Here is a 274,226-nt window from a genome sequence, read left to right as displayed (position 1 = left end):
CTCATTAAAATAATGTATTCATTAAATTAAATCGAATTGTCGGAGTCTTGCTGGCTTGAGAAGGCTGTCTGAGGATGAGGGACAGAAGGCAGGACCCCTGAGACCCCTGCCCTGCCCTCCCATGTCCTCAAAGCCCTGGAGACGGAGCTGGCCCATGGACTGTGGGCCTCCGCCAACCCAACCGTCGGCCGGGCCGTCCTCAATGGGAGCCCCCAGGCCTTTCTGCTCCCCTGTTTCCCCATCCAGGCGGGGATCAAGGTAAAGACACCCAAAGGTGCTTCTTATTTGCCACCAGCTGTGTGGACTGGTCATTCTTGATTCAACTTCATCTCACTTTTCCATGGAATACGAGGGAAAGCTTCTCGGAACCCCTTCATCGGCTCTAACGGGGATGGGATAGTCTGCTCACCCTAACATCAGCTCAGACACACCCTCTCGTGCAGAGCAAAGCACGATGCCCCCCCCCCATTTTGTTCAGCTCTGGGTTTGTCCCAAGACATCCCTCGTGCTCCCTCCTCGGAAGGGGCAGGAGGAGAAGGCCTCTTCCTGAGTGTAGCAGGTGGCCTGGCACACGTGTGACAGGAAGTACACATGAGGCTGTGCAGAGCTGCTCCAACCCAGGTCCACGTGAGCGGGAGAGGACCTGGGGGTGCAGGGAGCAGGGCCGTGGGTGCCTGGGCAGGTACCGTGCACACCTGGCAAGGACCACCGGAGGGGCTGGGAGCCCAGGGAGGTGGTTCCAGGATCGGAGGCCAGGCTGTGTCAAAAGCCTGCGCAGGCTCTTCTGGAGGGGCCCGTGTGAGCACGGCCAGGTGGTGAGCCGGCCAGAAGCTGAGTGTGAGTTGGAAGCGGAGGAGAGGCCTGTTTAGGCCAGCGGAGGCAAGCTGGGGGCAAGGCTTCCTTTTGCCAACGGGATGGGCTGATTCCAGCTTGGCTTCGGGGGGCAGAGCGAGGGCGGTGGGTGAGGGCGCATGTGGGGCTCTTAACCTGGCCTGGGACCCGCCTTGCAGTGTGACCAAAGGTAAGTCACTGCCCTTCTCTGGTCCTCCGTTTCTCCATCTTTGAATTGAGGAGGATTAACCAGATGATATGCAAGATCTCTTCCAGCTTAAAAAAAAAAAAGCCCATGATTTTCCTGTGTGACATGTCAGAGACAAACTGTCTTCATCTATGGCTCTAAGGAAGAAGCTTCCAGTATTTGTGTCTCTCCGAGAGATGGGCCGTGAGGAGACAACTGAGCTCCCCATCACTGCTTACCCTATGTTGTGCAGAGGACAGAGAGGGTTCTGGTGCCGGCCCAGGTCTCTGAGGCCTCCGCACACCCAGGACACCTGCCCCCAGTCTTCTGGTGTGACTGTGAGTAGCACCCAAGGCTGGCCGCTGGCCCCTCCAGGAGTCCGGCCCCAGCGGTGAGGCTTTGGCCATCTCCAGGGGCTGCAGACAGTGTCTAGGAGCTCCTCGGCCCAGGCCCCCAGGGGGACGCCCAGGACATTCTGAACCCCCTCGCCTCCCGGCTTTGGAGGCCACCCCCAGATCTGCTGCACTTTCCTTCCATCGGGAAGATGTTGGACAAGGAGCGCTGGACACCGGGGTCACTTGAGGCCGGGAGGACTTGGCCCCGCGCCCCGACCCTGGCACCGAGCTACCAGAACCGGCTGCGCCACCGCGTTTTGAGACACACGAGTGTGTGCCCGGGAGCTCGCCGAGAGGGAGAGCACGCGGACGCATTGCCATTTTCCGAATGGCTTACCAAAAAAAAGGTTCTTTTCTTTGGGGCTGGCAAGGATGCCAGACGTGCTCGCATCTGCATCCTTGCCAGCGTGGTAACCTATTCGTGCTGGGGCTACAACCCAGTGGTAATTTATTTGCTGTTTCTTTGAAAGTCCACCTCCCTGGCAGTCGGGCCAAAGCCTTAAATCCTGCAGCTCCACTCCGGGTGGAGGGCCCAGGGCCTGGTCCAGGTAGGACCCTGCTCCACAGCCGAGCCCTGGCGCTGCCACCAACTCCCTTCTCATGACTCACTCTCCCCTCCAACCTGAGCCTGGCCTCCCACCATCAGAATCCCTTGCAGAGGACTGCAAGAAGGTGGCCTGTCCAGCCCCCACCTCCCCATGGTATTACATGGAAAACAGTGAGTGCCAAGTTGCCGTGAGGGCGCCGTCCTTCTGGGTCCCTACTGCCCTCCGACACAGCCTGTCATCTCCCCGTGGGGCGGCAGCAGCCCATTTCCTTCTGGGAAGATTGGGAAGCCTTTGGGGCCCGGATTGTCAGGAGTGGCCTCCCTGTGCACCCTGGGCAAGTCCTGTCCCCGCATGGAGTATGGGTCATCTTCCAATGTCTACACGTCTTCCTTTGATGGCAGTATCAAAGCCCAGGGCCCTCGGGACATGAATCTCCTGCCCACTAGGAGAGGCTGACTCAGCTCCCAGTGAAGGTGCTGTGGTCAGTCTTCGGGGGAGGCAGAGATCAAGGTGGGACATTGCTGGGGAAAGAGAGGGACACTGTTGATGCCCCAGGCTTTAAAGTCAGATTCCTCAATTAAATACCCATATCATCTCCTTGCAGAAGAAAGAAAGGGAGAAAGAGGGAAGGAAGGAAGGAAGGAAGGAAGGAAGGAAGGAAGGAAGGAAGGAAGGAAAGAAGGAAGGAAAGAAGGAAGGAGGGAGAGAGGAAGGGAAGATCACTACTTGGATTGGAGACCTGCAGAGGCCCCTCTCTGTCCCTCAAAGCTTTCTGGAGAGTTCACAAAGAGGCCTGGCCTTGGTGCTCTGCCTCCAGGTCTGGCCTCCCTTCTGTCCACATCCGCTCCCTACCATCTCCAGCAGGACCAGATGAGGGACGAGGTGAAGGGTCTGGCTTCCTTGCCTGAGGTCTCCCCCTCTTTTCCCTCCTCCCCTTCTTTTGTTCTCTCCCTTTCTTCCTCCCACTGCCTTAAAGCTCCAGAGTGAGATGTTTGGTTTAGCTCACGGTTTGTTCCTGAGACTGTAAATCTGATGGACCTGAGGATCTTGAGAGGGGAGAATGACCCTGGGGCACCCAGGTTGCCCCTACCTGTAATTATCATGTGTCCTCACGAGGGAGAGACCTGATTATGGAAGAAGGTGGTGGTGTGGTCATCGAAATAAGTAAGATGCAGTAGTGTCAGCAGTCAGAGAAAGGAATGAGCCCAGGAATATGGAAGCCAGAAGAGACAAGAGAAGATTCTCCCCGAAGAGCCTCCAACCTGCAAACACCTGGTTTTGGACCAGTGAAGCTATGGAGGACTTCTGGCTTCCAGGACCATCAGAGGATAAATGTCTGTTTTAAGCCACCAAATTGGTGGCAATTTGTTACAGCAGCCACAGGAAACTGATACAAAGGCTTTCTGGCATTGATCAAACCAGCAGGGCAGGTCGGTGCTGCCTGGAAGGAAGAAACAATGAGATTAACCAGCTTTCTGCCTAGAACCACTATTTTCATTGTCTGTGTTTCAAGTAGGCTCTACTCCCAGCACGGAGCCCAACATGGGGCCCGATCTCATAATCCTGAGATCAAGACCTGAGCTTGACTCTTGAAATCAAGAGTCGGACGCTTAACTGACTGAACCTCCAAGGCGCCCCTGCTTAGAACCACCATGAGGTCAGGTCCACAGTAGGAGGAGGACTCCTATATGAACACAGTGGTCTGGTGGGGATGAGCAGGGCAGGATTGCAGTTCAGGGCTCCCAAGGCTGCTGGGGTTTGTAGAGTCAGGTTGAAATGAGAAGGGATTGAATCCGGTAGAAGAGTTGCTGCAGAATCTCTGGGTTCTTTTAAATAACATGCTGTGTATATGTGCCAGGCGAGACTCCAGGAGGCTAGGCGAGGAACAATTCTGGATAGCTGTGGGCCGGACAAGTTCCAGAGCTCACAAACAGTTGCTTTCCAACTGGCCAGAGTGGAGGGACTGGGAAGGCCACACTTTAAAGTAGAACTAAATCAGTCTGAGAGGAGAGGCCACATAGTTTATAAATATCTCCAAAAGGAAAAGCTTATCCACGTGAAAATTAACTCCCCACTGGAACAAAACTCAACATTCTAAGTGCAAAAGACAAAACCAGCTGTTTAGCAAAATAGCATCATAACATCCAGGACCTTAGAAAGGAAGGAAAGAAGGAAGGAGGGAAGGAAGAAAGACAGACAGACAAACGTTACTCTTGAAAGTGTCAGAAAAATAGATCCCAAACTATAGCAGAAATGATGGAATTAAACAAAAAATTTAAAAATTTATTAGAAACAGGATCGTAAATTTAAAGAAAACCATGTACATTATGAGGAAACAAATACAGAATCTCAGTGGAGAAAAGAGAACTATTCCCAACAAAATTAAGTGAAAATTCTAGAACTAAGAAATACAAGCATCTAACCTGACATGTTCACTGGATGGGCACAACAGCAGATTAGTTGTCCATAGCTAATATCACACAGAACTGTGAAGAAGACTGAATGCTTTTCCTCTGAAATTGAGGGCAAAGCAAGGATAGCCAACCTCATCATTTCCACCCAGCATGCGCTGGAGGCCCCAGCCAGGGCAAACAAAAGATATAGAAGGCACACAGATCAAGCAGAAATATGAAAGTATATATTTGCAGACAACATCTTATCTACGCAGAGAATCCCAAAGAATCTGCAGCCAAGCTCCTAGAACTAAGTAAATCTACCAAGCTTACAGGTTAAGAAGTCCATATACAAAAATCAGTCGTTTTTCTGTAGCATGTGAAAATTGAGAAAACTGTAAAATGGCAATTAACAATAGCACCCAAAGTCAAATACTCAGGGGTTAATCTAATAAAATATGTGCAAGATCTGTACACAAAATCTCCAGAGTACCGATGAAACAAATAAAGATCTACATACGTGAGACGATGCCCGTTAGTTAGAAGATCAATTATTGCTGAGCCTTCAAATCTCTCCAAGTTCATCTATAGATCCCAGAAGTATGCTTGACAGATATTCACAAGCTTATTCTAAAATTCATATGGAAGGCGAAGAAACTAGAAGAGCCAAGATAATTTTGAAAAGGAAGTTGGAGGACTTACACTACCCAATCCCAAGATCCATTATAAAGCTATGGTCATCAAGACAGCACGGCTCTGGTGAAAGCACAGACATATAGATCAATGGGAAAGCATAGAGATTTCAGAAATAGAATAGAGACTCCCACACATGGGGCCAATTTGGATGTAGTTGAAAAGCATTGCAATGGCTAAAAAATTGTCTTTTCAACAAATGGTGATGGGATCATTAAGCATCCAAATGCAAATATGAAACTGGCCTCATACCTCATGCCTTACACAAAGATTAGCTCAGAATGGACTAGAGACTAAATACAGCACTTAAAACTATAAAAATTCTAGAAGAAAATACAGGAGAAAATCTCTGTGTCCTTCCTTGAGTTCATCAAAGCTTTCTTATGTATGACACCAAAATCACGATTCACAAAAGAATAAAATTAATTGATTGCATCAAAGTTAATAATTCTAACCTTCGAAAGGCTGCTTTATTAATATTAATAAAACAAGCCACAGATAGAAGAAAATATTTGATAAGGTCTTGATAAAAGTTTTCTATCCCAAATATATAAAGACTCTCAAACCTCAAAGTTTTTTGAAACGTGCAAAGGATTTGAGCAGATACACTTCACGGAAGGAAAATAAGCACAGATAAAGATATTCAGCATCACTGAGCATCAAGGAAATGTAATTTAAAACCACAGTCTGATGCCACAGTATGCTTATTAGAATTGCTACCATTTTTTAAGGGGAAAAAAAACCCACTGTAATATCATGGTGGCGGAGAGGATGTGAAGCAACTGGAACCCTCATTTTTGCTGGCTGGAATGCAAATTGTTACAACCACTTTGAAAAATGTTTGACAGCTTCCTACAGCTTTAAACACACACTTGCCATATAACCCAGTGATCTCGCTCTCAGGTATGAATGCAGAGGAAATGAAAATGTATGGCCACACCAAGGCCTGTATGTGAGAGTCCGTGGTGGCTTTCTTCACGATTCCCAAAGATCAGAAATGACATAAATACCATCCACCCAGTGAATGCACAAGGAAACCAAACAACATCCTTAGGACGGACCACTACCCCCAAACTGAAGCCGCCTGCTGATCCCTGGAACAGACATGATGCAACTCAAAAGCATCATACTAAGACTGGCTGAGCTAGGAACTCAGTGAACCCACCGTCCCCTCAAAGCCACAAACATTCCTGCAAAACAGTGAAGTCCAACCGTGTTGGAGCTCTGGAAATGAACTATAGGCAGAGAAAGACTGAAAACCACCTATTCAAGAAAGACAGCTGAAGCTTGGTGACAACAGTGGGCCTGTGGCATTTCAGAGTGGGGGCTGATCCCACATGCCATCCTCTCCCACTTCGGTGCTGCGGTTCTGTTAGAAGCTCGGAACCAGAGAACAGTCAGCAGGTTGACCTGCAACTCGGATCCGCAGGGAAATCTCCATCGCCCGGGGGTATTGTTGCTCTGTGATTTGACTGAGACCGAGGATCTGCAAATAAAGCCCGGTGCCCGGAGCATGACTGAAAAATATAGGAATCTGCTGGTCACATCGCAGTTGCCTGAGGCTGTGATTTGTGTCGGGGCAAATGAGCCTGGCCAAAAAAATTGAAAAGCAAGACCTGGATAACCAGGAAGCCAAAGAAAACTTGGAAGAGTCTGGCATATTCCTGAGAGCCTTAGCGGTCCTGTGTCTATGCAGGGCCACGTACCGACCTCTGGCTGACTCACAGGTCCTGCACAAACAGGAAGTGAAAACAGGGACAATTTCTAAACCACCTGAGGTTTGAAGATGTACCTTCGCTCACAGATAATCTTGACAAAGGACAGGAAACAAATTCTTAAAGCAGTTAAGGAACTCTTCCCATCGATCACTGCCTGAGCGCTAAATTGTACTCACACAGGGAGGAACCCTAGGAAGCCAGGCTTGAAAATATAAACAAGAACTTAAAGAAAAAGCAAGCAGAGAACTCAGTGGCTTGCACTAGAAAGAATGCAGCATTAGTCCAGGAGAGCCACCAAACCAACAAGCAGCAGAAGGAAAAACAAAAGCGAGCAAACAACAAAAAAACCCAGCAACATCACCAGTCCCTGGAGGCAGAGGGGCTGATGACAGAATTGTTACAATATGTTCTTTAAAATGTCCAGTTTTCAACAAATATTATGACACATGCAATGAAAGAGGAAAATGTAGTCCATACACGGGGCAAAAAAGCAGCCAGCAGAAAATGTCCCTATGGTGACCCAAGGTTGGATTTAAGAGACAGTTTACATCTGTTAGTATAAAAATGTTCAGAGAACTTTTAAAACTATTTTTAAAGAATGAAAGTACAATAACTATGTCTCACCAAACAAAGAATATCATAAAAGAGATAGACAAAATTGGAAACAAACAAAAGAACCAAGTAGAAATTCTGGAGTTCAAAAGTATAATACCTGAAATGAAAAAATCTCTAGAGAAGCTCAACAACAAATTTGAACTCACCTAAGAAAGAATTAGGGGCCAAACGTTAAAAAAAATCAATACCAACTCTTCACAAACTCTTCTTCAACATAGAAGAGGAGGAAGCGCTTCCCAGATCATTCCTTTAGGCCAACATCATCCTGACGCCAAAACCAGAAAAAGACAGCACAAGAGATCAATATCTCTTATGAATATACATGCAAAGTCCACAACAAAATACCAGCAAACCCAATCCAGCAATTATTCAAAAATGTTACAGCATGACCAAGTGGGATTTACCCCAAGGATGCAAAGTTGCTTTAACATCCAAAAATCAATTAATGCAATTCACATCAATGGAAACCAGGGGATCACCTGACTATATGCAGAAAAAGCAAATGACAAAATTCGACATCCTTCATGATGAAAATATGCAACAACCTAGGAATAGGTGGGAGCTTCTTCAAAATGACAAAGGTATCTGGAAAAATCTGCAGCTAAAATTATATTTACTGGTGAAATCCTGGATGCCTTCCCCCATAAGATCATGACCAAGATAAGAATGTCTGTTCTTACCATTTCTATTCAACTTTGTATTGGAGGTTCTAGCCAAGGCAATTAACAAAGAAATTTTTAAAATCCATATTAGAAAGGAAGAGGTAAAGCCATCTCTCTTTGCAGCTGACATAATCTTATACAGAGAAAATTCTAAGGAACTTACTTAAAATACTATTAGAACTTAAAAATGAATTCAGTAAGGTTACAGGATGAGAGATCAATATACAAAAATCAATTGCATGTCTATAGTTGCAATAAATAATCCAAAAATGAAATTAAGAAAACAACTCCACTCATGACGGCATCAAAAAGAATGAAATACTTTGGAATAAATTTAACCAAATAAATGCAAAACTTATATTCAGAAAACTACAAAGCATTGTCAGAAGGAATTAAAGCAACTCTAAATAAATGGAAAACATCCCATGTTTACAGACCAAAATACATAATTCTGTTAAGATGGCAATGCTCCCCAAACTGATCTGAGTTCAACACAATCCCTATCCAAATTCCAGCTGACTTCTTTGTATGAAATGACAAGCTGACTATAAAATTCGTATTCAACTCAAGGGACTCAGAATACAAAATAGCTAAAAACTAATTTTAAAAAGAAGAACAAAGTAGGATTTCAGAATGTACTACTTCCTGATTCCAGAATTACTACAAAGCAATAATAATCGTCACAGTGTGGTAACTGGCATATGGATAAGTATACAGATGAAGGGAATAGAATTGAGAATTCAGAAATAAATCCATGTGTCTAACGTAAACTGGCTTTTGACAAGATCACCCAATGGGGGAAAGAATAGCCTTTCAACAAATGGTGCTGAGACGACTGGAGAGTCACATGCAAAAGACTGAAGTTGGACCTCACACCATATTCAAAAGTTAAAATGGATCAAATTGGGATGCCTGGGTGGCTCAGTGGGTTAAGTGTCTGCCTTTGGCTCAGGTCATGACCCCAGGGTCCTGGGATTGAGCCCCATATCAGGCTCCTTGTTCAGCAGGAGTCTGTTTCTCCCTCCTCCTCTGACCCTGCTCATGCTCTCAATTGGGCTCTGTCTCTCTCTCTCTCTGTTGTAAATGAATAAAATATTTTTTTAAAAGTATTAAACGTCTAAATGTAGGAGCTGAAATTCCAGAAGAAAACATAGAGGTAAATCTCCATGAAATCCAATTATGGCAGTGAATTATTAGATATGACACCAGAAACAAGAGCAATAAAGGAAAAGATAGTTACATCAGACTTTGTCAAAATTAAAATATTTCATGCTTCAAAGGATGCTACTGAAAGACAGCTCACAGAATGTGAGAAAATATTTGCAAATCATATATCTGATAAGAACTTACAGTAGCCAAAAGGTGGAAATATCCCGCTTGTCCATCAACTAACAAATGGATGAACAAAATGTGATCTATCCATAAAATGGAAATAAAGCACTGACATCTGCAGCAACACGATGAACCTTGAAATTGCAGTGCTAAGTAAAAGAAGTCAGTCACAAGAGGCTACACATTATATGACTCCATATATATGAACCGTCTACAACAGGCAAAACCAAAGAGATGGAAAGTAACTTAGTAACTGCTTTGGTCTGGGGTGCTGTGGGTGTGGAGGACAGGAGGCAACACACAGGTAAATATGAAAGACAGTATAAATGTACTTTTGTAATTATTTTTCTCCCATCTAATTAAAAAGACAACCACATAAAGCAATAATTATAAATTTGTGTTGGTGGATATACAAGGTACATGGTTGTCACTTATGATCATAACAGCACAAAGGAATGGGGAAGAAATGGAGCCATAAGGGACAAATATTTTGGTGGTGTTAAAATTAAGTTTGTATTAATCCAAACTAAACTGTTATAAGATTATCATTTTAATCTACAAGCAACCACTAAGAAAATAACTTAAAAACATGGATTAAAAGAAATGGCAAGAGTTTGAAATGGTACACTAGAAAATATCTATTTAACATAAAATAAGGCAGTTACGGTGGAGTAGAAGAACAGAAAAAGTATAGGACACATAGAAAATAAATAGCAAAATGGCATACATAAATCTTATCTATTTACATTAAATATCAATAGGTTAAGCACTCCAATTAAAATTCAAGAATTGGAAGAATGGATAAAAATATGATCCAACTATATACAATCTAAAAGAGACACATTCTAGATCCAAAGATACTAATAGATCAAAAGTAAATGGATGGAAAAAAGCCATCCTTTGCAAATAGTGACAGAGAACTGGGGAGGCTATAGTAATATGAGATAACATACATTTTAAGATAAAGGTCTTGCTAGAGAGGGAGGGATGACATTTTATAACAATAAAAGAGTCAGTTTATCAAAAAGATATAAGAATCATAAACATATATGCACCTAATAACATAGTTCCAAAATACATGAAGAAAAAATTCAGAATTGAAGATGCAAATAGACAATTCAGTAAGAATAGTTGCTTTCAACACCTCACTTTCTATGATGGGTGGGAAAGGAAATAAAACAGGAAATAGAGGACCTGAAAATTATGAACCAGCTAGACCCACCAGAAATCTGTAGCACACACCACTCAGCAGGAGCACAATCCACACTCTGCTCAAGCACACATGGGGATTTTTTTTGGGACACACTGTATGTTAGGGCATTCAAAAAGTCTCAATAAATTCAAAAGGACTGACATCATACAAAGTATGTCCTCTGATGACAATAGATGAATGACAATCAGAAATCAATGATGAGAGGAATGTCAGTAAATTTATCCATATGTGAACTTAAACAAAGCACTCCTAACTAACAATTGATCAAAGGATAAATTGCAAGGGAAATGAGAATTTATATTGAGATGAATGAAAACAAAACCACAGCACACCAACACCTGTGAGATGAAAAGAAAACAGTACTAAGAAGAAAATGTGTAGCTGTAAATGCCTCCATCGAACAAATAAGATTTCAAACCCATAACCTAACATTTTGCCTTAAGAAATTAGGAGAACACTAAACCCAAAGCAGTACAAGGAAAGAAATTAACAAAGACTGGAGTGAAAATTAATGGAAGAGAGAAGAGAAAAACTATGGAGACATCAACGGAACCAAAAGATCAACAAAACTGACAAATTATAGCAAGCCTGATGGAGAGAGGAAGGGAGAGAATTCACATCAGTAAAATCAGGTATTAAAGAGGCGACATCACTACAAACCTTACAGAAATAAAATGTATTCTAAGGAAATACTATGAACAATGGTCTGTCAGCAAATTTGATGACCAGGGTGAAATCATTTCCTAGAAAGACGCAGACTCCCAAAATGGGGAAAAAGAGAAAATTAAAATATACCTCTAACAAGTAAAGAGAATGAGTTAGTAATCACAACGCTTCCCACAAATCAAAACTGCGAACCAGCTGGTCTCACGGGCCTCACTGGCGAATTCTGACAAATGTTTAGAGAAGAACTCATGTCAGCCCAAATCCACCCCAAACCTGGAAACAGAAGAGGTGGGAGCACTTCTCAATTCATTTTTTGCAGCCAGCATCACCCTGATACCAAAACCAGACAAAAACATGACGAGGAAAGAAAAGCAACATCCTTTGTGAATACAGATGCGAAACTCCCCAGCAAAATACTGGGGAGTTATAATAACTCCCGAATCCACCAGCGTATGAATAAAAAGGACCATACACCATGCCCAGCTGAGATGTATCCCAGGAAAGCAAGGCTGGTTAGATCACAATAACAACACACAAAATCAATTAATGGAAGATGCTCTTTTAAGAGAAGAAGGGATAAAAGTCACATCATCTCAATAGATTAAAAAGAAAAAGCATTTGACAAAATCTAACAACCATCTGTGATTAAAACAACAACAAACCACAACTCTCAATAAAGTTGGACTAGAAGGGAACTTTCTCAGCCTGATCAAGAGTATCCAGGAGAAAGCTCCGAGAAACATGAGACTCGACGGTGAAAGACTGGATGCTTCCCCCGCCAAGATCAAGAACAGGACAAGGATGTCTGCTCTCAGCACTCCTAGTGAGGGGTGCCCCCAGATATTTATAACAGTAATACCAAAGATCTCTGAGCACAGATCACCATAACAAAGAGCAAAATATTGGACGAGTTGGGAATGTTTCGAGAATCCCCGAACGCGGACACAAGACATGAAATGAGCAGATGCAGTTGGATACATGGGGCCGACAGATGAGCTCCACGCCAAGTTCTCACGAACCTTCCATTTGTGAGAAACACAGTCTCCGTGAAGCACAGTGAAATGGGCTGTGCCTGAATATTCTCTCAGTCACAGCTTCAGCATCCAGTCTCCGTCAGGACAAGGCCATGTTTTAGGGCTTGGGGTTCCCTTGGGACACGTTCATGGATTGAGGCCAGGGGCTCCCTCAGCACTCATGGTTTTAATGGGATCATCTCCCTCAGGAGGTGGATACAACTCTAGAGCTACGGGCACCATCCGAGCAGGGCCTTAAGGGACCGACCATAAGCTCTCGCTCCAGAGTGTGGTGATATGGATCGATGGGCTCTTGAGGACTGTCATTTCTCTCAGCACCTCGGGCACCCTGCATCACCCCCATACTGGGCAGGTCCCAGCTGCCAGCCATCCAGAGAAATCTCCCTGGCTTTGCCTGATTCCTGGGAGTTTGTGGCAATGGAGGGGGGGGTGGGGCTCCTGGGCAGGTGAGGGCTAGGGGCTCCTCCTGAGGTTGGGGGCCGTAAGAGACCAAAAAAGAGCAGAGGTTTCAGTGTCACTCCCAAATCTCTTCCCAAATCTGGATTGAGGACATGTGGTTCAAATCTCCTGTTTGGGTTTCAGTGCTTAGCACTTGGCAAGAATTTCTGTCAATCCTATATATTCCAAATAAATCCGCCTGCAAGCTGAAGCTGGGAAGGGTTTTTTTTTTTCTTTTTTCTTTTTTTTCCTTCAACACTGACATCCCAGAGTACTCGAGGAGCCCAGGCCATAAGGGCACAGAAAGTGCTTTCTGGAGATGTGCTCATCACTGCTGAGGCTTTTTGCTCCGACCCCCACTGCAAGTGGCCTGACACTTGCTTGTCATCCTATCATTCATACATGACTGGCATTTCATCCAAGGGATGCAGGTCTCCCGGGTGTGGGCCAGCCCAGGGCAGCTGGGGGCTTGACCTGGCCCCAAAGCTTCCCACCCGGATTCTCCATCAGCTCCACATTCAGCTGCACTGACCAGGGCTCCAGACTTGCAACTGCCTTTGCACCTGCTCACCCTTCTGCCTAGACTGGCCTCCGGCTCCTTCCCCGGTTGAGTCCCGTGTCTCCCCGAGGAGGGCCAGCATGGTGGGTCATGGTCACTTCCCTTGCAGCGCAGCGAGTGGCCCCTCCCACAAGTGGGAACCCATCAAGGAAGCTCCCTGACTCTGTTTCTTCTTCTAAAGAATGGGGTCTTCATGGCCCCCACCAACGGGGCTGGGACGAGGGTGAGGCGAGGGAGGCCCTTGCTTGGGGTGCAACATTCAAAAAGACACCAAAACACTCAATAATTGAGATCCACAATACTCAATCGGCACAGCCTATTAGAAAAATCAAAATTAATGCTAATATATCCACAATGATTGAAATATCAAAATTGTACATAAAGATGGAATGAGTCTATCCGAGGCTTTCTCGGCCACGGGCTCCTTCCTGTACTGTCGGGGTGGCGCAGCTCGCCCTACGAGGGGGCGCCCCCCGGGACCCAGAGCTGGGAGAGCGCTGTGTCAGCCACGCAGACCTGGCCCACGGTGGTCCTCGAGGCCCTTTTCCATGGATCCAGCACGGATGGATCAGGGGCCCTGTGCTCCCCTCGTGTCCGTTCTCTATCTGCAGCCCGTGGCCCGCCTCAGGGCCTGTGAAATAAAGCAGCCTGGAGTCTGGGGACATGAAGGGTTCTTCAAGGGCACCTCAGGACAGTGGCAGGGAGGAGCAAAGGCCACAGCAGGGAGGAGCAAAGGACAGTGGCAGGGAGGAGCAAAGGGGGCAGGGCGGCAGGGCCAGAGCAGGGAGTGGGGTCCGGCCTCACCCTGACCGTCTGTGGGGTCTGCGCAGAAACAGTCTTCCCTCCGTGGGGAGATGCTCCCACGCTGGACCCCTCGCATCTCAGCTGCGAGACCCACAAACATTGCAGGCAGCGAGGATCAAGGGAGCCCGGCCCTATCCTGCCTCGGGTCTCCGTGTCCTCATCTGGGCAACGACCCGGGTCCCCTCCTCTGTGGGAAGGTGGCTCCTCGCTTCCCTGCTCTGTTTCTGTTTCCTCAGCTCTTCAGCTCCCGCCGAGGTCATCTGGCGATGGCGCTGTCGCCTCTTCTGTCCCTTCCTCTTCCAGCCCTGTCTCCGTTACCAGCCTCGCCCAGCTGCATGGGGTCCATCTGTCCCGGCCGCCCAGGCAGTCGCCCCTCTGCCAAAGGCCCCCTCCCCTCTACTCCACATTTTATCCGCACCATCCAACGTGGGCCACGCTGTCCTTTGTCACCCCCCGCGCCAAGCCCCGCGTAAGGACCCCTGGGCATCTGTGTTGACGGAATGGTGGAAACGCCCATTCTTGGAGCCTTCTCCGTGTCCCCCCCCACCCATCGCCACCTTCCCAGCAAATACCCACACGAGCTCATGTTTTGCAGTCGGGCTTTTTTCCTTTTTTTAAGTCAACAACTGTGAAGCAAAGCGAGGCCTGTCTTTCAGGCCCCTTTCTTATTTTTTTTTTTTGTCAACATGTAGTATAACATCCAGTGCTCATCCCGTCAAGTGCCCCCCTCAGTGCCCGTCACCCTGTCCCCCCGCCCACCTCCCCTTCCTCTACCCTTTGTTCATTTCCCAGAGTTAGGAGTCTCTCGTTTCAGGCCCCTTTCTCTTTTTCCTTTTTATAGATTTATTTTTTATTGGTGTTCAACTTGCCAACATATAGAATAACACCCAGTGCTCATCCCATCAAGTGCCCACCTCAGTGCCCATCACCCAGTCACCCCCACCCCCCACCCACCTCCCCTTCCACCACCCCTAGTTCGTTTCCCAGAGTTAGGAATCTCTCATGTTCTGTCTCCCTTTCTGATCTTTCCTACCCATTTTTTCTCCTTTCCCCTTTATTCCCTTTCACTATTCTGATCAGCCTCCTGTCATCGGAGGCGTCTGCAAGATTTCAGCCACCAGCCATCCTGCCGCCAGCTGTCCCGGGACCGCTGCTCTGGGACTGAGAAGCTGGGGGCCAGCTGCAGACGGCCGGGTAGGGGCCTAGATGCTCCCTCAAAAAGCACGTTCTGGGGACATCAGCCTGGCCTCTCTCACTACCTGCCCTGTGCCTTCCCCACATCCAAACTGTCATTACATAGGAGGGACATGTGCGCGCACACACGCACACACGCACACACGCACACACACACACACACACACACAAAATCCCAAGTTCCACAGCAGGAAGCCCAGCCCACCACATGTTTTCCCCGCCCACCCCCCCACCGCCCCGTGCCCTCACCACCAGGATCCGTGGGGAGGGCGGGGAGTGGGGGGTAGCCAGGGCCTGGGAGCCTGCAAAGAAAACCTGTCACTTGATACTGTTTCCTTTGTTGTTGTGAAAATACCTCTCTGGGAAACCAGTGATAGCAGTTTGCGCTCCAGACCTTTCCTTTGCATTGGCAAATACCTAGATGGATATTTTACCAAGACATCGCTCAGTATTGTCCTGCAACGACTTTCTCTCACTCGTGGAAATATTTTCACATTAGTACGCGTGCATCTACCACATTCTTAATTGACTGTATAATATTCCGTTGTTTGGAAGTATTATTTTGTTGAATGGGTTCCTCTGCCTAAGAGCTTTTTCTTGGCTCTTACAAATAACATGATGGGAAACATTCTTGTAAATACACACTAGCACGTGCATTTCTGCTACTAGTTCTATGGGGTGGTTTCTGAGAAGTGCTCACGCTTGGTTAGAGAGTGTGCATATTTTAAAAGGTGTTAGGTGACACTAAATCACTCGATCATGTGAGTCCTCAAATGAGAAACAAAGCAACACACACACACACACACACACACACACACACACACCTCTCTGGGAAGAGGATGGCTGGGCCCCGGAGAAACCGCCCTGGTGGATCAGGCCAGAGATTTGCAAATTTCAAGGGACTGTCCAGGCAGAGTGAGTCTGTCTGTCCAAAGGCTGTCGGGGGCGAGACTCGTCTCCTTCCCCCCGGGCTCCACTCCCAAGGGCCCCCTGGAACCAGCTGGTTGGATGCAGATTCCAGAGACTTCAAGGTGGGACCATGGCGGAGGCTGGCCCTGCAAGGCTTCAGAGACAGACCTCATACCTGTGCGCTTGAGCCCCCGGGAATCCGTGTCTTTACTCCTAGGAGCTGTGGCTTCCTTTTCTTACAAAATGGAGAAAATACATCTACCCTGGATGGTTTTCCCTAAGTGAAAAAGAATCAACGTGTAACTTGTAAATGCCAAAGAGCCATCTAGGTGTCATTCTTATCAATCACGTTAAAAAAAAAAAGAAAAAAGAAAAAAAAAAAGATCGTTCCTATGACATAAAATAAGTTTTTAGTCTGTTCATTCCATCCTGCTCTGGGGTCTGCATCCTGGAGCACAAAATCCTTTCCTTTCCGTTTTATCTATTTTATCCATCTCACCTGATCTGGTCTGCCCCTCCAGCTCACTCTCCTTGGTGGGTGGTGGCTCTGGGGGTCTGACAACAGTAACAGGGGTGGGGGCGACTCAGTTGGTCCTTGGTCCTCTGGCAGCCCTTGGAGGCACGGTGCTGGGGGAGGCGTCTGGCTGGGCAGGACTCTGGTCAGAGTCACAGACCAAGTCTGTCTGTGAGAGGACAAAGGTCCTGGAGAGTCCCGGGCCAGCCGCTGCCTCTGCTACATGCCCGGGACTCGCTGAGCTGGGTGTCCTCACAGAGTGACATCCTGGGAGGGAGGCCGGGAGGCAGGGAGGCTGGTCTTCTCTAGATGGTGGTGTCTGAGGCTGCTGGACAGAATCAGAGTCCAGAGGCTTCCTCATGTGGATGCTGACACCCATCTCTCAGGTGGGAAAACCAAGGTTCAGAGAACCCCAGCTCCATCTCCAGAGATCTCCCATTCGGATCTCATATACCTGTCGTTAGGCTCAACAGGGGAAGCCCCCCAGGATGTGGGACCGGCCCTGAACCTGGCACACAGTCCTGGGAGACAGAATCATGGCCACACAGACACAGGCTCTGGCACAACAGGACTTAATCTCCTCCCCAGCGCCCAGCGTGGCCCACAGAAGTGGCAGTAAGTGCTGGCCCGGGTGTTGGCTTGGCTGCCGGTGGCTCAGCTGGGTTTGGTTCAACCTGGATTGTCCCGATGCTGCAGCAAGAGCCAGACCCCAGGACTCCGGGTGCTTGGGCCGCGGACATGGTGTGAGGGCATCGCCTCCATCCCAGCCTGAGAGGGACGGCAGCCTGGCCCGTGGCTGACCATCTTGCTGAGCATTATTACCAGAGCAGCCCCTGCAGGGGCTCAAAATTGGTTGAGCCTCCTGGTGGGAAGATCCAATTTTCACCTGGGAAAAAAGGAGGGGGGGTTGCAGCCTATTGAGGTGCCAAGCATCGCCATCCCATTTGCGCCCGAAAGGCCAGAGGCCGACCGTTTCCCTGCTGGGCAGGAGGGCTGCCAGCAGGAGCAGGGGCCAGGCTGAGCTGTCTGAGCTGGCCTCTGAGGTCCCCAGGGTTCACACACCAACCCTCCACACCCTGTCTGGGTCTCCACTTCTGTGCCTACAAAATGAGGGTGCTCTGTGGACTCTCCAAGCCCTGTCATTCTGCTCTGAGATACCCCCGACTCCTGCTTTGAGCTTAGAACATTCAGCCACTCAGCGAAACTTCTGGGGCACCTGCTCCGGGCCAGCGGGTTAGTTCTACCCAGGGCTGATGGCACTGAGTCACTGAAGTTGGGAGAGAGGAGGAGACCAGCTGCAGCGGCAGCTCTGAGAAGGGGCATGCGGCCCAAGCTAGAGAACGTCAATTCTTCATTCAACACTTATCGAGTACCTTCTATGTGCCAAGCTCCCTAGGCAAGAGCCGGCCCTGGACGAGGCCCCTGACCTCCTAGAGCTGACACTCCAGCGGGTGGGACGCCATAGAGAAATACACGGATGAGCAAATGAGGTAACGTCAGACCACAATCATGCTGTAAAGAAAACAAAATAAGAGGGGCCTGGGTGGCTCAGTTGGTTGAGCGTCTGCCTTTGGCCCAGGTCATGATTCCAGGGTCCTGGGATCGAGCTCCACATCGGGCTTCCTACTCCAAAGGAGGGGGGGTCTGCTTCTCCCTCTCCCTGTGCTCCTCCCCCCTGCTCATTCTCTCTCTCTTTCTCTCTCTCTCTCTGTCAAATAAATAAAATCTTTAATAAAAAGAACAAAAACAAAATAAGGAATGGTCGAGGCATGGCATGGCTGGCAGGGCAGGGCACTCCCTCCAGCTGGGGTGGCCAAGGCGGGCCTCACAGAGGAGGTGATGGCTGGGAGGAGTCCTAAACAGCTGCCCCATGGGCTGTGCTTGGGAGTCAGAGGCCACAGGACTTGCTGGTGGCCGGGGTGTGGGCAGCAAGCAGCCTCGGGGATGCACTTGCATTTTTGGCCTGAGCAGATGGGGTGGTGGTGTCATCTGCGGCAACAGAAAACTGGAGAGTGACCAAGGTTTGGAGGGTTGGTGAGTGATGTGTTCACTCTTTTGTCCTATTGAGCCTCGGGGTTCAGGGGGGTGTGGTGCTCCTCCCCTCTGAGAGAGGAGCTCGATGCCTCATCCACTTGAGCGCACGTTGGGCCGGGCACCCCTCTGTCGGGCACCCCTCTGCCTCCCCCACGGAGGCTGGGAGGGGGTGGGATTGAGTTCTCTCTCCTCCCCGAGTATAAAGGAACAAGGGACTGCAGAGACGGGCGTCCTCCACCAGACCTGCCCCTGAGGCCTCAGTTTACCCGTCTGAAAACTCTCCAGTGTGAACCCCATGTGCTCCATGCACTTCCTTGGTTTTGCTCTGCAGCTCCGTCCGCAAGTGTGTCTGTACCCTGTCCCTCTTGTTTTGAGAAACTTTTCCCTAGAGAAGGCAACTTTAGAATTTCTCCCTTCCATCATATTTTTTTTTTCTTTATAATGATACAGTCTCTCAAAGTAGCCTTCTATTTTTACTTTTCCTTTGGCAAGATAATTTTCTAGCCTTTTCTCACCACTCATGTCAATTTCCTTTGTTAATTTCCAAGCCTTTTTTTTTTTTCCCCCTGCAGGGGCCTCACCTCTTAGCACTTAATTGATTTATTCTATCACATAATTCCATGGTTTCATCAATAAGTAATTTCAGAGCCACTGTCAATTTCTATTTTTTATACCATTTGATCTCTCAGAGGTGAGTATCCGGATTAGACACGAGATGAGCTTTCATTATCGCGTAGATGTCAATTTTCCCCCTGGCCCCTTTCATGGAGGCAAGAACATCTTCGGGACTTTCTGTCCTCCCTTGTAATTAGTCTCCGTTTTATTCACTCTGCTGACTTCAATCCTGTGGGTTAAAAGTGTAAATTAACACATGTCTCCTGCTTCAGCTGTTATTCTAACATTCGGGGATTTTACCACATGGACCCTCGCTCCCCCCACGTTACATCCCGGATGCCACCGGGGTGATTTTATCGACATTTAAGTGGGATTTCTTTCTACACCCGCCCCGAGGATGCGCTTTTCCCGTTGCACGCCTCTCGCCGCCCCCGTGCATGGTCAGGTCCTCGAGTGTGGGAGGCACAAGAGGTCGGGGACGGCCAGGGGCTGAAGGTGACCTTGGGGGTGGGCATGGCAGGTGCTCGGGAACCCTCGCTGGACTCCGTGCACACAGCGCCTTGGGGCCCGCCTTTAGCAGGCGGCTTGCAGGCCCGGCCAGGCACCGCGGACCCCCGTCTGGACTTCTGACCACCTCGAGGAGAAATCTGTCAAAAACATTCTAGATCGGGATCCCTGGGTGGCTCAGTGGTTCAGCGCCTGCCTTTGGCCCAGGGCGTGATCCTGGAGTCCAGGGATCGAGTCCTGCATCGGGCTCCCAGCATGGAACCTGCTTCTTCCTCCTCCTCTGTCTCTGCCTCTCTCTCTCTCTCTATGTCTATCATGAATAAATAAATAAAATATTTTTTAAAAAAACATTCTAGATTGTTTTCAGCTTGCATCCACCGGCCCTGCCTCTGCCTCTCCGGAGCAGATTATGCTAAGCTGAGCAAGCGGCATAGTGAGGCCCACATCCCTAACCCGCCTCGTGATCCTACCTGCCGGGAGCGCCCCACCACCACCACCACTGCCCCAAAGAGAACAGGTCCTGCTGGGAGTGTGTTCTGCGCCTTTTATGTTTGTTCCTGAGCGGCCAGGGAGCTGCAGCCCAGGCCCACGTTCCGCCGCTGATCCCCGGAGTGGCCGGACACCCCCACAGCCCCTGGGCCGCCGTTCCTCCGGGCCTCTCATGGCCTCCCCTGACGTCCCAAGCATCACAGCAGATGCCTTTGGCCACTGCTGCGACATAAGCCACCAGGCTGCACGAAAACTCAGCCCCGCTGAAAGTGTCGCCAATGCTTCCCGCAAGGAGGTCGGTGGCCCTGTGACATCACAGGTGGGTCCCTTTAAGAGGACTCTCAGGGCAAATGTCCTTTTGGGCTCGGGGCCTAACCCATCCAGATGCCTCCTGACCGGTTTGGCCTACCTCATTGTCATGTGACTCACGTAAGCATGAGTGGCGACGATGATCATGTTTCTCTCTTCGGTTTGGCCATTAGGGAGCTCAGGAAATAGGGCTTCAGGGCAGGCATTTGGTGAGCCCAGCTCCAGTCGCCGGCTCCATTTGCTGCCCTGCTCGTGTGTTCCCCTTGCCTCTCCTTCCCTATCCACTTCTCATTCGTTCATTCATTCATTCATTCATTCATTCATTTATTCCCTTACTGAGCACAACCTCATACTGACACTGTGCAACACCAACTACCAAGTGACTTGGTGCTCAGGGAGGTCATAATCCAGTGACACTTAAGAATCAACAAGCAGGGGTGCTGGGGTGGCTCAGTCAGTGAAGCATCTGCCTTCGGCTCAGGTCATGATCTCAGAGTCGTGGGATCTAGTCCCGCATCCGGCTCTCTGCTCAGCAGGGAATCTGCTTGTCCCTCTGCCTCTGCCCCTCACTCCTGCTTGTGCACGCTCATAAATAAATAAATAAATAAATATCTTAAGAAAAAAGAATCAGCGAGTAAACAAGCAAGACTCTTTCAAATTAGTGAGAAGTGCTAGGTGTGAGCATAAATAGGATTGCAGGATTGCCACAGTCATTGGCAGGGGTGGGTACAGGTGGACGGGGAGGGGGAGTTCTCTTTGAAGAAAATGCATTGTAGCTGACAGCAGCTAACTGAGAAGGAGCCAGCTGACCCGCAGGGGTGGCAAAGCCTCACATAGGCAGGAAGGACCTCAACTGTTCTGGGAAGAGCAAGGAGGCCCACAGGGCTGGAGCCAGGAAGGGAAGGGGACAGAGGCATCGGTGGGACCTTGCAGGCTTTGCCAATATCTGTGTGGTTTAGGTAACCTTGAGCATGCCCTTCCTGAAATCCTCCTCTGAAAGAAATAAACAAATCAGCAAACTCACGTACATGTGTACGGACACTCGACAACTCTGCGCCTTTTGGTCTCCCGTGAGCAGCTTGTCGAATGCGATGGTGCAGTACGTGTGTGTGTGCAGGAAATGACACCTCTGCACCTCAGCGTTGGCCTTAACAGGACAGGAATCCAGCAGCACGTTTCTGGTGGCGCTGCAGGGACGGTGAGTTGACCCTGGCCGCAGCCGAGCCGGGCCTCCTGCGGAAAGGACTCACACAGGTCGGCTCCCGTTACCGCGTGTGTATATTTGACATGTGGGACTGGTTAGGGGAGCGTGAGCCTGGCCGTGGCTACTGACATGATGAGTTACATAAGATCCGACAGCGAAAGTTTCCGTGGACGTCTGGCAGGACGTATATAACCTAATAAGAATCCATAACCTCTTTAAGGCGCATGGAGACTTTGCCCCTCTCTTGCCTCCTTTGATGGAGAATGACCTCAGCTTACGAGAACCCTCCTTACTGGAAATGCCTGTGACGCACATGACTTTTCCTCCCGCCCTGGAAATTGTTGAGGGTCAGCATCCCGCGGCCCCGGGAGGTGGCCAAGGGTGTCTGGAAGCTGGGGCCCAGAGAGGGGTTTGGGCTGAGTTGGGCCATGGGGCTGAGACGACTGTTTCCTGGGTCTCGTGTCAGGGAGGTGGTGGTGGGGGGTGCAGGGGCAGGGGGGGGGCATGGTGGCCAACAGAAAAGCATTTTCCTCTCTGCAGCTTGGCAGGAAGAGGAGCCCCAGAGAAAGGGACCTCGGCTGGCATGACAAAGCCTTCCTGTCCCCTGGGATGTGGACGGGGCAGCCCTGCCAGGTGGTGAGCTCCCCATCTCAGAGTGTGCAGCAAGGTCTTAATGCCTCTGCTGACATGTTTGGAGGCCGCGGGCCCCTCTGTCCTGCGGGGCGGGGGGCTGTGTTCTGGCTTCCCGTGTAGTCCAGTGACCCTTTCTCCCTGCTGGGCCCCAGTCTCCCTTTTGAAAAATTATGGGGAGGGGCCACCTCCCCCACCCTCAGCCCCCCAGGCTGAGCAGCAAGGGGTCCTGCGGGCCCGGGGCTCCCTGGGCCTGCCGCCCCTATGGGGCCCGAGCAGGAGGGGGCCCCTGCTTTCCAAAGCCAAGCTCTCAGCCCGGGCCAAGCTGGAGTCGGAGCGCCCGGTGCCCGTCCGCGATCCCCTCGCCACGCCGGCGGCTGATTGACCACAGGACGGGATCCATGGTGCGTGTACAATAAACATTACTTCGGCCTAGAACCGTCTCCTGCCGAGCTGTCCACCCCCAAGCGCTGGGCCCAAGCAGGGCTGGGGCCTGGCACACCGAGGCTCCCACGGTCACCACCAGCACGGCTCCCCCTCCTTCCCGGGACGGGCCTCCTCGGCCCAAAGGCTCCGAGGGGCAGCAGGGAACACGTCTGGGTAGGTCTTCGGGGCGCAGGGACTCAGACAGGCAGAGCCACTGCCCCAAGGTCACACAGGAGGCAGCGTCAGACCCCGGGTCTGACCCCAGATCTGCTGGTGTCCTGTGATAGTGTCCTGGGGCTGCCCTAAGAGACCATCCCACGCTGCGGGGGCTGAAAACCACAGAAGCATAATTGCTCGTGGTTCCAGAAGCCCGAAGTCTGAAGCTAAGTGTCATTCCAGGCCCACGCTCCCTCCTGAGGCTCGAGGGCAGCCCTTCCTCACCTCTTCCAGTTTCCGGTGGCCTCCAGCGTTCCTTGGGTGGTGGTCACACCACTCTGACCCCTGCCTCTGTCTCCAGACGCTCTCCTGCTCTTTGCCTCTTCTTCTGTCGTGTGTAGGGACTCCCGTCGTTGGGTTTAGGGCCTCCCCAGGACGACCCCATCTCCAGATCCTTTCCTGCATCAGCAAAGACCCTGCTTCCCAATAAGGTCACATTCCCGTGCAGATTCCAGGAGCGGGGGGGTGGGGGGGGCGGGCATGGACGTATCCACGCACCATATGAGGCCCACGGTCCTGCTAGAACCTAATTCAGGTGGGAGGAGGAAGCTGTGTTCAACAGAAAGGCTTCGGGATGCCCGGGTGGCTCAGTGGTTGAGCGTCTGCCTTCGGCTCAGGTCGTGATCCCCAGGTCCCAGGATCGAGTCCCACGTCAGGCTCCCTGCATGGGGCCCGCTTCTCCCTCTGCCTGTGTCTCTGCCTCTCTGTCTCTGTGTCTCCCATGACTAAATAAATAAAATCTTTAAAAAAACCCCAAAACCAGAAAGGCTCCAGCGTGCTGGCTGTGGGGGACGTGGACAGGGAGGCTTGGCACCCACCCTGCCCCAACCCCAGCCCCAGCCTCCCTCCAGGGTGCCTGGCACCCTCTAGCCTTGGGCCTTCAGGGACGGGGCTGATGCTGATGGAGGAGGTGGGGACCCAGGTGGGCGGTGGTGGGCCTGACCCCATGTGGGAGGAACCCTGGTCAGGTTGCTATTCGCAGGGCAGCACCGGGCCCACACTGGGGCCAGGGGGCTGGGTGGCCTGGCGGGGACGGCACTGGATCGCCAGGCTGCGGGGTGACCCCAGTGCCGGAGGCCCAGAGAGGGCCCTTGATGGGAAGCGACGGGCCGAGGCCCCGGGCTCAGAGGCGGTGCGGGCGGGGGGCAGACCCGGGCAGGGAAACAGAAAGAGCCCAGGGGCCACCTGGAGGCAGCGAGGTGCGCCGGGCCTTGGCTTTACGGGCTCTGGCGGGGGACCCCGTGGCAAGGCCACCTTCTCCCGGTGCCAGGCAGACAAGACGCCCACCGAGTGCCGCATGGGGTCCGTTCAAGCTGCTGTAACAGAGACGCCCCGGACTGGGGGCGGACACACGGCACACCTTTATCCCTCAGTTCTGGACGCGGGGTTCGGGGTCTGGCAAAGGCCCACTCCCCGGGCACAGGCGCTGTCTTCTCCCCGAGTCCTCGGGGGCAGAAGGGGCCGTGCAGGAGCCCTGTGGGGTCCCTCCCAGGAGGGCAAGAATCCTGAGCTGAGGGCCCCGCCCTCGTGCCCCAACCGCCTGGCAAAGGCCCCCCTCGGCCAGCGCTGCGGGTCATGAAGCGGGGACCCACGCTCGGTCCACAGCGGCGGCTCTTGGGCCGGCCCCGCGTGCTGGCGGGGAGGCGGCGGGCGCTCAGGGACCAATTCCCTGGACCTCGTGTCCGCGGCTGCGGAGGACATGGTGGCCCCCGAATCCAGGTGGCTGAGGCTGTGCTTGCCAGGAACCGCGTGTGCCACAGAGCTGTGTGCACGCTCACACGTGAGGGTGTGTATGCGCGTGGGGAGGGGGTGCCCGTGTACACCTGGGCCTGTGAGGGGCTGTATGCCTGTGTCTCTGTGAGTGTGTCTGTGTGTGTGAGTCTGTATGTGCGTCTGTGTGTGTGTGAGTGTGCCTGTGTGTGTGTCTCTGTGTGTGTAGCTATGTGTGTGTCTGTGTGAGTGTGTGTCTGTGTCTATATGTGCATGTATCTGTGTGTATCTATGTGTGTGTATATCTGTGTGTCTGTGTGTGTCTGTGAGTGCATCTGTGTGTGTATGTGTGAGTGTGTGCATCTTTGTGTTGTGTGTTTGTGTGTGTGTCTCTGTGTGAGTGTGTGTCTGTGTGTCTATGTGAATGCGTCTGTGTGTGAATGTATCTGTGTGCGTCTGTGTGTGAGTCTGTGTGTGTCTGTGTGTCTATGTGAGTGTGTCTGTGAGTGTGTCTGTGTGTGCGTCTGTGTATGTGAGCGTGTATCCGTGTGTGTCTGTGAGTGTCCCTGCGTGAGTGTGGCAGTGCTTACGTGTGCACGTGTGTGGGGATGTGTACCTATGTTTGTGTGCGAGCGCGTGAGACGCGTGTACGTGAGCACGTGTGAGCGTGTGCGGGGAGGGTGCACATCGCCCCCAGGACTCCTCCCGGCACCCAGGCGCCCAGCCCCAAGGAGGAGGCAGCCTCCCCATTGGGCCACAACTGCGGGAACGACGGGCCAGGTTGGGGTCCCACGCACGACTGAGACCAAGGGTCAGAGTGTGGGGCCCGCGCGGCAGAGCCCCGACTGGACCGCGCCCCCAGGGGACCCCCGTTCCCGCCATCTGTTCTCCGCGGTGAGGCCGGGGGGCCCGGCGGGACGGAGAAGTCTGCCGCCGCCCCGGGGTGCTGGTGGGCTGGGTTCGGCGACTCCGGCCCAGGAAGAGGGGCTTGTGCTGGGGCATTGCCGATAGCGCAGGAGCTCGGGGCTCGGGAGCCGCCACGGCTGCCGCAGCGAGAAGCCAGAGTCGGTTCTAAGCCGCTGATCTCTCCTTCCCCGGGGACGGTGACAGGCCCCGACCCTTCCGCGGGCCAGCCTGTGGGCCTCAGCCCCCGCCAGTCCCCAGGGCAGAGCAGTCGGCATAAGGCGTCGGGAGGCAGAGTCCAGAGCTGAGTGTCTGGAGGCCCTACTCCGGGGGACTCGGCGTGGTAGGGCGCACGGTCGGGGGTGCACGGTCCCCACCCCACTGGGACACTGACTGGCCGGGCCTGGGGGGCGCGGGAGGAAGACACGAGGTGGCGGCAGAGATGTGGTGTCCAGGTGTTCCAGACGGTTCTGGTCACGGGGCCCCAGGCCAGGCCGGCACAGCGTCGCCCCCAGCCTCACAAGACCGCGGAGGGTGGCGGCAGGGCCATTCCTGCCCCCCCGGGGTGCCCGACATGCACAGCGGCCTTTGCGGTGGGAAGACATTCAATCCGGCGTCCTTTTTTTTTTTTTGTATATTTTTTATTGGAATTCAATTTGCCAACAAATCATATAACACCCAGTGCTCGTGCCATCAAGTGCCACCCAGTCCCCCCACCGCCCCACCTCCCCTTCCACCACCCCTTGTTCGTTTCCCAGAGTTAGGAGCCTCCCATGTTCCGTCTCCCTCACTGACATTTCCCACTCAGTTCCCCTCCTTTCCCCTATGATCCCTGTCACTCTTCCTTACAGTCCCCGTATGAGTGACACCATAGGATTGTCCTTCTCCGACTGACTCACTTCACTCCGCATCGTACCCTCCAGTTCCATCCACGTGGAAGCACATGGCGCGGATTCGTCGCCTCCGAAGGCTGGGGAACATTCCAGCGTATGTCTACACCACATCCCCTTCATCCATCATCTGTCGACGGGCACCGAGGCTCCTTCCGCAGTGCGGCTGCTGCGGACTTGGCTGCCGTGAACACTGGGGCGCGGGTGTCCCGCCGTTTCCCTGCACCTCTGTCTTGGGGTTAACGCCCAGCAGTGCGATCGGACAAGGCGCGGGATCTGGAAGGTTTAAAGCGCCCCGGGTGGGAGGCCGGCTCCCCCACAGGCACAGCCTAGAGCCCCCTTTCCGGTGGGAGCGGGTGTCTGGATGTGGGCAGTCGGGGGATCCAGAGCTCCGAGCGCGGTGGGAGCCCCACCAGCAAGCCTGCAGGAGGCGGTTCTGTGGGCTGCATTCAGCTTTTAAAGAATTTTACAAAGTGAGAGCCACACAGGAAAGGGGGTGACTCAGGTGGGCAGGTGGTGCCTCCCCATCTGCAGACATGCAGGAAACCTCCCACCGAGAGAACATCCCCTGGGCCAAGGAGCCCCCTGACCCTCTCTGTCCGTACCCCCCGCAAGGGTCACCTGGAAGTTGTCCCCCGAGATCCCTTTGCCTGGTTGCGAGCAAATATAAATGACCGCACGCAGTGGGCCTCTTCGGGGTTGGCTTCTTCGGCTCCACCGAGGTCCACGGGGTGCGTCCTCGCCGCGTGCTCTTCCTTTGGCGAACGTAACAGCATTTCTTTGGTGGCCCACGCTGCAGGCAGATCTCGGGGCTCCCCCCCACCCCGGGGCGGCTCCTTCCCTCAGGCCTGCAGCTCTGTCCACCTGCACCCCAGGCTGAGGAGAGCGGAGCCTCTCAGACGCTGGGTCTCCCGCCAGGACTCAAGAGCCCCCACCCCCACGTCCAGGCCCGGTCCTGTCAGCCAGGACTCAAGGTCACAGCACAACATCCCACTTAGCCGGCTGGGGGCCGAGGGCCACTTCTTTACTTCCCAAGCCTCAGTTTTTCTACCTGGAAAATGGGTATGTTGATGCTGACAGCCACATTGAGATGCTTAGCACAGAGCCTGAAACCCAGGAGCCCTCCCCCTGTGCCCCCTCCCGGGCTCCCCTTGGAAGAACCTCCCCAGCCATATTAGCCCTCCACCCCTGTCCCCCAAGACTTGGGAAAGTTGCAATAATTGACTGACGAGAGTTGTGGCCCGGCGGATGAAACCGATTTGGTGCTTCCCCCAAATCCGGGGAGCTCAGGCTGGCTTCCCCTTTGTGACCCATCAGAGGGCGAGGGGGCCCCCAGGGGGTCCTTCGGAGGCCAGAGGGGCCCTGGGCCACCAACATCCAGACCCTTGGAGCACCCCCCCCCACCCCGCCCACGGACAACAAAGCCTCCCCACCGTTGCAAGGTCGTGATCCTGGCCCGTTGTGCTGATTAATTACTGGAAGCCTCCCTTCCCTCAGCTGGGGGTGGGGGGGGACGTGTGTGCGTGTGCGTGTGTGCGCGTTTGTGTGTCAACAGAGGGAATATTCATGAACTCTGGGGGCGGGCGGTTTTGGAAGACAGATCTGGATTTCTGAGGGAAAAGACACTAACAAGATCTCGGTGGCCGGCCAAGTTCCCCCGCCAGACTCTCGGGCAGCGCCTGAACAAGGAGGCCGCACAATCGGAGGCATCCGGGCCTCTCAAGAAACCTGGATACCCCGGGGCCAACTATTTGGTCTCCTCCGATGAACAATTTAATGAGGGTTTTTAGAAGGGCCAGACGAGGTGAATGGCTGATCCCGAAAAAAAGCCTCAGCTGCCACTTGGGCAGGAGAGGTTTAAAAACAGAAACAGCCTTCAAAGAAGGATGCCCCGGTCCCGGGCCTGGAGCATTCTCCTGCGATGGGCTGGGGAGGCCTGTTCCCCAGGGAAACTTGGGTGCCCCCGCAGGCAGCCGGGCGCAGATATGGGGCTCTTGCACCCCTGCCTGGCAGAGGCCAGAACGGGCTTTTGGGGTGGCGGGAGGAGCCTCAGGTGAGCCCCGTCCTGCCCTGGCACCTGCTGCGCTTGGACACTCAGCCCGAATTTCTCCTCTCCAAGTTCTGGCTCCTGCCTGGGGCCATAGGACAGGGGTGAAGTCAGCCCCGGACCCTCCCCTGCAGCCTCTCCCGAAGCCGGAGCGCCCCATTGCCTCACCTGGCCAGCTGTGACCAGCCGTGACCTCCTCAGCTCCTGAACCATCATCCCCTCTGTCGCCTGAACCCCCTCAGAGCGGGCACGATGGGTCCCAGGGAGGCCGTTCTAGATGGGGACAGGGTCTCAGACCCTCGTGGAGTTAAAGGGAACTTTCTGCACTGGACTAGTTAAAAACCAGCAAGAAAGACTTTATTCAAGGGATGCCTGCGTGGCTCAGTGGTTGAGCATCGGCCTTGGGCTCAGGGCCTGATCTCAGGGTCCTGGGATCGAGTCCTGCATCGGGCTCCCTGCAAGGGACCTGCTTCTCCCTCTGTGTCTCTCATGAATAAACAAATAAAATCTGTTTTTTAAGACTTCATTCAAGACTACTGTAATAGGGGCAAGAGCGTGAACCCCAAAAGCAGCTGGGGGTGTACAGGCAAGGAACACAGTAAGGGGTCAGTGGACGGGCAATCAGTAAGAGGACCTCGGTCAGAGGCCATGGGTGCGAGGGTTCCCTGATGTACGATGTAATAAATACGTGAAATGTACAGTTCACATCATATGGATGGGGATTCTGGGGATTCTTTGCTAAACTGGGTTCAGCCGGCCCGGGGTGGGCTGGTCAATGCCCAGGAGACATGAAGGCTCAGAGCACCCTAGGAAGTTTGGTCAAGGAGGGGGTTGTCCCTGTGGCCCCGCCACCCCCACCCCGCACAGGGCTCTCGGACGCACTGTCCCCTGGCCTGGCTGGGCTTTCTTGACCCTCACAGCACGGCCGGCATAGCCCAGAGGCTTGGACAAGCTTGTCTGATGCCAGGGGGAGCCAGCAGTCTTGGGTCCCCCATGGGGCTTCTAGGGTCTCCCACTTTTCCTGGGCGCCACGCCACACCGGTCCTGTGGGTGCCTCTGGCTCTGACTGCATTTCTGATCTGTCCCCATTTGCCACCCTGTGTGCTCCCAGGCGTGGACACGTGTTCGTCCACAGGATCGGGCTGGCGTGATGGAGGCTGCCTCCAGGCCGGGGCTTCTGAGACGGGGCTGCGCCCGTCCCCACTGCCAGCGGCTCACCGAGGGGGCTCATGCCCCAGAGGATGCCAGAGCCACAAGATGGAAGGGGCCTGGGTCCCCGGGTCCCCCCTGGAGGAAAGTCGCCCGCGGACCAGCAGCATCCACATTGAACTGTTCAGGAAGCGAGACCTGACAGTGTCACAGCAGGCCACTGAAATTTGGAGGCTTTGTTTGTTATCGATTATAATTTCCCGAATACGGCATGCCGCAAATGATTAGCCTCTGGCCGTCCCTGAATATAATCTATTTTTCTAAACCCAAATTTGGGAGTTTGTCTGTGCTTTCTCTGTGTCTCCCCAGCATGCAGCTGATCCCCTGGGTGGGGGGGGGGCATGCACCTCCCAACACCTGGTGTTTCCCCGACCCCACAAGAGGGTCCCAGGAACGGAGGCTGAGCCCTGGGGCCCCGGGGGTCCCGTGGTGGCTGCTTACAAGAGAGGCAGCTTACCCCGCCACCTGCTCCATTGTCCTTGCTCTGCTTCTCCTGCCTGTCCTGGAGCTGGTGGGCGCCTCTTTCCCCTCGTTTCTTATTCATATGACTTTCATGGGAAGAAATTTCCCTGACAGCTGTTTGCACAGATTTTTCCGAGACAAGCGGTGTTGTTCGCTTCTCTTTCTCTAATCATCTGGAAATACTGTGTCTCTTGGCATCCCTGTCTCCCCTGTCTTCCATCCTCCAGCTGTCCAGCTCAGAGCATGCTGGAAGAGATTTGGCTCTGGAGGAGGATGCAACCCCCTTCAGAAGGTTCTGGAATTTAGAGGGCCGCCTTTCCTTGAGGCTGTGTGCGGTGGAGGGTACAAGGGGGAGAGGGAGGCGGGCTCACTGCTCGTGTTCTGGGCCTCGCCTCTGCACCCGGAGGTGCAGGAGCGGAGAGCAGGGTGGGCCTAAGGGGCAGGGCTGGGGGTGGCGGGGAGAAGACCCCTCCGGATCAGGCTCCTGGCTTCACACCCCCGGCTTGACCACAGATGTGCAGTCTCCAAACTGGAGAGGCCTCAGAAGCAGGAAGAATGACTATTTGGAGCTTGTACCCCTTTGTCCTGGGGGATCCTTCTGCTCATTTTACAGATGAGCAGGCTGAGGCTGAGGGAGGTCACTGGGCCTCACGCCGGGGAAGTAAGACTCTCGGGGGAGAAGTGACCGGTTCAGGACCTCAGGACGCGGCCCAGTGGTACCAAATGGATCCACACCCTGCCTCCCCTGACTCCCCCACTCCTCTTCCTCTGATGAACACGCCCACGGTGGTCAGGGGGCTAGCGTCCCGGCGTCCATCTCTGAGAAGGGGAGCCCCAGTCCCTCTCAGGTCCTGGCTGCTGTGCCCACTCTTCTCCAGGCTCCACGGGCTGGTTTTGGATGCTCTGTGCTCGCTGTGTCCTCAGGAGCCCTGCTCTCCTTCCAGCATCTTCCCTTCTTGCTCAAACCGGTTTCACCTGGTCTCCATTCCAGGGAATCAAACTCTCTAACCTGAGACCCTAAGAGCCCCACCTTTCTCACCCCAGGGCTGTTGCCCCCACCGAGAGAACACCTTTCCTCGCCCACCACGGGCAGCTGTGATGCCCAAGGGGATCTGCTCTCCCCCGGGGTTGTGGAGGTGTGGGCTGGGCCCAGGCCAGAGCCTTTGACCTTGCAGTACCCAACCAGTGTGTGGTTTATGGGACCCACAGAAAGGGGGGCGGGGGGAAGGACAAGGAAAGGACTCCTTCTCAGGAAAAGACAACACCTATGAGGAAGACAACACGACAAGATAATTTTTTCGTGGAGCCGAGAGGCGGAGACAAATGGGGTCTGCGGGGACTCTCCCCACCTTCTCGTGCAGCCGCATAACTTTGTTTCAAAGAACATTTTAAGGTTTTAGCCAGGCTTAATTTGTTCCAAAGAACAAAGTTTAAATAGTTTGTAGGCGAGAACTTGGTGAAAATTTGACATTTGATAAGAAACTAATTTTGGTTGCCTTTTTAATACTTTGAAACACTAAAGTAATAAACAACATCTATAAATGTCAAACTTTTCTATTTTGACTATGTTGCTTTGATTTTTATCAACATTTTTTTATTAAAAATCTACTGGAAATGAAATAGAGAAGGGGAGGATCGACACAAGAAGATAAATTTTACAATTTATCGAGATGTAAGAGGCAGCATCTCATTTTTTTCTCAGCACTGGGGATTGTTAGTATTTTTTGTCTCCCTGCGGTTATTATGATGTTTTTATCTGGTCTTCGAGTCTAGGAAAGCTGTGACTCTACGGGAATGGGGATTAAATTGCAGAATGAAGGCAGCTGTCAGGTTGGCCGGGCGGGGGACGAGGATGCATTTCCATGCTCTAGCCCTTTGGACAGCTGCAGGAAACACATGGTTGTACCCCTTCTGGGGAGGCTCCGACAGAGCCATGCCCTCCTCTGGCAGCCCTAAAGTTTTTCTCCGGACCCCCGTAAAATCCCCCTGATGTGGGACCCCCGTATCACCCTCCACCTGGGACTCCGTGTTGAATTGAAGCCTCCCATGGCAGCCCAGCTGTTCCTCCAGATGCATGGGTCTGACTCTCTGTCTTGGTTCTTTGTGCCCAACACAGAGGAAGTGTCTGCAGATGCTTCAAGGAGTGGTGGATCATGGATGGATGGATGGACACAAATGGTTGGATGAGTGATAGGTGGATGGATAAATGGTAGATGGATGGATGGATGGATGGATGGATGGATGGATGGAGAGATGAATAGATGGAATAATGGGTGAAGGGAGAGATAGATAGATGGGTGGATGGAGTAATGGAGTGATAGAGAAATGGCTGGATGAATGGAGAAATGGATGGAAGGATGGAAAGAGTGATGAATAGATGGGGTAATGGAAGGAGGGAGAGATGGATGGATGGATGGATGGATGGATGGATGGATGGATGGATGGAGAGATGAATAGATGGAATAATGGGCAAAGGGAGAGATAGATAGATGGGTGGATGGAGTAATGGAGTGATAGAGAGATGGCTGGATGAATGAAGAAATGGATGGATGGAGGGATGGATGGATGGATGGAAGGAGTGAGGAATAGATGAAGTAATGGAAGGAGGGAGAGAAGGATGGATGGATGGATGGATGGATGGATGGACACAGATGGTTGGATGGTGAAAGGATGGGGAGATGAATAGATGGAATAATGGATGGAGGGAGAGATAGCTGGATGACTGGCTGGAGAAATGGTGGATAGAGGGAAGGAATGATGAATAATAGAGGGAGTAATGGAAGGGCAGAGGCATGGGTGGATGGGTGGATGGATGGATCGATAGAGAGATGGATGAAGAGATGGAAGGAGTGATGAATAGGTGGAGTGTGGAAGGAGGGAAAGATGGATGGATGAGTAGATGAAGTGTTGGAGGGACAGAGGCCTGGGCGGATGAAGGCAGGCAGGGAGGGAGGGAGGAAGAAAGGAGGGAGAATCAGAGTCTCAGCCCTGCCCGCTGGCTGGCAACCTTAGAACCCCGACGCTTCAAGGCTTTCGGCAGGCTTAGGAACCTCTCAAGAGCTTTCCAGTTCTGATCATCTTCAGGCTTCCAACGTGATGAGAAAATAAAGGGGGTGGAAAATAACCTTCCTGCTCCGAGAAGCAGCGCCCTAAAAGAACAGCCACAATCATTTCGTGGCCCGTCCTGATATGCAGGACCACATGTGACCACAACCTCGAGTAAACCGCCGAGAGTGAGCACCGCTCCTATTTACACACAGGGAAGCTGAGACTCGCAGAGGAAGGGGCCAAGTTCAGACGGTAAGTGCTGCGCAGCCAGGACCTGACCCTGGGGAGTCAAGCCTTCGGGTCCTCCTCCCCCAGGGAAGTCATCCCTGCCTCCAGGGAGCCGCACATCGCTGGGGTCCGGGGTGTGTGGGGGTGACACGTTAGCTCAGGGTCAATTACCGCAGTTTCGCGGGGAAGAAGGTGGAGCCAGAGAATGCCAGACAGTATCAGACGTCTTGCCAGAGGCGTCCCTCTAGCTCTGAAGCACCGTGGGGTCTGCGCGTTCACCCCAAGAGTCCAGGGGACCGGCCCCCCGGGCACAGTTCATTGTCACACCGGCGGCGTCCTTGGTCCGGCCCCCAGGAATCAGCCGGTCCTAAGGCTGCCGCGTGAAGGTGGCAGCGGGGCTACGTGGAGCCCAAGTCAACAGCAGCAGAGTCCGTGGGTCTCCTTTGAACAAACACTGCCGTGTGGGTGCCTCGGGGGCTCCCGATGGGAAAGATGCGCACATGGAACCCCGCGGGTCACGTCCCCTGTGCCCAAGGGTTATGCTCCTGCTTGAGAAAAGCCCTCGGGGCTCCCCCCTAGGAATCACCTCTGCTCCCCTTGAACTCCAAGAAACACCTGCAGCCAAAGGGGGCAGCTCAGAACGCCCTTTAACGGACCCCTGAGCCCACCAGCTGCTCAACAATGAGCAAAACTTCCAGAAGCCCCAACGGCTCTGGAGTAGCTTGCGGTTTCAGCGGGCAGGGACTGGAGGGACATCGTCCACCACAACCCCACGTGGCTTCCTCCATCACCCCCTGGGGCGCCCAGGGGCCGCGGACCCCACGGTTAGGGCCCCCGTGAGCTGGGATGCCAGCCTTCCCTCCACCCGGGGGAACGGCCTACTTTTCTCACGTTGACATCGTATTACAGCAACCCCAGCTCTCGGAAGCTCGTTGCTCCTTTTAGCAAAACTAATAGATGATTTCATCTGCGTTGAGATTGGGGTTGCCCGCAAACTGAGGCCGGGCTGTGATCCTCCTCAGACAGGTTTTCAGGGGCCCCCAGAGCTTCGGGGAAACCTCCCCCTCCAGAGGGCTTCAGGCAACAGGGCAGGCCTGGCCTCGGAGTTGTGTCTGGAGGGCCGGTACTCCTGGGGTTGTGGGGATTTTGAGCTCAAAAGGGCCCCAAGCAGGTGCTGCAGCCTGCATGGCAAGGCCTGGGGCCCCAGGGACCACCCTGGCTGGACAGGGCCACGCAGCCTCCCAACAGCCTCCTGGCTCCACGCAGCCCTGCTGGGGGCTGCCTGGAGCTGCCTGAGGTGCTGATGGTTCTTCCAGACTTTTCTTCCAGGGCAAAAAATGGCCCCACTGTGTGGAGGGGAGACTTTGGGGTTGGTGATGGGAAGGCTGTGAGCCCTGCCTTCTAGGGTGGCCATGCACCTGGTGACCCCAGAGACGGGGGTCTGTCTGGGGGGGCCCGGAGTGGGGCTCGAGGGTGAGGTACGAGTCTACTGTGGCTGCTCTAATGCGTTACCACAAACTGCACATCTTCAAACAACACAGACACGATCCGAAGCATCTGGAGGCGTGAAGTCGGCAATGGCTCTCCCTGAGCCGATGTCAGGGTGGTGGCAGGGCAGGATCCTTCTTAGAGGCGTGGCCCTGCAGGACCAGTGTGGGCGGGGACCAGGCTGCGGGAGGCGGAGGCCCAGTGGCTCCTCATCACAGCCACGCTGCCGGGACCCTATGCTGGGGTGTGTCCGGGGCCACAGACAAGAGTCCTCACCTGAGGGGCCAGAGCCACAGAGCGCACACGGGTTGGGGTCGGGTGGGGCAGAGGGTGAGGGATCAGGTCAGCAGTCAGGGGCCAGAGACAGACGAGGCCAGCGGAGGCTGAGGATGGATTTCAGGTAGAGGCAGGGATCCTATCCCTTTCTTCCCTCCCTCCTCTGAGTGTCCAGCCAAGGGCTCAAAGGTGACATCCCTGCACTCCAGAGTCCCCGGGCCAGTGCAGGACATCATGACAGAGGCCAGTGTGGCCAGTGGCCCACGGGGCTGGCCCGGGCTGCCTGGGTGGGCAGGAAAGGCGTGCAGGGGCGCGTGGTATCCGGGCTAGCCTCCGGAAGGAGGGACCGGAGCTCCCCAGGTGCAGGAGGACCAGGTGCGGGGACCAGCGTCCCAGGCTGAGGTCCCAGCCGGGGGACAGGCCCACCCCGCCGGCCGCCCCCACTCCGTCTCCCCGGCTGGGCTGACTCGGCCAGGGCGTCCTAGGGCAGGCACCTGCCTTGGGCAGGGGGAGCGAGGGGGCGAGCGGGGGGAGCGGGCCTCGGCCTCAAGAGGAGGTTCACGGTGTTCCGAGGCCAGGCAGGGACCGGGCATCTATTTTTAAACCCAAGTGGGGCCCCTTTCTTCCCGTCTCCAGGAGCAAATGTTCACTCCTTTATGAGCAGCCTCAGAGGCCCCGCACCCCCTGGCCCCCTCGGCCCCCCTCAGCCCTTGACTGTTGCTATTTAAAAGCTTCTTGGTCCGGGCCAGAGAAAGGGGTAATTGGGGGCCTGGGAGATGAAAGGGCCCAGCCCCGCCCCGTGTGCCTGCCCTCGCTGAGAGGTCAACAAAACCCTCCTTGTGGCCCTGCCAATTATAGGCACTGAAGGGGGCCACTGGGCCAGACAGGAGACGTGACTGCCCCCCTCCCCGGGGTGAGCTGGGGTCACCGCCGCCCGCCCGCGGGGCCTCGGGCTGCCAGGGTCAGCCTAAGAGAGTGGCCCCAGGCCGAAGCCCCGAAAGCCCCCAGCCCTCGGGAAGGCGCGGAGCTCGCCCCACCTCACTTGGGGACACGGGTCTGCCCGTCACGGGAGGAGCCCGGCAGAGTCGTCCCCTCGTCCCCTCGTCCCCTCCGTGCAGGCCTCTGCGGCTGGTGGTCCGAGGCCGCTGAGCCCAACTGCCCCGGATGACGGCAGGGGGAGCCGGCCGCCACAAAGGGCCCTTTCTGGGCCCGCCAAGAGCCTGTCCTCGGCCACCCAGCAGCTGGCCTGAGGACTGCAGGTGGCCCAGAGTGTCACCGCCTGTCCCCTCGCCAGCCCGTATCCTGCACCTGCGCCCAACTGTCCCGGGGCAGGAAGAGAGGCCCTGGATGTGGCATTTGGGGTGCCGGTTGTCCCAGGCCCTGACGTGGCTGCCCCCTGGCGTCCCCGGCCTCCCGACTGGGACTGTTCCCACTCACTTCTTCCCAGACCAACAGAGTGCCAGCTGGGTCCCTGCTCACTGAGGCTCCCTCTGTGGCTCTGCCTCTGCTTCTATGCCCCTGTGTTCTCCGGCTCTCTATCTCTCTGTCTCTCTACCTGTTGCTCCCGGGCTGTCTCTGTCCCTCTCTGCGTCACGGGTTCCCCAAGGGGCTCCCAGCCCCAGAGCCATCGGCGTCACCCGGGCACATCTTGGAAATGGGTATTTTCTCGGACAGCACCCCTGACTCGCTGCGGTGGGAGAGGGAACAGTGGCACCCCCGTCCCCGCCATTCCTGGGAAACTCAGGGCCCTGGGGACTTCAGGGCCGACATCTAGGGGCGCATGGTGTCATCCCTGGCTCTGGGCACATGCTACATGTCATGGGGCCCAGTGAGTCTCTTGAACTTCTGGGGCCTTGTCTTCTTCTGAGAAATGGGTGCTGGGAGCTGGAGTCTCCCCCACAGGCCTGAGCACTCAACGCCTGCCACCCCGAAGCCAGCCCCGACCCCCAGTCCTCCTGGTGCTCGCCTACATCCCCCGTCCCCTCCCTGCCCGTCAGCATTGTCCCCCCGTCCACTGCCTTCCCCCAGCAATGTCCTCCCAGGCTCCTACCTGTCAGGGAGCCCTGGGCACCGTCCCCCTCCATCCAGAAGCTGATTTTTCCTTGGCCCAAGCAGGCCCCCCACCTCTCTCCGCTACTCCGTCTCCCCAGCCGACCGCCCCACCTTTGGCCAGGGTCATCACCTCCCTCTGCTCCACCGTCCCCACTGGGGCAGCCAGGTCACCTTCTGGAAACTCCCCGACCCCTTGTGGCTCCGAGGTGCTCCCTGGGCCCCGGAGCCCTCCCCAGTCCTGCCAGCCGCGCCCCTGCTAATCCCAGCAGGTACGAGCTCACTTCCCGCCCGCTTAGTTCCAGCTGCTCCCTCATCCGAGGATGCCTGCCAGTGTGCGGCCAGCAGAGTGGGGGCATCAGAACTCGTCGCGGGCGCAGATCCCTCGGGGCTCCCACTGTGGGGACTCTACCCACCTCCCAATCTCACATCAGTTGATGCCTGGCTCCATCTGAGACCCACTGCACAACCCGTGCAATTCACTTCCTATCTCAGAGCCTCAGTTTCCCCACCTGTGAAATGGGCTGCAATGTTAGCCTTCCTCCTAGTTTGCAGACACTAGTGAGATGACGCAGGTGGGATGCCCAGCGCGAGCAGGTGCCCGGCACACAGTTCCCTTGCCGCCACCCTGGAACGTCACAGCCTTTGTGAGGATGTCAGCAACGCAGGGGGAAGGCGTCCGAAGCGACACCTTTTCCAGAGCCGCACATCTCAACCACAGACGCTCCCAGCATGCGTCTGCCAATCTCTGGCTTCCCGGGGTTCCCGTTCTTGCTGAAAGCCATGCACCCGGTGGTGGCCGCTCCTCCCCTCACCGCCGGGCAATCGTGCCGCTCACCCTGGTGGGACAGCTCAGCCCAGACCGAGCACGTGCTGCGTCCCCAGGCCGACCCTCCTAGGCCCCCGGGGGAGAGGCTGGGCCACTGAGGCCCGGGGCCCGAGACGGTGGACATGGGCGGGGAAGCCGGAGGCCAGGGTGCGGCCGGCAGGTGGCTGGAGAAGAAATCCCCTCTGCTTTCCCAGCAAAGGGGGCATCCGGATGGAGGTGCAGCCACGGGCGGGACAACCGCTCCACAGATAGGCCCAGAGGGAAAACAGTGCGGAAATGACGCAGGGAGTCGAGAGGACACGATGCTCCCTGGAGGCTGGGCAGCCTGGACCGCGGGGTGGCCGGAGCGTGTGGCCCGCACTGGGAGCCCGGGGCGGGGGGGGGGGGCGGCGAGCGGCCCGCAGGAGCCGGGAGCTGTACGTGCACTGGGTGCCCTCAGCAAGTCTGCGATCCCCGGGGCAGCCCGTTTTACAGGCGAGGGGTGTTGGGCGGGGCGCGGAGTCGGCCCAGGCGCGGCCACCCCGGCTCCCCTGGCAGGGGGGGGCGCAGTTCCCCAAGGTCCGACGGGGTTCTGGGTCCGCGGACAGCCCTGCCCATTGACGGGGGCGGAGGATGGGCTTCGGGCAAGGCTCTCCGCCTCCGGGGCTTCTTCCCAGCCGTGACCGTGACCCCCCCCCCCCCCCGCCAGGGAGAGTGACTGAGACTCGCCGTGGTGGGTAGCGTGAGGCCAGAGGGGGGCCTTGCCTGAGGACTGTCGTGCAGCGCGGGCACCTGCCCTCCTGGCCACAGGACTCCGCGGGCAGCCACCCCAGGGGTTGGACCCACACCCCCCAACGGGGGCAGGACTCTGCTCGGAGATGCTGAGGGCTTCCAGAGGGTCAGTGGCACAGCTACGACACTGGGGTCCCCCAAATCTTGGCTTCCGACAGTCCCAGGAGAATCCCAAGCAAAACACCCCACCTGGGGGGCCACTGACCCCGATAGTCTCGGGGTCCCTGTGACATTCGTGCAGCAACCAGGCCATAACTCGGGGCCCCGGGGCAGAGTGGGTATCTGTGTCCTCTGAGTGTGGGGGTCTCTGCTGGCCTCTTGCCGTCCACCTGCCCGAGGGCGGCCACCTGCGCTGGTGCTGGCTGGGTCTGCGGGGGAGGGGGCGTTGACTGGCTCGTCTCCGGACAGTCCCGTCCCATCCCTGGCAAGGGGCCTGCCAACCCCATGGCCGAGTCTGCCCTCAATTTCCTCATCTGTGAGATGAATGGCTTCCCAGAGTCCATCCGTCCGTCCTTGCTGCTGAATTACGAGGGCCACCCACCTGCTGCTCGCCCCTCTGTCCCTCACAAATCTCCAGCCACGGAGGGCTCTAGGGCTCAGGGCCCCAGGGTGTCCCCGGGAGCTGGGTGGCTCTCCCTGTCCAGGTGGGCACATTGGTTTCAAGGGCTTTTGAGGCCCCCGGTTAGACCCTCACACGCCCTTCGGCCCCACGTAAGAGTCGGGGCTCCCCAGCCACTACAAGGCCCTGACCCTTACGGCCTCCAGCCTCTGCAGAGCCCACGGTCAGCTCCCCAGGTGGACAGAGGGGACACGGAGAGGGTGAGACACCCCCCAGGCCTGGGGTAGGGGTTATGGTGACCCCTAACAGAGAACCTTTCCGGAGCATTCACCACCCCCAGATTCCCTCCCTGCTGTAGGGTAATGCCTTCCTCTGGGGGTCTCTCGCTCTGGGTCGGGGCTCAGCCACTTGCTAGAGATGGCCCAGACGGCGGGGCGACCCGGGCCACACACCGGCCACCTCCTGGAGGAGGTGAGGGGCCACGGGTGACGTAGTTTCCAGTGGCAGCGGTTCTGCTAGGTGTGGGGGTGATGGGGGCGGAGGGGGGGAGAGGCCGTCCGTCCTCCAGCTGCAGCATGCTGGGGAGGGGCTGGTGATGTCATCCTGGAACCCGTGGGAGGATGATGATCTGCATGTGTGCCCCGCGCCGCCCACCGAGCAGGGACACGACGTAGGGAGCCGCTCCGCCACGTGGGCCGGGGAGCTCAGCCGCAGAGGCAGGAGGGCGCGTGGGGCGTGGGGCAGGAGCAGCAGGGGGAAGGCCCCAGGGGGTCGGAAATGCGCAACATGGGCAAAGAGGTGCGGGGAGGGCTCAGCTGGCCTTGACGTTAGTGACCGTGTCCCCCACTGTCCCCCGGGGACACCCAGTCCTCACAGCCCCTTCCTTCCCTCCCTCACATTCCACAGTCCATGTCCAGAGGAAGAGGTCCCTCCTGGCAGCCGGGACCACAGGGCAAGTCACTGGACAGCAGGACGGAGCCGAGCTGTCCGGGGGCGGTGGGCTGGAGGCCCAGGACACCGTGGGCGGGAGGCGGCCACAGAAACCTCAGAGCTGGCGCGAGTGGCCCCACCTGGGGTCACTTACACCACCTGCCCGTGGCCCCCGGTCTCCATCCCCACGTCCTAGAGCGTCTGGACCGTGGGCGGAGACACTGCGCCTGCCTGCACCCGGAGGCCTGTCTGGGTGCCTGGAACCTGCTAGAACACCCCCTGCCAGAGGAACTCAGCATTCCTCATTCCGTGGCTGAGGCTGCCCCACCAGCCCCAGGCCCCGGGCGCCTCTGCTCCTGCCCAAGGCCCCGTTCAAACACGCCCACCCCTCTGGAACCGCCTGGGCTCCCCCCTCCCTGCAACAGGGCTCCTGAAACCCGCATCATGTAGAAATAGGGCTCAGAGCTCAGTCAGGGAAAGCAGGGTCCAGCTCGTAGCGGCACCCCCTTCCAGGCCAGGACCTTGCCCAGGCTGCTTGTCAGTTTTTCCATCCGTGAAATGGGCTGAGTCAATCACGGGGCTGCTGGGAGGGCAGAGCAGGGCCTGCAGGCAGCTTCCGGGAGTCAGGCTCGAGCTCACGGCCCTCTCCGGGGCTCGCCTGTCTCTGGGCCCCAGCAGCCAGCCCAGCCCAGTGCCCAAATGCCCTTCAGGAGATCCAAACTCACTCCCTGACATCTATAAACCCACTTACATTTCATGCGAAATCGAATCGGTGTATTTCTGATTCATTTACCATTAATTTGTGAGTGGTTGCTCTGCAAGGAGCCGCTTGGCCCAAACACCCCAAGGTCCCAAACGCCTGAAGGCTGCATCTCACCTCCCCGCAGGGACACCCCCCAGGCTGGCAGGAAGCCCCCCACGGGGGTCCAAGAGGCAGCATGAAAGCCACAGACTTCCAAGGGGTCAGGCTGCTGGTTCACTCGGACCTTGGCAGCAGGAGCAGGAGCAGAGGCAGAGTGAGGCCGTGAAGCAGGGGCGCCCCTGGAACCGGGGTCCGTCGGAGGGGCTGGAGAGGAACTCAGTTCTGCGAGTGTGGAAGGGGCCTGAGGAGCTGCTGGCCACCTGATCAGCCTGCGTTCGGGTCAGAATGAGCGGGGCGTGGGGTCCCGGCCCTGCCCTCCCCGCCCCTGAGGCCTCGGGTGTCTTAACAGCTCCAACTTCGGTTTGCCGGTCAGGGAAGTGGGGGGTTGCCGCCGCTTACCGTGCATGCCAAGTACCTGGACTGTAACGGGGGCCCAGCGAGACAGCATGTCTGGGGGGCTCCCTGCAGCCTTGGGCTCTGGAGGACCCCTTCAAGTCGCCCAGGCAGAAGCGGGCCAGTCGGCAAGTAGGAGAACCCGGTCCCCGTTCAGCGAGGATGTTGCCGCCCTTGGGGTCGGGAGGGTGTTCAAGGTGATCAAATCCTTGGTTCTCCCTTATTTCCTTATCCACATCCTCTACTTTCTCTGCAGTGACCGCTGAGCACTTGGCGCTGTTTCCATGGCAGCGGTGTGCTGCTTCCTGCTTCCCAGGACCCCCTGGCTACCACCTCCAAGCGCTCAGCGGGACGGGGGCCAGTGAGACGAGGATGGGGGCAACGGAGGAGGTTTGCCCCTGAGCTAAGGGAAAGGAGAAGCCGTGCTCCCTGGTCGGCTCCAGGTGAAGAGCAGCGCCCTCCCAGGAAAGGCCAGGAAGGCCGACCGGGATGCGGCCCTGTGCCCCCCGAGCCTTGCCAAGCCCGCGGCTGTCCACGGAGCCTGGTCTGGCCGACCCAGCAGAGTCTGGGCGCAGCTTCCACCCCAACGGCTATGGCCTGCTGGCCACCGAGGCCGTGAGGTTGCCAGGCTCGGCCGGCTCCGGCCATAAACACTTCCTACCAGCACGAGTGGAAAGAGGCTCCTGTCCCCTGGGTCCCCGTCTCTGCTTCCAAGTGGCCATTGAGGAATTCTGGCTGCAGAGGTGGGCAGCTCCCAGGCTGGCGGGACATGCTGTCCAGGGGGCCCCGGGCTCTACAGCGCCATACGCAGGCCTTGCTTCGCTGTTGGGTGACGTCCAGAGTTCTGCAAGAAACGATGTTCATGTGATGCTTCACCCCTGGCAATTTGCTCGTGGTTTTTGATGGGTGCTCAACGTGTCTCAGAAGGCCGTGGTTCTGCAAACGTGAACGGGAGGGCAGGGCGGGGCCTCCCGCCTTCAGGGCTGGGCCTGTGCGCAGGATTCTGTGTCCACGCAGCTCCTGGGGCATCCTTCGAGGGTCACGGGCCCCTGTGGCTGCCCTTCGTGGCTCCCTGCCCCACCTGGCCAGGGCCAAATCGTCACCTCCCCACAAACCCATTTGTCCTCCTGGCCCCTGGTCCCACCTGTAGTTCCAGACCACACGTTAAGGCCTGAGCCTGCGACCCTAAGGTCCCTCCCCTAGTGCCCCAGCCCCAGGGTAGGTTCATTCTCCATCTTTACTGTCTTGACACCTGCTGGACCCATTAACTTCTCTCGCTCCCTGTACCGAGCCACCTCCCTCTCCACCTGGACGGGACTGCAGCCTCTGCCTCACCTCCCCACTCAGCCTCAGTCCCCTACTGCTCCCCAGGAGTATCCAAGTGCATTCTGGTGGGAACACCAGAGCTTCTCTAGTCAGTCCCATCTGTCATGAGCAAAGGTCTCCTGTCCTGAAATGTCCAGGGCCCCGGACCAAGGACGCTTACTGCCCCAGCTGCCCCAGCCTCTTGACACAGCGGACAGGTGAGTGTCAGGCGCCTGAAACGGCCCTCAGCACCTGCTATGAGTCCAGCAGGCCATCCTGAGGTGTCCCGCTGGCTCTGCTGGCCTTCCAGAGCCCGGGACATCTGCAGCCAGCACCCTGCGCAGGGGGAGGAGCTGCCTCAGTCGGGGTCCATCCTGCAGCCCCAGCAACGAGAGCGTGTACCCCTCGTGCCCTGTCTGGGACAGGAAGGCCCCGGGAAGGGGAGACCGCCTGGAAGAGCTGCCTGGGCGGAGTGAGGAAGTGCTTCCCGGTCATCTGTCTGGTCCCACTGTCCACATAATGGGGTTTCCCAAGGAGTCCGACGGTCCCCAGGGTCCGGCAGGCATCCTTCCCAGTCCTGGGACCGAGCACTGGCCGGTGAACCTTATCCAGCCTGTGCTTCCTGCCCAGCCTCCCTGAAGCCTGAGCTCCACAGGTGGCCATGGGTCCCTGCCTCCACCGTACCCCGTCACACGGTCACAGGTCCCTCCTTCTGCCTCGCGCTGCGGCTCCACTCGCGGGTCTGGGCGCGCCTTTCCCTCCTGGGTGCCGGATCTTCCCCCGGGAGCCTCTCCCTCCTCCCCACCCCCCTGCTCCTCCCTCCTTTCCAACACCTGCAATTATGTCAAGATTCCCTGTTCCCCAGTGCCCATCACCCAGTCACCCCAACCCCCCGCCCACCTCCCCTTCCACTATCCCTTATTCGTTTCCCAGAGTTAGGAGTCTCTCGTGTTTTGTCACCCTCACTGATATTTTCACTCATTTTCTCTCCTTTCCCTTTATTCCCTTTCACTAATTTTTATATTCCCCAAATGAATGAGGGGGGCACTTGGCGGGATGAGCACTGGGTGTTATGCTATATGTTGGCAAATTGAACTCCAATAAAAAATAAATAAAAATTAAAGATAAATAAATAAATAAATAAATAAATAAATAAATAAATAAATATAAAAAGATTCCCTGTCCCCACACCCCGCACCTGACCTCCTTGGGCCCAAGGGGATCAGCTCCCCTTGGTTGAGTGGGGGAGTGAAAGAAGAGGCACCATCAGGCAGATGCTGATACGCAGGGAAGGGTCCTCCCCCGAATCAGGAGCACAAGGCCCCCGGGGGAGGGAGGCAGGCTGGGCGCCTCGGCCGTGCCAGGGAAGCCTCCGGACCGGCCACTCGCTTGCAGGGCCCAGCGAGGACTGCCATTGCTCCGAGGCAGCACCCGGCACACGACACCCTGCAAAGGCCAGCTGCCCCCCGCTGCCCTGCTGCTAGATACACCACCCCTGGGTGGAACCACGGAACACACCTGCGGCTCCCCACCTTGTCATCCTGGCCCCGGCAGCCGGTGGGCAGGGCGGTCTTCTCGATCCCGCCTTCCGCTCAGGAAGGAGGAGCCCTGAGTGGCTCCCAGGCACGAGGATTTGAACCCCGTGGGAGTTTCCTGTTGATGCTTTGACAAAATACCACGATCTCAGCATCTTAAATCAATACATGTGCATTCCCTGAATGCTAAAAGGAGAGCAGGAGTTCTAAATGGTTCTCACTGGAATGAAGTCGACGTATCGGCCGGACGGCGTTCCTTCGGGAGGCTCTAAAGTAGAACTAGTCTATCCTGGCCAGCTTCCAGAAGCCGCCTGCGTTCCTTGGCTCGTGGGCCGTCCCTGCATCTTCAAACCGGCAGCTTGGCTTCTTCCGATCTCTCTTCGACCTCTGATGCTGTTGTCCCGTCTCCTTCCCCGCTGCTGACCCTCCTGCCTGGTCTTACAGGGATGGCTGCGATGCTGTGGGGCCTGTGCACACAATCCAAGATCATCGCCCCATCCCAAGGTCCTTAATGATCACATCTGTAAGGTCCCTCTCGCCCTGTAAGGACACAGAGTCACAGACACTGGGAATGAGGACATGGACATCTTGGTGGGTCGAAAGCTATGTCACGAAGATAAGCACAGATTCTGAAGCCGAAGGACCGGAGTTCAAATTACAGCCTAACCACTTAGCAGCTCTGTGATCCTGGCAAGTCATTCAAATGCTCTGGCCTCAGTTTACTCATCAGTCAAAAGGAGCTGACAATAACACCCACCCATTGGAGCTGTGGTCAGGATTCAAGACGGCCAGATTCCTAAAATGCTTGAAATCTTAACATAATGTCCCCCAGGTGGATCCAAGCTGTCCCGAGTGACAAGATTTCCTTTTTTTGTGTGATGAAGGGATATTCCATTATATGTAGCTCCGTGTCCCCTCATCCATTCATCCAGCAGTGACACTCAGGCTGTCCCCGTGCCCTGGCTACTGTGGGTAATGCTGCATGGGCACGGGGGTGCAGGTATCTGTTCAAGATGGTGATTTCATTTCCTTTGCACATATACCCAGAAACGGATGGCTGCATCACGGGGGAGGTCTATTTTTATTTTTATTTTTTTTTTCAGGGGAAGAAGGGGCAGAGGGAAAAGGAGAGAATCTTTTAAAAAAAGATTTATTTGAGAGAGAGTGCACATGCGTGCATGGGTGGGGGGAGGAGCACAGGGAGAGAATCTCAAGTAGGCTCCCCGCTAAGGGGACAGCCCAGCACAGGGCTCCATCCCAGGACCCAGGAGATCACAACCTGAGCAGAAATCACCAGTCCCATGCTTAGCTACTCAGCCGCCCAGGCGCCCCTGTTTCTGATTTCTGGAGGAGCCTCCATACCGTCTCCCACAGTGGCTGTCTCGGGGGGCACCCCCACCAGCGGCGCACACGGGCTCCCTCTACTCCACATCCTCGCCAGCCCTGTCATCTCTTGTCTTTTCCACACTAGCCATCCTAACAGGCGGGAGGTGGGAGCTCGCGGTGGTTTGGGTTGGCATTTGCCCGGGGATGAGTGTGGCTGGGCATCCTTTCGTGTGCCTGTTGGCCGTCGGTATGCCTTCTTTGGAACCGTGTCTATTCAGATCTTCTGTCCATTTTTCAGTCAGATTTTGCTTTTGCTGTTGAGTTCTGGGACTTCTTTAGGTTATATAATTTTTATTTATATTTTATATATATTTATATATTTATTTATTTATATATATATTTATATATATATTTATATATATAATATATTTTTAAATATATATTTATATATAATATATTATTTATATTTTATATATTATATATAATATAAATATATATATTTATTTTATTTTATTTATTTATTTTTTTGACAACGCCATTATGCTGTGCTCACCACAAGTGTGGCTACCATCTGTCGCCATACAACCCACTTAGGGCACCATCGTTTGTATTGCCTTGACTCCTTTCTATATTTTGAATATCAGCTCCTTATCAGGTATATAGCTGGCAGATACTTTCTCCCATTTAGTAGGTAGGTGGCCTTCTTGTTTTGTTGACGCTTTCCTTTGCTGCACAGAAGCTTTTGTTCTTTTCTCTCGTTTTTTTTTTTATCTTGATGTGGTTCTGCTTGTCTAGCTTTGCTTTCATTGCCTGTGCTTTGGGTGTCAGATGCAAGAAATCACTGCCAAGACCCATGTCGAGGAGCTTGGCCCCTGTGTTTCCTTCTAGGAGATTTTGCGGAGTTTGTGGGTTACATCTGAGTCTTTGATCCATTTTGATTTAATATCTGTGAGTGGTGTAAGGGAAGGGTCCAGTTGCATTCTATTGCGTGTGGAGATCCAGTTTTCCCAGCACCGTTTATTGAAGGGACTGTCCTTGCCCATCGTGTGTTTTGGTGTCCTTTTCGAGGATTCATTGAGCTTATATGCATGAGTTTATTTCTGAGCTCTCTATTCTGTTCTATTATTCTGTGAGTCCAAATTTATGCCAATACCACACTGTTTTAATTACCAGAGCTCTGTACTATGGTTTGAAATCAGGGAATGTTTTGCCTCCAGCTTTGTTCTTTTTTCTCAGCATTGCTTTGGCTATTTGAGGTCTTTTATGGTTCCCTTTGAATATTAGGATTGTTTCTCCTATTTCTGTGAAAAATTCCATTGGATTTTTGACAGGGATTGCATTGAGTCTATAGATGGCTTTGGGTAGTATGGACAGTTAACAGCATCAACTCTTCCAAACCAGCACCATGGGATAGCTTCCAATTTATTTGCACTTTCTTCAATTTCTTTCATTAATCTCTTGTACTTTTTAGTATACAGGTCTTTCACCTCCTTGATTAAACTTATTCCCAGGTATTTTGTTCTTCTTGATGCTAATGTAAATGGGATTGCTTTCTCAATTTTTCATTCATGATTAGTGTACAGAAATACGATAGATTTTAGCATATTGATCTTGTATCCTGCAACTCTACTGAATTCATTGATTAGTTCTAATAGTTTTTCAGTGGACTCTGTAGAATTTTCTGCAGATAATACCATGCCATCTGCAAACAATGACAATTTTACTTTCCTTTCCATACAGATTCCTTAGGAGTGTCTTATGATCCTTTGTGTTTCCCTGGTATCAAACATAACCTCCTCTTCCATTTCAAATTTCATTTCTTTCAGTCTTTTCTCTTTTTTTTCTTACTTGAACTAAAGGTTTGTCAGTTTTGTTTATCTTTTCAAATACCCAGCTCCAAGTTTTGTGGATCTTTTCTACTGTTTTTCTGGTCTCTATTTTGTTTATTTCTGCTCAGATCTCTATTTTTTCCTCCCTCTAGCTAACTTTGGGCTTAGTGTGTTCTTTTAGTAGCCACTTTAGGTGTAAAGTTAGGTTTCTTATCTGAGATCCATATTTTTTCTTACTGTGGGCATTCATCTCTATAATATTTCCCTCTGACAACTGCTTTTGTCACATCCTATAAGTTTTGATATGTTGTATTTCCATTTTAATTTTTCCCAAGATTTTTTTTTAATTTTCTTATTGATTTCTTCTTTGAGCCATTCATTGATTGCCTAGGAATGTGTTTAATTACCACTATTTGTGAATTTCTTGATGTTATTGTGAATTTCTTCTGTTATTGCTTTCTGGTTCATGCTATGTGGTGAGAAATGATATTTGATATAATTTCAATCTTCTTAAATTTTTAAAGATTTATTTCCTAGCCTTATGGTCTATCCTGAAGAAGTTCTTTGTGAGCCTTGAGAAGAATGTATATTCTGCTGCTGTTGGATGAAGTGTTCTGTGTATGATTGAGAGACCCATTAATTCTAAAGTGGAGTTCAAATCCAATGTTTCCTTATTGATTTTCTCTCTGGATGAAAGCGGAGTATTGAAGACCCCAGTAGCTTTGCATTGCTGTATATTCTTCCCTTCAGGTCTGTTAATATGTGCTTAATATATTTAGGTACTATGATGTCAGATGCATATATGTTTACAATTGTTATATCTTCTTGATGAGTTGACTCCTTTATCATTTATTATAATGATTTCCTTTGTGCCTTGTTACACTTTTTGACTTAAGGTCTATTTTGGCAGATGTAATCTGGCAATCCCAACTCTCTTGTAGTTCCCATTTGCGTGGAATGTGTTTATCCATCCATCCCTTCACTTTCAATCCATGAAACCTGAATTGAGTATCCTGTAGGTAGCATACAGCTGACTCTTGTTTTTTATTTTTTAATCCATTCAGCCATTCTAAGTAGCCACTCTACCAGTTTTGCCTGGAAAATTTAATCCATTTACATTTAAAGTAAATATTGTTAAGTAAAAACTAACTATTGTAATCTTGTTAACTATTTTATTTTTTTAATATTTTATTTATTCATGAGAGACACAGAGACATAGGCAGAGGGAGAAGCAGACCCCTGCAGGGAGCATGATGTGGGACTTGATTCCAGGACCCCAGAATCACTACCTAGTTGAAAGCAGACACTCAGCCACTGAGCCACCCAGGTACCCCAACTATTTTTTAAAGATTTTATTTATTTATGTATTTATTTATTTATGTATTTATTTATTTATTTATTCATGAGAGAGAGAAAGAGAGAGAGAGAGAGGCAGAGACACAGGCAGAGGAAGAAGCAGGCTCCATGCAGGGAGCCTGATGTGGGACTCCATCCTGGGTCTCTGGGATCAGGCCCTGGGCTGAAGGTGGTGCTAAACTGCTGAGCCAACCGGGCTGCCCAGTACCCCAACTATTTTCTGTTTTGTAGTTTCTGTGTTCCCTTGTTCCTTTTTTGCTGTCTTCCTCTGTAATTTGATGATTCTCTATAGTGGTATACTTTTATTCCTTTCTCTTTATCTTTGCATGTCTAGTACAAGTTTCTTTTCCCCTTGTGATTTCCATGAAGCTTACATAAAACATCTTAGTTATAATAGTTGATTTTAAGCTGATAACAACTTATTTTTGATCACATACAAAAACTCTAACCTTTTACTCATTTCCAACTTTTATACTTTTGATATCACAATTTATATCTTTTAATATTGTGTATTCACCAACAAATCACAGTAACTATATTTGTGTTTAATACTTTTGTCTTTTCAGCCATATACTAGAGTTAAGTATTACACATAACCCTTACAGTATTAGAATATTCTGAATTTGACAACATACTTACTTTTATCAGTGAGTTTTATATTTTCCTATGTTTTAGAGTTACTAATTGGCATCCTTTCATTTCAGCTTGAAGAACTCCCTTTAGCAATTCTTATAAGGCTGGTCCAGTGGTGATAAACTCCCCTAGCTTTTGTTTATCTTAGAGTCTTTATCTCATCTTCATTTCTGAAGGACAGCTCTGCTGAGTAATGTGTTCCGGGATGGCCATTTGTTTTTTCTTTCAGCACTTTGAATATATCATCCCACTCTCTCCTGGCCTGCAAGGTTTCTGCTGAGAAATCCACTGATAGTTTTATGGAGGTTCCTTTCTAGCAAATGAGTTTCTTTGGCTCTTTAGAATTTTGCTTTGAAATTGAAGACAACATAAATAGAAGCAACTTTACGGTGCTGGTTTGGAAGAATTGATACTGTTAACTGTCCATACTACCCAAAGCCATCTATAGACTCATTGCAATCCCTGTCAAAATTCCAATGGAATTTTTCACAGAAATAGGAGGAACAATCTTAATATTCAAAGGGAACCATAAAAGACCTCAAATAGCCAAAGCAATGCTGAGAAAAAAGAACAAAGCTGGAGGCATCACGTTCCCTGATTTCAAACTATAGTACAGAGCTCTAGTATCTAAAACAGTGTGGTATTGGCATAAAAACGGACACACAGAATAATAGAACAGAATAGAGAGCTCAGAAATAAACTCATGCATATAAGCTCAACGAATCCTCGAAAAGGACACCAAAACACACGATGGGCAAAGGACAGTCCCTTCAATAAATGGTGCTGGGAAAACTGGATCTCCACACGCAATAGAATGCAACTGGACCCCCCTCTTACAACACTCACAAAAATTAAATCAAAATGGATCAAAGACTCAAATGTAACCCACAAACTCCACAAAAGCTCCTAGAAGGAAACACAGGGGCCAAGCTCCTCGACATGGGTCTTGGCAGTGATTTCTTGGATCTGACACCCAAAGCACAGGCAATGAAAGCAAAGCTAGACAAGCAGAACCACATCAAGATTAAAAAAAAGAGAGAAAAGAACAAAAGCTTCTGTGCAGCAAAGGAAAGCATCAACAAAACAAGAAGGCCACCTACCTACTAAATGGGAGAAAGTATCTGCCAGCTATATACCTGATAAGGAGCTGATATTCAAAATATAGAAAGGAGTCAAGGCAATACAAACGATGGTGCCCTAAGTGGGTTGTATGGTAGCCACACTTGTGGTGAGCACAGCATAATGGTGTTGTCAAAAAAATAAATAATAATATATATATAACCTAAAGAAGTCCCAGAACTCAACAGCAAAAACAAAATCTGACTGAAAAATGGACAGAAGATCTGAATAGACACGGTTCCAAAGAAGGCATACCGACGGCCAACAGGCACACGAAAAGATGCCCAGCCACACTCATCCCCGGGCAAATGCCAACCCAAACCACCGCGAGCTCCCACCTCCCACCTGTTAGGATGGCTAGTGTGGAAAAGACAAGAGACGACAGGGCTGGCGAGGATGTGGAGTAGAGGGAGCTCGTGTGCGCCGCTGGTGGGGGTGCCCCCCGAGACAGCCACTGTGGGAGACGGTATGGAGGCTCCTCCAGAAATCAGAAACAGGGGCGCCTGGGCGGCTGAGTAGTTAAGCATGGGACTGGTGATTTCTGCTCAGGTTGTGATCTCCTGGGTCCTGGGATGGAGCCCTGTGCTGGGCTGTCCCCTTAGCGGGGAGCCTGCTTGAGATTCTCTCCCTCTGCTCCTCCCCTTACCCACACATGCACGTGCGCTCTCTCTCTCTCTCTCAAATAAATAATTCTTAAAAAAAAATTCCCTCCCTTTTCCTCTGCCCCTTCTTCCCCTAAAAAGAATTAAAAATAGAACTCCCCTGTGATGCAGCCATCCCGTTTCTGTGTAAATGTGCAAAGGAAACGAAATCACCATCTTTTTTTTTTTTTTTTTTTTTTTTTTTTTAAGATTTTACTTATTTATTCCTGAGGGAGAGGCAGAGATACAGGCAGAGGGAGAAGCAGGAACCCAACGCAGGACTGGATCCCAGGACCCCCGGATCACCCTCTCATCCACCCAGGCGCCCCTGAAATCACCATCTTGTACAGATACCCACGCCCCCGTGCCCCCTGCAGCATTACCCACAGTAGCCAGGGCACGGGGACAGCCTGAGTGTCACTGCTGGATGAATGCCTGAGGGGACACGGTGCTTACATGCAATGGAACATCCCTTGGTCACAAAAAAAGAGGGAAGTTCTGCTATTTGGGACACGTTGCATCCACCTGCGGGACATCAAGCTGAGTGAGGGAAGTTGGACAGGAAAGGCAATTGCTGTGTGCTGTCGCTTCTGTGCGGAAGCTAAAAAAAGAAAAGGCAGGGCTCAGAGAGACACAGAGTAGAATGACAGGGGCCAGGCCCGGGAGGCGGCCGCCGGGGTCGCGGGGCGGGGGGCCGGCCTCCCGGGGCCGGCCAGGATGTTCTGGGCGTCTGATGGACAGCACGGGGCACTGGGTCACGGCGCCGCCGCCGGGGCTGCAAAGGTGCTGCGCGCCTGCCAGCCTCCCCCGCCCGCCCGCAGCGCCAACTCCGGGGGGATGTGCGCGTCAATTAACTTGATTACAGTAATCATTTCATAATGTATAGGTATATCAAATCATCACATTGTACAACTTGAACATCTGCAATTTTATTTGTCAATTATACCTTCAGAAAGCTGGAGGATTAAAAAAAAAGAAAGAAATCCTAGCTAAAAAACAGCGCGCTTGGAACCGTGCCTGGCGCGTAGGTGGGCTCTCATGCTTAGCACGACCTGCCGAGGTTGGCCTCGCTCTCAGCTACTGAGAACCAGAACCCCGAGCAGCCCCGGCCCCCCGGGAGCCGGCCCCGCGCGCCCCGCGGCCCGTGTCGCTCTCCCGGAGGACCTGAATCATCTCACGGACACCGCGCTCAGACAAGGCCCCTCGGAGACAGTGATGGAAGGGGAGAAGCAGGGCCACCCCAGAACTTCGCTAAAGCATGGATGGAAACGAGCTGGCCGTGCTCCCCTTCCACCCCGCACTCCCGCCCACTAGGGAGCAGCCCCTCTCTGGGCTCAAGGGCGCGACATCTGCGGCTCTGTCTTCCCTGCTGTCTGCAGATCAGGGTTCTCGAGCCCCCGTATGACAAGACAGGCCCAGCTTGTTCAGCTGCAGGTGGGATCCTGTGGCATGCGGCTGAGGGCACGGACACAGCAGCTGCGTGGCTCTGGACACCAGGCTCCAGCCCTCTGGGCACCTCTGGAAGTTAGAGAGCAGGAGGCAGTGGCCCGGCCTGAGGAGCTGCCCCTGGCCCCGCCCTGGCTCTCCACCTCCACGCAGGACGCCCTTGGAGAAAGAGCCTGGAGCAAACCGCCCCCACTGTCCCCAGGCGCAAAGGCAGTGGGCCCTGCCCACCAGGGAGGCCAGAGCACAGGTGCTCGTGCACCTTGGCCTTTTTATTTTTTTATTTTTATTTTTTAAAGATTTTATTTATTCGAGAGAGAGAGGGGGGTGGGCAGAGACACAAGCAGAGGGAGAAGCAGGCTCCATGCAGGGAACCTGATGCGGGACTGGATCCCAGGACTCCAGGATCACGCCCTAGGTGGAAGGCCGGCGCTAAATCGCTGAGCCACCCAGGGATCCCCACCTTGGCCTTTTTAAATTAAAGTTTTATTTATTTATTCATAAGAGACACAGAGAGAGGCAGAGACAGAGGCAGAGGGAGAAGCAGGCTCCATGTGGGGAGCCCAATGCGGGACTCGATCCTGGGACTCCAGGATCACACCCTGAGCTGAAGGCAGACGCTCAACCACTGAGCCACCCAGGTGCCCCTCACCTTGGCCTTTTATCTTCATTTTGTATATATGGAAACTGTGTCAGAAGCATCTTCCCCAGGGATCCGCAGAGTCCCATGGCATCGGGTGGATGAGGAGAGGGACCCTGGGAGATATCTGGTAACTGAGGACAGGTGGGTGGGCTTGGTGGCTCCTGGGGACAGCCTCACTATGTACAGGAAGATTTGGTTTCAGATCCCCTAGCCCCAGATGTCTCTGTTGGCCACCACTCTCCCCCCGCATAGTGGGGAGGGCCTCCCTCCGTGGGGAGAGCGGGTTCCTCAGGGTGACAAGCGAGAGGAGGAGGGACAGCAGGGCCCCACTCTGGGGGAGGGCCCCACAGGAGGCTGGGACGCACCTGCCCCTCACTGGCCTGGCTGTGTGTTCTGGAAAGCAGGAGAGGCATCCAGTGATGGGGAGCTGGAGTCCAAACGTGGCCCCGGGGGCTTAGGAAGCGCAGGCAGGGGGCGCATAGCGGGGTGCAGGCCCAGCGTGGACGTGAGCGTTCCGCGTGAATCCCTACCAGCCACCGCATCCTGTGTTCCATCGTGGGGACCTGAAGGCCCTGAGAGGCCAAGGGCCTGGCTGGGGGCACACAGCACCTGCTCAGAGGATCCGGCCACCGGGGGCCCACGTCCCTTGCCGCCCATCCAGGTGTGGGAGCTCTGGAGCCCCCCCAGGAAGGCAGCTGACTCTTGCGGGACCCTTCACAGCCCCGGGGAGCCCCAGGGTGGGCTTTATCCTTTCCACAGCTGAGCAGGAGGCAGGCCAGCTGCGGCCCCGCCCTGCGGAGCCCCCGGCGCAGCCCCCCAGGGCAGCGCTGCAGCTGTCTGCCAACCAGATGTGCACGCCCCCCGCTCGCCCCCAGACCCACCGGGCTGAAGGGGGGGCCGGGGGAGGGAGATGCGCAAGGCCTCCAAGCAGCCCTAGGTGGCCTGATGCCCAAGCACGCGCGAGTCCCCACACCTGGGGCAGGTCCCTAACCGTGAGTGACAGGGCGCATGCATGGTCCCCCAGCAGCTGCCCACCCCGCCTGGCACCGGGCCCCCGCGGAGCAAGCCCACGCGGCCGCCCCCCCTGCAGCCCGAGCTCCGGGCCCCCCCAGCCCCCCTCGGCCCCCCAGCCCGCCGCCCCCGCAGCCCGCAGCCCCCGCCTCCTGCCGGGACCCAGCAGCCGGCGGTGCGTCAGCGGCTGGGGCTGTGCGCACTTCATTTATTCAATAGCTTTGGGCCTGAAAAACACCGGCGAAATTGCATCCCATTTTCCCCGAGCCCATTAGCAACCAGCGGCTCTTCTCCGTGATTCTGCGAGGCACCCTGGGCCGGCGGGGAGGGGGCTGCGTTCAGCTGCCGCCCCCGCGGCCCCGGAACAATGGCCCGTCTTAGTCACCATCAGAGGGCGGCCCCGCCTCTGCCAGCTGAGCCCTTTCTGGCCTCTTCTCTGCCTCTAGTGGCCTTCCTTCCTCCACCAGCGCTCCTGGCCGCAGCCCCACCCCGGGGCTCCCCAGCCTGGCTGCCCCGACCACCTGCCACCCCAGGTGCGAGGACCCGGGTCCCTGGGGCCCGTCAGTTAGAACAGTGACGGCCACAGCCAGCACCTTCCTTCCCCGAGGGTTTGCCGGGCGGGCACTGTGCCCACCTGAGCTGCATTAAAGCCCCCTCTCCCCCGCCTTCCCACTGGGGACCCCGACTTGGCACGGAGCGCCTCCCACCTGCTGGCCCAGGACCTCAGGCAGGTGGCTGTCCCAGGCCCAGGCTGCCTTGTTTTCAGCTGACAGAGGGAAAAGTGGTGCTAACAGCTGCCAGGCAGGGGGCCCGGGGCATTTGGGGAAGGAGGATGGAAGGGGGCCTTGTCACCGGGCATATCCCAGGGCCGTCGATGCATCACTCCATGCAGAGGCCGTGACCCGACGGTCTCTCTCTCCCACCCTGAGGGTGGCCCGGGCCTCTTGGGGTCTCACGCCTCTGTCTCCTGGCTTGCTGGTGGCTCGAGACGCACCGAGCGCAGCGAGGTCTCCGTCCAGAGCACTGGGGTGCTGGGGTACCGCTGGCTAGGTGGAGGTTGGATGCGTGAAATATTAATACACACCCGTGGTGGTTGTCTGGTTCCAGGTTACGTTCAAAGTGCCGGGGAGCCCGGGAGGCCAGCGAGCCCCTAGCTGAGGCTCCTTGCAGTGAATCACAGCACTCACAGGGGAAGGGGACATCGGAGGAACCAGTCCTCCCCGGGAGGGGACGGGTGTCTAGCTCCAGGGCCCCTCTGTGGCTCACGTGTGAGGCAGGAGAACAGGGTACCCACAGGGCTTTTCGGGGGACCCCCCCCAAGTGACCCCCCATTGGAGAGATGGGGCACATGCCGTCTCTGTGCCCCAGGCCAGGGAAGAGGCAGCCTGAGTAAAGCGGGGGCACCCCCCACCCGCCGCGTGCTGTGCGGCCGCCAGCCCCCTTCCTCCTGGCCTGGCCTCAGGAAAGTGTCAGCGCGGGAGGGAGATGCCAAGTGGAGGATGGCAGCAGGCAGGAGACAAGCAGCCGCCCCGCCCGCCTGGCCAGGCCTCTGCAGGGAAGGGGCCCTGGGCCCCGCGCCCCTCCGAGGGCTCTGATCACCGCAAGGCCCCGAGCGCAGCTGCCTGGTGGGCACAGCCTCATCCCCCGAGCGGCCGAGCCAGGCGTGGGGCGGGGGCAGGACAGGCCCAGCAGCGGGCAGAGACCTGCGAGGGCCCGGGCCCCGGCCAGCCGCCCCGCGCCGTGCCAGGCACCGTGTGCCACCTCTCTCCCAAGGCCCCAGGCCAGACAATGGGGAAGCCAGACTCCGAGGGTTTGAGACGCTTCCCCATGATCCCACGGCAAGTCCGCGGCGGAGCTGGGCCTGTGGCTCGGGCCCTGTCAAGGACACCTTTGTCCCCGTCCCGATCTGCTGTTTAAGCTTAGGTGGAGAGTGGAGCGTAAGCGGCTTCAATCCATCGGCCACTCGATCCCCCTTCCTGACACCTGGAAATGTAATTGTCTCCGTCTTCTGGAAAACAAACTTTCTTTCTATGAGAGAAACTCAGTTTTATTCTCGGGAGGTGTGTGACCCCAGCCTGGCTCCGTCAGATGTGTCGCCTTCCCGGCCACCCACCAAAGGGGAGGTGGGGCCCTCTGAACAGTCCTCAGAGCAGGAACAGTGTCCCCGGAACCTCGGGAAGCAAATGAGCTTGGCCATTAAGGGAGCTGGATGTGAGGGGAAGAACCACCCACCTTGGAGAAAAGAGGCCTCATCACCAAGAGGCCAGAGTGGGGTCACCCTCATTAGTGACTGGGAGAGGATGAGAGTCCTGTGGCTTGGTGGCATCACACAGTGACCCCGGGGAACACCCGCCCAGAGGGTGGGTTGCTTTAGTCTCAGAAAGAACCAGGGAGAAGCCCCAGTGAGCTGGTCCACTCTGACCCCAAACCTTTCTTCTAGCCCAGCCGGTCACACAGCAGTCACCCATCACCGGTGTCCACAGCTCCTCGCCATCCCTGCCTGCAGACGTTTCTGCTGCCTAACTTCCCCGGCCACTTGGCACCCATTTGGGCTCCCTGACCTTGGCTGGGACACGTACCATGGCCCCTCTCCCTCACGTGACGCCTGCGTGAGTACGTGAGCCCCAGCGGGGGGTGGGGGGGGTGTGTGTAAGGTGTACACGATCGCTTGTACCCATTCCTCAACCTTCCGCAAGTCAGTGCGGGGCCGGCGGGGTAGAGCTGGGACTGGAGCTCGCGTAGGGAGACAGAGGAGCTCCCGGCCGAGAGAGGCCTGGCCGCACCGCCCCTCCCTGAGGTTTGGGGGGCAAGCTCCGGGGAGGCCGCCCTGCCAGGCACGGTGCCCAGAGCCAGCCGGAATCACAGCGCTGACCGTCCCCGTCTGTCCTGCACTCCGACCCCGAGTTCATTTGCATCGATGCCTCTGAGAGTCCCCAAACCCAGTGCCCCCCACTCTGTCGTGAATTCTCTAGCTCTTCCCCGGTGCCAGGCTCCCTGCTGAGTCCCCAACTATCAACACCTAACTCGGACCCCGACTTGAACTTCTGCCTCCAGACCCTCCCATCGAGGCATCCGCCCACGCCTCCCCACTTCCAGAAGCCGCGGGAGGGAGGGTCTCCAAGACAGCAGTCAGGCCCCAGCGGCTCAGCAGTTGACCTCTGCTCCGAGGACCAAGAGGGGTCAAGGATAAGGCAAGAGAGCGGGTATAGAGTGCACGTATCACCATCTTAACCACAAAAATAAGGGGGGACGCCCTAGCTAAGTCTCAGGGTCTCAGGTCCCAGCTCGAGGGTCCTGAGACGGCGCAGTGAATCCCTCACCTCCTTGCCGTGCGTGAACTCATCTGCTCCTCACCGCAGCCCCATTCGACGGATGGGAAGCCCGAGGCAGCAGAGCTGGAGCAGTGCTCTCAGGGTCATACTCGGGCTGCCGGGGTGCAGTGCCGCACCCCCAGGACGCTGCTGCATGCCCTTGCGGTGGGGCGGGAGGAAATGACTGTCTCTCAACGGTCTGCTCCCCGGGGGGACCAGGAGAGCCCCTGTGGGCCCCGGCGTCCCAGGTAGGACAGGGATCCCCTGAAGGGACAGCACGTTTAGGGCGACAGAAGCTTCAGAAGCAATGAGGTCTGATTCTCGGATTCCAGTCGTTTCCCCTGGGGAGCCCTGATTCCCCCAGGTAGCTTCTAGAAACTTCCACGGAAGCTTCCAGCTGGATGGTACATTGGGAAGAGAAGGGCGAGGCGGGGGTGAGGAGTCCTGGGGGAGGGTGGGGGCAGGCTCCGTGCTGTCCCACTTCCCTGGACTTGGGGAATGCAGGAAGAGCAGCAGGGCTGGGGGCTTCCTTGGGTGATGGGGGGGAGCTGGGAATGTGGCGGGGGGGGGGGGCGGGGGGATTGGACAGTCAAGGGGAGGGTGGCCCAGGAGTCCCCGCAGCTGGATCTGCATAGGGTGGGGAAACAGGAAGGGACGCCTGGGACTGTGGTGTTGCATAATCTGATTCAATGACGCCCATTTTACAGATGAGAAGACTGAAGGGCGGTGCAGGCAAGTGGCTTCCCGGGGTTCACCTGGGGCCAGGAGCCTGAGAGAGCCACCACCGGGGGGTCGCCGGGGCCCTGTCCCGCGGCTCTGAGTGCAGCAGCCAGCCCTGCCCGCTGCGCGCGGGGCACAATGGCAGAGGCTGGTGGCGTGGTGCGACTTAGAACAGCGGGCGGCTCCGGGGGACAGTGCGCAGGCGGGAGGGACAGGCTGGGGCCGCGGTGGCACCCGCCCTGAGCCAGCCCCTTGGCACATCCGTCTGGGGTCCCTACAGGAAGTGTAGAAGCTTATGGGGGCAGCTGACATGACCTGTGGGGCGGGGTGGGGGTGGACCTTGGGGACCACCCTGTCTACGCCTCTACAGCCACCCCCACCCCCAGAAGGTGACTTCAGCAGGCCACGGACCCGCCACCAACAGAGCTGCTCATAGGTGCAGCGTTGTCCCTAGGCTTGGAGCAGAGGAGGTTGGTGCGGGCGGGGCTCCGGGGATGCCTGCCCCAGGTCTGGGGGACCCTCGGCACCCTCGGTGACCTGCTGTGGAGCTTTCCTTGGGACCCGGATACAGCTCTGAGCTCTGTTCCTCGTGGTTCTGGTCGGGGGTGCCTCTGGAAGCGAGGGGGACGCTGGGACTAGCACTGTGGGGTGGTCTGGACCATCAGGGGCTGTCCCCAGGCCCGAGTGCCTTGGGCTGCAGGTGTGCGGGGACTTCAGGATCCGTGGGGACCCTACCCAGCCATGGGTCACCAGGAGGAAGCCCCCAGTTTAATGAGAACCTAACCCAGTCAAGCACCCCACGAGGCACTCTGTACTAAGAACCCATCTCTCGTCCTGCTCAGGTGCGGGCGATAGTGCCCATTTCACAGATGAGGAAGCAGAGGCTCAGTGCCAGGAAGGGACAAGGCTGGATTCAAATCGAGGACCTCCCCGGAGCCCGCACACACCAGCCTTATTCTACCAGGTTTTTATTTTTTTAAGTTGACCTTTTTTTTTTTTTTAAGTAATCTCTGCGCCCAACCAAGGGCTCGAACTCACGACCTTGGGATCAAGAATCGGATGCTTTTCTAACTGAACTAGCCAGGCACCCCTATTGGTTTTTTTCTTTCTAATTTAAAAACATGAGCCCCTCTGGGGTCCCCCACCAGGCGCACAACGAGCTTGGGTTGGAAAGGCGACCTCATGCCTCCTTCCCAGACAGTCCCTGTCGGGAGAAGTGGTTTTGTTCCCCAAGGGAGAGTTTGCCCACCTCAAGGGACTGGGGAGAAGGGGTGGCGGGTGCCAGGGGCCCACGGCGGGGGGGGGGGGGGGGCGGTGAGGGTCCGTCCAGCAGCGAGCAGTGGGCTCCCTGGGGGCTCCACTGGGTGGGAGGGGGCCGGCGGGCCAGAGCCACTTCCCGCTGTGGGTGGCCGTGGGTGGCCGTGGGTGGCCGTGGGTGGCCGGGCCGAGGAACGAGGCTGCCCTGGGCGCAGGGCCCCCTCTGGCAGGTGGGGACAGGCTCTCAGGAGGGCTGCTGGGGGGGTGCAGGGGCCCGGCTGCGAGCCGTGGTGGGGGGCGATGGCTGGCGGGGGCCCAGCCCAGACCCAGAGCGAGGCGGCCGCGCGGGGAGAGGCTCCGGGGAGAACAGTGAGTCACGGCCCGGCCGGGAGCGCGCAGGTTCCGCGGGTAATTATGTAATTTAGGGCTCGCGCCCCCTGAGTCAGCCCGGTGGCTGCGTCGTGACCGGCGGCCGAGGAGGAGGCGGGGGCTCGGCCTCTGCCCCAGGAGGGGAGCCGCGGAGGCGGAGCGCGCCCGGGCAGCTGCCTTCTGGGCCCTGGTGCCCACCTGGGGGTGCGCGCTGGCCCGGGGGGGGGGGGGGGCTGCTGGGGCAGGGTGCCCTTCCACGGCCCCCCTTGGGCCAAGGCCAGCGACTCCCCAGGAGAACCCCTCCTCCCCGGGGGCAGGTGGCCTTTGTTTTTAAACCTTCCACTTAATGAACATCATCTCTGAACATATAGACACACAAACATATTTAGATCTTTATAATGTGTATTTATTATTCAAATAGCCCAACGACATGCCAAGTGTTTGCGAAGGGAGTTCCTGAGCCCCAGGTTGTGGGGGGGGGGGCTGGGGTCTTCGGCTCTTGCGTTCTGGTTCACTGCCACTGGGAGTTCCCTGCGTGCCCACTGGGTCCACCCACCACCACCCCGGGCCCCCCCCACCCAGGGTGGGCCTGTCCCCGGATGGATCCCCCCCCCCCCCCCCCCGTCCCCACTCAGGGTCCCCTGAGGGGTGAGGAGTGCAGGGCCTTCTGTTCTTCCTGGGGGAGGCAGGAGAGGGTGCTGGTGAGGCAGGGCTGTGGGTCTGTCCCCGCGGAGCGCATGGGTGCCATCTGTCTTCTGCAAGAGTGGGACCTTCTGGGAGTCCAGGGAGGAAGACGCTGACACTCCGGGAGGGGAGGGTTCACAGCAGCAGAGGCCCCTAGTAGGGGAGGCAAGATGGGGAGTGAGGAGCAGGACCCAGAGCCCACCTGCAAACCAGCCGAGCGCTTCCCTGGGGTCCCCGGAGGGCGCCCACGGCTCTGAACCACCCGGCCCAGCTGGCACGGGCCTCTGAGTGACACCGAGTGACACCTGTGCCTCTGTTTCCTCACCTGACACCTGGCATTCTGGACAGAAGGGGATGCAGACCCCGGGGCCCCGGGGAGGGACAGGCCCACCTCCCCTCTGCTCCTGCTCTTCCTCCCATCGCTTCCTCCCCCAACCAGCCCCCTCCCCACTTAAGCCCCCCTTCTATGTTTCCTGGCTTAAACCTGCCACAGACACCACCACGCCTGGAAAGAGATAAATAAATAAAAGAAAAACAGCCTCAACTGTGAAAAGCAGTCCAGATCTGAATTTTTTCCGGCCTGAGTTAATTACACTTTAAATTGGCATGTTTACTGATCGGGGATTTCAAGTTAACAGAGCCACCCCCCTCCCCAACTGTTTGTACAGTAAAACTCAGCAGGCTGGCGGGCTCCCCCAGCCCTTGGCAGGCCCCGCAGCTCCCCTGCCAACGAGAAGCATAACAGAAACATCTATTTTTGAGTGTTAGAGAAAACGAAGATATCACAGATGGTGGGAAGCAGCATTCTGGAAGGTTTCCCACACTCCGGGCTCTGCACAGCGGCTTGCCCCACGGAAGACCGGAGCCTTCACTCCCGGGGGAGCCTGGAGCCAGGGCCCCACCGTCCCCTGCTCAAGTCCCCCCCCCCCCCCCCCCCCCCCCCCCCCCCGGGCAGCCCTCCTGCGGCAAGGCCGTGTGGGGTGCAGCCGGGAGGCCCTGTTTCCCTCCTTCATTCACTCCATGCTCACCGTGTGGGGTCTGGGGGAGATGGCTCCCTGTCCTGAGACCCTGCCTAATAATGAGCTTGGGTCTCCCCTAGACCCTGCGTGCCCTGGGCAAACCCCGCCTCTGCTCCGGGCCCAAATGGGAGGCAACCAGTGGTCCTGCCAGTGCGCACTCACCTGCCCCAAGGAGTGCCCCAGGGTCAGACGGGCCCCCCGGCCCACAGCCCCCTCCATCCGGGCGGAGGTGGCCCGGTGTGGCTGCCACCACCCCGAGGCTCCATGCCCTGGGCGCCTGCCGAAAGCCCGATCCCGAGTGCCTGCAAAGGGAAGACGAGGTCAACGAGATCACGCGATACTTTCCCTGGGCCAGGTCCTGTGGGCCCCACGGTACCCAAACCAGAACAGCCCCTGTCCCTGCAGAGCTTGCCAGCCGGGCAGGGGGATAAGCTGCTGATCAAAGAATCAGGGGACTTGATTTCGGACTGCAGGTTGAGGCCCTGTGTGCGTGTGTTGGGGGCAGGGGTACATCAGGGAAGGCTTCCTGTAGGAGGTGGCAGGGGACCTGGGCCTCTCAGGAGGGGCAGGCATCTCAGGTAGGGGCACAGCAGGAGGACAGGCATGGCGCTTACAGGTATGGTAAGCACCACCACACACCAAGGTCACGGGGTGGGCTTTCAGGTGCACCCATTGGGGCCCAGCAGCCATAACGGCCCCAAAGTCCTGCCCGACGGTGGGTCTCGTGGCCTTGGGTGACTCCTGTCCTCTCTGCTGCCCACTCCCGGGCTCCGGGGCCTGACCCACAGCTGCTGGCTCACCTGCCAGCGTGTCCTTCCCGGTGGTGGGGGGGTCCCTCCCCAGGCCCAACCCCACACTCACGCTGCCCCATGGGCAGTGGGTGGCGCGGGCCCCCTTCCGCGTCCTGGGGATAATGGGAAAACGATGAACGAGCCTCCTTCACACCCCTGCTTCCTGGCCCCGAGCCGGTGCCCCCCGCCCCGCCAGTGACACATGGCCCCTCGGCCTCTGCGGGGTCTTGTCAGCCACCTTGGCGGCGCTTGGTGGACATTTATGTCCGTCTTCCCTGGATTCTTCTTCTCTCTCTGCTCCTTTATTCCCTCGAACAACACGCTTTTGTTCATTCATTCTGCAAACGCCCTCCCAGCCCCGCCTGTGTGCTTCTCCCCGGCAGGGAAGGGAGCGGGGTCCCATGCACCCTCACGTGCTGAACACCTACTTTGCGCTGGTGTCTGGCCAGGCTGCATCCAGGCGTTAGCTGAGCACCTGCTGCAGCCAACACTGCCTGCCGGGCCAAGGTCCCGGCTTCTAGAAGCTCTGCCGTGGCGTGGCCGCATCACTCCCCCTTGGGTGTTGAGGTATTGAATCCTGCTTGCTGTTCCCGCAGCCCTGGGTCACCCCATTTTCACAAAGAAGGAAACCTACTGGGACGCCTGCGTGGCTCAGCGGTTAAGCCCTGCTCTTGGCTCAGGACGTGATCCTGGGGTTCAGGGGTCTAGTCCCACTGACAGGGAGCCTGCTTCTCCCTCTGCCTGCATCTCTGCTTCTCTCTGTGTGTCTCTCATGAATAAATAAATTTAAAAAAAATAAAAAAGAAGAAGAAGAAAACTTATTTGCCAGAGGTGGGTCCTGACCCTGAAGTTTGAGAGGATGCTCAGAAAAAAAAGCCAGGGCAAAGCATGCCACCCTCTGGAACCTGGGGTTCCTTACCTGCATGAGGATGTGAGTGGCGGGGATGGAGGGTGGGGACAAGATGGAATGAACTGGGGGGGGGTGCGCGTTCAGCCCTGACATCCATTGGTCCTTCCAGGACTGCACCAGCCACTGAGCTGTGCGGTGTGGGGTGCAGAGCAGGGCAGGGGGGAGGCTGTGGGAGCGGGGCTGGTGCCTGGCCCTGCCCCGTAGGGACCAGCCGGCTTGTTGGAGCTCCCCACCCTTGCTCACCAGCTGCCCTGACTAGATCTGCACACGACCCTCAAATGTGCTCTGATGTCGGCACCAAACTGGAGAGATGCCAAGTGGGTGCAGGGGAACAACCACAGAAGAGTATGGCAAGCGATGTGTTGGACAAAGCAGGCCCACCTCATCGTGCAAAGGGAATGTTGGCGGGGGGCTGTTCTAAAGCCCTGTGGCTCTCGGGGGGGGGGGGGGACCAGTAGCCTGGAGCCAGCACCACCCTGCCTGCCCGCTGGGTGCTCGCGGAGGAGCGTCTCAACCTCTCTGCGCCCCACATCCTCGCTGCAGAATAATGTCCATCCCCTCCCCACAACAGGCCGGCAAACACCCCAGAGGGGGGTGGGTGGGGCCGGGGCCAGGGTCGGGGCTGGAGAGGATTCAGGATTTCCCTGCTTATCCTCCACCCACCCCCGAAAAGGCTAAGGCAAGGAAACTACAGGGCCAGATGCTCTAAAGCGCCCCATTTGCAAAGTGGCTCCCATCAAACTGTGTCCAGGAGACGCAGTGCGGGGAGCGGGCCCTTGCCCACGCGGGCCCCGGGGGCTGGTCCGCGCCCCCGAGAGCTCAGCCCCACAGCCGGGTTAACTCGGTGCCTCGGGATGGGCCCAAGTCACTGACCCTCTGGCTCAAGGGTCCATAGCGACTGTCATCCCAGCCACTGCGGGGACAGACATTTTCATTTGGCCCTTTGTTTATTCTCTCTTCTGCTCAAACAATAGATAAACCAGTAATTTGGCTTTTAATGAAATTCTGCACCGAGCAGCATGGGGTCACCGTCTTTGGGTCTAAAATGAGTTTGGAACATATGCCGCTGAATGCCTGGTACCCCGGGCTGACATTTTGTCTCATGCATAATTCTCGAGCGGTGGTTGATCTACCAACGCTTCCCCCGAGCGGCAGTCTGGGGGGGCACCCGGGCTATTCAAGCTGGGGTGTGGGGATGGTTACATTGGAGCTATTAAATACGGCTAATGTCGCCTCCCACCCCCTACAAACATTTAATATATTCCAAAGATGTGTGGATGCATTAACAGCAATTTTCATCTCCAAATGTCCCATTTAGTCAGTTCCATGCATAAAATATTAGCCCTGACACCACACGCCAGCCTGTTGCAGGCAGAGCTCCCCAGAGCACCTGGCTCTGAGCACCGCAGTGTGCTACCAGGGGGGGCCGGGGGGCGCTCAGTTGGAGGCTGCAGGATTATATTGGGTCTCATCACTCCCTTTGGGGGACCGGGGAGCCCCTTGGGAAGTGGAGAGGGGAGCCCAGACCCAGCTTCTGACCCCTGCTGCAGCAAAGCTTGTGTCTCCCACATGGCATCTGGAAGGGGCAGAAAAAGCCAGAAAATCAAACAGTGTCTAACAAATGTAAAGAGATTCTAAACCCCGGATGACTGTATTCACACGCTCGGTCAGGTCTTCAGGGTTTCCTCTGCGCCCCTGCGCTTTCCTGGGGATTAAGTTGATAAAGGTCCCCGTCCTTAGTGGGAATCTGTTAGTCAATCAACAAACACTCACCATCCCTCTATGATGGGCCTGGCCTGGGTCCCGGGACTGGGGACAGAGCAGAGAACAGCACAGAGAAAAAAAAAAAAAAAAAAAAAAAAATTCCCTGCCCTGAGAAATCTTAGTCTGGGGGAGGAGAGGGCGAGAGGAGACATCAACGGCAGGTAATTTCAGGCAGCAGTGAGCCAGGAGGAAAACCCTAAGAGGATAAGTGACAGAGGGTGACTAGGACGAGGGGCGGCAAGACGGGGGTGGGGTGGGGTGGGGGTGGGGGGATCAGGGACAGCATCACTGACCCAAGGACATTTCATCCCCTCCAGAATCCTGAACCCCTGTCCTAGAGAGGGGCAGCCCCCTCTTCAGCAAGAGACTGTGCTGAGTCCCCGGAGATGGAGGCATGCAGGGCACCGGGGAGGCCGAGGCGGGGAGGCCTGGCCCCCGCGGGGAGGAGGCTGCCCAGGGCCCAGCTCCCAACACACAGGGTGGGGGGTATAAACGTCACAAGAAGGACGTGGCAGGGAGTGAGGGGGGCTCGTCTATGGGCCCGGGGTGTTGCGGGGCGGGGGGGCGGGGCTCCGGGCAGTGCAGAGAGAGCCAGAGTGCTCGCTGGAAGGTTCTCCTGGCAAAAGCAGGAGGGGAGGCCCCACTGGGGCCCGTACGGTGGTCTGAGCCACAGAGGGCAGCCCCTGGGCCCGACTATGGGGGGGGGGGGCACACGCAGCAGGTGCAGCTGCCACAGCTGGGGCCTGGCGGGCAGGAGAGGGGAGGCGGCCTGGGGCGACAGCTCCACTGGGCAGTGACTGCTGGAGGCCGGGCGCCGGGTGCAGCGACGACACCAACGACACCGGGGCCTGGGAGGCAGCGGCCACCAGGGGAAAGGCGGGCGCAGAGCGGGGTGTCCCAGCCCGGGCTGACGGGGCCAGCACAGGAGCTCCCCGAAGCCCAGAGAGCGTCCACAAACACCAACACCCTTAGGTGGCCCCTGCGAGGCGCTCGGGAGCTCACCTCTGCGCTAACCCGGCCCTTCCCCCCCCCGGCGCCCCCCCCCCCCCCCCCCCCCCCCCCCCCGCCCCGTGACCCTGCCGCGGCCTGGGCGCTCCGGGAAGCAGCGTCAGCAGGAGGCGGCCTAGCCAGGCCGTGGGGCTCATCGGGGCTCCGTGGGGCCCTCGCAGCCTCCGGGGAGGGGGAGCTGGCAGGGGCACGCCGGGGGGGCCGACGGAGGGGACGTCGTCGGAGGCGGGAGTCGACACCGGAAAGAGGTTGACTGTATAATATTCATCGTATAGAAAGTGAACACCTCACAGGCAACCTATTTCAGGCACCACTGAGCAGGGCTGACTCCAGACGGGAGGCTTCTTCCTCGGGAGCCCGCGCGCGCCCCGGGCCGGGCTGGGAGTCAGCACGTGCTCGGCACCCCGGGCCCCCATGCACCCCCCCCCCCCCCCCCCGTGGCCCACAGCACGAGCAGGACGCATGCAAGGCGGGAGCTGATGCTGAAGAGAGGCCGACCGTGTATTGTGCGTCATGATGAATGCGAACGCGCCACGGGCAGCCTCTCCTCAAGCACCACACGGAGCAGCACGCACAGCCACAGGGCCCCGGGGCGCCCCCGAGGGGGAGGTGGTCGCGGGGTGACCCCCCGGGCGGGGGGGAGCGGAGCGGCAAAGCAGCTGGGACATGCCTCCCGGGAGCAGGCCATGCAGGGGGTCAGCCCGGGGCCGGGGGTGCGGGGACACACGCCGGGGACCAGGACAGCAGTGGGGACCCTCCCCGCGCGGCCTTGGGCGCAGAGGACGGAGGATCAGAGCCATTCGTCTCGCGGCAAGCCAGGGCTTCGGGGCCAGCGTGGCGCTGCGACCCCCCGGCGTCCAGGGCCCTCCAGGAAGCTCTCCCGGGACGGACGCGACGTCGAGGGTCAGCGGAGAGGGCGACACAGGTCGGATGCAGAGCCCATGCACTCACGTACCCGGGACGGGGCCGGCCTCAGAGTCGCAGGGGGTACCGAAAACAGGCCATCTGTGTTATATTCGGCATTAATAAAGCGAACTCATCACAGACAACCTCTCCTCAAGTACCCAAAGAGACGCCGTCGAGGGCCGCAGCCGCCGCGCCGTGGTGACCGCCTCGCCGAAGCCGTCCTGCGGGGGGATCAGACACGACAGGTGAGGGGGCGCGAACCCCGCCCCGCCCCCACCCCAGGGGCACCCCGCTGGGGCGGTGACACCGTCCCCCCCACCGCCGCCACCCCGCGCCCGCCCCCGCAGGGCTCCGTGTCCAAGAGATCCTCCAAGGTGAGATTTGATACTGAGAAAAGATCAACCATGTATTATTCGAAGTCAATAAAGCGAATATAACACGGTCGATCTCCCTTCAAGTACCAGGAGAGGTGCTGAGCGGAGGAGCGGCTGTGCCCGGGCCCGCGGGCCCCGCAGGCTGCAGTGGACACGGACGGCTAGTGGACCAGGTGAAGTACATTCGAAACAATTACTTTCCAACTGGTCGACCATCCGTCCTGTACCCCAGAGCGGTGCTGCTCACGACGTCTTCCCCGAGGAGCCACGGCCTCCGAGTCCGCCTCTCTGGTGGCATTTGATACCGAAAAGGGGTTCACCGAGCAACATTCGTCGTCCAGATGCAAAGTTGCTCGGGTAACCTCTCCCCGAGTACCATGGAGAGGCTCGGGCGCTTGGACTAAGGCGGACGCTTCAAGGTGGCTGTGCTTCCGGAAGACCCCCCACCGCCTTCCCCAAGGGCGGCCTGAGCGCCGGGCATGCCGGGCGGGAACTTCGCCCCCTACCAGGAACCCCCCCCCCAAGTTGTCGAGGCCAATTGGTCCATCACTTCCCCAGAATAAGCCAGATCCAGAGACCATTCCCCAAGTGAAATGCGAGGGCCAGTTGGTGGGGGGCGAGGGATCTTATGCTGGTGACAGGGTGCCCCTGCTTGGGCACGCCACCCCAAAGGGCTCCTCCGGGGAGCTGAGGGGCATCTGAGGTGCCCCTCTGCCCTATTGTCCTATGCATGGGCTACATGCAGAGGAGTTGGACCCTGACGCACAGCAGACAGAGATGCCACCCTGCCTGCCCTCAGCTCTTGATTTGCAGACCCCGGACAGAGAGTGACCCTGGGCCCTGCACAGGTACAAAGCCTCCCTCCGTGGGGGCATTGTGCGTGTGTGCACGTGTGTGCGTGCACGGCGCCAACGCCCATCTCTGCCTCCCTGAGGTGCCCCCAACACCACCTCTAGGCCTGTGTAGGGGCCGCCACCCCAGAGTCCTCCAAAGGGCCTTCTGATGCAAAACAACTGGTTGACCATTTGATCAGCCTCACAAATAAAGCAAACAAAACACCAAAAAACAGAGGCTGGGAGGGGGGGAGAAAAAGCAAATGAGCCAAATGTAATCTCTCTTCAAAAAAAAAAAAAAAAAAAAAAAAGGCAAAGCAGCTCTGATATCAGAACCCTGGCTTTTCCCAGAGTTGACATCAGATCCCGAATCTGCCCCAAGGAATGGACTGGCCAGGGAGGGACAGGGAGCTGATGACACCTGCCACAAGCAGAGTCTGGATTCTGTGCCCACCACCTATTTTGCGAACTTTGGGGTGGGACCCACAGCAGAATCCTCTCCCTGGTGTCACGACATCAGGGAAAGTTCAGAAAGCCCTTGGGTCTTGCCTCAGCTGCAGCAAGAAACCAGCCACCCAAGGTCTGTCCTGAAGAAAGAAAACGTATTATGGAAGCTTCCCCGTCCACGGATACTGACCTGCAGTTCAGAGATGCTTTCCCAGAGTTGACATCGCCTCCTGGAAGTGCTCGTGAGAACAGGCTGGCAGCAACGGCTAGTGGACCAGATGACATACATCATCAACACATTCAGAGCATGTCCTGGGGCTGCGCCCATGCACCTACCCTGGGGAGGGCTCCAGCTGCTGGCCACCTCCTGAGGATGGTGGGGCTTCTGCGAATCTTCCAAGGTGGGGGTCCATCTGGAAAGAGATCCGCCATACAGTGTTGGTCATAAACAAATCATGCCAACCAAGGACAACCCCCGTTCACGCCCCAGCCAGTGGTTTTGATCCTAGAAACACCCCTTCCAGGACCACCTCCCAAGCAAGGCCAGCCTCCGTGACCAAGCGGCATCCAGCTGGTCTGTGGGGCTAGCATGGGGCTTTGGGACGTGCCCACACTGGGATCCTAGGAAGGAGTACACCTGAGGAAGTCCCAGCCTTCCTGTGGTTCAACAACAGTACTGATGACCACTGTCCCCACTGACCAAGGAACTCCTGCCTCACTTCGGGAGTCAGCACGTCCCCCAGAGCTCCACAGGGGGACGGAGGGAAACCAAGAGGGCACACACGCTGGTGACAACATGCACCCCCATTACCAGCGTGACACCCCTGACGTCAGCAAGCCTGCTCAGGAAGCTCTCTGGGACAGAAAGAAAAGGTCAGAGGCATAAAGGACGCTGCGCCTGGGCCCCGCGTTCCTACAGACCCCGCTGACTGCACTCCGCCCATGCGGACTGAACCACCTTAATGAGAACTGTGCCAACACTGATTTTCATACAAATCGTGTTTTTCACAGTGAATTCCATTAAACTAATCAAATTCCCTGTTTAGCCTTCCTGGCTATGCTGTTGGGCTGTTTTCATTTCTTTTATTTCCCTTTGCTGTTTTCCCCCAAATCATTTTCATTAGGATCAATTCTTTTCCATTTAAAAATTTGAATGGGGCTCTGATTCCTCAGTAAGCCTTTGTCTGCATCAACTATGGCTGCGTCGGGGCGCGCCACCGTCCGTCTCCTCGCGCGGCCGCCACGTCTAGAGTTCCATGTCCCCGGGTCGGATGTGGCAGCCGAAACGTTGTCGAGAAAATTGGATTCTTCTGCCAATTTGTAGACAATTGAGCATGTCTTACGCTGTGCCTTTTCAGTTGTGTTTAGTGTTATTTTGTGTTGATTACTTTTATCACTATTATTTAATACAAATGGGATGGACTACTGACAGCTCCTATTCGTCTCCTAACCCAGGAGAAAACTGAGAATGCTAGCGGGCCAGGGGGATGGCGAGACAGAGAGAGAGAGAGAGAGAGAGAGAGAGAGAGAGAGAGAGAAGGAGTAGCCAACTCTTCACTAACCCGCAGGGGCAAAACTCCTCCCAGGGGGAAGTGGAGCCAGCAGACTGAGTTTGGGATCAGTGGTCCGAATGGGGACGTGAAGAGGGGCCCAGGTACGCTCTGGAGCAGATTCAGCCCTGACCCCATCCTCCCAGGGGACCCACGCTTTGCACAGAGCCTGTGTTCTCCGACCAAGCTCAAGCCTCACCCACTGGGGAAGGGGAGCATCCCCCACAGCGCCCGCCCCCTCACACCGTCCGTGCTTGCTCAGGGGACAGGTGCAGCCCTCGACCTTGCCACTGGGCCCCGGAAGCCATCACAGGCAGGATTTGATACTCAAACAAAAGTTGCCTTTGTGTGATTCAACATAAATAAAGCGAATTCACCAAGGGCAACCTCTGCTCAAGGGTCAAAGGTCAGCAGGGGCAAGAGCACCAGCAAGACGCCTCTTCACCGGGGCAGCGCTGCCTGCAGGCTCTAGCTGTGCATCCCCCCGGCCCCCGCTCTCTGGACAGGCTGGCACTACATCTGGGGAGCCTCCCCCGCCTGATCAGGACATGTCTTGGAGGGAGGGTATCATGCAACAGCTCGAATGACACCGGCTGACCCCCTGACCTGGCCTTGGCTGGGAGCGGGGTTGGTGGGTGAGGCCCTGAGCACACGTATCACAAGTCAGCCCCATGTTTGAGGCAGTGTCTGGCCACTTACCCTCAAGAGGTGCAGACACCAAGGTCCCCTCCCAAGGCTGGCGTCTCCTCTGGGAAGTGCCTGCACGGGGATTTAACACAGAGAAAGGAGCTGTCACTTATCATTCAGAAGTGCTGTGGCCAAGGCAGGACCCTTCTGCCTCCGAGCGGGCGGGGTCCCTGACCTGAAGACCGGTGAGTCCTCCTGGCCAGGGGTGGGCGGCGCAGCGAGGGCAAGCAGGCCACGTCGTCGGGGAAGCCGAGGCTTGCCACTGTCCTTCATTCCCTCTTCCTGCCAGGAGGGCCTCAGAGGGGCACTTACTAAAGAGAATGTGTCAACCAGCCACTACCCATTCATTCAACATCACATCTACCATGTGCAATGAGGGGCACAGCAGTAGGCCAAACAGACAAAACGTCTGCCCTCGGGGAGCTTGCACTCTGGTGGGCAAGAGAACAATAAAGGAAGACCTACGATACAGCAGCAGCAGCAGCAGCAGAATAACGGTCACCCCAAGAGCCGGTTCTTATTCAACTTCACTAAGTGTCCAGCACTGTCTAAACACCTTACGTATATATTGAGTTTTTATACCTACTCTACGAGTAGGTGTTGTCCTCGTTTTACAGATGAGTAAACTGAGGCACACTGGTGATCGCCTGAGTAACTTGCCCAAGATCACAAAGCGAGTAAACATAAGGTAATCATAAATGCTATGAAGGAGCCTTATCCTCCACCAGGAATCAACAAATCACGCCATGGAAACCTGTCTTCAAATACCTCGATGCTTACTCCCCAAGAAACCCCCACCCCCAGCCGCACGTCCCCAGGGTGGGCTTTGCTTCCCAGAGGTCACCCTGAGGACTAGGACACTCAAGGGGGTAGTAACACATTGCACGCACACGTTGTAAAGTGTGTGCCTTGTTGGAGCTGGAATGGCGCAAAGGCTCCAACAGGACAGAGGCTACCAAATATGCTTTCTTCACTAGTCAGTCTCCAAGAAAGGAGGGATAACGACGACCAGAAAACCATGGTCTCCCCTAAAAAGCCAGCATCGTCCCTGGAAATTCTGGGCTGGGCAACATGTGTCACTCATCATGGGGTAAATGGTCCATTTCCTTACCGTGGACAGACACCGGATGAAACATGCCCTTGTGCAGTTTTCCCAAGAAGAATTTAGTACTGAAAGGAGATTGGCCATGTAATACTCATCATAAATAAAATGAACACACCATGGACAACCTCCATTCAAGTACCTGACTCGGGTCCTGGCTTCCGGCACGTCCCAGACAGCAGGCCTAAGGACGGAAGGGGTCCAGAGTGAGGATGCTGGCCGCTCCAGCGTGAGGAGGACGCATGCTCTGCAGGCCTGGCCCACTCAGCTGGGCACCACCGGTGGGCGTGGACCCACCACCCCTTACTTGAAATTAGTGTCCCTCCCAGGAAGTCATGCAGGGAGGGACAGGCTGGAGAGGAAGAGACAGTGCAGGGATGACTTCCTGTCAAACATGCAGAGACTCTACGATGAGATTACTGCTCCTTCAAGGAAACTGGTGGTAACCCTGGAGGTGGTGTGGACACAGGGGGCACACACACGGGAAGACGTGCACACGCTCAAGACCATCCAGTCAAGTGTGTGGATGCCAACTCTAGTTCCTGAAGTCGGCATCACCCCAGGGTGTTCAAAGGCTACATCTGATACTTAAAAAAAAAAAAAGGTCAACCATGTATGATTGGTCAAAAGATAAAGCGAGGACATCACAGAAGACCTCTCTTCAAGTGCTGCCAAGAAACTTTGGTAGGGGGCACCCTGGGTGACTCAGTGGTTGACCGTCTGACTCTGGCTTGGGTCATGACCCCAGGGTCCTGGGATCAAGTTCTGCAGCAGGCTCCCTACAAGGAACCTGCTTCTCCCTCTGCCTGTGTCTCTCATGAATAAATAAGATCTTTTTTTTAAAAAAAAAAAGAAAGAACCTTTGGTAAGAAAAGCCCCATTTTCCCCAAGATGGCACTGCCTCCACAGATCTAGCTACAGAGGGATCACACAGAGGTCAGGATGGCACCTGCTCTGCAGTCAGCTCTGACCCATGATCCAACACCAACCACCACCCTTCCCGTCACTGACCCTGGAGAGGAATGGACACTGAGGTCTCACCCTGAAGCAGGGTTCCGCTCCAAACAGCGCTCCACAGCAGGCTTTGGAACTGAAAAATCGATGGATCACGTATGAGTCCCATAAACGAAGTGAAGGGAACACAATCTAACTTCCAGTTCCGCAGGTTAGCATCAACCAGTTGCTAATTCCTCTTCTCCAAAGTTAGCCTTCTCCAGGAAGTCCCCCTGAGGACAGAGTGAACACTGAGGGTTAGCAGACCGAGAGTCATGCAGGAAGTGCACCTGCCATGTTCCATTGTCCCATCCTAGACACTGAAGTAGCCCAGAAGCCAACACCTTCATGGTGCTTGGCACAGTGTCTCAGAAGCACTTCCAGGGGATTTGAATGTGGAAAGGTCAAGTACATAAGAAGTCACTATTCTGATCACAGCAAGGGACCCTTCCCCATTCACATCAGCATACAACTGACATCAGGGATCCTTCCTTCACATAGTCTTGTGTCCAGCAAGTCCTCCAAAGCTGAAGTTCATTCATTGCAATACTGATTGTTCAAAAAAAAAAAAAAAAACTGACCGCATGGGATGCAAACATGATTATAGCATGCACAGTGTGACACTCACTTCAGAATTATGGCCTCATCTCCAAAGGTGGCCTTAACTTCCAACAAGTCTTCCTGAAGATAAATTGCACACTTAGAGTTAATAGGCCAGTTGACATATGACCAAAATATAAATCCTCCGTTGTTAAAAGTAAATTCACATACCTAGAAGATGGTACCGACTCCATGTCCATCCCAGAACTTGGCACTGCGATGAGGCATCCTGCCAAGGTGGAAGATGATACTGAGAAGGGGGCATCCAGGTAGGATTCATTTTAAATAGGCAAATGACAGCAAAAGAGACTTCCAGAAAAGATGGCAGCATGGGGCCAGATCACAGATTTTTTTCCCTCCCCCAAGAAACCCCCAGAAAAGACCAACACATAGAAGAGAAAAACACTCATAGAAATAATAGAGGGGGGAAAAAAGAAATAACAGAGGAAGATCTCCTTGAAACAAAGGAGCTTTTTGAATCAAGAAGGCACAACATAAAAAATAAAAAATAAATAAAAAAAAAGAAGGCACAACATGATTCAGAAAAGTTGATAAAGAGAACTAGTGACTGAGTAGGATCCTGGTACTGAGCTAGAGAACCCTCTCCTTCACAAAGGCAGAGAAATAGGACTACACATAGCCACAGCCGAAATCAACTAGTAAATGAATGCACAGCTAAAAGGAATGAAAGCCAGGGAAATGATCTGCTGCCAGTGAAGAGAGAATTCAATTCAGGGCAACGAGCTTGCAACCTGCCAATGAAGAGACCTAAGGGACATTGCTCTGGAGACTCAGAGAGCTTGCAGTCATCATGTCCAAGCAGAACAGGAGATGTGACGTTGTAGCCAACAAGTGCGGAGATCTGGAATGGAAAGAGGAGCTAGAATGTTTTATGGTCCCAGAGAAATGACAAAGTTTGATTACATCTGGGCTATGGATGGGATGGGCTCTCCTGTGAGCAGCAAAGGTCCAGGATAAAGATGCAATGAGGATGTATACCAGCCATAAGGTGTGGGAGTCTTTAAGCCAACAACTGGGTAGGAAAACTGGTCCCAACTGGTGACAGCCTTGGGTGCCAGATGGAACCAAACAGAGGGCCATGATGTCACAGCTCTTTTGCTCTTTTGCAAAGAGAACGAAACAGAAACAGTTTACTCCCCACTGATGATAGGTATCCTACAAAAAAGCTACAAAAGCCCACACCAAGAAAAGCACTGTCGGGAGTCACCAGACACAAAAAGAAGGACTTGTACCCCTTGAGTTGAAAGAAATTAATAGTAAGTATCTCTAAAGTGACAAAGGTGATTAAAAAGAGGGAAAGATCACAGGGCCACATAGAACGTCTGAAAAACCAGGTGGATGAGTAAAGGTAAGGGGAGTGATGGTTAGACAGGGATGAAAGACCTCACATAATATAGCCCACCAAAGTCTTTCTGGCCACCTACATGAAGATCCACCACACAATACAGTCCAGCTAAGCAAGCGTTACATGGAGAAGCCCCATCAAAAGACCTAGTAAAATAGTAAATGTATCAGGCAGTGGAGCAGTATCTACAAAGTTCTAAGGAAAAAAAGAAGTAGGCTGAGATTCTTATACCTAGCTAAGCTGTCCCTTGTGTCCAACAGCAAGAGACAGAGCTTCTCAAATGTGCAAGGACTGAGCAGTAGCGTCGATGAGCCATTCTTGAAGAAACAATGATAAAATCCATTGCACTGAGAGATGAAATAAAATTAAAAACTCAAGAATAGAGAAGGCTTCGTTTGAGGAAAAACAAAACAGAACAACTGGTGGTCAGTAATGAATCCATTTGAATATAAAACTATGATTAAGCACCTGCAAGAATTGTGGTCACAGAACAAAATGCAAATATCTATAATGGGAAAGTTAAATTGTAAAAAGCAGGAGGTGGATCAAAATGTACGAATGCTGGTTTCCCTATATTTCAGAACTAGAAGTGAAGTTGAAACAAGTAAAAACATTTAACGATCCCAACCAGTTAATGTTTTACACGTTAAAATTTTCCTTAATTTTAGAGGGATCTTTGAGGAATGAATACTTCTTGTAGTAGAGTGCGAGACCTTTAACAATTCTTTCAATTTTCTTCAGCATATTTTTATATTAAATTCAAGAAAATTAGAGTGAACATTTTTTAATAAAAAGATCAGGTAACTGTGCAATCTCATATTTATAAAATATTTTTTTCTCTTTGTCTATTTACCTTTCTATTTGCATATTTGCTCAGACAGGTATTTGAAATTTCTGCAGTGCTGACAGTTATTTCTGGGTGCACAGAGAATTGGGCAATTTTCTCCCCTTTTTTATTTACATTTTTCCACATTGCTTGAATTCTTATTATAAGCATGTGTCATTTTCATAAATACAGCAATATGGTAAGATAATTATTCTTTTTGGAAAGAAAACCAAGAAATCGAAAACAGAACTGCCCTCTGTCCTCACATTCGGTACAGTTTCCAGGTCAACAGATGCAGTGAATCACCCCTTCGCTTAGCCCAGAAAAACTGTTGAGACCAATGCCCTTCCCTGACTTTGCCGGCATATCTAAGGAGTCCTCCTTCTAAGACAAGATTTAACACTAAAAGAGAAGGCAACTGGCTGTTTTTCCTTAAAACACTAAAAAACCCAGTCCAGAAGCATCATGAATACCACTACTCCCTCAGTCACTTGGGCTCCTAGATCACATGCTTTTTGCCCCAAATTGTCAAGGCCCCCCATGAGGATGAGAAGCACTAGGGACACATCTAGCCACTCGTTCCCGGGGCCCATTGCAGGTTCAAGAACATTGGCAGGGGACCCTGGTTGGCATCAGCTCCAAGAAGACGCCTGACGAGATGTGGTACCGAAAAGAGATCGACCGTGTATTGGGCATCATTAAATAATGCGAACTCACCACGGACAACCTCCCTCCGAGCACCATGAGGTGCCGCTGCTCGCGGCGTCCCTGCTTCCACGCGGTCTGGGCAGCTTGGATGGGGGTGGCCTCTCGGGGTGGACGGGACACTGAAGATGACGGGACCAGATGGCTCAAACCCCAAATCAAACCCATGCACTCCGGTCAACCCCTGGTTCACTAGCCCGGGATTAGTTGCCACTTCCTGTACCAGGCTGGCCATGCAAGCAACACTCGACGATGCTGAGAAGTCAGCCACGTGTGAGTCATTATCAATGAAGCAAAGAGCGCTCGAAAGACCACACGTTTGTGAAAACAGATTAGCCACTGCCTCCTTAATAAGCCTGGAATCACCCCATGGGGGGTTCCCCGGAGGGTGTGAGGCTGCTGCAGGTTAGTAAACCAGGGGTCACAGGGGCCCTTTCCTGTTTTCTCCTACATCCCAAGAGCTAATGAAAGATGCTTCTCGATGCCCCTCTGACCTTGGATCTGACAGTACAAGGAGCTCGCTGTGTGCGTGGCAATGTTAATATCTTAAAAAGTTAGGGCATCCCAACAACCTCTCTACGTTATCCTGGAGGTGGTAGTGCCCCAGGAAGTGGCCCTAGGGTCACAGCGTCAGCCTGGTCATTGGGGTTAGTGCGTCAGTAGCATGCGTCCTCAGGAAAGCGCCTGCTGTGGACTCAGCCATCCAGGCACCTACCTTGGGGACAGCACTGGCTCGGGACGCCTTCCGAGGCAGAATTTGACACTAAAAGAGAGGAGAGCCGTGTATGACTCGCTTTGATGAATCGAATTCATCACGGCCAGCCTCTCTTCAAGTACCATAAGTGAAGGCTGGCGCGAATCCATCGCCTCTCCCGTGAAGGCGGCTGCCGTCTCCGGGGCCCTGTAGGGGATGGGCGGGACAACATTGGGTAGTGGGCCGAGTGACATACTACCATTTTAATTGCATGCTCACCCGAGACGCACTTACCCTAAGGCGGGGTGGGCCCCGTTAGTCTTCCTGCAAGAGGGGGCACCATTCGACGGCCGTCAGCAAGCAGCGCGTCGTGGTGCCCCCTCGGCTGCTGAGGGCAGCAGCACTGACTGGAGCACCGGGGCCGCTCCCCAAGGCAGGCCTCGCCTCCACGGGGTCCTCCTGTGCAGAGACAGGATGGGATGCTGGGGGTTAGGAGGGCAGGTGCCTCACCTACTAGAGAAAACACACGCTCCGTGAACTGGTACGTACCCTGGAGAGGAGCCGGCCCGCTCGCGTCACGTCCCTCATCCGAAGGCAGCGCCACGTCCCAGGAGCGCTTCAGGGAGGCTGCATGGTGACAGCGACGAGGGGGCTACCAAGGAGTCATCACATTTTAAGTGAACACACCCTCCCGACCACGGCTGTCCAGGTCCACCGAGCAGCTGCCGCCACAAGTCCATTGCTGCTTGCCCCAAGTTGGCTGGACCTCCAAGAAGTCTTCCTGGGCGGGCGGGGTGGGTGCTGAGGGTTGGTGACTAGGTGGCCCACAGGGTGAACAGAGTGCTTGCCCCTCTGGTCAACCAGTCACACACCCTGGACAATGCTCACACCAGCATCTCTTCTAGAAGTTGGCCTGAGGCCCAGGAAGCCTCTCTTCCAAGTCTTGTAAGGTGACGCTGGTGACAGAAGCACAGCCATTTCCCCAGAGTTAGCATGGCCCAGGGGAAGGCCCCCTACAGGTGGATCGGACGCTCAGGTTAGTGGGCCAGATGACTTACAGCTAGGTCAAGCACGGTGTCCCTGGCCAACCCTCCATCCTTGTCTTCTCCACATGGTTGACAACACGAACGCATCTTCCCTGATGTTGCCATTGTGTCCAGGAGGTCCTTAGAGGTAGCATTTGGTACTGAAAAAAGTGTTGTCCGTGAATGATTCGTCATAAGTAAAGCGAATCCACCACGAACAACTTCTCTTCAAGTACCACAGAAAGGCAGAGACAAGACAGACAAGAGGTCCCCTTCCTCTTCTTTGAGGGGCGTGGCCTCCAACCGCCATCCTGTGGGCAGAAAGGACACAGAGCGTTAGTGACACGGTTGATGCGGGGCCTGAGAACACACTGGAGGTTGGGGGCGGGGGGCATCCACTCACCTCCCTGGGAGGGGTGCTGATACAGCCCCCCCCTCCCTGGAGTTGAATTTGTGTTCCTGAGTCCTCAGGGGCAGGGTTTAGAAACGAGAAGAGGGGGCGGGCCGCTTGTGCTTCGATGTGCAAACTCGCCACGGGTCGGGGCTCTCCACGCATGTACGGACCCAAGGGTATCTGAACGGAGGCCTTGGACTTCTCAACAGAGCACACTCGATTATCCACCAAGCACATGGAGGCACTAGCCAAGCTCCTTCATGACTTGGGGGGTCCACCAAACTGGGGGAGTTCCAGAGAGATCTCCATGGCCACTGTAGGGTGCTCCTGGAGAGTCTGGCCAGCCTGGGACCCAAGGCACCCTCAGGACGATCTGAGGGAGGCTTATCAAGCTCTTCCACCATTCCAGGAGACCCCTCCACTCCCCCCTTCCCACCTGCCCTCTACCCCCCCGGCTCCATTACCCATCACCCCGGAAAAGCACCCAAGAAAGCAATTCCAAGAAGGACACCATCAAAAAGTCACTCGCCCACCTTTTGCCAAACAACCTTGGACCAGTAGGACCAGGTTCCATCTTCTCAGGGTCAGAGTAATCTTTTCAACATAGAACCTATCTCTCCCTCTCACAGCCTCCACGTCACTCAGAACAGAATCCCAACCTGCCCCCACCTCAGCTCCAGCCACTCCTCCATAGCTCCGCCCAATCCCACTGGCCTTCTTCCTTTTTCTCAAAGATGCCAGAGGGCTTTCCATATACCATGCCCTCCTTCTGAAACGCTCTGATCCCAGATCGCCATCTGACCCACCCCCCAGTTAGTTCCTACTCTCCCCTCCCCAGAAAGAACTTTCCAGACCCCCGTGATTACCAGAATCATCCATCCCACTTCTATTTCTCTCTGAGACCTTACCCTACTTTCTTTTTCTCCATAAAACTCAATAGTGGATGTAATTATATCTCACAGCTGGCTTCTTATTGTCCGTCTCTCCCATCAGGCTATAACGAGCAAGGACTTTCTCTTGTTCCCTGCTCTACCCCCAGTTCAGAGGAAAGACCTAAGGTCTAGAATCATCTAGAATGCATTCCTCATTGGTTGCTCAATTCACAGACCGTGTGGTTATGCCAGTAACAAGAGAATCTGATAATGAAAAGAGAAAGTCCTACTGAGAATCTGCCAAAGCAGATTACCCTTCCCCAAGGCAGTCATAGAAATGGGCTGGGTCTTGCAGGGGAGGAAAGCAAGTGAGGACCATCAGAAACAAAGAGCAGACTCTGCTCAACTCTCTCTCTCTACACACACTGGAAAGACATGAGGGCAACATGTCTCCCTGTGAAGTTGACACTGCTTCTGGAAAGCCTTTCTGGGCAAGATTTGATGCTCAGAAAGTGTCTGGCCTGGAGCAAATGCAATAAAGATGACCCAGTAGGTATCAGCCAGCATCAGTACCATGTCCTCATGCTGGCGTGGTCTCCAGGGGTTTATCTTACAGAGAGGACTGGGTTCTCATGGGTTCTCATGGCAGCAGGTGTTTGGTGGGAGTGGGATTCTCACTGGTCAACCTCCCATGACGGTTGGTACAGATACCAATATCCCTTCCAGAAGATCACAGCCCTGCTAGGCGGCCACTGTCTGCATAGAGTAGATTCTGGGCATGGGTGCGACAAGTGACAGGCATCGTCAAAGAAGCCTGTGCACCGTGCTCCACCGCCCGTGTACATACCTTGGGTGGGTATGGAAGCCAAGACCTCCTCCCTGCCGGTGGAATGCTGTCTGGGAGGCCCTCCAGAGCAGTATTTGATACTGAAAAACTGGATGTCCCTGTATGATTCGTCATAAATACAGCGAACACAGCAGGGATAACCACTCTTCAAGTACCGAAGGCTAACGCAGCTGAACCGTGTCTTCACCAGAGTCGGCCTGGCCTCCAGCTAGTCCTCCTAAGGACGAATTGGGGACTGAGGGTTAGGAGAATTGGGTGCTACATTTTGTAAATAAAGCCCATGCTCTCTGGCCAGCCATGCATTCCTGTCCCCCAGGAAGGGGCTGGGACCAACAGCTCTTCCCAGGCAAGATCAATACTTAAAAACACAAACCTTCCCTCATATGACTCAGCATAAAGAGAGCCAACCCAGCAAAGAGAAGGTCTTTTCAAGGGCCGGGCACTAGCATGGATAAGGAAACCACCACCTCTTCTCCCGGAGTCTGTCCCGAGAAGTCACTGGATAGGTAGGGACTGTGGATCAGTTGACATACATCATTGATAAAATGTATGTTCTCTGATCAACCATCCATTCCCCTATCATGGACAACGCCCTGCCCTCACGCTGGAGTCCTGTCGGGACACATTTCCAGGTGGGAGTTTGTCCTGAAAAACAGCAGCTCCGACGTGATTAGCCACAAACACGGCAAAGCCCCAACAATCAACCCAATACCACTCCACCCACCCCCACCCCCAGAGGCTGAGCATCGAGGGCTCAGTGCTACAGGGAGGGGGACTGTGGCTTAATCCTATTTTAGTATCTATGCTGCCGAAGCGAGCACAACTGTGGCTTAATCCTAATTAACACACAGGCTCTACAGCGGGCCATTCTTTCAAGTATCTGGGGAGGTCACTCCTCCGTAAAGTTGGAATTATATCCGGGAAAGATGAAATACCGTATTGTGTTTATAATGGAAAAGCATTGAAGAGCGACCCCGCCATGTCAGCCCTGTACAGGCGTGGCCGAGTAGGAGCCCCCACAGCCCCGCCTCTTCCTGCAGGTGGGCTGGATGCTGAGGGTCAAATCAGCTCTGTCTAGACCTTGCACTGGCACTGCCAACCATGACCTCTCCCAGGAGGGCCTCCTGGGCAGGATGGGATACGAGAGCTGAAGGACCACGTACTGTAAGCCACGAATACAGTACTCCCCACACCAGAACTCTGTCATCATGACAGGTCAGATGGAGCTGAGCGCTCAAATGGCCTGGCCCCTGGAAGTCCCGTATAGACGGGCTGTGGCCCGGGAGCCTGTGGACTCTCACATGCTGACTCCACCCATGGATGGTGTGATGGGGCTGACACAGATCCCCTCCCTGCAGGTGGGCACCTCCACACATTCTTCCATGATACCAGCATGAGGTCAACCGTGCGATATCCACCAAAGGGCGCCCCGGCGGCCCCTCGCTGATAAGAACCTTGGTGTCCCATCTCCAAAGCCTGCTTCACTCTGGGGGCTTCTCCTTCTCATTCTGAGGGTAGAATGAATTCTCTGGGTTAGTGGAGCAGGGAACATGCTCACCTAAAAAATGCACACCCCGGGGTCAACTGTGCATTCACGTACCTTAGGTGGAGGTGGACAGTTTTCTTACTGTGAGACTGGCGTCCCCAACACCACGCATCCATCCTGAATCCCTTCCATCGACAGACCCGACCACGCTGGTCATCACAAAAGGATGGGGGGCAGGAGGGCTTTGCAGCAGCACCAGGGTGTCACTCTCAGCATAGGCAAGATCCTGGGGCTCAGGGGACCCTCCACCAAATCTGGGGTCTGGGCCAGCCTGCCTCCCTCATAACAGAGGAAGTTTCTGAGATCGCTGTTGTGCTCCCGAATTGGACGCCGTCTGCAGGGAGCTGCCCGGGGCAGAGCCGTGGAGGAAAAGAGGCATCGGCTGTGTGCAGTCTTCATCGTGAGCACAGGGCGGGAACGCAGCTGAGAGCCAGGCTCTTCAAGGACCCGGCAGCGGCACGAGAGTCCCTCGTGGGAGCCCACCTGGAAAGGAAGTGGACAGTGGGGCCTGTGGCTTCACTGAGACATACGTAGGTAGAGCAGAAGACAACCTTTCACGTACCTGGAGAGATGGTGGCAGGGATTCAGGGAGCCATCCGGGGTGGGGTCTGGCCCTTGACACAGATTGCCCTCAGAGAAGTCTTGAAAGAAGTAACTTCACCTGGAGTATCCCCGGTGGGGTACGTGGTGGAAACCACAGTGTATCCAGGGGGCAGCACAGCCACCCTGCAAGGGGCTGCGTCGGGAGGTTCAGGGCCGGGCAGTGCTCTGGCCCCGGGGGTCGGCTCGCCAGTCAGGCATTCGCCGCCCAGCCCTGCAGGGATGTGGACACGGAGGCCCCAGCTCTGCAGCTGACCCTGCATCACACCCCTCACTCCAAGGCGGGTCGGCATTGACACGGGGCCGACTTTGTACAAATCAAAAACCACAGCAAGTTCACTGCAAAAACACTGCAAAGCCCCCCGGGCTCTTCCCGCCGCCGGCCTCCCTTCCAGGAAGCATGCCTCACGGAGCTCAGGACGGGCCCGGCTCACACCACACACCAGGCACACACTCTCACGTCTCTTGTGCGGGCGGCCCTCCGAGGCAGAGTTTGATATTCAAAAAGAGGTTAACCATGTATTATTCATGGCGAATGAAGCGAACAGAACACGGATAACCTCTCCTCAAATATCCCTGAATAGCTCTGATACGAAAACCATGGCCTCTTCCCCACCGGTGTCTTTGCCTCTGGAACATTCTTGGGATGGGCTGAATCCCAAAAGCCAGGGAGCCAGGCGTTCGCACCCTGTGAAGAAAGCACAGGTGCCGGCATCAACCGTCTGCTCCCGTGCTTGGGTCCCAGGCCTACGCTTGGCCCTGACACCACCCCAAAGTTCAAAGCATGCTCAAAGAGACCCCCAAAGCAGGTTGTAAGGGAAACAAAGCAACAAGAAAGCTTCCTCCGGGGATTCCTGGCAGATGGGATTTGACGCCAAGAAGTGACCAGGAGATTAATGCGTGGCATACATACCTCTTCGGATAAGACGGAGCGTCACGGATCCCCAAGACGAGGTCTCTACCGCAAGGCGGCCTCGGTCCCAGGAACATCTCCTCCGGACTGACTGGAAACGAAGGATTGCAGAATTAGAAGGTCTAAGCCATCGATGACGCTGCTGACCTAGCACCTGACGGGTCCTGCACCAGGCTGACACTAGCAGCCTCTCCCTGGAGGCATGATCTGGCTCCAAAGAAGAGCAATCTCCTGACATCAATGCACACGCTGAGCCCATCACAGATAAGCGTTGTTCACGAACACACCAGGAGCAGCGTGTGGATTCTGGGAAGTTCTCTCATGATGGATGGCATGTGGAGGGCAGGGGGCCGGGGCACACACAGCACAAACAAGGCACGTCATATCCAGCCCCGAACGGTTCCAAGTGTTGTCCACCGACCAGCAGCGCTAGCATCACTTGGGAACTTGCTAAAAATGCAGAATCTTGGTCCCTAAATCAGAATCTGCCTTTTAACAAGATCCCTAGGTGATGAAAATCTTAGAGGCATTTTATAGTTTGAGGAACGCTGTTCTAGCCAGTAGCTCACACGCACACGGATACGCACACACACACTACACACGCGGGCGCACACACACCCCAGAGGTGCCGCTGACCACAAGGCCTTATTCTCAAAGTCTGTGTTCCATCAGCGAGTCTAGGGTCTAGTCTAGATAGACCAGACTCTGGTCTAGAGTCTAGATAGAGTGAGTCCAAAAGAAGGCGTGGGCCCACACCACGTCCACCGAGAATAAACAGAACTTTCAGTGGACAGCTGCTCGGGCACACCGAGCGGCAGGGGTGGCGGGAAACATACCGTGCTGAATGTCTGCGCCTCCCCTGGGCACTACCCCAGGCTTTGGAGATACACCAAAGACCAGGGGACGCGGGACCCCGGTGCCCCCAGTCCACCCCCCAGGTGCCTCGAGAGATGCCTGGAACCAGCCTCTCTCCGAGGGCTGATATTTAAGCACAGAGAAGACAAAAGACAGTTGAATAATTATCAGCATCTTCCACGTGGCCCCCAACACCCAAACTGTTAACTCCACCCCAAAGCCGGTATTAGTTCAAGGAAATCACACCGATGGCTTGCATCCCAAGGCTACTGAATTAGTTATTCTACATCTTCAGAACAGGCATGCTCCGCGGCGGCTGTCCTCCTGCCGAAGTCAGCAGCGTGCTTGGGAGAACTTTTGAAGCAAAGTTGGATACTAAAACAATGGTTGTCCGATATTAATCACCATGAATATAGAGACCATACTACGGACAACCATTCTTTAAGCACCAAAGAACTGCACCATCCAGAAGAGCTTGGCATCTTCTCCAAAGTCGGTGTCTCTTCCAGAACGTTCTTCCCGGGTGGTCCGGACAATAAGGGCTTAGCAGGTCAGCTTCACACACTGAGGGTAGTCAGGCACATGCTTGGGGACCAGTCACATCCTCGGGTGGTGGTGGGGAGCGGGGGGGGGGGGGTGCTGACCAATGACCTGTCCCTAAGGCTGGCTTCACGTCCAAGAAGCAGGACCGACGAGCCTCAAAAGCCATGCCTGACACCTGCCCATGACCAACGCAAGTCAGCGGCAGCACCAAGGAGCCCACCGGGCCCTGGCCAAGCTGCGCCCCGCCGCCAGGGCCCCCGCCACAAGCCAAGCGCGTGCTCGCTCGTCCGTCCCCCAGCCCGGCAGGAGCCTTGGGGAGGGGTGCCACACGCAGCCCCCTTCTGGAACTTGCCATGGCGTCCAGGAAGTCTGCTGAGGCAGGATTTGATACTCAAAAAGAAATTGTCCTTGTATGATTCCTCACAAACACAGCGAACACACCAAGGATAATTTCTCCTCAAGTATGAAACAGCACGGACAGGAACACCGGCACCTCCAGGTCTCTGGCTCAGGGTTGGGCAAGTGACTGAAATTTAGCAAACCCAGGCGCTCACGCACACGCGCATGCACACACACGCAGGAGGATACCGCACACGCACGCACACACGCACGCACCACATGCACCTTGGACAGCCTCTCTTTGAGCACCGGGGAGACGAGCTCCCCGAACACGCTCTTCGCACTGCTTGGCATCCACGCCCAAGGGGCCTTCAGAGGGTGGATGGCGGCGCGGGTCAAGAACCCAAGGGTTGACCCTCTCACACAGAGCGGACGCTCTCGCTTGCCCTGCCGACCCCACCGTATTCAGCCTTGTTTCTGAGTGCCACCCGAGAAGGGCCCAGCAGCTCTGCTCTGGACAATCCCGTCACATACCTGAGGGAGGGTCTGAGGTCCACATCTCGACATTGCTCCAAAACGCCAAGGAAGGAATGTGATACCACCACCACCACCACCACCACCACCACCGCCGCCGCCACCACCACCGGGTTCGTGGCACCCGTAAGCATCGCGGCTACTACTTATGAAGTGCCAAGCGCCAGGCTCTACCCTAAGCCACGTACAAGCCTTAACTCCATCAGCCCCCAGCAGCCCCACGATCCCCGCTGGACAGGCGAGGCAGCAGGCACAGCGCGATGAAATCTTGCCCAATGTTGCATGGTTAGTAAGTGTCAGAGGCGGGATCCAAACACAGGAAATCGGACTCTATGGTCTGCGCTCTTGATACTGAAAAAGTGGATGACCCTGTACGATTCGACATGAGTAAAACGAACAGGACAGGGATAACCACTCTCCAAGTACCAAAGGTTAGCACGGAAAAGAAAGCCACTGCCTTGGGAGGACTTGGTACGTCTTCAAGGCGCAGTCCTGGGGATGAATTAGACGCTGCGGGTTAGTGGACCAGGGCACACACACCAAGCGTAAGCGTGCAGGCTCATGTACCAAATCACAACAGTGACGACAAACACCGCCCCACGCCAACACCGACCTGGCCGTCTCAGGACCCGGACCACACACACAGCGCATGCCTTCCGACCCACCCACGCAAAACGGGGAGAGGTGACGCTCCTTCCCTAGTGTCGGCTGCGCGCCGGCAAAGACATCTCCGAAAAGTGGCGACCCGTAGCGATTTGCCACACAGCAAATGGACACGCACAGTCATGCACACACATACCGCATCCCTCGGTGAGTGTGATTGGGTCCAAGAAGACTCCCAGACAAGGTTTGATACTCACAGAGAGCTTGCCCTTGTATATTCTATGTCAATAAACCGAATATACAAAGGGCAACCTCGCTTTAAGTACCAAACAATAGCATTGGGCAGGTCCATCGCTACGGTTCACAGGCCTGGCCTCGTCTCCTGGGATCCGTCCTAGGGAGGGGTGGGAGATGCAGATCGGCAGACCCGAGGGCAAACACCTCCTGCCAGGTGTGTGCCCGTTGGTCGGCTCCCCATCCCACGGAGCCCAGGGAGGGGCAGAGACGCCAGTGCCCCTTCACGGCAATCGGCATCATGTCCAGGAATCGCTCCAACTCAGGACTTGTTCCTGAGAAGGAGATTAAGCCCACAGCCTTTGAGTGCACGCACAGAGCTCAGCCTCTCGATTTCTGCAAAATGACACCGGGAGTGGAATGAGCATGAGCACCTCCTCCAGGAAGTCCTCCTGATAACACACTGGGCTCTGAGGGCAAGGGGACTGGGCATATTTACATCGTAGAGAAAGCAAAGGCCCTGTGGTCACCACCCCAACATACCTCCCACTGTGAGGCATAGACATCGAGGTCATTCCCAGAACCAGGCCCCTCCCCACTGCCCTCCTGGAGGTTGGCATCATGCCTAGGAAGCCATGCTAGGATGGTTTCTATGGAAAAGGGGTCAACCCCCACATACTACAGAGTAACGGAGAACACACACCCACAACCAGTTGCCCATGGTGGCCTCTCCCCCGAGACGGCCCCACAGAAGGAGTGGGAAGTGAAAGCTAGAGGTCAGCGGGGACCTGACTCATCCCCCAGGCGAGGTGCTCACCTTTCTGAGAAGACATTTGCTCCTGATGGCGGCTGCCACAGGGCTCCTTCCCGAGGCTGGTCCCAGGGCCAGCTGACCCCCATGGCAACCAGGGCAAAGTCAACGGCCACACGGCCCAAGAAATGTCTCTGCAAACAGAACCGGGGCTCTCTTCTCCTAGCCACCGTCCTAGGGGTGAACGAAATTGCAGGCCGTTAGAGAACCGGAAGGCAAACACCGAGACAGAACCACGTCCCTCTGACCTGCCCGGGTTCACATACCTGGCGCAGGGGGACGGCTCCCATGGCTCTTCCCCAGAGCCCGGCAAGTCCTGTAAAGGACACTGTCTCCAAGGCAGGACATGAACCACAAATCACAAAAAGAAAACAGCTCTTACAGATTCATCTCAGGGACTGTGAGCAGGAGAACGTCCATCTGAACACTGAAGAGCATTGACAAGCAAATCTCAGCCTCTCTCCCAAAGCTGATGCCACCTCCTGGAAGCCCTCCAGGATGGATGAGTGGAGGCTGGTCCATCAGGCGTGAGACCGTCCTAAAGAAAGCTGGAGCTCTGGGGTCGACCGTCACGCACGTGTTACCCTTGGAAGGGTCTGGTATCAAGGTCTGTCTCCTGAGCTTGACATTGTACCGGGACTCTCCTGGGTATGACTCGGTACTGACAAAGGGCAGGTCCATGCATAACTCATCTTTAAAAAAGCAAACCACCATTAAACTCGGTGCAGACAAGAGGCGGCGTGTGCAAAAGGCCCCTCTCCCCCCCCCACAGCCCCCCCCATCAGCATAGCACAGCCTCTGGGGCGTCCCCCAGAGGAGGGTCCCAGGGTCAGCATCACAGCCGAAGCCCATGTCTGGGCCTAGGGAAGCCGGGCCATACCTGGAAGGGCTGACATCTGGCTGACATCTCTGTCCTGAAGATGGAGCTGGGTCCGAGCGCCTTCCCGGTCAGAGTTTGATACGCAAATAAGAGTCTCCCCCTGTATATTCGCCATTAATAAAGTGAACATACAAAGGGTATCCTCTCTTCAAGTACCAAAGAGCAGCTCCAGTGAGGACCACACTGCGTCTTCCGGGGTGGTCTCCTCCTGCGGGGCCTGAGACCAGGGGGAGGGGCCGGTGATAACCCTGCCTCCTGCGTGCTGTGACCCAGCCCTGAGATGGGCTGTACTTCCAGCATCTCTCCAAGACAGGATTGTCTCCCTACAAACAGGCGATCCTACATGACCCAACATAAAATGGATGGATGAAGGGTGACGTTCCCGCAGGGCATGCAAAACCGCCCTGGGGAAAGCTTGCTGCCCCGCCCCAAACCACTGCCTCCAGGAAGTCCACCTGATAACACATTGGCTGCTTGCGGGTAGAAGACACAATAGCATGCATCATCAGAGGGGGAGAAAGCAAAAAAAAAAAAGAAAGAAAGAAAGAAAGAAAGAAAGAAAGAAAGAAAGAAAGAAAGAAAGAAAGAAAGAAAGAAAGAAAGAAAGAAAGAAAGAAAGAAAGAAAGAAAGAAAGAAAGAAAGAAAGAAAGAAAGAAAGAAAGAAAGAAAGAAAGAAAGAAAGAAAGAAAGAAAGAAAGAAAAAAGAAAACCAACACATTCCACGATGGACCGCCCATTCGCAAATGGTGTAACAGGGCTAAGACAAGCATCCCTTCTCCTGAACTTGGCATTGTGTCCACAAAGCCACCCACACTGCCACTCAAAGCACTTATCTAGTGCAAGATCCATCAGAGGAAAATGAAATCCTCGTGGGCCAGTGCTAATTAAACAGATAATGACATCAGGGGTCCTGGGTCCTTCCATCACACCCAGCAATGATGCCGAGGGGGTGTCTATGGACAAAAAGAGCACTGGCGCTTGATGGTCCCAGCAGCACGTCCCATGCAGACACTGGGTGCTCTGGGGTCACCCTGTTCCCTCCCTCTGGACTAGCACCAACCTATCCCCTTCCCTCAAGTGGACGTGAAGACCCAGAAGTCAGCCCATGGATGATGGGCTGGGTGTGGAGGCCGGGTGGACCAATGACCCAAATCTCAATTAGACACTGACATTGCTCTCGAGCATCCTTTCATGTATCTGGGAGGTGAACAGACCAGGAGGTCCCCTCCCAGCGCTTGGAATCATGTCTGGAAAGCACCTGCCAGACCAGCGGCAAGGATGCTTCATCATCCCACGAAGCGGGCCCACCCAGGGAAGCACCGCTTTCTAAACAGAACGGTGGCCTTGAAAGGAAAACCAGCACATCATCTCCCAAAGTCATCATCTCTTCCAGAAAGTCCTCTGAAAGACGCACGGGATGGGGAGGGCGGGAGCGCCAGGTCACAAAGAGCAGGAAAGAGGCACATGCCCAGTGGCCAACCATGCACCTGCGTACCCTGCAGCAGTCCTGGCCCTCTGCTGGGTCCCCGAAGTCAGCCTGGTCTCCAAGCAGCCTTCCCAGGCGGGGTTTGCTCCTCGGAGAGAGCTTGTCCTTGCATATTCATTACAATCATACAAACACACGAAGGATAACCTCTCTTCAAGTAGCAAACGGCAGCACTAGCAGCAAGGCCACTGGCGCTGTGACACAGTTGGCATCAGCTCCAGAAGTGAGCCTAAGATAAACAGATCGGATGCGCGGGGTCAGCAGGCGGGCGGGCGGGCGGCACACGCCGCGTGGGGAGTACGCGCCCGTGGGTGACCCGAGCACCCACTCCGCCCACACCCGCCGGCGCCCCCACCGGTGCCCCTTGCCCCGAAACCCACAGCCCACCCAGGTACGCTCTCTAAAGTGCCTGCGGAGGAGACTGATCCCGGAAAACGCATCATAAACATGGTAAACACACAGACAACGGAATTCATTCCAGGTCAGTAAAGCACAGCGCAGCCTGGAAACCACGCGCTCTATGCCGAGGGCGCGTTTCACGCAGCGCGCGGGGCTACGTTGCGGTGGGCTCCTGCACCCGGCAGGGGTAGCCACACCATCTCTTCTTTGACGGCGAACTTCATATCGGCGGAGATTTCCCAGCAGCATTTGATACTGAAAACGTGGATTTTCCTCTATGATTAATCATAAATAATGTACTCATAGAAGGAGAATCTACCTTTTAAATACCAAAGAAGGATTCTGTCCAGGAGAGCGTGAACCTGCGTTTGAGTCATCAAAAATGAAAGTCACGTAAGGTGGACGAGCTTCCACGCAGAAATCGGACGACAGACCCCCGCCACACGATAACCTCACCAAGTTGGCCTCCTGGTGAGAAGTGGCTCCTAGGCACGTACGATCCTCAGGCGTTTGTCCCAAACTACCACGCGATGGGCAGCCCACCGCGATCTCACCTGCCCAGGCCCCGGGGCTGCCGGGGAGGGCCTCGCCCTACCGTCTCCTCCAGAAATATTCCCAAAGCAGCATTTGATACTGAAAACATGGATTTTCCTCTATGATTATCTATGAATCACGTAAACATAGAAGGAATATCCACCTTTTAAATACCAAAGAAAGACTCAGTTCTGGAAAGGACAAATGCGTGCACAGTTCATCAAAAGTGGAGGCGAGACAGCAAAGCAAGTTGCCTTCGGTCCTGTGGCACGGCTGTGACGACACACCACGGCCTCTCTGCCCGGGTGGCTCCTCCGCGAGCGGGGGCTTCTAAAGGTGATGGTCGGCAGACATATGGCACGAACGAAGCACATGTTCCGCGGTCCACCAGCTTTTCACTTACCCTGGCGGGGCGCAGCCCTATCTCGCTCCCCTGACCGTTGGCTTCAGGCCAGCCATGTTTCCAAAGCAGCATTTGATACTGAAAACGTGGATTTTCCTCTATGATTAACCATCAAACACGTAATCATAGAAGGAAAATCTACCTTTTAAATACCAAAGAGGATTAATCCTGGAAAGCGTGAACCTCTGCACAATCCATCAAAAATGAAAGACGCGTGGCACAGCAAACACGGGTTGGCTGCCACGGAGAGACCGTGACCACGGACCCCAGCCTCCTCCCCGCGGTGGCGGCTCCGTGAAGGCCTCGCAAGACGAGGGGGGGTGGTCTGCAGGCATATGGCATGAAGATAGCGCATGGGCTGGGGGCCACCGTCTTTCCACTTACCCTGGAGGGGCTCACCCCGCCCCCCGGCTTCCCTGACGGTAGTGAGAGTCCAGCCATGCTTCCCAGCAGCATTTGATACTGAAAACGTGGAATTTCCTCTATGTTTAACCATAAATAACATAAACATAGAAGGAATATCCACCTTTTAAATACCAAAGAAGGATTTAGTCCTGTAAAGCCTGAACCTGAGCACAAACCATCAAAAACAAAGGTAACGCAGGGCCGGCGTGCTTGGCTTGTGCCTGCAGGGGTGGCGGGGTGGCGGTCCCCTCTGAGGACGGCAACTGTCCCATCACTAACGAGAACCTAAGTTTTGGGATGTGTCTTCGGTTTGCTCCCTCTGTTGGCGGGAGGAGGGGCGGGAGGCGCACATCAACTTTCCTCTCTTTCCCCCGAGAGGGGTTTCGTGTTCCGAAGTGTTTTAAAACCAACTTCAAATACCAAAAACGTGGATTTTCCTCTATGATTAACTATAAATCCCGTAAACATAGAAGGAACATCCACCGTCTGAATATCAAAAATTGAACAGCCCCAGAAAGCACAAACCTGCATGCAATTCGTCAAGTAAAAAAGCATCGTGGGGCAGTCTAGGACCTGTGGCACTCTGTGGCGGAGCTGTGACGCCAGGCCCTGGCCTTGTCGTGTCCAGATGGCAGGCCTGGCTCACAGGCACATGATTAGGGGTGAGCCCTGCTGTCTCTCATCCTGGGGAGGATCCCCCTAATGGCTCATAGGGATTTCACGGCCAAAAGTGTTTCCAAAGCAGAGTCTGAGTCCGAAAAAGTGGACACACTTCAAAAATTCGCCATTAAATAAAAGCAAGCACAGTAGGGATGTCCGTTCTTTTACCTTCCACAAATATCACAGACAAAAGAAAAAAGACCTACAAAGTTCCTAAAGTCAGCCTCAAGTCTGTGAAGCCTGTCTAAGGCACCCGATGGCGAAGGCCACGTAGAAGTGTGTGCTGAGAGCTGAGCATCCTTTCACGTACCTTAGAGGGATTGAGGACACCAAAGAACTTTCCAGAAAGGGAGACTTGTATCCAAAAGGTCCCGATAGTCAGGATTCGGTAAGTCAACGGGATAGGCTGTTAGGAGTACACAAGAGAAAGATCACAAACGAGACCTCCTCAAATACAACCAAGTGGCATCAAAGCATGATGCTCACCAGCCGCCGCCACCACCACCCCCGGAAAAATACCCCACAGCTTCCAGAAAAATCACTCTTCAAGTGGACTGTACACAGAGACTTACTGACATAGGTGCTATGGATCCTCAGTAAAGTATGCTTCCAACAGCAAAAACGAAAGCATCGATGACCCCAGACGTAGTCCCTGCCCTGTAGGGTCGTCACCTCCAGCAGGTCCTCCTGAAAACAGAGTCAGTGCCGAAGACACGTGGGCCAGGCGGCATTCTTCATAAACAACGCATAGGCTCTCTGGTCAACTGGTCAACCCTCCATTCGTATTCCCCAAAGGGGCACCCACATCAATACTGCTGTCCTAGCGTTGGAATCGTTTCCAAAAAAAGTCTTGTGCTTGCAAAACCACTGCCTGTCATGAAGGGTGGGGTTAGACATGCCTCCTAAGGACAAATAGATACTGAGGATAAAGTGGACCGAGGAACATCCATCATTTACAAAGAGCCAGATGCGGCTTGTTGAGGAAGCCGTCCTGATCCCCCCAAAGCCCCCAAGCACAATCTGTCATAAATAAAGCAAACACACAAGGCCGAGTGTTCTTCACATACCATCAGGAGCAAGGCCACACTCCCTCGGTGGGAGCTGCCTCTATGAAGCCCTGTCAAAAATAATGAGACACAGCTGGTTGGGGGGGGGTCAGATGGTCCAAGTCATAAATAAGTATCCACGTGTCTTCCCAGGGGTGATTCTTGCAAGCATGGCCATGAATGAGGACGGCTTGCTATCGAGGAGGAATACCTGGCTGGGCAATTTTTTTTTTCCATTGAAATACAGGCAGCCAGGCAAGAGTGGGGATAGAGGTAGTGACTAGCCACCGAGCTCCTCCCCAGGTATCCCGGACGGCAATGCCAACCCACCTGTTGTCGCTTCCAAGAGGTTAGCATCCTCCCTGAGCGTCCTGCTAGGGCTAAAATGTTGGTTAGGGTACCAAAGGCCAGTGAGCTGAGGGTCCTGCTGACCGTGGCATGGCTTCATCCCCTTCCCTCCCCTGCCACCAGCATTTCCTTCTGGAATGGTCTTCCTTAGAATGCTTCTTGAATAAACCACCTGCCCCCAAGTCCTGAGGAGCAACCCCCCCCCCCGCCTCGCCTCCTCCAAGTATAAGGAAAAAGTATGTGTTAATCACAGCAGGAAGAGGACAGAAAGGTAAGTCAGAGCCTATGTCCTGGGGACCCAGGGAACCCCTGGAGCAGTAGCTGAGACGGGAGATAGGGACATCTGAAGAGTGCAAAGACCCCGTGGTCTCTCTTTCTCTCTGTTGCCCATTTGGGAAGTTCCCCCAAATAACCTGGTATTCCACACCTTTAAAAAACAGCTATTGTTAAAATAAAGTTACGTTAAACTAAGTTACACACAAAAACATCGGCACACCTGCCACATATTTGTAAAAATTCCCACGATCATCTCGCATCTGTCATTTCAATTTTTCCAGCCTAGGTCTGTGTCTTATCGTTTCCTACAGAAGTTGACCTTCAGAAACCAAGGGGCTGGCGAGTGTATATTTGGGATTCTTCTAAAACTCTGAAAACCGTGTTAAACATTTTTTGGTTCACATTTCTTTGTCGACTCTTCAAAGAAATTGGTGTCACAGAACCTCATTTTCCACATATATGGCTTTACCTTCGGCAACAAGATTATATGGTGATTCATTCAATAAATTCTCAGATCTCAAAATAAATAAATGAAGGAAAACACTTGCCATCTGGTCAACCATCTGCTCACATACCCATACCCTCAGAGAGGGAGGGGCTCACACTCACACCCATTCCTGAACCTGACACCACGTGCCGCGGGTCCTTCAAGAAGGCATTTGATGATGAAAAGAGATCAACCGTGCAATATCTGCCATAAACAAAGCAAATACATCACGGACAACCTCCTTTCGAACATCTCAGACCAGCTTCTGTGACCACGCTCGTCCTCTGGCCGCCAGGGACTCCTCCTACAAAGGAGACAGAGGGTGAGGGTTCGCGCACGGGGAACACACGCCATCCGAGACGTGCTGCTCCCTCAGGGCCTCTCTCTGACGTACCTGGGGTGCTACAGGTAACCGTGGCCCACCCTGACATTAGCAGCAGGATTCGATGGAAAAGGAGGCTCAATGGAAAGAGTACTGTACCTTTCACGTTTCCCAGGCATAAAACAGAGGCCTCATGGGACAACCGTTCAACCTCTAGAGTAGAGGTGTCTCAGAACCAGAATCCCCTCCAGGAGCATCTCCTCTGGGCTGCAGGGACTCTGCGGGCCCACGGGCCAGGTGGCACACGTCATACACAGGAAGCATACACAGCCCGCCCGCCGTGTTGAGTCCAGAAACCCCGAGGAGGTGCTCCCGTGGCCGTGCTTTCCCGAAGTTGGCACCCCACCATCTAGAAGGATGGGACCTGAAGGTACAACAGGGTAACTGTGTGTGCCACAGCTTGGACAGCCTTTCTCCACGGGGTGCAGATAAGGCTGACACGGAGACAGCTGTTTCCTTTCCAAAGGCGCTTCTGCCCCTGGGAGGACCTCTGAAGGGAGGATGGGCCCTGGAGAATGGGTGGGACGGGAGCCACCACTGTGCAGGCATCTGCTGGGCCCAGGGAGACCCGAGTACCCTCAGTGGGGCTGCCAGCAGCAGCTCTTCCCGGAAGCTGGTCGGTGCTGGGCGTCAGTGACGGGATATGATACTCAAACAGAAGTGCACCCGTATTTTTCGTCATAAATAAAGCGAAGAAACACGGATAACCTCTTTTCTAGTACCAAAGTGTAGCACCAAGAATGACCCCGTGGCATCTCGTCCCAGCCGGCGGAGCTCCAGGCACTCCTCCTAGGGTAGACAGAAACAGAGGGTGAGTGGCCAAAGCGACCGTGACCGCCCCACACACGCTCTCTGGACCGTGACCCACCACTGACCCCCGAGAGCTGCTGACACCCCGAGCGTGTCAGCTCAAACCACCTATCCTCCCGGGCAGATGTGGTCCTGGAATGGGCCCGGCCAAGAATGACTCGTCACGAACACAACGAGTTCATTTGGGAAAACTCCTCTTCGAGTGCCACACAATGGAGCCGTCCGGGAGCCCTGGGGCCCCTCCTCCAGGAAGGCAGCCTGAGGATGGATTCATGGGGGCGGGGAGCAGAGAGACCCCAACAGCTGAGTCGCTCACGAGGCCCCATTCTGCAGTCACATCATTCTGTGGCCCTCCTTGGGGGCCGGCACCGAGGTCCCTTCTCCGCTGATGGCACCAAGGTCCCTCTGAGGCAAAACAGGAACCTGGGAAGAGTCAGGCTAGGGGAGGGGAGTGTTAGTCCCCATATAACAACCATCCTGGGGAAACCTCTCTCCCAGACCACAGGGACTGCCACCTTCCGCCATTGTTGGTGCTCCCAACCAATTCCACTATGGATGCACGGGTGACCGTCCACCAAGTGACACGTCATAGTCAAACTGCACACAGCTGGCAACCGTCCACCCGCACCTCTGGAGGGACCTGGAGGATGGTTTTCACCAGCTACTTGTCTTTAGGACTGTAGCAGTGTTGGGGGGACTGTCACCCGAGTTCCTTTCAAATGTTGGGGGAATTCTTCATGAGAGAGCCTGGAAGTAGGTCTCCCCAGGCCTCCGTGCAGGGGGGGCTGCATAGGACCGAGAGGCCCAGCTGCGTCTATTCTTCGAGGTGGACATGGCCCGTGGCTGAGCTGCAGGTGGCCAGACGCCATGTGTCCCTCAAGCCGCCAACACGCAGGCCCAGGGCAGACCCTCCATGTACGTACCGAGACAGGCAGTGACACCAAGGTCCCTTCTCCAGTTGGGCCCAGGGAGCTCTTCAAGGCGAGATTTGATACCGAGAAAGAAGTGCACCATGTTTGTTTCGGCACGTATCAAGCGAAAATAACACGGGCAACTTCTTCCCAGGCACCAGAGGCGGGCGCCGCTGGGCTCGCTCCCTCTGGCCGTCCACCTGCGTGAGAAGGGACACGGGGGTCAGAGTGCGCTGGTGAGCCGGGCCAATGCCACCCATCGAACACGTGCTGGAGAGCAGTAGGGCGCCGGCTCACCCTGGGTGGGGGGTGCAGCACGTCCGGGACGTCCTCGCAGGCGAGGCTGACACCGAGCGGGGGTGGGGCGGGTGGCGGTCCCTCTGCTCCACGACCCCAGGGAGTCCTCCCGGGCAGGAACCGACCATCAGGGCAAACAGGCTCCAGAATATTTCCTAATAACTCCACAAATGCTCACAGAGAGCGTCACTCCAGAGAAAACAGGACAGTCTGGACCTCAAGACGGAGTTTCTTTCACCAGTCAGCGGTTCTAGCACGGCCTCCTCTTGAGGGACAGGAGACCGAGGAGTCGGAATCAGGCCAAAGAGGCCACCAGGGCAGCATGAGCTCTCCTGTGTCTTGCACGGTTCCGATGGCTTCCCCTCCTGACAGGAGCTTCTGTTTCCTTCGCGACACGGCTGTGCTCTACAACACCGGCCGTTCAGGGTCTAGTACGACTTATGGCAGGTAGAGCAAACCCATCACAGAGGGCCAAGGAGCAGTAGATGTGAACAAGAACATCTTCCCCAAAGTCAACAGCACATCCGGGAAAGTCCTCCGAGGAGGGAGGGAGTCTGAGGGTGAAGGGTCAAGGGAGATGCTCTGGGATCTTCCATCCTTCAGGTCTCCCGGAGAAGGGCCCATGCCAGGGGCCCTACCCTGGATACAAAACACATTAATCAGGAATTATTTGTCATTTCATAAATCAACACATTTAAAGTCCAAACATAGTAAGTCCGTAAGAAAAAAATCCCTTTTTTACCAAGAATCTGCCTTAGATAGGATAACTGCGACTAGCCGACCAAGAGACACATGCCACTGAAAAAAGTGCATGAGGTGATCATCTGTTTTTAGCCCAAGATAAAACACAACTCAAACTGGCTTAAACGATAGATTTTTAGGCTTCATGCAACTCATAGGCCTAAATAATGTGAAAGTGAAGAGGCAGGGCAAGCTTCAGGTACAGTTTGATCCAGGGGCTCAAACAATATCATCCAAGTCCTGGTTCCCGGCTAACTCCCTAATCACTGCCTTTTATGGTACACATTTCCGTCTCTGGGTCTGCACAGCCCGGCCTTGCACAGAATCAGGCACTCTCCTCTCGGTCATTAAATGGCCATGGGAGCATCAAGGCTCACATTACCACATCACATGGCTGATGGGAAATACAGGATCTACTCCGGCATCTCTCACAGGAGATGGAGAAATATTTCCTTTCCCAGAAGCCTCGGCAAACACCTGGCATCTCATTAGCTCAGTGGAGTTAGGGGCCCACCTTTGGATCCATCGCAACAGCAAAGGGGAAGAGATAAAGCAACTCACTTAACCCGGGGTGCTGTGTGTAGGGTTGGGGCACCTGGGGGGTGGGGGAAGGGGCTTCAGTCCAACCCGGGCCACGTGGCAGGAAGAGGGGGAGCTTTCAGGACAGAAGCCGGGGGAAACTGAGGAAGGGGAAGGAACACATGCAGGGGGGCCGAGATCTCGACCAAAGCCCACTACGGCCGGAGCAGACGCGGCTTCCCCGAAGTCGGCGCCCGAAGCCAGCAGTCCTCGAGGCAGATTTTGGATACTGAAAAAGAAGTGCACCGCGAATGTTTCGTCACAAATAAAGCGAAAAAAACACGGGCAACTTCTCATTAAGTACCGCAGGTTGAGTCAGAGCGGCGGGGCGGCCCGGGCGGACGTCCTGAGAGCAGGTGGGCAAGCACGCCGTCCCGGATGGGCGCCGCGGAGGTCCGGTGTTCGTCAAACACACACGGTGGCTCACGGACAACGCTGCCTCGAACGCAATGGTAAGACCTGGGCCCCGACAGTCGCCCCGCTGCCGACCGGCCCTGGCTCCAGGCAGTGCTCGCGGGGCACGCGGGACGCTGGAGGTCACCGACTCACGAACGAATCACGAACGAAACCCAAGTGCTCAGTGGCCCATGAGGACTGCCGGGCCACTCGCTCCACATACTCACCATCCCCACATCCGCACCCTCACCACGACCTCCTCGTAGGTGGAGAGGGGTGCACCCACCCCTTGTCTTTGGGCTTGGCCATGCAACCCGCTCTGGCCAAACAGACGCAGGCAGAAATGCTCCAGTTCCAAGTTTCGGGGTTAAGTGACCACTTACTTTCTCGCGTGCCTGGCATCGCCGTGGGAGCCCCGGAGGAGGATTGCGGGGAGACGTCCACTCCCGCCTCCACTGCACAGAGTAGGCCTGGTCTCTGTACGCTGTCCTGGGGTGGGGGTGGGGGTGCCTTGGATCACGGGGCCAGGAGACGTGTGCTCCCGGGTGAGACATCCACCCCGTACCTCCAGGAATGAGGGCCCCTCTCTCAAGTCGGCATCACTCCAGAATGCCTCTTAGACAGAAGCTGAAACCCAAAGACATCCAGTCTGCTTGGGTCCTCGCAAGTCCAGCAAAGCTGGACAACAGACACGGAGTCGAGTGATGACAGCAAAGCCTCTCTCCCCGAGTAGTGAGCCTGGACGTGAAACCCACCCAGAGAGGAGTGGGATGACCCAGCAGGGGCTCATCGAAACCACACTCAGAGCTCCTCTGCCCCCCATCCCTTCACTCACCAGTAGTGCTGTAGACACCAACGGCCCTGCCTGGAATCTGGCATCGCATCCAGGAGATCCTCTGGGGGTGAGACTTCCCACTGAAAAGAGACAGACCGTGTGACATTCATCATCTACGCGCCTAGCTCATCAGACCGGCCCTCTCCGGGTACCACAGAATGGAGCTGACTTCACAGCCACAGACGATCCCCACATCAGCATCGCTGCGCTCACGCCCTCCCGCCGGGCCGCCCAAGGACAGACGGGCCCCCTGCATCAGCTGATACACCCATCCTGCATTCAACGCACGCTGCGGGGAGGGGGGCGCGGTGGGGGCACCGATAGCAAGGCCTCATCCCTGACCTTGTCTGTAGGCAGGCGGACGGTCCTCCTAGGCAGGATGTGAGGCTGAAAGAGAAGATTATTCACTAATGATTGTTTATACTTATTTTAAAACGATGAGACAGGGATCCCTCCCGCAAAGGGTGACCGCTCTATAGACACTGTATTCACACTGGCCTCAAACCCTCCTATATCTTCACCAAAGCATCCACGTGCACCAAGATGTCATCCCACAGATGAACTGGGCGCTGATGGATAGTCAAACGGGTGACCTACAGCATAAATGAAGCGCACGTCACCGGTCTACCATCCTCTCAGCTACCCTGGAGAGCGGCTGGCATTACAGTCCCTTCAATGATGCTGTTGGCGTGTCCAGAAAGCCATCCGAGCGAGACCCCACCCTGAAGAGCCATCACCCACCGGGAGTCATCAAATAAGACGCACACCACAGTGAGCCGCCTCCCTCCACCATGAAAACCTGGGCCCTGCTCCAAATGTGGCCTCCCTTCCAAGGAGCTGTCCACGGGACGGCAGGATCCTGAGGGCCACACACCGCCCGCCCTCCGCCCCGCGACACATGTCGCCCGGTCCGCCTTCCTTGCGCCTACTCAGGGTGAAGCTGGCCAGGTCCCTTCCCTGAAGGCCGCATCGGGAACAGGAAGTGCCTCCAGGGTGGGATTTGATACTAAAAAAGAGGTTTCCCGTGTATGTTTCATCATAAATAAAGAGAAGACAACACGGACAACCTCTCCTTCGAGTATCGACGATTAGCACTCATAAAAAAAAAATTAAAAGAAAAAAAAAGGAAAACACAAAAAGAAAACTGCTGAATCTTCACCGACGCTGGTGTGACCTCTGGGGACATTTCCTGAGTCTACGCTGCACCTGGGAGGCCAGATGTCATGTGTCCTATTCAAGCGTCCTGCAGTGGTTTCTGGACATCAGCCAAGAAACCCCTTAAAACTGATACCGGAAAGAGGTCCCCCATGAAATATTTTCCACCAAGACAGAGAACACTTAGTGTACAACCTCCCTCCGGTTATTGGCGCCTTCCTGCTGATGGCGCCACAGTCTCCTTCTGGAAGTCCGTAGGCCTCCGCGAGTGCCTCAGCGCATCAGGACAGAGTTCCCTGTAGTGCCCACACTTTGTGGTCCTGGGACAGGTGACGCGGTCTGCAGCAGGCTGGCAGCCCGGCCCCTGTGCCGAACTGGCCATGCGGTCTTCCAGGCTAAGGTGTGATCCTAAAACCAGATGCACAGTACGGGGTTGGTCATAAGTCAAGTGAGCGCCCACTGCAACCTCCTGCTGGGTAGAGGAGGAAAGCAAGGGGCGGGGCCGGGCCCCTGCCCTCCAGAGGAAACACCATTCAGTGGCCTCCACTGCTTTCCCTTTAAGTTGGTACCATTGAGGAATGAAAACCAATCTCCTTTCCTTCAGTCGGTTACCCGAATGTTGGTGCCAACTCTGGGTTGGCTTTTCTGTTTTGCTACCAAACACCTTTGACCATTAACTTTTTCATCATAGAGGGATTATTGAGATCTCTGGACTCTTCGCAGCCCCACCAGGGAGGGAGGCCAGCCAAAACCCTGATAGGATGGAAGAGAGAGAGGAGTCACACCCCAAGGGAAAGCAAGCCCCAGGCTTCTTCTTCCAGAGTTATAGGACTGTGCCCTTCCTTCCCTCCAGGTCAGGCTAGTGAGCAGAGGACAAGGAGAGTCATCATCAAGCCATATGCCACCCCCATGCCCCACATTCTGTCTTTCAACTTCTGCTTAACTAATGGAGTGCATGAACTCAGCAGTTCCTTGCCCGGATGGCGCCTTACCTCTGCCACAAGTTGTCTGTCTGTCTGTCTCTCTCTCTCAGCTCTTTCTAGGTAGACAAGATGGTGTTTGAGCATCAGCTGATGTTAAAGACTGGGTTGTGCCCGTCACCGTCGCCACCGCATGTGTTCTGGCTCTCAAAAAACAGAGTGGGATTTAGTGGAAATGACCGGGGCCTTCTTAAGGACCCCCACGTCCCTTCCCCCAAACGTCTCAAAAGAGCCCAGAATCGAGTCATGGCATACTGCCATCAAAACCAACACGCCATCAACAACTTACCTCTGTGCCTTGGCTTTTGAGCCGGCCAAGAACCATCTCCTCTCCCAAAGGTTGACGTCGTCTTCTTGAAGTCCTCCTGAGAAGGACTGGCAAGGAGCACCAGCGTCAGACACAATGGGCAGAGCGAGGGAAGCCTAAGTGTTGGCTCGCTCACCCAGGACAAGGGCTGACCACTTCCGTCTGTGCAGAAGTCTCCCCAGCTGGCATTTCATACTGAAGAGTGGTAGGGGGAAATGACTTGCCCTAGAAGAAACAAACACACCAAAGGAAACCTCTCCTTAAGGACTGCAAAGAAGAATCATCCAGAGAAACCCAGCCTCCTCCCTAACATCAGCATTGCCTCCTAATGGTGCATAGGATAGAGTGCATCCTAGTGCATCTCTGGTAAATCCCACGGCCTGAGGTTAGCTAGCTGCTCACGTCTCCTGGATCAGGGATGAGGACAAAGGCCTTTCCCCTAAACTGGCATAACAGCAAGCACTCTTCCAGGTTTAACATTAATCAACACCAGAATTCTTATTAGAGATAAACAGGTCCATCCCAGACTAACGTCAGGGGAACCCTCTGACCCCCCACCCCCCACCCATACACACAAAGATCTCATCTTGATCTCAGAATAATCTTTTTTTTTTTCCCCAGAGATGTTATGACGTCCAGAACACCTTTTCAGAATGAACTAGAAGCTGAGGGGCAGAGGCCCGGGCCACCTACTTTGTCTCTCCAGGGCATGCTGTCTGTGCAAGAAGCATCCACCTAACGTGGGCTGGGCTTACTCCAAGCCCATCGCCAAAGGGGACACAGACCAGCCATCCCTCCATAGCGGGACCGGATACTGCATGAGGCTGGCTGTGTATGCCTCCTCGGAAGCAAGATAAACACAACTGCTGATGACCTACCTGCATGTTCTGGGACATGGAGCTGTCATGGGGACCGCTGTCTTCCTCCAGGTCAGCAGCACCTTGGGAAGGCCTCCTAAGAATGGATAAGATATTGGAGGTTAGTAGAATAGATGACAAAAGTCAGAAATATGGGACAGGCTTTGTGGCCAAACACATATTCGTGTCCACAGTGCCCATTCCCTGATGCTGGGATCTGGACCAGAAGGCCTCCAAGGAGAGGCAAATGCTGGAAAAGAGGTTAACTGGGTGTGTTTCATCCTCATGAAAGAAACAGAAACCCAGAAAACCTCTCTTCAGGTACCACTGATTAACACTGACCCAGAAGACCACTGATCCTTCCCCAGACTGGACACTCCATTCTGGAAGTCCTGCTAATATGACTGGACACTGATAGTTAGTGTAACAGGTGACGTTAGTTGTAAATATAAGGCACAGGCTTTGTGGTCAACCACTTATTTCTGTCCACTGGATGGGAGCTGACAGTAACACCCTTCCCTGAAGCTGGGATCTGGACCAGAAGGCCTCCAAGATGGGATTTGATACTGGAAAAGAGGTTAACCAGGTGTGTTTCATCCTCATTAAAGAAACAGAAACCCAGAAAACCTCTCTTCAGGTACCACTGATTAACACTGACAAGAACACCACTGATCCTTCCCCAGACTTGCCATTCAGTTCTGGAAGTCCTGCTACTATGGATGGGACACTGCGCATGAGTCAGTTTGCTGGTGTAAGCCATCAGTTCAGTGCATGCTGTCCGACAACCAACTATCCAAGTACCCCCGTGGAGCAGACCCCAACGGCATCCCGAACTTCCTAAAGTTGGCATCCTGGCCAGAGGGTAGTGATACCACAGAGAGGCTGGTCACAAGAACCATCGGATTTAGAGTTAACCCCCAGGGCCACAGAGAGACACGGATGCCCCAAGGCAAGGCTGGCTCCCCAAAAGGTCTTCTCAACCCTCCCCAGATACTGAGGTGCACGGGCCAAGCGACCTGCGTCGTAAGTAAAGTGCACGCGCTCTGGTCAGCCGATCACTCGAGTACTTTGGGGTGGTGCAGACAGCATGCTCCTTTGCCTGTGTTTGGACGGCCTCACATTTAGGAAGCCCTCCAAGGAAAGGCCCTCCTACTAAAAATAAGTCCAAGTTTGCCATATCTGGCCCACGTATGGTGGACACCTCGCAGACGCTCTCTCTTCCAAGTCTAGCGGAGCCTGGCTGGCCCTGGTTTATGGTCTCTTTCCCAGAGTCGCCACTTCTTCCGGAAGTTCTCCAAGAGGAGATCAGATACTGAGGGTTAGTGGACCAGGTCACAAACGGCACAAATAAAGCGTGTGCTCTCTGGTCAACCATCTCATGTACCCAGACACGTGTCGATGCCACTCGCCTTGTCCGCAAAGTTACCCCTGCCCTTGAAGCCGCCAAGCCAGAGTGGTTTGCTGAGAAAAAGGCTGCCACACATGAGTTATCAATCACACACAAGACAAAGGAACGCATCACAAACCCCGCGGAGTTGCAGTGAGCGCAGAACTAGTGTCCCCACCCCACGGTTGATGTTAGCTCCAGGAAAGCTTGCAAGGCGGGATTAGATACTGCAAAGAGGTCGACCGTGTAATGTGCGCCATAAATAAAGCGAACGCGCCACGGACCACCTCTCTCCAAGTACCAAGCAGCAGCAGTACTGACACCAGGACAGTGGCTCTTCCTCAAAGCTGATATCACCTCCTGGAAGTCTTCCGAGGCGAGATGTGATATTGAGAAGAAGTAGACCATGTGTCCTACGTCATAAATAAAGCGTACACACCATGGTCAACCGCATCTTCAAATACCAGGAAGTGACGCGGACCCTGCCTCTCTTCCCTTAATTTGGTGTGTCACCTCCAGGAACCCCTTTGCCATCAGTGAGCGTCATGAATTATCACCAATCAGCAAACGTGGCAATGACCACAAGCCCGTGTCCAATGCCACTACCATCTCCAGGATGCCCTGTAAGGCTGGGATTGGGTGCTGAGTGTTGGTGGGGGGACCAAGCGGCCAACGTCATAAATAAAGCACGTGGTCTACGGCCAGGCGCCTGGTGATCTATGCCGGATGGTGCCTACCACACAGGCCTGCTCTCAAGTTGGCATGGCCCCCGGGAAGGCCCTAAGGCTGACTGATGCTGAGAATTAGTGGACCATGTCACATACGTCGTAAACAACACGTACGCTTTATGGTCTACCATCTCTCTACACACTGTGGCGTGGTGCTGAAGCCAGACCAATGTGTCTCCCACGAAGTTGGCTTTGCCTCTGGGAAGCCCTCTGCGACTGAATTTGATATTGAGAAGACGTGGACCATATTACATACGACATAGAGCTAGCGCATGTTCTATGGTCAACCATCTTTTCAGGTACCGTGGAAAGGGCTGATGTCAAAACCGGCGTCTCTTTCCTCTCGTTAGCACCACCTCCAGGAAGCCCTCTGAGGCTAGATGCAGTATTGAGAAGAAGCCACCATGCAATGTCTGCTACAGATGCAGTGGGCGCAGCACAGAGAGACCCCTCCAGGACCCAGAGTGGAGATGACGTCGGAACGAGCACGATGCCTGATGCTTAGTATCGCCTACAGGAAGCCCCCCAAGGTGCATCTGCTGTTATGAAAAGGTGGACCAAGTGACATGCGTTGTAAGTAAAACGTATGAAGCATGGTCAACTTCCACTAAGTATCCCAAAGCGGCGCGGGTGCCGGAACTGGCACCTCCTCTCCAGAGGCCGGCGTGGCCTGCCTGGAGACCTCCAAGGCTGAATTTGATACTGAAAAGAAGTCGACCATGTTACATACGCTGTTAATAAAATACATGCAGTGCGGTCGAACCCTTTCCAGGTACCGTGAGGTGGGTGCTGACATCAGAACCAGTGCTCCAACTCGACTCTGAGGCCGGATTGCAGATAGGGAGAAGTGGGCCACGGAACGTGCATCACGTCTGTAAGCATACACGGCGGGGCCAATCAGATCTTCGTGGAGGAGCAGTGTTGAGTCCAGAGCCAGGGCATCTTCCCCGAGATGACTACACTTGACATGGGAAAAAGATAGACTGTACACGTATCGTCAATGAAAACAACGGGTCAGTGTGTCTTCAAGTACCTGGAGTGGCACCATCTCGTGGGCACCCACGCCTGTCTCTACACAGGCACTGGGTCTTGAAGCCATCTGAGGACAGCTCGGAGGATGACAAGAGGCGGACCACGTGTAATATCCCTCCTTCACGAACATCTGAGGCACCGACCACCATTTCTTCAAGGACTAACGGGGGGGGACGTGCCAACGTGGAAGCAGGACACCCTCCTAGAGGGTAGCATTGTCCTAGGGAAGCCCTTGGAGGCTGCGTTTGACACCGAGAAGACTGTGTTGCAAGCATTAACAGATTAAGTACACATCTAACAGTCTACCGTTCCGCCAAGTACCACGGAGCAGGCAGGGTGCTGAGGGAGACCAGTGTCGCTTCTCTGACTTCGGGCTCGCTCCGGGATGGTTTGGACGGCTGGGCTAGATACCAAGAAGCGGTTTACCGTCCCACATACATACTCAAAATGTATGTGGGACGGTAAACCATTTCTTCAAGTACCGCACGAGGGCAGTGATGACCGGAAGAAGGCTCACGTTCACAAGGTTGCCTCTGGGGACCTCTTCGCGGCTGCGTGTGACGCTGAGGAGCAGCAGGCCATGGTGCACACTAAACAACAGTTGCGTGGTCAACCATGTCATTGAATGCCAGAGAGCAGCACTGATCCCAGAAAGAATCAAGATCTCCTCCCCAGAGATGGCGAGATTTCCCGAGGCAGAACTTGATATAAGAAGAGCGAGAGTATGTCATTTTGCATCATGCAGAAAAGAACATGCCATACAGAAAACCATGTCTTCGAGCGTCACGAAGAGGCCTGGTGTGGGATCCAATGGCGCCTCCCCGAAGACAGCGTCGTTTCCAGGAGCCTCGAGGATGGATTTGATACTGAGGGTTAGTGGACCGTGTTACATACGTCACAGATAAAGCGTACGCTATACGGTCTACTATCTCTCCAAGTACCACACAGGGACGCCGAGGACAGAGGTTGAGGACGCGTCCAGAAAGCCTTCCAGAGCTGGGGGAATCAGAGGGCAGGTCGAGCACAACACATGCATCATGCGACAAGCACACACAGGCTAGGAGTCTTGTCTCCACTGTGAGGAGCTGGTGCTGACGCTGGTACTGGTGGCTTATCCCCAAAGCTGGCAACTCCTCCAGGAAGCCCTCCAAGGCTGCAAGTCCCACTGAGCAGAAGTGGACGACGTTATGGATTTCATGATTCCAGAAACACTGATTAAGTGCCTACTATGTGCTGGGCACCGTGCTGGATCTGAGGGAATGGGTACGCGGGCACAGTGGGAGGGTGGCCATGGCGTGTGGCTAAAGGGACGGGGTGGGGCCGGGGGAGGGTTTGGGAGGGGAGTGGTGAGCAAAATGACAACTCTAAGATGGCCTGTGTGCAACCGGAAAGAACACCTGTCTAGTTCTACTGAGCAGGCCACGCAGGTAGACTCGGGGCATGTGAAGCCCGGGCTGTAAACCCAAGTACTGGGCACCAAAAAAAAAAAAAAAATGCCACAAGCAAAAGACTAATGGCCATCTCCGCCTCAAAGTCAGGGGCATTCCCCAGAGGTCCTCGTAGGCCGACTGGACCTGAGCAGTAACCACCATGCCATCTTCACAAGCAAAGCAGATGTCGTTTTGCTCAACTGACTCCCTAAGGTCAGAACCTCCGTTTCATCCCCCATCTTGGCACTGCCTCCAGAAAACCCTCTGAGATGGCATTTAATCTCGATCAGAGGGGAACATTAGTACAAAGAGAGGAACGTCAACATAGGGCAATAGCTCTTCAATACCACACAGCGTGCTGGAGGCTGGACTGCTGGGTCCCCCTGAAGGCAGTATTGGCTCCGCGGAGCCCTCCCAAAGCTGGCTGGGCTTCTGGGAAGTGGTGGACCATGCCACCCAAACGCTTCCTTGTGCATACGCCACAGGGCAAACCATCTCTTCAAGCACCACGGCTGAGGCTGGAACCGGTGTCCTTGCCCCTGGGTTGCATCGCCTCCAGAAACCCCCCAGAGGGTGCATCGGATAGGCCTTGTCGCGCAATTCGGGCATCAAACACAGGCACCAGGAGTTACCATGGAGCAGTGCCAGAGCTAAACCCAGTGTCCTCGTCCCTCACGTTGGCAACACCTCCGGGGTGCCCTCCGAGGATGGATTGGATACTGAGAGTTAGTGGACCATGTTACATAGGTCAAAAATCACAAAGCCTACGTTCCATAGTCTACCATCTCTTCAGGAACCATGGAGTGGTGCTGACCCCAGACCAGGGCTTGCCCCTGAAGTTGGTGTCACTTCCAGAAAGCTTTCTGAGGCCTGATTTGGCACTGGGAAGCAGACACGTGGTGACCATAAATGAGCCCTCCTCGAGTGTGGGGGGAGCGGTGCTGTTGGGAAGAGGCGCCTCTACCCTCAAGTAGCACCTCTCCCGGGAAGGCCATGCCACCTCGGAAAGACTGAGGAGAGGCCAGCCATGCAACGTTGGCCACGCTTCGGCCAAGGCATGGTCAACTATCTCTTTATCAAGGTGAAGGGCCGTGGTTTGCTCTGCATGGCAGGATGGGAAATTCTAAGGGCAGAACTCAGATGTGAAAGGGGGTCCCTCACCTTCTGGGTAACAACTTGGCCAAGCTGCCCCAAGCTAGGACGGTCCTTGCCACACCCTACATCACTGTGGCATATTCAAGTCACAGACCCGCATGAGCAGTGGGTTTTTCTAGCTCCTCCTCGACAGCTCCACCTCCCCCCAAGAGGCTTTCCCTGGGTCTCTCCATTCCCTCCCTCCCATAATCCAACTGTCAGTACCACCACCCTGTAGAAATGGAATGCACAGCCATGACAGTTGGTCTCCAAGGACAGGGCAAGGGCAGGCTCATGGGCAGCAAGGTGAGAAGACACAAGCTATCCTCCAAAGTCTTGAAACCCAGCACCGAGCATGTCGTCCCCCTGCTCACAATCCAGTTGTCGAAGACCAGACTCCTTAGGATGGCATTCAAGGCTTCTACCTCCCCATCCACTTCCTGCCCCAAGTCCTGACACCGCCTCAGCCAACTCAGCCCTTTGCACCCCCTGACCCTCCACAGCAGCCTGCCCGGACCTCTCCAACGACCCAATCCCATCTTCCATTCGGTCAGGCACAGAAATACGCTCATGTTTATGAAACACCCGCAAGGCGCTGGAGCTGTGAATAACACAGGGTCTCTGCCCTCCTGCAGCCTCCAGCTTAGCAGGGGAGACCCACACTGAAATAATTAACACAGAGCATGGATTTCAAAATGAAAAGAGGTCAAAGTGTTGTGAAGGAGCAGGGAACAGTTAGTAAGAAGATCCGACCAGTTAGGGGGAGCTTCTCAGAAGTAGTTTACAGTAAAAGATGAAAGATGAGGAGACTAAGCCAGGAAGAGAGGGGTAAGAGTGGACAATGCAGGGTGGAAGTGGAAGACCGGGTGGTGCACGGACCGGGTGGAGCACAATCCAGATGGAGAATGGACCAGGTGGAGCACGATCCAGGTGGAGCACGGACCAGGTGGCGCATGGACCAGGTGGTGCACTGACCAGGTGGATGACCCGTGGACCAGATGGGTGAAGCATGGTCTGGATGGAGCATGGTAACCAAAAGACCTGTGAATGGAGCATGGGGAGCCAGGAACATGCCAGAAATGAGGAGCTAGGGGGAGGCTAGGACATTCAGAGCCTTACGACAAAGGTTAAAGATTACAGGTTTTAGCCTCAGGCAAAGAGCAAGCCCTTATTAGCTGATAAAGGACGTGAGCTTCACATTTTTCTAAGACAGCTCTTGCTGATGTGAAAAGATCATGCTTCTGGGAGGCAAGAGTGGGACAGGAAGAGAGTCTAAGAGTTCAAAAAAGAGAGCGTAGCCTGGGCAGCAGAGGGCTCAGGAAGTGGGGAGAGTGGGCACATCTAAGAACAGTTAGGAAGAAGAGCCCGAGAGATGTGGTGATGCCCCAAGTGCAGGTAAGGAATGGTGAGCGATACAAAAGGGTCAAGAACCTGGGCAGGTACCTGGCATGGAAAGTAGGAGGGAAAGGCTCCACTTCCCGAGCTGGGGGAAGCCCGGATGAGAAGCAAGTGTCGGTGGGGGAAGAGTTTAGTTTGAGTGCACCAGGTCTGAAATGCCAGCGAGAGGCCCTAGCAATCAGATGGAGGCCACTGGTCATCTTAACGAAAGCTCCTCCAGGGGAGTGCTAGGGTCAGAAGCCAAATAAAAGTGAAATGCAGAGAAAGCACCAAGAGGGTGGCAGCTAGAGGGAGGAGGTGGCTTCCTGGGATTTTTCAGACTGAAGGCACTACAGCATGCTAAGAGCCAAGGGAAGCCTCCAGGAGAGCAGAAAAACTGGCCAAGGCAGTAGAAGGCTCTAGAGGAGCTGGAGGGTGGAGGGTAATGGAGCCCATGCTCAGGTGGCGATGTGCCATGCATCAGTGGCAGGTGGCTTCCTCCACTGGTCATCAGGGAAAGAGAAGCAAGAGAGCAAGGCTAATCGAGAGAAGCTGGGGGAGTTCTTTTGATGGCTTTTATTTTCTCTGTGTCCGTGATTGGAGAGGACGCCACTCATGTCTCCTCTTGGAATGGGAACTCCTCTGGGCGGGAAGGGGTCACACTGGCCTCTGCTTTGAATCCCCAGTGACCAGAACCAGACATTCTGTAGAATGAACAGCAAGAATATCAAGGAATGAAAGGATGGACAACTCTGAAGAGCAGCGATGAACCCTGAAAGCATCCCTGCCCCTCCTGGGTCTCTGGAGAAGCAGGCAAGCTCACCTTCCCCACCCGGCTCCCCAACACATGGACACCAGCCTGGACTGAGCATCCCCGCAGCTCAGACGGCTGGTGGCTGGTGGCTCTTCTCACTCTTCCAGACCGATGTCAATGCCCCACTCACCACCTGCCCATTGGCTTGGCCATTCTCTCAATGGCGCACGGATCTTCCTGCTCGTGTGTGCCCTCCTTGCTTGGCCTGATAGAATCACTAGGGTATTTGTCTGCTCCGCAGAGGCTCACCCTAGCACTGACTGGTCCACACATCCTCTCAGGCACTCAGCCATGAGCACGGACTTGCTAGCATCACCCTGGGTGGAGGCCGAGACTGCCCTGATTTACTGTTCTTACCTCTCCAGGGCTCACAGGCTTGGGGGGGAGAGGGACAGACACTCAACCCACGTGTTGATAAGACATCAGGGAAGTGCATGAAGTGCTAGGATTTCAGGCTTACAACTTCCATAGTCCAGAAACAACAAGGAGCTTCAGCCCCTACAGAGGCCCAGAGAAAGCAAAGAGAGGCAACTCCCTCCTCCCAAAGACTAGGGCACAGGGTGTAGAGGCAAACAGGAGACAGTGATGACTCCCCACCCCCTCAGACCTCATCATCTGGAAGCATGTAAACAGGAGGAATGGGGGGAAAAAACGATACACACTCATCTTAATAATTACACAAAGTCAGAGAACACTATTTCTTTCTTTCTTTTTCTTTTCTTTTCTTTTTTCTTTTACCATAGACCAATACGGATGTCAGTACGGTTTAAAAAAAAAAAAAAAAAAAACCCTGAAATGTAAACACTAAGACACTTAGAAAATGGTCATGTGCTCTCTGAATTACCAGAAAAAAATTTTAAAAAGAAAAATGTGGTCTGTATGATAAAAAGATAGCAGGAAAGAAAGGAAGGATGAAACAAATCAAACAAGCATTAGTGCAATTGTTTTAAGTCCAAACAAGACAATAGAAAAATAAAAAGGTAAGTGAGTTACACACCCGTAAAAAGAGAGATTTTTCAAGTCAAGGCAAAAGCCTCAAATCCAAAGTATCTGTTGTCCGTTTGAGACACACTTTAAAAAATGAACTAAAAAAAATTTCAAATCCAAGGAATGGGCACAGATAAGTAGGAAGGCCTCAATTTTCATGCATTTGGCTTTCAGGCAATCCACACTATCATGCACTGACATCTCAAAAACCACAAAATTTATGCAACAGTTGACTGCCAGCAATCAACTCCCCATCAATGGCACCCCCAGTTTTGCATATACAGCAATTTGTTCGATTTGTGCAATTGCCTAAATATCTCATTGCAGAAGCTTCCAAAGGATATTCTAAGGGGCGCCTGGGGTCCCCCATGCTTCTCTTGGAATGATGCCCACAGCTTGAGTTCACTGCCCAGCTCCAAATAGGGCAGTGCTGATTTGATCTACTTTACTTATTGGGCTTCTGGGTAATATGTGGTCTGAATAAAGCAGTTGGCTGCATTTGAGAACCAGTATTTAATTACAGTTTGCTCTTATTGTTTTGTAAAAATAAGTGAAAATGGAAAAAATAAAATTGCTGATATCTGTGGTAAAAGCATAGATGTCATATATACTTAAGAAATTAAGATGAAGATGGAAATCGTTAGGCAGGCCCAATGTGGCCAATCTCTAGCCTTGGTAGTTGTATTTAAGGCAGTCAACTATTTGTTTGAAAAGAACAAAATTAAAAAACATCTGTGGAATGCTAGAAATTGCCTAGAAATGTGCAGAATATTGAGCTCTCAAGGAGCAGAATACTTGGGAACATGCAAGTCTCTGGTTCAACTTCCAAAAAACAGTTTGCCTTGAATACAGACTTCCAGAAACAATTACATGGGAGTGTAGGGCAACCTAACTCAGGAACACAAAGGAAAATAAAGCAGAGGTGCCTCTGCAATCAATTTCAAGTACCCGAGAGCAAAATCATTAAACAGGTTGATAAAAACCACCTCTCAGGGGTGGAAGGTACAATCCACAACAATGATATAACATTCACAAACATTTACATTAGGAATAAAATAGCATCCAAAGGAAATGAGGGAACAGATAGAAACAGTTTTCAGGGCCCTCTCAAGTTCTAAAGACATCAAATAGGCAAAAAAGTAAATGATAAACAAATTCAGAGGCGAACAACATCATAATTAACAAAAAATGAGAAATAAAGAATAGATGCTTACTTCATCAATATTAAGTTATACTGTCCAAAAAGCTCTGACTCATGTAACAAAACAGATAAATGTTATAAACTCTTAGAATGAGATTAAGTTATGTTCATAGATCACTTCATTCTTTATGATGAAAACCCAAAAGAAGTGACTGAAAACTTAGTAAAACTAAATGTCTTTACATCAAAATCTGTACCCTATAAATGAGATGTACACCTTACTTTTGAAGGTCCATGGAATGTTTACAGAATTGATTATATAAAGCACAGAGAAGACATCCATAAATTCCCCAAATAGGATCTATATATCCACATTCTCTAGCCACAATGAAATAGAACCACAATTGAATAAAACAAGATAAGCAACGCACAACTCAAGTCAATTAGAAATTAATTTAAAAATAATCTCTACTTTTGCACATTTAATTCAGATAATCATTTCTTCTAAGAACAAGAAGAAATGAAAATGCATAATTACAAATATTTTTAAAAATTTTAAAAACTACATAGTAAAACTTAAGCAGTCAACATTGCAAGCAGAGGCAAATTCATACCATGAAATGTTTTCATTATTTAAGAAGAGTAACATAAGGAATATATGGACAGACCCACAACACAAGGTTCAGGAAAAGCAGAAGGAAGGAATCAATAAAGATAAAGGCAGATACTGTTGAATTTGAACACACACACACACAAACAGTTGAATTGATAAATAATTCCAAAAACGAATTTTTTTGAAAACCTCTAATAGGAACACTCCTCTAGCTCATCTAATAAAAAAGAGATAAAGTACACATACACAAAATTAAGAATGACAAAGGTGATATAACCACAGAAATGGATCTGAAAGTTATAAAAATACTATTTATAGCTCTATGCTAAGAAGTTTTTAAATTTCAGAAAAATCTATTATTTTCTAGGATTAATAATAGGTTTTAAAAATCACTGAGCACTCACTATGTGCCAGACAAAGTGCAAGGTACTTTATCTCTTTGATCCTTACAGTGGCCCTCTTAGCTACAGGCTCTCATTTTAATCATTTAACAACTGAGGAAACTAAGAATTAGGAAGGAGACATGGTTTTCCCAAGGTCACAAGGGAAATGACAGAGCAAGAATTTGAACCCAAGTTGTCTGACTCCAATGCGTGTACATTTAAATGCTGAGCTGTATTATAAAAAAGAAGCATATATTCTACAGATGCAAAAAATAGGAAGAATCCAATAAATACAGAAGAAATAGGACAAGTTGTCAAAGGATTATCCCAGGAGAGTTATATGGGTGAGTTCTTTCAAGCTTTCATGGAATAGATCATTCAAATGATGTATATATGGTACAGAATACAGAAAAAGATGGAATGCTCCCTAATTCATTTTACAAAGCCAGCATAACTTTGATACCAAAACCAACAAAAAAATAAATTTGAAAAGTCCTAAGTGAAATCCTAACAAATCATGTGGTATATTAAAGAACATACTCCATAACTAGGTAGAATTTGATCCGAAAAATGTTTCAAAGTTATGAAACATTATTATAATTCATTGCATCAACAAGTCAACACAAATATCTCCATATATTAATCAAGAAAGCATTTCATAAAGTTCTAAATCCATTCCTGATTTTAAAGTCATATATGAACTAAAATGAAATACTTCATTAACATTATGAAAAACATATACCTGAAATATTTGTTATCATACTTAACAGTGAACGAGAAACAAGATGAAGATTTCTATTTTCAACAATTTAATGTTTTGGAAGATCTAGCCAATGCTATAAGACAAGAAAGAGAAATAGAGGAGATTAAAATATCGGAAAAGGGGCAAAATTTGTATTATATAGAAGTGAATGACTTTTTACCTAGAAGTTCCAAAACATTCAACTAAAAGCTTGTAGAAAAATGAAAGAATTCAAGGAGACATCCAATAACAATAAATATGCAATCTCTTCCCTACATGCTACTAGTAACCAGTTAGAAAATATAAGGAACAAATTCACAATAGAAACATGTAAGCAATATTTAATTCCTCAAAATAAACTTAAAGATGAATTGTGAATTTGTCAAATTTGACAGTTGTGAAATATATATATATATACTATATATATATTACTTTGAAAGATTTTACAAAGCCCACGTATCAAAAATTACAAATTCTCTTTAATTTACAATTTTATGAAATTCCACAGAAAAACTATAAAAATGTCTTTAACTTCCCAATATCACTAAAATTCATCTAGAAAAATAAACAAGTGAGACTAATGAAGAAAATATTGAGATATGTGAATGAAAGACTATTGCTACCAAATAATAATACATATTATAGCAATATTGTATTAAAACAAAGCAATACTAGCATAAGAATAAACAGATTGATTGAATAATAGAAATCCACAGCAAGAACATAAACTATAAAAGTATCTACCATGTGGTAAATATGGAAACAGAACATATAGTTATTTCTTACAATAAATAAATGATTAAAGATTCAAATATAAAAGATGAAATGAAAGAACTAGAAAAATTAAAAGTGCCTATGTAAGCTCAGGGTGGGCAAGGCTTTTCTAAGGAAAAAGAAAGCATAAGGAAATATTGCTGATAGATTTTTAGAACATAAAAATGTTTTAAATTAAAAAAAATGAAAAACCCCATGAGTAAAATGGAATGGCAAATGAAAACAGCAAGGGGGTGAGGTGGGGGGGCATCAGTAATACGTGATAGAAAAAGTTACTGTTCTTATTTTAAAAGTCTTCTGAAATAAAAATAAAACAGGAACACACTAATAGAGAAAAATGAGTAAATGACTTTTAGTTCAATATGGTGAATTAATAAATACAGATGTTCACCTGCCTTCCCCTTAAAGATGTGTTAAATGGGGGTGAAGAGATTTTCATTTTGAGATAAGCACACAGGCACAAAGACAGGAAGACAAGAGTGGAAACTGATTCAGAAATGGGAAAATCAAACTTAAACTGGCTCTGAGGACAGTTGAAATAAAATCTAGTGTATTCCATGGGACCCACAGAAGTCTCAGGAATTGATGGCACCAGGTGCCTCGATGTGAAAGGGAAATCTAAGCCTAAATAGGATGAATTGACTGAAAGTCTGTTTAAGAAGGAGGCAGGTCCCCAAATCCTCACCCACAGTGCAGACCCTTCCCTGATCCTGAGGGAAGAATGAAAATGTGTTACAACAGAGAAAATAATGCAGAGGTGACTGACACAGAAACACCATGCATAGCTGAGGGTAAGAGTTCTAAATTAAGAAAAGAAAGAAGGGAAAAAATTTTAAGCTGGATGTCAAGACCCCATCCCCTGTCTTCCTCCTCAAACCTCCCAGGGCACTGGCAGCCAGATATACTCTAGACCAGAAACTTAAAAAAAAATCTTCTTTGGAGCATCTAAGCAGTCCAAAAGAAAGAGTTTAACTAAATATGGGGTGCACTAGGCAGCTCATGCTACAGTAGAGCCCACAACTCACAAGTCCAAACTAGATCCTCAGTTTGAATGCTGAGAGCTTCCAAACAGCTCATTAGTGGATTTGTGTGTGTGTGTGTGTGTGTGTGTGTGCATCTACATCTATACAATGATCTGTATCACTAGAGAGTTGAGAAAAGCATATAACATGGAAGTCAGAGACACATATGCTTGGAGACTCCATAGGAAGACGAAAATTTCAGCAAAGTTACCATTAATATTATCAGGGATATCAAATATTATCAGGAATATCAAATCAATCACATCCATGAAACAAAATGTTATAAAATAATATTTAGAGTATAATAAAAGATCTGGCGTGTAAGAGATTGTGGAAATGAGAATAGGTTAAAAAATAAAGACAGAGAAATTGCTCAGAAAGAGAACAAAAAAAAAAAATCAAGGGTTGAAATCAGAGGGAAAAAAATGTGGGAAAATATAAGAGAACCAGTCAAAGAGATCCAACATACAAAATATAAAAGTTCTAGAGAAACAGATGGAAGTAAGTTATCCAAAGATTGTTCAAAAAATACGTCTACAGTAAGTTTCAGATCAAAAGAGCCTAGCAGGGATGCGTAGGTGGCTCAGTGGTTGAGTGCCTGCCTTCCTGGAGTTTCAGGATCAAGTCCTGCATTGGGCTCCTGCATGGAGCCTGCTTCTCCTCCCTCTGCCTATGTCTCTGCCTCTTTATGTATCTCTCATGAATAAATAAATAAAATCTTGTGCTCGCTTCGGCAGCACATATACTAAAATAAATAAAATCTTTTTTTAAAAAAAGGGGGCCTAGCAGAATGGATGAACATAGATCCATATCAAGATGCATATGCATGAAATTTAAAACACTAGAAGACAATGAGAAAATCCTACATATTCCAGAAAGGGAGAAAACAAAGATCACATCCAAGGGATGGGGAATCACAAAGGTTTCAGACTTCTCACCACCAGCACTAGAAGTTAGAAGACAATTATTTATGCTGTTTCAAAATCTGAGGGGAAGAAAGATGACCGACCAGAATTCTATACCCAGCCAAACTATCCATGTCATTGTGAAGCAGACATTCTTTTCAGATGAGAAAAGTCTTCAAAAATTTACCTCCTCTGAACCCTTTCTGACATAACTGCTAGAGGATGCACTCTAGCAAAACAGAAGAGTAAATGAAAAAGATAACCCAGGATTTATGAAATCAGGGATCCACCCAAGGAGAGAGGATCAAGGGAATCCCTGGGAAGAGAATGAGAGCCCAACCATGAAGCTCAACCAATCCAGAACAGAATAAGCAAGAGGGCCCCAGGAAGAGATTTCTTCAGAAAGACAAAACACACGTGTATTTTTTATTTGTATTTGAATGTATTGAGAGGCTTGGAATAAATCTGTGATAAGTTCACTTAAAACTAACCAAAGAAACAAACACCCAGATAATTATTAATTCCAAAGAAAACAAAAAGTTTAGAAGGAGAGGTAAATGATCATAATGCTGCTGCTCGGCTGTCAAGAGTGTTTCCATGGTTATAATAATGTAAACACTGAATACTGACTAAATCAAAAATATAAATCAAATATATGAGGAAGATGGGGTAGAGGTATGCTCGTGGATGGTGAGGCCAAAGACTCATGTTCTGTGGTTGAAAAATCAAGATAACACCCAAGCTTAAAAATAACTTGAAAAGTAGAAAAACAAGAACGTTACTTAAAAAAAATGTATATAAATGTCAAAAGAATGAGTTAAAAGAGTCAAAAGCAGGAGCAGGGCATGGGGCCAGGGTTGGGGGTGGGGGTACTGGTACTTCTACAACGGGCCTATAGAACTATTTGACTCTTAAAATGATATAAATGCAGGACTTTTACAAAAATAAAACTCAGAGAAAGATGAAAAATGCAAGGAACCTGAACTGGCAGTTCAGATACTAACCCAGTAAAGATATGGGGGAAATGCTATGATCACAGGTAATGAAAGAACTGACAATGATGGGTGTTAACAAATTGGCAAATGTCAAAACCTCGATAATTCCCATGGAAACAGGCACTTAAACTAATTCTGAGATTGCAAATTGGTACAAAGTTTAAGGAGGGCAAGTTGGTCATAAAATGCTCACATCTCTGGCATGGCCATTCCACTTTCAAAATGAACTTCCGAATACATTGGACACATATGTGAGATGAATGAAGATGCTCACCCCAACTTACACAATCCAACTGTGATAATTATTTAAATATCTGATAAGAGAGGACCTATTAAATCAGTTAGTGGATAGTAAATTGCTAGAATGCTCCATAACCACTAAAACATCACAAGCTAGAAAATTACTTACTGGCATGGGAAGATATTCAAGATACAGAGTTAAGTGAAAAAAATAGCATGACAATAATGAACCCAATCGAAAATATACATACATGATATTGTGTATAAAAACACACGCACACAACCACACACGCACTCACATCCATGTGCACTCACCACTCGTGTAGGTTACAGCGGAAAACAAAAGACCAGAGGGCGGTCATTAAAATACTGGCAGTGTTCAACTTTGCATGATTGGGATGAGGGTAATTCCTATTTTTCACTTTATTGTTTTTAGTATTGTACAAGCTTTTACAATAAACATGTTTTTCATTTGTAACGAGAAAAAATACTATTTTTTGGTATTATTGTATGCAATACATTTTAGTTATTAGTGTAGTGTTTTATGGGAAAAACTCACATGGCTCCATTGTTTATTGCATTTTCCATTATAGTCATGAGTTAACAAAATGCAATTTTATGCATAATTTTTAAAAGAAGACTCATTTGCTGCCAGGAGCATGAAGGTTAAGCTGAGTCCCAACTCAAGCTGCCAAAAAGGAGTCTGGTGGCCAGTCAGCTGTGAAGTGAACACGGTCCCTACCACTTGGATGGGACCAGGGACCAGGGACCAGGGACAGCTGTCTGGGGTCGACCCCTACTGGCCTCACTCCTTGCCTGCACACTCTCTAGTGCAGCCATGGGCAACTTCTAAGTGGCTTATGTGGCCAATCTGCCCTCCACGCAGAGAGGCAGCTGCCAGAAACAGCCCAGCCTCTGCCTGACAATGCCCTGGATGGGCAGTGCGTGCATTCCGGCCCCTCCGAGGCCTTTACACATGCACCGGGTCCATGTTGGATCACCTATAGTCTTCATATTGCCTAGACCATGTGTGGCTCTTCATCATGGCATATATGCCTTTTAAGGTACAACCAGGAAAAAGCAGAACTCACCCAGTGAAGCAAGTGGTGCCCCCATCAAAGGTGGTGGTCCCCGGGATAACTCATGCTCAAGAAACCACTCCTCCATGGCTCCCTGTGGATGGATGACCTTCCAAGACAAAAGGGCCATGTCACAAGACCAAATCTAACCCGTATGAACATGTCTGACTCACAGGGTAGGGGTAACTGGCAAACACTCACAAAGGGTACTTGGGGAATGGCCAGCATCAGGGACACACAACAGCTGGATCAGAGCTGGCTGTTGCCCTCCAGCCACTCAGAATTACATGGGAAACAAACAGGTATGAATGCAATGTGGGAGTTCCATGCAGGGCAGATCCCGAGCACCTCTGGGTCAGAAGACCCTCCCAGAGTGACAGAAAGGACGGGGTCATACATTCAGTGTTGCAACTTTTTCCTTCAGTGGTCTATCCTGAAATTTTTCCACATAGATACTCTTGAGGAAAAAAATGTGATTTGTTTTTGTTGTTGGGTGTTTGGTGTCACGTATTGTGGTTTATCATATTTAGGTTGTTTTCCAACTTTGATCTGTGATAAAGCTCCTTGTGCTGAATATGTGTGTGATTTTCTGGTTATTTCTCCAAATTGCTGGGTTATAGAATATGAATATATCATTTTACCTTTTTTCACAACTTTTAAATCTATAGAAAAGTTGTGAAAATAGTATATTAAATTCCCATAGTTCTTCAAAAAAGAATAAAAAAGGAAGGAGGGGTGGATGGGCATCTCAAGACGCTCAGGCTGGGCAAGGTGAAGGAGGGGAAGGAGGCAGGACAAGGAACTGTGGGGCCCGCCTCGCAGATCAGAGCCTTCAGATTCCCACCTGTTGAGTTACTGCTGTTGCTAGTATGACTATTATTGTCGGTGACCCCGAGTCCCCCCAGGAGTAAACCAAATTATCAATTATCAATTATTATTAAACTTTCATTATCTTTATTTAGCTGTGAAGGGCTTAATGCCCATCCATAAACCCTGCATAGCACCAACCCAGAGCCAGACACTAACTGACCTGCAGCCCCCTGTGCTGGGTGGCTGTTCCTATAGCTGCCAGCAGTCCTGACTCACGGGCTGAGACCCACCCCCGGCTATGCCCCGATCCTGGATTCGGAGCTGTGCTTGGGCTGCTTACTGCCTTGCCCGTTTTTGGACAGTTCTAGCCACACCATTCCTTGGCCGCTCTCCTTGCAGGGACAGAAGTGGGCTGGTCTCAACAACAGATGGATGCCCCCCAGTTAACACAGCCCCTAAGGTCATGGCAGGGGGACTTTGGGGGCAAGCGGGCATCCAGTGGGCTCTGGTAGGGAGCAAGCTCAGGTGGGCTAAGGGTGGTCCCGCCCCCACTCCCCTGATGGGCCAGGCCAGGAGCGAGCTAGCTCTACAGCCTGTACGTTCTGTGTATTTTGAAGCATGCCATTAGGGGCAACTGTCAGGAGCAGGAAGGAGTTTTCCAGACACTGAAGGGCTTTTACAAAGGTCACTTAGCTATAAAAGTTTGTTACGTTCTTTGGTCCTGATGAGCAAACCATAAACATGTACTGCCAGGCTCTTAGGACCCAAGCCTCTAACATGAAGGAGGACGGTGCCACCAATCTCCCAGGTGGGACAACAGACATCTGGGCTCTGAGTTCAAGGCACCCTTCTGCTGCACCTGTCCATCCTGTGCATTCAGGGGAGGCAACAAGCGCGGGAGCTGCTGTGAGGGTGTGGGACACGCCCTAGACTTGGGGACATCGCTGGGCTCACTGTACTCATCTGAGCCTCAGTTTCCTTTTCTGCAGTGGGGGACTGATGATGCACCCTCTGTGGTACCAGGAGTCCTCAGTGAGATGCAAGGTAGCAGCACCCACCTACTGGGGCCAGCTCTGGGGGAGATGGGGGAGGGGAAAGGAGGGGTGGACGCCCTATGAGCATCTCCCTCCTTGTTTCTCTAATACCTTTCCAGTGCTTTCTAGCTCACGAAACCCCTTTATTTTGTGCCCCGCTGCCCCCCAGAGAACAGCCATCACACAGGAGGCCTCATCAGCCAACCAACACCAGCTCCCCACTTCCATTCTGCCTCTCTCTCCTCCCAGTAGGAACCCAAGTCTGCATGCAGCACGGGCCCCGGGAAGGGGTGACTGAGGAGATATGGCCCTGGGAGGAGCCAGGAGACCCACCAAGGGAAGGCCTCGGGCCAGAGGGTCCCAGGCCACTCCCATCGTCTTCTGTGGCTCGAGGGGAATGCATCCACCTTTGGGGGGCCACCCCTACACTTCGAGTATGGCTTTCCCAAGGTGGATGAGCTCCCACCACCTGCATAAACAGCCAGACCAAGGAATGTGGGCCCACGGCTCACCAGGGTACAAAATATTTGGATAGGTGACGTGCAGAGCGGCGGGATCAGGAGGGCAGGAGGAGGGCCTATACGAGGGGTATGTATAGGAAGGCTGAGCAAGAACACGAGGGGCAGGGGCCCAAAGCTGCAGGGAAGCAGCAGGGGACCCCAGGGGCACAGGGGGTTGGACGAATGCCTCTTTAAAAAGTCTGAACTCTGGCCTGGGGAGGTTCCCCAGAGAACCCCATGGTGGGCCCGCCAGTAAATGAGGCCAGAATCCCAGGGGCACCCAGGAGGCAGCAGAGAAGAGGAGGCCCCTGAGGAACGAGAGGCCATGGCAGGGACACATGTGCCCAGGCCTGCCCTTGTCCCCTCTGGACATCGGCCAGCAGCCCCGGCCGGTGGGGACCACTGGCTCCTGCTGACACCGGGAACATCTGCAGGGGCACAGGGTCCGGCCCCTGCCAAGCTAGCAGGACTGTCTTTTATTTTATTGTGTTGATCTGAGGGAAAAGAAAATATAACAAACCGGTCCCCAAGTGACCAGTGAGGATCAAGGGCCTGGAGGACAGTGAGGAGGAGGGGTGGGACCAGAGTCCAAGGGAGAGGCATCTTTCTTCCTCCCCACCCCCACCCCCTACAGGATAGACAAAATGGTGATGTGGAGACTCCTACCATCATCTTTCTCCCGTGTTTACAGATGGGGACACTGAGACTGGGCAGCTGTTGGCTCCAACCCAAGTCTCAGATGGAGGGAAGAAGGACATGTCACCCTTTGTGAAGGTCCTAGGTAGCCACTGAGGCCCAGTGAGCGTGGTGGGCCGGTGGAGGGGGTGCTGGCTCAGGGGGCCCGGCAGGAGGCCACCCACCGTGGGGAACCCCAGCTCAGGGGAGAGCTCTATGGGGCACGGCACGCAGCAAGACTTCTGCGGGACAAATGAATGAAACTTACTTCTTACAGATCAGGAGCCCGGAACATGGTGACTTTGAAGACACAGACCACTCTTCCCTGGCAGAGAAAGACAAATGTCAACAGAGAATGAAAGGCCACACATCTCCCTGTCCTAGAGGACAGTCCAGGGCCTGGGCTCACTCATGGCTCAGCAGGGACAGTGGGACAGCCCGTCACAAGGGCTCAAACACTGAGACCCCTTCTCTGGGGCCTGTGTGTCCCTGTGTCCCCCCGCCCTGCTGCACCTGTGACTCTGGGGTGCCAGCCTCTGCCACCACTCTGGGAAGTGGGAGCCCCGAGCCCCGAGTCACGACTGCCCTCCCCAGGCCTCTCCACACTGAGGAACTGATGTCACCTGTCTCTGGGGGAAGCAGGGCAACTCTTGGCTGTGCCTGGTGACGACAGGCATGATATAATGTTTTAATAATAATATAATATAATGTTACCCTTTCCATCAGCGTCAGGATGCCCAGGCTCCCGTGCCCGGCCCCACCCGGAACCGCCCACCCTCCACGGGAAGGTCGAACCCTAAGCTGGGCCTGCCGCTGAGCATCCCGGTCCCAGCTAGCACCACATTCTCGGCCTCTCCATTCCAGGACCAACTCAGACTCCCCTCTGGCTCCAGGAGGGTTTGAGGCCTCCGCCAAAAGCTTGGAGGAAGAGCTGATGGGGCTGAGCAAGCTCACTCCAGTTTCGTTCGAGAAGCAAAACCGAACCGCGGAATTCTGTTTGCAGACCATGGGCCTGCTCAGTGACAGCTGAAGGTTTGTTTTCAATCTTCACTTCCCTGCTTTGCGAGGAGGCCCCAGCGACCCCCACAAACCAGACCCGGCTCTGGCCAGTGGCCACGGGGTTTCAAATTTTCAAACAGGCCTTTTGCAAGACGTTCAGTTTCAAGCCCTGGTCCAATTGCCCACATCCTGTCCAAACGTCCTGGGGGAGTGAGATTTATTTAAGGAGGAATAAAATCTCCATGTTCATGTCCTTGAGTGAAAACACGCTCCGTCCCAGGCAATTTCAAGGATTAAGGTTACATATCTCTTAATGAGTCGCAGGCGGAAGGCAAAGTGGAGTTGGCTGGAGAAGAGGACAGGCCTCAGTAATGAGGAGGTGCTATTTCCCAGCTCTAAGGACCCCAGTTCTCTGCCAGGAATAGAATCTGCCCCAGAATGGCCTCACAATCCTTCTTATGTGCGTCCATTCATGGTCTCATTCAACCAGCTTCTGACAGATGAACCCACCACTCTGTACAGGTTTTGTCCCAGACAGAGTGGGGTCCAAGACACCCAAGACCAAGCACCCACCACCAGGCTGGGAAGGCGAACACCTACACCAAGCACAGGAGAGGTTTCTGAATGGAGGTCAAGTTCATGGCCATGCAACAGTTCCAAATGTGGGGTGACCCAATCCACCAGGGGGAGACAGGACAAGCTGTCCAACTACTGAGCAGTGTGAGGACAGGGTCAGAGCAGGAGCATGTGCAAAGGCACAGAGACGCAGATGCACAGACTCAGGGAGGGTCTGCAGGGTGCCACACAGGGTCAGGAGTGTGTGGTGGAGGCAGGATGGCAGGCCAAGTCATGAAGAACCTGAGCCCAAGCTCCTGGGCTTCTAGAACACAAAAGAGGGCTCTAGGGAGCATGGATTCTTTTTCATGCATTCTAGAAAAATCTAGAAGGATTGTACTAACTGCAGCAAAGAGAAAAAAAAACCAAAAAACTGGAAGAGGGGCAAAAAGGCCAATCTGGAGGCTGATGCCAGCCCAAGATGAGGGAAGTCTGGACTGGTGTGGTGGAAGGGATGCCAGAGGTGGCCTCTGGGACTCCCTGGAGACATGCTGATGGGGCAGGACTGAAGTCGGAGGTGGAGGGAGGGAGGCATCGGTCACGGTGTGCCGACTGCCAGGTGTGCTACTGAACACCCAAGGGATGCTAGTGACACTAGGGTTTCTCAGGCGGCCGTTTTAAGAGACTCAGAATGCCATGTGGTGGAGGGAGAAGAGATCAACATGTATTCCAACGTACCCTTGGTTTGTCATCTGTCAGTACTTCTAAGACAAAACCTTGGATATTGATGGGCAGCTCAAACCCTGACCCTCAGCGGAGCCATCCTTAACAAGCACAGGGCTTGCATGAGACGCAATGTTTGGCTGCTCACCACTGCCCAGGTAATAACCAAGCAGCTGCGACACAGACCCCACAGTCCACTCACCCCTCTTTCCTCCAAGGATCTCTGAGGACCCCCAAGACCTGATCGCAGGGAGCCACAGCCATCCACCAGTTCTGCCCGTGGCTGTGGCCCAGCCCTCTCAGAGCACCCCAGAACATGGAAGAGAAGCAGAGGGAGCTTGTCATGAGGGCCAGCCCAGCCCAGGCAGCAGGCAGGTCAACCAAGCTAATGGCAACTTGGCTTCATAGAACTCATCATGAGTGTAATAGAGGAATTTTGCAGGGAGAATTTGTTTAAAATCTATCTCTCAGCCAAGCCTAGGAGCTTCACAAGGGCAAAGAGAGGATATGGCTTTTTCTTGCCATTTATATGCAGCATCTGGCACCATAGAAAGAGCCCGATGTTTTCTGAATACATGAAAGAATAGACAATTAAATCACCAAACATTTTCTCAAGTCGACCTTCTGGTGGGCTACATGACACAGAGAAGACTCTATCCTCAAGGAGTTCATTCCCTTTGGGAGAAACCAGCAGGTCATAATGAACCCCATAACACGGGCTCCATCAGGAGTGTCAGGACGTACTGTGAGTACAACAGGGTGATTCTGGACAGAAGGACATGAGGAGCCAGGAAGACAAAGGGCTATGTGAGCGTGAGGCAGGTTACGGGTGATAGACCTTAGCATAAAGCTGAGCAATCATCGTTAAACACAGACTAGAATCAACTGGAAGCTGTTGACTGCTGTGAGATCCAAACAGCTCGTCCACCTAGCAGTCCTGGGGAATGTGAGAGCCCACGTCCCATCCCCAACATCCACACACTTGCCAGTCACACCTTTGATTCTAGCCTATAAGCCACCAATGGTCATCCTTCTGCCCACCCTCAGCATTTGGGGGACCCGGAGAGGCCAGAGGCTGCCCTGATGGGAGATAGCCAACCCAGAAGACTCAAAGTTAGGGTCCCAGATGCCCACAATTAAGAACAGGGGGAGATATCTACCTGATTTAGTCTGAAGTAGAAAGGCCAGTGATTTGAGCTGAGATCAATCGTCAGGAAGGAGAAGGCCATATTCCAAGCCAAGTGACCAGGTTCCATCACAAAGGCCAAAGGATGCAAAACCAGGAGTGAGATACGGAATCCAGGGTCGGGAGCCAGCAAGACAGGAAAGGGAGAGGAGTGGTTAATGTCAGCCATAAAGTGAATATAAAATTATAACATATAATGCAGGAGGGAGGGAGGATGTCATACAAGGGGTGGGGGGGTGGGGCAGAGGGTGGGTCTTGTGCAAATACCCCACATGGGGCAAAGGTGTTGCCAACTTACTTTTCTTGTCATCTGCCCCAGGCAGAATGGCACGTTATGCTGCCTTAAAGGTGCATGGTCTGGACTGGTCCATCCCATCCAAACTGGCATTCCTCCAGAACTTCGTTGGCCTCGCTATTCTTCTGGGACAGGGGAATCTGGGTATTACTTGGCTATCATTTGAGAGCTTTCAAATACATACAGCTGAAACCACCGATTACAGCTACTTCAGGTGATTTCTGAGGCTTCTGTTCCCTCCCAGGTACAATAGTGTGGGCCTTCTAACAAGCTCCCGCTGGACAAGGTTAATTCCCATAACAGCCATTACCCTCATCAAGCAGATGAAGCTGAGGCCAGAGATCCAGAGGCACTTCCCGTCTAACCCAGAGTCCTGCAACGACAACCAGAGGAAATCAGTTTGCTTGCACAGGCAAGGAGCAGGCCCACTTGCTGGAGGCATAAAAACAAGACCAGGTTATTTTCAACGTCCTGTCTTGGCAGAGACAAGAGCAGCTTTCGGGAAGACCCAGGGCTTCCATTCCCCCATGCCAAGCCAATGTTGCCCAAGGATGGGCCAATGTCCAGGACGGTCAGAACTGCCAGTATCCTGTCTCACTGTCTGGCACCGAACCTAGAAGCTGGACCCGAGGGAGAATGTGGACTTGCGTAGGAGGATGCCACAGACCATCTGACACACAGCGCACTTCCCCATAGAACAGTTCCCAGACTATGCGGTGAAGGGCCATCCTAGTTCCACAAAAGCACATGTATTTTTAGTTATTCATTAATTCATTCAGCAATAATTTACTGGGCGCCTCCTAGGCTCCGGGCCGGGCAGGCGCTGGGGATATGGAGAAGAATGTGACCTGGTTCCTGGCTCTCGGGGCACATCCGTTTAGTGATGACATGTACACAAATGCCGGTGATGGAGTAGAAGGGGCGGGTGCCCCAGTGGAGGCATTTACAGCGTGCCATGAGGTTGGGGTGTGGCTAGCTCTCTCTGGAGAGATCGGGGAATGGATCCCAGTGTGAGCTCACTCATGCCCTGCCTCACACGTGGATCACTGACTCACTCACTCATTTCTCAACTCACTGATTTACTCACTCATTCATTCAGTGAAGTTGTTCTTGGATTACATTCACATCCACTGACTCATTTACTCACTCGCTAATTCATTATTTTATTCACTCACCCGAATATCCATTCCATCCCTCCATCCACTTGCTAATTCATCCGCTCATTAATTTGTCTCATTCATGGACTTATTTATTTACTCATGGGTTAAATTATTCAACTTCTTCCTTCTTTCGCTAATTTATTAATTTCTTCACCCACTCAGCTTTTGGCTTATTAATTAATTCATTTGGTTACTCACTCATTGATGCATACATTGACTCATGGGTTCATTCATTCGCTCATTACTAATTAATTTTCAATTCTCTAGTAATTCAGGAGCTCATTCAGGGATTCACTTATTCATTATCTCATCCATTTGTGCACTCGTCCTTACTGAGTCCTTGAGCTGCTTGTCTTTCACTCATTCATTCATCACTCACTCATTCTCCTTCTGACAGTTTTACTTACACATGGTCTCATCCATGCATTAACTCATCAATTAATTCATCATACATTTATGCACATTTCGTTACTCAACTCATTGTCATGTGTTAACTCATTTGCATACTCTGCATTTTCATCAATATTTTCCCTTTGTTTACTCAAAGATTCAGTCATTCACTAACTCACTGCATCATTCATTCTCTATTTCATTCACCATTTATTCCATTTCTCATTCAACAAAGGTCTATTCATGTGCTCTGCGAGCTGGGCATAATGGGCAGCACAGTGGATAAGAAGGTGAAGATTCCTGACTTCCCAGAGCTCACAGCCTGGGAAGTAAGTTTTTCATCAGCCCAGGGGTCATCTCTCTCATAAAGCATCTGATACTTAACGACTGAGCTGAGGGCCCGCCTTCTGTGTTCCTGAAAACCCATGTACTTGCCCAATTATATTGAATTGTTACATTTATAAATTAGTCTCTACCTAATCCCAAAGAGCTACCTAATGACTGGAACTAAACTGGATTCGGATACAAGTGCTATGACCAACACGGAGACTCACATGGATTTGGGGCGATGTTTGTTGAGCTGAAATTAATAGCTTATTAGTTATTTTAGCACTCTCTCAGACATCAAGGGCCAGAAAATTTTAGAATAGGGAATTCCTGCCACTACCTCCAAATAAGTCATCAGTATTTGTGACTGAGACAGAGGAAAGAAATAATCCAGGTGAGTAGCATGCAAAAATATCTAAATTATACAACATGCAGACTAGTACTGCATGCTATTATATACTACTAAAACAAAGATAAAAGAGGTAAATGCTTTATTTCATAAATGTCCGTGGTGCAGACCTATAATAACTATAATCCTCATTTCAAATCACATTTTCACCACTGGTCCAGGATTTTGCCTCCTGTGATTTAATTTTTCCAAGATCGATTTATCAAAATAGTAACAGCAGCAGCAATGGTAATAGTAACATCCATGAACCCACCAAAGCAGAAGAATGAAAACAACGAATATTTTAGCAACTGTGTCTGTCCTTATTATACACAGAGGCAAAGATTAAATATTTTCTGTTAAATGGATCTCAGAGAAGCAAAATTGGGTTGATCCTAATTCTTGTTTCAGAAGATTTTACCATTGGGATACTCTTGACCACTTTAATTTTCTTTATGTATGGATTTTTCCTTGCTTATTAATTTAGTCAGTTACTCCTTTTCAAAAACAAAGTAACAGCAAAGAATTTATTTCTAAACAAGAGGGGAAATTTTTACTGGTAAGTCTCTCTACATACTCCTTAAACAGAGTAGTGAAATAATTGACCCAAGTGAAACAAATCCTTGTCTCATGAGTACTCACATCCTTTGCCATCAGTGGCCATCGTAATTTTTCTAGCATATTTGCTTTTAATTTGCTCAATTATTTATTATTTTTAATAAAGTAATAAAACCCAAAGAAAATACAATCAGCCCAAGGACAAGATCTTTGACTATGACCAGAAGGTGTCTATAATCTTCTTAATCTGAGAGAGAAAAGCCCAAATCTATTTTTTGAATGGAGATCTGTCTGTTGTTGTTATTTTATAGTTTTGCAAAATGAATTAAGCAGGACCTTGTGAGGATACATTCTTATCACTGGTCCATGCATGGTCTTCTTCAATTTCATTTCATGATTGCATGAAGCTAATTATTATTTTTAGATAATATAGTCATCCCCCATGAATAAAAAGACAAAACTGTAAATAAAAACTCAATCTACTACTTACCGTAATCTTTACTCTCCTTAGCCACATTGGTCACAGTCAGGGTCTTCATCATTAAATATAATGACTGAAGCAGCCAATATGTGGCCATTCAAGGGTACAAGGCAGACATGAGAAAGAATAAAATATATTCATCACTGGCTCATACTTGGCACACACTCATTTAGTTAACCATTTGTTCAATTTTAACTTTTTCTTTCTTCATAAATCAAACATATAGGAATCCTAAGAGCAGAACATTGACCATTAAATACCTTGGTCTAGCTGCTTCTTATGCAAAGTGGTAACAACTTAATCTACATATTTTTTTTCTTAATGGACCAATGTATATCAGAACTGAATTAGTAGCATTTCCTGTTTTATAACAAATCCTATGAATTGGTCCACATTTTGACCTATTTTTCTTTACCTTATCTGTTTATTGATCCATTCTTTTATTCACTAATAATATAAAATCAATATCCATGATTCTTAAACTTTCCTGAGATCATTCCCCCAAAGTCATACACTAGTTCTTTTTTTGCATTGGACCTCAGTGGTTCAAAAAATGATTGATCATAATTTTTATTCAGATGCATTCCATTCACATCATCGGTCCAGGGGTGGCCCTTCTGCCTTTACCTTTTAGATATTACACTGAACCATTTTTAGGTGTTATAGTGAATAACCATATCATCCTATTCAACAACTAGAATACTGACTCCTGAAATGAGTAACAGCCTAGATCTTTATCAAGAGAGGAATGTTTAAATAATCAGTGGGACTAAATAAATAAATAAATAATCAGTGGGACAAACAAAATGAGACTGGAAGTTTTGAAATGGATGAAAAAAGCTAAGTTTTTTTACTTGAACTTCATTTGTGCTACATTGGATTAATTATAAGCTGTGGTTCATAATAGATTCGCATTCTTGGTCTATGCATGACATTTTAAAAGTTAATTTACATTTATTGTTTCCTTTCATTTTTGTTTACATTTTCCATATATATTTTTTATTTGAGTATAGCCAACACACAATGTTACATTAGTTTCAAGTGTACAACACAGTGATTCAACAATTCCTGGAGGGAATTATGTTAAGGAAAATAAGTCAGAGAAAGGCAAAGAGTGTATGATTTCAATTATATGTGTAATCTAAAAAATACACCAAAAGAATAAACAAAAATCAGAGTCAGACCTATGCATACAGGGAACAAACTGACAGTCACCTGAGAGGCAGGGATGGGATGGGCAAAATGGGTGAAAGGGGTGGGAGATACAGACCCCCACTGTGGAATGGACAAGTCACAGGGGTAAAGGCAGAGCATAGGGAATATGGTCAGTGGTATTGTAAGAGTGTTGCATGTTAACAGATGGAAAGTTCTTTTGGGTTTTTTTTTTTTTTTTTTAGATAATATGAAAACCCACAAACTAACCACCAAACCAAGAACTTTGTTACTTACGTAGGATGACATACTCCTTCCCTGCAGTGATAAGGCAAAGATCCTCATGATTGGAGAATAATTTAATTAGCTATGGTGCATCCATCCTGCAGAATGTAAAGAGGATGTTGACAAACCAGATTTGGGTTTTAATTGTCGAACATGAGGGAACCGTGACAGAAATTTCTCGGAAACAATGATGCATGCCACATTATTACATCTGGATTATGAATAGACCACCATTTTATTAATTAATATGTTAAGTTATCCATTTTAATAATATAATGAGCACCACTAAATAAACCACCCAGCAAAGAATGAGGAGTGCTGCAGATTATTGACTCTGGGTCTTGCACCCTCAGAGATAAAAGGTTAGAACTTCTTTTTTAAAGGGGTATGTGTTATGCTAGATCAGATTTATCATGAACCTTGGTTTGTAACACAATCTCATCATTGGTCCTTATGTGGCCTTCTTTGATTATATTCCATACTTTTTAATCATACAGCCAACCCTGAATACCCTAAATAGCCCCAACAAAGACAAGAATCTAGACTGTTACTCACACTGAATCAAAAAGGTCTTGATCATTACAGAATCATTTCAAGTGTGTCCATTCTGTAGAAGAAAGCAGATGAAGGAAAAAAAGGGAAAATAAATATGAATTCTTTTTTTTAATTTTTAAATTTTTTAATTTAAATTCTAATTGGAAAAAAAATAAATTCTAATTGGTTAGGGGCACCTGGGTGTCTCAGTGGTTGAGCATCTGCCTTCAGATCAGGTCATAATCCCAGGGTCCTGGGATTGAGTCCTGCATCAGGTTCCCCGTGGGGAGCCTGCTTCTCCCTCTGCCTTTGTCTCTGTCTCTCTCTGTGTGTCTCTCATGAATAAACAAATAAAATCTTTAAAAAATAAAAAAATAAAATAAATTCCAATTGGTTAAAGTATGGTGTAATATTAGTTTCAGGTGTACCATATAGTGATTTAACACTTCCATATAGAGGTCCAAACACATTCATCATTCTTAACCAGTACACTACCAGTCACTATCAATGATTCAAGCCTGTGAATTCTTTTCTTTTTTTAAGATTTTATTTATTCATGAGAGACAGAGACAGAGATAGGCAGAGGGAGAAGCAGGCTCCATGCAGGGAGGCTGATGTGGGACTCAATCCCAGGACTCCAGGATCACACCCTGAGCTGAAGGCAGGGGCCAAACCATTGAGCCACCCAGGGATCCCTAATTCTTTTCATTTATATCTTGCCTATTGGTTTATTCACTAATTTACTATTTACTCATGAAGAAATACATATGAATCTGAAAACCCCAGTATAAGAGCCTTGACATCCCTAATATCCATCTATAAAATCATTTCCCACAGACATCAGATCTGTTTCTTAAATCAGCCTCAGTGTTTCACATACGGACATCTCAACATAATGTTTCACATCATTCCCATGTTTATTACTAGGTCCTGTTTGGCTTTCTTTAATTATATTTCCTAGTTCATTTTTTTTAAGATTTACTTATTTATTTGAGAGAGAGAGAGAGAGAGCACACAAGCAAGGGGAAAGGCAGAGGGAAAGAGAAAATCTCAAGCAGATGCCCCACTGTGGTGGGAGCTCAACTCAGGGCTTGATCTTAAGACCTAAAGATCATGACCTGAGCCGAAATCAAGAGTTGAACACTTAACTGAGCCGCCCAGGTATCCCTATTTCCTACTGGTTAATAATGTATTCATTACTCTTAAATTGCCCAAACTGAGACAAGAACTCTGACTATTACTCACACACACTGGTCTCCATGCTCTTAAGACAACCATTGAGTTCGAGGCCATGACGGAATGCCAGAATTGGTGTAGCAGTGTCCATTCTGAGGAGTATAAGAGCAAGCAGAAAATAAAGTGTGACATCTTCTACCCATTGGTCCTTCGTATTTCACCTTTCATTTACTCAGCCATTTAATATTAATTTATTGTGCTATTTGCTTACTTTTCTCTTAATAAAACAAATGTCGAACTCACAATTAGTTGATTCAGAACAACAAAACTGATTATTACTTATCAGTACCTATGTAATCCTTAGCCAAAGGGGTAACACCCTTGGTCCATTTATTATCCATTCCACATAATATTAATAGTATTGCTTTCCTTACCACATCTTTCCATAATTTGAAATATGCCTCACTCTGTTTACCTTTAAGTATTTAAATTTTTTATTGATCCTTCCATTGATTCTTTTATATTAATATGATTATAATCTATGAGCCATAACTTTAGAAGCAAAAGATTCTTACATATCTCTAACATCTATCTATAGGATATTTTCCAACAATAAGAAGAGACTAGATTTCTATAGTATTAGTGTTGGACCTCAGAGTTCCAGACATGTAGTAGTCATCATCCATGACTCATACCGCCACCAGTGGTCATCATTGATCCAGACTTGGCCCTCATTTTAATTTGTGTCTACATGGATTTTATTAACTCATCAATAATATTAAAAGAAATACCTAAAGTCATAAAACATGAGAGTAAGATCCATAAGTATCTCTAACATCTGTCTATAGAAGTATTGCTCATGGCAATATACCTCTTTCATTAATTTATTTCAATGCTGCATGTAAAAATTAATCAAAACAATGCCTCACATCAACCCCATACTTATGCCAGGGCAATGGTTAACCTTCAAAATTTATATTTCATATTTTTAAAATAATATGTGAATGCCTTTAAAAAACAAACACTGAAACCAAGACAACAACCTTGACTATTACTCACATTGGTCTCCATGATCTTAATGCAGAGATGTAACCATGGAGCTCACAACCATAGAGGATGCTTACATCAGCTCAAGGGTGTCCATTCTAAGGCTTACAAGGCAGAGGAGGTGATAAAGAAAGGTTGAGACATTATCTGCATTGGTCCTTGCATTCCACTTTTTATTTAACCAGTCATTTAGGTAGTTATTTGGGATAACATTTTATCTTCTCTAAAGTAAACAGTATAGGTCTTGCCATTGACCCAGAACATGAGCACTGACTATTGATAACACTGTCTATATTATCTTTAGTTAAAGAGTAACACCCTTATGCCATTTACTTCCTAATGAATATCAGAGTTTTCAATATATATCAGCAGTATTTCTTGTCTCATCAGATATTTTTATAATTGAACAATGCTTAATGTTATTCATCTTTACCTATACATTTTTAATGTTCTTTCATTGATCCAATTGTAATAATAGTTTGAAAATGCATGAGCGCAAAGACCAAAATGAAAGCCTTGTATTCTTCTGACATCTGTTTATATAATCATTTCAAAAAGAGAAAATGGACTAGATCTCTTTTGGGTTGGACCTCAGAGTTCCAGACACGTAGCATTCATCGTATATGACTCATACGCCACCAGCCGTCATCATTGATCCAGGATTAGTCCACTTTCTCTTCATTCATTTCTATATTTATTAATTCATTAATTCACTAATCATACTTTTAAACTCCATGACTCATAAAAACTGAAAAAGAGTCCTGGTATCTCTAATCTGTATATAGAATCATTCTCATATCAATCTATCTCTCTCATTAATATCCTTAGATTTTCATATACACATCCATTGATAGAATGCTTCAAATCCACCCTGTATTTACCACTAGTCTACAATTGGCCTTATTTGATTATCTTTCAAACTTTGTTACACATTAAATACTCTTAAATAAAGAAATCAAACCAAAATAAGAACATTGATTATTACTCACATTGGTCTCCATGCCCCTAACAAATAGATGGAACCAGAAGCTCAAGACCATGAAAGATGCTTACATCCTCTCAAGTGTTTCCATTCTGAGGAGTACAGAGCAGAACAGATGATAAAAAAAAAAAAAAAATATATATATATATATATATATATATATATATATATATACCTTCTCTCCATTAATCCTTGCCTTTTAATTTAGACAATCATTTATGCAATCATTAATTTCAAGTATATTTATTTCATTTCCTCCTAAGAAAATAATTTTCAACTTGCCGCTGACCCAGGACATAAACGTTTGTCTGTAATTAATAATATATTTCCCCCAGCTTAAGAGGTAACTGTTATGCTGTTGGACTTCAGTGTTAACAATATATATTAATAGCATTTCTTGCCTTATCATGTATTTTTATAATTGGACATGCTTCATTCCACTTTTCTTTCTTTCTCTACTTCTTTCTTTCAATTCACTTATCGAGTTATAATAATGAAATGAAAAACAATGAACCCAAAGACCAAAAATATCTTTGTATATTCCTGATCTCTATATATAGAATCACTTTAAACAAAAGGAATGGACTAGATTTCTCTTCTGTCGGACCTCAGAGTTCCAGACACATATTCACCGTATACGACTCATACGCCACCAGTAGTCATCATTGATCCAGTATTGTCTCTCTTTTTCTTCATTCATTTCCATCTGTTTATTGACCATAATTCACTAATAATAGACCATAATTCACTAATAATAATTTGTAATCACTGTGATTCACAAAGACCCAAGAGGAGTTTTATCCCTAATCTTCATAATGAATAATTCTCATATCAATCTCTTTCATTAATTAACCTCAATTTTATATACATGCAATAATCAGTATAATGCACCATCTCAATCTCACATTTATCACTACTGTACAATTGGCCATCTTTTAAGTAATACTTTGAGTACTCTTTTTTTTTTTTTTTTTTTACGTTGAGTACTCTTAAACCACCCACCCAAACTAAGACAAACACTGTGTCTACTACTCACATTGGTCTCTGTGCTCCTAGCACACATAGGCAACATGGAGCTCGTGACCACAGAAGGTGTTAAATCAACTCAAGTGTGTCCACTCTGAAGAGTACAGAACAGAACAGATGATTACTAAAAAACAAAAATAAATAAATCTTATCAACAGACCTTTGATTTCTGCATTTCAGTTATTTATTGATATATGTATTAATTTTCCACAAATATTTTTTCTCTTAACAAAAGGAATAATCTCAAACTTGGATCTGATCCAGAACAATAAAATTTACTCTTACTAAACAGTGTCTACATGATCTTAAACCAAAGAGATAACATTCTTAATTCATTTATTTCTGAATGAACATCAGTGTTTTCAGTTTTTAGTAATATTTTTTGCCTTACCACATAGGCTTATAATTGAAAAATGCTTCCTCTTCTTTATCTATTTATATTTGTTTGGTGGCTCTATCCCTGATTCATTAGTAATAGTGAATCTAAATCTGTGAATCTAAAATAATAACATGATATCTGTATACTCCTGACATGTGTCTAAGGGATCATTTCAAACAGGAAATAGACTACGTATTGTGTTGAACCTCATATGTATTGCTCATCATCCATAACTCATACACCACCAATCATCATTGGTCCATGCTAGATCCTCACTTTTTTTATGTGTTTTACATTTACCCTCAATTAAAGCATTAATTCATAGATATTAATAAAAGACACACTTATTCAAGAAAAACATGAGCACAAGATGCCTGAATATCATTAATGCTGTTCTATGGAATCCTTTCCCATATATACTATATTTTTCCTATTTTATTAATCAACACAATGTTTCCTATTATATCTACTTTTGTGCCATGGATAACTTTATTATGTTTAATACTTTTTAACAATGCTGAGAATACTCTTAAACAAATTATTAAAACCAAGCTAAGATCTTTGACTATAACTCACCTTGTCTCTTTCCTGACACAGAGACAACATAATCTTAATTAAGGCAAAAGCTAAAATCAGCTCAGTGCATCCACTCTGAAGACACAATGATTTAAAAAAATGAGACATTCTCCCCGTTGACCCACAGTTTTCATCTTTAATTTACATAATCATTTAAGTGTTTATTAATGTATGGTAATATTTATTTTTCTCTCAATGCAATAAACATCAAACTCGCGACTGACTGACTCAGGGTGATACTACTACCTATCACCATCCATGTCACCCTTACTCAAAGGTGTAATATACTTGGTCTATTTATTATCCATTCCAGTGAATATTAATATTCATCTCCCTAACTATATATTTTAGTAATGAACAATGCTTCACCCTCTTCATCTTTATTCATTTATACATTTGCAAATTTATTCTTGCCATTGATTCTTTTATAATCATATTTTTAAAATTCATGAACACAAAGACCAAGGAAAAGATCACTGTAGAATGCTGAAATCTATCTACAAGTCTTAAAATATGGCAAATGAAAAAAATATGGTGAATGGATTAGAGTCTTTTTGTGTGGGACCTCAAAGTTCTAGACATGAGGTATTCATTGTATATGATTCAAAAACCACCAGTTATCATCACTGGACCATGATTGCCCATCTTCATTCTCATCTACATTTGTTTAGTAATTAATGAGGAAATCCATGTAAATCACAAAAACACAAGAATAAAGTCCTTGAAGATTCCATAATCACCTCTAGAATCATTCTCATAGAGATTAAATCTCTTTCATTTAACTGAACTCCATGTTTCATTTATGGATTAAACAACGTAATGCTCCATATCAATCTGATATGAAACATCACTATGGATAGCCTTCTTTGATTATATTCAGTACTTTTTAATAATTCAGTGAATAATTTTTTTAAAGCCACTCAAACTAAATCAAAAACTTTGACTATTACTCACATTGTTTTCCATGCTCCTAACACACAAAGATGAAACCATAGAGTTCATGACCTTGGAAGAGTCCTTAAATCAGGTCAAGAGTGTCCATTCTAAGGAGTACAGAGCATCACATCATAGCAGATGATAACACAATTAAGAAATTGTCTCCTTTGTACCCTGCTTTTTACCTTCATTTGTTTAGTCATTTTGGCAACCATTATTTGGAGTATATTTGATAAATAAATGACCAACTTTGACTTGAGACTGACCCAAAACAAACATTTTCTCTGTAACTTATACTATCTATATCACCATTAGCCAAAAAGGAAACAGTCATGTACCACTAATTTCTCTTTAAATTTCAGTGTTCTCAATTTATGTTAAAGTGTTTTTGTCTCATCACATATTTTTATAATTGTACAATGTGGAACTCTATTCTTTATGTTTTTGTTTATTGATTCTTCCATTGATCCCATTAGAACTACAGAATGAAATTATATACAAACAAGGAACAAATAGAAATTCATTCTGTATTTCTGAAATTTGTCTACAAGATCATTTCAAATAAGAGGAATAGGCTAGATTTCTGTTGTTTTAGGTCTCAAAGTTCCAGACACATACTATTCATTGCATATGGCTCATATGCCATCTGTCATCATCACTTGTGCAGGATTGGTCCATATTTCCATCATCTATTCCTTGTTTTTTTTTTTTAATTTTTTATTGGTGTTCAATTTACTAACATACAGAATAACCCCCAGTGCCCGTCACCCATTCACTCCCACCCCCCGCCCTCCTCCCCTTCTACCACCCCTAGTTCGTGTTTATTGATTATTTCATTAATAAGAGTTTTATTTTTTTATTTTTTAATAATAAGAATTTTAAATGCTATTACTTCACCCAATGGAAAAATTCAACAGGATGCTGTATATCCCTAATCTGTATATAAAATCATTCTAACATCAACGTATCGGTTTCATATATTCTCCTCAGAATTTCATATATGCATTAAAAATAATACTTCATATAAATCCCATTGTTATCACAGTTGGCCATCTTTGACTATACTTCAATTTTAATAATGCATTAAATACCCTTACACAAGCCACCCAAATGAGATAAAAACTTTGACTGTTACTCACATGATCTTTAGCCTCCTAACAAAGAGATGCAACATAGACTACAGAAGGTGCTCAAATCATCTTGATTTCTAAGAAGTACAAAACAAAGCAAGTGACTTTTAAAATTGAGACCATATACACTATGATTCTTGTTTTCTACATTTTATTTACTCAATTACTAAAGTATTTATAATTTTTCATAATGTATATATATTTTTTCTCTTAACAAAAGGAGAAACTCAGATTTGGAACTGATCTTGTACAACCAAACGGACTTTTACATATTACTGTCTATAAGATCCTAAGCTAAAAAGGTAAAATTCTTGTTCTTTTTATGTTTTAATAGGTATAGGTGTTTTCAATTTTTATTAATATTTTCTGCCTTAACACATAAATTCATAGTTGAATAATGCTTACCCTTCTTCTTTTTGATCTACATATTTTTATTTGTTTAATTGTTCTGTCAATGAGCCATAAATAGTAAACCAAAATCTATTAATCTAAAATAAGACCATGACATTTGTGCATTTCTGACTTCTGTTAATAGGATCATTTCCAAAATAAGAGATAAGTCGATTAATTATGTTTTGTGTTGGACTTCAGAATTCTAGATACATTTTATTCACTGTCCCTGACTCATAAGCCACTAGTCATCATCAACGGGCCATGTGAAGTCCCATTTTTCTTCATTCATTTCTAAATTTGTATCAAATCATTAATTTATTGATAATAACAAAATATACATGATTCATGATAACACAAGAACAATATCCCTGAATATCCCATCCCTAAAATCTATGAATACAAATCTTTCTCAAAACACTGTATCTTTCTCATTAAGTGACATCAAAATTGCACATTATTAATCAATATTTCATATCACATTAATAGGTGGGCCATATATATCTTTTTAAATTAGACTTAATACTTTAAAATAATACAGCGAATGCCTTACATAAGTGACCAAAGCCAAGACAAGAACTTTGACTATTACTCTACTGAGGTGTCTTTCTGAGAACAGAGATAATGTAACAATTTTGATGGCAGAAAAAGGCTTAAGTCCTGCTTGTTGTTTCTGAAGAGTATCAAGCAGAAAAGATGATAAAAAGATTGAGACATTCTTTCTACTGATCTATAATTTCTATACTTCATGTATATTGTCATCTGGGTATTAATTACTTTATAGTAAAATTTATTTATCTTTCTCTCAATACAATAAACATCAAACTTTCAACTGACCTCAGGGTTATACTGACCACGACCTATCACTGTCCATGTCACCCTTACTCAAACATTTAACAGACTTGGTCAACTTATTATCCATTCCAGTAGATATTAATATTCATTTTCCTGACTATGTATTTTAATAATGAACAATAATTCACCCTCTTCATCTTTATTCATTTATACATTTGCTAATTTATTCTGTCATTGATTCTTTCATAATTACATTTTTTATAATTCATGAACACAAAGACCAAGAAAAAGATCACTGTATAATCCTGAGATCTGTCTATGGTATGACTTAAAATATGGGGAACAGACTAGATTCCTTTTGCACTGGCCCTCAGAGTTCCGCACAAATATTATGCATCATCTATGACTTATGTCATCATCATGGTCCAAGATTGGCTGTCTTTCTGACCACTCGTATCTATATTTCCTTATTGATGATGTGTGTATTTCTAATTAATTAATGAAGAAATACACACAAATCACACCAAAAAAATAAGATCTTTCACTATCCCTAGCATTAATCCACAATATCCCCATAATATAAACAGGCTAAATCCTTTTCATTAACTGAACTTAGTATTTGTTTCTTTATGGATTACTTACTTTAATGCCTCCTATCAATCTGATATTGAACATTGGCATGGCTAGCCTTCTTTGAACCATTCAAACCAAGAAAGAATTGTGACTATTACTCACATTGATTTCTATGCTCTTAACAGGTAGATGCAAACATAAAGATCATGACTGTAAATGAATCCTTAAATAGGCTCAAGTATGTCCATTCTGAGAGTAAGGAGCAGAGCAAATGATAAAAAATTAAGACACCGATCCATTGATCCATACATTATACCATCCATTTATATACTTTTTATGTTAATATACTTTTCTTAATACATCAAATGTAAAACTTGAAACTGACAGCAGTAACTGACTGTTACTTATACTGTTCTATTACCATCCTTTCATCAGAGATCCAGCGGTCTGTTTACTGTCCATTCCAAGTTATAATATTATTTCTTTTTGTACATTCCTGATGTACAGTTAAAAGAGTCAATTCAAACAGAGGGAATGAACTAGATTTCTTGCATGTTGGACCTCAGAGTTCCAGACACGTATTCATCACATACGATTCATACGCCACCAGTGGTCATCATTGATCCAGTACTGTTCCTCTTATTTAAATGTATTTTGCACTTTTTAACAAATAATCTTAAAATACAACACACTGAAACCAAGAAAATAAACTCAACTGTTACTCACATTAATTTCTGTCCTCCTATTATATAGAACCAACCATTGAGCTCTTGACCATGGAAGATGTTAAATCAGCTCAAGTGCATCATTCTGAGGAATACAGATAGAATAGATGGAAAAAAGAAAAGAAAGAAAGAAAGAAAGAAAGAAAGAAAGAAAGAAAGAAAGAAGAAAGAAACCTTTCTGAATTTCATTAATTAGGTATTTATTACTTTTTCTTAATACGTAATTTTTATCTTAGCAAAAGGAAAAACTCAATCTAAAGATTGACCCAGAAAAATAAAATTCACTCTTCCTCATCATGTGCCTATATGAACCTTAGCCTCTTGATTCACTGATTCCTTAAAGGGTATCAGATAATATATAAATATAATATAAAAATTATATCTTTTGCTTCACTACATACATTCATAATTGGACCATGCTTCACCTTCTTCTTCTTAATATATTAACTTATATTTATTTAAATATTTCTATCATTATTCCATTAATAATAACTAATCTATGAAATCAATATAAGAATATGATTTTGTATATTCCTGACATCTCTTCAGGGAAACAATTTCAATGGAGGAAATACAGTGATCATGTCCCATATGGGACCTCAGAGTTTCAGACACATATTTTTTTATCCTTGATTCCTATGTTTCCAGTCATCATCATCGCATCATGGCTGTTTTTCTTTGTTTCTTCATCAGTATTGATTAAATTATGAATTCATTAGTAACAATACATGCTTCATAAAAACCCAAGAACAAATACTGAATATCCATAACTATGGTTTACAGAATAATTTCTCACTTAGACTATATCTTTTTCATTAAGAGACCTCGATCCTGCACATTATAAATTAATCAACATAATGTTTTATATCATATTTATCATTAGGTCATGGTAAACTTTTAAATTAATTTAATAATTTTTAATAATACCATAAATACTTTCAAACAAATGACCCAATCCAAGACAACAACTTTGACCATTACTCACTTTGGTCTCTCTCTACAGAGGCACCATGACAATTTTGATGAGACAAAAGCTAAAACTGGTTCCAGCATCTCTTCTAAAGAGTACTAAGCAGAAAAGGCGACTAAAATGTTGACACTTTCCACTGATTCATAGTTTTCATCATTCATTTGCATAATCACCTGGGCATTTATTAATTTATGGTAATATTTATTTTTCCCTTAATAAATTAAATGTCAAGGTTTTGACGGACTCAAACAATAAGTATTACTTATCACTATCATTCTCACTCAAAACATATACACTTGATCATTTTTTCCATTCCAATTATATCATATTTATTATTATATATTTTAACAATAAATAGTGTCTTATTCTTTTAAGATTTATCCATTTCATTTTATTTATATTGCCATTGATTTTTTTTTTTGAAGTACGGTTGACACACAATGTTACTTTATTTTTTTTATTTTTTTATTTTTTTACAATGTTACTTTAGATTCAGGTGTACAACAGAGTGACTTAACAACACTCTATACATTATGCTATGCTCACCACAAGTGTAGCTACCACCTGTCACCATACAATAACACAGGAAGCCTGTATCTGGAAACCTGTATCTCCCACTCCCCTTCACCCATTTTGCCTATCCTCTCCTCCCCCTCCCCTTCTAGCAACCACCAGTTTGTTCTCTATATTTCTACCACTGATTTTATAATAATAATACTTTTAAACATTCATGTACACAAAGGCCAAGAACATGACCCTCACAAATGCCTGACATCCCTCTATAGGATCACTTCAAATGAGGATAAAGGACTAGATTTATTTTGTGTTGGACCCCAGAGTTCCAGATCTGTAGTGTTCATCATCCAAGACTCATATGCCACTACTTGTCATCATTTATCCAGGTATGTCCCTCATTATCTTCAATCATGTCCACATGTTTTTACTAATTCATCAATTCACTAATAATAATAAAATAAATACCTACAGTCACAAAAATTTGAAACAAGACCCCTGAATATCTCTGATATCTGCCTATGGAATTTCTTTTCACAGACAATATATATCTTTCATTAATGCCTTCAAAATTTCCTACAAAGATTAATTACAATAATGCTTCATATTAACATCATCTTTCTTTTTAGCATGTTTGGCGATTACTGATCCTATTTCACGCTTTTTAATAATGTGGTGAAAACCTTTTTGAAAAACCACAAAACCAAGAAAAGAATTTTTACCATTACTCACGTTGGGCTCCATGCTCTTTACACATAGATGCAACCACTGATCCCAGGACATGGTGGACTGCTTAAATCAGCCAAGAATGACCATTCTAAGGAATACAAGTTAGAGCAGATATAAAGAAACTATGACCTTATGTTCATTCATCACTGTATTCCATCTTTCATTCAGTCACTCAGGTAGGTATCAACTTGGATAATGTTTATTTTATTTTTCTTAAGTGAATGAACAATATCTTGTCCTTGACAGAAAACATGAATATTAACTATTATTTAGAAATTATATCACTTTAGTCAAAGAATAGATGCATATGTATCTTTCATAATAAGCATTTATTTTTTATATACAGTAATAATATTTCTTGCCTAATTCCATATTTTAATAATGGACAAAGTTTCACCACCTTCATCTTTCTCTGTATTTGTTTATTATTTTATTCAACTAGTTATAATAATAATAGAAATGCATGAATGTAAAGGCCAAAAGAAGATCCCTGTATATATTCCTGGCACGTGTCTAGAGGATCACTTGAAATGGGGGTGGTGGACAACAATCTATCCATGTTGGACTTCAGAGTTTCAGAGTTCCATATATTCATCGTATACAACTCCTACGTCACTAGTGGCCATCACCAATCCATATTATAACTGTTTTCTTCATTTCTAGAGTGCTATTGACTAATTTATTAATTCACTAATTATTTTGAAGCCCAATTATCAAAAAAAGCAGCCATGAAATCCCTATTCTGCTTATCGAATCATTTTCATATTAATATATCTCTTTCTTTAAATATCCTGTTTTTATGTTTCGTATCATTTCAATATTTGCCACTTGGCTACAGGTGACCAACTTTATTAAATATGCCACTTTTAAAAACTACACTGAATATCCTGAAAAAAAATCACTGAAACCCAGACAAGAACTTTGACTCTTATGCTGATTTCTATGCCACCAGGTCATATGGCTTGAACTAGCTCAAGTGTGTCCATTCTGAGAAGGATAGCTGATGATTTAAAAAAATGGTTAAATTCCTATTCCAAAAAAAAAAAAAAATTCCTATTCCCATTGATCCTTGATTTCCTCATTTTTTACCTATTCATTTAGTAATTTATAAATCATATATACTATTTATCTTAATAAAATGAAGAGCAGAAAACTTGAAACAGACCCACAACAACAAAAAAAAAATGGACTCTTAATTATCTGTGTTAATAGGATTCTTAGTCAAACAAATGACACTCCATTCTTTGTCTTTTTTTCTTTTTTTTTAGATTATATTCTTGATCCCTTTATTCCTTAATGAGTTTCAGTGTTTTCAATTGTGCTAATACTATCTCATACCTGATCACAAATGTTCAGAGTTAAAAAGCACTTTGTCCTTTCCTTCTTTATTTATTATTTGTATTTCTTTAATGGTCCTATAATTAGTCTATTAACAATAATAAATTGTAATCTATAAACCCAATACTGACATGGGGTATATTTCTAACACCTGTCTATAGGATTAAATAAACAGAATATACTAGATATTATGTTGGACCTTGGTATCCAGACACATGGTATTCATTGTCCATGACTCACCCACCATCATTCATCACCACTGACTCATGATTAGACCTCTTTCTTTTCATTCTCATTAACATTTGCTTATGGTTTAACAAAATTAATTCACGAAATTAAAAATAAACAAATGTAAGATCCCTTAATATCCTTAATATCTCTCTCTACAATCTTTTCCAGAGACTAACTCTGTTTCAAAATCTGACTTCAAGGTTTGCATTTATGGATATAAATCATCAAATTAATGTTTCATATCAATCTGATATTTAATACTGGCATATTTTGCCTTCTTTTATTGTATTTAATATTTGGAATAATCTAATGAATGCCCTTAAACAAACTACCTAAGCTCAAATACTGACACTCACACTGGTCTCTTCAGCATTCCTAATAACATAGACGCAACTGGAGAGCACATCATCTTGAAAGATGCTTTTATCAGCTCAAGTGGGTCCATTCTGAGGTGTACAGATCAGAGAAGATGATAATAAAAAAAAACTCAAGAACTCAAGTTTCTTTTGTGTTGGACCTCAGAGGTCCAGACATATATCATTCATCATACGTGAATCCTATGCCAAGAGTTATCATTGATCCAAAGAAGACCACTCTCTCTTCATTCTTCTCTATACTGTTTATTGATTTATTAATTTATTAATTATAATTCTGAAACTGTATTATAAAAAATAAAACAAGTCCTTGAGCTCCCTAGTAGTAACTAGAATGATTCTCAGAATATCTATGTCATTAACTATCCTCAGTTTCTCATTTATTAATGAAAACAATACCTCATATTAAGCCTGTAATTGTTACTAGGATAGAGTTCACATTCTTTGATTATATTCACACTTTATACAAGTACAGCGAATATCCTTAAGCAAAATACCAGAATGAAGATAAGAACACCGATTATTACTCACATTGGTCTCCAGACTCCTCCAACAGAACTATAGCCCTGGAGCTCATGATCAGGGAAGAATCCTTAAAGCAAGTCCAGTGTGTCTGTTCTGAGGAATGCAGGGCAGAGCAGATGATAAAAAAGTGAGACATCTCTCCAATAATTGTTGCTTTTCACTTTTCATTTAGTTAAGCACTTAGGTAATCACTAATTTGGTATAAATATTGTTTTTCTCTTAAGGAAAAACAACTTTGATTTTACCACTGACCCAGAATCTGAACATTGTTTATGCCTTACACCATCAATAGCCTCCTTAGCCATCCAGGCAACAGTCCTGTACCATCTTCTTCAAATGGAAACCCAGAGTCTTCACAGGATGTTAACAGTATTTCTTACATAATCATATATTTTTATAATTGAACAATGCTTTACTCATTCATATAAATTTATATATTTATTTATAGATTCTCCTATTTATCCAATTATACTAATAGCATGAAAACACGTGAACTTTAACATCAAAGATAATATCATTTTATATTCCTGACATGTGTCTAGAGAACCCCTTCAAACAATGGGAATGGACTAGATTTCTTCCATTGGACCTCAGAGTTCCAGACACGTATTCATCGTATACAACTCATATGCCACCAGTGGTCATCATCGATCCAGCATCCTCCCTCTTTTCCTTCATTCATTTCTTTGTTTAATGATTAAATTATTAATCCACTACTGATAATTTCTAAACACTATGATTCAGCAAAACCCAAGAAGAGTTATTGCATTCCTAATCTGTACATAGATTATACCCACATCAATGTGTCTCTTTCATTAATTATCCTGTTTTCCACACTTGAATTAATTAATATAATTTTCATATATCCCAGATTTATCACTGAGATACATTGCCTTCTTCAAGTACATTTTGTACTTTAAAAAAAATACTTAACCTAGGGATCCCTGGGTGGCGCAGCGGTTTGGCGCCTGCCTTCGGCCCAGGGCGCGATCCTGGAGACCCGGGATCAAATCCCACATCGGGCTCCCGGTGCATGGAGCCTGCTTCTCCCTCTGCCTGTGTCTCTGCCTCTCTCTCTCTCTCTCTCTCTCTCTGTGACTATCATAAATAAATAAAAATGTAAAAAATTAAAAAAAAATACTTAACCTAGAAAAGAATTTAACTGTTATTCACACTAATCTGCATCCTCCAATTACATAGAGGGAACCACAGAGCTCATGCCCATGAGGGTATGAAGTATGTCCATTCTAAGGAGGTCAGAGCAGAGCAAGTGATAAAAATAACTAAAATCTAATTGACATTGATCTTTGCTTTTTATTTCATAGGCCCAGGATTTAGATATTTATTTTTCATCTTTATATATATATTTTTATATATAAATAAAAATTTTATATATGATACACAAATATATAATAAAATGTATATAAGTATATAATAAAATATATAACTTATAAATACATAAAATACATAAATAAAATGTTAAATATTTTAAAATATAGTTAAAATATAATACAAAATACATGAAATATAATATAAATGTGATCTATAAAATATGTAAATGAATAGAATACAATATGTAAATATATAAATACATAAAATATAATATGAATATGTAAGATATGTAACTAAAATGAAATATATAAAGTATAAAATAATATATAAATACATATTTTATTATATATTTATCCAAACAAAATGTAAAACTCAACCTTGAGACTAACCCAGAACAACACAACTGATTCTTACAAATCAATGCCTATCTGATTTTTAGCCAAAGAGGTGATACATCTTGATCTGTTATTTCAAATAAGCACCAGTATTTTCAGTTTTATTAATATCTTTTATATCACCACAGATGTTCAGTTAGGCAATGAATGTTTCATCCTATTTTTCTTTAATTTTTATTTATATTTGTTCAATACTTCTATCATTATTCCATTAATAACAACTACATCTATGAAATCAATACAAAAATATGATCTTGGTATTGATTTGTATTGACACTGACATCTTTCTGTGGAAAAAAAATTTGTCTATAAAATCAATAGCATTTCTTGCCTAACCCAGTAATCTTTTATCTGGACAATATTTCATTCTTCTTATATTTATTCATTTTTATATTTACTATCTCATTGATCCAATTATAAAAATAGAAACAAAAATACATTAACATAAAAGACAAAACTAAGATCTTTCTGTATTCCTGACACCTGACGGTTGAATCATTTCCAACAGGGGTAATTAAGCAGGAAACTTTCTGCTGGGCCTCAGAGTTTCAGACATGTTTACTATATACAACCCATACACCACCAGTGGTGGTCATTGATCCAATATTGTACCTTTTCTTCATTTATTTCTACATTGTTGACTAATTCATTTATTCACTAACTATAATTTTACAACTATGATTCACAAAACCCAAGAAGCCACTGATATCCTTACATGTATCTAGAGTCATTTTCACATCAGTATATCTGATTCATTAATCATCTTAAATTTCATTTATGCCTTAATAAATAAAATTATATGTTTTCAGCCAGTTCAATATGTATCAATGGGTTACAGTGGCCTTCTTCAATTCTATATAGTACTTTTTTCTTTCTTTAAGTTTTTATTTAAATTCCAGTTAGTCAACATACAGTGTAATATTAGTTTCTGGTGTATCATATAGTGATTCATCAATTCCATACATGACCCGGTGCTCATCACAACAAGTGCCCTCCTTCATCCCCATCACCTGTTTCCCACATCCCACCCCCTCCTACTCCCCACCGATGACCATCAGTGTGTTCTCTACAGTTAAGAGTCTGTTTCTTGGTTTGTATCCCTCATTGTCCCTTTTTCCCTTTGCTTGTTTGTTTTGTTTATTGAATTCCACATATGAATGAAATCATATGGTATTTATCTTTCTTTGCCTGACTTATTTCACTTAGCATAATGCACTCTAGCTCCATCCATGTTGTCGTAAATGGCAAGATTTCATTTGTTTTTATGGCCAAGTAATATTCCATTGCAAACATATACCACTTCTTTTTCTTCTCAGATCTAGGGTTAGAGTTACGGTTAGGGGCTCATGACCCTGAGATCAAGAGGGATGTTCTACTGACTGGGGCAACCATGCATTCCCTTTGGTCTTTATACATGTCTTCTTTATCCCACCATTGACACCTTACAAATATCATTAAAATTCGTGAACACAAAGACCAAGAAAAAAAATCGTGCATATTCTTGACACCTGTCTACAAGATCCCTTGACACATGGGGAATGTACTAGATAACACCGTGTTGAACCCTAGAATTCTAGACATGTAGTATTCATTGTATATGCTTAATTTACCACTAGCCATCTTCACTGATCTGTGACTGGCCCTCTTTCTTTTCATTCTCATAAACATTTGTTTACTGATTAATTCATTCATAAAGAAATCTTTAAAAAATTAGAATAAGATCCATCAACATCTCTACCATCCATTTGTAGAATCATTTCCACAGAGACTAATCTGTTTCATTAGCTGACCTCAATATTATACTTTGGCCAACAAAATGCTTCATCTCAACCTAATAAATAACATTGGCATATTTTATATTCTTTAATAATACTTTTGAATAGTACAGTAAATAACCCTAAACAAATGACTCAGGCCGAGACAAGAACTTTAACTATTACTTACATGGTCTCCATGCTCCTCAAACATAGATGCAACCAGAGGGCTCATGACATTGGAGTGTTACAATCAGCTGGAGTGCATCCATTCTGAGGAGTACAGAGCAGAGCAGATGATAAAAAATTAGACATTCTTCCATTTACCCTTGATTTACATCTTGTATTTAGTTGGGCATTTAGACAATCATTATTTGAAGTCTATTTCATTTTTCTCTTAAGAGAACCAAAAAAAGAAAAAGAAAAAGAACCTACTTTGAACTTTGCACTGACCCAGAACATAAACATTGTCTATAATTGGTCCTCCATAGAGGTTACATTTGGGTACCATTTATTTCTCTTTGGACTACTCAGTGTTTTCAAAATATATTAATAGTATTTCTTGCCTCATTTTTTTACATCAGCTTTTCGAATCACGTATTTCCACAGTGATATTTCAATGATCCAATTTTAACAAAGAATATAAATGTATGAAGAGAAAGACCACATCTGTTTTGTGTTGGACCTCAGAGTTCCAGACACGTATTCATCGCATAGGACTCATACGCCACCAGTGGTCATCATCGATCCAATATTGTCCTTCTTTTTCTTCATTCATTTCTGTTTATTGGTTGATTAAAATATTAATTCATTAATAATAATTTCTAAACGCTATGATAAACAAAACCCTAGAAGAGCCTTTCTATCCCTAGTCTGTACATAGATTATTCCCATATCAATGTATCTTTTTTATTAATTATCCTTAGTTGTCTACACATGGACTAATCAATGTTTCATATATTCCATATTTATCACTGAGATACAGTTGCCTTTTTAAAAATTATATTTCAACATGAAAGACTCCTAACTCTGGGAAACAAACTAGGGGTGGTGGAAGGGGAGGTGGGTGGGGGGTGGGGGTGACTGGGTGGCGGGCACTGAGGTGGGCACTTGACGGGATGAGCACTAGGTGTTATTCTGTATGTTGACAAATTGAACACCAATAAAAAAATAAATTTATTAAAAATAAAATAAAATAAAATAAAAATTATATTTCACACTTTTTAATAATACAGTGAATTGCCTTTTAAAAACCACCTGGAGGAGTACCTGAGCAGCTCAATCAGTTAAACCTCTGACTCTTGATCTCAGCTCAGGTCTTGATCTCAGGGTTGTGAGTTCAAGTCCCATGTTGGGATCCACATTGAGTGGAATAAAAAAACAAACACATGGAAACCAAGAAAAGAACTATTACTCACATTAACCTCTGTCCTCTTCTTATACAGAGGTAACAAGGACCTCAAGACCATGGAAAATGCTTTCATCAGCTTGAGTGCATCCATTCTGAGGATGACAGAGCAGAGCAAGTAATAGAAAAAATTGAGACCTAACTGCAATTGATCTTTGCTCCTCACAATTCATACAGTCAATATTTAGTTATTTTTTTCAGTATGTATATATTTTTATCTTACAAAAGGAAAAATTCAATTTCACTACCAAAAAGAATAAAAATCACTCTTTTTATCAGAGTATATATGTGTGACCTCAAAGAGGTGTGAGAACTTTGTCCATTTATCTCTTAATGGGAATTACTGTTTTCAATGGTTATTACTAATATCTCTTGCCTCATCACAAAACTTAATAACTAGACAATGTTCTGCTTTCTTGTTTTTTACAAATTTGTATTTTTAATAGTTCCATCATTATTCCATTAATAACAACCAATCTATGTCCATAAAATCACTATGAGAATATGATCTTTGTACATTCCAGACATTTCTTCACTGAAACAATTCCAAAAGAGGGAACAGATTAATTAATTTCCATGATTGCCTCAGAGTTCCAGATTCATACATGAGCAGTCACATTTGGGCCTCATTATAGTCATTAATGTCTACATGCTTTTATTGAATAATTCATCAATTAATAACGATAAAATAAATGCTTGGGGAGCTCAGAAACTTGAAGCAAGATCCTTAAATATCTCCAACATTTGTCTTTAGAATTACTTCCTGCTGACAATAGCTTTTATTAATTAACCAAAATGTTTCCTATATAGATTAATTAATATAATGCTTCATATTAGCCTCAAATTTACTCTCTGGCTATGGTTGTGACCATTAACTTTATATCACATTATTAATCATGCAGCTAAAATCTCTTTTAAAAGACCTCAAAACTGGGGCACCTGGGTGGCTCAGTTGGTTGGGAGTCTGCCTTCAGTTCAGGTCATGATCCCAAGGTCCTAGAATCAAGCCCTGCATCAGGCTCCCTGCTCGGTGGGGAGCCTGCTTCTCCCTTTCCCTCTGCCTGCCTCTCTCTCTGCTTGTGCTTTCTCTTTCTCTGTCAGATAAATAAATAAAATCTTTTTTAAAAAACCCACAAAATCAATTTGGACTCTCAAAGAATTTTAACTATTACCCACATTGAGCTCCATGCTCTTCACACATAGATGCAACCACAGAGCTCGTGACTGGCGGAATGTCTAAATCAGCAAGGGTGACTATTCTAAGGAGTACAAGACAGAGCAGAGGATAAAAAAAAATGAGACCTTATAATCATTGGTCCCTGCATTCCACCTTTCATTCAATCATTAATAAGCAATGAATTGGGATAACCTATATTTTATTTTTCTTAAGAAAATAAACAGTATCAATCTTGTAGCTGATAGCATGAACACTGACCATTACTCAAAGAATAATGCCATTATACCACATATTTCCTAATACATATTTGTTTTCAAAATGTATTGACGGTATTTCTTGTTTAACCACATATTTTTGTTACTAGACAATATTTTACCCACTTCTTATTTATTTATTATTTCATTGACCTAATTTAAAAATAGAAAGTATCAACATTAAAGACCAAACACAAGATTATAGATTTATTTATAAATCATTTATCCAAATATAATAATAACATGAAGACAGCTAAAAACAAGATTCTGATATATTCCTGATAGCTCTGTATAAGATCCCATCAAACGATGGGAATAGACATTTTATTGTGTGTTGGACCTCAGAGTTCCAGACACATACTCATCATATACGACTCATACACCACCAGTGGTCATTATCAATGCAGTATTATCCCTCTTTTCCTTCATTCAGTTCTATTTTATTGACTGTTTATTGACTAACTTATTAATTCATTAACAATAATTTAAAATCCTATTATTCAGAATAACGCAAGAGTTATGATAATCCTAATCTGTATATAGAATAATTCTCAAATATAGCTCATTCATTAAGTATCTTAAATTTCATCTGTGATATAATAATAATAATAAAAGAAAATGTAAAAAACTATCTTAAATTTCATGCATGTAATAATATAATGCTTCACAGGAATTCAGTAGTTGTCACTAGGCTACACTTGGCTACGTTTGACCTTATGGTACTTTTAAAAATACATTGAATATCCTTAAAAAAAAAACACAGCGGAAACCAAGAACTTGACTATTACTCACATTGGTCTCTGTGCTTCTAACGTACAGATGCGATCATAGAGCTCACCACCATAAAACAATTCTTAGCTTGAGTATGTCGGTTCTGAAATACACAGCACAGTAAATGATAAAAAGAAAAAGAAAGTTAAGACTTTATCTCCACTGATCCTTGCTTTTCACATTTCATTTACTCACTTATTTCATGACATGAATATGTTTTTCTCTTAATAAAAGAATCTACCTCAAACTTGACATTGACTCAGAAAGACTACACTCTTACTTATCTGTATAACTCTTAGCTAAGAAGGTAACACCCTTTTTCCACTTCTTAACATAAATATTTTCAATTTTATTATTTCTTGCCTCACCATATGATACTTCATAGTTAGATAATCCTTCTCCCTCTGTTCTTTACCTATTATGTATATTTCTTTAATATGCATATTATTGATCCACTAATCGTTGATCTACTAATAATAACAAACCCAAACTTACAAACTCAAAATAAGAATATGATCTTTGTATATTCCAAATATCCATGTACAGAGTCAAAGAGAATAGCAGGAGTGGACTATTATGTTGGACCTTGTATATCCAGACACAAATTGCTCATCACCCATGATTCATCAATCATTTGTCATCACTGTTCCTCTAGAGGCCCACCTTTTCTTCATTCCTTCCTACATTTGTATTGATTAAATCATTAATTCATTGAAAATATTTTTTAAAAATGAGTATAATTCACAAAAACTGAAGCATCTTATTGTTGTTCGAATGCCCTCAACTTCTGCCAACAGAGGCTCTATTTCTTTCATTAATCAATCTCAATGCTATGTAATAGATTAATGAACACAATGTTTTATATCATATCTATTTGTTAAGCATAGTGAACCTTTTTATTATATTTATTACTTTTTAGTAATACCATGAACACAAACAAATGACCAAATCAAAACACTACTATTACTCTCCTTATTCCGTTTCCTAACACAAAGGAGAATCACCTGACAATCCTGATCACAGCAGAAGATGAAATCAGCTCAAGCATCTGTTCTGAAGAATATGAAACAGAGAAGGGGATGAAAAGATTGAGACCTCCTCTCCACTGACCCATGTGTCCCACCATTCATTTATATAATCATTTAAGCATTTATTGGCTTAATGGAAATATTAATTTTACCTTAAAAATAAACTTCAAACTTGGAACTGAGTCAGACAATAACTGACTATAGCATTTCACTGGGTTTTTTTTTTCCAGTCCCACCCATTTCACTGTTTATATCAACCTTAGTCGAAGATGTAATATACTTGGTCCTTTTATATACATCCTAATGTATATTAATATTCTTTTACCTTGCTACATATTTACCAAAAAGCAATACTTCAACTTCCTCACCTTTATTCATTCATATATTTATCCTATTAATAGTTTTATAAATTTTATTTTAATTAATTTTATAAATTATTAAAATTCATGAACACAAAGACCAACAAAATTCTTATATATTCCTAACATCTGTATTTAGGATCCCTAGACACAAGAGAAAAAGACTAGATTACTTCTGTATCAGATCTGAGTTCCAGACGCATAGCATTCATCATATATGAGCTCATACACCACCAGCTTTTATCACTGGTCCAAGACTGACCCTCTTTCTCTCCATTCTCAAGAAAATTTATTTATTAATTCATTAATCAAAAACTATACATAAATTAAAAATATAGTCCTTCAACATTTCTAACGTGTCTATATAATATTACAGAGACTAAATCTCTTTCATTAACTACCCCAGGATTACCTTTATGGATTAGTAAACATATTGCTTCATATCAGTCTAGTATTAAACATTGCTATATTTTGCTTTCTTTGATTATATTTAATACTTTTGAATAACGCACTGAATAGCCCTAAACCAAGACAAGAGCTTTGAGTCTTACATAGTCTTGATGCTCCTCCAACACAGATGCAACCAGAGGGCTCACGACCTTGGAAGAATGTTACAATCAGCTGGAGTGCATCATTTCTGAGGAGTACAGAGCAGAGCAGGTGATTAAAAAAAATGAGATATTTTCCCACTGATCCTTGCTTTATATCTTTCATTAAGTCAGGCATTTAGGAAACCATTACTGGAGAATATTTATTTCATCGTCTTTTACAAAAATGAACTGCTTTGAACATCCTAGTGATCCAGAATATAAAAACTATCTAAAATTTGTCCTGTCCATACCATCCTAGCCAAAGAGGGGACAGTCTCGTACCATTCATTTCTCTTTGGACTTCAGTGTTTTCAAATTATATGAATTGTACTTCTTGCCTCTTCACATATTTTTAAAATTGGACAATGTTTCTACAATTCACTTTTTAAAAATATATTTCCTTATTGATATTTCAGTGATCTAATTATAATCAAGAATGGAATCGCACGAAGAGAAAGACCACATCTCTTTTGTGTTGGACCTCAGAGTTCCAGACATGTATCATTCATCATCCGTGACTCATACGCTGGCAGTTATCATCATTGATCCAAAAAGACCACCTTCTCCTCATTCATTTCTACATTGTTCATTGATTAATTCATTAATTCACAAATTACTATTTAAAACTATATGATTCACAAAACTTAAAGAAGAAACTGTTATCCATAATATGTATCTAGAATCATTCACACATCACTATATCTTTCAACAATTATCCTGCTTTTCATAAATGTTATGTAATACTTCATTTTAATCCTATATTTGTCACTAAGACATAGTTGGCCTTCTTTGATTACAGTTCATACTGTCTATTGATACAATGAATATCCTTAAAAAAACACCAGAAACAAGACAAGAACTTTGATTATTACTCACATTTGTCTCCTGTCTCCCCAGTACAGAAATACAATTCTGGGGCTCTTGATCAGGGTAAAATTCTTGAAGCATGTCTAATTTTTCTGTCCTGAGGAGTATAAAGCAGAGCATATCATAAAAATAGTCAAGATATTCTCTACTCGTCCTTGCTTTTAACCTTTCATTAAATCCATTGTTGGTCAACTATTAATTCGGTGTAAATGTTTTTTTCTCTTAAGAAAATGAATAACTTTGATCTTACAGTGACCCAGAATCTGAACATTGTCTATGACTTATACTATCTATGTCAACCTTAGCCATACATATAACACTTGGGTAGCTTTTACTTTTAATTAAACTTCACAGTTTTCAAAGAATGTTAATACTATTTCTTGCATAATAACATATTTCTATAACTGGATAATGCTTTATTGCATTTCTTTTTATATTTGTTTATTGATTATTTCATTGATCCAATTATAAAAATTGAAAGAAAATGCATGGACACTAACACCAAAAACCAAATCCTTGTATATTCTAGACATCTGTCCACACAGGATCTCTTCAAACAATAGGAATAAACTAGATTTCTTTTCTGTTGGACCTCAGAGTTCCAGACACGTATTCATCATATATGACTCATACGCCACCAGTGGTCATCATCGATCCAATATTGTCCCTTTTCTTCATTCACTTCTTATTGTTTACTGAGTAAATCATTAATTCACTAATAATTTTAAATGCTGCAATTCACAAAAACTGAGGAAAACTTGTATGTTCCTATCTCTACCGAGATAATTCTCACATCGATACATTTCTTTAATTATTTATCTTCAGTTTCCCATGGATTAATCACTGCAACAGTTTATATATCGCATATTTATCACTAAAATATAGTGCCTCTTTCTATTATATATTGTAGTTTTTAATAATATAGTGAAATACCTTTTAAAAACAACGCATAAACCAAGAAAAAAATTTCAACTGTTACTTACATTTATCCCATCCTCCTATTATACAGAGGCAACCACAGAACTCAGGATCATGGAAGATGTTAAATCAGCTCAAGTATGTCTGTTCTGAAGAGTACAGAGTAGAGCAAGATAAAAAAAAAAAAAAAAGTTTGGGATATTATATACGTTGGTCCTTGCATCCCATCTTCAGTTTAGTAAATCATTAAGCAGTGCTTTGCAATATTTCACATTTTATTTTCTCATAAGTAAATGAAAAATATCGATCTAGCCACTAATGAAGAGTATAAACATTGACTATTAATTATCAAGAATTATATCATCCTCAGGCAAAGAACAAGTCCTGTACCATATATTCCCTTATAGGTATCACTATTTTAAATATACACTAATATTAGTCCTTACCTAACCACATATTTTTATAATTGGACAAGATTTCACTGCTTTCATCCTTATTTATTTATATGTTTGTTTATTATTTCATTGATCCAATTATAAAAATTGAAAGAAAATGTATGAACATAAGGACCAAAACGAAGATCCTTATATATTCTTGATATCTGTCTATAGAATTACCTAATACAGGACAATAAACCAGATTCCACTTCTGCTGGACCTCAGAGTTCCAGACATGTATTCATCGTATATGACTCATACGCCACCAGTGGTCATCATCGATCTAGTATTGCTCCTCTTTTCCTTCATTCAATTCTACATTGTCTATTGACTAATTCATTAAATCACTAACAATAATGCCAGGACCCTATCATTCACAAAAGCCCAAGAGAAGTCATAATATCTTTAATCTGTAAATAGAATCATTCTCACATCAACATATCTCTTTTAAAACGATGCTGTTAAAATAAATAAATAAATAAAATAAAATGATGCTGTTATTTATGCATTAATCAATATAATGTTTCATAAAATTCAATATTCATCACTGAGCTATTGTTGGCCTTCTGTAAGTCTACTACATGGACTTTCAAATAATATACTGATTCACTGAATAAAATAATCATTGGAGCCACGACAAGAAATTGGAGATTACTCACATTGTTCTCTGTGCTAAAACAGAGATGCAACCACAGAGCTTGCCACCATGGAATATTGTTTAATTCAGCTCAAATGTGTCCATTTTGAGAAATGAAAAGCACAGTCGATGATAAATAAAATAAAATAAAATAAAATAAAATAAAACACTTATTTCCATTGATTCTTGCTTTCCACATTTCATTTACTCAGGCATTTAGATATTTATAAATATTTCATAACATTGATTTTTTTCTTATACAGCAGTGCAAAAATCCTCAAACTTGAGATTGACCCAGAACAATGAAATTGACTCTTAATTGTTCATGTCTAAAGGACTGTGGGCTAAAGTGACACTCTTGATTCATTTAATTCTTAATGGGTGTCAGTATTTGAAATTTTTATTAATATTTCATGCCTAAATACAGGTCTTCATAGTTGGACATCTTCATGCTTTTATATTTATCTGCTATTCATATATCTCCATGGTTCTATCCTTGATCCACTTGTAATAATAAATATAAATCTATGAACCCAATAAAAACATTATCTTTGTTATTTCAGAAAAACTGTCCATAGGATCAAATAAACAGAAAGACTGTACTGAACTGGACCTCAGAGTTCTAGATACACAGGATTCATCATCCAAACTCATCTGCCACCAGTCATTATCATAGGTACAAAAAAGACCCACTTTTTCTTCATTAATTTCTACATTGTATCAATTCAATCATTAATTTTTTGATCATAGTCAAATATGCAATTAACAAAACCTAAAGAATCAACAATTTGAATATTCCTAACATCTATCTACAGAATAATTGCCAACATAGATCATATCTCTCTCATTAATCAATCTCAATGTTACATATTATCAATTAATCAATGTTCCATATCATATTTATCACTGGGCCATAATTTACTTTTTTATTACATTTATTAATTTTTAATAATACTTTGAATACCCTTAAATGACCCAAACCGAGATAGAATCTCTAATTACTACTCACCTTGGTTTACTCTCCTAAGACACAGGAAATACAACAATCTTGATCAGGGTGGAAGCTGAAACCAGCTGGAGCATCTGTCCTGAAGAGTACCAAGCAGATAACATGAGGACAAAAATGAGACATTCTTCCACTGACACTTGCTCTACATCTTTCATTAAGTCAGGCATTTAGGAAACCATTACTGGAGAATATTTATTTCATTGTCTTTTACAAAAATGAACTGCTTTGAACTTCCCAGTGATCCAGAATATAAAAACTATCTAAAATTTGTCCTGTCCATACCATCCTAGCCAAAGAGGGGACAGTCACGTACCATTCATTTCTCTTTGGACTTCAGTGTTTTCAAATTATATGAATTGTACTTCTTGCCTCTTCACATATTTTTAAAATTGGACAATGTTTCTACAATTCACTTTTTAAAAATATATTTCCTTATTGATATTTCAGTGATCTAATTATAATCAAGAATGGAAACGCACGAAGAGAAAGACCACATCTCTTTTGTGTTGGACCTCAGAGTTCCAGACACGTATCATTCATCATCCGTGACTCATACGCTGGCAGTTATCATCATTGATCCAAAAAGACCACCTTCTCTTCATTCATTTCTACATTCTTTATTAATTCATTAATACCCTAATTATAATTTTTACACTGTATGATTCACAAAAACTCAAAAGGGCCTTGATTGCCTTAATATATATCTGAACAAATCCCACATTATTATATATCTGTCATATTTACTATCATTTTTTCATAAATGCTTTCATCATTGTAATATTTCATTTTAACCCATATTTGTTACTAGGACACAGTTGAACATCTGAGTATATTTCATCTTTTTTAGTACTACAGTGACTACTCTTAGACACACCACCCAAACCAAGACAAGAATATTGGTTATTACTCACATTGGTCTTCCAACTCCTAAAACAGAGATGGAACTGGAGCTCCATAATCAGGGAAGGTGTGATATGTCTGTTCTGAGGAGTATAAGGAAGAGCAAATGATAAGAAAGGTTGAGACATTCTTTCCATCGGTCTTCACTTTCCCCCGCCCATGTAGTCAGTCATTTGGGCAATCATTAATTTGGTGTACATATTTTTTCCCCTTAAGAAAACAAACTTCAAATTTACCACGGACTCAGACGATGAGCATTGTCTATAACTTATCCTGTTAATATCATCATCCTTAGCTGCTATACCACTTGCTTCTAAGTGAACTGCAGAGTTTTCATGATATATTAATAGTATTTCTTGCCTAATTGCATATTTTTATAATTAGACAATGCTTCACTTCTTTCATCATTTTTATTTATATATTTATTTATAGAATCACTTATTCGTCTAATTGCAATGATACATATAAATGCATGAACTTTAAAATCAAAAACAAGATCTTAGTGTATTCCTGACATATATCTAATCTATTGGATACCTTCAAATAATGAGAATGTACTAGATTAATTTTTCGTTGGACCTCAGAGTTCCACGTATTCATCGTATACGACTCATACGCCACCAGTGGTCATCATCGATCCAATATTGTCCCTCTTTGTTATATTCTCTCTGTATGTTGATTAAATCATTGGTTCACTAATAATTTAAAACCCTACTATTCACAAAAATTGAAATGAGTCTTTATGTCCTTAAACTGAATATAGACTTGTTCTCACATTATTATCCTTCATTAATTATCTTCAGTTTTCCATATATGCATTAATCAATATAATATTTTCTAAAACTCAATATTTATCACAGAGCTATAGTTAGCCTCCTATGATTCTACATGGAATTTTCAAATAATACGCCAAATGTGTCGAGAAAAAAAATCAATGAATCAAAGACAAGAAATTTGATTATTACTCACATTGGTTTCTGTGTGTTTCTGTCACACAGATGGCATCATAGAGCTCACTGCCATGGAATAATGCTTGGTTAGCTCAAATGTGTCCATTCTGAGAAGTACAAACCATAGTCGATAACAGGAAAAAATTATAAAAGTTTTATCCTCATTGATTCTTGCCTTCCACATTGAATTTACTGAGTCATTTAGGAATTCATAAATTTTTTGTAATATAGATCTTGTCTCTTAACAAAAAGGAAAATTTCAAACTTGATACTTACCAGGAATAATGAAACTGACTCTTAATTATTCATGTCTGTATAATCTTTGGCCAAAGAAGGGGCATCCTTGAAAGATCTATTTCATGGAGGGCATCAGTGTTTGCAAATTTTATCAGTATTTCTTGCCTCAACATATTATGTTCATAGTTAGATAATAACTCACTTTTTCTTCTTAATCTATTATTTATATTTCCTTTAATGGTTCTATCATTGGTCCACTAATAATAACAAATATAAATATATTCATCCAAGGGACACCTGGGTGGCTCAGTCGGTTAAGTGTCCAACTCTTGATTTCAGCTCAAGTCATGATCTCAGAGTCATGGGGTCAAGCTCCAAGTCAGGCACCACATCCAGTGTGGAGCCTGCTTAGGATTCTCTATCCCTCTCCCTCTGCCCTTGTCCTCAATCAATCAATCAATCAATACCTCTAAAATAAGAACATGATCTTTATTCATTCCTAACATCTATCCATAGGATCAAATAAACAGAGAAAACAGAATACTTATTGTATTGCACCTCATGGTTCCAAACACATACTGTCCACTGTCCAAGACTCATCCCCCACCTGTCATCCTCACTGGTTCCATTAGAGGTTTGTTTATACACTCATATAGTTCTATCAGTTAAATCATATCATCATTGGTAATAATGAAATCTATACACGATTAACAAAAACTGAAGAACATGATACTTGAATATCCCTAACCTCTTCCTATAGAAGCATTGCCAAAATCAATCTCTTCCATTAATAAATATCAATATTACATATTATCAATTAATCAGCATATTCCATATAATATCATTGAGCCATAGTTAATTTTTCATTATATTTATTACATTTTAATAATATCATGAAAGCCCTGGAACAAATGACCCAAACCAAGAAAAGAACTTTGAGCATTACTCACATGGTCTCTTTCCTATAAAAGGGAAACATGGTGACCTTGATCACAATAAAGGTAGAAATCACCTTGAGCTTCTATTCTGAAAAGTACCAAACACAAAAAGTGATAAAAAGATTGAGACTTTCTCTCAACTGATCCATGTATCTGTCTATTGATTATTTCATGGTTCAATTATAGTAAGAAATGGAAATGCATGAAGAGAAAGAACACATCACTTTTGTGTTGGACCTCAGAGTTTCAGACACATATTACTCATCATCCATGACTCATACGCCGGCAGTTATCATCACTGATCCAGAAAAGACGGCTTTCTCTTCATTCATTTCACTATTGTTTATGGATTAATGTATTAATTCATTAATACTTAAACTCTATTATTTATAAAACCCTAACAAAGCCTTGATAATCCCTAATATCCTTCTAGATCCATTTTCATATCATTATAGCTCTATCATTTATTAGCTTTTCATACATGCATTAATCAATATCACACTTCCTATAAATCTCTTATTTGTCAATAGGATGAAGATAACCCTCTTTGTTTATATTTCAAATATTTTATTGCTATAGTAAATACCCTTAGACAAACAATCCAAACCAAGACAATAAATATGATTATGCTTACACTGGTCTCCAGTCTCCTAAAATAGATGCAACCTTAGAGGTTGGGATCAAGGAAGAATCTTTAAATCAGGTCCAGTTCTCTTCTAAGGAGTACAAAACAAAGCAGGTGATTAAAACAGTTGAGACATTCTCTCCATTGATCCCAGCTTCAAGATCCACATAGCTCTCTAGACAATCATTAATTTGGTATATATATTTAGTCTGTTAAGAAAACAAACAACTTTGATCTTGCCACTGAGCCAGAATAGAAACACTGTCTATAACTTATACCGTCTACATCATTCTTACCCTAAGAGGTAATGGTCAAATACCACTCATTTCTAACTGAACTTCAGGGTTTCCATTACAGGTTAATAGTATTTCTTGCCTCACCACATATTTTTATAATTGGACAATGCTTTACTCTATCATCTTTAATTATTCCTATATTTATTTGTAGATTCTCACATTTATCCAATTATAATAATTTTAAAATGCATGAATACCAAGATCAACAACAAACCCATCATTTATTCCTGACTATAGGATGTCTATTGGATGCTTTCAAACAATGGGAATGGACTAGACCAATTTTATGTTAGCCCTCAGAGTTCCAGACAGGTATTCATCATATACAAATCATACGCCACCAGTGGTCATCATCGATCCAATATTGTACCTCTTCTACATGTTTCTATTTGTTCATTTATCAAATCATTAATTCACAAATAACTTTTGAGCACTAAAACTCAAAAAAAGAGGCTGTAAGCCTCAAATCTATATACAGAATTAAAATCACATCAAATATAACTCCCATTAACATCCTCAGCTTTTCACACATGCATTAATCAATGTGTTTCATATATCCCATATTTAACACCGAGATCCAGCTGCCTTCTTTAATTATATTCTACACATTTTAATAACACAGTGAATAACCTTTAAAAAATCCACTTAAATTGAGAAAAGAACTTCAACTGTTACTCACATTAATCTCCATCCTCCTATTATATAGAGGCAACCACAGAATTCATGCCCACGGAAGACACTGAATCATCTCTTGTGAGTTCATTCTGAGGAGTACAGAACAGAGCAGATAATTAAAAAAAATTGAAACCTAATCCACATTGATCCTTGCCTTCTGGTTTCATTTACTCAGTATTTAGGTATTTATTATTGTTTCTTTATATATATTGTAACGTTATAAAAATTCAATCTTTAGGCTGAGGAAGAACAATTAAAGTGACTCATACCTCGTACCCAGACTTGCCCATATACCCATGGTCAGAGAGATGACCCTTTGATCCACTTACTTCTTAATGGACATCATTCAATGTTTGCAATTTTTAGTAATAATAGAGCCTGCCTTGCTACATGGGCTTGTATTTCGACAATTCCTCACTCTATTCTTCCTTATATGTTTATTTATATTTACTTGATGGTTCTATCATTAAGCCATTAATAATAACAAGTCTGTATCTATGAAACAATACAAGAATATGATCTTATTCCCTACAGCTTCTGTAAAATCAATTTCAACAGAAGGACAGAACATCATGTTCTGTGTTGGACCTCAGAGTTTCAGACACATAGTTTCATCGTCCATGACTCCTATGCCACTGGTCATCATCATGGGTCCAGGACTGAGTCTCTTCTTAGTTCATTTCTACTTTTGTATGAATTAAATGATCAATTCATAGATAATTATAAAAATAATAAATGGTTCACAGGAACCCAAAAATAAGATCCTTTAATATCACTAACATCAATTTACAGAATCATTATCCAAATGGACTGCATGACCTCTATCATATACGTTATTGATTAATCAACATAATGTTTTTTATCACATTTATCTTGAGGCCACAGTTAATTTTTTATTAATTTAATAATTTTTAGTTATACCATGATTATCCCTAAACAAATATCCCATTCTAAGACAACCACTTTGACCACTGTTCACCTTCGTCTTTTTCCATACTCAAAGGGAACACTATGATCTTCATCACGGCAGGAGCTGAAATCAGCTCAAGCATCTGTTCTGAAGAGGAACAAGCAGATAATATGATAAAAATATTGAGATATTCTCTCCATTGATTCTATTAGCTTGTAGTAATTTAGGCATTTATTTAATTATTATAATTTTCCCCTTAATAAATTTAAATGTCAAAGTTGTAACTGACTTAGTAACTACTACTTACTCTCCATATCACTCTTACTCAGACTTGTGCACATGAATCTTTTATTTCCCATTCTGATTTATATTAAGATCATTTTACTTATTACATATTATAGCAATGAACAATGCTTCACTCTCTTCATAGTCATTTACTATATATTTATGCTACTATTCATTTTTTATAACAATACTTTTAAATATTCATGTACACAAAGGCCAAGAACATGATCCTCACATATGCCTGACATCTCTCTGTAGGGTCCCTTCAAATGGGAAAAAGAACTAGGTTTCCCTTCTGTTGGACCCCAGAGTTCCAGGCCTGTAGTGGTCATCATCCAAAACTTGCATGCCACCACTTGTCATCATTTATCCAGTTATGTCCCTCATTATCTTCAATCATGTCCACATATTTTTATTAATTCATCAATTCACTAATAATAATAAAATAATACGTAGGGGTCCCAAAAAGTTAAAACAAGTCTCTTGAATATCTCTAACGTTTATCTACAGAATTAACTCCCATTGATAATATATAATATTCATTAACTGACCTCAATGTTTCCACATAGATTAACTAACATAATGCTTCATATTAATCTGTTTCTAATTATTTGGTCATTGCTGGCCATAAAAAATTATACTTCACAATTTTTAAATAATGCAGTGAAAACCTTTTTGAAAAACGAAGAAAAGAATTTTGACCATTACTCACATTGGGCTCCATGCTCGTCACACATAGATGCAACCACAGAGCTTGAGACAATGGTGAACTGCTTAAATCACCAAAGATGACCATTCTAAGGAGTATAAGAAGATCAGGGGATAAAAGATTGAGACCTTATGTTCATTCTTCCCTATATTCCACCTTTCATTCAGTCAGTCATTTAGATAGGCAGTGACTTGGGATTACATATATTTTATTTTCTATTAAGTACACAAACTATAACAATCTCCACCCTGCCGTCAAAGAATATTAACACTATCACTTAACACAGTCTATACCAACAACTTTAGTCAAAAAAACAATACCCTTATACCATCTCTTTCCTAATGGATATGTCTTTTCAATATAATTAATGTGTTACTATATTAATTTTTGCCTAACCAAATTGGCAAGACTTGGTTAATTGGACAAGGCTTCACCTTCTTCATTTAAATTTGTCTACACATTTGTGTATTAATAATTTCATTGATTCAATTATAAAAATAGGAAGAAAATTCATGAACATAATGACCAAAATAACAATCTTTATATATTCCTCTAGATCACATCAAACAGGGACAATGGAGTAGATTCCATCTGTGTTGGACCTCAGAGTTCCAGACACGTATTCATCGTGCACAACTCATACGCCACCAGTGGTCATCATCGATCCAATACCGTCCCTCTTTTTCATCTTTTGTCTCTATGTTATTTATTGATCAACTCATAATTTAGTAATTATACTTTTAAAAAGATTGTTCAGGGATCCCTGGGTGGCGCAGCGGTTTAGCGCCTGCCTTTTGGCCCAGGGAGCGATCCTGGAGACCCGGGATTAAATCCCACATCGGGTTCCCGGTGCATGGAGCCTGCTTCTCCCTCTGCCTGTGTCTCTGCCTCTCTCTCTTTCTCTCTCTGACTATCATAAATAAATAAGTTAATTAATAAATAAATAAATTTAAAAAAAAGGAAAAAAAAATTTTTCACAGAACCCACAAAGTGCCTAGAAATCCCAAATATCTATTTAGAATAAATCTCATGTCAATATCATTTCCATTAATTATTCCCAATTTGTATTACATGCATTAATCAATATAATGCTTCATATTAATCCCATATTTCTCAGTGGGAAATTCAGATTCCACTGATTATATTCCATGATTTTCAATAGTGCACTGAATACCCTTAAATAAAGTATGAAACTAAGACCATAAGCTCGACTATTACTCACATGGTCTCCATGCTCCTAATACATGAATGCAACCCAAGAACTTGGGACCATGGAAAAATCCCTATTATCTGCTTGACAGGTCCATTCTAAGGAGTACAGAGTAGAGCAGACAATAGAAAATTTTAGATCCTATATCCATTGATCCTTTTTTACTGCATTTCATTTATTCATTTAGGCATGCAGTATTTTTTCTTTTATCTAAAGGAAAGCTTAAACTTGAGACTGATCAATAACAATAATGACTTTTAATTATCAGTGCCTATATAATTCTTAAGCAAAAGGGCAAAAATTTATTCTATTTATTGCTTCATGACCATTTTTGCTCATTTCTTATGTCACCACATATATTCCTATCTGGACAATGTTTCACCTTATTTATCTGTGTTTTACATTCTTAATGTTTTAATCGCTGATCCATTCATAATAATATCTAAAAATATCAAATCAAAATAAAAATATGAGTTTTGTATATTTCTACATTGACCCATGGGATCATTTACAACAGAAAATAGGCTAGATTTTGTTTTGTGTTGACTCAGAGCTCCAGACATGTAGCAACCAAACATGAAAAACTCCTATGCCAACATTTTTTATCACTGTTCTATATTTGGGCCTCCTTCTCTTCATTTGTTTCCACATTTGTAATAACTACATTGTTAATTCATTGGTAATAAAAATCAATACATGATTCACAAAATTAAAAAAAAACCCTTGAATAAACCAAATTTCTATCTTTAGAATCATGTTACACAAAGATCACATCTTCCATTAGTTGACCTCAATGTTGCACATTATCAATGAATCAACAATATTTCATATCCTATTTCTCATCAGGCCATAGTTAACTTTTTGATTTCACTTACTACTTTTAAATAATACCATGAACTCTCTTAAACAAATAACCCAGACCAAGGTAAGGCCTTTGACAGTTATTCACCTTGGTTTCTTTTCTAACACAAAGGTAACATAACAACCTAAATCACCATGGATGCTAAAATCAGCTCTGTGCATTCACTCTGAAGACTTGATTAAATATATGATATAAGCAGACAATATGATGAAAGATTTAGTTATTATCTCTATATTTTCCACCACTTATAATATATAGTCATTTAGGCATTTATTAATTTTTGGTAATATTTATTTTTCCGTTAATAAAATAAACTTCAAATTAATATTGACTGAGAGCAATAACTGACTATTCCCTATCGTTATCTAAATCATCCTTAGCCAAATACATGACATACTTGGTCCTTTTTTTTTTTAAGCCATTCCTTTACACTAATACGCATTTCTTTAGTATATGTTTTATTTTATAAACAAAGCTTCATTCTCTCCATATTTAGCCATTTATACATGTTTATTTATTCTTGCATTAATACTTTTATAATAATATTTTAAAGCTTCATGAACTCAAAGACCAAGAATAAAATCCTTATATATTCCTGACACCCATCCATACATTCCCTTCATAAAGGAAAGTAGACCAGATTCCATTTGTGTTGGAACCTCAGAGCTCCAGAAAATGTCTCCATCATATATGATTCATATACCATCCATCATCACTGGTGGTCCAGGACTAGCTTTCTTTCTCCACAACCACCTACATTTGTTCACCATGTAATTCATTAATAAAGAAATATACATAAATCACATGAAAAAAACAAGAATAAGATCCTTTAATATTTCTAACATCCATATACCCAATCATTTCCACTGAGACCAAATTTCTTTCATTAACTTAGCTTAGTGTTTTATACATGCATTAATCAACACAGTGCTTCGTATTAATCTGATATTTAACATTAGCCTATCTCACCTTCTTTGATTATATTTAATATTTCTAAGCCTTTATTTCAATTCCAGTTAGTTAACATACAGTGTTATGTTAATTTCAGGTGTACAATTTAGTGATTTAACACTTGCATACAATACCCTGTGCTCATCACAAGTGTTCTCCTTCATCCCCATCACCTCTTTAGCCATCCCCTCCTCCCTCCAGCTCTGCTCTGATAACCATCGGTTTGTTCTCTGGAGTTAAGAGTCTATTTCTTAACAGAAAAAAAAAAAAGGAGTCTATTTCTTGGTTTGCACCCCTCTCTTTTTTCCCCTTTGTTTATTTTGTTTCTTAAATCCACATTTGAGTGAAATCATATGGGTATTTGTCTTTTTCTGACTGAGTTATTTCACTTAGCATAACACTTTCTAGCTTCATCCATGTCACTCCCAAATGGTAAAATTTCATTTTAATATGATTATATAATATGAATTTTAATAATACAATGAAAAATTTTTTTAAAACAATAGTCTAGCCAAGAAAAACACTGAATATTACTCACACTGCTCACCATGCTTCTAAAACTATAAAGCTCCTGACCATGGAAGATCTTAAATTAACTGGAATACATCCATTCTGTGGGGCACAAAAAGGCAGAGCAACAACAACAAAAAGATTGAGACATTCTCTCCATTGGCCCTTAATTCTACCGTTAATTCAGTCATGTAGGCAATTAGCAAATTGTGATCATGTCTATTTTATTTTTTCTTAAGTAACAAATGACATCAATATTGCCACTGACGAAGAATATGAACATTGACTGCTACTCATTACTGCCTATGTCATACTCAGCAGAAGGGGCCACATGCTTATATCATTTATTTTCATTCATTTGCCAAATATCACCAAATATTTTTATAATTGGACAAGCTTTACTCCTATTATCTTTATTTATTTGTAATATGTTTATTGCTATTTTCACTGACCCAATTATTTTTATAGAATGAAAATGAATAAAACCCAAGACTAAAAGCAAGAGCCTTGTATATCCTGACATCTGAATAGGACCATTTCAACAACATGAAATGGATTTGTTTTGTGCTGGACCTCAGAGTTCTAGACACAGAGTATGCATCACACAAGACTCTTAGGCCAACAGTTACCATCATTGCTCCAGGACTAGCTCTTTTTTCTACTGTCATCTGCATCTGTTCATCGATTAACTGCCTAATATAGAAATAAACATGTCATCAAAAAAATCACAAATAAAATCTTTGACGATCCCTAACATTTATCCATACAATCATTTCCACTGAAGACAAACTCTTTCATTAACTGAACTCGGTGTTTCACATGTGGATTAACATCATATTGGTTCACATCGATGATATTTGATATTGGTATGTTTGGACTTTTTGATTATATTAAACACTTTTTAATAATAGAGTAATTTAAAAAAATATTCCATCCAAGATAAAGACATTATTACTCACATTGTTCTCCATGCTCCTAAGATACAGATGCAACCACGGCGCTCCTACATGTGAAGATGCTTTAATAAGCTTGTGTGTGTCATTCTGAGGAGTAGAAAGCAGAGAGGATGATAATAAATTGCAAACTAATCTTCATTGATCCTTGTTTTTTTGTATTTCGTTTTTCAGTTAGACAATCATTAATTAGAAGCATACTATATTTATTTCATTTTCTCTTAAGAAAATGAACAACTTAGGCCTTGTCCTCAACCCAGAAAATGAGCATCAACTATTATTTATCTATATAATCTTCAGCCAGAGATTTTACAGTCATGTAACATTTATTTGTCTTTTAGACTTCACAGTGTTTTCAAATTTATTAATACTATTTCTTGCCTTACTACATATTTTTATAATTAGAGCATGCCATATTCCTCTTTATTTATTTATATTTATATATATTTGTTTAGTGACTATTTCAATGCTCCAATTATAATTGTGGAATGAAAATGCATTAACAAACAGAGACCCAAAACAAGATCTTCATATACTCCTGACTTCTGCCTATAGCATCCTTTCAAACAAAGAGAATGGACAGTAGTGTGTCGTTGGACCTCAGAGTTTCAGACACATGTTATTCATCATCATCCATGACTCATACGCCACCAGTCATCATCATTGGTCCAGGATTGGCTTCTTTCTCTTTGTTTACTTCTAAGTTGTTTATTAATTTACACTAATGATGCAGGGAATATTCTTAACAAACCACCCAACCCAACACAAGAACTTTGACTTTACTCACGTTGGTCTATACATTCCTAATGCATAAGTGCAGACATGGAGCTCATGACCATGGAAGATGCTTACATCAGCCTCAGTGCGGCCATTCTGAGGAGTACAGAGCAAAGCAGTGGATAAAGAAAATTAAGCCCTTATCTACATTTACCCTTCCTTTCCACATGTCATTTACTAATGTTTTACATGTGTATTAATTTTTCATTATAGATATGTATGTTTTTCCTATCAACAAAGGGAAAAACCTTGAACTTGGAACCAATTCAGAATTGAAAAATTGATTTCTAACTACCTGTGTCTACATAATCCTTAGCCAAAGAAGTAATACTCTGATCCTTTTATTTCTTACTAGGCATCAGTGTTTTTGTCATTAATAATACGTCCTGCCATAAAAGGCATTCAAATTGGCAAAGAAGAAGTCAAACTCTCCCTCTTTGCTGATGACATGATACTCTACATAGAAAACCCAAAAGACTCCACCCCAAGATTGCTAGAACTCATACAGCAATTTGGCAGTGTGGCAGGATACAAAATCAATGCCCAGAAGTCAGTGGCATTTCTATACACTAACAATGAGACTGAAGAAAGAGAAATACGTCCTGCCTCACAACATACGTTCATAATTGGACAGTGCTTCATTTTCTCTTTATTTATTTATATTTCTTAAATGGTTCTAACACTGATCCATTGATGATAATAAATTTAAGCTATAAATCCAAGTGAGAATATGACCTTTATAGATTTCTAATATTTGTCCATAAGATCATGTACAAAAAAAGGGAATGGACTAATTATGTATTATGTTGGATCTCAGAGTTTTAGATATTTATTTTCCATCGTCCATGCCTCATATACCATCTCTCGTAAGTATAGAAAACAAACTGAGGATTGCTGGAGGGGAGGTGGGTGAGGGGATGGGAAATTGGGTGATGGGCATTAAGGACATTTTGATGTAATGAGCAGTGGGTGTTATATGCAACTGATGAATCACTAAATTCTCCCCTGAAATTAATAATACATTATATGTTAACTAATCTGAATTTACATAAAACAAAAAAAGCAATCACACATACTATTCCATATCACCATCTGTATCATCCTTATGCCAAAATGTAATCTCCTGACCCATTTATTAATGAATTCCATTTGTTCCAAGTTATATTAATAGTAATTCTTGCCTCAACCCATATATTCATAGTTGGCTATGCCTCCTCACCCTTTTCATCTTTATGCACTGACATATTTGTTTCTCTCATTTATTCATTATGAGAACAAAAAAAAAATCCATGAAGCACCAAAGGCTAAGAACATGATCCTTGAATATTACTGAAACCTATAGGCTCAGTCTCACAGATATAAACACTTAAATCTCTTTTTGTAATGGACTTTAGTAGGTCATAGATGTTTTAATCATAAAATATAGTTCAGAATGTATTCCATTCACATCACTGGTCCATGGCTTGCCCTTTTTCATATAATTTGCATATCCTTTTTATATATAGTCACCACTTGCACCAGAACTAAAACACTGACTACCTCTTACATCTCCTATGTGCTTCTACCTCATAGTAGAAGTGGTTAAGATCTTTATCAGTTAAAGAATGTTTAGTAAAAACCTGAAACAGAAATCAAAAGAACTATAAAAATGAGTAACATGGACTTGGTCTATTTTTTTTATTTTTATTATTTTTTATATGTATTTTTTTTTTTGGAGTTTGATTTGCCAACCTATAGTATAACACCCAGTGCTCATCCTGTCAAGGTGCCCCCCTCAGTTCCCGTCACCCAGTCACCCCATTCCCCCCCACCTCCCCTTCCACTACCCCTTGTTTTTTTCCCAGAGTTAGGAGTCTCTCATGTTTTGTCACCCCCTCTGATTTTTCCCACTCATTTTCTTTCCTTTCCCCTATAATCCCTTTCACTATTTTTTATATTCCCCATATGAGTGAAACCATATAATGATTGGTCTTCTCTGATTGACTTACTTCACTCAGCATAATACCCTCCAGTTCCATCCACGTTGAAGCAAATGGTGGATATTCATCATTTCTAATGGCTCAGTAATATTCCATTGTATATATACACCACATCTTCTTTATCCATTCATCTTTCAATGGACACCGAGGCTTGGTCTATTTTTAAAATCATCCTGAGTAGGGGAGGTGGATTGGGGGAGAAGATGGCTAAAGAGGTGATGTTGATGAAAGAGTGCACTTGTGATGGGCACAGGGTGTTGTATGCAATCACTATATTGTATACCTGAAACTAATATTACACTGTATGTTAGTTAACTAACTGTAATTGAAAAAGAAACTTTAAAAAAAAGTATTAAATATAATCAAAGAAATGCTGAGGGTAAGGCCAGCAATCTATAGTTTAACCAGCCTTTCAGGTGACTGTGGTACTCACTCAAGATTTAGAACCATTGCCCTTATAGTCAGCTCACCCAGAGAGGTAACACCTTTAATATACTGAGTTCTTAATACACTACAGAATTTCCCAATTATATAAATGAAAATTTCAACCTCAGAACATTTTTTCTAGCATTAATTACTTTCTTTATCTACCTACCATCATTTATCTCTCTACCTATTATCTATCTACTTATCATCTACTGATTTTTTTTATTTATTCCCTTAGAATAATGTACTAAATTCCCAGGATCCACATATACCTTATAATTAGATTCTTGCAAATTACTGAAGTCTAGCTATAGTCTTATTCCCACAGAAGTAATATACCAAATCTCCTTTTTAAAAGAAATTCAGTACTGCAGAAATGAATTAATCAGAAGACACATTCAAAATGCATTCCATTCAGATCATGGGTCCTTGCTTGGCTCTTTTTTTCAAGTTTTTATTTCAGTTAGTTAACAGATAGTGTAATATTAGTTTCAGGTGTAGAATTTAGTGATTCATCACTTACATTTAACACCCAGTGCTCATCACAAGAAGTGTATTCCTTATACCCATCCCCCACTTAGCCGATTCCCCTGCCTACTTCCCCTCTAGCAAGCCTTAGTTTATCCTCTAGAGTTAAGAGTCTGTTTTATGGTTTGCTGCTCTCTCTATTTTCCCCTAGGTTCACCTGGTTCATTGCTTAAATTCTAATATGAGTGAAATCATATGGTATTTTTCTCTGGCTAACTTATTTCACTTAGCATTATACCATCTAGCCCCATACATGTCATTATAAATGGCGAGATGTCATTCTTTTTTATGGCTGAGTAATATTCCTTTGTATATATTTACTACAACTTCCTTTTTTTAAATAAATTTATTTTTTATTGGTGTTCAATTTGCCAATGTACAGAATAACACCCAGTGCTCATCCCATCAAGTGCCCACCTCAGTGCCTGCCACCCAGTCACCCCCACCCCCCGCCCTCCTCCCCTTCCATCACCCCTAGTTTGTTTCCCAGAGTTTGGAGTCTTCCATGTTTTGTCTCCCTTTCTGATATTTCCCACTTATTTTTTCTCCTTTCCCCTTTATTCCCTTTCACTATTTTTTATATTCCCCAGATGAATGAGACCATTTAATGTTTGTCCTTCTCCGATTGACTTATTACTACAACTTCCTAATCCATTCATCTGTCGATGGACATTTGGGCTCTTTCCATATTTTGACTATTGTAGATAATGCTGTGATAAATATTGGGGTGCATGTGCCCCTTCAAATCAGCACTTTTGTATCCTTGGGCAAATATCTAATAATACAATTGCTGGATCATAGGGTGGTTCTATTTTTAATATTTTGAGGAACCTCCATACATTTTCATTTAACTTGTACATTCTTTAAAGATATAGGTACACTCATGAACCCACTATCCATTCCTCATTCCAAAGACTGTACCTTACATCTTTCTATGAGTTGTTTCATTGATTTAACAACTTAGATCTTTTCCACAGAAGAATGATTATAAACTGTGGTGCAAATCTAAGATGGAAAATTAGATACTTAAGAATGTGAATGTAGACTGGGTGACGGGCACTGAGGGGGGCACCTGATGGGATGAGCACTGGGTGTTATTCTATATGTTGGCAAATTGAACACCAATAAAAAATAAATTTATAAAAAAAAAGAATGTGGGATCCCTGGGTGGCGCAGCGGTTTGGCGCCTGCCTTTGGCTCAGGGCGCGATCCTGGAGACCCGGGATCGAATCCCACATCGGGCTCCCGGTGCATGGAGCCTGCTTCTCCCTCTGCCTGTGTCTCTGCCTCTCTCTCTCTCTCTCTCTCTCTCTCTGTGACTATCATAAATAAATTTTAAAAAATTAAAAAAAAAAGAATGTGAATGTAAAATCCTCAATCCTTTAAAAAAAATCATACTGAAATTGGTTACTTCATAAACCTTGCCACATATCTCCACCATAGACTCATATTTGGTCTTCTTTAATTTTATTTATGCATATAAATATTTGTTGATCGCTTTAACATTCATTCATTCAAACTTTAATTCATAAAAAATTGACAAACTATTCACTTTTTTTAAAAAATGAAAACCATTGAAAAAAATGAAAGTTCTTTAACTTCCCAGAAACCCAGAATAGAAATGCTAATTGTACATCTGCACAGTTCCCCTAAATCAACTTGGAGAGAACTGAGATTTGTTTCTTGGAGGGACAAAACATGAGTAGAACTACTGAATCATGTATCACCCCATGCTCATTGCTGGCCACGTGTTTTGTCCTCTTTTTTATCTTATTAATTTATTTATTAATTTATAATGATAAAATGTGTACTGTTATATACAAACTTAAGATTATAACACTAATTAATAATAACTGTGTACAAAAATAATAATAGTAGTAATAATAATAATAATAACTGTGTACAGGTACTCACTATAATAAATGACAAAGGACTATATACTTCTTTTCCAACTTTACTGAGAAGTTATTGATAAACACATTGCATATATTTAAAGTATACAATGTGACATTTGATTTACATATACATTGAGGAATGATCACCAATAGAACATAGTGAAGCCAATTGGATTGATCATATCTTGTTATATGACTTAATTTTGTCACTGGTTCATGCTTGACCCTCTTTAAAATAGTTAGTTGATGACATTATATAAACTTTTTCCCTATTTCTCAACTGAAAAAAACAAAAACACTTGCAATCCAAAGATGGCATGGAACATGAACATCAACAATGACACACATCTGTCCCTATGTCCCTTCTGATGAGGTATAAATGCCTTTATATTTTTTTAATGGATTTCTGTTCCTTAGAAATGAATTTGGAATGATGTTAATTTCATTACATATGCTATAATCACACCGCATTTGGACCTATTTTTCCCTCATTTATTCATGCTTTTAGCTATTGTTGCATTGCTTAATTTTTAATAAACAATCAATATTTGTGAAACTCAGTAGCCCAATAGTAATATTCCTGGATATCTCTAACAACTGCTTATAGGACCATTTATAACAGAAGCAATAGACTAGATTTCCTTTTGCACTGGATCACAATGTTGTAGATAAGCCTTATTCATACTTGCCTCTTCTCGGACTAGTTAGTCTTCAATATTGGTCCAGATTTTGCCCTCTTTTTCTTCTTTGAACCATGATTTTGTTTAGATATTAATTCATTAATTCACTAATAATAAAAAATGCTCATGAGGCTTTGAAAACTTTAACATCCCTAATATCTGTACATAAAATCACTTTCTACCGGGCAAATAGTCTAGATAGACTTTGCTACCTGACCTCGGTGTTGAATGTATAGATTAGCCAACATGTTCATTTTAACCTCTCACTTTATTATTAGTGCATGGTTGACAGGGACTAATGTGTAACATCTGTCAATAGTATTATTTACCCCCAGCAACTCATTTCTTTCATTAACTGACCTCAATGTTTTGAATATGCATTAATGAACACAATGTTTCATATTAGCTGCATTTTAGGGCCATGGTTGGCATTCACTGATTATATTTTACATTTTTTAACAATACAGTGAATATCCTTAAACCACCTAAACTGAGACAAGAACATTGACTATTACTCACATTGGTCTCCATTCTCCAACACAAAGATGTAGCCATAGAACTTGCGATCATGGAAGAATGCTTAAATCAGCGTGCGTCTATTCTGCAGAGTAAAGAGCAGAGCAGATGAAAAGAAAAAGCTTGAGACCTTATTATCTCCATTGGTCCTTGCACCCCACCTCTTATCTAGTTGGTCATTTAGGGAATTTGCAATTAGGGTACCTGTTTACTTAGTTTCTCCTAGTAAATGAATAATAGTGAGCTTGCCACTGACACAGAATAGGAGCATTAACCATTACTATTTAACACTGCCTATGCAGTCACTCGCCAAAGAGGCAACACTTTTGTTTGTATCACTTATTTCTTAGTGGATAAGGGTGTGTTTTCAACACACATTCATAGTTATTTCTTGTCTCTCTAGGTGTTTTTATAATTGGACATGCCTTATGACCATAATCTTTATACAGTTTATTGATCATCTCATTGATCCAATTATAAAAATAGAGAATGCATGAACATGAACCCAAAACAGGATCCTTCTGTATTCATGATATCTGTCTATAAGATCACTTCACACAGGGTGGTGGACTAGACTGTATTTCTGTTGGACCTCGGACTTCCAGACACATATTCATTGTATATGACTCACACGCCACCAGTGGTCATCATCGATCCAATAATGTCCCTCTTTTTCTCCATTCAGTGCTACATTGTTTATTGACTAATTCATTAATTCACTAATAATAATTTTAAGATGCTATTATTCACAAAAGTGCAAAGAAAGCCTTGATATCTCTAATATGTCCATAAGATTATCACTTTTGTTAATTATACTGTTTTTTTAAAGATTTTATTTATTCATTCATGAGAGACACAGAGAGAGAGGCAGAGACACAGGCAGAGGGAGAAGCAGGCTTCATGCAGGAAGCCCAATGTGGGACTCCATCCCCGGTCTCCAGGATCACACCCTGGGCTGAAGACGACCCTAAACCGCTGAGCCACCTGGGCTGCCCTAATTATAATATTTTATACAAATGCATTAATCACTACAATCAACCCCTACTAATCAATATAATCAATTCCATATTTGTCACTGGGCTATAGTTGCCCTTAATTATATTGCATACTTCCTAATGATATAGTAAATACCTTTTTTTAAAAAAAAGAAACCAGGAAAAGACAAAAACTTTGACTATTACTCACATTGGTCTCTATGCTCCTAACTCACAGATGCAACCAGAGAGCTCGTAACCATGGAAGTGCTTATAGCAGCTGGAGTGCATGCATTCTGAGGAGTACAGAGCAGAGCAGATGATAACAAGATGGAGAGACACTCTACTGATGCACTTATTTTACCTTCATTTTGTCTGTCACTTAGAAATACAGCACGTTGGAGTCATATTTATTAATTTTCCCTGAACAAACAGTATCAATATCTTGCTCTTGACACAGAGCAAGAATAAGAATTTGGGCTGTTATTTACTGTCTATATCCTCCTTAACCAAAGAGATAAGACACTTGAACCATTTACATTTTGTAATAAACTTCAGTATTTTCAATAAATGTGAATAATTTTTACTAAGAGCAGATATGCTTCACCCTCTTGATCTTATTTGTACTTGCATATGGGTTCTTCTTTGAGTCATTTATTACAGTAGAATCAAAATTCATGAAAATGAACCAAGAAAATGGTCCTTTTTCTTTCCCTAACATCTGTCCATAGAATTATTTTATTGGACCTCAGAGTTTCAGACACGTAATATTCATCATCCATGACTCATACGCCACCAACTGTCATCATTGGTCCAAATCTGAGCCCTGTTTTCTTCATTCTCTTGTATACTACTTCACTAACTACTAAATTCACTAATGTTAATTTTTAAAACCTGTGATTCACAAAAATCCAATGAATATTGTACATCTGCCTATAGGATTATTTGCCACATTGTTAGATCTCTTATGATCATCAATACTTCACATATGCATTAGCAAGTGTTATATACCATATTTACCAGTTCCCATATTTAGGGGTTTTTTTTTATTTTAATAATAAATTTATTTTTGGGATCCCTGGGTGGCGCAGCGGTTTGGCGCCTGCCTTTGGCCCAGGGCGCGATCCTGGAGACCTGGGATCGAATCCCACGTCAGGCTCCCGGTGCATGGAGCCTGCTTCTCCCTCTGCCTATGTCTCTGCCTCTCTCTCTCTCTGTGTGACTATCATAAATAAATAAAAATAAAAATAAAATAAAATAAAATAAATTTATTTTTTATTAGTGTTCAATTTGCCAACATACAGAATAATACCCAGTGCTCATCCCATCAAGTGCCCACCTCAGTGCCCACCACCCAGTCACCTCCACCCCCTGCCCTCCTCCCCTTCCACCACCCCTAGTTTGTTTCCCAGAGTTAGGAGTCTTCCATGTTATGTCTCCCTTTCTGATATTTCTCACTTATTTTATTTTATTTTTAAAGGTTTTATTTATTTATTCATGAAAGACACAGAGGCAGAGACATAGGCAGAGGGAGAAGCAGGCTCCCCATGGGGAGACTGATGTAGAACCTGATCCCAGAACCCTGGAATCATGACCTGAGCCAAAGGCAGACGCTCAACCACCGAGCCACCCAGGTGTCCCTAGGGATTTAAATTATATTTCATACTTTCAATAATACAGCAGATACCTTTTTTAAAAACATTTAAACAAATACAAGAACTTTAACCTTTACTCACATTCATCTCTATGCTCAGAACACACAGGACATCACAGACCTTTTGACTATGGAAAATGCTTATATCAGCTGGAGTGTGTCGATTCTGAGGAGTGTTAACACAGAGCAGATAATTAAAATTGAAACTTCAACCCTATTAGTCCTTGTTTTCCTCATTTCATTTTTTCAGTTATCTGGGTATTGGTTAATTTTTCACAACATATATACATATGAAAATATAAACATATATATTACAAAATTAATATCCTCAACTCGAAAATGACCCAGGCTTAGAAAATTGGATACTGCTTATTAGTGTCAGTGTCTACATGATCCTTAGTAAAAGAGATAACACCTTTGGTCCATTAATTTCTCAAGTTTCTTTAGTTTACATTAAAAGGATTTCTTGCCTCACCAAATATATTCATACTTGGTAAGTCTTCATCCTCTTTTTATTTATAGATTTTTTTATTGGTTCTATCATTGATCTATGTATTCTAATAATATAGAAATCCATAAATCCAAAATGACAAGAACACTGTCTATATATTCCTAACATGTATCCATAGGATCATTGTGTTGGACCTCAGACTTCCAGACACGTAGCATTCATCGTATATGACTCATACGCCACCAGCTGTCATCATTGGTCCATGCACAAGCCTCCTTTTCTTTATTCTCATATGCATTTTTTAAGGATCAATTCATCAATTCACTATGGTAATTAGATAAATATCTATGAATCTCAAAAGTGGAAGGACAAAAGCCTACAGTATTTCGATCATTTTTCTTTAGAATCATTGGCTAATTAAATAAACTTCTTCATTAACCACCCTCATTGTGGTAAAGGTAGGATGGTCAACATAATGTTTCATACATTTCCAACTTAGTCATTGGACCATGCTTGGTCTTTTTTCTTATATTGAATGCTTTTTAAACAATTACAGTGATACCCTAAACAAACCCTCCAAAGCAAGGAAAGAACTTTGATTATTACGCACATCGGGCTTCATGCTCCCACACAGAGAGGCTAGCCTGGAGCGCCTGAACATGGCAGATGCTTACATCGGGTCAAGTATTTTCTTTCTGAGAAGCACAAAGCAAAATAGGTGAGAACAAGATTGAAATGTTGTCTCCCGTGTTCTGCACATTCCATTTTACATGGAGTCAATCATCTGGAAATATATTAATTTGCAATCATGCTTATTAATTTTCTATTTAAAAAATGAATAATACTTGCTACTGACCCAGAATAAGAACTTCTCTATTCTCACTAAAGAGGTAAAGCACATGAACCATTTATTTTTCTTAATGGAATTCAGTATATTCAATATCTTTGAATAGTTCTTATTGCCTCACCACATATACTAAGAGTGCATATGCTTTATGTTCTTCATTTTTACTTTTTAATATTTGTGCATTGATTCTTAAATTGATTCATTGATAATAAAAGAATCAAAATTCAGGAAAGCAATCTAAGAAAATGGTCCCTTTGCATTCCTAAAATCAGTCTATAGGATAATTTCAGACAGGTAATAGATTGTATCTCTTTTTGCATTGGACCTCAGAGTTCCAGACACGTAGTATTCATCGTCCATGACTCCTACGCCACCAGCCGTCATCATTGGTCCATATTTAAGCCCCTTTCTCTTCATATTCTATATATTATTTCACTAATTCCTTAATTCACTAATGTCATTTTTTTAAAAACCCTATGATTCACCAAAAAATGATGAATAAGAACCTTGAATATTCTACATCTGTCCAGAGAATCATTTATCACATTGATATAACCTTTCATTAATTATACTTAATCTATCATAAATGCATTAATAAATATAATGCTTGGTAATACTCACATATTTATCATTGGCCATGATTGGCCTTTCGAATTATATTCACACTATTAATAATACAGTAAATGCTCCTTTTTTTTATAACCTGTCAAATGAAAACATAAGACTTATTACTCACACTGGTCTCTGTAATCAGAGATGCAATCATAGAGATTGTAACCAAGAATTCTTCAACCAGCTTTGGGATGTCCATCCTGAGGAATACAAAGCAGAGCATGTGATAAAAAAGATCAGAGATCTCATCTAAATTGATCCTTCCTTTCATATTTTATTCACTCTATCATTTAGGTATTTATTAATTTTCATTCTCTTAATAAAAGGAACCACCACAAATTTGAGACTTACCTAAAAACTAAAATTGACTCTTACTTGTGAGTTTCTATGACCCTTAGCCAAAGAGAGGACACTCTCAATCAATTTATTTCTTAAGGGGCATCAATGTTTTCAATTTTTGGTAATAATTATTCTTGCCTTACCACATATATTCACAGCTGGACGATGCTTCACTCTCTTTTTCTTTATCTGTCTATTTATATCTCATTAATGGTTCTATCATTGATCCATCTATAATAATAAATCTATATTGATAAAACCAAGGCAAGAACGTGATCTTTGTATATTTCTAGTATCTGTCTACAGGAGCATGTCCGAAAGAAGGATCTGACTAATTATGTCTTATATTGGACCTCAGAATACCAGGCACATATTATTCACCATCCAGATACATATGCCACCAGTCACCATCAAAGGTTCAGGTTTGGGTCTCTTTTTCTTCATTCATTTCTACCTTGATACCAAATAAATCATTAATCCATTAATAACAATAAAATAAACACATGATTCACAAAATCCAAGAAGATCCTTTCAGATCTCTAAAATCTCTCTATAGAATCATTTCCCACAGAGACTGATTCTGTCTCATTAATCAACCTCTATATTGCCATTATTGATTAATCAACATTACAATTGATATATTTCTCACTGGGACATAGCTAACTTTTTAAAATTATGTTTCATACTTTTTAATAATTCAATGAATACCTATAAACAGATGACCCAATATAAGATGACAACTTTGACCATTACTTACCATGGTCTCTTTCCACCACGGAAGCAGCATGACAACCTTGACCACAGCCAGACCGCTCGAGGTTCCATTCTGAAGAGTACCAGTTAGAACAAATGATAAAAAGATTGAGACATTCTCTCCATTGATCCAAAGTTCCTACCACTCATGTATGTAGTCATTTAGATATTTACTAATGTATGGTTAATATTTATTTAACCTTCATAAAGTAAACATTAAACATGCAAGTTTCTCAGTTTAATAATGGACTTTTAAAAATAAAGATCTCAGGATCCCTAGGTGGCGCAGCGGTTTAGCGCCTGCCTTTGGCCCAGGGCACGGTCCTGGAGACCTGGGATCGAAACCCACATCAGGGTCCCAGCATGGAGCCTGCTTCTCCCTCTACCTATGTCTCTGCCTCTCTCTCTCTGTGTGACTATCATAAATAAATAAAAATTAAAAAAAATAAATAAAAAATAAAGATCTCTCATTTTAATTGAGATAAAATTAGCCATTGAAAGTTAACAAATTAGTAGCATTCAGTATTTTCACAATATTGTGCAACTGCCATTTCTATGTAGTTTCAAAATACTTGCATCACTCCAAAATAAAATCCCATATTCATTAAGCAGTCTGTCCTCCTCCTCCTGCCTCAAGCCCTGGGCAACTACCAATCTTTATTCTCGCCCTATGGATTTACCTACTTTGGAGATTTCATATAAATGGAGTTATGCATGACGTAACCTTTTCCATATGCCTTCTTTCACTTGGCACAATGTTTTCAAGGGACATCTGCATCGCAGCACTACTTCATTCCTTCGCAGCCACCCTGGAAAACAGTATGGAGGGTCCTCAAAAAGTTAAAAATAGAGCTATCCTATGATCCAGCAATTGCACTACTAGGTATTTATTCAAAGGATTTTATAAACATGTTGATTCAAAGGGTCACCTACAACCCAATGTTTATTTATTTTTTTATAATTTTTTTTAAATTTATTTATGATAGTCACACACAGAGAGAGAGAGAGGCAGAGACACAGGCAGAGGGAGAAGCAGGCTCCATGCACCAGGAGCCCGACGTGGGATTCGATACCGGGGCTCCAGGATCGTGCCCTGGGCCAAAGGCAGGCGCCAAACCACTGCGCCACCCAGGGATCCCCAACCCAATGTTTATAGCAGCAATGACCACAATAGCCAAACTATGGAAAGTGCCCAGATGTCCATCAACAGATGAAGGGATAAAGAAGAGGTGGTACATACACACAATGGAATATTACTCGGCCATCAAAAAGAATGAAATCTTGCCATTTGCAACAACATGGATGGAACTAGAGGGTATTACTCTAAGTGAAATAAGTCAGTCTGAGAAAGGCAAATACCATAGGATTTCACTCATATGTGGAATTTAAGAAACAGAACAGAGGACCATAGGGGAAGGAAAAAGAAAAGAAGATGGAAAGAAACCATAAGAGACTCTTAATCATAAGAAACAAACAGGGTTGCTGGAAGGGAGTGAGATGGGGAATGGGGTAACTAGGTGATGCTCATGAAGGAGGGCATGTGATATAATGACTCCTGGGTGTTATATGCAACTGACAAATCACTAAATTCTACCTCTGAAACTAATAATACACTATATGTTAATTAAATTGAATTTAATTTTTTTTTTAATTTTCTTTTTATTTGAGTACAGTTGACACAGTGCTACATTAGTTTCAGGTGTACAATACATGATCCAACATCTCTAAACATTATGCTATACTCAATATGCTATTATGATATCATTGACTATATTCTTTATATTGTACCCTTTATTTCCATGACTCAATAATTGAGTATTACTGATTGCTGTCTATATTACCCTTAGTCAAAAATGTAAAGTAAATTTCATTCATTTATTATCCATTCTTCTACTAATATTTCTCTTTGCTATATATTTTAATAATGAACAATACTTAACCCTCTTCATCTTTATTCATTTGCTCATTTATTCATTTGTTTATTCTGTCATTAATACTTCTATAATATTTCTAAAAATTCATGAACACAAAGAATAAGAACAAAGTCCTTGTATATTCCTGACCTCTGTCTATAGGAACACTGTGAACAGAGGGACTAGACTAGATATCTTTGTGTTGGCTGGACCTCAGACTTCCAGACACATAGCATTCATTGTATATGACTCATACGCCACCAGCTGTCATCATTGGTCCATGCTTGGATCTCCTTTTCTTCATTCTTGTTTACATTTGTTTACTATCAATTTATTAAGTCAATAATAATAATAAAATAAGTATCTGTGAATCACAAAACTCAAGGACAAGATACTTAAGTATCTTTGGCATCTGTCTATAGAACCTTTTGCCTCACTGAATATATTTATTTGACCAATGGTCTTCATTGTGGAACATATTGATTAGTTACCATAATGTTTATTGTCAACACCAATTTTATTGTATCATTGTATTGTTTATTGTATCATTGAGCTATGTTTGGAAATCCTTGAATTTTTAATATGACACTGAATATCCTATACAAACCACCTAAACCAGGAGAAGAATCTGTCACTCACATTGGCTTTCATGCTCTCACACACAGGGGCATCCATGAGCACCTGATCACAGCCAAATGCCTAAGTAAGTTCAAGTGTATCCATTCTGAGGAATACAAAGCAGAACAGACAATAATGGTATGAGAGACTATTGATCCACACATTTTATCTTCAGTTAGTCATTTAGGAATGCAGTGAATTGGGATCATATTAACTATTTTTCTCAAAAAAAATGTCAAACCTAACACTAACATAAAATAAGAATTTTTATATTCATTGTCTATATAATCATTCTTGGCCAAAGAGTAAGACACGTGAAACATTTACATTTCTTAATGAACTGTAGCATTTTAAATATATATTAATAGCTTTTATCCCCTCACCACATATACTAAGAGCAAACATGTTTCACTCTCTTTATCTTATTTGTAACTGTACACTTATTGTCTCTTTGGGCCATTTTTAACAGTAAAACCAAAACTCATAAACACAAAGCAAGAAAATTATTATTCTATATTCCTAATATTTGTCTAAAATACCATGTCAAACAGAGGCAACAGATCAGCTTTCTTTTTTTATTGGACCTCAGGGTTTCAGACACATAATATTCATCATCCATGACTCATACGCCACCAACTATCATCATTGGTCCAAACCTGAGCCTCTTTTCATTCTTAACTGCATAAGTTCACTGACCAATTCATGAATTCACTAATATCAATTCCTAAAATTCTATGATTCACAAAAACCCAAGAATAAGAATATTCTATATCTGCCTATAGGATCATCTACCACATTGATATATCTCTTTCACTAATTATCATCAAAGTTCTATATATGGATTAATACAATGCAGCAGACCAATCCCATATATATCATTCCTGATGGTTGACATTTCTTATTATATTTCATACTTTTGATAATACAGTGAATACTTGAAACAATAAATTTGCAAATGCAGACACACAACTATTACTCACATTCGTCTCTGCAACATAGAGCTTGTGACCGCAGGAGATGCTTCAGCCCACTGGAGTTGTGCACCCATTCTGAGGAGTACAGAGCAGAGCAGGTAATAAAAAAAATTGAAGTCTTCTTTAAATGGATCCTTGTTTTACTCATTTCATTTATTCAATCATAAAGGTACCTTTTATTTTTCATAATTTCTACACATATATTAGCATAAATATAAATGTAACATTATGATCCTTAGATAAAGAGGGAACACCCTTGGTCCATTTTATCTCTTAACCTGCATTGGTTTCTTCAGTTTATATTAATAGTAGTTCTTGCTCCACTGCATATATATATATATACATAATTGACAAGGCTTCTTCCATGGTTCTATTTACTTACATGTTTATTTATTGGTTCTAGAAGTGACCCATTCATTTATATGAATAACATAGAAATTCATGAATCCATGATTACTATAACAATATTCTTGTATTTTCCTAACACCGATCCACAGGAACATTGTGTTGGACCTCAGACTTCCAGACACGTAGCATTCATCGTATATGACTCATACGCCACCAGCTGTCATCATTGGTCCATGCACAAGCCTCCTTTTCTTTATTCTCCTATGCATTTTTTAAGGATCAATTCATCAATTCACTTTGGTGATTAAATAAATATCTATGACTCACAAAAGCCCAAGGACAAGGGCCTTCAGTAACCCTATCATTTTTCTTTAGAATCATTGCATCATTGAAATACCTTCCATTAATCATCTTCATTGTTGTATAAGTAGATTAATCAACATCATGTTTCATACATTTCCAATTTCATGACTGGATCATGGTTGGTCTTTCCTCTTACACTGAATACTTGTTTCAAATATTACAGAGAATCCCCTAAAGAAACCACCCAAAGTGAGATGAAAATGTTGACTATGACTCACGTTGGTATCCATGTTCCTACAGGCAAATGCAGAGATCATTGGTCGAGGCATACTACTTAAACCACCTTGAGTGTGTGCATTCTAAAAAGTAGAAAGCAGAGTAGACAATAACATGATTGAGATATTTCCTCTATTGATCCTTGCACTACATTTCATTACTCAGTAATTAAACTGCATATTAATTTGGGGTAATATGCATTTAACTTTTTCTTAAGGAAAACAAACATTGAACTTTCCACTAACTCAGAACAAGAATATTGGCCATTGTTTATATTACCTATAACATTCTTATCTAGAGGTATTACCTGCAAACTATTTCTCTCTCACTCTTGCCTTACTACATTTTTTCTTCTATTGATTCACCTACTGCAATAGGATCAAAATTCATTAATGCAAAGACTGTAGAACCAGATCCTTGTGAAATCCTAAATCTGTCTATAGGATCATTTCCAACATAGGCAATAAACTAGATTTCTTTTTTTGCTGGACCTCAGAGTTCCAGACGCATACTCATTAATCATGACTCATACGCCATCAGCCACCATCATTGGACCACCCTTGGCCTTTGTTTTCCCCGCTGTCATCTACCTTTGTTTATTAATTAATCAATTAATCAATTTATCTGATAGTAATAAAATAAATACCTATGAAGTAAAAAAGAAAATGAATCCAACAACAACAACCTAGAACAGAGGCCTTAAAAAATCCCTATCTGTCCATAGAATCATTTACTACATCAATATATTTCCTTGATTAATCATCCTCAGAGTTTCATAGAGGGACTAATCAATGTAATGCAATGTAATATTAATTCCATATTTATTGGGGATCCCCGGGTGGCGCAGCAGTTTGGCGCCTGCCTTTGGCCCAGGGCGCGATCCTGGAGACCTGGGATCGAATCCCACATTGGGCTCCCAGTGCATGGAGCCTGCTTCTCCCTCTGCCTGTCTCTGCCTCTCTCTCTCTCTCTCTCTCTCTCTCTCTGTGACTATCAAATAAATAAATAAAAATTTTAAAAAAATATAATTCCATATTTATCAGTGGACCATGGAGGCTTTATTATAGTTCATACTTTTCAAATCCAGAGTATATACCCATAAAAACTCACCCTTCTTTCTATGTACCAAACACATAGAGACAAGCAGACATCTTGTGACCATGGAAGAATCAGGTCCAATGGATCCATTCTGAGAAATGCACATTACAGGTGATATAAAAAAAAATTAGGCCTTTTCTTCATTGGTTTTGCTTTCCACATTTCATTTACTCAGCCACTTAGGTATTTATTAATTTTCATAATTTACAATCCACTTATTCATGTTTATTTAGATTGAATTATTGATTCTTTCACTTCTCTGTTTATACTAAAAGAATCAAAATCCATGAACACAAAGACCAAGAACATGATCCTTGTACATTACTAATATCTATCAATATAGTCATTTCCAACAGAGAAAAAAGACTAGATTTCTTGTTGTGTTGGACCTCAGAGTTCCCGACACGTAGTATTCATCATCCATGACTCATACGCCACCAGCCGTCATCATCAGTCCAGCACTGGCCCTTTTCCTTGTACATTTCTTTACTGATCAACATATCAATAAATCAATGACTATAAAATAAACATCTATGAAGCAAAAATACTTAAAAATAAGACCCTTAAGAATCCCTAACATCTGACCATGGAATCATTGCCTCCTTGAATATGTATTTCATTAATCATCTACAATTTTGCAAATACCAGTTAATCAATATAATGTTTCATGTCAATTCTCTATTTATCATGGGGCTGTGGTTGGCCTTTTTTATTATATTTAAATATTTCTTAATATTACAATTAACATCCTAAGCCAACTACCAAAAATAAGATAAGAACTTTATACTCACGCTGGTCTCCATATCCTATAGAACTCATAATAATGAAAGGTGCTTTAATCAGCTTGTGTGACCACTCTGAGAAGTACAGAGCAGAGTAGATAGAAAAAAAAAGAGAGAGAGAGACATTATCTCTCCATTAATCCATTTCAACTTTTATTTAGTGAGTAATTTAGGCATTTATTATTTTGGGATAACATTTATTAATATTTTTTTAAGAAAATAAACATCAAATTTGTCACTGAGCCAGAATAGGAACAATGATTCAACATTAGCCGAAGAAGTCACACCATTGAACCATGTCTTTCTTAATCGGCTCAGTGTTTTTAATACATATTAATAGATTCTCTTATGTTGTGACACATTTTCATAATGGAACAATATTTTACTTATTTATATTTATTGATCAATTGTTTATAATTTTAATATATCCAATTATAATAATAGAATCAAAATCCATGAACAAAAAGACCAAGAACATGGTCCTTATATATTCTTAACATCTGTTTATAGGGCCATTTCCAATAGAGGCAGTAGACCAGATTTTCTTTGTTGGACCTCAGAGTTCCAGACACGTATCATTCATTATGCATGATTCATACGCCACCAGCCATCATCATCGATCCAAGCCTGGGCCTCTTTTTCGTTTTCATCAATATTTATTTATGAATTAATTTACCAATTCCCTGGTAATAATAAAACAAATACCTATGAATAAAAAAAAACAAGAATAAGGACCCTAAATATCCCTATACAATCATTTACCAAATCAGTATATTTCTTATATTAATTATCCTCAATGTTTCATATAATAATTTATCACTGGGCCATAGTTGGCCTTCTTTGCTTATACAAAATATATCTTATTAAAACAGTGAATATTCTTTTTAAAAAATAACCATTCAAACTAAGAGCACTGTAACTATTACTCACATTCATGTCTCTGTTCCTAACAATGGAGCCAACCACAGAGAATCATCTCAAGTGTGTCCATTCTGAGGAGTATAAAGCAGAAGAGATGGTTTAAAAGACTGAGATATTCTCTCCCTTTAGCCTTGCTTTCACATTTAATTTACTCAGCCATTTGATTGTTTATTAATTTTTCATAATATTTACATATTTTCCTCCTAACAAAATGAACAACCTTGCCCATGAGACTGGTCTGTGACAACAAAAGTGACTATTATTAATCAATGCCTATATGATGCCTGCTCAGAGGTAACACAGTTGGTCCATTTAATTCTTAATGGACTTCTATGATTTCAATTAATATTAATAGTATTTCTTGCCTCACTACTTTTTTTAGTTTAACAATACTTCATCTTTTTATATTTACTGATTTATATATTTGTTTATGGTTCTATCATTGATCCATTTATAAATATGAAATCAAAACCAGGTATACATAGTGAAAGAACAAAATCCTTATGTATTCCTAACATCTGTCCATAGGATTATTTCCAACATAAGGAACGCACTAGATTTCTTATTTGTCGGACCTCAGAGTTTCAGACACGTAATATTCATCATCCATGACTCATACGCCACCCTTTGTCATCATTGGTCCAGAACTGGCCCTCTTCTCCTCCATTAATTTCTACATTTGTTTGTTGGTTAATTCCTCATTTCATTAGTAACTTAACTCTGAATCACAAAAACTTAAGAACAAGATTTTTAAGTATCTGTAATAGCTATCTATAGGATCATTTGCTACCTTGATTATATCTCTCATTAATCATTCTTAATTTTGCAATCATCAACAACAGTGTTCACAGCAATGCCGTATTTATCATGGGGCCATGGTTGGCCCTTTTGGATCCTTTAACAACGATCCAAACCAAGACAAAGACTTTGACCATACTCACATTGGTCTCTATGCTCCTAGGGAACCAGAGAGCTCATGATCATGGAGATGCTTAAATTGGCCGGGAGCATCCATTCTGAGAGTAGAAAAACAGATAATAAAAAGGATTTGAAATATTCTCTCCATTTATCCTTGCATGCCTCCTTTCATTTTATTTGTCATTTAGGTATGTATTAAATTGTTATGTTTTTTTCCTTGAGGTAACAAACAACATTGAACAAGGCCCTGGTCAAAGAAGAAAATGGGCTATGATTTACGCTGTACATATCAACCTGAGCCAAAGAGAGAATATCTTTAGGACATTTATTTCCTAATAGAACTCAGTGTTTTTTAATATTTAGTAATAACATTTCTGGACTCATCATATATTTTCATAATTGGATAATACTTCACTTTCCTGTTTTATTTATGTATTTGTTTGATTCTTTTGGTGATCTATTTACAATAACAGAATCAAATTCCATGAACACAAAAATTAAGGATATCCTTATATATTCCTAGCATCTGTCCATTGGATCATTTACAGCAGAAGGTATAGACTGTTTCCTATTGTGTTGGACCTCAGAGTTCCAGTTACATAGTATTCATCATCCATGACTCATACTCCACCAGTCATCATCATTGGTCCAGGATTGGCCCTTATTATCTTCAATCATGTGCACATGTTTTAATGCTTAATTGATCAATTTCCTAATGATAAGAAAATTCATAAAGGTCATGAAAACTTGAGACAAGATCCTTGAATATCTCTAACATTTCTGTATAGAATTATATCCCACTAACATATATCTTTCATTAATTTTCCATACTATATAGACTAATATAATACTTCATATTAACCCCATTTTACTATTTGAATGTGACCAAACTATGTCTCCATAAATAAAGGGAGGTTTAAATCAACTGTGACTCAAAATTAAAATTGAATAATTCATTTTACATTAATTAATTGAATAACTAACTGTGAAAATGAATAAAATGGTCCTGTTTTTTTCTCCTTAATTGACCACAGATGTGCTGTACTGGCCCACACATGACCTTCATTCATTTTATTTGTATATGCAGCCATTTATTCCCTTTCAATAATGGAGTTAACACCCATGACAGACCGCCAAACCAGAAGCAATTATCTCGACTGTTACTTACATAAGTTTCTACACTCCATAATTGATTCATCATGCATCCATCCTGTAGAGTATAAAGCAAATATAAAAACACAGAGATTCAATGATACAGATGACAGATATAGAAGAGCCTAGATTCAGATATTTTAGTTCAAGTCAACAATAAATGATTACAAATAAACTTTAGTGCTTATTATGTATTAAAACTCAGAAAAGCATATTTATTTCTTGATTGATCCAAGCAATACACTTAACTGACATAATGAACTTCTCTGAAATCAACACCAAATAAAAGAATAAGACCCATGACTACTACTCATATCTGTTTCTGTGTCCTCTACTGAGCCAAGTGAGAGCTCTATCTTTTTGCTAAATGAATCTTGCTTAGAAAGAACTTGGTTGGGGCAGCCTGGGTGGCTCAGTGGTTTAGTGCCACCTTCAACCCAGGGCGTGATCCTGGAGACCCAGAATTGAGTCCCCATCATGCTTCTAGCATTTCTCTCTCTCTCTCTCTCTCTCTCTCATAAATAAATGAAATCTTTAAAAAAAAGAAAGAAATGAAAGAACTAGATTAATCTGAATCCTAGATTCTAGGACATTCTCAACAATTGTGCATCCTTGTCCCATCTTTATATATTTATGTAGGAACATAGTTATGTATGGAGTCATTTATCTTAGGCTTTTTAAAAGAAATTGCACCAAGCCAGAAAAAAGAAATCCTATCTAAATATATTCCCTGGGGCACCTGGGTTGCTCAGTGGTTGAGCGTCTGCCTTAGGCTCAGGGCATGATCCTGGGGTCCTGGGATGGAGTCCCACATCAGGCTCCCCGCAGGGAGTCTGCTTCTCTCTCTGCCAATGTCTCTGCCTCTCTCTATGTCTCTCATGAATAAAAAAATAAAATCTTTAAAATATATGTATATATTCACCATTCCTAAAACTTAAGAGTATAAGTATTTTATCCGGAAAGCAATTGTGTAGAACTGGATTGATTAATCTCTCTCCTCGTTTCAAAACACATGCTCCTCATGGTCCAAATAATTGATTACAATGTTAACTTAGGGACGCCGGGGTGGCTCAGTGGTTGAGTGTCTGCCTTTGGCTCAGGGTGTGATCCCAGTGGTCCTGGGATCGAGTCCCACGTTGGGCTCTCCACAGGGAAACTGCTTCCCCCTCTGCCTGTGCCTCTGCCTGTGTGTGTATGTGTGTGTGTGTGTGTGTGTGTGTCCCTCATGAATAAATAAATAAAATCTTAAAAAAAAAGAAAAGATGCCATGATTCATTTAAAAAATGTTAACTTATTGTTTTATATATTTATAATAATATTAATATGTGTGACTCCACAGAAACAAGACAATATTAATGCATGCCCATATGCTCCTTAGGCACAGAAAAAAGATCAGATAATTTTTCCTTTTTTTTAAATTAAAACATAGTGAAGATCACTGGATTAGTTGTAACTGGTCATATGACACATTCTCAACATAAGTCCATGTGTAAGCCCTCTCTCAATTATGTAGTTACTTAATCAATAATTAATTTTAAGTAAATGTTTTGCTCTTCTCTGGGTAAAACAAAAAACCAACAACCCAACCCAGAAATACAACATGAGTTCTTACATCCATTTATCTAAATTATCTTTACCCAAAAGGGTCAGATTTAATCAATTTACCTTACTGGAACTCAGTGCTTCAGAAATTTATTAACAATGATTTTTATATTCATATATTATATTACATACTCTCCTATTTGGACCAAGAATAACCCATTTTGTCTTTATTCATTTATTTATTTCTTGATTTATTCATGCATTGATTTACTGAAAATACAATACTCAAAAGCCCAAGAACAAACTCCTGAGTATTTTTAACTCCTAGAATAAGCTCATTTCCCATAGAGACAACAGAGAGGAATCTTTTGTAATGGACCTCAGAGTCATAGGGTTTAATCAAAATCCTTGATTTCAGACACCCCAGGGTACTCATCATTGATCCAGGTTAAGCAATCTTTTTCTTCATTTATACCTTTGTTTATTGATCCATTCACTGATCCACCAACAGTAATAAAATCAATATCCATGAATTTTTAAAAAGCCAAGAACAAGGTCCTTGGATATGACCAAAGTCTACTTACAGGCTCTTTTCCCATAACTAGACCTTTTCCCAAAGGACTTTTTTTTTTTTTGCAGGGGCCCTCAGCTAGGTATGTATCGATCAATTAACATCCCAGCTTCATGTGCATTCTATTCCAACTATCTTCAATCTTTCTATGTACTCCTTCAGTGAGAAGCTATCCAATAATTCTTTGCATCATAATATGGATGTGCTATAACTGCACTCTCTCTCACAGTCACCACTAGCCACACGGAGCTACTAAGTACTTGAAATGTGGCTAATGCAACTGAAGAACTGAATTTAAAATTCATTGAATTTTAATTATCTTAGATTTAAACAGCCACATGTGGCTAGGAGCAACCACAGTGAACAGCACAGTCTTAGATTTTATTACTGGATAAATGCTTAAGTCAAATGCACTACAAAAATAAGATGGATTATTCACCTACTTTGAAAATGAATAAAATGCCTTCCATCTTATTTTTAACCACAATTGTACTGAATTGGATTAAGCATAATCTTTATTTCACAGCACATTCATATCATTGATCTACGTATAGCTTAATATAAGTAATTCAGTGAACACTAATGAAAAATTCACCCCTGTTGACAAGATCTTTTGACTATTATTTACCTTAGTCATTAGGTTCCTTACCCACAAAGGTAGCAGCCAAGATCTTCATCAGCAAAGACGGATTAAATCAACCATGGTCTTCATTCTGTGGAGTCAAGTGCCAATATTCAAAAGAATGAACAGTTCAGATTTAGATTGATTTAAAAGACAATAGTTGTATGATACAAGATTAATCAGGAAATTTGATTCACTTCTCATTTTCATCACTGACCCAAGAACATCACTTCTTATTTATTTATTTGACTATAAATTTTAAATAATACAATGTTCATCACACAAAAATAGAAACTCTGACCATTGCACATATCTGTCTAGAGACCTCCTACTCACATAGGCAAGAGCCTAGACAATCTTTTTTTTTTCTGAAGGATTCAATTTATGTAGAAATAGATGAGTTTAAATCTGTGATTCATGGCATATTCTCACCAAGATCTATGCTTGACCCTCCTCATATATTAATTCAACTGTTCACTGTTTTATTTATTCTTTTATGGAGTGACTTATGGAATATTTGATCACATATTTAAACATACTAAATATATTAAATATACACACACACGTTTACACACACAATGGTAAACCCATGAACAACTCAGAATAGAAATGCTCTTCATATGCAAGTGTCTATATACCCATTCCCAAGCCAGGAAGAGAGGACCAATAGTACAGACAGATTAATCCTTACTCTTGCTCTTTACTAGGCCATGTTTTATATCCCCCTTTTAAAAACTGTGATTAGGACTTAATCTACTCAAATGTAACAATTCATCAATATTTGGGAATTAACTAATATTAGACAGGAAACCTGAATAACATTATTTTGCCTCCATACCTATTATATTACCCATAAAGCTTTAAAAATGAGCTGTTTCTCCTTCTTTTTAATAAAATTCAGTAAACAGAGGGAGATTAATAATAACTCAGTTCCTAAGGCACATTCTAATATGAACTATGCTCATTCTTTTTCCAATTAAGTATTTAATGACTTATTTATATATGCAATTTATTCTTTTCAAAATAAAAAACAACTAACCAGCAAATAACCACCTATATCAAACAATGATACTGAGTCTTATGTACTTCTGCCTACCCATTCATTCCAAAAAGGGGAAACAGCCTTTAGAAATAGATTTCACTAGAATTCAGTGCCACAGAAATGTATAATAATAATAATAAACTCTATTTCATTACATACTCTCATAGTTGTCTATGCTCAGATTTATTTTTACTTTTTAATATTTATTTAATTTATTCTTGCATAATTTACTTACAAGAATTCAATCTATATCCATAAAGTGTGTATGCCCATAATCAAGACACTTGAACACTCTGAACTTCTGCCCTAAGCTCAATTCCATAGAGGAAAAAATGAGGCCACTTTTTAATTATGGACCTCAGAGTCACAGATGGCTTTAATCAAAATTTTTGATTCAGACACCCTCCAATCTCATCATTGGTCCACACTTGGCACTCTTTTTCTTCATTCATTTCTACCTTCATTTTCCCATGGATCACCAACTCCCAGAGCAAGATACTCAATACAACTATGATCTGTCTCTAGACTGATTTCTCACAAAGCTTTCATACTAGGTCTCCACAGGAACCTTGTTTCATATCAATGCCATCATTAAAAATGTTCCATGATTGAGCCATGTTCATTTCATTTGTCCAGTTTTAATCATGGTGTAATCAACAATGAAAAACCACAGGGCATCCCACATCTAGAATACAAGCAATATGCTCTACCTTCTGAGAGCTCCTTCCTCTAAACAGTTAATAGCCTGGATCTCTATCAAAATGCAAATGCTTCAATCAACTGTGGTTTAGAAATAATATGAAATATCATTATCAATATTAATATTAATTAAATGCCTTCCACTCAAAAACAAAATGCATCTCAGTTGTGCTGAAATGGGTTAATTCTACTTCTTGGCCCAAAACACATTCCCACTATTGGTCCATATTTGATGTTCCTAGATTTTATTTTTGTGTATATAGGCTTTTGTTCTATTCAATGACTTTAGTGACCACACATGGACAAACCATACAAATGAGGACAAACTCTGACTGTTACATTGGTTCTTACCCACAGAAGTAACAGTCAAGATCTTCTTCATTGGATAATAGCTGAATCCAATGTGGAGTATTCATCCAGGAGGATAAAGTAGATTTTTAAAAGAGTGAAAAGTATAAATTTAGATTTTTAAATAAAAGTTAGTTCTGCATTAGATTAATCATAAATATTGGTCCGTGTCACATTTTCATCAATACAACAGTGCTATCCTTTTCATCTACTGAATTACTCAATTTTCAGTGTGAAATAACATAAAGAAGACCTTTATAATCTACACACCCAACACAAAAAGAACTAAAACTATTATTGATATCTGACTATATAACCTACCAAAAAGTAAAAAGTCCAGATAATATTTCAGTGGGAAAACTTTAGCAAAATGGAATGAATTTAAATTCTTATTTCATAAAACAACCTGACCAATGAGCCACACTGTACTTTCATACATGTGTTTATCGATTTGTTGACTCATTTATTTATTCACTTTTTAAGCAACTCTAAGGATAATTTAATTATCTGCTCTTTTTTTCTACAGAAAACACAAAATGGTTATCAACTACTCAAAACTGAATACTATTACATGCAACTTCCTATCTCAGCATTGTTTGCACTGATGGAACTTTCTGCAGTAATGGAAATATCCTCTATTAGCACTATTCAATATGGTAGCCACTGGCCACATTTGGCTTAAAATGTGGCTAGTGTTACTAAGGAAGTGATCTTTTATTTTTAATTAATTTGAATTTAAATGTTAACAGTAAGGTGTACTAGAGAGAATGGGGGTATTCTCCCATTCCCTTCCCCAAAGGAGGAGCCTAGATCTTTTTTATTTAAGTGGACTTTGAAAGCACAAACAGGATTTTTTTTTTTTTTTTTTTTTTTAGCACTGGATGTTATACTACATGTTGGCAAATTGAACTCCAATAAAAAAAGATACAAAAAAATAAATAAATAAAAAATAAAGTTAAAATTTAAAAAAAAGAACAGGGTTAATCACACTCCTTCATACATTATACATGCTTCTCACTGACCCATGATTTACATTCTTTTCAATAATGGATTGAAATATAAAATTTTTTTTACTCACTAATAATAATAGCATCAATAATGGTGAGCTCTAAGGATACTTCACAAGAAGGCTGAGTGATACTACAAGTATCCATTGGCTTTTCACTTTCAGAAATCATCAACAAAATACATTTACATTTTTCTTTCATTTTTAGTTATTTACCTATTTTTACATTTTTCTTTGAAAGAAAAGTCAATGAACATAATTACTATACTCACTCTTCTAATGTTCATGCTTCGGCCTTTCCTAAGTTTCAATAATTATTTAATAATTTACTTTATTTTTTAACACTGATTGTATTAAATTTTTATTTATTAAAATCATTTTATACTGGGCAGCCCGGGTGGCTCAGCAATTTAGCACTGCCTTTGGCCCAAGGCATGATCCTGCAGATCCCCGATCGAGTCCCACGTCAGGCCCCCAGCATGGAGCCTGTTTCTCCCTCTGCCTGTGTCTCTGCCGCTCTCTGTGTTTCTCATGAATGAATAAATAAAATCTTTTAAAAAATCATTTTATATTAATGGGTTTATCATGATTTGTTAGATTATTATTGGTATATGTATTCTACTAAGTATTGCTGATTACTATGCAATTATGTAAGTTTTTTGTCCTTTTTGAAAATAATACATGCCATCAATTCACTACCACCTCAAAACAATATTGATGTTCACATATATCTATCATATGTTCCCAAAGAAGGAGCAGCCTTAGTCTACTTTATTTTAATTCAAAATTCCAGAAATATATTAATAATCCTGGATTCATTAGCTCTTTTCATGATTAGATAAGGTATAGCCCTTTCTTTACTTATTCATAGTTGTGAACAATAAAACAATAACAACAGCACAAATCAAGACTATGGTCCTTGAATATTTCTAATTTTATCCATAAGCACATTTCCCATAGATGCAATGGACCTCAGAGTTACAGACTGGGTTTAATCAAAAATTTTATTCAGATGCCCCACGCACACTCATCATTGATCCAGACTTGGTATTCTGTGCCTTCATTTAATATATTGTTCTGACTTATTCACTGATTCATTAATAATTCAGTCAACATGCACGAATTAGGAAAATAAAACAAAGGCCCTTGAAAATAGGAGTATGTCCAAGAAAGTGACTTACTACAGAGCTACAGAACTGACTCTCTCTGTGCAATGTACCCCAGCATTGTAAATATGAATTAATCCATTTCCTTGCATCATCTTAATTCCATTAGTCATTGGTCCCTGCTTGGGCCTCTTTCATTTGACATCTGTGTTTTTTTTTTTTAATTTTTTTTTAATTTTTATTTATTTATGATAGTCACAGAGAGAGAGAGAGAGAGAGGCGCAGAGACACAGGCAGAGGGAGAAGCAGGCTCCATGCACCGGGAGCCCGATGTGGGATTCGATCCCGAGTCTCCAGGATCGCGCCCTGGGCCAAAGGCAGGCGCCAAACCGCTGCGCCACCCAGGGATCCCGACATCCGTGTTTTAAAGATGGTAGAGTGAACTACCACTGTGTGCCATGATTAAGGAAAAAGCAAAATTTCCCATTTTCTTATGTTATGTTTCTTCAATGAGTTCATAGTCTGTAATGATGTCAACCAATGGACAAGTGCTTAAATCCACCATGGAACAAAAATAAAATGGAATATTAAAATGTTTTAAAGATGATTGAAATGATTTTCATCTTTCATTCCAATAAATTCAGTAATGCTGAAATGGATTAATCATAATTCTGAATTCATAACATATTTTAATCATTGGTCAATGCATGACCATCTTTGAATTGTTCATGTATGCAGCCATTTATTCTTTCAAAACATTTCAGTGAGTACCCATGACCAAGCCCCCAAGCAATACATGAACACTAATTATTGCTTTCATTGATCTCCTCTCTCTTTACCCAAAGAGATAAAAGGCAAGATCTTCACCATGAGATAAAAACCAAATCTAGTAGATTGTGCTCATTCTGAGGAGTAAAAAGCAAGCTTTAAAAAGAATCAGTCTACATTTAACTATTTTAAATGATCAAAAATCTAGTAGCCATAAAACTTAGTTTGCATACTTTTTAAACATTCGGAAGAGAGAACTCTACTTTATATTTACTAATCTGTGCAATTTTTTATTTTAAATAATATAATGAACACCACTGAACTTAGCATTAAAAAGAAGGAAGATAATTATAATTATTAGGAATATCTGTCTGGACTTGCTACCCATGTAGATAAAAGCCAGGATCATCTTTTCTGTTGAATTTTATTTGTGCAGAATTGGATACCTGGGAGATTCAATTCAGGACACAATCTCACCAATGATCCAAGCTTGACCCTACTTAATAAATTTATTATTCACTCACTAATTGTTCTGTTTAATTACTCATGGGATAATAAGGATATCCCTTCATTTTTCTAAAAGAATTCCAAAAATTAAACAACCATCAAAACAGAAGCAAAAAACTTATTATTTACAAATGTCTGCGTGCATCATTAGAAAGGCCTAGAGCTTTTTGTCTTCTTATGGATATCAGTCGTGTAAAACATCATGATCTTTACATCCAACTGCATGCTTTCCTTTCATGCATTGTGGGATTTTTAAAAAACTGATATAAATGCAAATGCATTTGCTCACTTATAATTATACTTCAATATATGTCAGCCCACCCACACCAGATAAGTACCTTGAATAATATTTACATTTGTCCTTATGTCATTACCCAAAAGAATAGCAAACTGATTCTTTAATATCTGTTTGCTTACATAAAACTGCATAAAGAGATTGCATTAATCATGAGTGTGGTTGTATAAAACATTATCATCATTGCTCCATGCTCTCCCTCTCAATTACATAGTTTATTCAATCAACTACTTATGTAAATGTATTTCCCTTTCCTTAATAAAATGATCAATTGGCAATATGCCTCAACATAAAACAAAACACTGACTCTTATGCACAGTTGACCATATGCCCCTTAACAAAGTGATAAAAGCCTTGGCTATTAATTTATTGGGAATAAATACCTCAAAATTGTTTTTAATAACTACTCACGTTCCATTATATGCCTTAAAAGTAGTGCATCCTTATCTCTCTTATTCTTTATTCATTGATATATTTCTTTATTCATGGGCTAATTGTATTATAATAATGCAATTCATACCCCAAACCACAAAAGCCCACGAATAAGATGCTGTAGGCTCATTTCCCACAAAGAGAATAATGAGGTGTTTCTTTGTAATGGACCTCAGTTGCAGATGGGTTTAATCAAAATTCTTGTTTCAGAAACCCCATGACATTCATCATTGGTCCATGCTAGGAAATTTTTGTTTATTGATTAATTTTCTGATTCACAAATAATAATACAATCACAAAATTCCAAAAACAAGATCCTTGAATGTTAGGCTTTTCTCCTATAAAGCTAACAAACTCATTTTTTACAAAGACACTCAAAGCTGCATATGTGGATGGGTCAACTTCCCTGCTTTGTATCAAACCCACATTTAGCACTGCTTCCTGTGTGGCCCTCTCTTATTTAATTTGTCCATATGTCAAAGATGGTTCAATGAAAAATAATGAAACCACCATCTTCAATCACCTCTGGGCTGCTCCCAAAGAGCTATCAGCTACCTCTATCCATATGGGAATGCTTAAATCAACCATGGTAAAAAAATAAAGAATACTAAACTGCTCTGAAAATAAATTAAGTAACTTCTATCTTCTTTTAAAATTACCTCCACTGTACTGCTTTAGATTAAACGTAGTTTTTGGTTTATAACACATTCCCATATCAGTCCACACTTGGAGTGTTTTATTTATTTTGTGTGTGTAGTACACAATTATTTACTTTGGTATCTTCAGATAGCACCCATGAACAAGCCATCCAAACAAAGAATGTGAACTAAGGGACTTACTTATATTAGTCTTCATGCTCCTGGTTGACTACAATAATTCTTACTAAACGATTGAGTCAGCCATGCTATTGTTCACTCTGGGTAGGAAAAAGCAGATTTAGACTACATTTAGAATTTTTTAATGGCTGTTGGACAAAGCTAGATACCAATAAGAACTTTGGCTCAAAGATGCAATTCTTTATTAATCCAGGACAGAATTCTTAGTGATAAGTAATATAATAAATACTATTAAGTTCATCACCTAGTCCAAAGTTAAGATCTATAATGGTTACAAATATCTACCTGTATCAACACTTATTAAAGAGATGGTTATCTAACAGATTATTGACTGATGAAAACACTTTCCTTTTCCGTAGTTTAAAAAAACCCATCAAACTACAGAAACTCGAAACACTGCCTCTTAGCTGTACACACTAATATGTTCCACAAAAAGGGGGATTACAGAGTAAGCCTTTCCATTTTCCTTCAGGATTGTATTGATATTAATAGTGTTTACTGCACTCTGCTAATCGCCCCACAAGGAGGCTTTTGGTGTTTCATGTATTCATTTCTTTATTTATTCACACATTGATTCACTTGAAATAATACAATCCATATCCATGAACCACAAAAGCCTGGGGCAAGTTTATTGAATTTTCCTAACTTCTACTATTAGCTAATTTCTACAGAGAATATCGACCAATTCCTGCTCTGTAATGGACCTCAGAGTTACACAGAGGGCTTCATCAAAGGTGTTGATTCAGATACCTCCACCAATACTCATCATTGATCCAGGCACAGCTTGCTAGTTCTTCATTCACTTAGGCCTTCTTGAATGGATTCATTCATTCATGGACTCATGAATAGTAATTATACAATCAATAACCTTTAATGACACAAAACTGAGAACAAAAGTCTGAAAGACAACCAAGATCTGTTCATTGCCCCCTTTATGGAGAGCAAATAGTCACTCACTTTTCACAATGAACTTCTGTTTTGCCATAGGGATTAATCAGCACGCTTGCTTCATATCAATCCCTTACTTGTGACTGGCATCCACCTGCTTTTTTTTCACTTGACTTGCCTATACATTAAAGCTGGTGTCATCAACAACCACAAACCTATCATCTTAACCCACAAGTGACAAAACTGACCTCTGCCATCCTTCAAGATGTTCTAGCCTCAAAGGGTTAATAACTGAAATTTTTATCAGTAAAGGAATGTATTAAGCAAAGGTGGAAAAATGTATTAAATGGGAGGATACACTGCTTTGAGAATATGTGAAATGCCTCCTCCCCCTCACCTTAGTGGTGGTCCTTAGTTGGGATGCATTAAAGTAAATACAAATTTTAATTCATGACACATTTCAATCACGGAGCTCAGGACTGACACTCTTTAATTTCATATATTACTTAACTATTTATTTTATTGAAATAATTTAGTGGGCTTCCATAAATAACCTCCATCTTAGAACACAAACATTGATATTTACTTACATCAGTTTTTATGCTTCTCAGTCTCAGAATTAACAGCCAGGTCTCACAATTATAGGATGATTAAATCAGCTCTATAAACAAAGGAAAAAGTGGGGAGGGAAGTCAATTTGTAAAAACAGTGAAAACAGAATTCGCTTTCCTAAACTGAAACTAGTGAAAGGACCAGTTAATCAGAAGTTCTATTTCATATCACATTCTTATCATTTTCCCAGGATGGTACTCTCTTACTTAGTAAAATTTTTACTAAATAATTTGAATACTATTGAATTTCTTGCTCAGCACAAAATTAAATAAAAATTACCAAATAGAGACATCTGACTTTACTTGCTACCTACCTAGAGGGAGCTATCATCACCTTTTTATTAGACTTCTATGTGTTAAATTTAATGTATTTAATTTAGTTTTCTGATCCAATCTCCCAATCCTCCACTACATGGATTTATGGATTTATGGATTCACTCACTTACTGGTTGTTTTTATTATTCAGGGAATAACAATACCATCTTTCTAAAGAAAACTCGAAAAGGTTAAACATCAACCCAGAACCAAAATACCACAATTTGGAAAGGTCCAGATGCATCTTTCAAAAAACAGAAGAGCCTAAAATTTCCTAGAATATTTGTCATTGGAAAACTAAGATGAATCAAAAGTCCTCATATTTAAACATGTGTTCCTAATTGGTCCATGATTTGCTTACTTTTTAAAAATAGATTGATATATAAAACTATACTTTCTCTTATACAAAGACACTAGTAACTGTGATCTTATCCACCAGACAAGAATAGTGAACAAAATTTATGTCTGACCATAGCCATTACCATCAATAACAGACTTGCCTCTTTTTTTATTGTTTGAATAAAATTGGTTTAAAAAGATTGGATTAATGATGAGTGTAGTCATATAAATCATTCTCATCATTGGTCTCTGCCTGTCTCTCAATTCTGTGGTTATTTAACTAACTATTATAGAGTAAATGTGTTGCCATTTCCTTAATAAAAGAATCAGTTGACAACCCACCACCAACAAACACTCCTGGGTATTATGTACAAATAACCAGATAGCCCTTTAATTTACTATTAATTTATTGGAGTAAGAGTTTCAGACAAATTTTAATAATACGACTCCATGTTGCATTACATTCCTTAATAATAAGTGTATAATTTGTCCTCTTTTTTTCATTCATTAGTGCATTTTTTTAATTTGTGGGTCAATTTTAGAATAAAATACAGTCCATCACTAAGAACCACAATAGCCCAAGCACACGGCACCATGTGCTCCGTTCCCACAGAGGGAATAACTACGTGTCTCTCTGTAATGGACCTCAGAGTTGCATATGGGTTTAATCAAAACTCCTGTTTCAGATACCCCATGGTACTCATCATTGGTCCAGGCACGTTTTTCTTCCTTAATGTCTTATTTATTTATTTATTTATTTATTTATTTATTTATCTATTTATTTATTCATCCATCGATCCATGAATAACAATACAATCATAAAATTCCAAGAACACTATCCTCCCACTAGTGGCTCTTTCCCTAAAGAGCAAATAGATTAGATCTCCTTTTACAATGGACCTCAGAGAATACATCTGATCACTTATTATCCATGCCTCATTCCAAACCACATTCACCATGGGTCCTTCTGTGGCTTTATTTTATTTTATTTGCCCATGTCTTAAAGATGGTTCAATGGAAGGTTATGAAACCACCACCTTAATCACATCTCAAAACAAAGTCTTCCATTTGCTTACAGGCTGCCACACAAAACAGTTGTCAGCCAGTACTACACCAATATGGAAATGTTTGAGTCCTCTGTGGAGGAAAATAAAGTGTAATATTAGGTAATTCTGAAAATGAATGAAATGACTATTTTTTTAATCACTTCAGTTGTGCCCAATTGGATTAAAAATAATTTTTGATTGATAACATATTCCCATCACTGGCCCTTATATGGAGATTTTTATTTCTTTTATAGACAATGATTCTTTCAATACACCACTGAACACTTGTGAACAAAAGCATCCCACCCAAGGTTGGGAACTCTGAATCTTACTTACATTTGTCTCTATGTTCTTTACACACAGAGCTAACTGTCAAGATGTTGTTTCATAGAAAATGAGTAAGTTTGCTGTTTTATGGTCATTCTGTGAAGGAAAATGTAGAATTAACCTAGGTTTTTTAATGTATGTTAATCATGTAGAACTAGATAGTAATAAACTTTGGCACTTCTTAGTCTAATATTTACTTTCACTTTTAAATAATGTACTAACCATTGTCCAATAAACCTCATAAGAATAAAAACAGTATCAAAAAAAGAATAAAAACAGTATCTATCAAAAATCTTTATATTTTAATAGTTTTAACAGAATAAAAAGTAATTTTAACAGATGTTACTTTTGCAGAATTGGATACATTTAAATCCTTATTGGGACACCTGAGTGGCTCAACAGTTGAGCATCTGCCTTTGGCAGGGGTCATGATCCAGGGGTCCTGGGATTGAGTCCTGCATCAGGCTCCCTGCTAGGAGCCTGCTTCTTTCTCCCTCTGCTTCTCTCTGTGTGTCTCTCATGAATAAATAAATAAAATCTTTTTAAAAATAAATAAATAAAATAAATAAATAAATAAATAAATAAATCCTTATTTTATATTCTCTGTAATGCCTCATGCCATGACCAAATCAAAATCACAATGAGGTACCAGCTCACACTGGTCAGGATGGCTAAAATTAACAACTCAGGAAACAACAGATGTTGGTGAGGATGCAGAAAAAGGGGAACCCTCTTACACTGTTGGTGGGAATCCAAACAGGTTCAGCTCCTTTGGAAAACAGTATGGGGGGTCCTCAAAAAGTTAAAAATAGAGCTACCTTGTGATCCAGCAATTGCACTACTAGATATTTATACAAAGGATACAAACATAGTGATTCGAAGGGATACATGCACCTCAATGTTTATCGCAGCAATGTCCACAATAGTTAAACTATGGAAAGAGCCTAGACGCCCATCCACAGATGAATGGATAAAGAAGGTATAGAGAGAGAGACTCTGTGTGTGTGTGTGTGTGTGTGTGTGTGTGTGTGTGTGTGTGGTGTATCTATAATGGAATATTACTCAGCCATCAAAAATAATGAAATCTTGCCATTTGTAACAATGTGGATAGAACTAGAAGGTGTTATGTCAAGCAAAAAAAAGTCAGAGAAAGACAAATACCACATGATTTCGCTCACACGTAGAATTTAAGAAACAAAACAGATGAACATAGGTGAATGGCAGGAAAAGTAAAATAAGATGAAAAGAGGGAGACAAACCAAAGGAGATGCTTAACTCTAGGAAACAAATTCAGGGTTGCTGAAGGGGACATGGGTGGGGAGGGGGTAACTGGGTGATGGGCATTAAGAAGGGCACATGATGTAATAAGCAACTGATGAATCACTAAGTTCTACCTCTGAAACTCATAATACACTATATGTTAATTAAATTGATTTTAGATTTATTTTTTTTAAAAAGAGACTAAAACTAAAGCAAAAAATCTGCTACCAGAGGACATTTACCAATGTCTAGAGACATTTTTGATTGTCACAACTGCAAGGGGGTGGACAATACTGGCATCTAGTAGAGGCCATGAAGTTACTAAACATTCTAAAATGTACAGGCAGCCTTCCCAGCAATGAATTATCCAGCCCAAAATGTCAGTAATGAGAGGTTGAGAAAATCCTGCTGTACCCTCTTCAAAATAATTGGTTGAGACATAAATGTATTTATACATTCACTCACAGTATCATCGATACCTACAAACATACAAACTGGATTAGAAATTTAAATGGAATTAACAGCTGTTCATATGCTCATTACTCCCAGATAGAACCAACTAGATCATATTTTCTTATTTTCAACAAGCAACCAGCATCTTAAAGACAATACAGAACAATACCACATTGCTTCCCTGATACTCATCTGTGTCTGTTCCTGTCCCAGATAGATATGAGATTTAATCAATTTATTTTAGAACTGAGTGGTTCACAAAATATTAATAATAATAAGCACATTACACAGTCTCATACTGGGCCACATATAGCTCTTTGTTCATTTACATATTTATTTATTCATTTATTAATTTGCTTATAGTGTTACAATCCAGACCTATAAACCTTCATAGCTTAAGAACAAAATCCTGGATATTACTAACCTCTGCTGTAGGTGGATTTACTATATAGGCATTAACTAGGTCTCTGACCTCAGAGTTATAGGGTTTAATCAAAATCATTGATTCAGACACCCCAGGATACTCATCATTGGTCCAAACATGGTACCCTTTCCTTTACTCATTAATACCTTTGTTTACTGGTTCCCTCATTAAGTTACTAATAGTAAGAAAGGCAATACACATGAATCACAAAACAAAAATACGACCCTAGAATACTACTAAATTATATCTGTAGGCTTATTTTCCATAAAACTAAGAAACTACTTTTTTACAATGATTCTTGGCATTATACACACAGACTGTCAAACTACTTGTTTCACATCAACCCCATATTTATACTTTGTCCGTGCTTGCCCTTCTTTCATTTAGTTACCCCATGTTTTAAAGATGGTACATAAGGTAGCCAGCCTCCAAGATGGCCCCCAATGATTCATGGCTTCTGGCATTCCAGCCTTGTGTAATCTCTCCCATTTGAAATAATGCCTGGCCTCTATGACCAATAGAATCCCGTGGAAGTGAAGGTATAGGACTCCTGAGTCTAGGTTATAAATACATTGAGGCTTCCATCTTCCTCTCTATTGGATTGGCTATTCTTTGCGAAGTCAGCTGTCATGTTGTGAGGATACTCAAGAAGTCATGAGGAGAGGTCTAGGAAGGGATTGTGGTCTCCCACCAACAACCAGCACCATGAAAGTGAGCCATGGAAGCAGATCCTCCAGCCCAGTCAAGCTTTCAAATGACTGCACTTTACCACCTGACATCTTGACTCCAACCACCCAAGAGAACCTAGGCCAAACTGCCCATCCATCCACTCCTGGATTCCTGCCCCATAGAAACTGTGTCAGATAACAAATGTTTATTCTTGTTTGAAACCACTAAGTTATAGGGACACCTGGGTGGCTCAGGGGTTGAGCGTCTGCCTTTGGCTCAGGGCGTGATCCCGGGGTCCCAGGATCCAGTCTCGCTTCAGATCCTGCATGGAGCCTACTTCTCCCTCTGCCTATGTCTCTGCCTCTCTTTCTGTGTGTCTCTCATGAATAAATAAATAAAATCTTTTTTTTAATTTTTTTAACAACCACTAAGTTATAGGGAAATTTGTTGCACGGCAGTAGAAAACTAATATAATACAATGATGAACCAACCACTATCGTATCTCACAATGAGGATACTGATACTACCTTCCCATTTCATATTTGCCCCCTGACATATGAAGAGTTAATGGCTTAGATCTTTATCATTGAAAAAATGTTTAAATTAACCATGATGGCAAACTAGAACATTAAAAGCCCTAAAAATGCATAAAAGTCCTCCATGTTTTAATAAACCCTAATTGCACTAAATTAGATGAATTGTAAAATTTGGTTAATTTCCTATTATGGGTCTCTGCATGGCATCCTTTGATTTTATTTAGGTATTAAGTATTTATGCCTTTGACATAATGTCATAATGAACAAACCATCTAAACCAAGGACATGAATACTAACTATAATTTACTACAATCTCTAGGCTCCTTACCCACAAAGGTAAAAACTAGAATCTTTATTACTATTGAAAAATTAAATCAGCAATAGCATTTTCATTCTGTAAGTTAAAAATACACTTTTTAAAAAGAACCAGACTTCTTTATAAAAAAGACTCAATTTTTTTTAATGGACTGAAATCATGAGGTACTGGATGAATAAACCTTGATTCCAATCACATTCTCATTATTGACTCAAGAATGACCCTATTTTTTATTGACTTATTTACTGTTTAATTTTTAATTTACATAGTGAACACTGTTAAATCCACCACCCACTAGTTGCTAAATGTAACTAGTACTACTAGCCATCTGTATACTCCCTAACCACATGGCTGACAGCGTCATTAATCTTTAAGATTCCATACTCCTGCATTGCTCAGAGTGTGCCATGAAGCACTGGCCTAAGATTTACTTTAATTTATATACATTTATTGATTCATTCATGTTTCTCTCTTATTTAATCACTCAAAGAATACTTCGATTATTTGTTCTTTTTTATTTTTAAAGAAAAAAAGTAAAACCCATCAGTACTCCAAAATTGAAATACTAGTTCATGCAATTGCTGATATCCACTTTGTCCAAAGTGGGATAAGTCTAGATTTCTTCCTCTTCATCTAAAATGGTTTAATCATTAAATTTACTTCATGACACCTCCTCCTCTGCCTGCTTTTAAATAATTGACCAATATATGAACTCTTTGTTCATTAACTTTTAACAATACATTCAAAGTGAAGGCAAGCTAGGGCCCTGGACAAGGACATTGGCTAATACTAGTATCTGTCCATATGTTCATTGTCCACAGATATAACTTGGTAGATTCCTTTTTGTTTTTTCAAATAATAATGAACAGAATTTGTTTGGTCATACCTACTATCAAATTCTCAATATTAGTCCATGCTGGGCTTTTTTCAATCAGGCACCTATTTAAGCAATTGTTTTTAATGTAAAAGATTTATTTCTGAGAACAGGACCAACAACCAGCTACCTACCAGCAAATGTGAAACAACATGGACTTTCATAGAATAGGATACATATTCTTTATGAAAAAAAGTAAGATAAACTTGATCTACTTATGATGAAACTCAGAGTTTCAAGGGATAATATAATAATAATCCTTGTTTCATTGCAAACTCAAATAATTAGTCATCATTCACTTACTCATCTTTATTCTCGCACTGCATTACTTACAATACATTTCACAGACATTATGAACTAAAGCTCAGGAACCAGATCATTGACTCCTCCTAACTTTTTGCTGCAAATCTCTCTCACACAGAAGAAATAACCAGATTTCTTGTTTCTAATGGACATCAAAGTCACAGAGTTTAATTAAAATCTTTGATTCATACATCTCAGAATACTCATCATTAATCTATACTGAACATCATTTTCTTCCTTTATTGATGCACTGCTTATCCCTTTATTCATTGATTCACTAATAATAATATAATCCATTCTCATAAATCAAAAAGCCCAAGAACAACATCCTTGAATGTTGAGAGGACTGGCTCCATGCCCATTTCCCGCAGTGTTAATAGACAAGGACCTTTTTTGCAATACATATGTATGCTCCTTGCCAATATAAATTAGTCAACATCCTTGCTTCATATCAATCTCATGGGTCCATGCTGGCCCTTTTATATTTAAAGATGATTCAAGAAATAACCACAGGACCTTTAATATTTCTCCACATCCAGAATACCAACCATTTTGTCCATCTTCCTGTGTGCTCCTGCCTCAAGGAATTCATAGCTTAAATCTTTATCAATGGAGATGTACTTAAACATAGTTCAATGCAAAAATAAAACACAATGTGGAGCAGCCCCATAAATTAATGAAACACCTCGCATCTTTTTTTATTGAATTCCAGTAGTACTAAATCAGATTAATCATAAATCCCAATTCAGGTCTCTGCTAGTGTTACTTGGCTTTACTTATTAATATATCCATTCATTACTTTGAAAAATTCAAGCAACACCCAAAAGCCAAACTCACAACCCAAGAATATAAACTGCTACTTACATCAATTTCTTCTCTCCTTACCCACACGGTTTGTCAAAAGCAAGATCTTTAGCATTAGAGAATGATTAAATCATCTGTGGCGTTTTCACTTGGTGAAGATGCAGACTTTCAAAAGAGAGAAAGAGCCTGTAGTTAGAATTTTTAAAGTGGAGGTTAGTCTTGTAGTATCAGATCAATCATGAACAAGGGTCCTTTTAGAATGTCATCATTACCCATGAATCGCACTCTCATTTATTGACTTACTTAATTTTTCTTCTTAAACAACACAGTGAACACCAACATGAGAAGAAGAACCATTATCTACCATAAATATCTGTCTATGTACTCCCTATCCATAAATTTAACAACTCAGTGGTTGCTATTAATGGACCTCACTTGTACAAAATTGGATAAATGTAAATCTTTGTTTTATGGCATATTCTCACCAATGAAGCACAAATTTTTCTGATTGATGTCTACTGATTCATTTATTTATTCATATATATAATTAGGCATAAAATAAATCAATTACCTACCTATTTTTCTAAAGAATTTCTCCATGCAAATTTCTATGTTCACCTGAACCTAATATTACACTGTATGTTAACTAACTGGAATGTAAGTTAAAACTCAAAAAAAAAAAAAAAATGTGTGCTTTACCCAAAGTGGAAGAAATTGGTATTTCTATTTCTTTATCCGGACAACATTTGGGTATAAAAGGAGTAATCATTACCTTTGGTTCATAACACATATTCCTCATTGGCCCTTGCTCAGCCTTCTTTTGAATAATTAACCTATGCAGAAATGCACTCCTTCATTCCCTTATGACAATATGCCAGTATCAATGAAAACCAAGGCACAGAACAGGAATACTAAATATCCAGTCTCCATGCTCATGACCCAGAGACATAACTGATTACTAAAACCTCTTCTGATTTTTTTTAAATTAAGCTAGTGAATACAGTTATATTAATTGTAACTCTGGTCATATGACACATCCTCATAGGTTCACGTCTGGCCCACTCTTAATAAGACAATATTTAAACAATTATGCTTTTTATGTAAGCCTTTATTTTTGTCCTTCTTCACTAAAACCACCACACAAACAATCAAAACAGCAACATGAACTCTTAGGTGTATCTGTCCATACCTGTCCTTATGGTAGAGTTCAGAGCTTTAATTGAATCTTTGGAAACTGGTGTACAAATATACACTAATTATAATATTTTATTACATAACTTCATAGTTGGTCCACATGTGGTCTTCCTTATCTTTGCTCATTTACACATTTCCTTATTCATTCCTGAGTTCATTTCCCAAAGAGTCTACCTTATGTCCTTTTTGCAATAGTCCACAGATTTTCAGACTAGGACTAACACAAATTTCTTTGTTTGTTCCATTTTTATTTTTTTTATCTTTTTAAGTTTTTATTTAAATTCCAGTATAGTTAACATACAGTGTAATGTTAGTTTCAGGTGTACAATATAGTGATTCGGCACTTCCATACAATACCCAGTGCTCATCACAAGTGTACCCCTTCATCCCCATCAATTGTTTCCCCTATTCCTGCCCCTGACCTTCCCTCTGGTAACCCTCAGTTTGTTCACTATAATTAAGAGTTTGTTTCTCACTTTGTCTCTCTTTTTTTCCCTATCTCATTTTAGATTGTTAAATTCCAAATTGGAATGAAATCATATATTTATCTTTCTCCGATTGATTTATTTTGCTTAGCATAATATTCTCTAGCTCTATCGATGTCATTGTAAATGACAAGATTTCATTCTTTTTGATTAATATATATATTTATTAATTCTTTAAGTAAATACCTAGTAGTGCAGTTGCTGGATTGTAGCTTATTTCCATTTTTAACTTTTTGAGGAACCTCCATACTGTTTTCCATAGTGGCTTTACCAGTTTGCATTCCCACCAATAGCGTGAGAGGGTTTCCTTTCCCCACATCCCACAGGATTTTATTTTATTTATTTTTATTTATTTTTTAAGATTTTATTTATTTATTCATGGGAGACAGAGAGAGAGAGAGAGAGAGGCAGAGACACAGGCAGAGGGAGAAGCAGGCTCCACGTGGGGAGCCTGACGCAGGACTCAATCCTTGGGTCTCCAGGATCATGCCCTGGGCCGAAGGTGGCGCTAAACTGCTGAGCTACCCGGGCTGCCCCCCCACAGGATTTTAGATTCAAACTCAGCCTCCACTTGAGGACTCATCATTGTCTCCAGCTTTACACTCTTTCTTCAGTCCTTTATCCTTTTGTTTATTGATTCATTCACTGCTCCAAAAATAATATAGTCAATACATATAAATCACAAAAGCTCAAAAATATTATCTTGAAAATTACTAAGATCTATGCATATGCTCATTTCCCACAGAACTAATGCATTAGATCTCTTTTTGCAATGGCCTTCAGAGTAGCACACATGTGCTTCCTGAATATTTTGAAGAGATGAATGTTAAAATCCACCGTCATGTAAATACCATGTATAAACATGTATGAAACACCTGCCTTTTGTTAGGAGTCATCAGTTGTGCACAATTGAATCAATCATCATTATCTATGGTTCCTAATCTATCCCTGTCATAGGTAATGTACAGCATTCTTTAATGCTATACTTTCATGTAGCTCTTTATTAATTGAAATACTTCAGTGAACACCCTTGAGGAAGTTACCTTAACCAAGCACATAAACTTTGACTATTACCTCAGTATTTATGCTCCTTAACCACAGATCCAAAATCTTCATCATTAGATTTCATTAAAGCAACTATTCTGTCTTAATTCTGAGAGAAAAATCAGGCTTTAAAAATAATGGGAAAAAAATAATGACAAAAAACATAAATTTAGGTATGCTTAAAAGATATTAATTGTAGAGTTCTAGATTAAACATAAAACTTCTTTCTTTTCATTGGCTCAAGAATATCACTACTGTTTATTTACTTAATCATTTAATTTTAAATAATATAATGAACACCGTCAAATCTACCACTCAACCCACAAGGGATAACTACGATAATTATAAACATGCCCACGTACTTCACATAGGTAAAATCTACATTGTCCTTTTCAAAGGATCTCCCTTGTACTGACTGGATAAATTTTTTTTAAATTTTTTTTTTTTTTTTATGATAGTCACACAGAGAGAGAGAGAGAGAGAGGCAGAGACACAAGGCAGAGGGAGATGCAGGCTCCATGTACCGGGAGCCCGACGTGGGATTCGATCCCGGGTCTCCAGGATCACGCCCTGGGCCAAAGGCAGGCGCTAAACCGCTGCGCCACCCAGGGATCCCTGACTGGATAAATTTAAATCCTTGTTTCACAGCATATTTTAACAATGGTCCATGGTTGACTCTACATAATGTATTCATTCATTCATTCATTCAATTACCCATGGAATAATTTTAACTGTTGTTCATTAAATAAAGAAAAAGCAGGAGCACCTGGGTGGCTCATTCAGTCAAACATCTGACTCTTGATTTCGGTTCAAGTCATGATCACAGGGTTCTGAGATGGAGCCCCAAGTCAGGCTCCTCGCTCGGCAGGGAGTTTGCTTGAGGATTTCTCTCTCCCTCTCCCTCTTCCCCTCCCCACACTCACTCTCATGAGCTCTCTCTCTAAAATAAATGAATAAATCGAAAGAAGAAAGAAAGAAAGAAAGAAAGAAAGAAAGAAAGAAAGAAAGAAAGAAAGAAGAAAAAGAAAGAAAAAGAAAGAAAGAAAGAAAGAAAGAAAGAAAGAAAGAAAGAAAGAAGAAAAAGAAAGAGAAGAAAGAAAGAAAGAAAGAAAGAAAGAAAGAAAGAAAGAAAGAAAAAAGAAAAGAAGAGAAAAAAAGAGAAAAGAAAAGGCAAAGGTGGTAGCTTCACTGTTTCACTTATGGTGAGCACAGCATAACATACAGAGTTGTCAAATCACTATGATGTACATCTGAAACTAATGTAACACTATGTGTTAACTATACTTTGACTTAAAAAACAAGAAAAAAAAAAAGAAAAAGTGAAATGGTAAAATAGGCAGCACCTCAGAAAGGAAATAACTACTACATGTATCTGTGTACATTATACAAAGCAGGAAAAGCCTAGCTTTTTTTAAATATGCATAGAGTAGTGCAAAACAGGATAATCATCATCCTTATTCCATAATAAGGGACCTCGCTGGTGTATGATTTTCACCTTTTAAATAAAATATGAATCCATTCATACGCTTACAATAACATATAATGTGTCATTATTATAATTATAACTCACCGGACAAAACTTTGAATAATATTAACATGTGATCATATGCTCACAGTAAACCATCTTGTTACAGGATCTATTCTCATCACTGGTCTGTAACCTCTTTTTTCAATTAGAGCCTTATTATTTACTTATGCAAACATTTTTCCCTTTTCTTAATAGAATAAACCATCAGCAACCCACCATCAATTCATAATCACAACATTCAATCTTGGGCATACCTTTCTATCTGCTCCCTGCTGAACAGAGTAAAACCTTGACCTACTTATTTTTCTAGACCTCACTACTTCAGAAAGGTCTCAAAACATACTCTCATAATTGAACGAGGTGTGGCTTTCCTTGTCATCATTTACCCCTTCATTTCTTTCTTTAATCAGGCCTTATTTCATTTGTGAATAAAAACATCCTACACCCAAGGAATACAAAGCCTAGGAAAAGGATCCTGAATATTCCCTTCTTCCTTCACAAGTACATTCACCACAGAGGAACTCTTCCTCTTCTTGGGATGACCTCAGACCTACAGAGCTTCATCAAAATCTTTAATTCAGACACCCCAGGGTACTCATCCTGATCCAAACTTGGCAATTTTTTAAAAGATTTTATTTATTTATGAGACAAGGAGAGAGCACGAGCAGAGGGAGGGGCAGAGGGAGAGGGAGAAGCAGACTCCCCACTGAGCCGGAGTGGGGGGGTCCTCCATCCCAGGACCCTGAGATCATGACCTGAGCCAAAAGCTAATGTTTAACTGACTGAGCCACCTAGGCACCCCTAAACATGGCTCTTTTTGGTCTTCATTCATATCTTTCTGCGTCATTTTTACATGCACAAATTTTAACAATACAATCAATAGCCACGAATCACAAATGCCAAGAATGAGATGTATGATTCTTACTAACATTAGCCTATCCTCACTTGTCCCACAAAGCTAATACATTTGATGTCTTTATCTAGTGCACCTCTGGTTGCACATAGGGATTGACAGTGAGCTTCATATCAACATCACATTGATACAGGTTTTTGTTTGTCTCCTTACAAGTCCACATTGCAAAGATGGTAAAATGAACAACTGTCAACCCTCCTCTTCCCTAAAAGAATGTAATTTTCGCCCATCGTCCTATGTTCTCCTCCCTCAGCAAGTAAATGACCTTGATCTTTATCAACGAAGGGATATATACTTCTAAATATACTTTGGTGCCAAACTAAAATGACATATTATTAGGTGGCCTTGAAAATGACTAATCTAAAAAAAAGAAAAAAAGAAAATGACTAATCTATGAACCTTGATTCATAACATATTTATACTCTTGGTCAATGCTTGATGTTCTTTGATTTTATATATATGTATATCTATCTATCAAGCCAGTTTTTTAAAAAAAATTTCTTGGAAATTCATGAACAATCTCCTCAGAGAACAGGAACTTTGATAGCTATTTATATTGGTCTCTGTGCTCTTTGCCCACAGAGGCAACAAGTAAGATCTTTACCATTAGAGAATTACTAAGCTGGCTTTGGTGTGCTCTTGCTTTAAGTGAAAAAGCCAATTCTAAACAGTCTCTATTAAATGTGTCTAAGTGGACGTGAGTTTTACATTGCCTGATTAATGATAAAGCTGGATTGTATCACATTCCCAGTGTTGGCGCAAAAACCGTACTTCTTTTTATCAGTTCATTTTATTTTTAATTTTTGGCAATGTAGTAAACATCATGGAATCTGAGACTTGACTCAAGAAAAAGGCTTGTAACCATTATATTCCCTACTCTTGATAGCCTAGTAATTATTTTCCTGACTCGTGAAGAATTGTATGGATTTAGAACCTGGCATCATGGCACATTCTCAATAGTCTTAGTTTTATCACTTATTTATCTAATTACCAATGGAATAATGTGATCATCTATTTATTTCTCTAAAAGCATACATAATATATGAAAATTCATGTTTCACAGCATTATACACATATAATGTAAATAGATAATATGGTAAAATTATGTATATACAGTATATAATAGTAAACTTTCCAACTGAAACCCAGAACTGAAATACCATCATTACATAAAACTGTTTCTATGTCCTTAACCCAAGTAGGAAGAAACTAGACCTCATCTTTTTTATATGGCCATCAGTAGGGTAGATTAAGATTACTTGTTAATGCTCCATATTGTCCATAATTTTACCTCTTTTAAGTAATCGTTTGAAATGATCATATTGGGGCACCCGGGTGGACCAGTTGGTTAGGTGTCCAACTCTTTATTTCAGCTCAGGTCATGATCTCAGGGTCATGAGATGGAGCCCTGCATCGGGTTCCACACTGGGTGTGGAGCCTGCTTAAGATGCTCTCTCTCCCTCTCCCTCCACCCTCTCCTCCTCTAAAAAAATAAAATAAAATAAACTGATCATATTCACTCACTCAATAACTTATAATAATATATAATTACTTGAGATTCTATAGACCCTATACTTGAACACCTAGACATACTATCAACTGCCCACACACTCACTGCCCACAGAAATAACTGTCTCTTTTCAGTTTGTGCTCTCAAATAAAATTCAGGGAACACAATTAGATTAATCATGACTGGTGTCACATAGCACCTCCTCAACACTGACTTGTTCTTGCTTCTTTTCAATTAGAGTTATGTAATCATTGGTTTATATAAACATTTTTTTCCTTCTTCCTAACAAAACTAACAACCAGCAAATTCCCAGCAATGAGACTGTGGACATGCACATGTTGATACATCTGTGTGTGCTCCTATGTGTCTGGACTTCCTATGTGCTCTAAAGGGGACAACAGCTTTTACCTATATATAGGTAATATATATTCAGTATATATTATATTGAAATTCAATGTTAAACAAATATGTTACTAATAATACTTGTTTCATGACAAGTTCTCGTAAGTGATTACATGTGATCTTCTTTGTCTTCATTCATTTATTCATGCATTCACTGATTCACTTACACAATACAATCCATACACAAAATCACTAAGACCCAAAACCAGATCACCAATGGGCTTGAACTCTATTCCCTTAAAGAAAACGACTAGGTCTCTTTTATTGTTTTTTCAATTTCAGTTCCTGTATAGTTAACATACAGTGTTATTATATGGACCTCAGAGTTAAGGGTTTAATCAAAATTCTTGATTCATATACCCCAGAACTACTCATCATTGATCCAAGCTCAACATTCTTTTACTTCGTTTATTTATGTATACATTGTGTATTGATTGTTTATGCATTACTTATTGATTACTTCATTCATGACTTCACTGATATAAAAAAAGTACTTCCTATGAATCACAAAAATCTAGGAACAAGATCTTTGAATATTGCAGGGAGCTGTTTATAGGCTTATTTCCCACAGAGCTAGTAAATGAGATCTCTTTTTAATTGGACCTCAGTGTTGCACGTATGGATTAATCAATAAACTTGCTTCATACCCATCCCATGTGTTTCACTGCACTCTTGCTCATCTTTCATTTAATTTCTTCATATTTTAAAAATAGTACACTGACCCTGCCTTCGACTTTCTCCACAACTAGAATGCTGGCAATACTTTCTATCTTCCCAGGTGCTCCTTCCTCAAAGATTTAACTATCTAGATAGCTATCAATAGAGAATGTTCTTAGAATGTGGTGCAGAAATAAAATGGACTATTAAGCATCTCTGAAAATGGATGAAAACCCTCAAATTTTGTTCCCAATGGATCTCAATTAGACTAAAATGAACTAATCTTAATCCGCGGTTCATTACACACTCCCAGCTGTGGTTTGTGCACAGCGTGTTTGGTTTCACTTATGTTTACAGTGGCCATTCTTCCTTTGAAAACAATCCCATGGACCACATGAATTACTTTCAAATCAAGAACACAAACTCTGTCACTTACATGAGTCACTTTGGTCCTTATCCATAGAAGGGACAGTCAATATCTTCCTCTTGAGATAATGAAGAAATCAGACTAGGTACATTGAAACTGTGGAGTAAGAAGCAGATTTTAGAAAACTGAAGAAGCAGTATAGATTCAAAATTTTTTAAAGGCACTTTAGTCCTACTGTACTAGATTTATCATAAATCTCGTTTTTAATTACATTCCCATTCTTAGCCCACAAATGGCAACCTTTTGCCTTACTGAATTCTTTAATTATTAATATATGTACTATAAGGATAATTGCTAAATCTATATCCTAGTAGAAGAATTAAGAACAATGCCTATTCCAAATTCTGTCTATTAAACCTTAGCCACACAGGTCCAAGCCTGGATTGTCTTTTGTATGGTCTTCCTTGATTAGAATTTGGAAAATTTACATCTTCAATTCTTGACATAGTCTCATCAATGATCCATGCTTGACTGTATTTTATAAATTTATTCATTTGTTTGGGGTTTATTTGCCTATGAAATAATTTATTTGAATTTTCTCTTCTTTTCAAAAAAAAAAAAAAGCAAAATACTATTACAAGTAATTGCCTCTACACCCTTTACCCAAAGTGGGCAGAGCAACCCCTTTTACTTATATGGACATCTGAATGACAGCGAAAGATTAATAATGAACTTCTTCTAATGACATATTTATCCTCATAATATGTTTGCCCTCTTTTAAATAATCTCTTCCTTCTTTCATAATAATATCAATATTTGTTGAAACTACATACCTAGACATACCTAAATAATACTAATATCTTCCCATAAACTCAAATACCCAGAGAAAAACAGTTAGATGTGTTTTTTAAAAATGATACTGATTTAGAATAACTAACCTAATCACAAGTCCTCTCATGTAATACATTAACATTGGGCCATGCTTGGTCTTCTTTAATTAAGTAGTTCTGTAATCAATATTTATTATGTTTTCTTTTTCTCCCTTTTCTTAATAAAATTAACAACCACGAATCCAGAAGTAATACCCATGGTCACAGACATCTGCCTACATGTTTCTGATAAAATACAGTAAAAGCCTTGCACTCTTCACTTGCTGGAACTCAGCTCCTCAGAAGTATTTTAATAATAATGTATTTCTCATTAAACACACTCATAATTGGCAAATACCTAGCCCTCATTGTATTTGTGGATATATTTCTTACTTTACTCATACTGATTCACTACTACATGTGCATAAAAGTACCTAAAATGTACCAAAGCCACAAGCAAGGCATTTGTATTCCTAACTTCTGCCACAATTCATGTTCCACCAAGGCAAGAAATTAGGTTTGTTTTTTATGATAGACCTCAGAGTTATAAGGTTTAATCAAAATCCTTGGTTCAGACACCCCAGGGTACTCATCATTGGTCCAGGCTTGGGACTTTTTAATTTATTCATTTACACATTTGTTCATTCATTCATTCATTGACTAAAAATTATTCGATCATATTCATGAATCACAATAAAGCAAGAATAAGATATAAGAATATCACTAACTTCTGTCTTTTGTTTAATTTCTCCCAGAACTAATACACTACAGTGACTCACAGTTGTGTATACAGATCCATCATTCTTCATGCAAACTCATACTTATCATAACCATGTGTAGCATTCTTTCTTTAATTTGGTCAAATTTTAAACATATAATGAAGAAAATCCAGGAACCAACGGTTCACCAACAATCTTTACTTGTGGTCTTTATCACCATGTTAGACACTCAAATCTTTTTCAGTGGTGGAATGTGTAAATCAAGAATGATGGAATATAAAATGAAATATTAAAAAAGGTAAAATGAATGAAGCATCCTCTTTCACTTTTTTTTTCTCTTTCACTTATTAAAAAGGACCTTGTTTGTTCAAAGATTAAGCTAAAATTTTGTTTCATGGCACATTTACCAGTGCTCATTCCTGAGTCTCTTTATGTATTTATCTCTTTTTTTATTTATTATTTAATTTGATAGTCGTGGATTAACTAGTGATTTAACTATCTTATAGAAGAAAATTAACAAGAGTCTACCAGCAGCCTAAAGTGAAATAATACAACATGACTCTATCTATGAACCTGAAACAACTAGGTTGGAGCCTAGACTTTGTTTTTTTACATGGGTATTAACAACAAACACTGAATTTATCCTAACTCTTGCTTTATGAGTTATGCCCATCACTGGTCTATGATTTGCTTTCTTTTCATTATTTGATTGTGATTTAAATGTATTCATCCATTCCCTTAGAATCCCTAGCTTGGAATCTGAAGAAACTGACCAAAAACTCTCAATAAAACTAGTACCTGTCAACTTGTTCATTACCTCCAGAGGTAACCAACTAGATCTTTGCTATTTTTTAATGCACTCAATAAATAAACTAGGTTAATTATAATTCTTATATAATCTCAACATTGGTATTCTTCAATTTTCTTATTTATTTCTACTTTATTTCTCATCTTCCCCTTTTTATTTTTTTTTTTAATTTTTATTTTATGATAGTCACAGAGAGAGAGAGAGAGAGAGAGGCAGAGACACAGGCAGAGGGAGAAGCAGGCTCCATGCACCGGGAGCCCGATGTGGGATTCGATCCCGGGTCTCCAGGATCGTGCCCTGGGCCAAAGGCAGGCGCCAAACCGCTGCGCCACCCAGGGATCCTCATCTTCCCCTTTTTAGAAATGGATATCAGTGCTTTATTTTTTTAATGAACTTCAGTGTTTCAAAAACATATCAATAATAATCCTTGGTCCATGAGATACACTCATCATTAGTCCATACTTGGCCTCTTTTCATTCATTTATACATTCGGTTAATGATTTGCTCATTGATTTGCTTATGCAATAATAACCTAATCAATACCTGTGAGCCTCAAAAGTCTATGAGTAAGACTGCAATCTTTCTAACCCCGGATGTCAAGCTCATTTCCCATAAAAGTGAGACCTGATATTTTTTGCAGTAGATTTCAGTGGTGCCCATCTGGATTAACCAACACCTTTGCTCAGAATGTTATCTCTCACTCTATGCTTACCCTGCTTGATTCTCTTCTAGTTAGTTAGTTAATCAGCTACTTGTTCACATAGGTCATTTTCTTTCAAAACAAAAACAAAACTAGCAACACATCAACAACCCAATACAACACCACTGATTACCACACATATCTGTTCATATGCTCATTAACCATAGGGATTAACCACTTTACATCATTTTTATGGATTTTGGTGCTTCACAAAAAAATATTTAAAATATTTCTCACTTCAATATGCACATTAATATTTAATGTGTGCTTTTTCCTATTTTTCTCTTTTGCTACTCATTTTTCATCGATCCATTAATTGACTAATAATAAAACAATCAGGGCAGCCCGGGGGGCTCAGCAGTTTAGTGCCGCCTTCAGCCCAGGGCGTGATCCTGGAGACCCAGGATCGAGTCCTGTATCAGGCTCCCTGCATGGAGCGTATCAGGCTCCCTGCATGGAGCCTGCTTCTCCCTCTGCCTGTGTCTTTGCCTATCTCTGTCTCTGTGTCTCTCATGAATAAATAAAATATTTAAAAATAATAATAATACTAATAGGGATCCCTGGGTGGCGCAGCGGTTTGGCTCCTGCCTTTGGCCCAGGGCGCGATCCTGGAGACCCGGGATCGAATCCCACATCGGGCTCCCGGTGCATGGAGCCTGCTCCTCCCTCTGCCTGTGTCTCTGCCTCTCTCTCTTTCTGTGACTATCATAAATAAATAAAAATTAAGAAAAAATAGTAATAATAATGAAACAATCAATATCCATGGGTCATAAAAACATAATGGAAAAGATCCCTGAATATTTTCACCACTGGTGCATAGTAGTGCTGGCCAGTAGACATAGTGCAAGCCATCCATAAACTTTTCAGTTTTCTAGAATCTGCATTTTAGAAAATTAAAAAGAAACAGGTAAAACCAATTATAATTGTATATTTTATATAATCCAAATTGATTTAACCTAAAATACTATCATTTCAACATGTCATCTATATAAATATATTTCAATGAAATATTCTATTTTTTGGAGTGGGTCTTCTAAATTTGGTGTGTATTCTCAAAATAGATCACATCTTAATTCACACTAGCCGCATTCTAGTGCTCAGTCACCACCTGTGGCTAGTGGTCACTCTATTGGGCAGCATATGTGCACAGGCTAATTTCCCACAGAAATAATACACTATCTATCTCTCTATAATGATCAAAAACAGATAAGTCTATCAAACTCTTGATACATATCAATCCCACACTCATTACCAGCCTGTTCATAGCCCTCTTTTTTTTAATTTGTTTGTTTTTCAAATATAAAACAATGAACTATTATGAATTCCCCATCATCCAGAATAGAATACTGATAGTGTCTGTCCATCTCTCCATGGGCCACCCTCTTGACTAGTTAACAGCATAGAGCTTTTGTACCAATGAGAAAATGTTTAAATCAGCAGTGATGTATTTAATAATGGAACAATAAAATGCCAATAACACAAGTAAAAGTTTGGTATATTTTTAGTAGAACTAAGTTGTATTGAATTGGGTTCATTGTAAGCTTTGGTTCATACCACACTCATCATTGGTTTACCCACGGCCTCCTGTGATATTACCAATATATGAAGCTATTTGTTTCTTTTAAGTAATACAGTTAACATACATGAGCAAACCACCCCAACCAAGAACAAGAACTTTGTCACTTACATTAGCCTCCATGCTCCTTACGCATAGAGGCAAGTTGCTTATCTGTTACAGATGGCTATTCAGCTCTAGTGCATTCTTTCTGTAGAATAGAAATCAGGTATAAGAAAAATGAAAGCTATTAAGATTTAAAATTCTTTTAAATGAATGTTAGTTGTGAAATACCAGAGTAACTATAATCCTTGGCTTCGGGGAAGTGTGGAAGTGGTTCCAACACAGTATGTTCACCATGTGAGAACAGATAATCCATCTCTAGAAATTTCTGCGTAAGGAAGAGTCTCATTCAAACCAGAAGTGAATCATAATGGCCTAGACTTTGAACTAAAGCACTGGCTTTATGGACTTTTGTTCCAAAGAAAGAATAACTGTACTTTATGTATGACATGAAGTCCACATACTCTCACCAGTTGGGAGAAATGTGGTAGGTTATGTCATTTTTCAGCAAATGTTCCTTTTCCCTTCCTTAAACTCCATGGGAGGAATACCTTCCCTACACCATTGATGCTGCACTTGGTCATATGACTTGCATTGCCCAGTGCAACATAAGTGGATGTGGCTTAAAGCCTCTCCCAGAGGAGGCTTTCAGTGTGCTTGGGTGGTTTTTCTTGGCCCCTGGAGCTTCAAGCTTTCACTATAAGAAGAGGATGTCCCAGACACTACAGCTCCTATATCTAGGGACCTTGAATAACAAGGCAAATGAGGCAGATGTGAACCCAACCCACAGCCTGGAGTGTAACTGCCGTAAGAGACCCACAGACTCATATATGAGAAATAAATATTGTTATCATTATTCTTCTATAAGCCACTGAAATTGTGGATTACTTGTTATGTAGCACTGTCACAGCAATGACTAACTCATATATTTCTTTCCTTTTATTTTTAGGAATTTTTTCATTTACTGATTTTCTATAATATAGTCAATGAAATCACCATGAAGTCACCATCAAATGCACCAAGAAAACTAATTTGTATCTATATATACATTATATATATAATTTTATGTATTTATTACATATAATTAACACTATTTGTTATATTTTATCATATGTGATCACATATGTATACATGAATGTCATGTGTGGATATAAATTATAATTAGAATAGATAAATAATCTTTGAAATCCTTATCCATAAATAAAGACCTTTATATGATGAACTTGTATCACCTTATATAAATATTTGGTTCATGATACACTTTCATCATCAGTCCATACTTACTCCTCTTTATACATATTGACAATTAGTTACATCTGTCTCTACGCTCCTCAGTGACAAATGGAGAAGAGACCTTTTATTAATGGACCACAGTTGTGGTGACTTGTATGAATCACAAAAACTTTGGTCCATGCCACATTATCATCTTTGTACCATGCATGGACTATTATTTTTATTCATTTTTAAATTAAATAATATAATAATGTAATGAATATTGACAAAACCACTATTCAGCCATCTATCACTTGGACAATAGATTTTTAATCCTTTCCTACCAAGATGCAAAGATCAATGTTAGAGAAATGTTCACATAAACTGTGGAACACACACACCAGGTAATATAAACAGTTTATAAAAATAAATGAATAAGCCTATGTCTTTTTTCCATGACTTAAGACTTTTATGCCTGTGAATCTCAGTTGCACAGAACTGGATTAATTAAAATTTTTGTTTCATGAGGCATTCTCATCTCTGGCCCCATAACTAATCCTCTTTTATTAATTTATGTATTATTAATTTATGTGTTTATTCTTTTTAATATTCAAGAAATTCCCATTACCCAACTCCTCAACACAACTAATAGAGTAGCCATGAGTCACCTATGACTATTTAAATTAATAAAAATTTAAGATTCAGTTCCTCATACACACTAACTACATTTCACAGGCTCAAAGTCAAATGTAGCTAGTGGCTACCATATTGGACAGGACAAATTATATAAAACACATCTGTCACTGCAGAAAATTCTATTGGGCAATGCTAATAAATACTCTTTATCTTTAAGGAATAGTCTAGAACTTTTTCTCATGAAATTAAACCGCATTAATCATAGTTCTTGATCATTGGTCTATGCTGATTCGTTTGATTTGGTCATTTCTAAAGAAGTTTTAATGAAAACCCATAAATTCAATCTCTTACTCCACAGGTAGAACACTGACATTATCTTTTATCGACCTTGGTGCTCCTTGCTCAGAGTTAGCATCTTAGATCTTTATCCATGGAGAATTGTTTAAATAAACTATGGGTGTGTATGTTTATATATACATATACAGTGAAACAAAAAGTAGTTGGTAAAAGGAATGAAACAGACTAGATTATTTTGATAGAGGTCAAAAGCACAGAAATGAATTAACTGCAATCCCTGGGTCCTTCTTATCCCCAGTCTGTGTTTTGGCCTTTCGTGTATTTTATGTATGTATGTAATTATTTATTTGTTTTTAGCATTAAAATCAACATCCAACACACCATCATGCAAAACAAGAATACTGACTACTCCTTAACCAAATGTTTTTTTAAAAGGATCTTAGATGTACACAATTAGAATAATCTTAGTCCTGGGATCATGAGATATTATCATCATAGGCCCATGATTGCTATCTCTTATTTTATTCCTCAATTTGTTCATTCATTCATTTATTTAGTTATGAACACTCTTGAATAACTTCCCTGCCAATGATTTAAGAACATCAATAATCACTTACATTTTCTTTACGTACCTTATCCATCCAAATAAGATTCAACATCCTCACAAATATTGCATGATTAAATGCAGTATGGTGTGTCCATTTTGTGCAACAAAAAGCAACTATTTAAAAACTGAACACCCTGGATCGTTTTCAATGGTTTTCACTTGTGTAGAATTAAAATAGCGAGCCTTCGCTTATGAAACATTACCCTCATTGGTCTACACCTGGCCCTTTTTCATTTTATTTATCTTTTTCAAAACATCATAAAAAATTACCTGTGAATCTTACCCAATAAATAGAAAACTACCAATATCCATGTCTCTGTGAGCATCACTTTTGCCAAGTTAACATCCAAATTTATCAATGCAGAAGTGTCTATATAAGCCATAGTGTATAAATTAATATAAATGCTATTAAAATAAATAAAATTGCATATATTTTCTGTTTTAATGTCCTTCAAATTTGCAGGATTGGGTAATCATAAATCACAAATCTTGTCTTCATTAGTCCATGCTTAACCTTTTTTTATTTATGTACACATTCATTTATTTTTCATAAATCAATAAACACACATGACCTCACCACTCAACCTAAGAATAAGAAAAAGTAACAATTATATTTATGTAGAGATATGCATGTTATACACATATATATATACATGTATACAATTAACATACATGAATATAATTGTTTCTTTTTATTTTCTCATCTCCTACACGGAGAGCAATCTAGTTATATTTTTTTAATTAATTTATTTATTTATGATAGACATAGAGAGAGAGAGAGAGAGAGAGAGAGGCAGAGACACAGGAGGAGGGAGAAGCAGGCTCCATGCCAGGAGCCCGACATGGGACTCGATCCTGGGACTCCAGGATCGCGCCCTGGGCCAAAGGCAGACGCTAAACCACTGAGCCACCCAGGGATCCCTATATTATTTTTTCACTTGGTGACAGTTATGCCAAATGAGAGTCATCACCTTGGTTCATGGCACAGTCTCCTCATTGGTCTTTGCTTGACCATCTTTGATCTTATTTGTGCCTGTTCATGTTTAATAATGCATACACACACACCCATCAGCCAACCACCCAACCTTAGAACAGTAACACCAACCATCACTCACGTTGGTTGGTCCATGGCTCATTTCCCACTGAGGTCACAGCCAAGATCTTCATCAACAGAGTGTCATTAGACCCACTCTGGGGCCTCCATTCTGTGGAACACAAGGCAGGTATTAAAAAGGATGAAACAACCCAGGTATTTTTTAACAGCCGTTGGATGAACAGCACAAGACTAATCACAATTTCATTCATGACACGATTTCACCATTGGCCTAAGCATAGCTCTCATTGTACATATTTTTTCACTTAATAATCTTATAATAAACGTGGGTGACCTAATCAAAAACAAGAGTAAGAGTAACAGCCATTACAAGCATCTGTCTCTATGCTTCTTACCCACAAAGGAACCAGCCCAGATCTTCTTCCTAATGGACTCAGATATGCAGAGTTGAGGTAATAACAATCTTTGATTCCAGGTATAATTGCATCATTGTTTCCTAACATCTCCCTTTTACTGTTTTTACTTAATTTTTTAAAGGTAATAAACACATCAGGTCAGCACTAACACAGAACAAAAATATCAATCAGCACTTATATTAGTATTTATATACCAATGCTTCTTTTCCACAGAGGTAAGAGCTTTATTTTCTTTTATGGTCTTAAACGGTCCACAATTGTACATAAGTGCATTAATATTAATCCATAATTCATAAAATATTGTCTCTGGTGGTTCATGATCAGCCCTCTTTCATTCTTTCGTTTATTTTATTTACTCATCTAATTCATATTTAACTACACAGCAAATACACTCGAATCCACCATTCAGCCCAAGACCAATGACTGTTTTATATAACTGTTGATATGCTTTCACCCACCATCCTAACACCCTTGAATTCTTTGGGCTTTGTTTCTGTTTTATTTTGTTTTTTAATAACTACAGTTGGATACAACACATTACTCATAACCCTTGTTTAAAAACACATCCTCATCACCGGTCCATGCTTAGACCTCTTTAATTTTATTTATGCATTTATTCATTTTTAACTATTCAGTAAAACCCATTAAGCCCCACCTACACTCCTCTACAGCTCCTTTCCCCACAAAGATCTTTCATCTCCTGCGAAAAACCCCGGTGTGCCCATTCTATGGAACACAAAGCCCCATTAAAAGGAAGAAAATAGCCTAGACCTTTTTTTGTTTGTTAATGTCAGGTTAGCAGACCTGAATTAATCATAATCTTTTGTCCAGAACGCATTCTCACAATTGCTGTACTCAAGGCCTTTATTACATTATTTCTTTATCCTTTATTATTTTTAATAATAAAATTAATAACCACAAACCACTCTCATCTCTTTATAGCCCTCGGTTGTGGAGAATTAACCACGATCCTTGGTTCAGGGTTGCTTCTGGCCATTGCCCCAGGGTTGCCCCTCTCTTATTTTACTGATTCTTAGAAACTATACAATAACCATGCGTGACACCCACCTACCTCCATTTCCCCCGCTCTCAGCCCTTTGCTGCCCTCTGATTTAAATGGTCACTCCCCAATCTCCACAGTACCCTCCCCTGCCCCTATTATATATATATAATATATATATATATAAAGTTTGATCACATATATGTATTCTTTACAAATATTTTCCATGGGCCCCTGGCTTGCAGGACCTCTGTAGGGCTCTGTCAAAGGAGAGAATGAATCCATGGCTGAGTGAAGAGAACACCCACCAGGGGATAGTAGAAGGACTCAAACCAAGATCTTTGAACTCCGTGTGCCATCTTTCCTTCGCATGACTCTGTGCTCACAGTCAGAAGGCACTGTCAGCAATGGCCAGCGCACAACTGTTCACACCACACTGCCTGCCTCTGAATCCAGCCTCAAGCCCTGACGAGCTGGACAACAACAGAAAAGTGAACTAACCTCTCTGTGCCTGGTTCCCCCTCTGTAAGATAGTTGTAGCACTATGCCCTAAGCAGAATTATTCATTATTTTCCCACCAAAGGCAATCAGGTAAGCTCCCCCACCCCCACCCTGTCTCTGAGCCCCTCACCCAAATCTTTCTTCCCTCTGTAGCAGCGCCGGAGCTGTGGTGCTAGACAGACAGACAGACCAGGTTCCACCCCAGCAGGCACTCATGAGCTGTGTAACTGCAGAGACGTGACCTGGCCTCTCTGTCTTGTGCCCCGACTTGTGCGATTTGTAGACTGAGGACAGCAGCACCCTCGTGGGTCCAGCGTGAGGGCGCAGTGAACTACCGACAGTTCCTCAAGCAGCTCCCACCCTGAACCCCGCCACCCCCCACCGCGACCCCGCCCCCCACCCACCCCCCACTGGCCACACAGCCCCCAGTCTGATTAGAGAAATGAATTATCTCGACGCTCAGGCCAAGCCGAGGGTTTCGGGAAGGATGGGCCTCGGGCAGGAAATTGTTGGGATCTGTTCTTTTTTGGACACGGCATCAAAGCTTAAACAAGTGCCCTGGAAAATAGAAATCCAACTAAGGGATGCGCTTTAGAAAACTAAAATTCATTTCATGAAATGGGGCTGCCCTCGGGGGAGTCTATGCCAGGAGATTTTTGATGATCAAATCGTTTCCCAGAAACTACAAATGCCTCTACTCTGACCCTTACTGACAATATAGCCAGTTGCCTCCCTAGCCTCCCAGACTGGCCTGATAGGTGCCTGGCACACTGACCACAGTGCAACTCTTGAGACATGAAAAATTACAAATAAGTTTTAAAGCAGACATACATTGTGTTTATGTGTGCATAATGTAAGAGATACACAACTGTATCTACTCAGGGACCTTCTTAAGGGAGTCATGGGAACACCATCAGGCTGGGAACCTAGGCTCCTGCCTTTGCCTTCAACACACTAAATGGCCTTGGGTGAGGCCCTACCCCCTCTCTGAGCCTCAGGTGGCAACAATCCACCAGTCTGTCCTCCCTCCCAGGTGGTGTGGAAGTGATAAGCATAAAGTTTAAATGCAAGTTCCCTTCAAGCATCAGAGGATCATTAATGTTGTACCTCCTGTACCCAGCACGTAGTGTTCACAGCATGCCTTAGCATACATTATCTTGTTTGATCCTCACAGCAGCCCTGCGAATTAGACATAATAATCATAATTAGCCAATATTGATTGAATGCATACTCGGCACCAGGCACCATGCTGCCTGCTTGGCATGCATTGACAGTCTGCTGGGGTGGGTACAATTCAACAGCATCTTGTTTCTTCTCCCCCTCCCCCCAAAAGTTCTGAGCACACATTTTGGGCCAGGTACTGGTCTAGGTGCTGGGATACAGCAATGAACAAAACAAATAAAATCTGAGAGCTAACATCCCTTGGGTGGAGACAGAACAGACTACTAAAAATAAATAGTGGTGTATGGACTATGAAGAAAATAATGGTGTAAGGACTATAAAGAAAAATGAAGCAGGAGAAGGAGCGATAGCAAACAGCAATGAGAGAGCATCACCAAGAAGGGGATATTTGAGCAGACATGATTAGTCCCATTTTACAAAGGAGGAAACTGAACCTCAGAAAGGATAAGTGACTTACAAGTGGTCACACAGTAAGGAAGGTGCTGAGTTCCAGAGTTTGTCTTACCCAGTTATCCCCATTCCCTCATTTTTGTGGCAGTTCTTGCTCTCTGATACCCCACTGTCAGCCTATAAGGTGTGTGAACACGTGTATGGCTGAGTACGAGGGCTTGTCTGACCTCCTACACAGGCAGTCCCAGAAGCACAGGGCATCTCCAGGATATGCTAACAGCCATAGATGAATAAATACACTGCCTTTCTTAAAGAAGATGCAGTGGTGACAGTTCCTGCAGGACTTGCACAGATTCAGTGTCAGGTAACGCTGAATTCATAGCATGCTCCCAACGTCCAGCAAGTCAGCAGAGAGGCTGACCCCATATCCTGTCATTTGGCTGGTAAGGCATCCAAACACACTCCTCCCCTAGTACTACCCCCATATGCAGCTACACATTGCCTAGGCTTAAGTTGCAAATATTATGCACAGAAATGAAAGGAGGTCACCCAGTCCTCATGCCCTAAGTGAGAAAAGACTCAGTGGAACAATTCTTTGTTCCAACTAGCCACCCTCAAAAGAGCAAACAAAGAAATATCTCTAAAGTGACTATTTTCTCCCCCACCCCCAAAAAACAGATATAGAAAGACATTTGGAAAAAAAAAAAGAAATTTGGTAAGAACATATATGAGAATACTTGGGGAACTTGCCCACTGCTTCTAAAAGCCATGAAGTTGAATCAAGACAACTTAATTGTTCATCTTGCCCTTTACCTATTCAACTTCTTTTCAGCTTCCATTAAACTTCTCTATAATTCTCAATACTCCCAAGGAAATTCCTTTGGGGGGAGTTTCACCTATTCTAAGGCTTAATATTTCATTAGATGGATCGCGTCCATTTGGTATGTATAATTCTCATTTCCCTAACTAGAGCTAAAATCTTGTAGTCTTAAATTTATATATGTGTTTCTATTTCATGGACTCCCTCTCCAAAAGCAAACTCATACACCTCTCTGAGCACCTGTTCAGCTATCTATAAAACACGGATAATGATTTTTAAGCAGTCAGAGATATTAATACCATCTCAATAAAAATAGTTATGACAATTTTAATTTTAACTATAATAGAGTATTTATTGATGTTAACCATATGGGAAACATTGTTTTAAGCTCTAAATGTTTAATTCTTTTAATCGTCAAGTACCCATTAATAAGGTACTGTTGGTATCCCCATATTGCAACTGAGGAAACTGAGGCACAGAGATTAAATACTCACAAAACTAATAAATGGCAGACTCGAGAATTAAACATGAGCATCTGGGATGTGTCTAACACGATTTAGCCCATATGCAAGGCATCAAAACCTATCTGCTGATTTTGAGTCAGGCCTTCAGAAAGGCTTGCTGATTTGCCCTTCTGCCCTCTGTCTGACTCTCTCTCTCGATGCCTTGTACTCCTTCAGGCCCTAGAGTAATTTTTTATATCTACTTGCCTTAGTATTCAGTCATCATAGGAAATACCAAAAATTTAACTTGATTAATTATACTGCAAGATGTCAATGGTATACTTGACCCTTATATGTATGATAGTCACAAATAGGACAAACTAGGGAAGGTGTTACTTGAGAAATAAATTTAGAGTCTGGGGGCTGAGGTCTAGCCCCCTGACAGATCAGGAGGGCAATACTAACATGGGTTAACCCCAAGGAGTGAATTTTTTTTCAGACACGGTCTTAGAGAAAAAAGAAATGGGAAGAGGGTATGTGTTTGGAAGAAAAAAGCAGACTAGAGTTCAAATCCTGGTTCTGTATTGTTCCCTATATGATTTGGGGCCAATCCCTTGGCATTCCTAAGCCTTAATTTTCTTGTATCTTAATTGAGGATGGTAGTTGCTAACATGGGGGGGTCACTGTGATGATTCAAAGGAGATAAAATTATGCCAAGTGGCTACAAAAGGACTGAGCATGCGGTTGGGCTCAGGGCTTAGTCATCCAGGAGAGCCAGAGGAGGGAGGCTGCCTGCTGTTTCTCAGTGCAGTGTGAAAACTGCTGGGAGCGAGAGTTGCTGCTGAGACGCTCCAGCAGCACAGCTGGGGCTTGGTCCCTGGGACCTGGCAGCCCACCTGTTGTCCCAGAGCCACCTGAGCCAGTCAGGACGCACAGAGGCAGAACAAAAGGCAGGAGCTTCGCCACCAAGCTCCATTCAGAGGAAACATCTCTTCAGAGACCAAGGAAGCCTTTGATGTTGGTGAGAAACCGGCTCTTCTCTCTCACTCATCCATCTAGCCACCCTCTGCACTTGAATTCATTCCCCCATCTCACCAGCATGCATCAGCCACCACACCATCTCTCCATCTGCTGATGCCTCATTGAGGCAAGCATCCATCCATCAGACCGGACATCCATCCTTCCACCTCTCCATATTATACACAGGAATCAGACAAACCTGGATTGGGAATCCTGGGTCTTGCTTCCTAGCTGACCTTGGACAAGTCATTAGCTTCTCAGAGTCCTCTCATCTGTAAAATAAAGGGAAATCAGTCATAGCTGGGGTGAGGATTTAAAGAGAGAGTGGACATACCAAGGCCTGGCCTGAGCAAATGATCATTAAATGTTCATTCCCTCTGCTTCTGCAATCGGGCTGGGGTATATACAGGGAGAAAACCAGTACGTCTCACGTGTCATATTGAGAAATGATTTTCTAGAAATTACCTGCAGTGTTTCAGTGGTGTGCATCCCCCTGCAGCACCAGGGGTTGGGCAGTGGCCAGAGCAGTTTGGGGTAGTGGTCCCTCCTGGACTCACAGCAGAGAGTGCCATCTAGTGGATCGGCAACCAGCGGGGTCCCTTGTAGGCCCCAGGTTGGTTGCTGTCTGCTGTTGGGTGACAGTTCTGAGCCAGCCCGGAGGTCCCAGCCCTCAGACTGCAGACTGCCCTTGTTGAGATGTGCTACACGTACGGTCTTAATCACTCAGGGGGCCTGGACCACCAGAACCTTTTGTTTTGTGGATGATAGCCAGTTCTGTGTTGCCTACCCTAGCCCAGCTCCCCTTTAAATGTTTCCAGAAAAAAAAAAAAACTATTCTAGCACCTACTGTTTGTTGAGTGTCTGTCATGTATTAGAAATAGGGCTGGGGGCTTCACATGCACTGTCTCTAATCCTCTAAATGATCCTCGGAGAGACTCAAGAGTTTCCTCATTTTTAGTAAGAAAACCCACCTTTACTGAGGGTGGGTTACTCACTTAAGGTGAGGGTATACAGTCAGACCCAGGAATTTGTAGCTCCACTTACCTGCTGACATCCCAGTGCCCCCTTGAAACTGCAGGTAAGAATTTGGACACTGACTTGAACAAGCCAACTGTAAAAGAAATTTATGAGTCAATTGGGGATATTTGAATGCTGAATAGATGCTGGATGACATTAAGGAAACGCTGTTAATTTTTTAACTGTGAAAGTGGCATTGTGGTTATGTTTTTAAAACAGAAAAGAGTCCTTCTTTTTTAGAGAAAGGCACTGAAATATGCTCAGAGGAAACAATATGGTGTCTGGAATTTGCTTCAAAATAGTCCTGGGTGGAAGTGGAAGGAGGACAGTACACAGCTCTGACAGGATATGGGGGGCTGAGAGCTGTCGGCACCTGGGTGGCAGCAACATGAAAACTGTGTAAATTGTGATGGGAATATGTATTACTTTCTCTACTTTTGTGTTATTTCAAATTTTACATAATTGAAGGTTTTAAAGATCAACAGGTAAAAATGAAGTGCAGGAGGTGAGGGGGTAGGAGAGAGCCCACTGAAAAAAGCAAAGAAGCCTAGCGTCCAAACTAAATGTTGGGGGGGTGGGGGGAGGTGGGTATCAGGGAGCTGATTCATCGGAATGAATGCCTCCAAGTGGAGAGGGTACAAGAAAGGAGCCAGGGCTGGTGGGAGCAAGCCATTCTAAGTTGAGAGGATTAAGGACAAAGTGCAAAGGTGCAAGATGTTAAGGAATTAGGTGCCCACCAGCCACCCCTAGGCCCTCCCGCCTTCCTCAGATGCCCCCTTGGTCCCCCCCCCAGGCCCTCCAGCCCCCTCCATGGCCCTCCTGCCTCCCTCAGACACCCCCTTGGGCCCCTCAGGCCCTCCAGCCCCCTCTATGGACCTCCTGCCTCCTTCAGATGCTCCATGTTTCCCCCAGGCCCTCCAGCCCCCTCCATGGCCCTCCTGCCCCCCTCAGAACCCCCATGCACACACACACACACACACACACACACACACACCTGGCCCTGGCCCTCCTGGTCTGTCCCCACTCCCTAAGCCATCCTGGCCCTTGGCAACCTTTTCACTTGCTCTAAAAGGACCAGCCAGCACCTCTCTGCTCCAAGGCAGAGCTGCCCACCTGATGAGTCCCTCCTGAGACCAGCTTGGCTGGTAAGGATTGAGCTGTCTAGCTTTGAAATGTCTTTTTTTTTTTTTCTCCTTTTTTTTTAATTGCCTTTTGGGAAGGAAAAGAATCAGTGCTTTTGCCCTGAAACTGTGTGCCAAGCTGCTCTCCCGACCTCAGCCCCCCTCCCCCCATCAGCCACATCACCCACCGCAAAGTGACTAACTCTCAACCCCAGGTCCGATCCATTTCCCCGGACCCTGCGGGCTACCGCCGTGCCCTCCACCTGTCCCCGGTGATCCTGGCCCTTCTCCGGCCGCCAGGGTCCCTGTGCAGTGGCTTCCCGGACACCTCGTCACCCTGGAAAAGCTCCCTCCCCCTTCCTTCGTTTCCCATTTTGGAAAGCCAGCCACGGGACGGTTCTGGGACCCTCGGCCGCCGCTTACTGCATTGCAGCAGAGCCCCGAGTGAGGAGGGGCGCAGCCAGCAGCCACCCCAAGCCGGAGCCTGCCCCCCCTGCAGACTCCAGCCCAGGGCAGGGCCCGGCGCCCCCTCTCCCCTCTCCCTGGCCGCAATCAAAAGCGCCACTACAGAAGTAAAAGCACCAGTTGGTCCCGACTGACGGTCTCCCCCTCCTCACTTTCTGGGCTCAAAAATGTGGCCCAGGCAGCCCCCTTGTGGCACTTGGGGGCGCCACAGACTCTTGGCTGGTGTCTGAAGAATTCAGACTGTCTGATTCCACTGCACCGTGAGTTGGCACAAATCTGAAGTGGCCCAAGTCCTACCCGATGCAGACCTGGCTCGGCCGCCTCTCTGAGTCGGGGGCACGGCTCTCCCGCCTCCCTCCCCGTCCTCCCTCCCGCCCAGAACCCGCCTCTCCTGTTGAATACTGCTCCAAGGCGCAGACAGGTGTCTGCCGCCCGCTAACAGTGGTGGGAGCCGGAGGGAAGGTGTGGGGACTGGGGCTTTCCTCACTGTGACGTTTGGGGAAACTGAGGAGCGGGGAGGCTCACAATCCCTGTGTCTGTCGGAAAGGGGGCCGCAGACCCTCCCTCCGAGAGTGGGTTCCAGCTCAGAGCATCCCTCGGAGACGAGGGGCTGCCCTCAGGACTGCCCCTGCTCCCCCTTCTCAGCCATCAAGCCCTCATCCCCTCCAAAGCCAGTCCTCCCCACGAAGAAGCCCTGGTGGGCCCCACCCCCCCATGTGCTCCATCCTCTTCTCACGCACTGTCCACATAAACAAGCCCCAGCCCCCTCCGTCTCTATCTGCAATCTGCTTGGAGGTAGGCAGGGCCCTCTCCACGTCAGGTTAATAATGCCATTTTCATAAGCCTCTGCCCATAGGTGCTACCACCTAATTTTGAATCTGCCCTTCAAACGGATTGGGCCACAGAGGAGCTGGGATCTCAAGCACCGCTGGGAGGTGCTTATAACTAATCAATCCATCCCCTGCCCACCCACGCCCCCCCAGCACTCGGCTCTGCCTTCCTGAGCAGTCTTCAGCAGCAGGGTGTGGTGGGGAGCTTCAGTCGGCCTGGGGTTCCAACCTAGCCTGGCTTCACAGCAGCTGAGAGACGGTGAGTATGTGACTTCACGTTCCCCTGCCTCAGTTTCCTTATCAACCCAACAGGGGATTAAGAGGTTGGTGCTCAGAGGCTTTCCTCCGGGGTGAGTCCTGTGGAGGCAGCCCAGCTCAGGGCTTGGCCCCTAGACAGGGCTCCATAAATCTCACCTGCCATCATCCCCCCGGATCACTTGATGTGCAGTGACTAACGCCCTGTCTCTCTCCCCCAGCAGACTGAGCTTCCAGGCCAGGAAGCCGACTGCCACTGCTTGGGGTCCAGCCTCTCACTCAGGTCTGGGCCTGACAAGGTAGGTGCACTGCGGTGGTTTGGAGAATGAGTGAATGGGTGGATGCCCGGAGCCCACAGTCTGTGGGATGCCCGGAGCCCACTGGGTTACTCTTTCCCAGACTGCCCCCCTACTGTCTAAGCCAGCCCTTCCACGCAGCCACAGAGCAAAGTATTCTTTTGTGCCTTGCCCAGGGCCCCCGCGTGCTGCTACATACAATGCAAATTCTTGCTGTATTAAATGCAGATGTGGGCTTGCATGTCGTTTCTACCGCCTGCTGCATCTACTGTGAGCTCACAGGCCAGGGGCTGCCTCTGGCTGACTTGATTTGTGCGATTAAGCCCACAGAGGGGTCTCTGGCAGGCGACGTTCCTGTTAGTATTCGGGGCAGGGTCGCGGAAGGCCGGGCTGTTTTCTTTCTTGCGCGCCACTTGTTACATGTGCGCCTCCCTCCCCGAGTCCCACTGGCTACTCCACAAGCATTCATGAAGTGTCTGGTGTGTGCTAGGCTACTCTTATCTCGTTTCATCTCACGGGGAGGGAGCCCTCCTCGTATCTAATTCACAGGGAAAAAGAGAGGCTCTGAAAAGTAAAGGGAATTGTGTGGTCTCACAGCTAGGAAGCGGGGAGTCCAGCCTGGTCTGGGGTGTCTGTCTCGGGAGCCCCCCCGGCCCCACCGCGGCTGCCTGCCGCCGCCGCCGCCGCCGCCGCCGCTGCTGCGGGCTGACCAGGGCCGGCCAGCCGCCAGCGGCTCCTGCAGAAAAGGCAGGGGGTTGCATAGAGAGCGTTCTCCCTGGCAACTAGCAGAGGGGCCATAAAAAACGGAGGGTTCAGACGCTTAACAGAAATTCTAGCAGCTGGACCTGGGAGGGGAGACCCGCGCCCTCCCCTGGGCTCTCTGCAGAACAGCAGGGCAAAGGGCTCCGTCCCAGACCCCACGGAGCAGGGGCAGAGGCGCCCCGGGACAGGTGTAGACGGCTGTGATCCGGACGGTGACAGGAACCCCAAATCTGATCCCTCGGTGGGTGGGGGGCTCGCTCCTGAGCACGGAGAGGAGAGGAGTGAAGTGAGCTTGCTGTCTGCGAAGAGCCGAGGGCAGAGGGGGCGAGGGGGCTGCAGCAGAGCCGCGGAGGCAGATGCAGAAAGCAGGGGAGGGCTCGGCAAAGCAGCTCGGTGTGTGCGAGCCCTGAGCGGGCTGCTCGGGGAGAGAGGGAGCTCCCTGTTACGGGAGGCATCCGAGCAGAGAGAGGCAGGCCGGTACTTGGCCGGGAGGCTGCAGCACGGCTCCCTGCCCGGGCTGGCAGCCCGCACGTCTAGGCCTTTGAGAAGCTCCTACAGAGCTAAGTCCCGAGCGGGGCTGGCTGCGGAGGAGGCAGGCTGGGGTCAGAGCAAGGATGCGCAGACTTTCCCATGTACCTTGCCCTGAGCTGCATGGCAAAGGCACGGAGATGGCTGGTGGAGCGCTTCTGTCACAATGAGGCAGTGAGGGAGAGGAGCAGAGAATGGGGGTGAGTGCTCGGGGCCAGCGGGGGGGAAGTGGGGGGCTGTCCTGCAGCCAATTCCCCATCTCAAGGGCCGGGCCACCTGGAGTGGCCAAGTGCCCGCCCCAGCTCCCAGGCCCAGAAAGGCTGGCCTGGGTCCTCTCTGGGGCAACAGGCTGGTGCAGCGGGTGGTGGGGGGAGAGCCTTCCTGCGGGAGGGGGGGGAAGTGGGGGGGTCTGATGAGTTGAGAGGCCGCCCGGTCATGGGAAAAGCAAGGCCCTTTTCTGGAGGCTGGGCCGCAGCCACGGATTCAGCCGGCTGCTGGACCGTGACTTGGATGCTCTGGGGACTCGTGAAAGCCCCTCGCCCCAGCGACGGGGCCCAGGGGCCTGCATGTTGATGAATGAGGCCCACGCTGCATCGGGCGCTGGCTCTCCAGGCCCATTCATGGGGGCTCAGTTCCCAGGAACTCTGGGTGGACTGGGCCTTTATCAGGGGACCCCCGCTAGACGAGGCTCTGTTCTGCAGTTTCTAAAGGAGTTTTTTTGTCTTTGTTCCCAGTGTAGGCACTCAGCGAGCGCACGCAGGCGCGCGCACATGTGTGTGCGTGTGTGTGCGCGTGTGTGCGTATGTGTGTGTTTGTGCGTGCGTGTATTACAGGCTGGCTCTGAGGGGCCAGCCCGGGGGTCCTTGTCTGTGAAATGGCCAGGCTGTCCTAGCTCACCCTTGAGGCAGTGACGCACTTTCAAGGGGCAGCAAGAACGAGGGAGGGCTGAGGCACCTGGGGGCCTGGGGACAGAGCCCCGTGTCAGGGCAAGCCTGATTGTCCCGCTCCTGACAGCCCAACCTGCCAGGGCACTGTCGGGGTCCCGACAGCTGCTCTGACCCGCCGTGGGGGGGCAGCATCGTGTTGCAGGTGGAGAGTGCCTGGCTGGCTCCCCACAGACAGACAGACAGACAGACAGACAGACTGCCCTTACCGCCCTGCTTAGGAGCTGTGAGCCCGTGGGGAAACTGCTTTCCAGAGCCTGGGGTTTCTGTTGTTATTTTGTCACTGCTCCTGTTTGAATCTATTAAAGGACTGCTTTGAAACTGTCGGATTTGCAAATGCTTGGTAAGGTGGTATTTGCATATGCGTTCCTGCCTCTGCGGCATTCTGTGGGGGGGCCAATGCGGGTGCGGAGCAGAAGCCACGCACTTAAGAAATGTTGCAGATACAGGTTTCTGGTCAGGGGCTCGTGTTGCAGGCAACAGCTCAGAACGTCACGGGTGTGCATGTGAAAAGTCACCTGCGCCCCAATCCCTAACCCCCAATCCCTAACGGCCCGGAGGCCCCGGGGCAGCACACCCTCTCTAGCCCCTGCCGCGCTGGCCGGCTGGGGAGGGGGCTCCTCCTCCCCACTGCACTTCCTTCTGCTCCAGACGCAAACAGAGTCGGGCTCCCTGGCCCCTGCCCCTGCGTGAGGAAGTCGGGAGTGGGCTGGGGCTCCAGGGAAGGGGCGCAGGCGGCTCCACGCGGCCGCAGAGAACAGCCCCGGGGGTGAGCCGCCCAGAGTAAATAAACCCAACATTTCGGAGAGAGGAGCCTTTGTGCCCCGGGGTGAGGAAGTTCACTTTTGTGTAAAAGGCACCATACAAGCCCTCCTCGCACTAGGTAAGGCTGCCCCACACACAAAAACCTCCTTCAGCCTGGGCCCGGCCCAGGGAGCGTTTTCTGTGAAATTCAGGAGAAGTCAGGTTTAGCCAGAAGTTTTTCCAGGAATGATTAACCCCTGGAGACTGTACCACTGTTCCTTCCGAGCCCTCCTTGCCAAAGTCCATAAAATACACGCCTAAAAAATCTGCCTGAAGAGCAGTCTGACGTTTTATATATATTTATTAAAAAAAATAAAATAAACTCTTGCCAAACTTTTCAGGAGAACCCAATTAAACCCGGCGGGGGCAGCCCCTTCCCCGGCCCGGGTGCTGTCCCTTGGGGGGTGTCTTCCCTGGGGCGAGGGGAGTGGGGGCCTTTATTCCTGCTCACACTCTTCCAGACTTTTCTTTTTGCTTTTTTTTCCCCCCCATCCGTGGGTCTCCCCGCCCTGAAGAGGAGCTGCCTGCGTCTCTGGGAGGGAAGGTTAAGTGTTTCCAACAGGGGGGGGTCGTCGGGAGGGGAAAGGCTCCTGTTTTCCGCTGGCTACTGTGCTGGGTGATTTATCTGTGTTATTGTCTCCCTCTGCCTATCACTACTCCGTGTGTGCACATGCCTTCCTGATCAGGAAACTGAGGCACGGGGATTCTCGGGGCCTGCCCAAAGACACACACACCATGTATGTTCTGTAGGTGGGCTTGTGCTCTCAAAATGGTCGGCCTCTCTGGGGTGCCTCCCACCCACCACCCTGGGATGGGGGGGTGGGGGAAGAACCAAAGCCTCCATCAAGTCAGGTGACTTCTGTCCCTCCCACAAGCAAGGGAGACCCTCTGCCCTCTGCGTGATGTGGACCTGGCACCAACGTCCCTCTGCCTCAAGCCTGTGCTCTCTAGAACATGACCCTGTCCCAAAAGTAGCAGCCACTCTCAGCCTGTCCTGTCCCCGGAGCCCTTGTCATCACCACAGCTGGTGTCCCTGCTGTCACATGCTAAGACTTACCTCCTTCTTATGTTCTGGGAACAGGCCCATTTCCCTCTGGCAAGGGAGAAGGCCATAAAAGACGCAATCAACCATTTCCCAGCCCTAATCATGCCCCTCAAGCCCGTGATCACCAGCACACTGGACCCTCAGCCACCCCCTGCTCGTGGACCACAACCCAGGGTTCTGGGGTCCTGCCGGTAGGGAAGCTGGTGTGGTGCCCCCGAGGGCAGGACAAAGCCCTTGGGGGGCTGTGGGGGGAGGCAGCCTGGGCCCCCCAGGCATGTGTTTGTGGTCTGACGCTTTCTGAGCACTCACCCAGTAGCAGGGCAGATGGCTCAGTCCTCAGGAGAAGAAGGAGGCCTCTCCAGTTAGGGGAAGGCAGAACCAGGCGACCCAGGAGCCCAGGGCACTGGAAAGGGACAAAGGAAAGGGGGTGATTATTAACATGTGGCCGCTTTCTTAAATTCTAGAAAAGTGGCAAAACATTTTTGTTTTGAACTAGGAAAATGTGTCAATGAGGCATCACATTCATGGGGACTGTGCTTCGCTGGACTTTTGAACAAGGTGTCAGGGGGAGTTCACCGTGGGGTACGTTTCAAAGCCTGGTTTTAAAGGCTCAGGAGAAGCTGCTTGGGAAGCCCCAGCCAAAGGCCCCAGGTGTAAAAAGGCAGGGCACACAGACAGGAACAGGCGGCTCTTCCGGGGCCCAGTGCGCCCAGTGGGGGCAAGGGGCAGGGGCGATGATGCTGGGAAGCTTCCAGCCAGACCCCGAAGGGTCTTAGGTGCCCGGCTAAGGCTCTTGGACCACATCCCAGAAGCTCCAGGAAGTCAGAGGGAGGATTTAAGCAAGACAGTGACAAGGTCAAAATTGCATTTTAGAAAGATCAATGAAAATAAACTTTGCAAAACCATTTAACCCAGCTACCCCACCTCCAAGAAGCTGGGATAAAGAAATAACTAGGGACGTGTTTACAGATTTACCTATAAAAATGCTCATTGTGGGGCCATTAGCAATAAGAAAACACTGGAACGGCTTAGATATTTTTTTTAGCGGGTATCAGTTGAGCACAATCGCATTAATTAAAACCTTAGTTCCTGTCCTGCTCATTTATTTGTGCAAGGGCCACTTTTATTTCATGGATTCCCTTTCATTTATTTTCTTAAATGATATAACAAGCACCCATGAACCTGTGACCCCCCACCCAGACAACCAGGAGTTTGACCAGAGATTGTATCTGGACACATTCTCCGCCCCCAGCACGCTCACAGCTGGGATTTTCAACAATAGAAGAGGGTCTAATCAACAATGGTGCATACATACCCCGGAATATTAAACAGCTCTTAAAAAGAATGAAACAGCCGAGACCTATTGTCTTTAACGGACCTCAGTATTTTGCGCAGAACTGGATTAATCATGATCCTTTGTTCATAAACACCTTGTCATCATTGGTCCAGGCATGTCCCTCTTTAATTTTGCTAATTGATGCATCCATATATTCATTTGTGATAATGTCATAAACACTTGCGAGCCCGCTCCTGAGAAATTACTTACACCTGCCCTGCGCTCCGTCCCCACAGGGTAAGGACCTGGGGCTCTTGCGACAGACAGCGGTGAAGGGGTTAAAGCAGCCCCAGGGCGTACAGATTACAGGGTACTAAGGTGTATTCCAAGGCACGGTGTCGATCTTTATTATCTCCAAGCGGATTCCTGAGGGAAGAAAAATAAGCAGAAGGAAATGTACACTGTGATACAGCTTACGTAAAAAATAAACAAAATCATATATTTTAGAGGTCTATTTATATACATACATAAAAGCACAGAAAAATATCTGGAACCGTGCGCCTAAAACTGGTAACAGCAGTGAAAATGCTGGGGGTGGGGGGAGCTGGGCGTGAGGGAGGGGTTGCACACGGCTTTAGCTTTTATCTGCAATGTTTGATTGTTAGTAATGAGTGTATTAATTATCAGTGCATTCCTTGCATAATTAAAATAAACACTTTGTGTGGGTTTTTTTTTTTTCATTTGTTTGTTTGTTGGGGGTTGGGGGTGGGGTGGGGGTTGTTTTCCTGTTTTTACAACGAAAGGAAGAGCATTTTAGCTGATGTCCCCGGGACCAGGCACATATCCCCAAAACTAGTTGTGCAGACACGCAGGATTTATTTTATCCCAAAGATCATTCCTCTCTTAATTTTATATGTTCTAAAGCTGGAGCCCCGGGCCTCCCGGTGGCGTGTCAGTGACATGAGGCCAGCAGGTGTGTGCCTGCCGGCTGTGATTTCACCCCCCCCCACCAGGCCCCAAATCCCTCCAGAGCCGCCTGGCGGGGGTGTCTGCAATGCACCCATCGGGGCGGACTTTCCTTTTCGGTCTTTAAGAGGCCCCAAAAGCCAATGCCCTGGCCCGTGTTCTCCGGGATTAGCTAAGTGGAATGAGAACGCAGGGAGAATGTCACATGAGCCAGGCCTGGCGGAGGGGACACGCGGGCCTCTGGGGAGCAGCGGCCCCTCAGCTCACATGCATCAACAGCCGCGCAGCTTGCTGGCGAGGAGCCGAGGAGCCTCGCTGTGTCCCCTGACATCCCCTGACAGCTAGATTTCCGCGGAACCCGTGGCTGCCATCATCCCCCCACTTCCCATCCAGAGGGAGTGCAGCTCAAGGGCACAGGTTTGCCTGACCTCAGGGTCCCAGACAAAGGGGATGGGCCCTGCAGGTCCTTGCTTGCTCCTCCCTCGAGTCCAGGGTGGCACGCTGCACCCCTGCCTCCCTCTCGGCCAAGACCCCTCAACTCCCCCTTGCTTGCTGAGCTTCAGACTCCACTCCCCAGGCCCCCTCACAGTTGTCTAGCTGCCAGAATGAATCCCCTTGCAGGCTGGAGGCTAAGTGCGCAGCAGAGACCAGCTCAGTCTCATCTACAGGTGGAGAGCTGAGGCCCCGAGACCCCCCAGAACACAAACCTAAGCCAAATTGCGGCCCCAATCACTATGAGCCCTCATCCGCTATCACCCTGGCCTCCATCTGCACAGATCAACTAACCCATCGGTCGGTTACAGTCCCTCCCCTCACTCGCACAGACAGGGACCTTCTAGAACTTTCCTCCCCTCTGCCAGGCAGGGATTTATTTTCGACCATGACTTTGTGCGGAAGAAATGTGAGCACAGGTTAACCAGCGCTCTGCCAGCGTGACCAGCTCTTAATCGCCTTTCCCGTACACGAGGCTCTGCTATTTATTACATAGCATTTTATTTTGGCCTGAGTTCGGTCCTGGAGAATACTTTGAGGTATTTGTCATAGTTTTTCAGATATGAAATATGGTAGGATAAAGAAAAATAAAATGCAGTACCCAGGCTGACATCACCTGCATCCACCTCCGGGCCAGGATAATTCAACATGAAGACGTTCACTCCTCCGGAAGGCCACATAAATCCAGACAATGCCAGTATAAGTTATACAGTTGACTCAAGAAAAGGATCTCTGGATCCCAGCATTGACCCCGACTGTCCCCGCTCCCCTTGTCTTCCCTCTGGGTTCTATAAAAATGAGAAGGGCTTTCTAAGAGGGAGGGGACAGATCCACGTAAAATAAGAATGATTTGTATCTGCGCCGAATACCTACTGTGTGCCAGGCATTTTCTATTTTATTTCATTTAGGGAATCAAGGCAACACTTAAAGATGACTGTCCCCATCCTATAGAAGGGGAGGGGGACTCGCCATCACTTGACCAAGGTCACCCAGGGGAGTCTGTGCTCTCTGCTTCCCAACAGGCCCCTGGGGCCCCCTTAAGCCCCCATCAGAGAGGTCTCACTTGTTGCACCCCTTTGTATCATGGTCAGAAATCCTAACACCTCCCCTGATTACATATAACAGAGGAACAGCATTATTCTGGAATTTTAATTATATTACTATATTAATGTGGTATGAGGCCTCTACCTCCCCAGAACCTGTGTGGTTAAAGATAGGGCTTGGGCAGCCCGGGTGGCTCAGCGGTTTAGCGCCGCTTTGGCCCAGGGCGTGATCCTGGGGACCCAGGATGGAGTCCCACGTCGGACTCCCTGCGTGGAATCTGCTTCTCCCTCTGCCTGTGTCTCTGCCTCTGTGTGTGTGTGTGTGAGTGTGTGTGTGTGATGAATAAATAAATAAAATTTTTAAAAAAGAGACGGAGCGTACATACCTGGTCTACTGTGAGGTCAGCCTAGGAGGACCCCATCCATCCCCCTCCGGGCAGGGGTGCCATCTCGGTGTCACGGAGCGGGGCCAGGGCTGGGCTACACCTTGGTCTCTGGAACCCACCAACTCACTGCCCATCCAGGGGGCAGTGAGCCTCAGCTGCAGAATAAAGAGCTCAGGTTAGTTCCATCCTGAGAGGGCTACGCACTTACAAATTGTCCAATTTTACAACTCAGAAAAAATAAATTCATAGGGCAGACCTTCTGATTCGATCCTGGGCCAGGCATCTGCTCCCTTCCTGGGGGAAAGCGCAGTCTCACCTCCAGCTACCTGGGAGGGGAGAAAAGACAACCTGCTCACAAGAGTTCCACCCACCTCTCAAGCCTCACCTGCTGCCCCCAGCCCTACTGTGTGCTGACAGAGGGTGGGACGAAGGAGTAGCACATACATACTGATATCAGGAGCATGACAAAACACCACAGGGGTCCCCCGTCCTGGGTGGGGACGCTGGGTGAGGGAAGGACCACCAGCCTGGGAAGATGCTACTTATAATCGCCTGTGAGGTTGAAGTTCAGGGAACTAAGAGATTTACTTGGGGTGACACAAGAGGCCCAGACCCCAGACTCTTGCTGAGGGCAAAATGAGGTCTGGCAAGAACGGGGGAGGGGGGTCTCGCCAAGAGCTCGGGGGTCCAGGGAGAGAGCTGAACAACGGTGCCACTGCAGACCTCAGTGGGTTGTGCGCTGTCCCTGAGGCCAGCAGGAGGCGCAGCCTCGGTCAGACCCAGTGGGAGAATGAGATCAGGCCTTCTAAGGATTTGAGGTCCGCCCCTGAGCCTCAGATTCCTCTTCTGAAGAATGGGAATAATAACAGGACCAGCTTCCCAGGTTGCCATAGGGATTGAAAGAATTAAAACAGCGTCTGGCACATAGTAAGTACTCGAGATGGGTGATGGAGGCACCCCACGGGGGCAGCGCGACCCAGCCCGGGGAGAGAAGCAGGACAGGAGGTGTGCGGTGTGCCATGGGGAACGGGGGAATGTGCACCCACGGCCCAGAGCCTGGACTTTCATAATTACAGAAATAAACGTATCCAATCGCTTTGTAGAGAGAAGCGAGATTCCAGTTGACAACGGGACAGGAGCAGAGCCACTGATCGCTTGCATCAAAGGTAAGACTTGGGGTGGAGGCTCATGCTGACCTCCCCTAGGGGAGGGAGCTCGCCGGGGGAGGGGGCATCCGGACGATCGATACATGGAGCAGGCGGGCTGGCTGGCACTCAGGAACAAAGGTTAAAGGGTTAGTTTGCAGGAAAAACCCATGACATGGGGGACTCAGTACCTCGTACAAATACTTGAGCGGCTATAATTAGCAGGGCCAGGGCCAGCTGTCCTGTCCCTCTGCCGACAACCAAATTAGCCAAAATGAGTTGGCAATGACCCCATGAGCTTTTCAGGGAGATGGAGGCAGACGCTGAGGCCCCGTTCCTAGGTTCTGGCCTCCCATCGGGTCACGAGGCTGAGCATGTGGATGCCACAGAAGGAAAGCGGCCTCTCGGGCCGAGGGTCCCTCGGGGTCCCCAAATGGCCACTGTCTGCCCCCCGCCAGGACCGAGGGCATCCGTTCCTGCCCTCTCCAGCCCCTGGTGGAAGCAGGAAAACCTGGCTTTCCACACGGCCTCTTCCTTCCTGACCCAGGTCCTCTTGGCGCCGCAAAATGGGGAACTCGGTCGGGAGCCAAGTCAGTGTCTGGGGTCAAGCTGCTAGGGTCGTGCCTGACACAGAGCAGACGCTGGGGAAACATCAGTTTCAATAAATAAATTCTAATTACCCCCGTCTGGACGGCACTGGCCTCCATGCGCGCAGGCCGCCCCTCGCCAGCCTCAGTCGCCAGCAGCCTGCGGCCTGGGGGAGGGGGGCCCTCGGTGGTCTTGGTCCTCGAGCCGTGGCTCCTGCTAATAATTAGAGCTCCCGGGTGAGTCACTTCAGCCCCCCACCCCACCCCAGCTCCGCTGCACTCCCTTGCAAGGTGGAACGCCGTCACCTCACGGGGCGAGTGGGGAGATTAAAGTTGACCCAGGCGTGAAAATGCTGAGTGCTGACCGTCCCGTTACAGCAGGTGTTTCAAAACTAAAAATCCCAAAAGTCTTCGTGATAATCACAGGCCCTTCCTTGTTAAGACCGTTTTTGCAGCCTACGAAGGGCCCATGACCCCTGGGAAGGAGGTCTACCTCTGACTCTGGCCCTACTTCCACCCACACCAAGGCCAAGGTCCCCCCTGCCAGCTCCCCCCTAGGCCTACAGCTCCTGGCCCATCCTCAGACCCAGAAGAACACGGGGCATAGAGGGACCCCACCACAGACACACAGATTCCACTGAGACCCGTCCAGTCCCAAGGTCAAACAGGACCAACCCCGGAAGGAACAGGCCAGCCTGTGCTCCCAACCAGGACTTCTAGGTGGGGGCCTCTCTTTAAAGGAAATGGCATGAGGACCCCCCCAAGTAGTAAGTAGCGTAAGGAACCCCCCTCCCAAGTTTCTGGAATTGAGGCAGGGTGGGGACCCTGAGCTCCACTCGCTCAGTCAACCCCCTCCTTTTACCGCTGCTGCCCAGGTCACTCCTCAGGCATCTCCCAGAATCCCAGAGCTACAGGAACAAAGTGAAAAGACCCCCTGCCCAAGCCCGCCTTGCAGTTCTGGGGAAACTGAGGGCCCAGGAGGGGAAGGTCACGCTGAAAGTCAGTGTGGGTCCCGGGTTGGCAGCTGGTGCGCCTCCTTCCTCTGCCCGCTTGCCATGAAAGGCAAGAGCAGCCCGGGGAGCAGCTGATTGGCCTGGCCCATTTGGACAGCCCAAAGAAGAAGGACATTCTCATGTGTGACCCCTCTCCCAATCCCTCCCAGGGTTATTCTGGGCAGAGTGATCCAGCTGCCCCCTGGAGCTGCCAGTCAAGCAGTAGGGCGGGGGGATGGCCGCAGGAATATTGCTAGGTCAGGGGCACTGCCCCTCACCCTGATAGCTTGAGGAGGCAAGGGGCCGAGCCATCTTTTCTAGAAGGCATCCCACCCAACCAGTTTGGGTTTGGTGGAAAAGCCCTGGGACCAGCCCCAACCCTGCTGTAACTTCGTGTCTGTCCTGAATCACGGCCACCTCTCCTTCTATAGACTATCCCTACAGGGATGTCGGAGGCCCAGTGGGGCCTGACACCCAAGGCCCCAAGCCCGAGCCCCCAGGTGAAGAGTGGGAAGCCGCTGAGGCTGGCCACTCTGGGTCAAGACATGAAGGGTCTTCCAGCTATAAGGCCCAAGTGGTCTTAACCCACAAGGCAGGGGGTGAGCAGGCAAAGCAGGGGTCCACAGGACCAAGGTCTCATGGGGTGCTCAGGGATCCATCTTGAAAATCCCTAGTGACAAGCTGTGTGGGGAGTGACCGTACCCCTGGTCTACACCAGGAAACCAAGGAGCCACAGCCCTTAGCCTAATAAGGTACATCTGGACCTTGACACTAGTTTAATAAAATAACTAAGACTGACCTGCAGGCCCACCAGCGTCCCCACGTGCCCACTCCCACAGGGATGCTCAGCGGGTCTGGGGCAATAAAGGAGTCAATGAGGGATGTTCATCTCAAGGTCACTTAGTCCTCAAGACGTGGTGGCTGTGTCCCTCAAACCCAAGTGGCTCTGAGGCAGGCCAAGGCACACAGGGTCTCCCCCCGACCTCAGCCCTGATGCCTATCCTGGCAGCCAAGAAGGCCAGGGCTGCAGGTGTGGCCGCCGGGCGTCTGAGAGGCTGGGAAAGGCGAGGCCGTGACAGAGAACCCCGTGGTCCCTCGTTCCCCTCTGTCCTCCCGCCTCCTCTTTCTTGGCTCTCTACCTTCCTCGTCAGCAACTCAGGCTGCAGGCCCCCCTCCCCTGTCCTCACCTCTCCCCTGCTCCCCGCCCCTGGCTAACTCTGCTCCTAAATACCCCTCATCTCCTCTTCCAAGCTCTATTTTTAAAATCAGATTTCCTTTACTGTACAAGTGAGCCGACAAGGCGAGGTATTCGCTGAGGGATTGGCCCCCCCCGCCCCCCCCTCCCATCCAACCCTTCATAGACTCACGTTGGCAGCCCTGACCCAATGGGCCACTTGCTCAGCGGCAAGCAAGGAGCTGACCTGGCCGAGAAGGCTCTGGGCACTGAAGGTGGTGAGGCTGGGGTGTCTGTCTATGAGTGTCGGCGGGGGGCAGAGGGTCCGACTCAAAGACCTCAAGGGCACTTCTGACCTGAACCAGGTGCACTAAATCCTGATTTTGATTTTGATTTTTTTTGGTAAGGTGAGAATTCCCCAATCAAGATATATTTCTTAAAGAAATTGCCTTGAGGCCTGAGACCTGAGCATTTATTAAGCTACATCTGTAGGACGGAACAGTATTACCTCTGGAGAGCCCAGAGAAGGGGCTGGGCAGCCTCCAGGCTGCACCAGCTGCAGCAGGTGGGCATGTGGAGGGTGGGCGTCAGAAGGAAGCCCGTAGCCACTGTATAAAGCCAGACGTGGGAGGCCAGAGGCACCTTCACTTTATGAAACACGGCCCCAGTAATGCCCAATGTCTTCCCAAAGGGTCAGGCGGCTGAACCCAGCAGAGCCTCAAAGGAGACGCTCACCATCAGTAAAGGGAGATCCCTTGGTCTTGGCCCCCAGGACCCTACACTCACCTCCAGCAGGACATTTAGCATGAGGGCGTGGTCCTCATCTCCTTGCTGGTGACGTTCTGCAAGGCATGGCTGCTTCCGTTTCTTCCCATCGGGGTCCTCAAACCAGCGCCTGGCCCAGAAAAAAAAATCAGGACACGTTGCTGTAATGAATTAATGAAATGGAGGCAGAGGAACCAGCTTAACAACATAAAAAGATCCAGAACTATAAAATTAAAATGAGTTCGGGGACAGAAAGTAAGAAACCCAGTCTTTGAGGAGCAAAGTGCGAGAGGAACAAGAAGCTGCATCGAGAAATTAGGGAGGATGAAAAATGTTGGTTTTGTGCAAAGGAATTTAGGCTTTATTCCCTAAGTAGTGAAAAAGCAATGTAAAGATTTTTTAATATAACAAATACCTGGTCCAATTTTCATTTCATGCTCAGGCATTTGGATTTTATGCTTTGGACGTGAAATCCGAAAGGTTTTACACTGAGAACACCATGATTGAAGACGCCGAGATGTCGAGATATGTTGTTAGTGATGAAAATACAGGAAAAGATTTTAAGCGGGGTTCTAGGAATAGATTTGGGGTTTGGGGGATAGCTTTATTTTGAGGAATGACTGGAACAAGTTTTTGTATCATGCTAAGGAGTTTGGATTCTTGCCAAAGGGTCTTAAGAAATGTGATGGTGAGATTTTTGCTTGTGGAAGATAAATCTGCAGAAAAACATGAAAAAATGTATTTTAAGGCTAACAGCTTTGGACTTTATTATACAGGGAACATTGAAAAACTATAAAGAGAAAACCGGTAAGAGCCACAAATTTAAGTCTCCTGCAAAAACCTTTGCACTTTATATCTCAGGGGTGCCAACGTCTGACTTTCAGAGATTTGATGGATGTTGACACCAAAGTTGAAAAACTTCAGTCCTAAGAGTTATGTGATCAACGCTGGGAACGCGCAAAGAAATTTGAAATTTATTTTGAGGCTCTGACATGATTGGAGTTCTGTACATGCCTAGAAATTTGATTTTAGCCAATGAAAAGTTCTAAGAGAGTGACATGGTAAGTTTGTTTTGTTTTTTTTTTTTTTTTGGAGCGGATAATATGCGGTGAAATTACAAAATAAAATTCACATTTTGTGCTAAGAATTTGGACTTTGATTCCATAACTTCACAATGAAGAGGCATTGTTAAGATTTTAAGGCGGAATTACAAGATAAAATTTTATATGCTGTGCTAGGAAGTGTGAACTTTATTTTAAGGGATGACAAGATCGAATTTTTATATCATGCTAATAAGTTTGGATTTAAGCCAATAAAGGGTTTACAAGAATGACGGGATGAGATTTGGGGTTTTTTTTTTTTTTTTTTATAGACCAGTCTGAAGATAAATTACATGGTACAACGTTGCATTTTATGTTAAGTAGTTGGGACGTTCTGTTACAGGCAACGAAGAAATCTTGGAAAGTTTTAAATTGGGAGTTACATGATCAAACTTATGCATTTTGGCAGAGCTACAAGAGTGGGTTTTTATGGTAAAGATAATATGATCAGATTTTTATAACATGCCAAGGAGATGTGATTTTATGTGAGAGTCAAAGGCATTCAAGCATTTCATTTTGGGGAGGGATATGATCTCATTTTTGAACCCTCATGCAGAGGTGTTTGGATTTTAGCCAGTAAAGGGTTTTAAGGAGTGACTGATGAGTTAGTTTTGTCTCCAGGGGAATTAGCTGCTAAAATATATTTTATGCTAAGGTGTCTGGATTTGATGAACCTGATAATGAACGCGCATCGACAGCTCAGAGGAGGTGCCCCTTGGCACAAGTGCACCGTCTGTACTTTATGCTGAAGGACTCGATCATTTTATAGCAAGTGATACAGAGGCGGGGCAGGTCTTAGGCAAAGGTTATGTGACTGAATTTCCATAGCTTGCTAAGAAGTCTGGACCCTATTTTGAGGAATGACAGGAATACATTTTTGTGCTGTGCTAAGGATTTTGGATTTCAGCCATTCAGAGATTTTAAGAGAGTGACATGGTAAAATTTCTGTGTTCGATAAGAGTAGTCTGCGGAGAAATTATATGGTAATACGTGTATTTTTGACTAAGCAGTTTAGATCTTATCTCATAAGTGATTAAGAGATATTAAAAAGTGTTAAGCAGAAGTTACAAGACCAAATTCATGTACCTTGCAAGGAAGTGTGACCTTTGGTTTTGAGGAATGACACGGTCAAATTTTTATATAATGCTGAGAGGTTTGGAATTAAGCCAATCAACGGTTTAAGAAGCGGCCTGGTAAGAGTTGGAGGTTTATATCCATCCATTTGCTGATAAATTACACGGTAAAATTTTTGTTTTATGCTAAGTGATTGGAACTTTATGTTTTAAGCAATGAAAAGAAACTTTTGTACATTTTAAATACAGCAGTTATGGGACAACTTTCACGCGTCCTACTAAAACTTTGAACTTTGATGCTAAGGAATATTCAGGTCAGGATTTTGTGATATGCCAAGGATATTGGATTTTAGACTGAAGACAGGTGAACAATTTCATCAGTTACATCATCATCAAATTCATAAATACGCTAAGACATATGGACTTAGAATAAAAGGGGTATAATCTAGTTTTCAAATCATCTGGCGAAGGAATTTAAATTTTAACCAATAAAGGGTTCTCAGGGTTTTAAGAGCCATATAAAGTGTTCTCAGGGTTTTAAGAGCCATACTGAGATTTCGCATTTTAAATTTTAGCCAATTTAGACTTAAAAAAAAAAAGACTTCTAGCAGTTTTAAAAGCTATATAGATTTTATACTTAAAACTTTAAATTTCAGCTGATTTAAATTTTTCAGTTTTAAAATTTAAATTTCAGTCAATATAAGTTTTTAAGTTTTAAATTTTACCAATAAAGTGCTTTAGGTTTTAAGAGATAGATATACAGGTTTCATGTTTAAATTTTTAAACTTTAGCCAATTTAAATGTTTCAATTTTATTTATTTTATTTATTTTATTTAAATTCAATTTGCCAACATTTAAGATGTTTCCATTTTAAGGTATTAAATGTTGGCCAATTTAAATGTTTCCATTTTAAAATATTAAATTTTAGCCAATTTAAATTTTTCAATTTTAAATTTTAAATTTCTGTCAATTAGAATTTTTGAATTTTAAATTGTAGCCAACAAAGAGTTTTATGGGTTTTAAGAGAGATACAGATTTCATATTTAAAAATCTAAATTTTAGCCAATTTAATATTTTCAATTTTTCAATTTTAAATTTTAGCCAATAATGGGTTTTAACAGTTTTAAGACAGGCACAGATTTTATATTTGAAATTTGAAATTTCAGCCAACTTAAATTTTTCCATTTTAAAATGCAAATTTCAGCCAATTCAAATTTTTAAGTTTTAAGTTTTAGCCAATTACGGGTTTTAAAAGACATACGGAGATTTTTATTTCTAATAGTGGAGTCTGTGGATGAGTTAGTCAAATTTTATATTTCAATTAGAGCTTTATACTAGATCTTGGAATTGTGGAATAGTTGCATACGCCTTATAGGACTTTGGTGAGGACAAATGAGTTAACTGAGGCGCCATGTATGTGGTGAGGATGGGGATGGTGATGATTTTACGTGACCGGTGCATCATGCTAGAAACATGTAATCTCTACCTGGAGGAATGGCATGAGCAGAATTTTCTATTATTCTAAGGCTTTTACATTTTAGCCAGAGAATGATTTTGGGGAGTTTCTTGTGTCAGCAACTGTTATGCTAAAAGGTTTGGATTTAATATTGTGAACAGTAAATAAACAACAAAACCTTTTCATCAGAGGATCTGCGGGGTGGAATTAACTGTCACGCTAACCAGAATGTACTTAATTTTGAGAAACAGCAGATTGGAATCGTCTATCTTGTTGGAAAGTTTGGATTTTAGCCAATGAGGGAATGCCTTTTTTTTTTTTTTTTTTTTTAATAGTTGGGCCTGGTGGCTAAGAGGAGTACTCAGAAGTAACAAAAGGTGTTAAATGTAGAAAGAGGGGTGACCACAGAGCCACTCTTTTGGATAACCAGAACTCAATTTGCTCTCCCAGCAGGGAAGACATGTGCAAAATAACCCCAACCCAGACATCTCTTTAAATTCAGCCTCAGCCCACTCAAACCACCCATGACTATGAAAACTCCATTCCAAGACAATCAGAGGTCAAAGATACCTCGCACCCTCCCCGTCCTCCCTCCCTCCCCCCTCCCCACCCCTTAGTCCCTACCCCAGCTCTCCTAGAGACACCCCTAGGTCAGGGAGAAACCAGCCAGAAACAGAGAGGGAGTGTCTGCTAGAGGAAAAAAACCAGTCCCACCTGGCAAGACTGGAGGGGCAGGTAAAATATGCTTGCTCACGTGTGTGGAATTGATGCCTGAACCCCCACAAGGAGGGGGATCTTGGAAAAGTGGCAGTTTTAGGAGAGGATCCACAGATCTCCCTGAGGGCTCAGAGCTGGGGAGATTGGAAACTGATGCAAGAGTAGGAGAAGTCAGCAAAGCTTCCAAGTGAGAACCAAGTCACGGGGTGCAAGTTTCTGCCACATAGTAGGTGCTTTATAAACGTTTATGGAAAAAAAATACAAGCCGGACCTCCAGATCTGCCCTCCCTCCACACTGGCCCAATTTCTACTGTGAATCTAGGGTAGGAAGTGAGAGCTATTTTAGGCTGCTGATCCAACTGATGGGACTGTGGCCAACTGCCCATTTTCTCCTCTTCCCCGGACCTTGTTAAACAGTAGGCATCTGCTAGAGATTCCCACTTCACAACGGGGGAGGGCGGGGGGAGCGGACGGCGAGCCAAGCTTGCTCCAGGGCACCCTGCCTGCCAGGGACAGCTCTGAATGGCACTGACATATGACCTCTGTGACTTTAGGGTGACCAGAGAAAGGAAGGAGGGTTGACCAGGCACGTGTGCCAGCGGGGGTGAAGCGGCCAAAGCATCCTGCCAGGGGCCTGCCTGCCACAGCGGCTGCTCTGGGCCTATTGCTCCACAGAATTTATGGGCTGTGAATTTCTCACGGCCATGGGGGAAGCAGGCAAGCCAGACAGGCCGAGCAAGCCTGGGAGAATCGGGAGAAGGTCAGGGGCAGAATGATATTCTAGGTTGGGCACGAGGAAGCTCTCCCCAGTTTCTCTCTGTTCTGAGGAGTTGGGCATCTGATTTGTCCCCGAGAACCTAACCTTGACCTCGCGAATCCCTAAACAGCTGCCTTTCCTCCTCACCCGTCCTCCCCACCCCCAGGTTCTGATCTCTGCCGTCCCAGTCGCTGACCGGACGCGTCACAACCTTACCGGTCTTCAGAGAACAACTCCTTTCCATCCGACGAAATGATAGAACCCTCTGAAGACTCATTTGAGACGATGATGGAGCGTAAGAATCCATCATCAAAACAAATGGAGTCCTCCGAGGGCTCATCCAACACCACCGTGGAGACATCAGGCAGCGGCGCGCAGGAGGCGGCGGGGCCCGCCAGTGGCCCAGCCCAGGGAATGAAAGAGCTGCCCATTGATCTCCGCCAAGACATGGAGGAGCCATCCAGTGGCCCACATAGGGAAATTAAGGATCCACCCAATGACCTACTCCAAGACCTGGAGGAGTCACGCAATGGTTCACATCAGGAAGTGGGGGATCCATCCGGTGAGGCACCTGGCACAACGGAAGAAGCATCAGTCAACCCAAGGGGAGCCCGAAACAAACACGGCAGCGACACTGACCTGGCCAGCGGAAGGGAGGAGGAGGAGCAGCTGGAAGAGGAGCCCGAGACTTCGGAGTTCATGGCCACGGTGAGATCCATCATCTCTCTGTACTTCCGCATGCAAGACCTCAGAGAGCAACAAAGAGTAGCAGAAGAGATCTTGATGGAAGCGATCAACGCAGGCCGACTGCCCGTCCCGGTAAACTTCTCCGGCGACCGCAGAGAATACCACGAGTTCATCGTGCTCTGCCAACTGATCCTACAAAGCTACCCGAGCATGTTCTACAACGACCGCCTGCGAGTGGGGTACATCATGTGCCACCTCTCGGGCATGGCCTTAGAATGGGCCAGGGCTCTGATGAATGAAAACAGCTCCCTGATGAGCGACTTCCCCGCCTTCCTGGAGGCCATGTCAGGTATGTTCGAGTACCGCCAGGCGCAGCGTGTGGCCGAAGATGCCATGTTCAACATCAGGCAGGGGAGTCGCACCGCCATCGAATACATCAATGAGTTCCAGGGCCTGGTACCCACCTTGGGCTGGTCGGACGAAGTCCTGCAGGCCCACCTGTGCCAGGGGCTCAACGAGGAAATCAGGCACTATCTGTTCCGCGTCCCGCAGCCAGATTCGCTCGAAAGTCTCATCGTGCTCGTCCTGCAGATAGAAGAAAAGCTGGCAGAGCGAAGGGCGATGCTCAGGCTGCCCCCAGAGGCTCGCCCACGGAACCTGACCTGGATCGACTCACCTGCCCCGGAGAGGTGGATGGTTAGCAGCTGGCTGCCCTGCGACGCCCGGCCCGCCATCGACCGCAACCACCTCTTCCTGCTGCTCCTGGTCAGGGTGAACCCCTACCACAGCGTCGCGGTTCAGGCCCTGGTCGACTCAGGGGCGGGCGGCAACTTCATGGATGAGAGGTTTGCCCAAGAGCACTATGTCGAGCTCTACGAGAAGCCCTACCCGCAGATGGTCCAAGGCGTGGACGGCTCACTGATCGGCAACGAACCTGTCTGGCTCTACACCGAGCCCCTGGTGTGCATCCATCAGAACCACCAGGAGTCCATCGAATTCGACATCGTTCCGTCCCCCAACTTCTCCGTGATATTAGGCATCAAGTGGCTCCGGATCCACACCCCCGAAGTCGACTGGGTCAGAGGCCGCTGCACCTTTCACTCTCCCTACTGCCTGCAGAAGTGCTTCCGCCCGCCCCCACCATGCATCGCACTGGAAAGACATGCCATCAGCCTGCTGCCCGGACTGCCGCCCCTGTACTCCGACCTGGCCGACGTGTTTAACCCGAAGGAAGCAGATGATGAGACTTCCGACCAGCCAAGCTCAGACGGATCCGATGATCTTTCTGAATCAGAGCCCTCTGAGCTTCAGCAGGCTGGAGACAGTGATCACAGCGAGACCTTTTACGAATGTCCCTCCATCGCGCCGTGGGAACCTGTGGGTGCCGGGATGCAAGAAAGTGCCAGGCCGCGGGATGACAACTGGAACGCGGAGAGCATGCTGACCGACAAACAAGACTACATACAGATCATTCCAGAACTATTCGACCAGTTACACGGAGCTACATGGTTCACGAAGCTGGAGCTGCGGGGGACCATCGTGGAGGAAAGCATGAACATACACCAAGCGGAGGACGTATGGAAAACAGCGTTTGGTTTCGAGCTCCCAAAGATGAAGAGCTACAAGCCCTTTCCACTATCCTCAGACCCGGTCATCCCTCAGAACGTGCTCCACTTTATCCTAAAGGACATGCTCGGCTACTTCGTGCTCTCTTACGGGCAGGACGTCGTGGTCTACTCAATGAGCCAGGAAGAACACTTCCAACACGTCCGCCAAGTCCTGGTCCGCTTCCGACACCACCACGTCTACTGCTCGCTGGACAGAAGCCAGTTCCACCGACACACGGTCGAATTCATGGGATTTGTCCTCACACCCAAAGGGGTGAAACTGAACAAGACCATCGTGACCACCGTGACGGGGTACCCCACCCCTGGCTCTAAGAAGTCCCTGAAACACCTGCTCCGCTTCATCCTGCCCTACCAGCACTTCGTGGAGCGCTTCAGCGTCATCATAGAGCCCCTGGTGAGGCTGCTGCTGAACGCCCCAACGTTCTCCTGGGGAGACGAGGAGCAAGAGGCCTTCGAGTGCCTGAAGCGGGCTTTCCGCAAGGCGCCCCTCCTGCACCACCCCAAGCCGCAGAACCCCTTCTACTTGGAAACGGGCGTCACCAAGACAGCTCTGCACGCCTCCCTGATCCAGATAGACGAGCAGACCGGCAAGAGAGTCTCCTGCGCTTTCTACTCCCGAATTATCTCGCCTATCGAAGTCGCCTACTCTCAACTGGAAATGAAGATTCTTCCAATAAGGGCTTCCTTCATGGTGTGGTGCCGCTACCTGGAGAACACCGAGGAGCCCATCATGATCCTTCTCAACACAGAGGATCTAGCCTCTCTGAATAATGACAGGCTCACCGTACTTCTCCCCGGGCATTGGGTCTTCTTCTTCTCCCACTTCAACTTTGACGTCATGGAGCGGCCTGCGCAAGAGGGCGGCCGGCCTCTGCCACCCGTGAGAAACCTCACCCGAAGGGCTTTCCAGCACAACACTGCCACCCGGTCCAGGTCCCTGTTCACTACGGGAGGGTATTTCGGGGATCGGTCCCTAGACTCGGAGGAAGACGATGAGACTGAAGACGCATCGAACCAGGACGAGCCCAACGGGCGGAACCTCCAGCAGGAGTTCCTGGCTCTGATACCAATCGATCAAATATTCCACAGCTTCCTCGCCCACTTCAGCGTGGCCCAGATCAGGGCCGTCATCCTGCACTTCTTCCGGGGCCTCCTCTTCTGGAAGGACACCCTGGCCGTGGCAGCACTCCTGGTGCTGCTGAAGCTGAAGCGGCGCCTCTCCATGCTGCCCACGCCCGCCTGGGCGGCCGTGCGGCCCCCGCAGAGGCGCTGGCTGCGCCTCGGCCAGGCCGCGACCCTCGTCCCCGGCAGCGGCACGGCCACCGCCATCGCTCAGCTCCTCACCCAGGTGCCCCCCACCGTGGGCACGAGCGCCGTCCCGGCCCAAGAGCTGGCTGGACTGCTCCTGGGCCCCGGCCACCGGCAGCAACGCGCCCTGCTCCCCCTGACCCGCCGGGGCCTGCAGCTCACACCCGGCTTCTGGCTGCTGCTGTGTGACTTCTTCGGGGTCCGAGTTGGCGCGTGGGAGGGAGCCCGCCCCCTCCCGGGGGGCACCCGCTATCTGGAGCTGCACGTCGTGGGTGATGAAGATGTCGTCTTGCGAGAAGCCCTGCAAGACGACCTGCAACGTTACCGTCAGTGTGGCCTGCATGACGGCCTGCAAGACACCTCGCAGGACGAGCAGGAGAACGACGTGCAGGAGGCCCTCAGCACCGACACCCCCATGGTCCTGCAGCCCCTCCGACACCTCCCCGTGCCCTCCGAAGTCCTCGCCTTCCTGAGCCGACACCCGCCCCGGGTCCGCAGCGCCTACGGGCAGCCTGACCCCGTCGCCCAGGAGCTGGCAGCCAGGGCCCTGCTCCGCTTTCTGACCACGGTCTACGCACAGGCACCACCGGCCCCCATCTGGGCGGGCCAGCCCCGGGGGGAAGCCAGGCTGGAAGAGCTGCCTGACGGCGAGGACAATGCGAGCCTCAAGTGAAGCGCCCCCTGGCCGGCCAGGGCCAAGCCCTCCGTTCCTCTGCCCCCCTCTCCTCGGCCTCTCCCTGCAGCCTCCCCATGCCTCAGCCTGCTTCACTCAGAACCAGCGCCCCCCAACTTCCTGCCACTCCTGACCCAAGGGGAACCCACTTGTGAAGGGCAAAAATTTCTTCAACTCATCAACCAGCAATGTCACCTGTGCCACAGTGAACTATCCAACCATCAGAGACCCAGAGCCAGCTCAGGGCCACACACACAGTCCGTCTTAACCGCCTAGGTCCCAGGCTTTGCAGCTGGGAGTGAGATCAATGAGGGAGCGAGCAGTGGTGAGCAGGAGATGACCCCATGACCCAAGGCCAGGTGAAGCATCAGGCACAGCAGACGCAGCCAAGCAAGCAGATGCCGGGGACCCACCCCCCACCCCCCCCACCCCCCGGGAGTGACGAGTGGCCACCATGTGCCATCCTGGGACACTGACCTCGGGTGCTCCACTGACTTCTTCTACCTCCACCACCGGTGCTCCTGCTCCCCCTGGGCTCCCATCCCCCCGCCCCCCGCCCCCCACCCCGCTCACACCTCGTGGAGCGTTGGGGCACCTCCCTCGCCCACCCCGCTGCAAAGCCAGCCCACCCCCACCGTCTGGTTCAGTACCCCACACCCTGACTCTGTCTGGCCCTGAGCTCGGTTCTCACCTGGAAGGTGCCTCTCCATGGAACGTCCGACGTACCAGTACTTACCGGATTGGCATTCTCGAGAGTCCCCGTGACTCCCAGGACACTTGTCTGGGCTCCCCTTCCCCGCCCAGCCCTGACCACACAGGGGCCCAGAGGTTCCGCCACAGACTGAGGACGGCCCGGACACCCAGCCAACTGTGCTGAGCCAGTTCCTACCAGACTCACTCTCTGCCACGGGGAGGAGACCCCCCCCCGACTTTCCCCTCACCTGTCCCACCCCCTAAATAAAGTAAAATAAAAGATTATCTGACTCTGTGGTTTGTCCTGAAGGTGGCTGGTGGGGGGACAAGAGAGTAGGAATGGGGATGGGAGGCAAGTGGAGTGGGAGCACTTTGGGGGCCCTTCCGCCAAAACAGGCACCACCTTGTGCTGGCTCACAAACTGGGGTGGGGGGCAGGGGGACACAGGGAGCCGCCTCCTCCTTACGGTCAAGTCTCACCTCTGGCCTGGGCCTAACTCCCACACAAGACCTGCGGGCTGAGCAGGCTGTTCTCTGGCCCCTGACTCGGAGGATTTGGCAACAGGAGCCCTGGACTCAAACAACTCCATTGCTACCACCCTCCTGTGGACGCCAAGGTCACATGGTCCTTTAAGTGGCAAAGTAGCTGTTCTGAGGGTGCACTGCCCTGGGAAGGGGAGGGGGCTCCCAGGGAGTCCAGGAAAATAGGATGGCATTCATTCACTCGGGGTGCATTCAACCCGCAGTCCAGCACACGCAGACTGAGGGCCCCTGCCTGGCCTCAGGTTCACCCGTCCAGCACCAATCTCTCACCTCCCTGAGCACAGTTGCCCCACCCTCCACACTGGGGACCTGGGGCATGGTGGAAGGTCATGGACTATCCCCTGCACGACTGGGACCCTCACCTGGGGGAGGGAGTCTGGGACCCTCACACCTCACCAACCAGGTCTGCCCCTGACTTTGCCCCCTGACCCTGACTCTGCCTCCTGACCCTGCCTTTGACTCTGCCCCCTGACCTTGAACCTGACCCTGCCCCTGACTCTGCCCCCTGACTCTGCCCCATGACCCTGCCCCTGACTCTACCCCCTGACTCTGCCCCATGACCCTGCCCCTGACTCTGCCCCCTGACTCTGCCCCATGACCCTGCCCCTGACTCTGCCCCCTGACTCTGCCCCATGACCCTGCCCCTGACTCTGCCCCCTGACTCTGCCCCATGACCCTGCCCCTGACTCTACCCCCTGACTCTGCCCCATGACCCTGCCCCTGACTCTACCCCCTGACTCTGCCCCATGACCCTGCCCCTGACTCTACCCCATGACTCTGCCCCATGACCCTGCCCCTGACTCTGCCCCCTGACTCTGCCCCATGACCCTGCCCCCGACTCTGCCCCTGACTCTGGAGTCTGCTCTTGACTCTGCCCCTGACTCTGCCCCTGACCGTGGCACCATGAGATCACCAAGCAGATCTCAGGTTTAAAGGTCAGGGGCTCTGCAGGAGCCTGACATCCCATTCATCCCCCTTACTGGCCCTCCCCTCCTCACACCATCCTAAGGAAAACCACAGCCCCCACTGACCGCCAGAGCTCTGCACACCAGGCTCACGTCCCATGCCCTCACTGGTCCCCAGGGGAGACTAGCAGTTGCCTCCCATCCATCTAGCTGAGACATCTACCCCTGATAGCAGCACCAAGAGATCATGGCCAGGATCCCCAAGTGCAAAGCCAGGGGCTCAGCAGTGCTTCTGGGCTGCCGCCCATCCCCACCTGGCCCCTCTGATGGCTGGCTGCACACACAACCCCAGCCTCAGTTTCCTCATCTGTCAGAGACCCTGCGGGGCTACCAGGAGGATTCTAGATTCACAAAGGAAGTGGTCAGCACAGCTGGCACTCAGGGCTCCTATCCTCCCCCGCCCCACCCCCCAGGAAACCTTCTGGTACCTGCAGAGGAGTCAGGGACAGAGCCAGGACTGGGGACCCTCCCCGGTGGTCATTCCACCCCTGCCACACCTACCCTGCATGTCTACTGTCATCGGGCCCCGAACAGCCCTCACAAAGAGCTGACGTCGTGGCGGCTCTAGGAGCCAGGGGCACCACATCTATCTGTCTGCCCACCTAGCATCTGACCCTGAGGGCGGCCCCAAGGGGCCACAAATGGGTCCTGTGGTCAAGAACAAAGGCTCAGCATCTCCCTAGTGACCCTGATCCTGACTTCTGGGTGGCCCTGGCCTAGGGCTGCTCGTCTCCATCCCCTCTGCTCCCAGATGGCATTTCTGGGAGCTCTCAAATTCTTTGGTGGTGGAGAACTGCCTTGGGGTCACAGGGGGGATGTCACTCCCAGCCTGGGCCCCTGAGCTCAGGCCGCCCCTGGGGGTCCCAGAGGCTGGAAACCCGCAGGCAAACTGCGGGCCTGCTTGGTAGGGGCTGCCCTGGAGGACTGGGTTGTGGAGGGGTGACCCTCGTGTGCCTGTAGTCCAGGTCCTACAAGAGCCCCGCCTCCCCTGCCAGACCAGGACAACCTCCCGGCAGGGCCAACATAGAACTGCAATCAGCCCTGCCCCACCACGGAGGGTCCTCTGAGGTGCACACATTCATCCACGGTGACTGGCACACACATGCACACGCGCACACACACGTGTACTAGCAGGGCTGCCGGCCCAGGAAGGGACTCTGCCTCCTACACCAGCAGACGGCAGTGTCCTGGCCTCACTGTGTCCCCAGCCTCAATCCCAAACACAGGGGATTTATGGCCGTTTACAGAGAAGAGAGGCAGCCCCGGGGCCCCAGGGCCTTGGCTACTGACTGATGTCCCCACCTCCCTAGAAAGAGTTAAAAATAAAACAAAACAGAATACAAACCATTTTCCTCCTGGAGAAAACAGAAAACAAAATAACAAAAAGGAAAAGAAAGTTAGTATTAAGTGACCCGGCATAAAGGGTGAGAGGACAAGCATCTGGTTACTCTGGACAAGGGGTTCCCAGCGCTGAGGTGTGCGGCCTGCGCCCGGGCAGGATCCCTGGCATCCAGGGGGAGCCCCCAGTCCCACCCCAGGGAAGGCTATCATGCCCTCTGGTCACTTACTTGCCCTCCCCGCCGTCCCCAAGCCCCCAAGGGCTCTGCCTTCAGGCCTGGTTCCCGTCGGGCCCGTTTCCCAAACACGCGGTAGCACGCACACTGGTGGCTACTCACCGCTCAGGTCCAGACGTGCGCATCCCTCCCGCAGGTGGCCACAGGTCCGACGAGGGGCCTCGGACGCGGGCCCCCACCAGAGGGGTGTGACAGGAGCCAAGCCGGCACCCCGGCGCTGCTGCCAAGGCAAGACGGCCTGCCTTCCGCTCCCCACGGGCCCTGCTGCTGGGCCAACAGGCACTACCACGAGGGCGTTTGGGGCCCAAACAGCGAGCCGCATCCCAACCCCAGTCGGGGGTCTTCCAGAACAAACAGAGGACGCGTCACATACTGCCCACTTGTCGCAGCATCCCTGAGTGGCCCAGACCAAGTCCTTTCGGGATGGGACTTCAATCTTCCGTGCGTCGTGTCTTGCTCCCACACGTCCCAACACAACAAAGGCACCCCCCACCCCCCCCACCTGATATGGCCAGGCTCGTCAGGAAGGCCTTCCTGAACCCGCCAAGACCTCCTCCTGGCATGAAAGACCGGGAGAAGGGATGAAAAGAGAGGAGACGGGGGAGGGAAGAGGAGCTGGGGGGTGCGGGGGGGAGCCGGGCCTGTCCAGACCTGCTCTAGGGGCCTCCTGCTGTGGGCCTCCCCGTCTTACCACCCCACCTGGGCCAGCTGCCCCGGCTGGCTAGCGGGCTAGTGCCCCCGCACTGCGGGCGCTTGGCACGGGTCACCTTCTGCCACGCATGGAAGCTGAGTTAGTGGAGGCTGCAGAAGACAACAGCCATGGCCAAGGGGGACACTAGCCTGGCCCAGGGTGGACAGGGGAAGAACAGGGCGCCTCGTGACAGCTCCTGGCTGAGGGATCCTTGCGAAGCTGGGAAATCTCCAGAGGGTTTAAGGAGAGAGTAAGCAGCCGCCGTGAGGGGCCTTAGCCTCCTGGTCCGGACAGAGCCCCGGGTGGAGGCTGAGGCCGCGGGAGGAGACCCTCCACCCGGGCGGTGGGATTGGGGGGTGCGCGGTGGGAGGCGGGGGGGGGGCGGGAGGACTAACCGTTGCCCAGGGGTTTCTTCTAGTGCAGATGACGACCTCCCGCTCCTGAACGCCTGGACGTTGCCCAGATCCCGGTATCTACCCTGGGCCCCTGCACGTTAGTACGTGGTTGCCTATATTTAATATCTCCGTAAAATAGTTTTTGTTTTCTGAAGAAAGAACTTCCTTTGTTCCTGCCCACGCTTCTCGACCAGCGCGTGCCCCTCTCCCCGCTGCAGGCCTCGCCGGAGCTCAGCAGCCTCCAGGCCAGGGTGGGCTGCGCGGAGCGAGGGCTCGGGCTCGGGCTCGGCAACCTCCCCGCTGCTCGCTGCTCGGGACGTCCCTACGGGGCACAGGGAGGAAAGGCTCCAGGGTGTGCAGTTGAGGCTCGAAGGAGAAACGGAGGGAATGGGGGAAGGGCAGAGAGGTGCTCAGGGTGACAGGTGACGGAGGAGGGGCTCCGTGGGACACTGAGGGAGGAGAGTGTCAGGGTGACAGGTGACGGAGGAGGCGCTCCGTGGGACAGGTGACTGAGAAAGGACTCAGTGAGACAGGTGAGGGAGGAGGGGCTGCCGTGATACATGAGGGAGGAGGGGCTCCGTGGGACACGTGAGGGAGGAGGGGTTCAGTGTGACACATGAAGGGGGAGGACTCTGTATGACACACGAGGAGGGACTCAGTGTGCACAGGAGTGAGGAAGCATTCCCTGTGACATGTGAGGGAGGACCTCAGTGAGACAGGTCAGTGAGAAGGGGCTCCATGTGACACATAAAGAAGGAGGGGCTACCTGTGATACTTGAGGGAGGAGAGACTCAGGGTGACAGGTGACTGAGAAGGGACTCACTGTGACAGGTGAGGGAGGAGGGGCTCTGTGTGACAGGTGACTGAGAAAGGACTCAGTGAGACAGGTGAGGGAGGAGGGGCTCCAAGTGACACATGAGGGAGGAGGGGCTCCATGTGACACGTGAGAGAGGAGGACTCAGGGTGACAGGTGAGGAAGGAGGGGCTCCATGTGACAGGTGACTGAGAAAGGACTCAGTGGACAGGTGAGTGAGGAGGGGCTCTGAGTGACACATGAGGGAGGAGGAGCTCTGTGTGACATGTGAGGGAGGAGGGACTCCCTGTGACCCATGAGGGAAGAGGGTCTCCCTGTGACACGTGAGGAGGCATTCCATGTGACACATGAGGGAGGAGGGGATCCTTGTGACACATGAGAGAGGAGGGGCTCCATGTGACACTGAGGGAGGAGGACTTAGGGTGACAGGTGACTGTGAAGGGACTCAGTGTGACAGGTGAGGGAGGAGGAGCTCTGACTGACACATGAGAAGGGGCTTCATGTGACATGTGAGGAAGGAGGGGCTCCACATGACACGTGATGGAAGGGGACTCAGTGTGACAATTAAGTGAGGGGCTCTGTGTGACACACGAGGGAGGATGGGCTCAGTATGACACACGATGGGGGAGGGGCTCACTGTGATACATGAAGGAGGAGGGACTCAGTGTGACATGAGGGAGGAGGGTGTCAGTGTGACACAGGAGTGAGGAGGGTCTCACTTTGACACCTGAGGGAGGAAGGGCTCAGTGTGACACTTGAGGGAGGAAAGGCACCATGTGACACATAAAGAGCGGTGTGACACATGAGGGAGGAGGAGCTCAGAGTGACATATAAGTGAGGAGGGGCTCGTTGTGACAGGTGAGGGAGGAGCTCATTGTGACAGGTGAGGGAGGAGGGGCTCAGAGTGACAGGTGAGGGAGGAGGGATAGAGTGTGACACATCAGGAGGAGGGGCTCATTGTGACAGGTGAGGGAGGAGAGGTTCCATCTGTCACATGAGAGGAGGGGCTCAGGGTGACAGGTGAGTGAGACATGGCTCCAAGTGACAGGTTAGGGAGGGGCTCAGTGTAACACATAAGGGAGGAGGCAGTCCATGTGACACCTGAGGGAGGAGGGGCTCAGTGTGACAAACCAGTGAGGAGAGGCTCAGTGTGACACATGAGGGGGAACGACTGAGTGTGACATGTGAGATGTGGGTCAATGTGGCACAAGAGGGGGGAGGGGCTCAGTGTGACACATCAGGGAGGACAGGGTAGTTCGTGCAGGGACCAGGAGCCGCGCTCACGCCCGGGAACACCAATGAGGAGCAGCCCCTCCCCCGCAGTGACGGGTGGGGGGGGAGGGACGGGCGTCCCGGGGGGAGGGACGGAGCCCAAGGCCGTCTGCACACACCACACTCATTGTGACCCAGAAACAAACCAAACGGGGCAACCTAACAATCCTAAAAATGACACAAGATCACACACCGAGGGTGGCCTTGACGTGAGCCTGACACATCTCCTGAAGCCCCCCAGGACCCTCTAACACGGAGGGCGCTCCAATTTTTGAAGGGGGCTTTTAGGACAATCTGAGCCACCATCACACCCACCGGCCCAGGTACCCTCAGCCCAAAACGTCCACAGGGTCTTCACGTACACTAGAAGGTCCAAGATTCTGGCCCTCCAAGACCTAGAAACTTCCAAAATGGACATGTGACAACAAACGCTTGGCCAAGCACAGGCATTGAATTCAAGACAGAAAACAAGCCCATCCTGGACCACAACCGTTTCGGAGCAGAAGAGGACATTGCAGCAGCCCCGACGCCACAAGGACACAACTCGGATTTTTACATTCGAGGAAGTTTCGCTTTACAAACAATTCACCTCCTTGTCCAGCATTTTCTGCTTCCCCCCCCCCCAGAAACATGAACACAGCATCACCCTTGGAGCCCGCTTCCCGCTCCCCCAGCACCCTCCCTTGTCCAGGTGGCCTGACCCTGCCTGGAAACCGCCCCTGGGCTGAGCAGTGAGAAGCAAAGGTCCTGCTCCCATCTCTCGTGTCATTCACTCGTTCATTTGTGTCAACTTTGGTGGCAAGAGCACAAAATCTGGTTCCTAACCCTGTGGGTGCTGACATTTCATACTCAGGGAACTCGTCTGAGCATGTGTTTTACCGTCTGTCAAGGGAATGAGGTGTGACCACAAAGGATGTAGGTAGGACTGGATGGTCTCCAGCATAAGGGGACCCCGAGGAGGTGACCTGGAGGACAGGGTGCAGAGTGCAGGAAGCCAAGGGCTCCCGGAGGGGCAGGCACTGCCCCGGGGCCCAGGAGCGAGGACCCCATGCGCAGGTCGAGAGCGTCTGGGTTCCTAGAGCCACTTCTGAGATGTCAGCCCCCAGCAGGGAAGAGAGGGCACATGTGACCCCTCCTTCCAGACCCGACTCAGCAGGACCTTGGCTGAGCACCCCCCTGCCCCTGCCCCCCATGCGGTCAGATCCCCTCTTCTCTGCACCACGTCCCCAGGCGGCCCCGGCCCAGGCTCTCTGCCATCCGATGGTTCTCGCGTGTCTCCCCGAGGCGTGCACTCCCAAGGGCAATGTCCATTTACTCGATGCCTGGCACAGGGCCTGGCACACAGTAGACCTTCACCGAATGTGCAAACGAATGAATGAAAGCCTACCATGTACAAGGCCCTGGCGGCCAGAGGGGGCCCCGAAGCGAGGATGATGGAGGTGAGGCGGATGATGGATGGGTGATGGCCAGGTCCACACTGATGGAGATGAGATGCGGTGCCCAGGATGACAGAGGCCAGGTGGGCGTGATGGGAGCCCGACGTGCCCGGCCCGCACTTGCAGGTGACAGTGAAACGGTGCGAGGTGTTAGGAGCCATGATGATGGAGCCCATGGTGACAGACGTGTGACGCTGACCCCCAAACGATTAGATGGCAAGGAGGAGGAACCCACGACCCACCAGGGGGACCTGGAAGCTTCTGAAGGCCAAGGTAGGACATGAACCAAGAGCCTTCACGGCCGCAGCCCAGCCCGGCGTCCAGCCCGACACCCGCCCCCCTCCACGCCCACTTCATCAACAGAATATCCACCACACGCGAAGCTTCGAGAACAATTTCCAAGGCCGAGAACCTTGCCGGTGAGGAACAGTGGACACCCTGAAACAGGTCAGCAAACACTTCTGCTTGCGTACCCCTCTGGAGGAATTTTGAAAAGCCACCTGAGCCCTCCCTCCCCGGCCCGTTTTTTATTTGGCGACAAAGCTTTCACGCCCAGCTTCAAGAGCTGCAACCACGCAACCTCTTGGATGCTCTATAATACCCACGTGGCGCGTGTTTAGAGACGGAGAGATTCATCAAAAGCTCAGGGCCGTTGCTGACGAGGCTCATTTGATTTGTCCACTCCCGACCTCACTGGCAAACCAATCGGACCGAAAAAAAAAAAAAAAAAGCAAAGCCTGACGTCACTCTTGGCACTTCTCAGTCCGGGGCATCGTGTTCAGACTGTGGGTCCCAGGTAGACGCGCGACCTGGAGGGGCAGGCGGAGGGGCAGCGGGAACTGACCTGGGTCCTGCGGCATCCGGGGCACAGTTCTCGGTCCGAGGTCGGTCAAGGGCGCCGTGCAGCAGCAGAGGTCTGGGGCGCCCCATCCGGTCCTGAGCACCCCGGACGGCGCCACCGGCGGCAGGTGGCCCGGGCGGCACCTGGGGAGGCTGGGCAGGCTGCAGAGGCCACGCAGAGGCCCCGGCCGCGCCCTGCTCTACCCGGTTTTGTGCTTCCACCTGCGATGGCTCAACTCTACTGTGAGCTGCCCTCCTGGGGTCTCAGGGCTGCTACCGGGAAGCTGGTTAGACCCCCAGCCAAAGGGGCAGGAGCTGGGGTGGTTGGTGGGAGGGGAGGGCTCCACGCCAGGACACAGAAGGGAGAAGCCCACTGTGTCCCCTGGGCGGAGCTGGGTGCCGGAGCTCCTGGGGGCCAAATCCTCTGACCTGGGACAGCACTGCTGGGGGAGGCAATGGGGACGCACAAGGGGCCGGAGGCCAAGGTGGCCACTCCCCTGCCCGCCGTGGCAGAAATGGACACACAAATGGGCTGTGGACAAAGCTCCAGGGGGCATGTGGCAGGAGGTGACAGTGGGGAGTGGGTCCGGGGGAGAGAAGGGATGTGGACTCTGCACTTAGGGTGTCGGGGCTTACAGAGAGATCCAATCTGTCTCTCGCTTCCAGTCACCCTCCACCATCTGTCTCTCTCACCCATGCACACACACACACAAGCACAGACTCACGCATGCACGCACGCACGCACGCACGCTCACCACCCTGCTCCAGGCACACATCTGCCCCCCAACACAGGCCAGGGACCCTCTGCACACTGAGCCCTCCCTTGGTGGGGCCCACACCTGAGCCTGGCCCGGGGCAGTCACCCAGCATCAATCGAGTGCCTGCCTGGTGCCGGGGGCTGTGCGGAAGCTAGGGTAAAGGGGTGCAGACTAATTCCCGGACCGGGGTCCCAGGCTGCAGAAAAGCTCTGGAGGCGGCACGCTCGCAAGTAGCGTGAGCAAAGGCTGTGGCGGGCAGCGGGGGTGGGGGTGGAGCGATGGCCAAGGCCTGACCCTTTGGGGTCACAGTCAGTTCTGAGTGAAGGGAGGCACATTCCAGTCTGGGAAACCAATCCCAGGCCAGCTCTGGGGCACACCGGGGGGCTCTCCTGCCAGCGGAGTGGTCCTCTGATTGCTGGGCGCCGAGGGCCCCGGCCATGGCATCAGAGAAACAGCCCCTCCCAGGAGGGTGAATCCCTGTCCCCCTACGGACATAGGAGTATCCCCAGAATGGTCTTTGCCCCTCTCTGAGCCCAGGGGCGCCATCCTGACATGAGGGGGGCTGACAGGGGCACCCAGCCCACTGACAGGCACGCTTCCACTCAGCTCCACCATCAGCCAACACCAAGCAAACAGATAAAGTGCTTTGTAAAGTGCAGGTATATAGGTAATGCTCCACGACACCCTGCCAGCCCCCACCCCACCCCGCACCCAACCCAACTCGAGGTGGTCTGAGGATGCTCGGTCCATAGAGGCCCCTCAGCTCTAGAGGGCTGTGGGCGGTCTGGGAAATGCACAGATACCAAATCAGCTTAATAATGCCTCTCGGGGGTGTGGGGTTCCCCCTCCTCTGATGATTGAGTAACATTTGGCTTGAACTCGGCCTGACTCTTTGGGCTAGCTGGCCGCCGTCCTGCCCCCACTGCCCTGCCCATCCCTCCTCCTGACCCACCTCCGCCCACCCATGGGTGGGCCCAGCACCCGCAGAGGGCTTTCCCTGCTGCTGGGACTGCCTCCCCTAAGACTCCATGTGACTGCAGGGTGCAGAGAGGGCTAGAGCCCAAAGTGTCCCCTGAGAAGTGCACGGAGGACACTGCTAGGAGCACGGCCCTTGCTGGCAGGCTGGCACACGAAAACAAGCCTCCGGTGAGTGGAGCGTGGGAGAAAGTTTTCCAAGGGCCCACCTGACCCTGCCTCACCGCAGCCTCCAGCTCCAGGACGGCAGCTGCTGGTAAGAAGAACCCTGCGGCCCCAGGCATCTCTCTGCCTCCCCTGCTTCATCTAAAAGCTGAGCTGGAAGCTTCAGGGAAGTCTGGGGCCCCACTTGGTCCCTCCGGGGAAGCAAGGAAGCCGTGACCTTCCACTTCCCCAGCAACCCCAGGCTCCTCATCACTGATCCATTTGGGCCAGCGGCAGCCACTCCATCAAGCAGGAGAAGGACAAAGTGAATGATGGGGAAACTGAGGCCCTGATGGGGAGGTGGGGCAAACTGTGGCTGGGCCTGGCTCCCTAGACTCCTAGTCAGGCTTCCTCCTGGCCCAGCCCTCCCGCACGTCCTCGCTCCCCCTGGTCTGCTCTTCCAGAGTGGCGCTGGGGCCGGGCTCCTGGAGGATGTCACCACCACGATCAACCTGCCCGAGGAGGGGGGAGCTCCAGGGCGAAGCCTTCCTACTTCTGCTCTCTTGATGGGTGACTGCAGACCATCCACTCAGCCTTCAAGGCTCTTCCTGAATCTCAGTAAAATCAGAGGTGGCCTGGGGGAGGGAATTTTGACCTCCAGAGAGAGGGCTGGGCTTACCATCAAGGAAACAACCCGTCTCTGGGCCTCAGTTCCTCGTCTGGAAACGAGGGAAGCTAACCAGGAGACCTCTCTTGGCCATCTAACCCTGCTCCGAGGGAGGCCCTCCACACTGAGACCACGGTGGGAGAACCTGGAATGTGGCCTCTCACACTTGGAGGGCAGGGCACATCTAACTCATCTCTTCCCCAAGTCCAGCACAATGCCTAGCACACTCCAGAAACATCCCAGAGCTGGAGGACCTTCCTGGGAGGGGCTGTGTAGGAGTCTCTGATTTATCTTAAATCAGGGGCTCTGCCTAATGACCTAGAACTTCCACCCATCATCCTTAATGCCTACTCTGAGCCTTGCTCCCTGAAGCAGACGACTTTTTATAGAGCAGATTCCACATTTCTTCACAAGCGTTGCAAGCCTGCCGGCTCACCCGGTTTGCATTTGGCTTTGAATTTGTTGTGGGGACTTCTAGGAAATCAGCAATGAGTGATTCTAATAATTGCTTGTTCTTGGAAACCTCCTAAAATAACTTGGCCAAATGAGGGTGGGGGTAGGGCAGGGCAGTCCTCTAGGATGACATTTCTCCTCCATTCCATCCCAGGTCTAGAGTTCCAGTTACTCATAAAAGAAGTTTTTGTGCGCATAGTTCCAAATGCTAATGAATTTCCAGGAAATAACACCAAAATGATGTTGGCATCGTTAGGATGTGTTTTTCAAGAACTCTTGCTAGCTGCTCCCTTTTCCTGCAGGCTCCAACTGCATAAAATAAGTCAGTTTCTGGGATGTATTATTGGAGCTGTGTCTCAATGGCATAACTGTTGATATCAGATTCTCAGAATCTCCCAGTCTAGAGACTTCGGAGTCGGCACATCCAGATCCTGTGCATTCTCTTCCCCCAAAGTTGACACTTTCCATAGCTTCGACTCTATCCACCCATGAAGTTCTTATGGTTTCTGAGAAAGTCAATTATCTTTGGCCTTTTCTCTTTCATTGTCATCTCTCTCCAGCTTAGTGGACAGTCTGGTGTCAACTGAGTCCCCGAAGGACCACAGCTATCATCAAGGTGCTCGGGGCAGAGTCCCAGCCCAGAGGGCAGCTGCATCTGGGAAGCTGCCATCATGTCCCCATGGATTTGGAGGCGCCCCTTGCCTCCCATGCTGTCTTCACACCCATCATGATGGCCTGGCCCTGTCTCAGTCCCAACCTCAATGAGTTTCCGTTGCTAGAAAGAGGCAACCAAATCTGACCCGCCCCAAGGTCACAGCTTCACGCCAGTCTGGCAAGTGGGCGTTTAGCACCTTCCCCTGGGAGAGGAGCTAAGCCGCAGAAACGAGCTTGGGTTACATTCCAGGGTCCAGCCAACTTGGCAGCCCCATGGGTCAAGGCTGGTGTGCAGCCAGCCATGAGTCCAGCACAACTAAAAGGCATAAAAAACGGTGCTTTGCTGCACAGATACACTCTCATGGGCAAGTTTCGTCAGCAGCACCACCCATAATCCATTATTTCGACTGCCATGATCTTCCTAACACTTCCTCCTGCCAGGAGTCCCTACTCCACACCTCTCCTAATGCATCTGGAACCCAGCTTCCTATGGGGTCCAAATGCTACCTTGGGTGTGGCTAGTGAGGAGTGCTGCAGGCCATGGGTGGAGAACAGAGCCTCCTCTGCCATCTCCAGTCTCAATACACCCAGTCCTGCCCAAGCAAAGTCTTGTCCAAGAAAGCCTTGAGGCTTTCTCACCAGTTCTGCACATCTGAGTTTCATCAGAGGCTGGAGCTGAGGTTTTAACTCTGAATCACCAAGGGGACCCTTCATCATGGACATCTGAGCTTCATTAGAGGCAGGAGCTGAGGTTTTAACTCTGAATCACCAAGGGGACCCTTCATCATGGACATCTGAGCTTCATCAGAGGCAGGAGCTGATGTCTCAGCTCTGGAGCATTGAGGGGACCTTCATTCAGGATGCCCAAGTTTCATCAAAGGCTGGAACTGAGGAATCAGCTCTGGAATATCAAGGAGATCTTCCTTCTGGATGCACAAGCTACACTGAAGTCTGGAGCTGAGGTCTTGGCTCTGGAACATCAAGAGGACCACTCATCATGGACATCTGTGCTTCACTGGAGACCAGACCTGGAGTCTTGGCTCTGGAACATCAAGAGAACCCCTCATTCTGGATGCCCAAGCTTCATGAAAGGATGGAACTAGGGTCTCAGCTCTGGAACATCAAAGGGACCCTCATTCTGGATGTTCATGTTTCATCGAAACCTAGAACTAGAGTCTCAGCTCTGAAACATCAAGGAGACTCTGCTTCTGGATGCGGGAGATTGATCAAAGTCTGAAACTGAGATCTTGGCTCTAGAACATCAAGGGGCCACTCATCACGGACATCTGAGCTTCATCAAAGGCTGGAGCTGCAGTCTCGACTCTGGAACATCAAGGGGACCCTCATTCTGGAATCAAGATCTTCTTTGGAGGCTGGAGCTGGGGTGTTGGCTCTAGAACATCAAAGGGGGCCCCTTTGTCATGGACATCTGGGCTTCATTGGAGGCTGGAACTGGGTCTTGGCTCTGAAGCATCAAGGGGGCCCTTCATCATGGACATGTGAGCTTCAATGGAGGCTGGAGCTGATGTCTTGGCTCTGGAACCTCAAGGGGACCCTTCAGCATGGACATCTGAGCTTCATCAGAGGCTGGAGCTGAGGTCTCGGCTCTGGAACATAAAGGCGACCCTTCATCATGGACATCTGAGCTTCATCGGAGGCTTGAGCTGGGGTCTCGGCTCTGGAACATCAAGAGGACTCTTCATCATGGACATCTAAGCTTCATCAAAGGCTGGAGCTGGGGTCTCGGCTCTGGAACACCAAGACAACTCTTCATCATGGACATCTGAACATCATCAAAGGCTGGAGCTGGGGTCTCAGCTCTGGAACATCTGGAACATCTAGAGGGCTCTTCATCATGGACATCTGAGCTTCAATGGAGGCTGGAGCTGGGGTCTCGGCTCTGGAACATCAAGGGGACCCTTCATCACGGACATCTGAATGTCTTGAGAGGCTGAGGCTCTG

General features: G+C 46.3%; 1 protein-coding gene, 5 long non-coding RNA genes, 53 other non-coding genes and 7 pseudogenes across 76 annotated transcripts; 3 read left to right on the top strand and 63 right to left on the bottom strand.

Annotated features, from left to right (window-relative positions):
* Positions 1–60,671: 60,671 nt before the first annotated feature.
* LOC140640488 (uncharacterized) lies at positions 60,672–66,468 on the bottom strand. Its single transcript, XR_012037236.1, has 2 exons — positions 62,153–66,468; positions 60,672–61,124 (listed from the first exon to the last, which is right to left on the bottom strand). It is a non-coding gene; the product is annotated as an uncharacterized lncRNA (long non-coding RNA).
* Positions 66,469–108,447: 41,979 nt separating this feature from the next.
* On the top strand, positions 108,448–123,891 carry LOC140640487 (uncharacterized). Its single transcript, XR_012037235.1, has 3 exons — positions 108,448–109,576; positions 110,612–110,738; positions 122,917–123,891. It is a non-coding gene; the product is annotated as an uncharacterized lncRNA (long non-coding RNA).
* Positions 122,902–136,027, bottom strand: LOC140640486 (uncharacterized). 2 transcript variants are annotated; one of them, XR_012037233.1, is made up of 10 exons: positions 135,914–136,027; positions 134,885–134,969; positions 133,908–133,999; positions 132,918–133,000; positions 131,694–131,745; positions 131,151–131,236; positions 129,711–129,774; positions 126,708–126,770; positions 126,077–126,522; positions 122,902–122,964 (listed from the first exon to the last, which is right to left on the bottom strand). It is a non-coding gene; the product is annotated as an uncharacterized lncRNA (long non-coding RNA). The 2 variants fall into 2 exon arrangements; XR_012037234.1 differs by having other exon boundaries at positions 126,077–126,519.
* Positions 130,233–130,306, bottom strand: LOC140640777 (small nucleolar RNA SNORD113/SNORD114 family). Its single transcript, XR_012037410.1, has one exon. It is a non-coding gene; the product is annotated as a small nucleolar RNA SNORD113/SNORD114 family (small nucleolar RNA).
* On the bottom strand, positions 133,494–133,569 carry LOC140640720 (small nucleolar RNA SNORD113/SNORD114 family; annotated as a pseudogene).
* LOC140640718 (small nucleolar RNA SNORD113/SNORD114 family) lies at positions 134,480–134,554 on the bottom strand. The gene has a single exon (XR_012037359.1). It is a non-coding gene; the product is annotated as a small nucleolar RNA SNORD113/SNORD114 family (small nucleolar RNA).
* LOC140640732 (small nucleolar RNA SNORD113/SNORD114 family) lies at positions 135,479–135,550 on the bottom strand. The gene has a single exon (XR_012037371.1). It is a non-coding gene; the product is annotated as a small nucleolar RNA SNORD113/SNORD114 family (small nucleolar RNA).
* Positions 136,028–136,482: 455 nt separating the features above from the next.
* Positions 136,483–136,544, bottom strand: LOC140640767 (small nucleolar RNA SNORD113/SNORD114 family; annotated as a pseudogene).
* An 873-nt stretch (positions 136,545–137,417) lies between these two features.
* LOC140640746 (small nucleolar RNA SNORD113/SNORD114 family) lies at positions 137,418–137,492 on the bottom strand. Its single transcript, XR_012037383.1, has one exon. It is a non-coding gene; the product is annotated as a small nucleolar RNA SNORD113/SNORD114 family (small nucleolar RNA).
* An 893-nt stretch (positions 137,493–138,385) lies between these two features.
* On the bottom strand, positions 138,386–138,455 carry LOC140640772 (small nucleolar RNA SNORD113/SNORD114 family). The gene has a single exon (XR_012037405.1). It is a non-coding gene; the product is annotated as a small nucleolar RNA SNORD113/SNORD114 family (small nucleolar RNA).
* Positions 138,456–138,809: 354 nt separating this feature from the next.
* LOC140640485 (uncharacterized) lies at positions 138,810–245,698 on the bottom strand. 16 transcript variants are annotated; one of them, XR_012037220.1, is made up of 56 exons: positions 245,586–245,698; positions 245,330–245,484; positions 244,502–244,688; positions 242,713–242,868; positions 241,476–241,569; positions 234,144–234,210; positions 233,299–233,371; positions 230,352–230,423; positions 227,389–227,478; positions 223,591–223,669; positions 218,877–218,963; positions 210,768–210,872; positions 205,078–205,164; positions 203,021–203,091; positions 201,546–201,622; positions 196,596–196,636; positions 194,531–194,594; positions 191,785–191,826; positions 190,640–190,714; positions 189,708–189,769; positions 188,787–188,852; positions 188,008–188,086; positions 186,900–186,980; positions 185,977–186,045; positions 185,018–185,102; positions 183,146–183,274; positions 182,470–182,538; positions 181,498–181,573; positions 180,525–180,609; positions 179,546–179,629; positions 178,021–178,105; positions 176,839–176,920; positions 172,800–172,963; positions 170,822–170,907; positions 170,041–170,124; positions 165,552–165,636; positions 164,624–164,701; positions 163,649–163,733; positions 162,683–162,764; positions 162,061–162,136; positions 160,893–160,980; positions 159,935–160,006; positions 159,024–159,102; positions 158,037–158,104; positions 157,006–157,089; positions 156,032–156,119; positions 155,117–155,202; positions 154,183–154,231; positions 153,200–153,281; positions 152,153–152,235; positions 150,987–151,071; positions 146,094–146,180; positions 143,613–143,707; positions 141,409–141,492; positions 140,845–140,931; positions 138,810–139,001 (listed from the first exon to the last, which is right to left on the bottom strand). It is a non-coding gene; the product is annotated as an uncharacterized lncRNA (long non-coding RNA). The 16 variants fall into 16 exon arrangements; XR_012037228.1 differs by having other exon boundaries at positions 194,510–194,594; positions 244,517–244,688; XR_012037219.1 differs by having other exon boundaries at positions 172,800–173,073; positions 244,517–244,688.
* Positions 139,505–139,579, bottom strand: LOC140640748 (small nucleolar RNA SNORD113/SNORD114 family). The gene has a single exon (XR_012037385.1). It is a non-coding gene; the product is annotated as a small nucleolar RNA SNORD113/SNORD114 family (small nucleolar RNA).
* Positions 141,238–141,309, bottom strand: LOC140640728 (small nucleolar RNA SNORD113/SNORD114 family). The gene has a single exon (XR_012037367.1). It is a non-coding gene; the product is annotated as a small nucleolar RNA SNORD113/SNORD114 family (small nucleolar RNA).
* On the bottom strand, positions 143,204–143,278 carry LOC140640743 (small nucleolar RNA SNORD113/SNORD114 family). The gene has a single exon (XR_012037380.1). It is a non-coding gene; the product is annotated as a small nucleolar RNA SNORD113/SNORD114 family (small nucleolar RNA).
* Positions 144,180–144,255, bottom strand: LOC140640753 (small nucleolar RNA SNORD113/SNORD114 family; annotated as a pseudogene).
* LOC140640774 (small nucleolar RNA SNORD113/SNORD114 family) lies at positions 145,151–145,224 on the bottom strand. Its single transcript, XR_012037407.1, has one exon. It is a non-coding gene; the product is annotated as a small nucleolar RNA SNORD113/SNORD114 family (small nucleolar RNA).
* LOC140640754 (small nucleolar RNA SNORD113/SNORD114 family) lies at positions 145,700–145,771 on the bottom strand. Its single transcript, XR_012037390.1, has one exon. It is a non-coding gene; the product is annotated as a small nucleolar RNA SNORD113/SNORD114 family (small nucleolar RNA).
* LOC140640727 (small nucleolar RNA SNORD113/SNORD114 family) lies at positions 146,671–146,742 on the bottom strand. Its single transcript, XR_012037366.1, has one exon. It is a non-coding gene; the product is annotated as a small nucleolar RNA SNORD113/SNORD114 family (small nucleolar RNA).
* On the bottom strand, positions 148,348–148,417 carry LOC140640766 (small nucleolar RNA SNORD113/SNORD114 family). Its single transcript, XR_012037400.1, has one exon. It is a non-coding gene; the product is annotated as a small nucleolar RNA SNORD113/SNORD114 family (small nucleolar RNA).
* LOC140640778 (small nucleolar RNA SNORD113/SNORD114 family) lies at positions 149,373–149,447 on the bottom strand. The gene has a single exon (XR_012037411.1). It is a non-coding gene; the product is annotated as a small nucleolar RNA SNORD113/SNORD114 family (small nucleolar RNA).
* LOC140640735 (small nucleolar RNA SNORD113/SNORD114 family) lies at positions 150,248–150,319 on the bottom strand. The gene has a single exon (XR_012037373.1). It is a non-coding gene; the product is annotated as a small nucleolar RNA SNORD113/SNORD114 family (small nucleolar RNA).
* Positions 152,742–152,813, bottom strand: LOC140640744 (small nucleolar RNA SNORD113/SNORD114 family). Its single transcript, XR_012037381.1, has one exon. It is a non-coding gene; the product is annotated as a small nucleolar RNA SNORD113/SNORD114 family (small nucleolar RNA).
* LOC140640775 (small nucleolar RNA SNORD113/SNORD114 family) lies at positions 153,758–153,829 on the bottom strand. Its single transcript, XR_012037408.1, has one exon. It is a non-coding gene; the product is annotated as a small nucleolar RNA SNORD113/SNORD114 family (small nucleolar RNA).
* LOC140640765 (small nucleolar RNA SNORD113/SNORD114 family) lies at positions 154,746–154,819 on the bottom strand. The gene has a single exon (XR_012037399.1). It is a non-coding gene; the product is annotated as a small nucleolar RNA SNORD113/SNORD114 family (small nucleolar RNA).
* Positions 155,631–155,705, bottom strand: LOC140640740 (small nucleolar RNA SNORD113/SNORD114 family). Its single transcript, XR_012037378.1, has one exon. It is a non-coding gene; the product is annotated as a small nucleolar RNA SNORD113/SNORD114 family (small nucleolar RNA).
* Positions 156,609–156,680, bottom strand: LOC140640714 (small nucleolar RNA SNORD113/SNORD114 family). Its single transcript, XR_012037355.1, has one exon. It is a non-coding gene; the product is annotated as a small nucleolar RNA SNORD113/SNORD114 family (small nucleolar RNA).
* LOC140640730 (small nucleolar RNA SNORD113/SNORD114 family) lies at positions 157,592–157,663 on the bottom strand. The gene has a single exon (XR_012037369.1). It is a non-coding gene; the product is annotated as a small nucleolar RNA SNORD113/SNORD114 family (small nucleolar RNA).
* Positions 158,622–158,695, bottom strand: LOC140640755 (small nucleolar RNA SNORD113/SNORD114 family). The gene has a single exon (XR_012037391.1). It is a non-coding gene; the product is annotated as a small nucleolar RNA SNORD113/SNORD114 family (small nucleolar RNA).
* Positions 159,530–159,604, bottom strand: LOC140640739 (small nucleolar RNA SNORD113/SNORD114 family). Its single transcript, XR_012037377.1, has one exon. It is a non-coding gene; the product is annotated as a small nucleolar RNA SNORD113/SNORD114 family (small nucleolar RNA).
* On the bottom strand, positions 160,497–160,564 carry LOC140640741 (small nucleolar RNA SNORD113/SNORD114 family; annotated as a pseudogene).
* LOC140640776 (small nucleolar RNA SNORD113/SNORD114 family) lies at positions 161,663–161,737 on the bottom strand. The gene has a single exon (XR_012037409.1). It is a non-coding gene; the product is annotated as a small nucleolar RNA SNORD113/SNORD114 family (small nucleolar RNA).
* On the bottom strand, positions 162,280–162,354 carry LOC140640737 (small nucleolar RNA SNORD113/SNORD114 family). The gene has a single exon (XR_012037375.1). It is a non-coding gene; the product is annotated as a small nucleolar RNA SNORD113/SNORD114 family (small nucleolar RNA).
* Positions 163,259–163,330, bottom strand: LOC140640742 (small nucleolar RNA SNORD113/SNORD114 family). The gene has a single exon (XR_012037379.1). It is a non-coding gene; the product is annotated as a small nucleolar RNA SNORD113/SNORD114 family (small nucleolar RNA).
* Positions 164,227–164,300, bottom strand: LOC140640745 (small nucleolar RNA SNORD113/SNORD114 family). Its single transcript, XR_012037382.1, has one exon. It is a non-coding gene; the product is annotated as a small nucleolar RNA SNORD113/SNORD114 family (small nucleolar RNA).
* Positions 165,138–165,212, bottom strand: LOC140640749 (small nucleolar RNA SNORD113/SNORD114 family). The gene has a single exon (XR_012037386.1). It is a non-coding gene; the product is annotated as a small nucleolar RNA SNORD113/SNORD114 family (small nucleolar RNA).
* On the bottom strand, positions 166,145–166,216 carry LOC140640723 (small nucleolar RNA SNORD113/SNORD114 family). The gene has a single exon (XR_012037362.1). It is a non-coding gene; the product is annotated as a small nucleolar RNA SNORD113/SNORD114 family (small nucleolar RNA).
* LOC140640771 (small nucleolar RNA SNORD113/SNORD114 family) lies at positions 167,300–167,374 on the bottom strand. Its single transcript, XR_012037404.1, has one exon. It is a non-coding gene; the product is annotated as a small nucleolar RNA SNORD113/SNORD114 family (small nucleolar RNA).
* On the bottom strand, positions 168,274–168,346 carry LOC140640770 (small nucleolar RNA SNORD113/SNORD114 family). The gene has a single exon (XR_012037403.1). It is a non-coding gene; the product is annotated as a small nucleolar RNA SNORD113/SNORD114 family (small nucleolar RNA).
* LOC140640750 (small nucleolar RNA SNORD113/SNORD114 family) lies at positions 169,649–169,723 on the bottom strand. Its single transcript, XR_012037387.1, has one exon. It is a non-coding gene; the product is annotated as a small nucleolar RNA SNORD113/SNORD114 family (small nucleolar RNA).
* Positions 170,628–170,705, bottom strand: LOC140640734 (small nucleolar RNA SNORD113/SNORD114 family; annotated as a pseudogene).
* Positions 177,422–177,493, bottom strand: LOC140640738 (small nucleolar RNA SNORD113/SNORD114 family). The gene has a single exon (XR_012037376.1). It is a non-coding gene; the product is annotated as a small nucleolar RNA SNORD113/SNORD114 family (small nucleolar RNA).
* Positions 178,551–178,625, bottom strand: LOC140640715 (small nucleolar RNA SNORD113/SNORD114 family). Its single transcript, XR_012037356.1, has one exon. It is a non-coding gene; the product is annotated as a small nucleolar RNA SNORD113/SNORD114 family (small nucleolar RNA).
* LOC140640717 (small nucleolar RNA SNORD113/SNORD114 family) lies at positions 180,103–180,177 on the bottom strand. The gene has a single exon (XR_012037358.1). It is a non-coding gene; the product is annotated as a small nucleolar RNA SNORD113/SNORD114 family (small nucleolar RNA).
* Positions 181,081–181,155, bottom strand: LOC140640722 (small nucleolar RNA SNORD113/SNORD114 family). Its single transcript, XR_012037361.1, has one exon. It is a non-coding gene; the product is annotated as a small nucleolar RNA SNORD113/SNORD114 family (small nucleolar RNA).
* On the bottom strand, positions 182,060–182,133 carry LOC140640764 (small nucleolar RNA SNORD113/SNORD114 family). The gene has a single exon (XR_012037398.1). It is a non-coding gene; the product is annotated as a small nucleolar RNA SNORD113/SNORD114 family (small nucleolar RNA).
* On the bottom strand, positions 184,585–184,659 carry LOC140640724 (small nucleolar RNA SNORD113/SNORD114 family). The gene has a single exon (XR_012037363.1). It is a non-coding gene; the product is annotated as a small nucleolar RNA SNORD113/SNORD114 family (small nucleolar RNA).
* LOC140640731 (small nucleolar RNA SNORD113/SNORD114 family) lies at positions 185,575–185,649 on the bottom strand. Its single transcript, XR_012037370.1, has one exon. It is a non-coding gene; the product is annotated as a small nucleolar RNA SNORD113/SNORD114 family (small nucleolar RNA).
* Positions 186,478–186,552, bottom strand: LOC140640716 (small nucleolar RNA SNORD113/SNORD114 family). Its single transcript, XR_012037357.1, has one exon. It is a non-coding gene; the product is annotated as a small nucleolar RNA SNORD113/SNORD114 family (small nucleolar RNA).
* LOC140640752 (small nucleolar RNA SNORD113/SNORD114 family) lies at positions 187,383–187,454 on the bottom strand. Its single transcript, XR_012037389.1, has one exon. It is a non-coding gene; the product is annotated as a small nucleolar RNA SNORD113/SNORD114 family (small nucleolar RNA).
* Positions 188,379–188,453, bottom strand: LOC140640729 (small nucleolar RNA SNORD113/SNORD114 family). The gene has a single exon (XR_012037368.1). It is a non-coding gene; the product is annotated as a small nucleolar RNA SNORD113/SNORD114 family (small nucleolar RNA).
* Positions 189,327–189,401, bottom strand: LOC140640733 (small nucleolar RNA SNORD113/SNORD114 family). The gene has a single exon (XR_012037372.1). It is a non-coding gene; the product is annotated as a small nucleolar RNA SNORD113/SNORD114 family (small nucleolar RNA).
* LOC140640726 (small nucleolar RNA SNORD113/SNORD114 family) lies at positions 190,268–190,342 on the bottom strand. The gene has a single exon (XR_012037365.1). It is a non-coding gene; the product is annotated as a small nucleolar RNA SNORD113/SNORD114 family (small nucleolar RNA).
* On the bottom strand, positions 191,193–191,267 carry LOC140640721 (small nucleolar RNA SNORD113/SNORD114 family). Its single transcript, XR_012037360.1, has one exon. It is a non-coding gene; the product is annotated as a small nucleolar RNA SNORD113/SNORD114 family (small nucleolar RNA).
* Positions 193,684–193,756, bottom strand: LOC140640761 (small nucleolar RNA SNORD113/SNORD114 family). The gene has a single exon (XR_012037395.1). It is a non-coding gene; the product is annotated as a small nucleolar RNA SNORD113/SNORD114 family (small nucleolar RNA).
* On the bottom strand, positions 195,897–195,970 carry LOC140640751 (small nucleolar RNA SNORD113/SNORD114 family). The gene has a single exon (XR_012037388.1). It is a non-coding gene; the product is annotated as a small nucleolar RNA SNORD113/SNORD114 family (small nucleolar RNA).
* Positions 198,564–198,639, bottom strand: LOC140640760 (small nucleolar RNA SNORD113/SNORD114 family; annotated as a pseudogene).
* LOC140640768 (small nucleolar RNA SNORD113/SNORD114 family) lies at positions 200,872–200,944 on the bottom strand. Its single transcript, XR_012037401.1, has one exon. It is a non-coding gene; the product is annotated as a small nucleolar RNA SNORD113/SNORD114 family (small nucleolar RNA).
* LOC140640757 (small nucleolar RNA SNORD113/SNORD114 family) lies at positions 202,241–202,318 on the bottom strand (annotated as a pseudogene).
* On the bottom strand, positions 204,335–204,409 carry LOC140640756 (small nucleolar RNA SNORD113/SNORD114 family). The gene has a single exon (XR_012037392.1). It is a non-coding gene; the product is annotated as a small nucleolar RNA SNORD113/SNORD114 family (small nucleolar RNA).
* LOC140640762 (small nucleolar RNA SNORD113/SNORD114 family) lies at positions 207,248–207,319 on the bottom strand. Its single transcript, XR_012037396.1, has one exon. It is a non-coding gene; the product is annotated as a small nucleolar RNA SNORD113/SNORD114 family (small nucleolar RNA).
* On the bottom strand, positions 210,049–210,120 carry LOC140640773 (small nucleolar RNA SNORD113/SNORD114 family). The gene has a single exon (XR_012037406.1). It is a non-coding gene; the product is annotated as a small nucleolar RNA SNORD113/SNORD114 family (small nucleolar RNA).
* Positions 218,097–218,168, bottom strand: LOC140640759 (small nucleolar RNA SNORD113/SNORD114 family). The gene has a single exon (XR_012037394.1). It is a non-coding gene; the product is annotated as a small nucleolar RNA SNORD113/SNORD114 family (small nucleolar RNA).
* On the bottom strand, positions 220,208–220,279 carry LOC140640763 (small nucleolar RNA SNORD113/SNORD114 family). Its single transcript, XR_012037397.1, has one exon. It is a non-coding gene; the product is annotated as a small nucleolar RNA SNORD113/SNORD114 family (small nucleolar RNA).
* On the top strand, positions 236,998–259,809 carry RTL1 (retrotransposon Gag like 1). 2 transcript variants are annotated; one of them, XM_072839959.1, is made up of 3 exons: positions 236,998–237,086; positions 246,433–246,495; positions 255,262–259,809. In XM_072839959.1, exon 3 carries the CDS (start codon positions 255,348–255,350, stop codon positions 259,389–259,391), a length of 4,044 nt encoding a protein of 1,347 aa, XP_072696060.1. In that variant the 5' UTR covers positions 236,998–237,086; positions 246,433–246,495; positions 255,262–255,347; the 3' UTR covers positions 259,392–259,809. The 2 variants fall into 2 exon arrangements, with proteins under 2 accessions (XP_072696060.1, XP_072696061.1); XM_072839960.1 differs by lacking the exon at positions 236,998–237,086 and adding an exon at positions 237,858–238,573.
* On the bottom strand, positions 242,538–242,614 carry LOC140640790 (small nucleolar RNA SNORD112). Its single transcript, XR_012037423.1, has one exon. It is a non-coding gene; the product is annotated as a small nucleolar RNA SNORD112 (small nucleolar RNA).
* Positions 259,810–266,011: 6,202 nt separating the features above from the next.
* On the top strand, positions 266,012–267,093 carry LOC140639573 (uncharacterized). Its single transcript, XR_012036232.1, has 2 exons — positions 266,012–266,085; positions 266,687–267,093. It is a non-coding gene; the product is annotated as an uncharacterized lncRNA (long non-coding RNA).
* Positions 267,094–274,226: the final 7,133 nt, after the last annotated feature.

This window comes from Canis lupus, chromosome 9 (genome assembly GCF_048164855.1).
Source record: "Canis lupus baileyi chromosome 9, mCanLup2.hap1, whole genome shotgun sequence".
NCBI classification, from domain to species: Eukaryota; Metazoa; Chordata; class Mammalia; order Carnivora; family Canidae; genus Canis; species Canis lupus.
This window is presented reverse-complemented; position numbering and strand designations above follow the sequence as displayed.

Excerpts from the sequence above, each read along its gene's own strand:
- RTL1 (XM_072839959.1), top strand. The coding sequence starts at position 255,348 with ATGATAGAACCCTCTGAAGACTCATTTGAGACGATGATGGAGCGTAAG.